The sequence below is a fragment of the Corvus hawaiiensis genome, chromosome 2 (assembly GCF_020740725.1).
Source record: "Corvus hawaiiensis isolate bCorHaw1 chromosome 2, bCorHaw1.pri.cur, whole genome shotgun sequence".
Taxonomy (NCBI): domain Eukaryota; kingdom Metazoa; phylum Chordata; class Aves; order Passeriformes; family Corvidae; genus Corvus; species Corvus hawaiiensis.
In genome coordinates, this window is record NC_063214.1 from 92,788,186 (window position 1) to 93,076,543 (window position 288,358).

General features: G+C 42.6%; 3 protein-coding genes across 20 annotated transcripts in view; all 3 read left to right on the forward strand.

The window, feature by feature from the left end:
• Positions 1 to 9,647: 9,647 nt before the first annotated feature.
• Positions 9,648 to 177,679, forward strand: MAP4K4 (mitogen-activated protein kinase kinase kinase kinase 4). Of its 12 annotated transcripts, none has more exons than XM_048325912.1 (33): positions 9,648 to 10,557; positions 10,922 to 10,987; positions 90,174 to 90,230; positions 118,145 to 118,270; positions 119,038 to 119,148; positions 121,946 to 122,036; positions 123,589 to 123,719; positions 125,976 to 126,030; positions 128,385 to 128,463; positions 130,562 to 130,737; positions 131,415 to 131,487; positions 131,948 to 132,158; positions 139,503 to 139,664; positions 141,773 to 141,859; positions 142,532 to 142,762; positions 146,057 to 146,218; positions 148,225 to 148,455; positions 149,383 to 149,489; positions 150,410 to 150,561; positions 151,254 to 151,351; positions 151,690 to 151,698; positions 152,678 to 152,853; positions 153,234 to 153,354; positions 154,513 to 154,704; positions 157,085 to 157,202; positions 157,475 to 157,642; positions 161,959 to 162,102; positions 167,240 to 167,374; positions 169,753 to 169,853; positions 170,516 to 170,665; positions 171,528 to 171,687; positions 173,595 to 173,734; positions 174,460 to 177,679. In XM_048325912.1, exons 1-33 carry the CDS (start codon positions 10,501 to 10,503, stop codon positions 174,541 to 174,543), a joined length of 4,161 nt encoding a protein of 1,386 aa, XP_048181869.1. In that variant the 5' UTR covers positions 9,648 to 10,500; the 3' UTR covers positions 174,544 to 177,679. The 12 variants fall into 12 exon arrangements, with proteins under 12 accessions (XP_048181869.1, XP_048181883.1, XP_048181860.1 ...); XM_048325903.1 differs by having other exon boundaries at positions 9,649 to 10,557; positions 157,472 to 157,642; XM_048325922.1 differs by having other exon boundaries at positions 9,649 to 10,557; positions 148,231 to 148,455; positions 157,472 to 157,642.
• Positions 177,680 to 206,323: 28,644 nt separating this feature from the next.
• On the forward strand, positions 206,324 to 220,283 carry IL1R2 (interleukin 1 receptor type 2). Its single transcript, XM_048326048.1, has 9 exons — positions 206,324 to 206,428; positions 207,985 to 208,115; positions 208,213 to 208,471; positions 210,620 to 210,794; positions 212,175 to 212,349; positions 213,423 to 213,488; positions 214,748 to 214,883; positions 216,818 to 216,963; positions 218,264 to 220,283. Exons 2-9 carry the CDS (start codon positions 208,037 to 208,039, stop codon positions 218,389 to 218,391), a joined length of 1,164 nt encoding a protein of 387 aa, XP_048182005.1. The 5' UTR covers positions 206,324 to 206,428; positions 207,985 to 208,036; the 3' UTR covers positions 218,392 to 220,283.
• A 48,494-nt stretch (positions 220,284 to 268,777) lies between these two features.
• The window catches only part of LOC125336902 (interleukin-1 receptor type 1-like), a 22,468-nt gene continuing 2,887 nt past the window's right edge, over positions 268,778 to 288,358 (forward strand). For 4 of the 7 annotated variants that reach the window (XR_007207885.1, XR_007207887.1, XR_007207888.1 and 1 more), the window contains exons 1-13: positions 269,011 to 269,146; positions 270,248 to 270,326; positions 271,146 to 271,402; positions 272,432 to 272,574; positions 274,360 to 274,594; positions 276,116 to 276,305; positions 277,251 to 277,425; positions 278,592 to 278,657; positions 282,976 to 283,096; positions 284,401 to 284,546; positions 285,335 to 285,478; positions 286,541 to 286,705; positions 288,208 to 288,358. The exon at positions 288,208 to 288,358 is cut by the window's right edge. Coding sequence is in view for 4 of the 7 variants with exons in the window: in XM_048326001.1 (XP_048181958.1) it covers positions 272,484 to 272,574; positions 274,360 to 274,594; positions 276,116 to 276,305; positions 277,251 to 277,425; positions 278,592 to 278,657; positions 282,976 to 283,096; positions 284,401 to 284,546; positions 285,335 to 285,478; positions 286,541 to 286,705; positions 288,208 to 288,358 (1,484 nt within the window). In the remaining 3 variants the exon portion in view is untranslated. Of the gene's footprint in view, positions 268,857 to 269,010; positions 269,147 to 269,194; positions 269,381 to 270,247; positions 270,327 to 271,145; positions 271,403 to 271,926; positions 272,094 to 272,431; positions 272,575 to 274,359; positions 274,595 to 276,115; positions 276,306 to 277,250; positions 277,426 to 278,591; positions 278,658 to 282,975; positions 283,097 to 284,400; positions 284,547 to 285,334; positions 285,479 to 286,540; positions 286,706 to 288,207 lie in introns of those variants that run through there. The other 3 variants (XM_048326007.1, XM_048326016.1, XM_048326036.1) reach the window with 3 other exon arrangements.

Below are 288,358 nucleotides of genomic sequence, written 5' to 3' on the forward strand. Positions count from 1 at the left end.
TAGGTACCTCAAATCCCAAATTAATTCCTGGTATAAAAGAACTTGTGACCTCAAATTTCTCAGTACTTTGAAAGACAATAATGTGTTGGGTTTTTTTCTGAAGTGCTCAGAGATGTTAGACAGCTATACAAGATTGAGGTGTTATTAAGTGTAGATATTAGCTGTTGTCCTGTAAATTGTAGTATGCAAACATGTTGGAAACTGATGTGGGATGCAGGGAAAAGGTTGATATTTAAATATAAGTTTACACCTTGACAGTGTAAAATTTCATCGTCAAAAATCATAAAGTGTTTCTGTCCTATGTTATTATGGTGGTGAGAGGAAAGTGACTACCTATAACAAAATGCTTGAAATACCTGGTGCTAAGGTTAGTGGCCCTTATTTAAAGCTCAGTAACTTCACTCATTTGGTATTGCCTTTTCAACAGTATGAAAATACAATTTGTCTTCCAGCTGAGCCGAGTGAACAACAAGACAGGGCCTTTTTATCTCTGCTGCACAGGTGTCCATCTTGGTGGAGATGTGTGATCTCCACCTCTTTTTGCAGTGATGTCATTCCATGTAGGTCAAGAACAGTCCAGTTCCAGAGGTTTTAACCCCCAACCTCGTCAAAATTCATGTACAAGGGAAAACTGTTTTGGTGAGCTTACATTCATCCTCAGTGAGCTGAATTTCAGATCCCAGCATCAGTGTAAAGATAGGCTTGCTTTCCTGGATGAAATCAAGGACTTGATCAGGCAGGCAGCTGCAGGCAGGGTTTGAGTACATCTGGCAGCGTCCTGGGGAATTCTACAAAGCCCCTTGCCAAGTACTTAGGATCTGATCTGGGGGAATGCCCTTATTCACATTTGCATGCCATCCCACCACCTTTAGTACTGGAGCTGTCTTCTGACCTGGGACTTCCTTCTGTGGTGTATGTCTTCATCTCATCACTTCTCCCTATGCACTTACACCTAGTTCAAATAACGGCTCCAGGCTGGGCTTGGGAGAGGAGGGAACAACAATGATCAAAGCAGCAGAAAAAGTTTTCAAAGTGCAGTTGGGAAATCATGTGTTGTTTGTCTTTTCTTTGTATAAATTTTCCTGCTTTTTCCATTTCATGGCTAATTGAGCTAAGGCCAAATTGCCTATTCAGCACTGCCTAACAACATCCTTGTTTCTGATGATGACTGCATATAGTAAAAACAGCAGTCTTAAATGGGAGAAGTTGGTCATCAGAGCGTCCAAACAGTTTCAGAAGCAGAGCTACCCTAATTCACAGCAGTTAAATATCTGTCCCCTTGACTTCACTTTGCTAGTTAAATGGGTAAATAGTTTCCAAAGCATGCACAACTGCATTGAAAATCTTAAAAATTGGCACTGCATGAAAAAGCATTGCCTGGCTGCAAGGGATTCATCACACCAGCCTGAGATGTCTTCAGCACAGGCTTCAGCCTCCAAACTAACCATGACTTCTTCATGGTCACTGCTAAGATACCATTCCTCTGTGCCACTTCATTGTTTGTTTCATGATGAGAGGAACCTGAAGGTCCATCCTGGAGGTGCTCACTTCTTTAAATGGACAGGTGAAGCCCACATGTTTTAACTGGAGAAACAGCTCTCTGTGTACCCTGTATATTCAGTGTTTCTGTTATGACCAGAAGACCCCTAAGATATCCACATTTCAGAAGAAAAAGTAATTACATTGATTAGGAGTTCTTCACTAACAGTTACACTAAGGAACTTTACCAAACTGCTGTGTCACAGTAGCCCTGATATTTGGCTTACTTAAAACCAGATCACAGAGGGTAAATGTATCACACAGAAGAGCCCCCTGTTAAATTAGCAAGATCTAGAAATAGACAGAAAATGCCTCTGAAAGCCAAACTGTAGCTAAACTACTTTGCCTTCTATCAAACCGCAGCAATGCCCCATAACATTCAACATTTTACTGTATTTTGATGACAACATTTTGTTTAAGAAACAACACCTGGAGGATTATCCTGTGTCAGTCAGCAGCCCTTTCCATTTCAGCCATCGATTATGACCAGTGGGTGTCTTTGTTTTCAAATTATACATTCTAAGATGATATCAGCCTAGAGGCTTTGTCCCTTCCCTTGGACCTTTCCTTGGTATTTCTATTGATATGTCAGCAGCAGCCCCATGAGATCTTTGCTTTGCTGTTGGAGGTAACTTAGGAAGTTGCCAATACCATTTCACCATTTCACTTGTGCCTCTTTGCTATCATTGCCTTCTTGGTGACGCCGCTGCCAGGTGAGTGAACTGATTCACTCTTTCTGGGGAGTGTTATTTTTCAGCTGATGTGAGGCTTAGCCCTGCAGATCTTTGTTCTGGCAATAGGAGTTGCCCATGGAGAGGTGTGAAGCCAGGTACAGGACACCAGGGAAGGGAGTAGAGGGAACATTTTAAGTTAGTTTCACTGACAATGCCAGAGTTTCCTGAAATTATGGCCTCTGTGGACCTCATTCTGTATAAAATGAAAGGGAAACTTAAACAAATTAAGCCTCCATATTAATTGTGGAAATTCTTATGTGGTTCTAAATTTCCTTCAACAGCACTGGGGTTTTAATTTTTCATTTGAAAGGACAGTTAATTCTCACCTAAGCTTTTTTTCCCCCTTTCTTTTTCATTTTTGTGCTAATTCACTCTTCATTTTAAAGCTACTTTCGAAACACAACTCTACTCATTGTAAAATGTAACACAAAATGAAAACCCCTTCAACATTCAAATAAAAGTGACTTGGAAACTTAAGAAAGCTTTCAAAGGGCAGACTCCAGTAGCTTTAATGTTTGTTTAAAATACATGCTCTACACTTTAATTTCAACTTCTATAATTTACCTCACTTAAGTCACAGCTCTCAAAGATTTATGAATTTACAGGGAGCTTGCACAATGCATGAAGTTCAACACGGGGATAAATTTGCAGAATTAAAGATGGCTGTACTCAGACCAGGGGCACTGCAGGAGTTCATGCTCTCACAGATTTCTTGCAGAGGCCTACTGTTCATTGGCTTCATTCTGGGGACACAATGACTTCTGTACCAGCTCAGGCCATATTAAAAGTTGATTATTACCAGATTTGTGAATTTTTTTGGATCAGCTTGCTCTGCATCAGATACAGACACACAACATCATCTTTCCATTCAGTTAGCCCAAGTATAGAGAAATATTTCTGTGCTAGCTTTATGCCTTTTTTTACCAAGTTTAAGCTGACTTCATTATCTTCTCCATTAGATGTTCTGTGACAAAGTGACTCCCTCAGAATTTTTTGAACACATTTGAATTGACAGAATAAGTTCATAAAGGTTCAGTGATTTGCATCACGTCGTCATGGCATTTCTGACTCATTATATGGCACATCAAGACTATGTTCAGGGTCATGTCAAAACGAGGCCCAAGTTCTTGAAAAGTGATCCCCACTGATCTGCTCATGAGCCTGACAGGCTTGCAGACTCAACTTGAACTCTGTTTATATAAGCTGGAGAGCTCTGAAAGAACAACACAAACACACTTCCACACTCAATGCCTTTCTGCTTTCACCACACTGTGGACACGATGGAGCTGGATAAAACAAAATAAAATCTGAAAACAGGTGTTATTTCCAATAATTATCCATTTGGTCACATGGCTCTTGTAAGGACAGTGCAGTGACAGGAGCCAAAGAGCAGGAGGAAAGGCATAGGATACATGCCCATGTGCTTTGTGGGGAAGGCTTGGGAGATCCTTGCACAAGCACTGCCTGTAAATGCCTGCACAGCCACAGCCATCATCACGTTGGCAAAGCAACTTTTCTTATTCCAGGGCACAAATGCGGCATGAGCAGGTTGTCTCTCTCCTGAAGACACAGATCCCAGAAACTCTGGGTGAGCATCCCCAGGTGCCCTCGGGTGAGATAAAGCACATCAAGACAAATGTGAGGAGAGACAATACTCCCGGAGGAGTTCTGACTCAGATGGGGAGGAAAAGAGTTTGCTCATAGACTCTACAGATATGGCTCAGGGCCCTGTATAAGAGGTGAAATAAGTGTCACACTTGGGTCATGGGAAGATAGCTACAAGCCAGTTAGCTACAAGCAGAGATAGCCTGTGACAGCCAGTCACACTCAGTAATTGCGTGCTTTGTGTGACAGATAGCAGACCCAGAAACAGCTAGCTTGTTAAAACTTTAGAGCATGGGCAGTGTACAAAAATACACATGGGATCTTCTCAATTAGCCCAAGCATGCAACAGTATTTTTTATGCCAGGTTTGTACATCGTTGCCTGGTTTAAGTCTAGCTGCAGGACTGACAGCTCTCTGATATGAAGTGCAAGATTCTGGACTGTACTGCAAATTCAGTCTGGGTAGATCAATTAGGGATGTGGAGTCAGTGAAAGACTGTGGCAACATGAAATCACCCTTTCTTGTGTGCAGAAGCAGTCTCCTCACAGAGGCTGTGGCTCCATGGATGCAAATCCTGTGTGGGCATGTTCAGAGTCAGATTCAAAATGCCCCAGCTAGGTGATGCAAATTTCTGAACTTCACTCTGCTGGTTTAGATTTGTTCACAGATTCCTCTGGAAGCATGTTGCCCTGGCAAGCTTCCTACCATTTCAGCCATCAGCTTCTCATGTCCCATGACTCTAGATGGATCAGATACCATCTTTCTTCATCACATCCAGCATAAAAAAATTGCATAAACATTGTATTATGTTATTTTCATAAGAACATTGTCATATGTTCATTTGTGATCTGGATCAAGTTAGAACTGCTGGGTGCTCCAGTACTGCACAAGTGTGATTAATTATTATAGGACTAAGGTTAACTTTTCCCTTTAGGCTATACTGCATTGCCATTTGAGGTAACTCTTCCCAAAATGACTTCTAGGACATGGTTTTGTGGTACCTAGATCTCTGTGTAATCACAACTTGAGAAATTCCCGCTCTCACATAACTGCCCACCACTCATTTAAAGCAGGGTGTTAATAAGAGGTAAAGCAAAGCTTGCAAAAAAATAAAGATGGTGTATTCTTTTTTGCTAAGATCAGCCTAGCTACCTAACCACAATACAGGGAAGCTGTACTAGCACAGCTGAAAAAACAGCACAGATGTGGAGCCTGGCAGGGGATGGGGAAAGGTGGGCACCTCCAAAGTGCTGACAGTGCTGACAGTACTGTGCCTTCCCGCATGGTACTGAGCAGCTGTGGAAAGGGCTCTGACTCACTTTGCCACTCTTCCTGTGCTAGCAGGATTGCTATATTTAGGCAGCCCCTGTGTTTCAGGAGTTCTTTCAATCCAGTCCCCAAAATGCTAACAGAGGAAGCCAGCCAGGGGGTGGGCAGTGATGGCCTCAAAGAGTACAGCTGGTGGAAAGCTGCTCCTTTTTGGCCCTGTGCAACTTCGTGTCACCTACATCAACATCTGCATGTGCTTCCCCAAGCTTGGGTCCAGCTACATGCCTGAGCCTTGGCTGTGTGCTGGAATGAGGGAAACCCATCAGTCTGGGAGGCAGTGCAGTATCCTGAGGAGCGGGAAGCAACAGGATGTCATCAGCAGCAGTGTGTGTGCAACTGGGCAACCAGAGCTGCAGGAACATGTCCACCCCATATGATATTAAGATGTGGCATGAAAGAACCGGGGTGTGCCAGCAGTGATCATGCAGAGCAGCTCTCACATGGAGGTGTGAGGTAGTGGTGGTGGAAACAGCAGAGGGGGAGAGGAGCCTAAGCTGGAGCGAGACTGATGGTGTGGCATCCTTCTGTAACTGATCTGCTCCCAGTATGTGTTGTAATAAATAGCATGAGGAGAACAGTCTCCCAGCCTCCCTCTGGTCTTGGGATCCCGCTTGCAGCAGGAGATCTGGACTAGGCAAAGTCTCACTCAGCCCCACTCACTACCCTGTCCTCTGTTACTTGTCACCCTAGCTTGAGCCTCCCTCGGAGATTTTTTCACACAAGGAGAGAACCATTTCCCTAGAGTATGATGGGGCACATGTCTAACACTTCACACTATAAAGGAGGTCAAAATCACTCCCATTTTCCACATAGAGAACTGGAGTGGAAGCAGGAAATGAGATGCCCCAAGGCTATGGGATGAATCAGTAGTAGAACAAAATGAAAATTCAGAACTTCCTGTCTCTTTACTCATCCCCTTGAATACTGTTGATGATTAAGCTCATAAAAAGTTAGTGCAGTTGATGACCTCTACATCTCTGGTCAGTGATTAGGGCCCCAGCACATTAAAAGCGGAAAATTATAGAACAAAGACAATTTCAAAGAACTGGAAAAAAAATAGACGGCAAGGAATTTCTTTTGTGGCTGCAACATAAATGTTGGGTTCCCATTACTCCCACAGTGTCTCTTCCAGTAAGGAAGGAAGTTTCTCTAGTTCTACCCCTATGGGTCCACTGAGAGTTGAAATTGGCTTAAACCACAGCCACAACCAAGAGGCAATGCTATGGTTACACTTCCCGTCCTCCACTTAGTTTCTTCCCCCCTCCCCCCATTCTGTTAACACAACTGTTCAAGGAGGCATATGATGAACTAGCCTGGGGAACTGATCAATAGTAGTATTAAAAGTTCTTTTCCTTTTGTGGGCTAGGTTTGCTATGACTCCTGGCTCACTACACAGCTGTAGGAATGCTTATACTTACACAAGGGATGAGGTGCCGCTCAACAGGAATAAATGGCCAGAGAAAGGGAGGCTCAGAACCCTTCTTTCAGGGATGCTGAAACTGCTCAGGGAGCTACAATCCTCTCTTCACTGCTATGAGCACAGTGAGCAGGTATGGGTGCAACTGTGTCTGAGGGTGATGGAGAGCAGCACACATGGCCCACGTTTCTCTTGCTTTGTTCCCAAATGGATGGAGTGGACTCAGATTTTTTGATGCTTCTACTTAAGTTTGTCATTGGAAACACCATGTGTGCTCTGTGGGATGACTATCCGCAGGGGTGAAATTGCCTTTCCCTGCATTTAATCTTCATTATGATTTTTGATGGCTGTCTCACTCCTTCAGGATTGCTGGTTTCGCTATGAGGAAGAGTTAAAACAGACCACTCATCTTCTTTCCAGTGGTTTCAAGTTTGGTCTTTCAACCTTTAGATTTTCCAAACTGGGTAAGTACACTGAGCTGGTGAAGAGCATGATGAACACGTGAACAGAGTGGCTTTGGCCGCAGCCAGAGGCGCTTCTTCCTCAAGAAAGCAAGCTTTTCATCCCTCCACTTGTGTAGGGAGGAAAAGGAAGGTGAGGCGTTGTGGTGCTTCACCCTGGGAACGAGCAGGAAGCTCTCTTGTGGCATTTACGGCTTTATGAAAACTATTTTTTTCCCTAAAGTTAGGGGATGTGTTACTTTTCAAGGATTCACAATCTTGTTGCTAGCACTTTTGCTTCTTTAGCAGGCTTTAGTATAATACTAAACCACACCAAAGAACAGAACTCACTGTAATAAAACACAAGCTCAAAGCAGAGAGGGGACACTGGTGGAGCCACATGAGAGGTTCGGTGAAATGATGTGTGTTAGTGAAAATGTGAATGGTGAAAATATGTATTTGGGCTCAGATCCTCAGCTCTAAAAAATTTGGGCTCTACTTTTCAGAGGCACAAGAAAGTTGTTACATACTGTGTTTGGAAAACTTGCAGTTCAGAGCTTGGGCTTGAAAATCTTTCAGCATCCAGAAACACGCAGTAACAGTGTCTGAGGTAGTATTAACATTACAGAAGGGGATTCTGGAGTTATAACAGACATGTTCCACAGAAATGTCATATTCATACTCAACAACAGTGAAGAAAGGAAGGTTCAGGAGGGGACTAGAAATGAGAACATCACTATGATGCTGTAGGGGGAACCCAGCATGAACATGATATGGAAATCCACATACCTGTCTTAAAAAAGAAGGCATTAGAAGCAAAACTGTTTCAATGAAGGGCAAATATGGAATGGCTTCCATTCATGGTATCACTAAAAAGACCAGAATTTGCTAGCTGGCAAAAACTGAGGGGAAAACACACCAGAAGTCTACAAAAAAAAAGGATATAATGAAGGAAATGAATAGGAAATCACTGGTGTCTCTTCCCAAACAAGAACCAGCAGGTTGTTTTTTTTTTTTTTCAATCTAGCACATGTTGGTTCAAAGCCAATGAACAAAGGTGGTCTCCCCGTAACATGCTAGTTCAGCTTTGGAACTCCCTGCCAGAGGACACTGTTAAGAGCCAGAAGCATGTATGAATCCACAAAGTAAACAGGCAAATCTAATGAAAGGAAAACATCATCAAAAAATGTGAAATGCAGTGACAGCAAATGCTGCTAAAGAACTCCCTGAGCTGTAGAAAGCTGGTAGGATACCCCAGGAAATTACTGGATGGTTAAAATATCCCTGTGATCTTCTCTCAGCATTTACTATTGGCTACATCTGGAGATGGACGCTGGGACAGACGGGCAATGGATCTGACCTACCAAGGCTTCTCTTATGCATAAAAAGGCTCAGTGAAATAAGCAACATAATGCAAACCAGGCCAATGATTATAAATCTTTGTGGAAATCCACTTCTCAAAACCTACTGCATCTCTAGACTTGACCTTACTCCTGTGCATGCACTCAGGCAGACACAGCACCAAATCCATCTGAAATTATTTGCCTTTTTCCTACTATAGGTTCCTATACAGAGAAAAAAATTTCCTGGTCTAGGTTGGAGTTTCCTTTTTATCTACACTTAAAGTGAAAATGAAGTATGCCATTAAACTGTTACAGTAATTTATCCTTACATTTTCTGCTCAACAGGTTTGCTTTGTTTCAAAAGTATGTTTCTGTGATACTTAAAGCTATGTATATTTAATTTTGTGGTTAAATTAGAAGAGAGAGGTAAACCCTGGTTCCCATAGGAAACATAACCCCCTGCAAGCATGTAACATTTTTGCCCTATCAGTGTGATAAAGAACTTCAATGAGAAACAAATCCTGCCAAGGTTTACACCTGTGTGCAACTGCCTGATGTGTCTTGTTCAAGTGAGGTTAATGAGGTTTTTCCACGATTCAAATTCTGCTGGAGGACTCTTCTGGGCGGGAAGGGGGACTGAGACAACCCTGTTTGTCAGTAAATGATATGTTAAAATATAATGAGAGATGGGTCTAGTTCTGTGGGCCAGGATTTGGCTCTCTTTCTGTAGATCTCTTAATAGGACACCAGTTGTTTTTCCTGTGGGCCTGGGGTCTCGGGGCAGGGGGGAACTGTGACATTCTGCTGGTCATCTCGCTGGGGATGGGAAGAGAAAATATCCCCACCCCACGGTGAACACCAGCCGTGACAGACCAACACTGGCCGCGCTGTCCCTCAGAGGCGCGGCGGGGGCTGTAGGGCCCGGTCCTTGCCCTGGGCGCGGGGCAGCGGCAGCGTGCGCCGGTCACTGCAGCCGGCGTGGGGCGGCCCCACGGCCCTGCCGCGGACTCGCGTGGGGCTCCCGCCGGCGGGGCCCGGCGCTGGTGGCGGCGGGGCAGGGCCGCCCTGGGTGCCCCCGCCCCGTGGGGCTATTGCTGGGCGGCGGGGTGGGCAGGCTGCGCGGCTGGTTCTCTCCCCGCCCGCGCTCTCTCGCTCCCTCCCTCTCTCTTTCTCTCTCTCCCCGCGAGTTTACCCAGCAGTGCTCTGGTGCGGGCGCGTTTCCGCCGGTTTTTCCTGTCGGAGAAGGGAAGGGGGAGCTGTTTTCTCTCTCTCTCTCTTCGCTCGCAGTATATTTTCTCCTCCTCCTTCTCCTCCTCCTCCTCCTCCTCCTCCCCGGCTATCTTTGTCTGGCTCGCAGCACCCCGTTCCAGCCCCGCGTCCCTGCCCCGCCGCCGCCGGGACGCGCAGCCCCTGCCCGCCGGTGCCCGGCGCCGTTTGATGCGAGGGCAGCGCCGCGGGAAGGGCTCGGAGGTGGCGGGGGCACCGCCGCGGCACTGGGCGTAAGCCGCCCTCCCCATGCGAGAGCGGGGCCGCGGCTGCCACTGCCGGCTCCCGGCGTGAGCGCCGCCGGCCGGGCCGAGCCGTGCCGTGCCATGCCCGGGTGCGGAGCGCATCGTGAGGCTGCCAGAGGCTGCCGGCACCGGCGCCGCTCCTGCCGCCGCCGCCGCGACATGGTGTGAGCCCGCTGCCGCCGGGGACGCGCGGGCACCCACCGACTCTCCCGCTCACCCACCGACCGGCCGGCCGGGATCCTCGGGGGGATCCAGCCCCGCACTGCAGCGCGGGGAGACGGACGGACGGACAAACCGCAGCACCCCTTCTCCTTCCTCCTTCCCTTCCTTCACCTCCCTTTTCCCCCCCTCCTCCTCCCACCATCCATCTATCTATCCATCATCCCCCCCGCCAACCCCTCCCAGTGCTGAAGAGTTTCAACCCGGCGGGGCTGGAGTGAAGAAGGGAAGGGCGGAAGGGAGGAGAGGAGCGGAGCTCCGCGCAATTCACAGCTGCTCCAGGGAGGGGGGAGCGGCCTCGCTATTATTTAACAGAGAAGAAAGAAAAATTTAAAGGAAAAAAAAAAAAGAAGAGACGGGAAAATGGCGAACGATTCTCCTGCAAAAAGTCTGGTGGATATCGACCTTTCCTCCCTGCGGGTGAGTGCCGGTGCCGGGGGCCGGGGCGGGGGCCCCCCGGGACCGGCGCGCCCCTTGCCGGGGCTGCGGGGTCAGCGGGGTGGGAGCGGCCGGGCCCGGGGCCGGTGCCGGGGCGCGGCGGGCCGCGGCCGCGTGAGGGGAGCCTTCCCGCGGGGGCGGGCGGGGGGACCGCGGCCCTGGGCTGCTTTTCCTTTGTTTGCATGTATTGGCATGTGCGTGGAAAAACAGGGCGCAACAGCTGCACGCCGCCAGCAGCCGGGTTCGCTGGCTGGGCTCTGCCAGCAGGCATCGCCTGACAAAAATGTAACCCCGCTTCTCTTCTCCCCTTTCCTCCCCCGCCCCCTCTGCCCCTTCCTCCCCCTAGGACCCCGCTGGGATTTTTGAACTGGTGGAAGTGGTTGGCAATGGCACGTACGGGCAAGTCTACAAGGTTTGTGTCAGAATTTCTTCTCCTTTTATTGTTGCCGATTTTCCAGAGGGTACCCGGTGCCTGCGGCGGGCTGAGCACACGGCTGAAGGCGAGCCACCCGCACTGGCAACCGGAACAGTGAGGGGTGGTAGAAGTGTTGCCCTTGTCATTGTTACTGGCCTTGTCAAGTTTGTCAGCCTCTTGGCTTCTGCTTTTTCAGATGGGTGCAAATTACTTTCCCAAGTACCCATCCTGAAATGATCAAATGTGCCTTTATTGTTCTTCTTACTCCTCTCTGTGCTCTCTCCAGAGAAATGACCAAACCAAGTGGACGCTGTCAGAGTCTGGCTGGGTTATACAAATACGTCCACAGGCTTATTCAGCTTTGCTGCTAGAAATCCTTATGGAAGTTGCTGCTGCAGTGACTTCAGACAAAGGCATTGGCCTTAATTAAAATTGTCACCCGGTTTCCTTGTTGGAAAACCTTCAGAGTGTTGAAGCTACGGGGTTGGGGGCGAGTGCATCTGATGGGCTGTGCAGAGAAGAGGGGTGCAGAGTGACAACAATAAGTGACCGAAGCAGAGAAGCTTATTTTTTGAAAATCAGAATTCCCAGAATAACCTGTTTGACAAGTGTATGACTTTAAAAAATAGAAATCAGAGAGTGCCCATGTGGGTGTGAAACTAGCCTACTTTTTTTTTTTTGTTTGTTTTTTTCCCCTTTAGTATGCAGTCCGTGGAACAAACAAATCTTGAGATTGCATGACTTTGCAGTGAGTGCTAGCTACCAGGATGACTAATTATTCGCACAGACTTAATACTTGGCTAAAGACTGAAGGCTCTAGCCTTAAACTGTAGAAATGCAAGATGTGTTTGGAGGGAGAAGGAGAGAGATGAAGATGCTTAGCTGCTTGTTTGGTTTTTTGGTTGCTTTTTGTTGTTGTTTTGTTTTGTTTTTCTTTTTGCTTATAAACAAGGGAGTGTAATTGGTGAGTTTCCCTGATGGCAAGATACTGCTGCTTGCAGCTCCAGTAACTAAATAAAGTGCTTTGGTGCCTCTTCTGCAAATGAAACACATGTCAGTTTGTTTTGAGGGCGTGAACCTCAGCCTTCCTGATGGAGATTTAGTCTGCCTGTGCAGTGTATGAGTTGCTTTTTAAGACTTGAGCTGGAATAGCCAGGCTGCTGCTGTTGGTATAAAACTGGAAAAAAGGATGTGGCTCAAAAAGCCACAGGAGAGGGGGAGGATGAGTAAAAAGCTGCACTTTGACACAACCTCGACCATTTAATTTTTTGCTGCCCTTTGAAAGGACACAATTTTTTTCTGTAATCCATTTGCTCCCAGAGCTTGCATCATCTGCATCATCATTAAAAAAAAAATTAATCGGGTGTGAATGTGTGACTTGAAACTCTCCTGTTAATTATTGCAATTTAGTGCATTGTTTCCCAGTGTACTTGTTAATGCTTTTGAGTTAATGAGAAAGTTCTCCGTAGTTTAACAGTCTTGACAACAGAAATTTAAAATTTTGTTTTCCTTAACTAAGGTAGAGCTCTCCTAGAATATTTAGTATTAGAAATGAAATTGAGCACATGCATTTATTGTCTTGGAAGAGCTGAACAAACACTGGATGTCTAAAGACACCGGTGTCTGTGATAACGGGGAGCAACAGGCAGTGTCCTTGCTTGCTATAGAGTCTGCTAGACAGTAATGGATTGACAGGTGTTTAAGTTTGGGTTGGCACTGCTTCTTCTTAGGCATTTACCCACATTTGTGTACATACACTGATAATGCGGACACCTAATAGGGCTGTATGTAAACAAATAATACCAAACCAAAAAACTTCCTTGCTGTGATAAGCATCTTTCTTTTTAAAATAATGAAGTTATGTAAAAAAAAAAAAAAAAAGTTGTTGAAATAGTATTTAACTTTTCTTGGCCACTTTTTTTTTTGCTAGGAAAAATGTTCCAGGGACACCCAAAGATGAGACTGTATGTGTATGTTTCGAGGGCTTTCATAGGAACGGCATAACCGAGGGAAAAACGTGTTTACGGTGTGCTTGCTTGTTGCCTTCCGCTTTCCTTCTACCCAGCAACCGCTTCTTGAAATCCCTCTTCCTGGATGGTTTTATTTCCCTTCCAAGCGGTCTGTCATCCCAAGGGGCTGGGGGTGGGGTGGAGGTTGCTTTTGAGGAGCCGAGCTCCGCGATGTAGTTTGATGTACTTCCACATTCGTGTACAGGCATCAGCGATGATGTCACCCGGGAGCGGGATTGGCTGGCTACCTGCCACTGCGGGGAGGACACGGAGGGAGCGGGAGAGGGCATGACGTTATCTCTTTGTCTAGCTCATAGATGATGCCGAAGGTCGTTTGCCTGCCTGGGGAGTCTGCTTTCCAGCAGCGGTGGGAAGGGGACTGCGCCAACCTGTTGAAAAGCAGAAAATAGTCCTGTTTCTCTCCTCTTTGCCTTAGCTGAGCTAGCTGGAAATAGCTCATCTATCTGGCTAGTGATATTTCTGTAGCTAGTTCTACCTTAGCTATTTATTTAGCTATATGTAGGTGTATAGATGTTTATATATGTATGAAATGTGAGGGCAGCCCTTGGATGTTTGGCACCTAAATGCAAGTGGAGTTACTCCTGCATTTTATGCATTAAATGGGTTGGCTTAGGTGGAGTGTTACTGTGGGCCTGGGACTTCAGTGGTGAGGTGTTAAAAATACTAAAGTTTTATGCACAGTAAACTGAGAATAGGTTTAGATTAGACATTGGGGAAAAAATCCTTTACTGTGAGGGTGGTGAGGCACAGGGACAAGTTGCCCAGAGAACTTGTGGATGGCCCATCCCTGAAAGTGTTCAAGGCTGGGTTGGATGGGGCTTTGTGCAACCTGGTCTAGTGGAAGGTGTCCCTGCCCACGACAGGGAGGTTGGAACTAGATGATCTTTAAGATCACTTCCAACCCAAACAGTTCTGTGATTCTATGATTCTTAAGTTTATAGAGTTTATATGAGTTTCATTTTCATAACCTTGCTTACACCTCTCCTGTGTGAAGGAACCTTGTGTGTCATGAGCAGCTTGTTACACAGTGGTGAATTGATTTAAAAAAAAAAAAAGAAAAAGAAAAAAAAAAGAGGTTCCCCAGCCCTGGGTAGCTAAAAGAAAGGGATGTTTTGGGGAAGCCTTTGCCCAGCACAGGGGAAGGGGTAACGGGGTTTGGCTCATTCGCCCTGGGGCCAAGCAGCGCTTCTCTGCTGCTCCTCGGAAATCCTGGGGAATGAGAGTGGTTTTCCCTTTCGTAGTTCGTTCCAAACCCGAGAACGATGGCGTGGAAGTTGCACCGCTTAGATTAGTGAGAAAGCAAAGGGTTAAACGCTACCAAGTACAGCCGGCAGCGTTCCCTCCGAGCAGAGCCGGGGAAGACCGGGCGCAGAACCCTCTGGGTCGGTCGTTCTAACACTTTTAAGGAGTCCCACGGCAGTGCTGGAGTTGGGAGGGAGAAATTTCCCTTGAGTAGGTCGGTGTCAGCTGCCGGGAGCCGAGCGGCGTGTGCGGGCCGGCCCGGGCCGCGCCTGGGCCCGCGGCGGGCGGGGAGCCTCGGGCCGCCCCCGGCCCGCTGCCAGCGCCGCTGTGCCCCCGTCAGGCGGGGCAGCCGCGCGGGAACCGGCACGGATCCTGCTGTTAGCCTGCACTTTTGCTTTCTGTGCTTGCTGCTGGCTTGTGGTGCGGCTGGGATGCAGCGTGGATATGCTGCCCATGTCCTTCCTTCCTTCCTTCCTTAGCCGAGTCCCGCTTCCGTGTAACTGGAACTTGTAGCCAGCTCACCAAGTTGCCTTAAGGGCTTTTTTTGATCTTTAACAAGTAGTGGGAGAAGCATTTTTTGCATTGCTGCGGTTAGATTTTAGTTTTTCACATCCAGCAGTAAGCTTAATATGAAGTTTGGCTTGCACCAAAATGAGAACACTCCTGAAATTTGTCTCAAGATAAAATTTTTTATCTTTTTTGCAAGTCATTGCTATTGAGCTTAAATATCTACACCATCCAAAGCCTGGTGGATGTTTGCTTCCCTTCTGGGTTTTGGTATTTTGGGGTTTTTTTAATGCAAAAATTACCTGTGACCTGGCAATTGGTTAATACTTTCGAGATTTTAAAATCTCTATCATCTGATCATTCATAGAGGCATAAAACTTTGTAATTTTTGAGCTATGTTAATTTGCTCAGTCACTTTCTCTTTTCTTGTGTGTGTGTCTGTTTTTAAAGACATCTAACACTTTAAAATAACCATCGTGAGTGTGCTGTTGTATCTCACAGATAGACATCTTAATTCTCTTGTGGCAGCAATGACTTGGGTGGAAGGATATATTTGTGGGAGTTCTGAGGCATAACAGGAGTGCACCAGAAAGATGAGAATTAGGGATGATACTCCTAATTGCCCTCAACGCCGGCTGGAGTGACTTTCTAAGAGCGTTGTAATAGTTAATTCATAGTGAAGGCTTCTTTTGTTGATCTATGTTGCAGCCTTCCAAAACTGCATGTAAATGATGTGTATTGTCTAACTGCTGGCTCGTAAAAGGAAGTGATGTAAGACGTGATCGTTTAAATGCTGATTTGAAAGTAAATTAAAACTTGGCTAAATGTTTTCTCACACTAAGGATACCCTATTTTTGTGTTAATGGACTTTCTGTCTTACAAGGTGACTCTGTTGGGGGGTAGGAAGATAGGACAGTTCTTGGTATTCTCTAGTAACTCAGTTAAGGGTTTTTTTCCCCTCCCTCTCCCCTTTGTTTCTCTCACTGCTAAAGGGACATCATTGTGGATTCAAATGATTTTGTTAAACATGAATACAATTCCAGTCTTATCACTATAAAGACAAACTGTACTGGGGATCAGTGAGGTCACTGGCTTTCAGGAACTGGTCCAGACCAGCTCTCTTAAGTATGAATTGCACTTCTTCCCTTCCTCCTGTGTTTTTTTGTGGATTGTGTTGCAAAGTGAGACCTTGCTGTTTTAGAAATCGTGGAGGACCAGGCAGCAGCTGGAATATTGGCACTTTTTTGGGGTCCTGCAGCTGGATGTTTACTCTCCTGTCCTCCCTTAAATTGGCTGAACTTTTTACCAGTTCTCCATCACCCAAATCCTTCTTAATTAAATATACAAAAGCTAGGCAGGTGGCCAGTGGGGATTACTGATATTTATTTTTATTAAAGAAAAAGAGAAAAGAAAGCAATGTGCCAGTTGTGGGTAACCACATGTCCCTCTTGTTCTTCCTCCCCCAGTCCATCTGCCTGTTTGCAAAATGTGGGGCTTTTGCAAACTCCTGGGGCAGGGACTCCTTATTCTGAACTAATTAGAAGAGGACTTGGGTGTGTGCAGGGCTTTGAGGTGATGGATGTAACAAGATCCAGCCCAGAGTTTTGTGCTGACTCCTACAAATTTTTTTTAAGCTTTCTACGGGAAGATACTTCAACTGGTGTGGATAAAATTTCAGTTGAAATCATCTGGTACTCTCTCCTTGCTTTTCTCGTGTGTGGGCTCTCTCCCCCTTAGCAGTGGTAGGGGTTGTTTCCCTGGGCTTTTTTAGGTGGAAGGTTTTCCCTATCAAGGTCTCTTCTTGCACCAGGCATGAGGAAGGTGAGCTTTATCTGTAAGGCCTGGAGTAGGGGTTTTTAGTAGTTTTGGGATAGTGAAGAAAGGAGAAAACCAGGAATGTACACCTTCCTTTCCTTATTTTGTTTTTGTTCTTCTGGTAATGTCATGTAGTTTGGTGACATGTTGTCAACTTCCCAGCACCAGAGCCTTGGCCTGATAGTGTGCAAAAATCCTTCTTTTGGTCTCTGTTATTGATGCCTTAGGATATTAGCTTTTATATTTTTCATGTATTTGTAATTCTGCAATGCTTTAGTGTGTAAGTCTAAAACTCCATATAGCCTGTTAGCTACTGTTCTCTCGTTTTGGTCAGACAAAACAAATCCTCTCTAGGCCTGAAACTCAAGGATACCTTACTGTCTTAAGCCCCGAGAAATGTGAAGAACAGTGGTTTATGGGGGGAGCACACTTGGGGTAAATGACTTCATTATCTGAAGCTGTAATTGGAGAATTGACCGCTGATGTGCAAATGGACCAAACTTACAAAAGTATGGAAACCTGTGACCCGGTCGTTTGGTTTGGTTGTAGCCCCTGGGGCTCTGAGTGCTCAAAGTGTACCTGAAGGCCCTTCAATAAATATACCCACTCTTATTTTCTTAATTTTGTCTAGCCTCTGTTTTTAGGTAGCCTCATCAAGGCATCATGATGATGGCAGATCTGCATCTCCCACCCAAGGGAATGATGCAGAGGAATGTCCCCAAAGGCAATGCAGCATTACAAGAGGTGCTCACCCTTTGCATTTCCTTTCCTTCAGCATATACATTTTTTAGTATATGTTTTTGGACTAGAATGCTAGCTAACTTTTCTCATGTGGTCTAGCATGTGTTTGTATATACACATTATGTTCTAGTCATCTTCTTTTTAAGTGGTACTTGCTGTTGCAAGAGTGATTTTAGCCTGGTACATTGTATACCTACCTTCCTGAGACATGTTTTCCTTGGAGGAAAGTGGTATTTTTGTTTTTTCCATTTTACATTTCTGCCTGTACACTCTGGCTCCACCAGGCTTTGACGTTGATATTTAAGCTCAATAGCATTGACTTGCACAATGTGAGCTTGACTGTAGTCAAAGTTACAGTAAGATCCTTATCTGCATCCTTATTTTAGGTCTCAGCCCACAGAAAGCGGTGGAAAGAATTCAGCTTGCTTGAACGAGAGGTGGATTTGGGAGGGGATCTCATAGCTTTGCACAAGAGTTCTCTTATCAAATACTTTATGTTTGTAACGTTATGGGTCCCTGATTATTTCTCAGGTTAGCACAGGCTCAAGAAAAGATACTGTTGGCTCTAAAATCAGACAACTATGGGAAGAAGGAGGAAAAAACCCACAGCGGTACAGAACCTTGAGGCAGCTTTGTTTGTAGAGGGCTTGGGGATTTTGACATTGCATCTCAGTATTATTTATTTCCAAAGGGTATTTTCTGCCTTGGATGTGTTGTGAAACACTTTCATAGAGGCACAAAGAATATGCCATTGATTACAAGCTGTGGAGTGCTGCTCAATGGCCAATATGCTGTTGTGAAGCTCATAGTACCTCTACCTAAGCCTTATTCCTGGTCCCCTGTCATGTCCTGAGCAGGGCTCGATGTATCTCCTCCGAGGTGGCCACGGAGCCCTGTAGTCCTAACTCGTGTGGTATCTATTTTGGTGTTAGAAAAAATGACAGAGCAGCTTTTTGAAAGAGAAGCAAATACAGACTGAAGGCTTGATAGTATTGCCGGCAAAGCACTCCCTTGCTCTCCAAGGCTTTGCTGTCCTGCAGCAGAGTGAAATCTGCTGTTCTGAATGTAATGAATAATTACAATTTGACCTCAGTGGTGTTGGTTTTAATTTGCTGCTGATTGGGAAATCTGTGAAAAGCACCACTAAAGAAGGATGAAATCACAGAGACTGGGGAGTGGAGGTGCTCACCCTTTCAGAGGATTTGCACTTTTGAGGCACATAAGGATTGGATAAAGGTAGGAATGGAGTAGGCTTTTCTCCATTTTACTTAGAAATTGGTGCAACTAAGTCCTGTCTCTAATGCCCTGTGCAGCTCAACTGTGTGGGCATGAAGGGTGTTGACATCTCCCAAAGGTTCTCCTGTGGCCTCCTGCTACACCTTGCATCATAGTTGCAAGTGGAGGGTGAAATCTATGGCAGGATTTGTAGTTAGGAAGAGATAGTGAGACAGTTCAGAGAGAAGCAGTCTACTGAAGGTGAATTTACAGAGGAAATCAGAAGATGAAGAAGGAGAACATGGCTTAAATGTAGAGAATGAATTAGAGGACTGTTCATAGTTATGGGAAATAAAAAGTAGTGTGGAGTCAGGGAAATGCGTAATATAAGAAAAAGTAAGGGACACCTTAGTTGTTAGTAGAAACATATTAGCACATGTAATTTATATTAAAAATATATCTATTATGAAAGAGATTAGCTTTTACCCATTGCTGTTCACTAGCCAGCCAGGCTTTGGACTTATGCACACCAGGGGAATATTCATTGACACAGGTTTTTGTGCTGATTTTATCATGGCTCAGGCTGAGGAGACCTCCCTTAGCTCGCCTAGCCGTTGTGATTATGTGCCAGAGTAAGGGATGTCTTTTGGGGGAGATTGTTTTGCACTCGTGGCAAAATGCTTATTTCCCACCAGAGCTGCGCTTCCCTGGGTTGCTCTGGCACTGTGGCTGTCATTATCACTGTACAAACAGGACGCTGCAAGTGCCAACAGGTCCTGATTGGCCTGTCTAGCAATAAAACAGCTAGCACGGTAAAACTCCTACCATGGATGCAGTTATACTGGTATTGTAGGGATTATCTGGTATGTCTCTGTCACCTCCCTTTGGAGCTGTCCTGTGGCGCTTTGATAACAGTTGCTCTCTGTGCAGGGATTGCAGTGACTCATGGCTCTGTACCTGTGGCTGAAGGAGCCACATGAACTGTAGCCACTCGCTTCCCAGAGCAAGGTAGCACTACCCCTGGAGAAGGTCTGCTGTGGGCTGTGGTCAGGATGTGGCTTCTGGGGCTGTAGGTGGTGTGCCATGGACGTTTGTCTGCTTCCTCCCCTGCTCCTGTGTGCCCTGGGCACCCCAATAGCTCCCTGGCTCTGGGGCTGCTGGTGAGGTCCACTTGCTTAGTGCTCTTCTCACCACCCTGGCTGAGAAAGTCCTAAAAGATCCCTCTGGGCACCGAAAATTTGCAGCTTTGGAGGCATGGTGCTGCTCCACTCTGTACCTGCTTCCAAAGGTTTTCCTTCTAGTGCCACTCTGTACATGGAAATGCAGGTCCACATGTCCATCCATAACACCCCTCTGCTTTGTCTTTGGCTACTCACTCTGTGATGTATTATCCCCAAAAATGGCTTTTCTTTTCAGTATGTCTGTCCTTGGAGTTCCCCTTAGCGTCACTGGATATTTTAGGGCTCTGAAAGTTGTGCTGGTTTTATGTGTAAGTATTTGGGTTACTGTCTTCTTATGTTGTATCAGTCTATGGTATGGGCTTGTTGGCTGTAGTTCCTGCACCTGGCAACTTCACCAGAGGACAAAGGTGAAATGGGAGAGTGTTATTTAGGTAAAAGAATGACAGCAGCTCAAAATAATTGATTTGCATCAAATCTGTTTTATTAACTTCCTGAGGACTACCAAGGCGATAGTTTACTCTTGCTGGTTTACCTCAAAGATGATGCACTCTGAGATTTTTGTATTTGGCACTGTTAAAAATTACTTGAAGTCTTAAAAATACGACAATTTCAGTTAAACTGGTGATTTCAAGAGCTTCTTCCCAGGATTTTGAGAGAGTAGCTGTAGGGGATGACAGTGGGCAAGAGTTCATGATTCTAATTTAAACTCTAAGATCAAAACAAAATAAACCTGTCTCAAAACTTGCTCCCTAAACTTTGAGCTGTCTAATGGTATTGGGTTGTTTTGTTTTCAAATGCAGAAAAGAAAAGCTTGAGGCCTATGGGTCTTAATGTGTTATTGTAAAGTATTCTGTGCCCTGCTTGGGTTTATGTATCTTAGAGTCAGGTGATGCCATGAAGATTTTTTGCTTTTTCTTTCATACCCCTGTTATACCTTTTTTACAACTTCTGTATTCCTAATGCTTTTTCCCTACATTCTTCGACTTGTTTGTCAAGGTAAGAGACTAAACATTTTAGAAGCTTCGTAGTTAGGGATCATTGTGCCCCAGACCCCAAGGTCCTCTCCAGAACACATTCTGTAAACCAAGATAGAACCATCCAGGGGAAGGTTCCTTGGGGAGGGGGGCTCACTTGAGCCTCTCATTGGGGAATCTTTGATAGATATGCCAATTAGTAAAGCCTATAATGTTATACCTGATCTTTTGGGGAATATTTGTTGGGGGCGCATTTCGATGCATATGACCTGGACGTGTGCTCCTAAGCATCCTTAAAATAAATACCAAGGTAAAATCCCTTTTCCCCTTCTAACAGTGTATGACTCTTGATTTTAAGACCAGGAAAAGGCATCACAGGGACCCCCCCCAATATTATTTTGGTTCATTATTTTTCTTTGTTTTTGTGATTTGCAAGGGAAAATCAGTAGAAAACCTAAAAGGAAGCACAGCTGTACCTGTCTTACAGGGCTGTTGTCAGGAGGGAACGCTTGTAACTGAGTTATAAACCCCTACAGACAGGGGTACATAAAGAAGATCAATATGCTGGTGAATCCTTAGCTGTAGTCCACTACCATATGCTACTGCAATAATCAAAATAATTTTTGGGAGAACTGGTGCAGCAGAGTTTGCAAATAATGATGAGGTATTTGCTGACTGGAAGCCCTAATTAAATTTCTTTTGTGCTTCCCAAAAATCTGATAGTGCTGTGTATCTCCAGTTATGTTATGGTGGCCTGATGGGTGAAAAATGCATTTTGTAGTGACAGCTGCTTTTACATACAGATGCTTAGTAATTTACAGCTTGTTTCTGTGCAGTGGGCTTGGATGGTACCTTTGAAGGTGCTTAAGTAGGTGGGCTGCTTACTGTCCTTTTGCTGTCTAATCTGAGCTGTGTGTGCTCTTGGACTCAGTGGAGAGAAATAGGACAGGGGAATGGCCTCTGGAGATAACTACCATAGGATGAGATAAATTGCTCTTTACCTGAGTCTTTGTCTGTTACTTAAAATGGGAACTTCAGATGAATGTCTCAGTTTTATTTCTTCTGAATGTCTAAGATCGGACAGGGTGACCCCACTCTGTACCATGCATGTGACAGCTCCTGCTGTCTGTATTCTTTGTGGTATATATAGTAGGAGTGAAGATGCCTTTGTAAGTGAATGTATGAAGTGAGTGATGTGTAAAACCCCACTAACTCATCATGGAAGGGAAACATCAATTTTCTCTAAAAAATGTCATAAGTAAGTGACTTGTTTTTGCATATACCAAGAGGTGAATGTGCTTGCTCTCAGTTAGGATTCTCTGCACTCTTATATGAAGTATTGGAACTTATATGGTACAGTTTTTCTCAAGCAGATCCCTCAGAAGTTTTGCAGAAATAAACCTATCAGTGTGAAAAAGTGGTCAGTGCCTTGTGTCTCCTCTCTGTGGCTCTGCAGTAAGTGCTGGGGTCTTTCCTGTTCAGGTAGATTATACATCTATAGAGAACGCATTTAATCTAGGTTACTGTTTGTCAGGTGAGAATTATAGAGGCACTTTAGGTTTTTCATGATGTTGATAAGGGTTGTAATTAAGTGCCTGACATTCAGACTTTATTTCAAATGTGTGCTTCTCTGCAAGGTATCCTTTCCCATCAAACGTGCTTGGATTTTTTAAAATTTATTTTTCCCACCTGTATTGTTGTTTTCCCACCTGTATTGCTTCTTCAGCTAGTAGGATTCAATCTGGTTGTGAATCTTGTGTTTAAATCTCAGCCTGTTGTAAATCCAAGCATCTTTACTCTAATTAACGCTTGGGTTTTCTTAAGACAATATCCTGGATATTCCTTCAGCAGCTACAGCAGACATTCCTGAAGTACTTGAAGTTTCAGATTCCGCACCAATTGTTAAACTGAACTTTCAGTTGCCTGGTAATCTCCTGTATAAACGCAGAAGGAAGTGGAACTCTCATGTGCTGATACTCAGGTTATCCACTGTGCTTTACTTCAGGGTGAGGAGGTGGGAGGGAAATACAGTGGGGAACTGATGTAATTTATTCTCTGCCACTGAGGAAATACGAGACAGGTACAGTCTAAACCTCTGAACATAGAGTAGGTATGTGCTTTAATGAAAAGAGATCCTTTCTTTTGCCTTAGAACTAGCTGGGATCAGTTTTCATGCTTAGCCATGCCAAAGAGAAGGAAGACTTTGCATGCTGACCCTGTGGTCTCTTAAAGTCTGTCCTTAGGTGACTAGGTGGGTGGATCTCATGGAGCGAGTCTCATGGTACCCCTGCTTGTTTTACTTGTATTTGTGGTGGAATTATGTGCCGTCCTGCAGTTGGTGAGGTTTTTGCTTAACTGTCTTGCAGAAAGGCATGAACTGAATTGCTCACATTTAAGTGTGAGGTGAGGAAGGTATTAGGTTATTTTACCATGACTAAACAGCAGCTTTAATACCTTTTAAATTGGTATATTGACGTTTATGAGCAGATATCACATTACAGTGATAGCTTCAGGGGCCTTCTGCTGCGTATGTGAGCTCTTGGTTGATTTAGAAAGCAAATAAATAAAACTTTAAAGGTACCTTAACACAGCTAAGCATCTTAAATCGAATATGGAAGGTGATGCTATATCCTTAGATTATCCTGTCAACTGCTGCTATTTCAGCAGATGAAGTTAATGATGTACTGTTGCAGAAGGAACAAAAGGTGCATCATTGAGAACTATGGGGGAGTCTGGGATGTGAGAGCTTGTCCTGGGGTCTGTTTGGAGGAGTCCCTGTGCCGCAGAGTTGGGGTTTGGCAGAGCTGGCATGACTCCAGGCTCCCTTAACTTGTTGCCTTCGCCTGTGTTTCTGGTGTGGTCTTGTGGGGGAAGAAAGAATGTCAGCCTATTAATAGTGACAGTGCAGGCTTTTTCTTCATCTTCATCTCTTACAAATCACTGGAATGCTTTGAATAACAAATAAATGAAAAATCTTTCTTTCTTTTTTTTTTTTCTTTTTTGTTTTTAATCCGAGTGTTGTGAAAAGTGCTCTTTGCTCTTCTTTTCCCCCATGTGGAACACACTGAAATTCTCTGAGCTGACTGTTCTTGGGGACTATGGAGAACACTCTATGCAGCTCCCCCTGTGTGTTTTCACCAAGAGTTAAGTTCTGGGGTGATGACAAGTAAATGTGGGGAAAATGTTTCAAGTCATGTGAAAGAAATGTTACTTGCTAAATAACTTGAGTGTTAAAAGAAGGAATGGGAAAAGCTTTTCTTAGCCTTATAATCTTATACGGCAGGGAATGAAAATCTTTAATATTGACCTAAATTTATTTGTATTTAAGATCAAAGAGCCCTTGTGAATGAGTTGCTTGTCTTGTATGTCAGTGGCTTTATGGTCTTCTGAATGGCTTGAGGCACTAAATCCGTTCTGAGTAATGCTACCTTTCCTTAGGTTTCCTCTGACGTAATGGAAATGGCTCTAATTTCTTCTTCAGAAATAAAGATATATTCATTATTGAGAAGACTTCTTTTGGGCTAATTGCTGAGTTTGGAGGTGCCTCCTCATGGACCAAGTGTTGTGGCAATGCTTGTGCTGGGCTTTGGAAAAGGATGAGAGAAATGGGCAACCAAACCACTGTTATTGACACTGCCACTTTGGTCACAGATCAAGTCCTTGCTGTGATCAGGGCTGGCTTTGGAGTGTCCTCATCTGCTGCTGCTCTGCATCTCTAAGCTCTTTGCTAAACAGTCTGTCATCAAGTGCATGCTGGTGTTGTAAGAAGGTGTGTTTTGTATACATATGCTGTGGTTGCATTGGGCTGTATGGGAAAGGGGAAGGTTTTATTTTGTGCTCCCTACCAGAAGGATTTCCTATTGCAGAAAGGAGAAGGGAAGGTTAGGTAGACAGATGGAACATCTTGGGTGGTATCTGGTTACTTTATTCCCAGAGGGAGAGGGATCCTGCTGGCTTACATGATCCAGAGCTGTGCTGAAAGCACTGGGTCTTGGAGATACCTGGGCTTGCTGGAGAATCTGTTGACCCAGAAGCACCCATAATGTGGGTTTTAATCTTTCTCTGTAACTCAGATAGGAGAAGATGGGAAAAGGAAATGTGAACAGCATTTCAAATCTGTAAAGATGGCATCAAAGTGGTTTGTAGATCCTTGTGAGTTTGGAAACAAAGCCAGTGGACTTGGGTATTAAAGTGTTTTGTTACTGCTTAAATCTGTTTGCCCTGTAGGATTGCTATGCTTAGGAGGAGATTCTTCTTAAGGGAAGAATCCCAAATCCATTTCTTTCTTTAAGAATTATTTTTGTGGGTGCTGTTGTCTCAGCTGTTGGCTGTTGTGAAATGGCACATGTAGATGAAAACCCACGGAGGAGGGTGTGGGTTATATGGTACCTCTGGGGTGGTAGTTGTGTCTGCTGAGCCCTGACTGCTTGTGGGTCTTTGTCAGTGATGGTGGATGCTGCTGACTTGGCAGTGCCTTTTCTCACCTCCTCTGCTTGGAGATGGTGCTTATTTGTGAGAGTGACAGGTGCCCAATAAACTGGGAATATCACAAAGCCTTGCTGAACTTTACCAAAACCTGTCTTTTTGTCAAGGTTAGCTGAAAAGTTTGGGTTGTGTTTTCTTCGCAAGAGTTCTTGGTTTAAAGCTCCATTAATTGTGTGTCAGTTACCATATGTGTTATGATAATAACCAAGAGTGGAAAAGACTAGATTTATTTCAGTAAACATTTCACCTAGTAAAATTTTAATAGCTTGTCTGTATTCAAAGGCCATTCCTTTTTCTCTTATGCAGATAGTGCACCCAGCAGCAGTACAGAGTGTTTCCCAGGGAGATGTGTTTGTAACCTGACCTTGAGATGCTGCTCTTCCCAAGACAAGGACAGGGTTGTTCCAAATATGCTCAGTCCTGAGTTTCTTTGCAAGGCAGAAATTGAGTTTGCCTCTGCTGTGCTGGATTCTGTGGGTTTCTTTTAATAGCGCCTATGGACAGCTTTGAAAGATGATAAAAACAACATGCTGAAATGACTAGGGACTTGCGTCTGAATCACAGCTGTCAGCAAAACCACCTCGTTTCGGGAACAGTTCTGCATGACGGCAGAAAGTCTTGTGAGCACCCAAGCCAAACTTCTCTTCAACAAATATGGGATTTCATGGTTTTGGTGTTTTGAGGGAAATGTTTTGAATGTCTTTTCTGTCTCAGGCCAGCAGAAATGCAAACCTTAACAGCTTATGAAACCGCCTGTATGCTCATAATTTAAGAGATGTAAATGTCATTTGAGAGATAAAGAGAGATGAAGAAGTATAGTGGAATAAGAGCATGACAGAAGCAATCATTCTGCAGAGTTGAGGTGTATATTGGTTTAGCTTAGATTTTTTTTTGTAAAGATAGAAGTACTTTGACTCTCCAGGAACAGACCCTGTCTGCTGAAGTCAGAGGAACTAAACTGAGTGTCAGCCTGGCTCTGGAGCTTGTGGTTAGAGCCATGTGGGCAAAGGCTGGCACATTTTTGGTTTGAGACAATGTTCACTTGTCAGACTTGAGAGAAAGAAGTATTCTTTCTAGAAATAATACTTTTCGGAAGTGCCTCAGGTCCTTAAATTCTTTGACTTATTCTTTAATTTTTTCTTGTATAATGAATTTTGTAATTTTGCCCTCCTTCTTAGCGGTGCCAGGTTTCTCTCCCTTTCTGTGGTTTGTTTTGTCCTTGCTGTCTTCCCTCAGACTCATCTGATGTGGGTGAATTCCTCCTGCTGTTCTCCCTTCCTCTAAACTCTATACTCATCATCTTTTGCATTTCTTCCTCTAGGCTTTTCTGAGACTTTTTTTTTTGTCTAAAAGTAACTAACAAATAGAAAGGATATGGTTAAATCCACATGACCTCTGGTCTATTGGCTGTAGTTCTGCTGAGATGAATGAGGTATATTTGTTTTTATGTTGATGTGTTACTCCACATGCATTCTGTACCTTCTCTGGATCTTTTTTTTTTTTTTGTGGTCTCTTTTTACCCTGGATTTCTGAAGAAATGAAGCTTTTTCCATTTCATTCTGTCCTCAACACTTTTTCAGCCTCGGGGCTGACTTGAGCTGTGTTTTGATCTGGGTTGTGGGTCTGAAATCCTTACAAGTTTCATGAAAAAATACATGACTAGGTAGATGGGAATGAGAGAGCCTGTTTGCTCTTCTCCTCCCCCCTGCTTTTCAGTTAAACCCTCTCATTATTGGTCATTGGGAAGATGTGTGCCCAAGATTCAGGTTACCCCTGCTTGTAGGTCTGTCTTCTGCTCCAGTGGGGTATTTTTTTTTACCCTGGTCTTTCAGAGAAAAGGGTGGTGCCATTTTCTGAAGTTCGGGTGTTCCCCAGCAGTCAGAGGAGCTCTGAGGGGATGTTTTGCTCTCTCTCAGGGCTTCTCTCTCCACTGGGATTGAAGATGTGAGATTTGGATATGCTGACTAAAGAGCATTGAAAGTCTTTGTCTAGACAAGGCATGCTGCCCTTGACACATGCTAAGTTGGTACAGTTTAAAGCCTTGGGTACTTAATGTGTGCTAACCTCAGGAGGTAAATCCAGGGCTAGACAGGCCCCTTAAGGAGGTGGTGGACAAGGTGGGGATTTCTTTGCATTAGTCTTTGCTGTAACTTCAGCTGGTGCCTGAATGCAAAACTAGTAATAATCAGTCATAAACCCTGGATGCTTTTTCTCTTGTCAGCTCCTGTCTGAACAGGGGCTTTTTCATGACACATGCTTGTTTGCTCATATTTCTCTTTTAAGGAAAGCAGTTAAACTAGGCAATAACCACCAGTAATTCAGTGCTCTGTTAAGCATGTAATAAACCAAGCCCCAGATCCCTTGGTCTCAAGCCATTAGAGACTGCCACCCTTTGTTTCTCTCTTGGTGGGGAGGAGGGAAGAAATGGGGCACGGCCGGCTTCTGGTGTGGGAAGGATGAAAGGGTGCCAAACAGGGGAGAGGTGTGATGGTGCAGTGCTCTGAGGACAGGCATCACCGTCCTGCCCAAAAAGTGCAGGATCAAACCCTAGCCTGCGCTCTGTGCCTGTGATGGTAAAATATGTGAAGTCTGCTTCAAATTCATTTTAAAAAGGAATTGCAGCTTGTGATTGGTGCCAATTCAAGTACGGGTTTCAGCTCATCCTGAGGCAGGCACCTCTCCTTGACTACAAGGCTTGCTATCATATTCTGACCTGTGTTTAATCCAGGTGCAGCCCACCTGTGGGCTGGCCAGTAGCTGATTCTATTCTTCTCTACTTGCAGTCATTGCTAAAATACAGCCTTCTACTAAATTGTCAAGTGGACTTTGTTAGAATTTTTGTTTTGTTTTGATTTTGTTTTTTTATTTTTTAAATGAAGCTACTCCATGCAAGTGTTGGTGCAGCGTGGAAACAAAGCAAAGGCTTTAACCAATGTGTGGATACATGTTTAGGACATGTGTCTTATAGACTCTTACTGTAAAAAACAAAATTAAAGTGCTATCTTATCTCTGAACTGCTCCTTTAAGCCTAAAACACTGCCTCTGAAAATCAGTTTGCTCTTTACCAAGGAGAATGGCTTCATACTCTCTCTCTATGATTTTGCAAAAAGCATTTCCAGAGGGGACCTTTCTTATACTTATGCAGAACAAATTTTAGCAAAACATTTCACTTTCTTCTCTCTTCAGCTTTATGAAAATGAACTCCATCATGACTTTTCAAAGTGTGGGCTTAGGCAGAAACTCTCAAGGCATTTCAGTGCTGGTTCTGATGCAGCTGTTAGTTTAAGAAATCTCTTTTTAAACTGGAGGTGGCTGTTAATTTTATTCAGGAGAGGAAAATGCAGTGTTGAGCTGGGTAAACTGTGGTTTAGCTGATACTTATTTTGAGATTGGGTGTGGCAGGTAAAAGACACACTATCAGAAACATGAAAGAAGAAAGACTGATTTAAATTTTGTTGCAACAAAATTTTAACAACCTTTTCTAAAATTTTCTCCTTCTGCAACGTAAGTTACCAGCACTGCCATCTGGGAGAGCACCATCACTCCCAGACATCCTGCTTTGACTTCTTTATTGCAACACTTCTGCCTTTTCAAAAAGTAATGTGACTTTTAGACGCTCAGCACAGTTCACTGTAGGACAGGTAGTATACATGAACTTTTGTGTCTTGGTCCTCTAGGTTTAAGGAGGTACCTAGTGGCTCTGTAAATGCTGAATGGCAGTGTATAAGACAATAGGTGCTAGGCAACTGTTAAAGAGGAAGTGGGGGAATTGAGGGAGGAGAGCAAGTTGTCTCTCTGGGTCTGCCTTCATTATCTTGTCTTGAAGCTTCCACGTGGACCATCACCACATTCTGTCTCTGGCTCTGTGGGTTAGCCTGTGCGATTGTCCCCCTGAGACTGTGTGGGCATCATGGCCTTAAGAAATGGTTCATTTAATTTGTCTAGATGATAATAGCATTTGATGGGGGAAGCTTTAAATGTGGAGTTACTGCCTTTGGAGCCTGGAGCTTAGTCACAGTTTTCCTTGCTGGTTGTGCTTCTCCTCCCCAGATGTGTTTGGGGCGATCTGCTCCATGCACAGGAGCGATGCTCTCCCCTTGGGATCCGTCCACCCCTTTGCTTTGATTCCGACTCTGCTGCCCAGGAACTACTTTTCCTGTCCTTCCTGGGTGTGGAGTGGATCGGAGAGCAGGGACACACAGCAGGCTTATTATACTCAGTTTCCCAGCCTGCCAGGTTTACCAGATGAAGTAAATTATCTATTCGGATTTTTTTCACCTCATGGCTGAATTGAGGAGTGTGTAAGGGTGTCTAGGGCCTTGTGCCATACAGTAAGCAGTGAGGGATGAAGACACTGCTGTATGTCTTGTCTCCGGCCTTGCACATGCTGATTGCCGCTGTATCCCAGATTCGGTCTTTCAGGTGCTGGGTAGTAATGCAGTGGTCCCTCTGGTAGCAGCAGGCAACAAATTATAAAGATCAAAACTCTCTCACTTGGATATCTGCGGTTTTGAATGTACTCACATAGCCTTTTTTCCCCAGGAAAACCATAATTGCATCTATTTTTTAAGATTCCCTCCTCTCTGCCACTCCCCCCTGCCCCCCCCCCCCCCGCCTTGATCTCCATGGAGGTGACAGTTGTGGCAGGATTGAGCCAAGTCTGTTTTTTTAGGTATTAGGAGGTACTTAGAGGAGTTTCTGCTGAGATCACCATCTGGACAAAGATTCATTTACTGAGGAGCTGCACTGGCTCCAGGGGAAGACTGTTCAGATGGGGTGTGTGTGGTACGAGCAGGCTGAAAAGGCAGTAAGGGAAAATACAGGCTTCTATATGGTTACTTTAGGGCACTGTGTTTCTTGAAGTTTTTACTGGTTGAAAATAGCAAGTAGTCATTGCAGATGGGCTTGGTGCTGACCTCTGTAAGGTACTGGGTAGGCAGAGGACTCTTATTGTTAATTGCTCCTATATGGCAAATTCTCTAATAATGTAGGTGCTGTAGTACTTGGGAATCAATTTTTCCTTGCCGTGATCTGGTCCTGTTCCCATCCTATACATGAATTGCTGAAAGCAGCTTAGGTTCTTGGGAAGAGTTTAAATTGCAGCATATTTCCAACTTCACCCCTTGAAGTGTTTGGCTCTTGCCTTCAGACACGGATCTTGTTAGTCCTGCTCTGCTGAACTGCTCTGCTGAACTGGCTGTGTTTCATGCTCTCTGTGCTGGAATTGATTGAATATTAGAGCCGCGTGGACATGCCACACATGTCCCACTCTGGGGGCATTGCACTGGTGGGGCTTCACATTTAGGCACCAGAAGGATTAAAGGGCACGCTTTGGAAGGATACTACTTCATCTTGCTGATAAGCGGCACTGAGCACACAGGAGGGAGAGGGGGTTAATGCCCCTTTTACCCAGAGTCTGTTTAAAGAAAGGCAGTAATTCAGCTAAAATATACATGCACAGTTCATTTCTGTTTAAACTGAAATTACTGAGTAAAGAAATGCATCCTGGGAATGGATTAAGCTGTATGTTGGGAAAGGAACACATTTCTCTCAAGCTCAGTTGACAGCAATACGCTTCGGGGTTTTCTGTATTAAATATTTGATAAATCTCTAGTAGACGTGAATTCTGTGTGGTTTTAATTACTTTTGATTTTTTAAGCCTGCAGGATTCTGACGTCTTTTTTTTCATCGTGATCCTTTTTCATCATGAAATGAGAATTTGGGTATAAACGTTCGTAGCCACATCCTGGTGATGGGCATAGTGATCTCTGTGAAGCTGGCCATAAGACTATGTTTTCAACTCTGGGAGGTCCAGAAAGCTCTGGTCCTGAAATTTATTGCTTCAGAAATATTTGATTAACTTTGTTGTATTATTATAAGGTTGGTTTTATTGCTATTTCCTATACTGTATTAAAAAACCGATTATTAAAAGTGCAAACATATGTATTTCCTTGTAATGGACCCTTTCTTTTTCTGCTGTTGGCAGCAGTTTGCTGTAGGATTGTTAGCAGCCAGTGCTTCCAGGCATGGTGGGATGGGGAGAGAGCAGTGGTGGGGAAGTATTTGCTCCTCCTATTTTTTTAAAAAATATTTTATTTTGTCAGAAAATATTTAGGGGGTTTGGTTTGGTTTGATTGGGTTTTTTTGAGCTGGAGAGAGGTTAATTCTCCCTTTGCGTTCTAGAGCAGGAGTCTGGATCTTCCTCTCCTGTTGAGTTATATTTGAAGCATACTTGCCCATCTGTGTGCTCTAAGTATGTAGGTGCCACTGGCCTCTGTGCCTGTTTGCTTTCTTCCCCTCACTCCCAGCTGGGCAAAGCCCAGACTCTTCACCTGCCCCCTGCATTGCATTCCCAGCTTTTGGATAAACTTGTCGTGTCAGGCAGCCATGGGCACAGGTGATTTCTGCTGAGCAGATGCACCTGCATTATGTCCCTGTGTAATTTATATCAGCCAGTGCAGTGGTGTTCTCAAAAGCACTGAATGGAGAGGAGGGAGGTCAAGGGGAAAAAATCCAACCCAGCCTTGAGCAGTTGCTTGTAGCTGTTTCAGGCAGCCTATTCTTGCGGCTGCTTTATCACTCATGTGCTTGGGGCCTGCAGACTCTGAACTGCAGAGGATAAGAAAAAGAAATAAATCCACTCCAGCAAGAACTTGATTTGCTTGTTTATGGTACAGATGTATTTTCTAGCAAGAGCAAAGGTTTTTTTAAGGGAAAAGCACCGATTCTGTGTGAGCAATTGTGAAATTTTGTTGTGAGTAATGAGTACATTCCTGTGGAAAGCAGGACTGTTAAATTCTTTCACCCAGCTAGGGGTGCAGGCTGGTGTTTGGCAGTTTTTCCCCATTTCTCCTTATTTTGACCAGATCTGCAGCTGTTGGTCTTTTGAGAGACCCTTTCCGGAGAGGTCTTCTGTGACTTAATTTTTTCCCCCCTCCCCTACTGGTATTTTCTTGGTCTCTCAGTTCGCATTTTCCATTCTTCAGAATATTTAATACTTGAGACATTAATCTTTCTTCAGTCTGTTTTCCATAAGGTTATAGGTATGTAAGAAATGCTGGAGACAGCTAAATAAAAAGACCTTCCTAGACAAGAAATATAATACAAGCCACCTGAGTAGCTTGGTCTTCTCCAGCTGCCTGCTAGCAACCCTCCTTTTCCCTCAGCCTCAGGGCCTCCATGAAGTCTCTCCCCTCCAGATTTGCCAAGTGCTTGGTTGCCTGTTAATCACCAGTAATAAAAAGTGTGTTAAAGATCAGGTGAGTGTCTAGGGATGCTTGTCAAGGCTGTATCTCCCCAGTCTCTGCAGCTTTTTCCAGCAATGAGTGTGGATGGAGTGACTCGGACCCCCAGACTGCAGCTGAGCGAGCAGCTCACCTCTGGGTACAGGCTTGGCCATTTCCCTCTTACCCCTTGCCTTATGCAGAGACAGGTATCGGGCATATCCTCATTTTTCAGGAGACATCAGGGATGTTGTGTTGTGTATGGCTGGGGAGAGGATGTGTTTGCTGTGTGCACAGCACTAGTGCAACTTCTGCTGAAGGGCTGCAGCTCACCCCGCTCCTTACTCTGAGAACAGATGTGTTTTAAGGGAGTTCTGCTACTATGGACAGCCATGGAAAGCTGCTCTCAGCATGGATATGGGTCACAGGGTCACGGTCATGTAGCTGATGAGCGTTGATGTGTGTCAGGCCTTGTGTTAGCCATGGATGACCCTCTGGCTGACTGCAGGTTTGAAAGCTGAAGCTCAGGTGGGAGAGCCTGTTGGTGCTGTCTTTGTCCATCACCTGCCTGGGCCAATGCTCGTCAGCACCTTGGTGTTGCCCAATGCTGGTTCCTTGTCAATTCATCTCTGTTACACAAGTCATTTGCTGACAAAACAAAGATCTGGGTCACTGCTCTTAAAATAGATTCAGCATTTGGCAAATTGCTCAAGCAAGCTCTCCTTGCCTCTGAGAAGGCAATGTCAACCCAACCTCATAGGGATACCCCTAAAAAGCACAGCATCCTACCGCAGAGGCCCTGTCAATTTAGCACACTTGCCTAATACACTTTCAAAATGCAATGCCCAGCTGTTTGTTCAATGTTTGACTTGTGCGTTAGGGAGTAAGGGCTTTTTCTTTATGTTAATGTAGATATATGCATCAATATGAATTGTTTTGGTCTTTTTTGTTTGGGTTGGGTTTTTTGTTTTAGGAGAGTTTTTTTTGTGGTGGTCTTTGCAAATCTTTTCTTCCTTTCTGCTTTGGTGCCTGGAAGTGTGATCGGCATGTTTAACTTTCATCTGTAACAGCCATAATAAATGATAACTGTATAAGGTGATTGTTGCCTTTGCTTATAGGGAGAGTCTGGTGGTGCCACTTTCACCTTGGTAACAGTCATCCGGTAACTGCTTTGAACACGCTGTGCCAAGTTCACGTGTGGGTGCACAACCGGTCGAGGTTGAATTACTCATGAAATTAATTTTTAAGGTCACAGCCAGGCTTCTGTAGACTCTGATCCTGAGTTTATAGGATGATTTGCTGTACTACATGCCTTTCTCCCAGAGTTCTGTGGACTTCCTGGGCCTGGGCTGCAAAACGTGCTGCCTGGTGGTTTCTTCTGCTTGTCCAGGGGATTTCCTCCACTTTGAAGAGGACTACTGTTGCTGGGAGTGGGACTGGAAAACACTGATCAGAAAAGGGGAACTGGAAAGCAGGATATTGGTTCTTCTTGCTCATCAGAGTTCACCTCTCTGTGTCTATTGACATTAAATGGAAAGCATAGTAGCCATTGGTTTGGTGAAGTCTAGGTGGAATTTCCATGTATGAGGCAAATATGGTTTGGTGTTCCATGAATGTGTTTTCTGCTTGACCCCATGCCAGTCTGGGTTGGCAGTAGCAGAAAAGTCTCTCTAATGACAGGGGAGGTCACAGTTTTCTTCTAATTGTAGACTCATAGAATCATTTAGATGGGAAAAAACTAATGTCACTGAGCCCAACTGAAGAACAGTGGTGTGAGTGCTCACCAAATACAGGGAATGCTAGCAATTCTGTAGTGTGTTAGCAAGAGCACTTGGCTAGTAGGGAGTTGGGATGCAAGCTCTTCCCTTGGGATGTGATCCCTTACCTTCTTCCACCTACTCCACAGCTACTGTGATGTAGGAAAGTCTTGCTAGATTTGATCCTGCTCTCCTTCTGAAATTTTAATACTTGCATGAATAAAGTCGGATTGGTTTGGGAAGGAGGTGGTACAATGCATATGGCTTTGTGTGATACATCATCACATGGAGTGTTTCCTAGAGGGTTTACTGTCGACACATGTAAGAATACTGAAATACTGTTCAGGTGAAGAGAGGATGATGGGTTGGTTATTAATGATAGTTCTTCCACTTGGAAGAGTAGAGATGGGGATGCTAGTACCTACTTCAGCCCCCTCCTGACAGTGTGCTTTCAGGAAAAGCAGAGTGCATCAGTACTGCTGAGGGGTGAGAGGGGAGGGCAGGCTGAGATGAGAGTGGCTCTTGGTAGATACCAGTCTTACCACCACTGATGGACTGAGAAACAGGGGGAGTTGAATACTTCTGTAAGTACTGTCCTTGATGAGAACATCTGTCCCTTATAGGTGCCCAGTGACCTATAGGTGCCTATATAGGACCTATATATCTGACCTATAGGTGCCCAGTGGTTTTTAAGTCCAAACTGTCTCTGTAAGCTAAGAAAAAAATGTTTCTTCTCACAGTCTGGGGGAAAAATCAAGGATCACTGTGGTATCTAATAATTAGGTTTCTCTACTTTCCCTGTGTTGAAATGTTACTTTGTTTCTTTTTTCCTTGATAAGCATTCTGAAATACCAGTCAGTGATTTTAAATAGCCTGTTCCAAAGGACGTGGCTGCTTTAGAAACTAACTCCTTTATTTTGCAGTGCTGCCATTGAGGGTAATCCTGACCTGGAGCCTAGCATTTGCCTTTTCATTTTGGATTCTTCCCACTCCCAAATCACAGATCTAATCAATTTAAACAGAAATGAAAGATGGCAAACTTGGAGAAGGCTTTGTAACTGTTTTCCTAAAGAGGCTGGTGCATGTCCTGGTGGAGCCTTTTTCAGTGACGGTTTGGGAGCGGAAAACACTCCTACTTGTTTGTCCCAAATTATTAAGTCAGGAAGATGGACTGAAGGAGGGTCAAAAATTGTTTCAGGTGGTTGTGACTCTTTTTATTTCATCTGTTCTGAAGGTTTGCTGTACTGAGCCCAGCCCTAGAGCTGAGTGACCTTCAGCTACTGTTACACCTTCATTTGGGAGCTGAGCTCTGGGCTTGATTTTATGCTTAAACATTTTATTCAGAAAGGTGAGGACTGGGACAGAGACCCTGTTTGCTGGCACATGGGTGTGCTTATGAGATCAGGCCCTGAGGCATTCATGTGACAGTACTGAAGCACTGTGATGCGGAGTGGGATTTTTCAGCAGGGTGATGCTGAGGTGCTGTATGCTTCAGATGCTTGCTGTATCTTTAAAAAATAGTTACCTATCTCTCTATCTCTGTTCAGCAATTTTTTTTTACAAAATTACAGAAATGACCCCAGAAATGGTTATGTAGTTTTTTATTTTCTTTTTTTCCTGAGGGTGGCATATTCACATGAGCTAGAAATATAGCAAACAGCAAATAGAAGCTTGCTGGAGTGGTCTTGGAGCTTGTGCTCTTCTTTTAGGTGTTATTCTCTTTGCTGAAAATGTTGAGCTAAATCTTAGCCAGGGTTTGAATGGTGAAATCACATGAGGTGCTAATTTTGACTCAAGAGGTAAGACAACAAAGGGAAGATAAAGAGAAGGGTGGACGTAATGCAGAGATGTTGAATTAGTGTGTTAAAGCCACATGTGGAATATTCCTATTCAGGCATTTCATGCAGCTTCTAAGAGCTCTCACTATGGTGTTGTTGCTTGGTCTCCTCTGTGTCGTTACCATGAATTTTTCAGTGTCTGAGAGATCTGTGTGTGTACTGCACATCAGAATAATATAAATCATGCATGTTAACATACAAAAGGGATAACTCTAACTGCTCTGTCAGGCTGATAGTGTCTTTAAAATGAGGACTTCTAAATCAATGTCCTCCCCTCAAACTGTGGAGTTACAGCAGCTGTCCCTTGGACATTCATGTGTGTGTATTCATTTTTAGTTCCTGTATCAATCACTAGCTTTATGCAAGGCTTGATCAGGTTGATAAAAGGCAAAAAAGGATCCATCTAATACAGCTTACAGTGAAAGTGGCACAGTAAGTTCCTCCTGCATGAACAGCAGTCCCCTGATGTATCAAGGAGACCTGATTATACAACAGGACTAATCAGCTCTGGATGCTGCCATGAATTATGGGTTGGCTTAAGTGCTGTGATACACATTTCTGCCTTAAATTATGTCAGAATCAAAACAGAAAATCAGAGCAGAAAGCCCAAATGTCAGCAAGGCTTGTCTTCTTTAGGTCTCTGTCAGGGTTAAAGAAGAGGTTTCTTAATGTAATCATAACCTGTCTCTTCTATCCAGGCTAGCAAAAATAAACCAGGTTATATTGGAACTTTACTGCATAATGTTACACAACCATGCTTATTTAAATGTAGCTATTTTTGTAATTTACATTGTGCCTTAATGGGAGTCACGGATAAGGTGCATTGACCCACTGAAACAGCTGAATATAGAGGTACAACATTTATGGAAGTTACAGTGAACCCAGCATATTTGCAGTTAGGGCAGAAAATAAGGTGGAAAATAATGAATGTGTTAAAAATATCTGCCTGGTGTAACTACATGCCTTTTTCCTCCTATGGAGAGCCAATTAGTTGTTCCCCCCCCCCCCCCCCCCCCCCCCGCCTTTCTTTCTTTGTTTTCCATTTTTATTTTACTATTTACATTGGTGTAATTTTGGCACTTTATGCACACAGCCTCCTCAGTTTTTAATTTCAGACACCTACAATTAAGGCTTACCTATTTACTCAGACTTAGTTGCATCTGTGGTTGAGAGATGAATAGGTGCTTCCCGGTGATTCATCTGACCTGTCTTAGACCCTGATGAAAAGGTGACTAGCTGAAACTAGCAGTTAGGTGCCCTGAATTGGGACAGATTCCCTCTCTCCGCCTGGGTGATATCCCCAGCTCAGGTCACTTTGTGAAGAGGATGAGGAGGGTGGTGTTGGTCTACCCCTGGTAATTTCCAAACCAGGTCCAGAGCTGTTAGGTGAGTTTTGGGGGTAAATGTGCTTGGGAGGTCGTGATTCAGACCAAGAGGCTTTCAGAAATATGGCACAATGCTGGCTGTGGAGAACTCAGCTGTTTCTTAGATATGCAAATCCACTCCCTCTGATTTGGCTGGGAGAGCTGGTTGTCTGTGTTTCCTCATGATGAGATTGTTTGTTTGTTTATCTGCATGGGATTTTCAACATTATAAATTCTGACTATAATTATAATAATAGATGGCATGGTTATTTCACAAACAGCGTGCCCTCTGCTGTGATCAGCTACTGCATTCGGGAGCCTCTGTGCCCATCTACAGCTTCGTACCCTCTTGTCATGTCTGTATTCTGGTTGTTCCAGGCTTACCCTCCTCAAGAGCAGCAGCCCTTTCCAGGCATTAAGAAAAAAATAATAAAGGAATGCTGTGAACATTTTTGGGGTTGTCCTGTCCAGAGGCAGGAGCTGGACTCAGTGATGCTTGTGGGTCACTTCCAACTCAGGATATTCTGTTTCAGTGATTCTAACATGATTTAGGAAGGAGGAAATTCTTAGTGAATTGGTAAGAAGCAGCACTCTGTTGCTGTATTTTTGTGCAGACTGCGAGTAGTGAGCGACACAGCCCCTGTGACGTGCAAGGTGTGCCTGTGGAGGAAAGCTGGCACCTACATTGCAAATAATTACAGTCTAAGCAAGCTTGGAAAAGGGGTGGAGTTCAGGGAATAATTCAATCTGTGAGAGAGTTGTTGTACAATGAGGTGGGCTTTTCTTGGTTCTAATTCAATTTTTCTTCTAGGGTTTTACCCTTGAAGGGTTCAAGTGGCAGAGTGAGGGGATACTGCTACTCATGTGCTTCTTTTTGGAGGGGAGGCTCGAAATTTGATTCCCCAGATTTAAACCTGGGTGTTTCTCAGGCATTTCTTTCAGCAGACATGTCAGCTGGGAGAGCTCAGCCCTTTCCCACCACCATCTCCTTGGCCGGGCTGGTGCAGCCCTGGCAGCAGCTGAATTTCAGTCCCTGTCCAGCTGCACAGAGTGACTCCAGCTGCCAGAGCGGTGGGGAGGAAGAGGAGGAGGAGGGATGCTGGGCTTGGCTGTGCTGTTGAAACAGGAGCTTGTGGTTGGAGGCTGTCAATTTGCGTAAGCTGGTTTTAGGGCTTTTTAATACTGGATCAGAAGCATTCTCATCAGATCTGAATCCTTGCTGTGCAAACTCAGCTGGTTCAAATCTGTTAGCATTTATTTATTTATTTTGTTTAAACAGGTTAACTTCCCGCTGGTGGGGTTTCATGCTGGTTTGGGTGTCCTCGTCCTGCAGCCAATGGAAAGCTGGCAGGGCGTCCAAGCTTTGGCTAGTGCAAGAGTAATTGTGGCTTGCTGGCTGCTGGCTTCTTGCTGGCATTTTGGGGTGGGGCTGCAGCGGGCTTTGCTTGCCCCACAGGTGCCTGCTGGCTGGCTGGCGCTGGCGGCTTGTGGGGAAAGGTCCAGACGGTCCCCAGCTGGCACCGGTGTGCTGGCAAAGCCATGGCACCCTGGTGCTTCTTGCTCGGCTTGCCTCTCCCATGGACAGCCACCATGGCATGTACCCAGCCAAAAGAGGGTTTCACCTGCCTCCCTGAGCATGTTGGGGGCACAGTGTGCTGGGCGGGATGCCCTGGCAAGATGCCTCCTCTGAGATGCGGTCCCCACCGCCCTCGCTGGGGTGCCATGTCAGCTGGAAACTGTTAGCCTGGGAGTCAGAGCACATACAAAAACATAAAATGTATTGAAAATGTCAGGCTGGAGCACTGGAGGGAGATCCCTCAAGTCTCACCTGTGCTGTGAAGATAACCATCTAGGCTTCTTTCCCTGGAGTACAGCACAGCCTGAGTAAATGGTTCGCCAGTGCTGAGAAGGAACACCCTACAGCTTGTCTCCTTTGAAGGAGGCCACAGGGCTGTGCTTGCAGATCCTTTCAGCTTTGTCTTCAACAATTTCACCTGTATGCTGCTGATTCTGAGTGAACATCACATGGGGCCTGTTGAAGTGAGTCAAAATCCTATTTAGTCGAAAACTTCTTCTGCCCCAAAGAGAGGTAAGAAAACCTGTGCCCCTTCTCTTCCCTCCTCTTCCTGGTCCCTGTGTCTGTGGGACAGAGGATGTACTGGCCAGTGCAATACCTAATCCATTCTTTTTGGTTTATTGTTGTCTCTTGATGGGAGATTAAATCGAGATGCAAATACCACATCAGAAAATAGATTGATGGAGCATTTAGTTTTACCTGGGAGCTGTAGTAAGGATGTGCTTTCTTAGCAACTTTCTTGCTAAGTTTTTCTCTGAAATTGTATTTTGGCTGTGCAGCTCTTTTATTTGAACCAGGGGTGCTCCCTCCTTATGTTTACTGTTTTTTCATTTTGCAAGTCAAACATCCCTCAGGTGTGCAGCTGAGCCAGCTTGGGTGGGTGGGACTGAAGGCAAGAGGAGGACAAGCATATGCAGGAAGAGACATATTCTGGATTCCTGCTGTGGAGATGAGTAATCGCTGGTGGTTAAGGCAGAACAGAAGAGTTCCAAATAGAGTTTTGTCTACTCCTTGCATCCCCTTTTCCCACTGGAGAGCTATGTACCTTTTTGTGATTAAGGTCGAAACATCTGAGCCCCAGCGTTGCAGAAAAAGATATAGGCTATGTTTTTTGTTGGTATTGGACAAAACTTGTGAATTACCTTACTATTTTTCTCTTTTTACTGTGAACTTTGAAAAGATAATCAATAGCCACATGCCAAATACTGGTTAATCTGTGAAAGGGATTGTTACAGAGGAGGTGCATGTGTACTGTCTGGGTATGAGGATATAAACAAATCCTAATTTGTTTTTGTAGGACTGAGTTTGACTATATAATATGTTGGGGAAGACAAGACAGAGCTGGAGCCTTCTGATACAGTTGCCCAGCCTGGCAGTTGTAAAGGTTTTGTTTATGAGGCCATGAACAATGGCTTGGAATGTAATGCTATTGATTTTTTTCCCTGCAATGTTTCATAAATGCTGTGCCGTTTAACTCAGCTTTTAACCTTGTATGCAGTTTGGAGAGTGAGGCTTCTCACCTGGTGTCAGATGGCTCACACAGTGGAAAAAAAGCCAGCCACCCTACAGCTCAAATCCCATCGGTGCGTGGAAACGTGCCCGTTCTGCTGTCCGATTCCCAGCAAAAGCGCCTGGGTGGTGGCAGCCCTCCGGGGTGGTCCCTGGGAGGTCTTGCACAGCTCACTGAGAGAAGCATGAGAGCTGTAGGCTCCATGCTGCCTGGAGCCTGGAGCCTCAGGCTTCAGTCTTAGGTGCCTTTGTTTCCTGCCTGGATCGCTATAGCATCTGTTTGAACCTAAGAGGGCTGTGTAGTACAGTGTAATTCTGCTTGCTGAGTTTTATACTGCATGTGGTACTCAGCAGTTGCTGTAGAGCACTCTGAAAAGAAATCTTACAGATGACTGGGATTTGTTTTTAACCAGTTACCATTTCACTGAATATTGCATTGCACATTCATTAAAAAAACCCCAAAAGATAAAACACTCCAGTGGGGGAGCTTTATACTTTCTCCATGTTTTTATAACGTTCCCATTTTTCTGAATATGCAGGTGTCTCATTTACATTCCTAGAAACACAGCCTTCGTGTTTCCTTTAAAGTCAAGGTTTCTGATCTGTTGTTCTTAGCTTAAGGCATCCTTGGCATCGCTCAGGAACACCTTTGAGAGGGGGTTGTTTCACAACGCAGTACCTGCAGGTGGTGATGTCATGCCAATATGAGCAAAAGAAAAACGATTAGAAGCGTTGCAATGTGAGTTGGGTTCCTCCTGTGCTGTGTCACCCAAGAGTGTGTCTTCTTGTGTGTTGAGCTTCTGTCCCACCATTTGTGCCTGTTGTGATGTGCCTCTTGTACAGCCGACCTTTTGTACAGGTTATTGTGCAGTTTCTGCTCCCAGTTGCACAGATCTGGATTTAGGTAGTGTTACACTTGCCTATCTAAATTATTTATTGCTGTTTCACATGGTGGATCAGCAAATACTGTTAAAAGACATGCTTGATATAGCAGTATTAGGAGAAAAGCCAAAGTCGATCTTGTCTGTAGGTGGAGTGACTGACTACCCCTCGTAAATAAGATGATTAACACACATGCACACACCAGAAAAAACCCCAACCAACCAACCCACCAAAAAAAAAAAAAAAAAAAAGCCTTGAAATGTTCACTTTTTCCTTTAGACATCACTCTTGACTTGCTCAGGGCGATGACCCTGTGTTGTGAGTCTCAGACGGGTGACTCAGAAGGAGTGCTGATGACAAAACATCTGCTTGGAGTTTCTGGTTATGAGAGGAGATCACATTTCTGCTTGTCTGTGCCTTGCCTGCTTAGCTGTGTGGCAGCTGGAGACGTGTATCTGCACTAGTAAATGCTCTGAGGTCACTCCAAAAATGAATTATATGCTGAACAAACACTGGAAATGTAAACATAGTTTTTATTTCCTGGAGTAGCCCTCTTCAAACTTTGGTGAAACAGAAAAGGGACTGGAAGCTCTCACAGAGTTTGTACAGGGAAGGTTTGGCTGTAGGATCAGCTAAAGGTGAAAAGGTCTGACCTGTAGCTGGTTGAAATAAATGTGTTGATGAAAGTTAATGGCTGGAGGTTTCCTTGCTGTTTTTGTTAATAACGTCCCCCAGTGCAGCATTGGAAGTGTTCACTTTTTTTTAAAGAAAAGTTTTGGGTTGCTGAATCCTCAACAAATCTTAAACTAGAGGTATCTCAGAACAGCACGACTCAAAGCACTGTGTGTGTGGGCAGCTGAGACATGGGACCTGTCTGCTCTGCCACTGAACCCCACGTAAAACAAAACTACAAAAAAACCCACAGTGCACAATTTTGTGTCTTTGTGTTTTACACCTTTTCCTGTTTATGCCTTTGCTTAAACTCAAGTTATCAGTGAAAGTGTGTAATTGCAAGTTTTGCTAAAGGATTTTGATACTGAATGCAGCTTTTAATACTGAACTCCTTTGGAAACCAAATTCTGTTATTATATGATGGAATAATTTTAAACAAGCCCTGTTTTAGGTATCTCTTTGTCTTTTTTTTCCTTTGGCAGAGGGGGGTACTGTTTAAAAAAAAAAATTAGCACTCTGTTGATTGCAGCTGTTAGGATCCTGGTATGTCTCTCCTGTGCTTCCAGACAGTGTAGCCCTGATGTAGCCATTGCACTTGAATTCTTTGCATTCTGGCAGCACTTGCAATTTAGCTGTTGGGATCTGTTGTAGTGGAGAAATCCCCACGGTGGGAAGGCATGCACATGGGCTCTCTGCTGAGAAATGTTTTGATTGACACCACCCCTCCCCTCCCCCCCGAAAGTAAAAGCATGTGCATGTACTTTTGAAGGCTATTTATTTGCCTTGCAGAGGGTCAACTGTAAAACCCTTTCTGAAAATATGCTCCTTGAAAGCCTCCTGAAGAATGGCGGGCTCAAGCCAGAAAGGTCTTGTTTTACAGCCCCACTGCCATGAAAGAAATCTAAGTGTAGAAAAAAACACAGCTTAAATACCTCAGATATTTATTTTGTCCTTTCCTTGCACAAGCCTTCTCTCCCTCCCTCCCTGGGCTGGGAGGTCAGGGTGTGTATGTGTGTGGCTGTGCTTTCAGCGGGAACCCTGCTGCACAGGCACTTGTGGGCCTGCTCTAGCCCCCTTATTGTTTTAACAATTAATCTTTTACCCATTTATAATTCAAAACACTAATAAAGACACCCTTCTCTCCCCAAATTCTCAGGAATTTCTGCAGTCTCCTGCTTGATTACATATGTCCAAGCTTGCACAAATAAGTCCTTCAGTGTTATCCCACCAAATGAAACCTTGAAGGGGTGTGTTTGACCTTGGTTTGTGCAGCGACTGTACCTTACTCACTTGTCCTGAAGACAGAAAAGAATGTTGATGTTTACAATGTGAAAATAAGTACTTGAAGATATGTTTTGGTCTGTCAACATAAACAAAAATCCTTCTCTTGTTTGTGTGTTACAGGTCTGTATTGTAGCCTTCACAATACTATTCTGTATAATCCAAAAGCCCTTCATAGGAGGCATTTTAAATTGGAAGTTAAAACCAGAAAACAAACCAGAAGTGAAACTCCTGCATTCCTATGATTGCTTGTATTCCTTTCTTCTTCTTGAATTCAGTATGGATTTTTTTTCTTTTATGTTTTCGCATATCCTCACAACCAGTGGTATGTTTGGTACCCTGCTAGGAAGCTCAAACCGCTGCCCCAGCCCTTGCTTTCATGGGAGGCCTTAATTTGAAAGACAATTTGAGCATTTCTATAGGCTGCCAAGAAAAATTGGAAGAACTTGTTTCATGTTAGAGCTCCCACCTTCGTTCTTAGCTGTGGAAATAAATGAAAAACTTGTTTTGACAACCTGGCATATTCGCCTGAATGCTTTCCCTGTCACTGATGGATGGAGGGACAGGCTTGTAGTTCTGTGTAACAATGGGCCAGGGGGAGCACTGCTTCCCAGAACAGGACATCTAATGACAGGAAAGGAATAAAGGCCTAAATATCTACTTTCAATTCCATGTGTGTGCATCTGCTCCAGGTAACTTCAAGATGGAAAAAATGTAAGATTCAAGGATGCCTGGTTGGTAGCTTTGTTCATACATGATCCTATGTGTGGATCCTCTCCTTTCTTTCTCTCTATTGTTGAAAAAGTGAAAGCCCTTATTTTAGGCTATTCCCCTTTCATTAGGGCCTCTAGAGAAAGTAAGGAATGACATGTTGAATTTGGACTGGACCAGGTTTGTTTGCCTGAGGCAAACAGGAAATTGTGTAGTGGGCTCTAGGGGAGTAATCTCTTGCAAAGGTTCTTCAAAGGGTGGTGGTGCTCATTTCCCAAAGTGGAGCTTGCATGAGACAAGGATGTCCGTACCACTGAGGTGCGGTGTCTCTTGGGTGTCCTGAGAGACGTGCCTCTGTGGGAATGGGCTCCTATTGATGGAGATGTGACAGTGTGTCACAAAATTCTCCACCTACTACTGCAAAATTTCTCCTGGAGTTTTGCTATAAAGACTGAAGGAAACCAGAAGCATTTGGTGTTGGGTCAAAATGCTGAGATTATCATTCTCCTACTTGCTGTGGTTTTATACTTTTAAAGCCAAGGTGAGATTGGTAGTGGTCTCTAGTATGTGTTCGCTTGATTTCGAGGTACTTCCAATGGTGCTGTGCCTGCTAGCGCTGTTTCAGACCATTAGGATTTTGTTAGTTCCAGAGAAGTCTATAGAACAACAATTGTTGGTATCAATTTCTGCACTGAGGGTTCACTGACAGTCTGTGATGGATGCAAGGACTAGATCTGGTTTTGATCTGATTAGCTTGTTTATAGCTTGAGGTAGGAGAGCTGAAAGCTGGAAGTCCCTTTGCCATCCTTTGTTTTTCCTGACTGTTGCTTTTTCTTGGAGTTTTTCCTCCTCTTTGAGTAGCCTTTCCAATTTAAAAGGGACTGCTGTGTTTAGTGGTGTATTTGTAGAAAATCTAATGTTGACAGGCAGTAATACATTTAAACAACTTTCCTTGAAACCTTTTTGTCATGGTTGGACTGTCTCGAAGGCCGATTGTATTGTGCAGAGCAAGGGTATGGAGTCAGGTTTCATGTTTTGGTTAATTTACAGGTCATTTAGAGCTCAGGGTATTGCACGGAGAAGGCAGCTGAGCTGTGTGAAAAACATGGGGTTTATCACTTGCCTCTGTCTGGGGTTTTTTTTTTTTTTAAAATCTTATTCAGTGGAATTAGTTTTCCTGCCTTTCCTGCCTTTCCAGTTCACGCCCTAAAAATCACTGAACTTTGAATGAAGTGGTAAACTTGAAGTCAACCAGTTGGCTTCCTTGTTTGTGTGGGTTTGAAGGAAAGTTTTTTAAGGCTTAAGAGGTGGAAGTCTAACCAACCCTCACCAATGGTACTTCCAGCTCCTCACTGGTGGCCTTTGCCTGGTGGTGTCCTGATGGGACTGAGACCTTGACAGTGATCCTTAAGATGAAGAAAACTCTGTGTAGGGCTACAACTGTCCTATAGTTTTTATAGTCTCTGCTCTAGCTCTGTTCTGCCAATAGGAAATGAGAAATGTGATTCTTGATGGTGTGGGAGGTCAAAGATGGCACCAGCTACTTTCTGTTCAGAATACAGATCACCCATCTCCTAAGGCATATACACCTTCAATCACACCTTGTCTTTTTACTTAATCTTCTCCTCACTATGTAGGTGGAAGTAAGGCACAAAAGATAAAAATAATGTAAAATTAGAGTTTTCAGTCTGGAGAGGTTCTCTGTCCCTTCCAGTGCAATATTAACCTTCTAATTGTCTTAGGGGTAAACAAGTGCTAGGAATGGTTCAGGAGTCTGAAGTCTGATCACTTTAGACAAATCTGTGTGGTTGGAAACCGTGTCAGACAAGAGGACAGAGCTGGGGCTTGCTAAGCTGCTTTGCTTTCCTAGAGAATAACAATGCCTGGTTAATCTGTCACTGCTGTGGGGTGCCTGGCTATCCCCCCAGTGGGACTGCAAACAAGGTGCAATGAGTGTGGACCCAAAAGCAGGAAGGGACTGAGGCAGGTAAAGTTCCTGCTTGGTAGGGGCAGCTTCTGAGACAGTGACATCAGGGTGTCCGTGCCTGGTCAGAGCCATGTCGGTACCTTACTGCACTAGAGGTGGCTGTTAAGGAAAGGCTGACAAGTTTGATACGAATCACCCAATATGGGGGAAAAGCCCTCTTTAATTAGCTACCAGAGAGAGAAGCAACTGGTTCTGAACTGTGTCTATGGTGTAGACCTTTTCTCAGGCACCATCAGCTTAGCCTGCTGGCACTGGGAGATTGCATCTTGCTTCAACACTGATGGGGTGCAACCTGTTTTCCTACTGCTCTTAGGGGTTTTCTGTATTGGTGTGGTAGACAGAGCATGGGAGAAGTTGAAGACCAGTTGTTGGCTGTGGTGGTGTGACCTTGGCTGGATGCCAGGTGCCTACCAAAGTCACTTTATCATTCCCCTCCTCAAATGGATGGGGGAGAGAAAATATAACAAAAGGCACAGGGAGAGATCACTCACCAGTTACCATCACAGGCAAAACAGACTCAGTTTGGGGAAATTAACTTATTACCAATCAAATCAGAGTAGGATAATGAGAAGTAAAACAAATTTTAAAAACACCTTCCCTCCACCGCTCCCTCCTTCTCTTAATTTTATTAATGATTTTCTACCTCCTCAGTGCAGCAATGTAGGGAGATGGACAATAGGGGCTGCAGTCAGTTCATCATGTGTTTGTTCTGCCACTGCTCAGGGTGAGGAGACAGTCCTCTACAAATTCTTCCAACGTGAGCTCTTCCCATGGGCTGCAGTTCTTCATGAAGTGCTCCAGCATGGGACCCTTCCATGGGCTGCAGTCCTTCAGGAACAGACTGGGTCCCCCACAGGGTCACAGGTCCTGCCAGCAAACCTACTCCACTGTGGGCTCCTCTCTCCACAGGTCATGCCAGGAGCCTGCTCCAGTGTGGGCTTCCCCACAGGGTCACAGCCTCTTCTGGGCATCCATCTGCTCCAGTGTGGGGTCTCCAGGGGCTGCAGGTGGTTTGCTGCTCCACCATTGACCTCCAAGGACTTCTAGGGTACAGCTGCATCACCATGGTCTTCACCATGGGCTGCAGGGGAATCGTTCCCAGCACCTGGAGCACCTCCTTCTCTCTTTCACTGACCTCTTGGTGTCCGCAGAGTTGTTTCTCTCACATATTCTCCCTTCTTAATTCTCTGGCCACAATTACTTCTACCCAATAATTTTTTCCCCTTTTTAAATATGTTATCCTGGAGTCATTACTACCATTTCTGCTGCGCTCAGCCTTGGCCAGCAGCAGGTCTGTTTTGGAGCTGACTGGTGTTGGTCCTGTTGGACAGAGGAAGCTTCTGGCAGCTTCTCAGAGAAGCTAGCCCTGTAGCCCCCCCAGCTATCAGTACCTTGCTACCCAAACCCAATACTTTGGCCTGTGAGTTCTTACTGGTGCCATTTGTGCTGGTGGCTTTCACCTGCATGGGTTCTGGGTCTTGGATTAGGCCCAGGGAAAACAAATGAGCCTGTGGATCATTTCAAGCACTTATGTATGTGCTTGTAATTTGCTTTACTGCAAGAATGAGCGTTTGACTTTTTTTTTTTTTTCCTGTAGAATAGTGATGGCCTGAGTTTTCCAGAACTAGTCCACTGAGAGGAGGGGAAAAAAAAAAAGTGTTTAGGCAAATGAAGGCTTCAGCAGCTTAGTGCTTGTCTACATGGGGAAGTTAGTGCGCAGTAAGCTAGGGTGTGAATTTACAGCACGCTAGCTGCTCTGCACTAACTCCCCCTGTGGATGCTGAGTGTGCACTAAGAGCGCCTGTTGGGCAGGTTAATTTAGTCTGCTGAAAGAAAGTGTGCTGAAAATTCACACTGCTGCTTCCTTTGTCCTGACTTTCCCATGTAGACAAGCCCTTAGTAAGTCTAGAGTAAAAGGTCCTTGTTCAGAGGTCTGGCTTAAATTCTTTCTGCTTTGTTCGTTCTTCCTTGTTTTTTCCTCTCTCTCTTCTCTCCCAGTTCTCCCTCTTTTTTCTCCCTTGTCTCTCCTCTTCATTTTCTCTCATCCTTTTTTCTCTTCAATACAGATTAAATGTAATTGGAGCTTTGTCATCCTGGTGAAGACTCTCTGTACACATAAATTTGGGGGGAATGACTTCATAGGGAGGCCTGAAGGTGTATCACGTGCAAGTGTAAAATGCTGTTTTACCAGATACAGAAAGGGGCATGTCCTCTAAAGCATAAGGTGTGCTTGACTCAGCTTAAATAGTATAACCAAAAGCTACAAGAGCATAGTCATTTGGAGGAAAGTACTTCCCCTTGCTTAGAAGATGAGAAGCTATTTATGCATGAAACCATATGTTTTGTAGACACAGCATTAGGTTTGTTTAATTTTCAACAATTAGGAGCCCCATAAAAAGCCCCTCTTCTAACAAGTATAGGCAGTAATTCTCTTACTGATTCCTGAGGTATCAGGGCAGATTAGTGTTGTGGAAATTATAGAAACAAATTAATTTTTTAATAGGTTATACTCACTGATGGTTATTGCTCTCAGCACATTTCCCTGCCTATTATCTCCGTTTATTTCCTCTTGGGAGGTAGGAAATGTGAGAAGGAAAATTGTATGTACTGGTACAAAATGCAGAGGTGTCACTCCTTTTCGTTTTAGATATGGTTTAGCATATGAGATTTTGGCTATCTCATACTGATATTTTCTATCTAGATTTTTGAGAAATAGGTTGTTTTGGTGACTTAAATCACGGAAGGGAAATTTGTGTTTCTTCTTCTTAATTGGGAGGGTGAGAAGGAGTGGTTACATACATGTGTGAAAACAAACAACTTTTCTGCAGCTCCTCTCACTGTGCTAAAATAAGCCCAGTGGAATGGGTGAAATAGGTCAGGTACAATGTTACGCCATACTGGCTTTTCACGTATCCTGGTTCGTGGTGGAGTTTCACAGAGAGCTTTTCCAACATGCCTGCCCCAGCCCTGATGAGGAGGGAGATACAGGCTCTTCCCTCCTTCCTCTGTCCAGTATGTGTGGTTATGCTCAATGCAGTCTGTTTCATCCAGTGTTTCCAAATACAAAGGAGAGTGAGTGATTTGGGGGTAAAAGAGGAGTTCTTGGGCTGTCTTTGATATAGAGATCTTGTTTTAAGGATTTGCACTTGCTGAAGTATGGAAAAGAAGCTATGTTCAGAGCTTCCTTTTGGTTTTATAGATCCTTGCCATCTATGCTGTCTCAATGGTCCACTGTTGTAATGACTTAGAGGTACTGCCACAGGGGTTGGAAGCAATTTTATCATCCTCCTGTTTTCAACAGAATGTGTATTTTTGTTATGTAGTTTGTCTTTAAACTACAGAGATTATGGTGGTGGCTTCTGCTCAGTGTCCTGGCTCATGTGACAGTGAGTTTGTGAACAGGACTTGGGGCTCCTGTGGAAGAGGTCATGAGCAGTAAACACAGATATGCCACTGTGTTGGGATGTTTTGACTTAATTCTTCCTCACCACTGCTTCTTGTCTGCTGCAGTTTATCAGCTGGTAGTTTGTCAGCCTGTAAACATATATTTATTTTATAGACAGTTTATAAAACACAGTTTTAATATAATAATGAGTTCCTGTAGTGTTTGAGAAGAATAAATAAACCCCAATGTATATCTGCAAAGGAGCAGGAGTTGTTCCGTTCCTTGTATTATAATTGTAACATATTGTTGATGGATGTCTTTTGTATAAACAAGCCTGAAAAAAAAAAAAAAAAAGTGATGTGGTAGGTGCTCTTGCTGCAATTTCCCTTCCAAATTAAACTGATCTATGCCCTTTTTTTCTTGCCTGGTGTAACCTCACATAAATTGCTTTGAGCAAGATTTTTTTTGTCTTTAAATCTGTCTGGTCATTTCCTTTCTTTTCTGGCATATGTGGTGGGAATATGTCTCTGTTTAGCCGCTCCTCCCCTCCTTTCCATTTTTGGGAGACCCTTCTCCTATAAATGCTCCCAGTGCCAGCTTCCCTGGGCTGCTGCTCTGGACCATGCCAAGCAGTGAACAAAGCTGAACTTTAGCAGTCTCTTGGCTTTCCAGGCGCCTGCCTGCTTCTGAATAGCAGCTGGGGAAACTGATGAGGCACTGTTCGCCTCCTGCTTTGCTGTGCTTAGGCCAGGCAAGGCTGGCTGCTGGGACTGTGCCCTTGCAGGCTTATGAAGACATTACTCACCTTCTTTTTGCCCGAGTTTGGGTTTGAGTGGCTCCCTTCATAGCTAGCAGGGCACAGAGGTGGCACATTCTTTTTGCCCGAGTTTGGGTTTGAGTGGCTCCCTTCATAGCTAGCAGGGCACAGAGGTGGCATATTCTTTTTGCCCGAGTTTGGGTTTGAGTGGCTCCCTTCATAGCTAGCAGGGCACAGAGGTGGGACTGTGCCATGGCTGAAAGCTTGGGCTCTGTCGAGGTTGGGGAGCTTGCACTGGAGTCCTTCCTGTTTTCTATGGGTGAGAAGAGTCATTCAGAGCATCACTTTTGCCCTTTGAGCATCAAACTCCTGAATACAATTAAGCAGGGTGAGAAAGAGAAGAGAAAAGGGACTCTCTACTTCCGCAGTTTTCCTCCCTGGAGCTGGGAGGTGCAGGGGACACCGTGCTGCAGCAGGAACCATGGCAAAGCATCGCTGTGTGTGGGGCAGCTAGCTCTGCACACCGGCTGGCAGCCTGGGAGGACTTGAAGGTGACAGAGATAAGGCTTGGATCCTAGTAACCCGACTAATAAAAGACTTATTCTAGCCTTAATAAGCTCCTTGGACAGATGGATTCTGTTGGACAGATGGATTTAATCTGGGAATGATTATGCGGCTTTTGTACTCATTAGTATTTTTGGTCTTGGTATTTATGCGTTAATATTCTTGTGGTAGGTTGGTGAAAATATATCTGTGTAAACCTGCAGTGCTTCTGCTCACAGCAGTGGGGAAAGATGCCTTTGTGCTTCCCTTCCCGGCCAGGTATGTGGCTTACACGTGTGCTTCTCTATACTTTATAGACATACGTCTATACATGTACATACGGGTATGTAGATATGTATAAAGACATATGTCCATATGTCTGTAACACACATGTAGACTGTACGTTCCCATGAGTCTTGCATGACTGAACTGCAAACTTCCATTTTGATAGGGCTGTGCAGCCCTGTGTTCCCTGAAGGTGCAGCTCAAAGTGATTTTCTAAGCAGGAATATTCTCTCCCCAGCTTGTGCACAGCCACCTTTTTGAAGGAGACTTGGCAGCTCTTCAAGATAATGAGGGAGATCAAAGTTGAGACTGTTGGGTTGTCCTCATGTCCCTAGTAACATATTAGACAGCAGCATGGACCAGAGAGTATCTAAACAGATTCACAGTCTTCATATAACACAGGAAAGTGCTTGCAGTGGAGTGGATGCATACTTAGGTGATGATTTGGCAATAATTAATGTTCGAGCAGAGGATGCTAATAAGCACCATCTCTCCCCGAGGTTCATTCAAAGTGAGAAGCTATAGAAACACAGAGTGAGAAAGAACATGCCAAACATTTTGTGCTTGGACTTCATATTTTCATTGCCTTAAGTGAGAGGTATTTAATTTTAAGCACTTAATTTTCCCATTATGGATGGGTGTCATTTGCAGCTCTGGACTGGCTGGGGATTTTTGAAATAGCTGGAGCATGATGAAGTTTTAAATGAAGTCAGAAACCGAAACTTACAGTGGAAACTTTCTTAATATTTAATTTACTACCTCCAGAGCTAGTGGAAAAGGGCTGGGGGCAGAGGGAAAGGGAAGAATGATATTCATGAATTGTTCCATGAATGTGTGTGTGTTTTAATGGAACAAAAAACCCCAAAAAGTTAATTTCATAAGGTTTATCAGCTTACTTTGCTATAAACTGAAGCAGTGTTTGCCAAGTATTTTTGTTCCTTGGCACTTCATTTTCCTGTAAGTGCTTTACCAGTGCTACCTGTCACGGAGGATTAGCTTGGCAGTTTCACGGGCTTTGGAGGAATGGCCATTTGCAGTGGGGGTGGCAAGTTTTGTGACCTGCTCTGCAAGTCTGGGCTATGTTGCTGGCAGTGTGAGGGTGCAGGGTCAGGCGATTCCCACCCTGTCACCTCCCTGATGCTGCGTTACCCTGCAGGATGGGCAGCCTCCCATTCCTGGGACTCCCCAGAAAGAGTCCTCTTTGAAATACCTTTCACTCTGTAGGCACCTGCACTTTTTGGTTTTCATAGCGAGTGTGCTAAGGTGAAAGTATTAGTATTTAAAATGTGTCAGTGCTTTCTCAGATACAGTGTGTCCCTTATCTTCTCCCACAGGTAGGCAGAAACAGGTGAAGCTGTTTTCTGTTTCTGTAGAGGCCTGGAAACCCCAGGTAGGGGTGTCAGAGGTCACTCATCAAGCCCTTTCCTTGTGCTCCCTGTAAGCCATCGGGTGCACAAACAGGGCCCTGGTAGTACCAGCAGTGTGACCCAGCAGAACCAGCTGTAGCTGAAGCACACAGTGCAGGTTGTGCTGTTGTTGTGAGGCTTCTCTGCCGCTCTAACTGTGATACTAATGTGGATTAGTATTGAAAGATTTGGGTGGAAAGTGTTTATATTTATGTTCTGATTTTTTTTTTTTTAGTATGTGTGTGTCTCTGATGACTTACTCAGTTCTCGTATGTATAGACTTTCTTGATTCCGGAAAGAAAGAACCTGAGTAAAAGACTCAAAAATGATGTGCTTGTGTTTCAGGGAGCTCAGGGCTGTTATGGTGAGGTGCTCAAGACCTGGCTGCTGTGAAAGGGGGATGAGGTTGTCAAGCAAAGAGCAATTAAAGAATTCTTCAGGGAACAGATGATCCCAGCTGTGTAATTAAAAATAGTGGCCTGCTGCTGTCATTGCTGTTGGGGTTTGCAGTTAGCAGCAGAGCCAAGAAGGGCAGCAGGCAGCTGCCCCTCCCACAGCCTGGCTGCAGGATGCAAAGGCCTGTCTGCTCAATCATTTTTCCTCCTGGTTTTTGCTTCCCCCCTGCTTTTCAAGCACACCCACAGGAAGCCCCACCCCAGTCAAGGGAGTGAAGCCTGTGCATGCTCTGGGATGCTTATTACTGTGCAGCCTGCTTCAAAGCAGCAGGCATCCCTGCACACAAAAAAAACTTCTCTCTGTTTTCCACTAGATGCTTTGTGGGTTTCTCTGAAAAAAGTGCTAACACAAGTCTTTAGTTACAAACAGAAAACAACAGAAGAACAACTGCTCTGAAGCAGCATCATTTATACTGGCTGGCAGTGACTCTTAGAAATTGATTTCCCCCCAAGTTACAGAGTTTACCATTTTTTGTCCTTTTCCGTTTTCCAGGTAGGTGTTGTGCATTATATATTGTATTAATAAAGCACCTCCTAGATGAATCCCTTTATTTAAGGGAATATCCCCATAGCTTCTCTCCTTTGTCTTTCTTACTGATGGCTTCGCTCTGCTTTCTGACTGGTGCCATGAATCATGTGTGTGTTAATAGATCTCTGTCAAGGTCTGCCTGCTCACAGAATTCAGAAGGGGAGCAAATCATGAGATGTCTTGTAGATGAAGAACTGCTGTAGCCACATTACAGGTTGAAAAACAAAGAAAGCCCAAGCCTGCTAGCATGAGGTAATTTTTCTGTGAGGAAAGGTGATAGAAAAGACAGTAGAAAAGCAAGTCTGGCATGACTGTGACCCTCCAATTCTTTAAAGTCTTGTCCAGCTGTGTTAAGGAGTGCAGATGGCATTGGATTTTTGACCAACCTTTTCTTTGCTTGCTTGTTATGGTTCTTCAAGGATATTTGCATGCTTTGCCTGCAGCAAACTAGAATTTGCTTTTATGGTGAGATTTGAATGACTCAAGGGAATTTCTGCTGTAGTTTTATTTAAATTCAAAACACGCTTTGATTAATCACATGAAGAGGGGTCATGTGGCCAGTATCCTCTGTTTTGATAGGAAAATTAATATGCTTCCCATATTCAGCTTGCAAAGAGTACTTTCTGGTGTGTTCAGTTGCTGGTACTCAGCTCTGATGGATGATTCAGCGTTCTAGGATAAAGACCTTTGGACTCCTGGCTAAATTCCTGTGCTCAACTTTTTGGCAAAGCAACTAACTGAGCTAGCATTTGTGATTGTCTTTTCAATTCACTTACAATGCACTTATGAAGCAAACTGAACTATGGGGGGACAGCCAGGCACCTCCTTGAGTGCTTGCAGGTGAGCCATGAGGGTGGGTGGTGTGCTGCTGGAAGTGCTTCCTTGGTGGCAGCCAGAAAGAGGGGAAGGAGTGCGTGCCCCAGTTTTAGTATCACACAGCTGTGGACAGAGGTACCTGGAGCTCTGATGCCACTCTGATTTAGAGCAGGCAAAAAGCATGCAGGTGGATTTCAGTGGGTGAATTTGACTGCAGAGGCAGGGGTGGGTGGTGGACACCTGGGATGAGGAGGAACTTCAGCTAGCACTGTCTCACCAGCCAGAGCTTGTCTGCCTTGGGTCTGTGAATAAGTGCGTTTTGGTAACATTCATAGAAATGAGAAATTATCTTCCACCCCACAAAAACACACAAACCCCAAGTTAGTACATTGGATTTCCTTGCTCAGAAGTTGAGAATCAGTAGGTGCACAGTTAATTCTTGCAGCAGCTCTCTTTTTGCATCCTTTGTCTGTGTAGCCTAAAACATAGGCAAGCGGAGTGTGGTGGCACTTTATCGTAATGTCAGTTTGTAGGAAAACTGAATGGAAGCTTGTGTGGATAAAAGAATAGTCCCAGCTGGTCCAAAATTTGGGTCTGAGAACTGGATAACTTCAGCACAAAGAAAAAGTAGGCTGTAGGCTTAGGTAGAGAATGGTGGGGGCTTTTCATTTTTCAGTGATTGAAAAGTATTTTCACAGCATAGCTGTCATACACTTTTTTTTTTGTCTTTTAGAAATAATGATTCCTTAGGCTAATCTTGCTCTGAAGTGTAGGTATGCATTTGCTATTCAGCTCTGCTCTGGACCATACTGGCCAAATCCCAAATAATCCCCACATTTAGTGAGATCAGAATTCCAGCTCTGGGGTTGAGCAGAGTGTTACAGGTCATGTGTCCATGTATATTGGATGGAGTGGGAAGCTGCTCTTTTGGAGATGCCCGTTCTTAACATTGGTAGTCTTTGTCCCCTGAGCCCTGTTCACAGTTCTTGGGATGGGTGTATGTTACTGCTCTCCTTGGAGATTATTTACAGTGCTTTAAGCTATGCTGATTGCTGTGAGGTTGAGGCTGTCAGTATTATTTGGGTTGCCTTTGTAGCCTAAAACCAAATATTTTTATCCTAGCCCGTATTCTTGGGAATTGCATGCACATGTTAACCACTCCTTGGAAACACCTTACTGTGGAAAGCACTACTGAGAAAATACTGTAATCTTTGTTGAAAAGTGGCAATTTTAGTCTCTTATTCCTTCTCACTTAGATTTCTCCTCCCGATGTTTGTTCACCTTGATTGCTTGGGAACATGCCTTTTTCTGGTGTATGTAGGAGGCTGCTGTATGAGGAGTTATCTTTAGTTTTGGATGGATGTTCTAGGGCATTGATACTGAGGAAAATACAGATGTGCTCTCAGATTTACAGTAACAGATAATTCCATTGATTAGGGGCCTAAAGGGGAAAATTATTTCAATTTATTTATTACTTTCTGTAATCCTAGATTGGAAGACTTTCCTGTTTTAATTAGATGCATGGGAGAAGTCTGTATCTAGTTTATTCTATGTACCAAAGAACTAGAAACAGTTGGGTTTGGATTAATTAGAGCTAACAGTAATAAATTGTTTTACCCATAGCTCTCAGACTTTGTCTTGAAGAGCAGATTCGTCACTGTGATTGAAGGTGACACGAGGACTGAGTCATATACTCAGCCCCATCCAACACTTGCATATAATAAATTTTAATTAATTTTAAATTTGGAATAAAACCCCATCTCATGATGATCTTTATTTTTGTGCTAAGAGCATGCTTTGTGTTTTTATAGTAAGACTACATTTTGAGTGATTGCTGCATGGCATTTTAAGATAGTTTTTAATGGGGAATTTTTTTCTATAGAAACTTTGCTTTGTGTTTTTATAAAAAAATATAGTATCTTTTACTTGGAGACATTAAAGAATATTAAACTGAGAGATAATTTGCTTTGTCTTTTTTTTGCAATGTTCTTGTGCCCTGTCGTGGTTTTGAACAATGCTACCTTTGGGTACACGATGAAGGTGATGACAAGTCGATGAAGTATGACGACAAAGTGAGGCTTAATTTTAGTATATTTTGTACTTGGAAAGTTCACTAAGTTCTTTTACAGTCTCATTTAAATGCATCTGTTAGTTACTTAAACCATGATTGAAGTGGAAGGACAAACTTCTGAGCGGGCAGAACATGTAATCGTGAAAAGTGAATAACAGCTTGTGATTATGGAATTGAAACTACTGGTGAGAATTTTTATAGTGGCATGTAGTTTATATAACTAACCAAATTAAAATTTAACCATATGTGAATATCTTTCCTCTTATGGAATACGTTTACTTAAAAAAAAAAAAAGAAAACAACCCCCAAAGGAATTCAGCAATTACAGGGAGTGCATTGCATTTGATCTCTTACCAGTCTTTCACTAATGGTATTTTAAAGTATGAATTTAATCTTAATGCATACATAATTCTCTCCTATTTCCACTTGTTTGATTTGGACTGCGAGAACAGAGCAACAGCTAATATCTGTGTTTATCAATATGTGCTTCCACATCACCACCTCCTCAGGGAAGAGCTTTTGCTTTCAGAGCAGTGTTTCAAAAGCACTTCTCTAAGCTCAGAGTTGAGCTCTGCTCCCAGAAGCTGGCAGGCTGGCTGGTCCTGAGGGGCGTGGAGGACTGTTTTAATTTACCTGCTGCTTCTTCCATAAGAAAGAAAATGTCTGAAAAGAGGAGGGGAGTAGAGGTAAAAAACCTTTGCTGTTTCAGTAGAGCTGTGTGACTCCACTTAGCCAACTTGATACTAAACCCTGATAAAGAGAAAACAGGAACTTTCTCCTTTGCTTCATTGCTTTATGTCAGCATTACACCTTCTCAACTGCACTTAGGGCTGAATCCTGCTTTTTAAGATGCTGGTGAGCTGCCACTCTTGATATAAAAGCCTGTTTCCAAGAACTTAAGCTTTTTCTACACAAAAATCTAAGTGTATTTGGGAAAGCCTGAGAGCTTCCATGTGGGATCAGGCTGCAGATCTGTACTGCCTAGGCTGCTGTCTTTAGTACTTGTCAGTGGTTGAGAAAAGGATTAAAAATGTATATACAGGCAAAAAGAGAGACTTCCCATATTACCAACCCTTGACAGTTGATGCTGGGAGTTTGTGGTGGGTGCTTGCTTTTTTTTGTTTGACTGAGATTGCATCCAGTTCATCCATGCTTAATAGCCCTTATGGAATAAACCATGTTTCAACCTTTGGCTTCAGTGGCATCCAGTGGGAAGGATGGCTGTGTGAAAAAGTACTGGTTGAACTTGCTGCTCAGTAAACAGTGGTAGAAGCACCATGGTGTGACCCTTCAGGGCGAATGTCTTTGCCTGGGGAGGAGTACTCAAGAGCTGTCTGCAGCTGGCACAGCCTCATCTTTCCTGCCATTCTTCTCCCCTCTTTTCAAGATAGCAAAGTTACACCTACACCTCAGCAGCTTGATGACCTGTGGGTTGTGTTGCATGGATTTGCAGCCCACTTCCATCTGCCGGACATAATTAATGATCCGTGTGCATCCATCTATTAAAATATCAGGCTAGTGTAAACAGTCGTTTTTCCTTTGGAAGCATGGCTGCTCAAAAGCATGCTATCACCAAATTGGTATTTGTTTTAATCTAAAAGTTGGAAAAATATGTTTTTCTGATTTATTAGGCTGTCATGAGGACTCCCTAAGTCAGGCCTGAATCTTGCTGTCTCCTGCAATCCCAGCTGGGACTTCCTTCCAAAACTGCTATGAAACCCCTTCTTGGCTGAAACACTTTCATATATTCTGGTGTTAGAAGAAGAACACTTGAGATGAAAATTAGTTTGTTAACTGTAAATTTAGGTCTTAAGTAAATAAGTTATTTCAGCTTTAAAAATGTTCCTTTTGGCCATGAAAGAACTCTTCTTCCTGAATTTCTGCAATTCCTTTCACGCTTCTCAACAAAGTACAGGATGAGTTTTATGAAGAATCTTAGCAAGTTTTAGGTGTTGCTTGCCACTTAGTGTTTGTTGAGTATAGTTTCTCAGCTGTGGGGTTTATCTGATGTGATTTTCTAATTTGGCTCTCCAGCCTGTATTCTAAGTGTATTGATTTCCTAGTTGGTCTCCTGTCAAATTTTCATGTATGGAATTTGTTGCTTCAAACTGTTCTTAGTCTTTGTGAAAGGAGGGAAGAAGAAAGCAAAAAAAGTATATATAAATGTTTCATGGTATACTCTTACGTATGCATGGTATATTATGAACTCAAATGTTCATCAGATCAGTAGGGAGCAGGGTTTTTTCTAGAATTGGTGTCCACTAAGAAGTAGCGTAGCAAATTTCAATAGCCCAGGCAGACAGGAACAAAAGGATGTGACTCATGCTGCATATGTCTTTCAGGGAGAGCAATGAAGCTGTGAAGAAAGACTGTGAAATTTTGTGTATGTTGTTTTTGGCACCTGTTTGGGTGTGCAAAAGGCTTCAATTTTTGTGAGGAAGAATGCTTTTGGCTATTTGCCTCTATTGCCTGAGTATTTTCAGCAGCTTCAGAAACCAACATTTTGCAGAAAAAAAGGTTTAGGTTATTACTTCTTTGTTAGTAAAGAGTGAGAATTATGATTTACTCTAATAAATATTTTCAGGATATAGTAACCCGCGATGAAATATGGCATGCACTGAAGGTTTCCCAAGATATGGAATACATTTTTCGTATTTTTCAGGGAGTGCGTAATCTTATTTTTTTTCCAGGATGGAATTGATTAAAAAAAAAGGGTTTTTTTTTCCACACCAGCAGTTAGTGACATAGTTTGCCGAGCATGCAGTATATAAACAGATGAAAGCTATTTTTGATGTGTCATTGTCTCAGCAAGATGGGAATTGGCAGCACCGATGAAATGACAAGTACTTGGCGCTGTCGACTTTACCACATGGCTGTCAGTCTAGCGATTAAAAAGAACTGGCAGGCGAGGATTGCTGTGGTTTAAGCGGAGGAGCTGATTTTCTGCTGTAGAGCCTGATTCTGCACATTTTGACTCATTTTGAGGTGCTGAAATCAGGTGACTTGGCTCAAGTGATGTAGGGGTTGCTTGAACATCCTGCAGGGTTGAGTGCTCAGGAGCAGGTCTGCTCCTCTGCAGGCCCCTCTGTTGTGCCACAGGGGTTGCCAGCACACGGACACGCATGGATGCACGGACAGACACGCACACATGTGCACCCAGGCCGCTGCGTTCTGGGCCAGAAGAATTCGAGCCTTGTACCCATCCTTGGGCACAAATCCTCTGAGTCTCTGTCAGGTCTGAGCTCTGGGCTGAAGCTGCGTTTGCTTTTTACAGCATTGCTTCCAGTTCACTTTGGAAATAAGGAGGATAAGTTGTTTTATACTGCTTTCTCTGAAATGGGGGTCTAAAATAACTGACTGTCCTCTTTAAGGTACTATTACAGGAGTGATTTCATCCTTTAAATTAGCAGGTTAGACGAATACCATTTATGAAGAGCTTGATCTGTTGATGGATGCAAGGGGGGCAGGAAACATGTGTAAATTTAGCAATTTTCTCTCCCTGTGGGTGGGGGATGTATGTGCCCCAGCAGCGCCACTTTCTGTGGTGAAGGGGTAACATTGTTGCACAAAAGGGTTTTCTTAATTTATTTCGTGGCACAGTTTAAAGGCTAATTGGAAGGATACTCTCGGGCTGTGCTGAAGTGCTTAAAGGGCTCCTTGTGGATGGTTGAGCAAAGGGCCTTTGTTCCGTGTGCAGGCTCACGTGACGGCAGCGGGGGGATAAATAGCGACAAGACATGTGCAGAGCAAAGCGCTGACTTATCTCTGCAGCCCCCCCGCCCTGCCATCTCCACCCTCCCACCTCGCTGCAGGCCCTCGGATTTTTTTTTTTTTTTTTTTTTTGTTAAACATCATCCAGTTTTCTCTCCTGCAGTTAAATTAGGGGTGAGCGGAGGAAGGGGAGGAGTGGAGAGGGAAATCTCCATCCCAGTTAAGACGAACTTGCCAATGACTTAATGCTGCAGAAAGGGCAGTTCTCCAGGCGTCTTTAGGGTTTTAATGAGTGTAACTGATGGCTCGGTTAGGGCTTTTCTTTACTTTTATGACAGATTGCTGATACCCGTCCAGGAAACCTAAATGCAAAAGTCATTTGTGGCTGCACCGTTGTTCTCCTTCTCGTCCGTCTCTCCCGGTCCAGATGTGCTCGCTGTGGCAGCAGCCGTGGCTGAGGACAGTGGGAGCTGGGGGTTCTGTTCTGGCAAGGCGCTGCGCATCGGTCCTGGTCTCAGCCCCTCTTTTTTGCCTGTGGGGATCTACCTCTGCCAGCAGATGTGCAGGTGATCGGTGCTGGTGCTTGGGTTTGAGGAGCACGCTCCTACCAACCCTTCAAATGAACCATCTGTCTTTAATGACCTTTCTAGCGGGGGTTGGGCAGTTTCTTGGGTTTTTTTTCTTCCTCTCAGTAGACAGGAAATTTTTCAGTATTGTGCCTGGTGGTTTCATGTTACAAATCCTCTCAGCTGGCTTCTCATTTTATTGGCCATTTTTCTGACCACCTTGTACTGGCTATAGGGAAGGGGGGAAAAGCCGCTCTCGGGATCTGTGGCTTGACTGTTGCCCCTGTGTTTTTACCTTTTTCTATTACTTCTGTTATTCAGGCTCAGTTTTAAGTCTCAGTTGCCGAATGTTTGAAACGAGATTGCTAGGCCTATTAAACCCTGAACTCACTTTAACATTTTAAACTTACAGAGGTGTGTTAAGGGATTTAAAGTTGCATGGCCATTTCAGAAGTGCAGTGGATATTAATTCCCTGAGCTCCATCATTTATCTTTATGGGGAGAACTGGACCATTGCACATTTTTGACCTACATTTATCTGATGAAAGGAAGAGGGCATGAAATACAACTCCTCCGTTGTTTAGTGCTGGTCTTCTTTTTTTTTTTTTCCTTTTTTTCTTTTTTTTGGGAGGGCATCAAGAAAGAAATGTGGGAGTGGGTGGCTTAGAGTTACCTGAAGCTTTTGAACTCTTGGAGGCCAGGAGCGATACAAATGTGAAGGTAGGGCGAATTCTCGCCATCACTGGTCTCAGGCTCGTGATCCACAGAGCTTACAGCAGCTTCAGAAAGCTGTGAAAATATTTTCTTTAGCTTATGCATGGGCTTTTGGGTTTTGGTTTATGGTTTTAAATTCTTTATTTAGGAGTTTAGGACATGACTTTGTTTTAAGGGAGAAATGAGTAGACATCAGTGATTAGCCTTTCCTGTGTTGTGTACTTAACCAGATATTTATTATGTAAAGTTCCTAGCTACTTTTTTTTTATTCAGACACAAGATCCAGCCACTCCCAGCTCTGGCCTACAGGTTTTCCAGGCCTTTGAAATGTAGCACTATTTCAGGTACAAGTGTGACTTATGGCTCTGCTCCCTCAGAGCATTGTTGTTGTTTTGCTCAGCACATCCATTTTTTCTGGGTGACTGGGCTTCAGGGAGGTCCTGAGCTTGTATCACTGCAGATCCTCACAACAGGTCAGGCCTGCCATGAGTTATAAAGATAACAAGCTCTTTTTACAGGTTTTAATACTAAAGTATAGTCAGAACTTCTTGCAATGTAGGCTTTCAGCACTCTTGGTTCTTACAGGAAGGTTTATGGTTGGGGGAAAAGAAAAGGCTATCGACCCTGGATATTTTATAAGGGTGGCATCAGAAGAGAAAATTCTCTGTTCGTTAGCATTGACATTACCAGTTGTTACAAGTGCAATATTACATGTTATTGTCCCTTGGTGACCTGTAGTTGTTACTGAAAGTGTCACTGTTTGGTTCCTGACTCTCTGTAGGAGACTTGAAGTAGCTCCTGGTGATCCTTTCTTGCCCCCACCCTCCATCTGTTGCCCTCGTGATGCAGCACTGTGGGGCTGGTGGCATTTTACCTGAGTTCAGGGGAGCCCTGGAGAGGGGACTCTGGGGCTGAACCCTGAGGCATAGGAATAACCTCTAGCTTCTCCTTTGGCTGCCCCAAGCCAGCATTAGGGAAACCTTAGTTTTCATTATGGGTAAATTACATTAAATGTGCTCTTTTCCTTGCTGCCCTTGCATTGTTAGAGCACATTTGTGCCAGATAAAATACCTGGGTTTGGAGGGGTGTTGAGGACACAGGCTGAAGGAATGGTTTTTATTTTTTTTGTGTGTGTGGCTTGGACAAGAAGTCTTTGAATCCCTTGTGTAGTTTCTAAATTAATTTCCAGGGAGTGTGGGGCCTGCAGCTCAAACTCTTAGACGTGACAAGTGTGACTATTAACATGCCTTCAGTTTTTGGGAGGGCTCAAAGAAACTTGTCTTTTTGGAATGTCTTCTGAAAAATCACTGACTGCTTCTTTTTCTATTACCTTTGAAGTAACATTGAGTGTTACCATTTAATCTTTTGCACTGCTGATGCTGAGCAAATGCCATTGCTAGTGTGATAGCATTTCAGAGGCAGCGAGATTTTGGGGACTGCCTGAGTGAGCGCAGCAGGTTGTTCTTTTGGTTTCCCACCCTTCTTGCTGTGCTCTTGCTGGGGAACATGACTTGTCCCCTCCTCCCATGGAGAAGCCTCTTTGATCCAGGTCCTTAGGGATGAAGCTGGTGGAGATTCTGGGGTGCCCTGAAGGGTGGCAGAAGCCTAGGAAGGTGGTTAGCTCAAAGCAGGCAAACACAGTTTGTGTCTGGGTACCAACCTTGTAGTCGCTAGGCCCTTGTGTCCTGTGATGCTCTGGCATTGCTGCTGGCAAGGTTGCTGATGGTCCTGTGGTATCAACACATCTCCCATTGGTCTCCCAGTCACTGTGCTGGAAAATACCAGACTTCCTCTCCTGACTTGAGCAAATGTCAGGTCTTGTTACTTATCAGTTTTTTCCTTCTTTTCCCCACTAATCTTCCTGTGAGAAGTCCCTGTGCTAGCCTTAAGAAGTGGATCAGTGCTTGAATTTTCATCCCTGTGAACATGGTACTCCTGTGTGCTGACTTACAAATCCCATTGAAACGTCTTACGCTGCTGTTTGGTTTTGAAATATTTCAGATAGGCTCTCATTGTCTCTGGCTGCATGCTTGTTTATTTACTTACTTATCTGGGTGCCCTTTGGTCGGCTGGAGGGCTTCAGTCCTTTTTGGCTGCACTTTGGTAGATCTTTTAAGTGTGGTTAGCAAGCATGCTTAAGCATGGTTTAAAATTCTCATGGCTGAGCAAAATTACAACGCGCTTATGCCAGCATTCTGGTGGGAGCCAACTGGTGTCAGAGCAGTCTGAAAAAACTTGCTTTGAAATGATGGAGAGCTGCAGCAGTCAGGGACACTTGGCCAGGCTGACCTGTCTCACAACCTGGGTTGGCCACAGCCACATCTGAGCCTTGCTTCGCTCCAGCCTGCAGGCCTTCTGTGCCATCGATAGCTGCCCTGCTCCCTTCAGGGACAAGGAGGCTTTGGAGATCAGATGAGACTTGGTAGAGGTTGATGGAGAAGAGACAGGAGGAAGGAGTGGAAGAGCTTTGGCGTTGAAGAGTCGAGCTTGATTCACAGCATTGGATGTTAGTCGGGACAATAATCTGTATTCATCTTTGTCATCTTGGGCTTTCAGTAGGCACTTTCCATAACTGTTTTTGTAATAGCAGGTTAAACTTTCTGAGGGAAAAAAATTGCCAACCGGTTTAAGAATAAAAGTCTGGCTATTGTAAAGGAAAATATGTTCTTAACGCAAATGGGTAATTCTCTCCCAGAGCTTGGTCTTATCTGTTCTCTATTCTCAAAGGATCTGATGATATGATGATACCATCTCGGTGGCATTTCCTCAGGAAAGTTTGTAGCTCAGATCCCCTACGCCACCCTGGCCCTGCCGGAGCCACTGGGAGGTAGGTGGCGGGGGGGGGGGGGGGGGGTGTGCAGGGGAAAAAGGTCCTTATGGACATGTTTTCCGAGGGAGACAGGAAGCAAAAAACAGGATTCATTGCCCCCTTCACCTCTACTTTGCTCCATTGAGTGACCCACTGAGAGCACTTGGGGCATGACAGGGTGTAAGCACAGGTATGCACACACGTCCCCCTGGGCGCCTTTGCCTGGGCCATTGTATTCATGTCTGCAGTGTGCTAATCTCCTCCATGTGATCGGCCTTCTTTCGGAGTCTGGCCTAAGTTACTTAACAACCAGCAGATTAACTTTAGGAAGATTTCCGCCGGTTTGAGGGGGAAGCCTGTTCTTTTCTTACTGAACCCAGGACACGAACCTTATGTAAGAGACCAAAGGTGTTGACTGCAGTCCTTGGATAAGGGACGCATGGCACTGTCTTGTGTTGCTGGGACTTCTTTATGGTGTAGGTCATTCGAAGGGGGTTTGGACGACTTCTGTTTTCTTCCCAGCCAAGATAGGTGAGCTGGAAACTGTATTAAGGAAATTACATATGCCATCTTTTCTTGCCCCGACATCAATAATTTATGTGTATGTGTTTGTGTGTATATGTGTGTGTGTACATATATGCATGTATAAATAGACAATCAATTCATGTAAAAGAATCTCAGGAGATCATCCAATCCTGTGCCCCAAGACTGGAGACCTTTGGTCTGTTAGGCTGTTCCTGATGGCTAATTTGTGTAGCCTATGGTCTCATGGTACTGTATCCTCAGGCGATCTATTTCTGCAGGTAACCATCTTTGATAAGGAGGACCTTTTAGTTTGTAGCAGCATGCCTCCTGATTTCCATCTGGTACATGGAAATCGTCAGAAGTTTGTGTCTTATCCTCAAGAGAAACATTGGATTTGGTAGGAATGCTGCAACCTTCACCACCTCTGCTCCTCCTTGTCAAGAGTCCTTGACCCTGTCTACTTGTTTGCTGGATGCAGGTGCTCAGCCTCCTAGTGCGGCAGCACTGGTTTTGTCTCTGAGCTGTGGATGTTCACTTTCCTTTTCTTCGCCCGTTCCTTGACAAAGAAGCGATTGGTGTTATCTGCCAGTCTGGCTCTCTGGCAGTGCCTGCTGCTGCTGTGCCTGGGGCCAGGGGTTGGAGGTGAGAGGAGGGGAGCTGTCAGGGGCCTGCTCCTGATGGCAGTAGCTCACCCTTAGATAGGTTTTTAGCTGAATCCCCAAGTCACACCTACAGATGTCTGCTCAGGTCTGGTCTGAGTGAGGCGTGAACTGCTGGTGCCCTGGCCATGGGGTGAAATGTGGGTCGAAGCTGTGACTCGCAGCAGTATGGTCTGCTCAGGATAGATGGGCTTAGTTTGACAGTGAGAGACTCAGGAGGAATTGTTGCACGTACATGGACTTGCCGTCTCTCCTGCTTCCACACCCTGCTTTCTGCTTACATTCTCAGATGCTTTCTTACCCTTGGCTTTTGCCCATTTTTTGCCTGTTCCCTCTTGCACATAGCAGCTTCCCTGCTTTGCCTCCTTTACCTCCAAACAAGGACAGGAGCTACTTTTCGCAGTTTGACTGAAGCTGAAAACAAAATAACCTTCTCTTAAACACCCACTTTGTTTTGGTGGGCAAGGTGGTAAATCTCTTTGAAAGAACATTTTCACCACTCTTGCTTTCCTCTTTGGGGATCAATACTTCTTTTTCCAAATATGATAATTACTGAAAGTGATCAAATCACCCATGGGTGCAAGTGATCCTGTACTTTAAGAGAAGTAACTTCTGGCAAACTAGATCTTTTCATTTCCTCCAGCATCAAAAAAAGGTGACTTACTCTAGCCATAAACACCACCAACCTTTCTGTTTCCCTGGCTTTAGCTGAAAGAACGTCCTGAAGAGTCCTGCATTCATCTGGCTGGTGTGAGAGAGCCTGCTTTCGTGGAGGCATGTTTGAAAAGGCTTAAGTTACAGTTATGTTGTCCTCAAAAAAACAGAATTTGTTTTCATAGCTGAGGACAGAATAAATGGATTTCTTCAAATAAAGGATTTCTTTAAATGACAGTATTTTTAGTAAAATTATGGGGAGTAGTAATAAAATTGTCTACAGCTGAGACAACATTTTATTTTATTTTATTTACTTATCTGTTTTCTTTCCCTGGTTGAGAGCTAGTACAAGGGATTGTTGTCATTGCCTGAGCACAGCAGAAGGGTCAGATGCTGATTTCTGTTCTCCAAGAAAGGGACAAGAGCTGGAGAAACTCCACTCTGCTGTTGAGCTCTTGAACTTTATTAACAGCCTGTGATCTAATCTGCTTGTTCTTCTTGTTAACGTGATTTTCTTCCTCCTCACTATGTTCCAAGTCACCTGGATAGATGGACATCCATCCATCCATCCATCCATCCATCCATCCATCCATCCATCCATCCATCATCTTGAAGTCCATAGCTTTGGTAACAGCAGCTAAAGTCATGGGACCAGCAGTTTGTCTTAGCCTTTCCAAATTACTTCTCAGTTCTTTGGCACCTCACTGAATACCCCCCTGAAAAGGGGAAAGGTAGGTATTTTTGCCCTCCTGACAGGGTTCATCACAGTTCCAGTCACCCAGCACAGTGGTAGTTAATTGTGAAGCATGCTGAAAGTGATGTCCTTGGCAGCAGAAAGTTTTTCTTGTTGAACTTTTTGGCATGGAAGTGGCTTTTAGCAACCCAGTACTCATGAACCTACTTCCTTAATTTATAAATATTAAATTAGAAGAATTAAATGTCTTCTGATTTTAGTCTTTAAGCTAATGAAAGTGAAGTGAATCATGGTTATGGATGAACTGCTATGTAAACTTGCTGCTGTAAAATAGTCTGCCAAGTAGAATACTATAACAAAGTAAATCCTGTAAGCCTAAAGCTTAATTATTGATTTGATTTAGGCATATATACAAATGCTAAGAAAATACTATAACTTTGGGTTCTAGTGTAAGTTGTAATTCAAGTTGTAAAACAGTTTCCGTTGTGAGCCTCAGATTGGAGACCCTCTTTTTTTATTTTTTTTTTTTTCCTTCCCTGTTTTGGCTGACAGTTTGCATCTGGCTTGTTCTCTGTAGAGATTGCTTTGAGTGTTTGTGCTCTGTGGTTTTGTTCTGGCCTTGGAAATCAGGAGGGTGATAGGAATTAGTTCTCTCCATCTGATTGAATTCTATCCTTTCTTTTATAGCGGATTATAGAAAAGATTCTAAACTAGAGGAGAAATTTGTGTTAGGGAAAACTTGATAGTTCTTGAGATATGGAAATATTTTGGTATTGATAAAGAAGTCCTTCGGTGGAAGAGGGCCCTGAGAAACTGCCTCCGTCAGAACTTTACAATATTTTCTTAGAACAAGGACTGTAAATAGTATCACAAACCCTACAGGTCAGAACTGTGGCAATTCTAACAAATTCACTAACAAAATTTATAGGGAGACATAGTGTGTTTGATAAACACTGTCAAAATTTGGTCATGGAATACCTCCTTTGAGCCCTGCAACCGGAGGAGCAAGCTTCAAGAAGTGATGTTTTTTGGGTTTGGTGTATTTTTGGGGGTGTATGTGTTTTTTTTAATGGATTTTAATACTTTTTCTTGTCTACATGGTTTATTTTTGAATACCACAACTGCATTTTGTTCACTTTAGAGATCGTTTTACTAATCCTAAGCATCCTAAGGTTTTTCCTTCCAGGTTACCAAGTGGCTGGGAACTTCCAGGGACCTGAGTGTTGGACATAAGGCAGCCAGAGGAAAGCGCTGAATTGGCAACAATGTTTGTTCAGGCCAAGAATTTTCTAGACAGTCATTTCTGCCCTAACTGGGACAGGATTAAACTCTTGGAGTATTTGCTGTCTGGGATAGCTTGAGTGCCCATGCTTTCCTGAGCGAGGGCACCAGGCCGTAAGTGCTTTGGGTTTGCCTGTGTGGGTGGCTGTGTCTAACACAATGCTGATTTGGTCATGATTTGAGGCCACTGAGTGCTACTGCACTATTTACACTGAGTGCTACTGCAGTGTAAATAAGAAATAAATTGTTGCTGAGCCACACTCTCACACTGAGCCTGTGTAAATCCACTCAGTCCCAACAGGCTGTTGTTCCAAATTTAATTAGTGTTCAGTGCGAGCTTCCCCCAGTACCCAGACCACATCGGTAGCTGGTGGAGAGGCTGCAGCCTTATCTTTTTCACTTTCTTTGCAGAGTTAGCTCTTTGGTTCCCTTGTGCTCCTAATTGAAGAATTAATGTTGAGTTCCCATTGGCCACACATCAATTTGTGCCTCTCTGAGCTCTGTGGATGCCCCGAACTCTGCTAATCCTCCTGGAGTGTAACTCCATAGGGAAGGGGTTCTTTGGCTTCCTGTGCTTCGTGCTGCGTTGGATCCTCAGGACGTGGTTGGAGGGGAAGTTGTGTAAGCTGCAGGCTTCCTGCTCACCCCATGTCTGCCTCACACTGTCCCTGTGTGTGTGGTTTCTTCAACTGTTTCCCACTGGGAGCTGGTGACATCATGTGTATTTTCAGTGGTGCAGAAAAACTGCCTGGCAAATCCAGCCCTGTTCATTTGTTCCTATGGACATTATGTATCTTGAAAAATAACCTGCAGAACATCTGCGTGCAGGGGTGTATTTACTCATGCTATAGATACCTGCTATGAAGTTTCTCCCATCTGTGCTTCTGCCTAGATGGATTAATTTAATTTATAGCTTGCTGCAGCTGTAGCTGCAGATGTGGGAGTCTGTCTGTTCTACCCGCAGACCCAGGGCAGGCTCTTGCTCAACCTCTGCTCCTTTTTCTAGCATTTTTCTGAGGTTTAGGATCCTCTTTGATCCTTGGCTCGCCTAGGAAGGAGTGAACTGTGTAAACCTGAAGGTAATTGGTTGTTCTACTCAATGAAAAAGGCTCTCTGTCTTTTTTTTTTCCTGCAATAGCTTAATTTTTGCCATGATTTTCCCCCTTGCTTTGCTTTAACTGTTGGTGTTTGGGCATAGTAATATAAAACAGGTAACATTGGGGGTATAAAATAGTTATTTATAAATACTGCACTTGTAACTTGCACATCCTCCACAGCTTCTTGCTGTAAGCTTGGTCTTCTTTTAAAATGCAGGAAACCTGATAGCTTAAGAGAAACAAGAGAAACGGGATCAAGTAGATTGTTGGTGTCAAGCCCAGCCCTGGAAAGAGACAGAGAACGGGCTCAGGGAGGAATTGCACTTGGACTTCACATTTGCATGTGATGTGAGGTCAGATATGCATTTGTGCTGAGTGGTGTATTGGTGACCTCTGTCATTCTGTTGAATGACTAATCAAATAGATAGTTACATGCCTTCCAGTCCAAATTGTTAGTCCTCCTTTCTCAACAAAGAGAAGAATAACACAATTTTAGCCCACTGTGCTGTTCCCTACTGTGCTACAGTGTGGGCCTCACAGAGGGCTTTATGTGAAACTTGGCGTAGGGAGAAGATAATTGGACTGTTGCTCTTTTTTCTTACTGTTCCGTTAAATTCATGATGCACTTTCCTCTAACCAGTGCTCATTATATGTAATCTTATAAAATGCCATGCTAACGTACCTTAGTAATATTCTAATGAATCAGATACACACAAAAGCACCAGGCAGAGGGTGATCTTAGGACCTGATTTATGATGTCTGCCCTTCCTAGGGGAGGAGGGTGACAAGTCCTTCCAGCTGGATGCGTGGTGTAGTTTCTTTAAATATCTGTAACTCTTGCAGCTGAGTGAGGAAGGAGGATGAGGCTGTGTGCCTACTGAAGTGTCACGGGAGTGGTGGGCTACACCTAAATACTTGGTGGTCCTCCATCACAGCGTTGAATGAATCATGACCTGAAGAGCTGAGGCTCTTTTGCTTTGGTGCATTTCCTTAGGGGTCCCAGCTTGCTCTGCAAAAGTTGTCATTTAAGAGTAGGATGTAAACCTGCAGCAAATGCTAGGTGGGTTTTAGGGTACAGAAGAAGGGTCCCTGCGGGTGGAGGGTGCTGCACAACCCCAGGCTGCTCCTTGTTTCTGGAAACTTCTTTCTTGGATTTGCAGAATTTTAAAATAATTCGGCATAGAGTGAGCCATCAGTTGCGAAGTGTGGGAGGAGTTGGCCTGCATTAAAGGCAGTCTTTTCTCACCACCCCTGAAATACAGAGCCTTCAGAGGATCTAGTGACTTTTAATTTTAGAAACAAGAACACCTTAGATCTGAAAGTACACCAGCAGCTCCAGCTCTGAGCCAGGCAAGGTGTAGAATTGACAGTGCTGAAGCAGTGGAGTTTTGTCCTGAAGGACAAAATGTCTCTGCAGAGAGGGAATCCAGAAATTTATTTCATTTTGCTTTGCTTTCAGGCTTATAGATAAAGATCTGAATTTCCTCTATATCAGCAAATCTTGGATTTACAGCCTCTTGAAGATATCCACATGATGCTGTTAATATTTGTTCAACAGATCTTTCTTTACTAAAAAAGCTACTTTTTTGGAAGACTGTCTTCACCTGCTCATTCCCTTTTGCTTTGCTGAAGAGAAGTGAAAGAATTAAGAATAATCCTTCCCGTAACGCCTTTCTTCCTTTACATATTTAACATGAAAAACATTAAACTCAGATGCTCAAAGTCAGAATGCATATACTCTTTGAAAAACCATACGACCTTTTCAGGAATAGGAGTTGTGGGTTTTTTGGTGGTTTTTTTTTTTTTTTTTTTTTCTTGTTTGTTTTGTTTTTTTAATATATGGGATCAAGAGTGAAAAATTAAAAGGTGGTGGGATCTCATCACATGTGAAGTAGTAGTAATCAGTAGCCTTTTTGAATAGGCAATTCTCTTCCTTTTTATCCTGTCTGCCAAAACGCAGTGTTGTTTACAGCATGCCTTTTTATGAAGGCTGGGAAGCCATGCCTGCGGTTAAGCTGCTTGTGGGTCCTTTGTTCCAGCCATGTTGAGGCACTTCCTCAAAGGGATTGATCCCACCTTCAGGGGCCACTGCAGCCCAGTTGCCTTCAAAACCGAGGTGCACCCAGCTGGGACACTGCATTCGAGCTGCTGTACCAGGGGTGTTGCTGGTGATGCCATCATACCTCAGGGGCAGTGGGGTAAGACCCACGTCATACTCTCTTCCCCTCTACCCTCTCCTCTCTGCTTCTGTCCAGCAAGGAGAGGTGTGCTGGAGCATCCTGTCCTGCCTAGCACCCAGCATCTACTCCAAAAGGACATAGACCTCTAACAGGACTTATGTCCTTTAATGCTTGCCCTGGGATGTCCCACAAAGCATCAATCACCCATATTTAAGCTACACAAATTGAGCTGCAGGATGCTGACAGTCTGGTCTCTGCCTCTTGCTGGAGGAAGAGGAAGTCTGATTCAGCTTCCTTGGTTTTCCCTCAGCACCCATGATTTTGTCTCTTTGCTTCTGTGGTGTTGTCTGCTCTCATTCAGATCTGGCATGGCACTGAATGTGCCTGATGCTTCTGTTGGATGTGTCCGCTGCTGTTTCCTGGTCCTAAATGGCCTCTCAGTACAGAGAAACTGCAAGTACTTGTGTAAGGCATTACTCCTGGTAATATTTAGCTGTTCTTTAATATGTGATCTATCTGTAGCAGCTTTCACTCAGGAACATCAAAGCACTTTTTTTGCTAAACATTAATGAATTACATCTGACAATGCAACTATGAAGTTAGTATTTCTATGGATTAAAAGAAAGCAACCAAAACAAAACAGAAAATTGAGTTCAAAATTGCACAGGAAATCTACAGCTGAAGTGGAAATGTGTCATCTCCTTCCAGACCTCTCTTCTTGACATACATTCTCCCATCTCCCACTGTCTTGTGGTGACAAACACTCCAGATTTGTATTTGTGTTCATGTGTCTCTTTCAGTGTGCCTCAAATTGCTCAAGACCGTAATCCCTTTCTGAACTTGAGTTTTGAAGTTTCTGCTAGTTTTCGTGGCGAAGCTGGAAAACTAGAGATGGAGGGTAGGGTGGGAGGATGAAGGTCTGGAGTTTATCCTGGGAACTGACTCTCTGTATTGGATCCTGGCGATGTGCACATCTCCATGTTGTCTTCCAACCCTCAGCCCATTGTTCATGGGAGGACCTTTCTGATGCTTCTGTGTTCTCTTATAAGCAGTGTTAGAGCTACCTGCTGGGTTTAACAGGAAAAAGAGATGGTTGGCATGTTTTGCTCTTTCAGTGCAAAGGCAAGATGCAAATGTGTGCTCTTTATGTGCTGGATGCTTCTTTATCTACTGGATGCTTCATATCTGAGGAAGTGAAATGTGGTGCAAGAAAATTACTTTTTAAAGTAGCAGACTTTGCAGGATAAGGCTTGAAAAGAGTAGAAGGAAACATCTGCAAACTGAGAAGATTTAGAGGAGTGGTCATAAGGGTAGAAATGCAGATACTGTTTGGGTCAGACTGTCACTGCATACATGATCTGGATGAAAAATGATAGCAATGCTAAAATCTAAATATGTATAGAAGTTTCTCCACAAGTAATTTTATATGTGCAGAGGTCCTCTGGTACAGCTGTTAGGTTCAGAAGTAGTTTGGCAGAGAGCTTATGGTCTGCTAGAGAGTTTTGCAAAAACATTTAATGGATATTTGTTACTTAAGTTCTAAAATTTTTGATACTAGTACTTTTTCATAGGCCTTAACTATCTCAGTTTTGTAGACTTGAGAAGCAAGTTTTGGGTATTGCAGCAGACAAAACAAAAATTTGTTTTTTCCCGTCTTTGAACATCAGGCCCTATTTTTTGCCCCACTGAATTTGAGATACTTGTATTTTTATGAAGACCTTCCATCACAGCCAAAGTGGTGGGAAGGACAAGTAGAGTCCAGTCCTGGAAGTGTCTGCGTCTAGCTGTGGTGGAGAGAATCATCGTTAACTCTCATTAATGGCATCATTAAATGGATAAGCCTTCTTTAAATCTAGCTTTGAGGAACCAAATTATCTTAATCTTATATTGGCAATAAGTCACCAGCACTCTGGAGGCAATGTTTTTTCTCCCCATTAGGAATGAAATTTGGCACTCTAAAGGGAGACTCCCCTGTGCAAAAGGCACATAGGCAGGTTGTGATGGTAGATGGGATTACTAAATGCTGGCATTTGCTCATCCTTATAATCTCCTGTGTGCACGCTTGTTTCCTGGACTTGTCTGCTATAATGTGCTGTCATGTGTTGACTTCCTAGTAGTGACTAGGCAGGGACCTTTTGTGAAGGTTAATGGTGCTGGAAGCAGTCCCGTTTTTCTTCCTCCCTCCTTGCTTTTTCTTTGACTGTTCCTTCTAGCTTTATTGAGGGGATGCCACCTCCTTTGTCATGGTATAGCCATGAGAAAGATTTCTTTGTCTGAGTTTGGATGTTCAAAGTGAGCAGAGATATTAGGAAAGAAGGTCTGTTGGGTGTTGCCACCCTCCCCTCCCTCCAATGATTTTTAGATTGCTTGGCTATGTGTGAGTGTCACATGGGATCCAGTATCAGGTAATCTTGATTGAAGAAAGGAAGGCTTTGCTCATCATTCCCAAGGTGATTCTAGCTGGGGGAAATGAAATCCTAACAATAATTTATTAGGTATTCTCTCTTGAGATTCTGTTTTCTGAGATGAAGGGAGTCGTTGTGGCTGGGAGTGCTGAAGATCTGATGTGGAGGAAGAGATGAAAGATAAGGCTGTACTTGCACCTGCATGCCAGATATTCAGCTCCCTTGCCATTGACCTATCCAGCAGTAAAAATACAGTCTTTTGTTTGTTTACAGTTGTTACCTCCTATCTCCCAGAGCTCTGCCAAAGCTGTAGCGTGGCATGGCTCCCCAGGGTAGCTGTGCTGAGTTGGACTTGCAGACCTCCATCTTGGTTCCTCCCTGGGGCTCTTCTGTTCTTTCTGCTATTTTTGACCCACTCTTTCTCTCAGGTCTCTTCCATAGGGCAGCGTGGAGAAACGTAGCCTGAAGGCCTTCTTTTTAAGTGAATTTCCTTGAAGGAATCAGACTTCATTTAAGCATACCACGTATCTTCTAGTTTGTTTGCTTGGAAGGTATTGGCACAGGCTTGCCTATGCATTGAATGATTTCTATCCTAAGACAGAGCTAAAATTTGTCATTAGTAAGTGTGTACTTTTTGCTGAGTGTGTGACACATTCACAGGAATCACAAAAATAAAACAAATTAATTTCTGCCTGCAATGAATATGAAAATGAAGACTGGAAAGCTGGAATGATCTACTTCAAATTCCCACTAGTTGGTTTTTCTGTTAATTTTCAGTTGCTCGTACTGAAGCTGAGGATGGTTCTTGAAGACTTTAATGCAGCAGTCAACTAGACTTCACTTTTCTTGCTTGCCACCTCTTGTTGAATTTCACCCACCCATTCGTTTTTAATGCTAGCTATAAATGCAAGTGGCACACAGTATAATTAGGCAGATTAAACTTCTCTTAGCTACAGACTTATTCACGTAGTGGAGAAATGTTGGGTTTCTTGTATTTTTTTCCTTTTGCTCTGGAATAGTGTCTCTTGAAATTCTCAAACTAATGAGCAGGCTAAATGGAAACTGCATTATCAGTTTTTAAGTGTGTATAGAAGATAGTTTGTAAGCTACTGAAGTGATAGTAAAAATGAAAATAAAAAGCAGAGTCATCAAAATCCATTAAAGTAAAACCAAGCACTTAACTATTTTTTTCTTAAATGGAGTGCTGATGTTTGCCAGTAACTTGTATCTGTTTACTTTCTTTGCCCCAACCATTTGGTTTCACATTGAAGAACCCTTGCTCTGTGCTTCTTGCAGATACTTGGCTGTTATAGCTCCTCAAATTATTTGGATCTTGGATGGTTCTATCTCTGATCTCTTAGCTTTGCCTCTTTCTTGGTTGCACTTCGGGTTTGTGGCAAAAATCAGAAAAGGAAGCCCTTTCTACCTTTCTGCTGGTAGAAGGTACAAGCTCCTTCCCTTCTTTCTGCCATATGGGCATCTTAAATGCTTCCAGCCTTGAATTCTCATGTTTATTTGAACTCAAGTCCAGTGTAATATCAAATTAAGCTTTGGGAGTTTTCTTAATGTTTCAGATGGAAATTCATTGGCATCTTTGAGCTTTGTTTTGTTTATTTTCTTTCCAGGCATCTCAGTTTAGGATGTGTGGTAACTAGATGAGGAGAAAGAGCACAAGATCCCTGAGTTTTTTACTTGTTTTTTTTCACTAAAACATCCTCTCAGGCCCTGATCTAGATAGAATAAGACCTTTGGGACAGACCTGTGTACCTGTGGGGACCTGACTGCCCTCCTTCAGATTGCGTGTAGCTGCAGTGGGTGCCCTTGGGAGGGTCAGAAAGCCAGTTGTAGGAGCCTGCCTCACTGCCACAGACAAAGTCAGGCAGAGGTGAGTGATGATGGAAAATGTGTTTTGGCATGTACATGTGTGACTCTTTGTGTGTTTTTCACCTTCAGTGATAGTGGAGCAGCATTCCAACCAGAGTGTAACAACTTTGCCAGAGACTGGTCTGCCAGGGCTGCGCTTTGCTGGCCGCCTCCAACACTCCTTTCTTTTGTGCCCTGTAGTTTCTGAATGTTGGTAGTTTCCCTGTGCGGTGAAGCAATCTCACCGACTGGGCTGATGGATGGGGTGGGATTCTGACTTTTGTCAGGGTTTTCTTACTCAGAGTAGGTTGTATGAGTGGTGAAATGGTCATTGATGCCGAGGTTTAGAGCATGGTGCCATAGTCAGCCCTTGGCTTGTCTGTGTGTTTGATGGGGCTGCCCCACACTTGGCATAAATATGCATCTGTCCGTGTGTGTCCATAACTGACAGCACTTTCGGCTAAATTTTGTCTTGCATGTGCTTTGCCTGGTGATCCATGGTTCAGTGAAATTGCTTTAAGTGTTACCTATTGCTCGTGCTTGTGTTTTGCAAAACAAGCGCTTGGACTTGTTCTGAATTCTACTTTGACAGCAGTTGCAATAGCTGTGCACTGTATAATTGAGCAATCTATTTCAGCATTCCATCTTCATGTTTTTGGTGCAGACACATGATTATAATAAACTGTAATGCTCTTTCAGTAATTAGACAAGTGGCTGTAAATTCATAAGGTGAACTTTAAAAGCATTGGAACTTTTGTAAATCCAGTTTTATTACAATTTAAAAATAGTTACTTTGTTTTAGCTGTCCTCATAGTGCTGCAGTCTGGGACCGGCACATCTAGGGTGCGTAGACCCCTCCCCAGCATCTTGGAAATCCAGTCCTGCTGGTGATACAACATTCAGACTGGTGGAAAGGACTTTGTTTTCTTTCCCTGATAGAAGGGAGCAGAAGTAGTAGGGCAGCATCTCAACTGATTTAATTTTGTTTTCAGTGCATGGCACTTAATTGGAAGATTGCTTAATTCTAGGAACTGCTGTTCTGCACCACCATACCACATAATGTAATTAGGTCACGGCTGTAGTGTTTGGTCGGAGTACCTGGTTGTGATTAACAGAACTCTTTTCCAGATTCAAGTGGTGATTTGTTTAAATGGCGGGTAGCTTTTCAGGCAGTGTTGCTTAAACTTTGTAGGTAGGCTTCCATGTGTCCTAGGAAAGTGACTGAGCAGATACCTTATAACAAGTGGAAGGCTTCTACTCTTAAAAAAAATTATTTATTTCCGGTCCCCCTCTTCAATCTTTTTAGTAAGGTTCAAGTGGTGGAACGAATGGTAAAAGATTAAGTTTGGCTACAGCTTTGACGTTATGTATATCTGTGTTTTAAGGATTAAAATTTTTTAAAGTTTAAATTCTGAGTGGGATTAAGCAGTATTTTCACTTGTGGCTTCCTAACCAAAAACTTACTGGAGGTTTCTGGGCTGTTCCCCATCTGGGCATTGGGTCTGTCTCTGAGCTGCAGTAGCTGAGGTGACTGGTTATTTTGCAAAGAGCCATGTGGCAGGAGGCAGTGTGCTGGCTCCTGGTGTGCTGCACTCCAGATGTGTCTGGGTGCATCCTTCACAGTCAGCTCCATCTGCTCTTGGAGACACCAGTGTATTGGCAGATATGTGGGATCTTTCATGACTGCCTCTTTGGAAACCACCCAGCTGGGGATGGAAACTTTGGGTGTGTGGGGCGCTCCTGAGTCAGGGCTGAATGATTGCTGGAGAAATATTTTTTTTTGTTTGCAGGGGGCTGGGACTGTCTATAGGTTCCCATTTCTGTATTTAGGGGAGATGGGCCCAGAGATGATCAGCCTGCTGTAGTCATCAGCTGGGCAGGTCCACTGTCTGCTTCCTTCATGTTGTGTCCTGGCCCTCAGCGAGAGGTGTCCCTGCTGTCTCTTCCGTTTATGTGAGTCTGGCTGCCAAGACGTTTGCAGGGCCAGAGGGACAACTTTGTTGCCCATGTGGGGGGAGTGTTCTTCCTTTCCCTTTGCCACCTGAGAAGTGCTGCAGTATTACAGAGGTTTCATGGATAGTGATGCTGGGCTAAGCTGCCAGGCTATAACTGGCTACAAAATGTATGAGTCATGCTCCTCAGCTGAATTTGATTGTTCCTCCTCTTTTGCAGTCTGGGGCAATAGTAAGTTTTCCTATTTGTTCCAGTTTACCGAATGATTTACAACCAAAAGCTTGGCCTTTCTGACTAGCAATTTTTATATTACATCTAATGGCAGTTGTGGTCCAGAGTAGTGACTTGTGGTTTGCAGGAATGGCTGATGTTGGATCATGAGCTGAATAATAGTTTTGTGTGTGTCATGGTGTCATGAGAAAAGAGATTTTTATTTTTCCCAAAGTGCAATTGTTACTAGAAATTTAGAAATACTAAAAAAGTCTTCACTGTATATCCTACCTTCAGCTACAGAAGGTGTGTGTGTTGGGCACTAAAATCATAGAATCACAGAACTGTTTAGGTTGAAAAAGACCTTTAGGATCAAGTCCAACTATTAACCCAGCACTGCCAAGTCCACCAATAAATCAGGGCCCCAACTGCCACATCTATATGTCTTTTGAATACCTCCACAGGTGGCGACTCCACTGCTTCCCTGGGCATCCTGTTCCAATGCCTAACCACTCTTTCTGTGAAGAAATTAATCCTAATATCCAATCTAAACCTCCCTCAGCACAACTCAAGTCCATTTCCTTTGGTTCTGTCGCTTGTTTGCTTAGGAGAAGGGACTGACCCCCACTGTGTTACAGCCTCCTTTCAGGTGATTGTAGAGAGCAGTAAGGTCTCCCCTGAGCCTTTTTCCCCAGGCCAAACACCCCCAGCTCCCTCAGCCACTCCTGATGGGGCTTGTGTTCTAGCCCCTTCACCAGTTCCACTGCCCTTCTCTGGACATGCTCCAGCATCTCAATGTCCTTCTTGTAGTGATGGGCCCAGAACTGAACACAGGACTCAAGGTGATGCCTCACCAGTGCTGAGTACAGGGGGACAATCCCTGCCCTGGTCCTGCTTGCCACAGTATTGCTGATACAGGCCAGGATGCTGTTGGGTCTCTTGGCCACCTGGGTGCATTCCTGTGTTTCCTGCCCCTTCTTCCAAAGGTCATAAACTCTCCTTTTTTCCCCAAGTTCCACCCAAAGCTCTTTGTTCAGTCAGGCCAGCCTTTCTCCCTGCCAGCTTGTCTTTCATCACATGGGGATGGGCTGCTCCTGTGCCTTTGTGATTTCCTTCTTGTAGAATGTCCATCCTTTCTGGACCCCTTTGTCCCTCAGGGCTACCTTCCAATGGACTTTGCCAACCAATTTCCAAGACAGGCCAAGGTGGCAGTTCTGCTGCCCTCCCTCTTACTTGTTTAAGAACTGAAAACTCTTACCATTTCGTGATTGCTTTGCTCAAGAGGCCTCCAACCATCACATCACCCACCAGTCCTTCTCTGTTCGCAAACAGCAGTTCTCATGGGGAAGCTTCCCTAGTTGTCCACATTTGACCAGCTGCATCAGGAGGTTACAATCTTCCACACTCTCCAAGACCCACCTGGACTGTTTCCTCTCTGCTGTGTTGTACTTCCAGCAGGCATCTGGTAAGTTAAAGTTCCCCATGAGAATAAGGGCCAGTGATCATGAGATGACTCCCAGCTGCTTGTAGAATATTCCATCTGCCTCTTCATCCTGATTGGGTGGTCTGTAACAGACTCCCACTGGGATATCTGCCTAGGCCTTCCCTCTGATTCTTATCCATAAACACTCCACCCTGTCATCACCATCATTAAACTCTGGGCAGTCAAAACACTCCCTAACACACAGGGCTACCCCACTGCCTCTCCTTCCTTGCCTGTCCTTTCTGAACAGTTTATAGCCGTCTATTGCAGCTCTGTAATTGTATGAGTTATCGCACCATGTTGCTGTGATGGCAGCTGTATAATAGTTTTCCTTCTGTGTGATGACTTCTAGCTCCTCCTGTTTGTTGCCTGTGCTGTGTGCATTGGTGTAGACACGCTTCAGTTCGTCGGTTGATTCCACCACCTTTTTATGGGAAGAAGCCCTAATTTTTCCGTGATTGTTCTCAGGTACTTCTGTGGTTTCCAACACACTGATAACCCATTCCATCTTTGCTGTCGTATGAATCTCCATCTCCAGCCTTCACTAAGACAGCAGACTGAAGGACCTTGGTAGCACACTGTCCCACAAACATTGGCATGCTTCTCCCAGGCTTATCTCTAGTGACCCTGGTTTTATCCTTTTCCCCTTTCAAACCTAGTTCAAGGCTCTTTCAATGTTAACTGCTGTCCAAAGATCCTTTTCTCCTTCTGAGAGAGGTGTACCCTGTCTGCCAGCAGGCCTGCTGTCATGTAGACTGACCGATGACCAAACCCCCCAAAATTCTGCTGGGGGCACCAGACTCCGAGCCAGGTATTGATCTGCTGACTCTTCCTGTAGAAAGAAACCTAACAAAGCCTTTTACACCAAAATAACTTGTGCTCAATCTGCATTTTATTTGTTCCCTGAGTACACAGCAAGGCAGGTAAATACCAGCTGCAATGGCAGCAGTACTGTGGCCTTGCATTGCAAGTTCTCCCAAGGAATTTCTTTCCCTTTTTGTTTGCCACAACCTGGTCTGTGAAAGCCTGTAGCGTGTTATTTAGGAGTGGTGAACGTGTTTTGACTAGTTTTTGCGAGGCACTTGCTGTGTTCTTGAGTACTCGGTAAAAAGTCATTATTGGAGAACACACAGCCTCCATTTCCTTAATGCCGTTCTTTTCCGTGGATTAACCTGTGAGCTGAATGTGTTGCATAATGGCTTTTCTGTCATCTGGCCCTTTCACATAATAAATATGTTGGCCACAGGCTTTGGGAATGCAACTTACATACTACCCAGGTAGCAACAGAGAGGAAATGGCATTTATTTTGGTCCTCCTTTTGCTAAATAAATAAATGGCTCTGTAACCTCTGAGACTGGGGAGCTGTTGTTACTGACTCTGGTATAGAAAGGGTTGTTAGTACAGGCTTGAATTTCTGAGCCAAACTCCTGCTGACAAAGCAGAAATAGTTTGAGGTCTGAAAATACTGTCTGAGTGTTTGAAAATAGTTTGTGTGGACACAAAGCTGTTTACAGATCACTTGCTGGCCACCAGCCAGTTTCTCAAGGACAAGGTGGTTTGGATTTTTTTTTTTCCCCTTTAAAATCACAGATGTACTTGGCAGGTTATCAGAAGATAAAAATGCTGTAAATAGTCTCCTGGTGCGAGTCCTCATTTAATTAAAATACATGCAACTTTAGGCTAAATGTTGCTTGCAAGCAAGTTGGTAAAATATATCTGAATTTGTTTTTACATGTGGGGTTACAGTATAAGACATGGTCCCTATTCTTTTCAAGAATGCTTCTTACTGTAGTACTCCTGCAGCATACCTTGTGTTCTACAAGATGTATTTTAGTTTTCAGCAGTATCTGCCTGGAAGATTCTGGCTTCCTAGTCGAGAGTGGCAAGGAGACATCACTAACTGGAACTGGTGCTGATGATGTTTGTAATGGCTAAAGGAAAGAGAATCGAAGAATAGAATATCCTGAGTTGGAAGGGACCCACAAGGACCATTGAAGCCCAACTCCTGATGGCAGCCAGTGTCTCCCCTCAGTAGGAGAAGCAAAAAGCTCAAAACCAATTCCAGCCCTTCTTCTTGTGTGGGGTAGCACTGGAGGAGTATTAACAGTTGGACTGGAACTTATTTTTTATATATATACATATATATGTATATTTATATAAATAAATGTGTATTTAAGAGTTCATTGACTTTTCGTCTTTAATGCTAATGTTCTGGAATTTTTTAAAGGCTGCCAATGTGAAATCTCTCATTTTAACCACGTTGAAATAAAATTCATTACACAGCCTGATTTCCTGCTCTGTTCAGCTGTATTGTTCTGCTGGGAAGGTATACATGGAAATAGTTCTCCTTCCCCTTGCCCCTCATTAATATTAAGCTAGCAGCTCCTCCCCATGGAGTGTGTTATCATCTTGTGATGCAGCTAGACAAAAGGTGTGACTCTCTTGATGAGGACAGCTGTACGGGGCAGTGTGTGTTGGGCTCCTCTGTGCAACAGCAAACCCAAAAACATACTAACAATTGAAATTAAAAGCAGCAAAGCCAATTGTTCCCCCTTTTCCCTTCCCACTATGTCTTTTGCATTTACAGTGATGTTTTATGCCTTCCAAAACAATTGCCCTATCCATTTAGCATTCTTGAAATAAAAGAAAAGGTTGATTTCTTTAATTACCCTTCCTTGCTGCTGTCCAGGAGGCTGCTGGACATTTCAGGATGGTGTCGCAGGCAGCCAAAACCTGAAGCAGCATAGCTGGACACCTGCTGTCTGTGACTGCTGGATGCTGTCCAGGGAGGGCCACTGACCTCTCGCTGCCTGGCAATGGCTGTCACCCATTTCTCGAAGCCAGTCTCTTTTGACAGTAGATGGAATGCAGCAAGGCTGGTATGGTGGGTGTGGGCTTATCTTTCCTTCTGTCAGTGGTATACGACCTCTGACCATGCCCCCCACGAGAGTGCAGGCTGCTTTCAACAGAGCTGGTGCATGGAGGGGCAGGGACTAACTAGGGCTTGATTATTATTTTTTCTCCCCCCAAAGAAAAGTATGCATTTTGTGGCACTTCTGTGTACTCAGTGCCTATTTTTACGTCTTACCCTCTCTTTCCAAAGGGGTGTGCCCAGCACTGAGGTGGTTTCTCTGCAAGTTGGTGGTGAGCGTGAGCAAAGTGAAATGGGTGCAGACTTGCCTGGCTATGCAGAGGGCCTTGGTCACAAGGTGTCAATTGCTCCTCTCAGTCGGAAAGTTCTGCTTGTCCAGGGTGATGATTAAATGTCAATATGAATTCATTTAAAAAGCAGTCAAAGAGAAGCAGCCCCAGGCTTTTTTCATCCAGGCTTAGTTTGATGTCACTCTGCGGAAGGAATGGAGAGACTCTGCCCTTTATCTGCCATCTCTCTCAGCTGCAAAAGCACCTGCATTGTTTCAAAGCCCCTGTCCACCCATGTGGTGACCCTGGTAGGTCAGTTCGGGCCATGCTTGGTCTGAGGTAGGAATCTTGTGTGGTGCATGATGTCTCTGAAGTGACGCTGGGTAGTTGTGGTGCCATGTGGCAGGCACAGGGCTTGCTCTAGTGACTTGTGGTGGTTCCCTTCAATGTGATTAACACAGCCCCTGTTGCAGGGACTTGCTATGAGCATGCCACCAAACTGGGTGTGCCGCTCCTTCGGGCAGTGGCCAATACCCAGTGGAAAGTGTGTTGTGGTGACAGTGCCTGTCAAGGCGTAAGATGAGAAATCAGTAGCAGTCTGTATCAACAGACCATGTAATTTTGTATCTACAAGTACATGTTTTATAATTTTGATCTAAATTCTTTTCTTGATGTTCTCCATCTGGCTCATTTTTAATTATAGTTGCCAAAAAGAAATTGTTCTATATAGAGGAGAACATTGCAGGGCATCCAGAGACACCTATCGGTGTTAGGAGGAGTGGATTTAGTGACTGGTAAAACCATTTAGGTAGGGTGAAGAACTGGTTTGAATGAGGGCCAGTTGATTTTACCTGATGTTTCCAAAGGAAGCCAAATGTGGTCTAAGCCAACTGAGTCCATGTGGGAGGTATGCCTCTATTCTGATTTAATAATTTTCTTTCATTTTAGTTTGGTTTGGTTTTTTTTTTTTTTGGTGTCTTTCAGTAGTGTGCTAACTAAATCACCCAGAAAGGTTTAAAACCAGAAAAAAAGTGCAAGAATTAATAAAGTCCGTCTCTTTTTGGACAGGGCTGGGGGTGCAGACTCCATTATGAGAGAAAATGAGTGATGATGTCTTTAGTAAAAGTCACTAAATCTGGACATAGAATGGTGGCAGCTGGAAGAATGGGATGATGACTTCAAGAATGGCTTGTGAAGAGGGTATCTTCCAGGCTGGGATCTCAAGCCAGTTAGCTCAAGTGTCCTTTTAGAAGAAGCCTCTAGTCTGCAGGAAGCTCTGGGTGATCACCTACAGAGCAGCAAAGCTTGATCTAACACACAGCCGATGGCCTTGTGTGAAGATGCATTGCAGCCTTGCTGCCAGTATTGCCAGCAGACCCTCATTTGTCAGCCTTCCTGCTCGGTATCTGAGGAATGAAAAAGAGGGAAATCTGTAGCTTTCACTTGGTAAGGGAATGTTTAGTGCTATTTGAGCCAGGAAATTTGTGGTTTTGAAGGGATCCCGGCTGGCTGAATGGACTGCAGTTGACATGACTGGGTAACAAAGGACCAGCCATGGTCTTAAACTGTACAGCTGCACTGCTCTTACCCTCCCCTTCCCCTGCAACATCCCCTTCTTTTGCTATCTTTTTTAATCTATTGCCAGGTGAAGTGTTTCAGTGGCTGTGAACTGAAACCGGCATGAACGTCAGGCCTCAGGCAAATCTTTTCAAGGCTCCTTGGGGAATTGGTGTTGTTTTCCAGGTGAATTGTCAAGAGAACTGTCTGCTTTTGCAGTTCTCGTTCTGTCTTCACCCATCAGACAAAAACATCTCCTGCCGATAGGTGGGACCAGGTGGACTGCTGGGCAGGGTGCTGGGAATCAGCAGAGATGCCTCCTAGCTGAGCTCTGCAATTGACCTGTTGTTATCCTGGGAAAGTTAGATTGTGGCTTTCTGCCATGCTTTTCCCACCATCCTTTCTCCTCCTTCCCCTTTCTCTTCTTCCTATTTAGGCAATGAGCTGTTTGGGAGAAGGAAATGCCTCTGATAATGTATATCCAGCATCTTTCACAGTGGGAAAGCTACCACAAAACTCGGAATCAAAATGAAAAATAGTGAATAGAACTCTCCTTTTTTTCTTCCTAGTGGGTAACATCTTTTCACTCTGTCCCCAGAAGGACAAAACTGATAATAACTGTGCATCTTTCTGTGCATTATTTCGCAGAATGCACTACTGTGCATGAGTAAATTGTCATTATTATTTCTTCAATAGGCAGCTAGTGAGCCTGTGGATATCAAAAGCAGGATAGAGAGTATGTTGTTTTCTGTTTTCCTTTTCAGGCATTTGATGTCAAGAGTTAGATAGAAGGAAAACACAGAGGTTTGTCCTGTCTTTGACTTAAACAGTGCTAGTCTTTAATAGTTCTGGTTAGTTTGGGTTTAGAAATCATCTAACAGGATGACTTCTTCTTGTGTAATTCTGCAGTGATTTTCCAGGTCTTTGTACGGAGGTTCTTTTGCTGATTTTTATTCTAGTTTTCCTGCCAGATAAACATTATCTCTTTTTTTTTTTACAAATTTCCATCGCTGGAGCCTATGATTACTTGCCTTACGGAATGCTGTATCAGTAGAACAGCATTATTTTGGTTACAAATACAGTTAGGTACACTTTTTGCTTAAGAGCACATTACATATAACTTTTTGGTTTTGACTGGGGAGGTTGTTTTCACTTTGTGCCATTCTGTCTGCATGTCAAAAATATGTTCTGTTTCCTCCACAAGCACTGCTCCCATTGCTTTTCACAGGCTAGACCTGGTCTTTTCGGGGAGTGGAAAGAAACGCTATGTAGAGTCCAAGTTTTCACAATGCAAAGTTGGTTGGTGTACAACTTTCTACTTTGACGACTGACAAAAAGAGCTGATGGCAAACATGGCTTGGAATAATAAGTTATCATTTACTGCACTGGGGCGTGCAACCTAATAACAGAGTATTGCTTCATGGCTTGTTGCCTCGGGCTGGTAGGAGTTTAGAGCCAGCTGAATGAGAAGCAAATTGGAAAGTTAAGTTTGGCACGGGGGCATTATACAGCACTCACTACTAAGAGGTGGCACTGAGGTGAATTTTCACTTGATGGCATGTCTAAATCTGGTCTGCTGCTTCTGCATGCGTTGTGGCAACTGAAATTGGATTAGTAGATTTTTTTTTTTCAAATCAGTTCCTCTTCTTTCTACAACTGTCAGCATAGAATACTGGGAGCTGGGAGAAATTTACCGAGGACTTAATTGTGTACAGTGCACAGGATAATCCGAAGTTGCAAGTCATGAGTCACAAATGGTGCATTCCTTCCTTAATGCATGATGTTGCCCCATATGCTGCTTCCATGCCATTTAGCTGGGGAACAAGCTTCCAGGAGCTGTCTCCCAAAGGCATGCTAGTACACAGGTCTGAAACTGTGTTAGTAGGAGAATTACATTACTGTGACATAAATTTCTTGGATAATTGGGGAGAGGTGGGGGAAGGAGGTAAATTAGCTGATAGAATTTTCTTTTGCACTTCATTTGCATAGTTCTTTGATATCATTAAGGCACAAGAAAAAAAAAAAAGCACCATGAAAAACAGCACATAACACCACTTGCCTTTGAACCTTTCTAAACCAAAAATTTTACAGTAATAATGTGTGTGAAGGAAGAAAGAGGCAAGAAGTAGGTGTATTAACTGACTTGGAGAGTGTGGGAAGGCTTGAAATTTATAATGTTCTGCAGATCTTGGCAGTCTACCAAGGATTCCCCTTGTCCCCTCTGCTTTTCAACATGCATAAAGCCCACTGAGATGAGAAATAAACACCATAGTGCTATCAGACATGACTGGGAATGTACTTAAGTAGAGGATTCAGTTTAAGATACAATTAAATGCTGCAGTGTTGCTGTGTAGATGAGAACTACAGCTCTGTGTAAATGAACTTTCAGTCGTCTGCATGAGAAGAAACAGGACAAGATTTGAGGTTGGCGGTCTCAATTCTGTTGATTTGCTCATCCCAACAGGCCATTTAAAAATGCAGTGGTACAAGTAGCACTCTTAAAAATATTCTTACGCTGCTTCCTTGGGAGGATAAGTGCTTTAATATGAATAGAACCGTGAAAGGAGGGAGAGAAAAGTGGGGAGAATGTGTAAGAAACAAGAAGTAGTTAGGAGATTTTGGTGAATAAAATCTTAATGTGGGCTAAATGAAGGGAATGTGTTGGTGGGCTCATTTCCATGGGGACAAGCTGACAGTGCTGATGTTTTCTTGTGGTTCCCATGCTGAAACCCAGTAAGAGGCAAACTCTCACTCCCAGGATGATGTAGTGTTTTCTACCTGTTGCTGCCACTATTTGCAGAAACCTCTGCAGCTTCCTCACTCCATTGGCTCTGGAGACAGTCAGCTTATGCTTAGCAAGATGCATCTAGGTTGCTGTTGTCTTCATTGCACATTTCCTATCCCCACAACGTTCTGGCCGTGGGACAGACAGTATCTTGTGATCCCCAGCCTCTGATATTTGGCATCTAGCAATATTTTAAGAAGCTGCTGTTTTCAGTTAGCATGGGTTGCATTTTGCAATATTGCAGAGCTTTTCAGATATCCAGATGGTAATTGCCAACACTTTGCCTGGAGAAACAAAGCTGCAAGAATCTCTGCCTTGCCATGGGCATGGGGATCCCTGGATGCCCTGAGGGGCCACATGTCCACACTGCACTGAAGCAAGGGCCTCATTCTGCAAAAAAATGTTATTCCAATGGAGTGTGTTGCTGAGATATGGTGTCTGGATGGAGCCTTGATGGCTATTGCATTTGTGAAGTGCCCTGTGAGCAGAATTTGAATAAATTTTAATCCCAGGAGATTGAGTTCAGAGGTTTTCTCCCATCTATGATTTCTGCAGTTCTTTCTTCACATTCAGCCACTTTGCAATTTTATTATTACTCTTTTTAACACGGACAAATTTTTCCAAAGCGAAAGCTGGCCATGAAAATCTTAACGATTGGTTTCCAAAGTGGGAATGCTTAGCCATTTCATGTTGCGAGCAAAATTATACCAGCATGCTAATAGTTTGACAGGCCTGTTCTTGAGCAGAGCTGTTAAGCAGATAAACAAACAAACAAACAAATACTCTGCTCATGCTTATATGCTATGCTTGTGATATTTGGTCTTTCCCGCCCTCTGAAAAAATTTTTAATGAAAAGAATGTGGCTTCAAAATGTCCTTTTACTTCTCTCATATAAATTAATGTCATGCAGGCCATCCCTCCTCCTCCCCATATGTTGTAGATTTTTAGAATATGAATGCTCCATACATTACAAAAAGGGTATTTGGAGTAATTTTAAACAATATTCTGAAGTGACCAGGGTTTAAATTTGGCCTGGGATACTGAGCAGACCACACTTCCCACACTCTGCAGTTCCCTTGCTTTCAGTCCCTTAGGAGGGTTATGTAGAAGCTTTTCCCCTCCCAGAAGAAGCAAAGTGAAACATGAGCAGTCGCTGTGTTCTGCTGTAGCTGGCCCCAGTTTTCATAGGAACACTTGTGGAGGCACCAGCAGGATCCCATAAAGCTTCAGGGGAAGGATGGTAGGGCTGGTGCACATTAGTCATCCCGAGTGGGCCAGTCTCACAGGGAAGAACATTGACTCAAGAAAAGCTGTGAAGCTGAGCACTGGGAAATTTTAGGTGTCTCTCTGGAAATAGCAAGCCCACCAGTAGTTAGTAGATTTAAAAAGACAAATAGAGCAAAAATTCCAAAAAATGCTACTTTGCTCTTCTGCATGCCACATTTTCTGTTTGAGTATGTTCTGCCACCATTTTAGCATCTCCACTTTGATGCAGAGTGAATGGGGAACTGTATTTCACTGCTTTTTTTAAAAAAAGTTTCTTTCCTCAGACCTTAGTGTTGTGAGGGTTTTTTCCTCAGAGATGTCTTTGTTTTTCTCTTATCTTTAGCATACTGTTTTTGTACCTAAAACTCTGATTCCCATGTCCTTGGGCTTTCAAGTTCCTTCAACAAAGCTGTGGAAAATGGGGGCAGAGCTGAGAGTAGGCATTTTTCCACTTCGGTGTAAGCCATTTTCCCCTCCTTCCTTGTGGGATGGTAAGTCTTGAGGAGAAGACCACAGGCTTTTGTCATTAGGCAGAGGTCCAGTGTGGGAAATTAGAGTTGGAAATCTCCTGGGCTTGCTGAAAGACTTTGGTTCACGAAGTAGTAAGGTCAAGGTGGGGTCAGTGTTGGCTACTGCACACATGTTACGACCCCTAACTTTGTTTCAAAATTGAAACCAGCTTGAGACCAAGCTGTAAAAAGAAATGCCTGCGGTAAAGCGAGTTTACAGAGCAAGCAAAAGCCTGAGCACACTAATGTATTTATAGAAAGCATGTGGATTGGTTAGTAAGGGGGAGAGTGAAGCACAAGAGCTGTGGAAGAAAGGTGAGGCAGTGAATTCTGCAGCATTTCATCCTTTTGAATGCAGCAGCAATGCCTGGCCATTACCTCCATGGAGGGCATCGTAACGTGTGAAGGGGTCAAGACGTCTCTAAAGAGACTAGTGGTTTGGGGTGCTTCAGTTCTGGGGTGCCAGTCTCAAAAGACCCTGTAAAGAGATTAATATGTTAGTCCAGGAAAAAAAGATACTATTCATGTCCGTCACATAGGTTTCTGCCTAGGAAAGTCAGAAGTTGGTGAGGAGAGAGATAAAGGAACTGTGACTTCAGTTAAATGTTCCATTATGTTCTTATCATTATTTCTGATAAAAATGAAGAAATTTAATGGGCATACCTGTTGCTAGAGGGCTTGACTGATGCAGATAAGAACCTTTGGGGATGGTGCCTGGGAAAGTGGTTGGGAGACTGGGCTGTTTGACTGGCTTAGGATAGGCTGCTGGGTGTTACACTGAGTGTTAAGTGGAGAGCTGGAAAATATCGATATTAAGACCATTTCTAACTGCCTGTTTAGGAAAAAAAGTACACAACAGCTAACTGATGTCTCTACCTTGTGTAAACATACACTGGAGAGAAAAAGGCTTTTGTTAGAAGTCAGCTGAGGCGAGTTACAGCCCACCAGGACTGGAGGGGCTTGCCATGCCGCCTGCTTCCTAGCCCTGTGATCTGCATCCTGCTGGTTCCGGCTCTGTTTCAACTGCAGAACAAACCAGTTTAATTTCCTGGACTGCAATCCCCTGCCCCACCCCACAGTTTGCTTTTTCTGTGTTAACTTTCTGCCATTTTAGTGATCTCGATCGGCTTATCATATGATACAATGAGTGCCAGAAGGAGCTCAGTGCTCCTGGGAGAAATATGTGACAGGAGGCTGGAAGGAGGCAGAGGAAGGAAGGGTAGGAGCTCCCTGCTGCAGGAGCTGGGATCTATTAACTCAGCTCCAGCTGTACTGAGAAACTGTACCCTTACTGTGGTGTAGCTGAAGGGAGATGACGTCTTGTTCTTGTCTTGCCATTGTGAGACAAGCAAAGAGAGCTCTTGCAGGTCTGATGCATCCCTTGCAGAAACCCCACTTTTTTACTTGGGAAGACCAAACCAGTGAGAAATGTCCAAGCCCTAAGCATGGGCTAACCATGCTTACTAGGTAAAGCATGTTATATGTCACCTAGGTGCTAGGCATTGGTGCATACAAATAAAATATGCAACACGTGGAATTTAGTTATTCTGACATGGGATTAAACTATCGTTACTGATGATGAGCTTTGCTAAAGTAAACAGAAGGGAAGCTGTGAATATAGCCTGTTTGTACTTGATGATCATCATTTTAATGAGGAGAAAAAAAAAGGGTTCTAAAATTTTAATAGGAACACTTCAAATTTGTTATTGTTGTTGTTGTTTTAACCATCTAGAGTATTTGTAATGTTTCCTAGAAAGTATCATAAGGGTCCGGCATAGCTGGGGAAAACCCAGTGACTGGAACGCTTGTCCAAGTGTTTTGCTCTGTGTAAGCTGAAGGGATGGATGAGATGCTGGTGCTGACTGTTCTCTCTCTGTTACTCAGGGTCGCCATGTCAAAACGGGCCAGCTGGCAGCCATCAAAGTCATGGATGTTACTGAGGTGAGTAGAGGAACCTTCTGCTTTATTAGCAACGTGTAAAATTTAATAATGATATATATATATGGCACTTACCTCATATTTCTGTTGAAAGGCATGGTCCTTGCATGTGAGTGTTAGCTCTCTGCTTGCAGGACCTGACCTCTCCAGTCCATCTGCCCAAGATTTCTGTGTGCCTGTGTGCTCGGGCGTTTGGCCTTCACAAATTGCATTGTCTAGTCCCAAGGCACATGGGTGCATGCAGCACTCCCTTTTCAGAAATTTCTTAGAAGAGGGGGAGAAAGTTCAGATTGCTTGCTTCCCACTTTTTTCTCTGAAATGTATCATCTTGCTTTTACTGAAAAAGAAGGTGAGGTGCCTGCTTGATGTAGAGGATAGTGTTCTCCCTGGTACATCTGCAACCTACAAAGGGTATATGTTTATTCAAAGGAATGGGTCCAATGTAGTTCCAAGAAGCCTAAAAACGGAAGTACCTGCAGGAATGATGAGCAGATTGCTAACAGAATTCAGCAGTGTAAAGCAGTTGTAGTAACTGACCCACGGGGATTTATTGTGGAGCTTTAGATGGGAAAGAGGGGAAAGTAAGAGTCAAAGAAATAAAAAATATATGCCTATATTTGCATCCTTAGGTGTCTTGCAGTTATGCTGTTCAAAAAGCAATCAGTCTAAATTAAGTCTTCAAAAGATGAAGAAAAGCATGGGTTTCTCCCTGTTATTCCATTTGTGTTGTATAGAGTTCCATTCACAAATTAGAAGCTTCACATTTAAAATCAAGTGAGATCCTCCCATGTGATATCTGCAAAGCTTGACTGATACCACTCTTCTGTAGAGAGGTTGTGCCTTTTCAAACTGTCATACTTTTCTGAACTTACGAACTTACATAGAGGGAATAATTATGTTAATGCATGTACATTGTACAGAGCAGGGGGTCTTTGGCCAAGATGGTTATAGCAAGCAAAACTTCTGCAAGGGTATTGCTGCAAAATATTTTATAGTTTAGTGTGTGTATAGGTGCAACAAGTAAAAATGGCCTTGGACACAAGGTCCTAGATGAGCGGTAGGGTGTAACAGGTAAACAGGCAGGAGAAGAGGGAAACAAGATGGCAGGGTTAGGTCAACTGATAGGACTTCAGTCTTATCTCCAAATCTCGAGTGACTGATGGACAGTGTGACTGCTGCTCTCTGACTTCAGCTGTTGTGTCTGCCAACAGCTAGATATTCTTTTTTTGTGAGATGGCTTGATAAAGATCAATTTTCAGCTGAAGTTTTTCAAAGGCTGCCTTCACGAGGAGGCAGTGCTTTTTTTGCTGCAGTTAACAAGCAGAGAAACCAGAGAAGAATGAAGGTGCATTGACACACAGTGAATGTTCTTTGTACAGCAGATGTTTTCATTTTTGCAGCAGTTTTACACAGGGCAGCTTGCTGGACTGTGCATGGCAATGGCTTCTTCCACAGTGTTAAGATGGGCTCTACTGCACACTCCCTCTGTTTTTAATAGCATGTATTAATCAGAAACAGTTGTAATAGAGAGGTTGCACAGAAAAAGGAAAACAGTTGAAAAATGCTGTCTATACTATGGCTAAGCTCATATTGCAGGAGATGGCTTAAGTTTTGAAACTTTCTGTAATTTTTGTCTGGTTTTGAAAAGCGAGTTGTATATTGGCACTGTCTTTTATCTCATAAGTGCAATGCTTTTTTAGGGGATGAAATGTAGTCAGAGGGAGGAGTTTGGAGATGTTAGCCCCATGCAGCTTAAAAGCATTGTCATTCCTACCAGTGGAGCTCATGTGTTTTTGCTTCAAAGTAAAGAGCCCACAGAGACTAAAAATGTGTAAATTCTTCCAAGTTGTACTAAGTCAGCTCCAGGCATGGAGTGATACTGTTGCAATGTACCATTCTCTCAGTGGCAGATGTGGCCGTAGGATGTTCTTGTCCAGCCTTGCTCACTGGTTCCTTGCCTGTTTCCCAACACTTGTGCCGACACAGCTGCCTTGGTGCCAGATGGTCACCTGGATCAGTGAATGGGCCCTGGTCCCAGTTTAAAAACACCGTTACTCCTCTCCTTCCCCATGTTATTTATAACCTGGATTGGTTCATTGATTGAGTTCAGCACATGATGTTGCAAACTCTTGTGCGGTTGCTATGAAGAAGGTGGCATGAGACTGGAAAAGAGCCACTGCTGGCCATCAGGGAAAAGGGGCAGTAGCTCAAACTGACATTTCTGCCAGAGATGGCCATATCCTCAAACCATAGCTTCGGTTTCATGAACACCTCCTTTGCTGGCAAACAGTGCAGGTCCATCCTGGTTCTAGCTCACCACAACTTACAGGGACTGTGGGAGGAGAGAACACGGGGACAGAGAGGGCAGTGACTGCCACCATTAGCACTGTTCCAAAAGAAGTGGTGAAGGAACCACAGCCACAAATTCACCTTCTCCGCTTTAAGAGCTACAGTTAGGTGAACTGCTATTGGTAATACTGTATCCATGCCCATGGAGAAAGAGGCTCCAGTGGAAACTTCCACAAAACTGAAATTGTGGTTTTCTGATGAGTGGCTGCTTGAAGCTGTAGGTGATTTGTGCCTATGTGCATATTTTACTGGCAGTGTTACGCCTTTCTGCTTAAATTCAAGTGGTGCTGTGGGGGATAGCTGATTATTCTGACTAACCTGAACTGAGAACAGATGCAAGACTTCCTTTCTTCTGGGATACTTCTGATCCAGTGCTTGCTTTGCCAAATGCTTAACAAATTAGAAAACCTAATGTATTGGCATGCTCTGTGGGCACACCCCAGATTTTCAGTTTTCAAGGCCATGATTCTGCAATTCACACATTGCTCAAGATCAGTGAAGTTATGTCAGTTCTGGACTGTAAAGCTTTGATCACCTCAAAGGAGGGATGTCAAACTCAGAGTGAAGGCTTTCCTTAAAAAGTTTTGGTTGGCATGAAGAAAATGAGGTAGTATAACCTCTGACTAGAGGCATTGGAAGAAGTATTACAGCTCTGTAGTGCACATGGCACTGTGGAAATGCTCTTCATCCTTCTCATCTTTTCTTGTGGTTTTCTCTTTAGACTTTAATTTTGAAAAGAATGATGGCAAGGATGAGAAAAGAGGAGGTGGGCTGAAGCCTATCAGCTTGATCTTTGAATAAATTATGACTAGTTAGTTCTGCTGCCTGAAACGTTGGGGGATGTTGATGTGCATAAAACTTTCCTGCCTATTCTACTTCCCTCCTTTCTGAACAAATAAAGAAAATACTTAGAAGACTGAATCTTTGCAGATCTTTAGATCTACAGCAGTAAAGCAAGCACTAATGGAACAGTAAGATCTAAAATCTATAAGTTTTACTACAGAATGATGCACAGGTAGGTCTTCTTTTCACTTTCTGAGGGCAAAGCTGCAGCGCATGTAGGCTGAAAAAATTTCACTGGAGCATAGAACAAATAAAACCAAAAAACCCACCAGTCTTCATCAACGGAAAGCTATTCTCACTCCTTATTGGAATGAGCCCAATGACAGTAAAAGGGGAACAATGCAAACTATCAGCGTATGCGCACTTTGAAAATTGTTTTACAAAATCTACATATGTAGGATGAATCTCATGCTGCTTGCTTGTTGTGAGGGAGGCATTATATATAGTCTGTCCTTAATCTTTCTGTTGTAAGGTCTCTGTTCCTTTTGTGACATTATTTTGGAGAAGGTGTTGCTCAGTCTGCATTGATCCCTTCCACTCACTGACCATACTGTTAGGTTTCCATGATTGTAAGACTGCCATGACTGCTAAGATTTGGCAGTCCTTGTTTAGTTGGAAGAATCTGTTTTCTTGTGAAGCAAATAGCATTTAAAACCTTAGCAAAACTTACTTGGCAAATCTGCCTGCATCCAAGCTGTTAACTTGCATTACACCCTAAAGCCTGACTCTGCTTAACTCCTTTGGAGCCTTTCCTTGCAGCTGCACGGTTGTTTCCAGTGTTGCTCCTGTGTTCCGCTTCCAGCGATGCTTTTCTCTTTGTAAAGTTTAATAACTGATTTTGAGGGAAAAATACAATTGCTTCTCTTCTATTTGTTATAACCCCTGACGCTAGTGCTTCTTCCTCCTACCTCTTCCCACACACACTCTTGGCATCCCTTGGGAAAGTTTTCCACATGCCTTTTTTAATAGCAGCATTTCTCAGCTCTTGTGCCCAGTGTTTCATGACTTGTCCAATCTAGTCTGTGTAAAATTATACTAAGTAAACAACTGGATACTGTATCCTGCTGATTTATGAAAGGAGTTGGATTGCTTTTAGTGCTTGCCTGTCTTGCTGTTTCTGTGTGTCCTCTGCAGAAAAATTAACAACCTCAGACCAAAGCCTCCAGGCCTGCAGAGAACCATGGCACATCTCCCATATCTAGACAGGAAGGGTTCCCTGAGTTACTCACTGCCACCTTCCTTACTCTGCTGACTGCTTATTTCTGTTGCAATATGCAAGTCACTTTGATTCTTGTGAGTCTGTATCTTATGGCCTACATGGTGTTATAAACTACAATTGTGTGGGTAATCTGTCCATTGTCCATAGGACATCTCAAAGCAGTCTGCAGAAAAATCGCAGATAAATAAAAAAGTGTATTCCCACACAAACTAGCAGACAAAATGAAGGAAAAATGAAATAATAAGCACCAAAAGTTTGCGCTATTACATATATTCTTGTTTTCCCCATGAAAACTCAAAGACAATCTATGGATTTTGATCTGTTTGAAGGGAAAAAAAAAGTTGGTGGCTCACTTTGGAAGATTGGGAAATACAGATCCTCCTGGCCCTGTGCAACAGAACTGGGTCAAGCCAGCTTGGAGAAGCTGAGTAAGGGCGGTCCTTTTAGTGTAGAGATGTGAATGCAGTGCTTTACCTGGCTGTATCTGGCTTAGGGCGGCTGCCTGATAAAGTGCTTACGTACCAGTCCATGGCTGTACTTACTGTAAAGTTAGCCAAAGCAAAACTAAAGTCACTAGAGTTACTTTGCCATTTCACTGTTTCATAGGAGTCACCACTTCTTAATGTGACTTGGGGAAAATTGATCAGGGGCCTAAAAATCCAGATTGTTCCATGGAGAGTACTGGCACTCTGCTTGCTTGTCCCTGAAATAAGAGGTTGCTTACTACTAGTATGAACATCATTCTGTAGTCTTTGGTTAAACAGTTAGCTGGCAAAATAAGGAATCGTTCTGTGGAAAAGAAGTAAATGGGAAAGGTACTGAGAATGTGGACAGCCCTTCTGTCCAGTTCTCCTGAAGCTGATCAACCTCAGATCTCTTCTAGAGACTAGGTAAAAAAACCCCAAACCACTGCTGGGAACTATATATTACAGTTCAGAGGAAAACAGAGCTGGCCAGAGTGGTCCCTTGAGCTGTAACACCTGGTTTTGGAGGAGGTCAAAAAGAGCTATGATAGTCTTGCAGCCAGTAGGGCAGCCTTTTTTGAACTGCAGAGAATTTGTATAATTTATTGTTTCCTTCCTTAACTGAGATCCCTCACCTACCTCTGCTGCATGCCCTCGCCCAGCAGCTTGGCACAGTTCTTCCCCCTGCTTTGCCATGGAACTGATGCCGGGAGGTTCAGCCGTGGGTGCTGGCAGGGTCTGCAGTGCTGGCTGGTGTCAGTGTGGGACCGGGCTCTGCTGCAGCTCCATGCTGCCTGTTTTTCTGCAAGACCCCCGTTTGGTCAGAGGTGGTTCTGTCCACCTTCAGGGCAAGGGTGGTGCATAGGGCATTGTAGGGGTGCCAGACATGTCACAACACCCCTGCCCTTGGGTGGCTGGGAAGTTTCTTGGATTGCCAGCTCATAGTTCTAACAGGGTAGAATGACATTTAACTCTAAAGAGCCTTTTGTCCTTACAAGGAGCAGTGACTTTATCTCCCAGCAAGGCAGATACATCTAACACCTGGCTTAAGTCAGAGCTGCAGTTTCTGGATGCAGTCCAAGAAATTTCCTGGAGCAGTGCTGGCACCAGTTTTGATAAAGGGCAAACTTCACTCTATTCATCTGATTACTCAGGTGGTTAGCAAGATTGTCAGGCTGGAGAAGGTTATTTGGAAAGGGGAGGATGTCTGGTTTGATGCAGTTGAAGAGGGAGCTTCACAGGCATTTGAGATCAGGGCAAAAAGCTGTGGCTGTTATCGAGCAGCTTGGGAAATTATACTGCTGGAGAGAGCTGATGTTGAGCACTAAGGCTCTGCATTGCTGTGTCCCTGTAAGGAGCAACTTTGCACTGATACTGTGTGTTTGAGGGAAAAATTTCCAAAGGAGAGAAGAAAATGGATATAAGCCATTCATACATACTTGTTTCTCTGTCTGCTTATTTCTTATGCAAGATTTTCACCTGAGAGGAAGACAGTTGTTCTTGTGGGTATACCTCTGTATACATTTTAACAAGCTTGTTTTGGAAACCCGTTTCAAGGCTGAAAGAAGCAGGTGTTTTCCTTTTGCCATGAAGATCATTGAGGGCACCATTGCTGCCTCACCAGCATCTCTCAACAGCAATAGAGCTTTAGCTGTAAAGGCTTCATGGTGCTCATGTAGCAGGATTCCTGTTGCATGGCTTTAAGAGCTGAGGCTGGGTGATGGCTTCATACTCAAAGTTGATTGTGGAACACAGTGTGAAGAAAGTGTAAAGAAAGCTGTGTTGCCTCTGCCTTCTCCTCATCTGTATGTTTATGTCTGATGTGCAAGGTTCTTGTCCTGTCTAGCAGAAAATGTTTTACCAGTGCTCTGTAAATTGAAATGTAGTTTAGATAACACAACTGGAAGTTATGGCCACATAAAGGGAACTTTGTAGTTTGGAGTGTAAAATAATCTCCTTTTTTTCAGGGAGACAGCTTTAAAAATTTGCCTACCTGGCTGTAAGAGAACCAGATAACACTCTGCTGTAGCACAACAGATGATGCTCAGGGTATATTCCCCCGCTGTGGCACCGAGATCTGTTATTGCTCATCAGTATGTGAGGGCACCTATTGGAACATAATGGAAACAGCTACAGCTGACTTCTATAGGCAGAAGGGCAGGATTGCAATTTCTCTGCAAGTCTTGAGCTCTTTGGACAAGTCTGGACTTCTTAAAAAATTTCTTTCCTTCGGTCTGATGGTGCAGCTGCAGTGACACACTGAGAAAGAAAGAATAAGTCATCTAGGTGAATTCGTTGACGTCTATTACCATCCTTGGGCACTAATACCAGTCTAGGTGGGCAATACTCATGCATTTAAGCTTTAATACTGTGCCTAATTTTCTTCGGTCATTAGGCTTGATACCTGCAATCACCTGAAGTTCTGCTGTTAGCATTGACAAAGAGATCACTAGTGACACATGATTTCATATGTGTACAATTGACTGCTAGCATCTATCTGTGTTCTGGACCCTAGTACTAACAGTGGTGAAGGCTCAATGTGGATAGCATGCAGATGCTTTCACAGTTGAGATATTTTACCTACCAGTCGTACCTGCACTGACATGAATTTGAACAATAATAGCCTGTGCAAATTCTAGTGATGGAGCATTTCTTCTGAGCTGAGAGGAGTGTTTGTGCAGGTGACCTCAATGCTGGTGATTTGCTGCTGCCTTCCCCAGTGCTGAGCTCTGATTGTCTCAGCTGTCTGAGGAGGTTCGAGTTCTGATGGGAAACAAATGTTTTGTGTGCAGATAACAGCAAGAAGTATGAGGCTGTGTTTTATATAATTTGTCAGACACAGAGCACAGCTCAATTTACCCCCAGTGAGTCAGACATATTGTCTACTCAAGGAAAACAAGGCAACCTTCTCAATGCAGTGTTAGAGCATGTGTGCTCTTGCCTGCTTGGGCAGAGTGAAACCAATAAGGATTGTGACAGAGCGTTGTGCTTTCATTTTAGCAAGTTTTTATGCTGAACTTGAGTCTGCATAGGCAAGCAAAAGATCTCAGGTCTAGTATAAGCTGCTGTCTTTCTGAGGTACACTTTAAAATCTGGCTTGGGCATTAGGATCAAAGTCAGGGGAATTAATTCTCTGTTTATATTAAAGGGGATATATCTGCTTGAAATGTAATCTCTCTTGACTGTGTTTAATTGTAGTTTCATAAACTGCACCTGCCTGTGGGCTCCTCCTGTTTTTGCTGCAGCGTTCCATATTTTTATCTTGACTTCCTAAGGAAATGAGGCTTCTTGGTGATACTGAATGTGTCCTGCCTTCTTTTCCACCAAATACCTTTAGGATCTGCTGGTTGACTTCAGCCACGTTTAATAAGGAGAAATTCCAGAGATACAAAGTCCTGACAAGTTATGTGAAAACTGACAGGCTTCATGGAGAAGGGAGGAGCTGAAATTTATAGCCTCTGCTTTGAAAATGGTAGGCAGACCTTAGCCACCTTCCATTATCAGTCAGCTGGCCACTGTTCTGCAGTAAATCATGAGGAAAAAGTAGATCACTTCATTTTTATTTAAGGAAAAAGTTCTGTGCAGTGTAGCACATGCAAACTACTTTCAAGCATTTTAAAATCTCCTCTGGTTCTTTCTTTAGTTTATGGGTCCACAAATCTAGTACTGTACATTTGGGATTATCCTGTGTGATTTCTCTCCCCTTCTTTCTTAATGTGCATATGTATATATAAATATAAAATAGCAATGTTATTCTCCAACATTTAATGAGACAAAAATGTTTTTTCTAAGTCCCTCAATGGTGCTTCTTTTGCAAGGCACAGTTTGAGTGATTGTGCATGGAATTGTTGGCTAAAATAAAGTCTTAAAGCCGAGCTCCTAAATCTAGAGATTATGGTAGCAAGTGCTAATGCTAGAGGACCTGGGAATTCATTGTACCCTAAGCTGGTTTGTAACCACAATAAACACTGCCCTTGTGCCTAAAGCGTTCTTCTTCCCCTGTGCCCAATCTCTTAAATATGCAATGGAAAGCACACAGCTGAGCTAGTGTTAAAAGAGCCTTGAAGATGCTGTGCAAACTAGTTCAGTTGACCAGTGTAGGAGAAGATGCTGTTTGTCTCTGGAGCCCAGAAGTGTCTCAAATCCTTTCCAACAATGCTCCTGTGTACCTACCTCCAGATAGAAAGTAGCCTCTCTGTCAGAAAACACTAGATAAAGTGCAGAGAACACTTTAGATAGAAGTGCAAAGGTGTTGTCATTAAATTGCAAAGATTGGTGCTTCATAATAAGCAGATGGTTTAGTCTTGCTCTCTCTTATTAAGACCCTGCTTCAAGCAGGACAGAGGCACACTTTGTTGTTGTTGTGATGTTTACTTGTTGATTTTTTTAATGTCAGGCTTTATTTCTTGAACATTTCATCAGTGTTTTGTTCTGAAAGCTGAATCTGTGGGAAGTGAGCGAGCTAACAGCAGAAATGGTACTGTTCCAGTGTGGACAGCAAGCACATGGGTGTTGTGTTTTGCCTCACATCCACCAGGTAAAATGGTAGTTTCTTTACCCAGCACATCACTGGTGCAAAAGATAGCCTGCTCTCTTTTGCACCTCATTCTGTAAGATGGATGGGTGCCTCCACAAGTGTCCCTCTCTCTGCCTAGTGGAGGGGTCAGTTCCAGAAGCAAGCTCAACTTTTGTGTGTTGGTTTGTGTAAGAGGTGTTTCTGCAGCATTTCACTTCAGCAGGAATATTTTCCACTGTAGCACCTTCTTCCTGAACAGAGTTTTAGTGTTTGATTCTAGACGTGGTAAGAACTAAGTGGAAATCCTAGTGTAAATGCAGCAGCCCACAGATCTTCAGATAACTACTACCGGCCTGGCAAAGCACCTCAGCTCTGCCTGCAAGAGTAAGAGAGGAGAGTGTCCATGATCCCTGAAAATAATTTTCTCATGTGGAATATTTTACCAAATGGAAATGTAATTGGGCAGAGAGACCAGAGGCAGCAGGGAGAGAGTATGCTGGTGGCTGCTTGGCTCCCCCTGTGCTAACCCATCCTCCTGGCCAGGGCTGCAGGCAGACAGGCAGCCCTGAGTCACTGGTGTGGAAACACTGATGCAAAGACAGCATTATTAAGGAGTGTTTTATTTGTCTCTTGCATATTTTACCTCAGCTCCCTTTCCGCTAGCATTTATTGTAGTTGCCTCTCTTTGAGCCTGTAGGACAAAATAATTTTTATAAATGAGTTTGTTGGTTTTCACTCTGAATTTGTCTTTCTACTTCTCTTACTACACTCCTGTGCAACAATTTTTTACATATGAAGCCTTGCATTAATTATAAAATGATGGAGTCTCACTGATTCATAGATCAGAGGGGGCTGCATGATCAAACAAGTCTGCAATCAAATTTGAGTCCCTGAGGGAGATGTCTGTTCCTATGTCAGAACTGCTGCTGCTCCCCAATTCTGATTAAAAAGTTTGGGAAATTTACCAAGCTTAGTCTTGATTTGGCAACACAAATTGTAAGAGTTTGCACTGTTCATGTAAAAGTAGATGGGTCAGCATGTAAATGCAAACTCATTCTCTGTGCCTACAAATGTAAACAAACTGTGTGTAAATTCAGGAAAGGATTTCTCCCACTGGCATGAAAAAAAGGAGGAATAGTTGCATTTTCTATTTGTAAATGTTCAGATGGCATCTTGTTATGCTTCCTCCTGACATAGGTGTCTGTGTTCTTCCCATTTCTAGTTACTTTTCCCTAGAGATAAGGTTTTACAATACAGCAAAGACAGTTGGGTGTCTGGATGCTATTGCAGGGACAGCCCTGCCTCTCTTCCCTTCCTTTCTAAGTTCCCGTTGCACCAGCATCTATCGGGTCCCATCCTGTGCTCCACTTGCAAGGAAATATATATATATTCTTTTCTTAAGTACAGAGTAGCTTTCTACTGTTTTTGCCCTCGCTAAAGCTGGCCAGGTGCTGGGTGAGAGGGGCCAGGCAGGATGGGGAGTGGAAGTGGCAGCTTCTGGGAGCTGCATCTCCACAGGGAGCAGCAGCATCTCCACAGGGTCACAGTTGTGAGGCTGCCTGAGGAACCCAGAGCCATCCCTTTGCAGTGCGAATGCAGGAGGAAAGCCGGCTGCAGCGCCTTTCCAACATCTTGGCTGCATCTTTCTCAGCCACCTGCAGTGACCGCTGAGGGGCTGTTTGTAGTGCTCCAACCTGCAGATTTAGGAGTAAAGAATGGAATGTAAAGGTCTTCTGCAGGGATTCCCCTACCCTCCAATTCTTTGCACTGTGCAACAGGCTATCTTAAGTCTGCTTGCTTGCCTCAGAAATTACTTCCCTTTCTGCTTTGGATGATTTCCATAATACTCATTGTGATTCTGAATTCCAGTGTTCAGGATAATGTCAGAGTGAAGAATCGCTGGGTGGCAAGCTCAATTTCAGTGTGGAGCGAGAAAACCTGTGCTGAGTTTGTGTGATGCCAGCTGCCTCCGACCTGGTGACCCGTGGGAGACTGGCTTAGCTGAACCTCATTGTGGACCATGCCCCATGTTTGCAGGCAGAGAGCCTTGTTAACCCTGAGTTTAATGGTGCTTTGGTTAGTGAATGGCAAAAGAAAACAACCCTTTAGTGGACTAATCCAGGTAGCCAAAGTAGATCTACCTCTGAAAGACATCTGTTTGCTTTAAGTGAAGGTCAGAGTCAAAAGCTCAGCCTGCCCTTGCTGTGTATGCTTGGATGTTACCATTGCTAATTCACTGAATGTCACTCATTCTTCCTTCACACAGTAGTTAGATATGATTTAAATCAGCAGGTTTTTTGGTGATAAAGTGCTCTTAAGCTATATAAGGTGTTAAAGCAGACCTTGCTGTGGGAAACAGTGCTCATCTTAACATTGTTGTATATGATGCATCTAACCATTTGCCACTCTGACATGTAAAAAATATCATAGAGTCAAAGAATCACCAAGGTTGGAAGAGACCTACAAGGTGATCCAGTCTAACTGCCCACCTGGCACTATCACTGCAACCCCTAAACCACTGAATCACATCACCCAGCGCCAGATCCACACACCTCTTGCACACCTCCAGGGATGGTGACTCCACCACCTCCCTGGGCAACCAATTCCAATGCCTGACCATCTGAACAGTGAATTTTTTTTAATGTCTAATCTGAATCTCCCCTGCCTCAGTTTAAGGCCATTTCCTCTGGTCCTCTCACTGAAGGCACAGCAGAAGAGATCAGCCCCCGCCTTATCACAGCCTCCTCTCAGGCAGTTGTAGAGAGCAATGAGGTTCCCCCTGAGCCTCCTCTTCTCACTCCCTCAGCTGTGTCTCATAGGACATGTTTTCTAGACCCTTCACAAGCCTTGCTGTCTTTCTCTGGACACACTTCAGCACCTCAATGTCCTTTTTATACATTTTATATCGCTAGTTCTGTAATAAATGAATTTCATACAGCTGATTGATAAAGCAGAAGAATGCAATTAAGTGAGTTTGGGCAGCGTGTTGCAGTTTCATAGGAAAGGCCTCCAGACTTGGCATCCCTGAGGCAGTGCTGGATCCAGAGGGTGATGAAGACTGACTGGCAGTTAATAGGAAATTTTCTTAGATAAAAATGAAGATGTTTCTTCTACTAGTCTTCTCTGAAGCCTGATAATGCATGGGATGAATATACTTTGGGGAATTCGTACGTTCAGGAGCTGTATATTCGGTGGAGAGCAGAGATTGAGCCTATTGCTAAGGGTCAATATAGATCAAAAAATTTGAATTCAGTGTTTGAGATTGGGGGAAAAAAAAGACATTTATTATCAAGCCTACATTCTTATGAATTTTCCACATTTTTTTTCTCCCGAGTCTTGATTAAGAACCACTCTGGATAGATTGGTTCCTGTTTGGATTAGAGGTCTAATCCATGATTGTTTACAAAAATACCCATATTCACCAGCCTTTGGAGGACAAATGGCTACTTAGGGTGTGGATAAACAGTCACAAACACTGTGCTTAGCATGGTTCCACGAGCTGTTCTGTGCTTCTTGAAACGTGGCCATCCTGACCTGGCATGGCAGATGAGTGGTGATCTCTTGTGTAGGTGTGTTTCTCTGCGTTTTTCCCCCTGATTGCACTCAAAGCGAGTAAATGTGTGACTGCTCTGCTTTTGGTTATCACTAGAGGGCTGCAGAGGGAGAAACCTGCTTGCCTCCCACATGATGTCAGGAGCCAAAAGTTTCTTCTGAAACCTGATACACAGCGGTGTAACAGAGAGCTTCGAGTTATGCTAGTAGGAGCTTACTGGTGTTCAGCAGTTTTTTTGCAACTTCCATTCAGGAAACTTCTTTCATAATTTTCTTTTTCTTTTCCTTTTTAAGCTTCTCTTTTAATTATCTTTACAAGATGAATAGTAAAACATGCATTACCTGACCCTACACGTGTGAGGCGAGTAGGGCTGCTAGGCAGCCGACACCACTTAAATGGTTTTGCAGCACGCTGCACTTCCCTGGAGGGAAGTGACTGGAACATGCAGGTTGTCGGTGTGCACGGGCATGTGCTCGCTCTCCAGGCCAGCACTGTGGAGAGGTGGCCAAAACAGGGTCGTGACTGTTGCATGGATGTACCCGCTGTGGTTCCTCAGGAAGAGTATCTGCTCACGAACCAGAGGCGTGAGGGAATAAGGGACGTATTGTATGAAAGACAACCTTTAGCAGAGTGTCTCACTTTGAAGAGACTTGCCATCAAGTTGGAGAGCTGCCCTCAGCCAAGCCTGCTTTCAGTCAGGAAGTTTTATAGGTCATGAAAAGCAGCAATGTCTTTTTTTTTTCCATCGTGCCCTGCCTTTATATGCAGTAGCACACATGCACTGCCCTCACCCTTCGTGCTTAGGTTCAGTGGCTCGGCGTTAGCCCAGGAATGCCTGTGAGTACCTCCGATTTCTCTGTGGTGTGGGAACACTGAAACACATAATGGCTGCGATTCAAAGACAAATGCTAGCTCTTTGCTACTGATCACTTTGGCAGAAACCCCCAGATGCTCAGAGACTACAGATGGAGCTGTTTTGGGGAGAGATTTTGTTAAAGAAAAAAAGGCACCCACAACCTTAGAATTTTCTATTATTATTATCAGTGGTGATAATACTAATATTATGTTTTTCTATCTTTATGATAGCCTCCCTATTCTTCCTTTTCTTACTCTGCACCCCCTGACCCTCACTTTCAATTCATGCCAGCTGGAGCACAGCTAAAAGCTTTTTGTAGTAGTGCATCATTTGTTAGTAAACCAGCAAAGACAAGCTTAACCAATTTAACCAGCAATTTCTGTGCTACTTTTCTTTTCGAGTGGACTTCGGGATTTCTACATGTGCCTTTTGGAGAGACTAGGCTGCAGGAAACTGCAGGAGAGGAGCCTTCAGCCATGACAGGCTTTGTTCAGATACCTTAGTCTGGCAGAAGCTGACCTCTGCAACACATGGTCTTTCACTTAGCGGCTTCTCTCTGGCTGTTGGAGAGGTCTGATTTGCTGTGTGTGGGATTTCTGCTGCTTCCATGCTGCTTTATAGTGTTTCCAAACCAACCAGTGGATCCTTGCCTTGGTGGTGGAGCTGGAGCTGGCAGGGTTGCTGCAGCTGTCCCTTTGTGCATGACTTCATTGTGACACAGCTCTGCTCTGAGCAAACCGGTGTCTTGAACCTTATCCTTCTGAGTTTTGAAGCTCTCCAAACAATCTAGGTTTCGCCTTTTGGATGTAAATGCCTTCCCTGTCTCCCCCACTTTGGCTGGGCTAATTGCTCTTAGTTTGGTTTCAAATCAAGTGTGATTAAGAGAAGATTTCTTCAGACTGTCACTTAATCATGTTACCAGACTTGCATAGTAAAAATTTGTAATATCTGTTGGGGTGAATACCCTGAGCACAGAATTACAGGCCCTTTCCTGCTCATGAGTCATCTTCCCCTGAGACTCTGTAGTGATAGCATTACTTTTATTTTAACAGAAAAATCTCTGAGAAGGAGACCAGTTATTATCTGAACAAGAGAGGTCATATTTCTTGTTTTTTGTTGGCTTTTTTAGTTTTTTTTTTTTTTTTTAAACGCCGCACTTTTGTATATATCCTTAAAAAAGGCACTGCTTTGCATGTAGTTCCCAGGAAGATGCTGGCTGGTCAGGCTGGGGCCATGCTTGGCAGGAGATGTAGTGGCTGCTGCAGGCTGGGGAAACCAAACCAATACTTTCTCTGAGGGAGATCAGATTATATTATGTATTGGAGGATTTCAGTAAAACATGTTACGCCTGCATTTATTTTACAGTCAGGTTGCTAAGTTTCACTTTTTAACAAGGGCTTGTGCTACAGGAGTGGGTTGTGCCTGTCTGAACTGCCTGCTTGAGAAAAGAGCCTCCAGAGCAGCTCACAGCAGGCTCATAACACACATGCACACACACACACATGCACACACATCCTTTCTGTGTCACTTTCCTCTTTGAACATGTGTGGTGCCCAATGAGTGGAATAACCAAAGCAAGCCCTGGCCACAAGCCTGAGGGAGTGATGTTACCCATTGCTGCCTGGGGAGGGTTGCAGCCTGCATTGGGTGGCGGGTGTGTGTTACAGTGGGGATACTGCAACACGTGTTTCAGACAACGAGGCCCGTGGAAAAGAAATATATATGGACTGATTCTTGATAGATGTTTCAGAGATGTTTATTTCTCCAGCCGCATGGCCGGGGCTCTGCCAAGGAACTGCTCAATCACGGGACCCGAGGGTCCCTGCCTGCGCAGGGGAACACAAACCAACCAATGGGGAACGAGGCTGACCAGGGCCAGGGAAACCCCGTGTCTCCCCCCCAGGGCCCCTCTCCCAGCACCACATGGCAGGGGGAAAGGGACCCCGACAGGTGTGCTTCCACCTCTTCCTGGACTGCTGCATGGCTTTTTCTTTCTGGGTGAGGTGGCCTGGCTTCTCCAGTTTCTCTTACAGACTTTGTGGTTGATGTAGGGCCTGTCACAGGAGAGTTTTGGACTGAGTAAACCTCATTTTCTTCTTATCAGCATCCAGGTGTTGGTGCCTGACTCCCTTGTTCCCGTTTGGACTGCTCGCTGCCTGCTGTGCATACACACCTGCAGTTTCGAGCGGCTGTCTGACCATTCAGTATGTTGGTCCCTGCAGGTCCCCTCTGCTAGTTGTGGTGCAGTTGTGACAGACAAGACAAGGCTTGCAGGTTAGGGTCTGGCAGAAGCCCCTGCTTTTCAGCATGGGAGCAGCAGGGCAAAGAGCAGCTGAGCCTCACTGGGAGCTGGTGTTGGCGTTGGGAAGTGGACTTCTGTCCCCAAACTCCTGCTCCAGCTCTCAGCATTTCAGCTCAAGAGTGCGAGACTTGTGCTGGGATCTGAGCTGTTTGTTTTTGAACTGGAGAGTGAGATGCCATAGCAGGTCTGATTTTTGAAGTGAAATACCTTTTAATAAATGCTTGCCTGTTCACAGCCCAGCAGCAAAAACAAACATGTACTGTAGCATGAGGACTGTTTTATATTTTCTCCAGTCCTATTTTCTTGGCTGTTAATCAAGGTCTCTTTGTCACCTTCCCAGCTAAGGGTAAATGCAGCTGGGATGTAATATTTGCAAGCATTTGTTGCTTTTATTTATCCTGATGGAGGCAGAAAGGGTTTTCTTCTCAGGTGAGTAATTAGCTGGCCATGCACAGCTTCCTTGCTCAGACAGCAGGAGTAGGGGAGAGAGGGGACTGTGACACCCTATTTAATAGATGGACATGAGCATCTTGTGGCTCTGTTCATTGTTAATTCACTCCTGCAGCACTGCTCAGCTGTGAGGTTTCCAGGCGTGCTTGGCAGCACCGACAACAAAAACATCTGGTCCAAGAATATAGCTCCCTTCTGCTGGCAGCTGCATGAAAATGATTTTGTACATCGTGGCATATTGCCAAGTGCACTTAACTTGTACACTAAAGTGCACAGCCTTTATAGAGCTTTGGCAGTGCAGGGTGATTCTAAATGCTGTGCATAAGTCAGCGTTAATCTACCAAAGAAAATCAAAACCTCAGCAACCAGTTTTGTAAAGAACTCGCTTATCGCACGTGCCCAGACGTGGCTATACCTTTGTACCTGTCTAACAGCTGTTCCTGTCTGAACACAAAGGAAAAGCTTTTTGGTTGCAGCCCTGGTTGTCATCTGTCCTCCAGGAGGGTTTGGCACAGACATGAAGGGAAATTTGCCCCTCTCAGACATCACCAAATTCCACTCATCAGCAGCCACATTTGTTACTGATAGAGGTTGTCTGTCTCCCTGCTTGTTTTAGAAAGGACCTGGCAAGTGCTGAAGAAAAAATGTTAACTGTGAATCAAATAGTTTGTGTGTCTGCTGGTAAATTGCAATTTGAGTGATTGGACCTGATAATTACAGACATAATCATCTTGTCAGTCAGTTGTAAATCATTTGGTAATGGATTTCCCATTTTTACAAGAGCTGGTTTTTTGAGCAGAAGTATATTTTAGAGGTAAAATATAATACCCATATTCCTTCTTGCTTTGCAAACCCCTAGGGTTATAAACATGGATCTCATTCATACATGAACAAGCAATTTGGAGAGGTCTGCTCCAGGAAAGCTGCTCTCAGCATACATATTTCTAGTTATTTATTTTCAGTTTATTCCTACAGAGTAGCTGAGCATGGTGTTTTTTTCACCCTCAAAGCTTCTGTTACATTATAGGTTTCATGAATGCTGCAGAAGTGCAGGGAAGAGCAGAAATCCTGGGTCCAGTCTGGTATCCATCATGGGTCTGGGTTTGCGCTTTGCAGAAGGAGCCCATTCCTTCCCAAGAAGTAGCAGGTGGTTTGAGGGCTTGGACAAGTTTCAGCAGGTGTGTGCAGGTCTGATGGTGTCACAGCTGATACTAGTTTTCTGCTCTGTCACTGCTTTGAGGAGCAGTTCTCTCCAGAACAGAGAGGGAAGAGAAGGTGGAGATAGTGACAAAGGGAGTAGGAGCGAGCCTCCTTCTTCTGGCTTTTGAAGCAGTCTTTGCTTGCAGTGTTGGTGTTAGAAACCAAAGGCACTTTCTGGAGTATTTTGTAAATGGAATTTGACAAACCTGTAGGGCTTGGTCCAGTCTCCTCCCTTCTCCTCATCCCAGCCACCCACGGTCTGCGCGGACAGTGGTTTATTCATCCTGTTTCTCAAACACATGACAGTGGGCTGGTGTTGCAGCTGTTTTTGTGATCCCTTCTGTCCCTTAGCAGGTGAGAGGAATGGGCCTTTGAACCTCTTGGGTCCTCCCTATTGGCACCTGGCATTTTGCATTTGCAGTCCTTTCCCTGCATAAGGCAAGGGGAGAAGGCGGCGGATTACTGACAGAGGCTGGGTGGTGACTAATATTGGACCAGAGGAGCTAAAGTGTTTAACCTTGAGGCAAAGATTACCTGAAATTAAAACTTGTAAGGACTTGTGCACTCACACTGTGTCATTCAATCGTGTTTGTAAGACACATGTACAGATTGGATGATTTCTTTTATTCCTGGGCAATTTACATATTTTGGCTGCTTCACAAAAGAAACCTTGTGTTGAATAAGTCAGATCATGATCTCACACCAGTCCTTGCTTACAAGAAGTTTTTTTGGAAGCTGTAGCATAATCCAGAATTGTGAATTTTCCTTTTGTAGGTGTGAAACAGAGCATAGGTTACTGGCTGCACTAAAAATGGGCATTAAGCATGGGTATTCCTAAGCCAATGTCTTACCTTCTGTGTTTGCAGATGTAATGGCTGTCTGTTAGAAGTAGTTTCACCTGGCAGGTATATCTCAGACAAAGGTACACCACTTTAGAAAAGAAGCATTAAATCTGTTTCTTCATAGTAGCGGGCTCGGTGAAGTATATGTCACTTTATAGAAGTGGATTGGTGGGCTGCAAAGAAAATGCAGTAATTTTGGGTTTGGGGCTTTTCTTAGTACTCCTTTTCTGACAAAATGCAGGGCTTTGTTAGTGTTTCAGACTGAGTTTTAAATATTTGGAAGGAAAAAATGCTGCACTCGCAACATTTTAATGACAGTTCCCTTAATTAAAGCATTAGAAGACTTAGGGAATGTGGACAGCTGAGGGATTAGCAATATGTTACAAAGTTCTTCTTCCACCTACTAGCTGATTTGGGGTCAGAAGACAAAGACCATAATAAAACTTGTAGTCTTCCAGCAGTTGTTTTCTTGTCTTCACCATTGATGCTACCAGTGACCAAAGCCCGGATTCATTCTGTCTAATTTTAGGGCACACAGTGGTTGTGCCAAAGCCTAGAGTGTAAGTGACCTGGGGATCTGCAATTTAACATGGGGAGAAAGGTGCCTGTGAGGGACAGATCTGTCCACCTGGGATGGTATTTGTCCTATAGAGGGGTAAAGGTCACTGGTGGGACTGTGTCTCCTGGAAGTATGAGGTACTTGCTTCATGGCTGCCAGCTGCTCACTGCCGACAGTTATGGTGGTACTTGTTTGTGCTTTGGGTTTGTTTTTGTTTTGTTTTGTAGTTTTTGTTTGTTTTGGTTTGGAATTTTTTAAAATTTGTTTTTATTTTTTATTTTATTTCTTAATGTATGATTGATTTTGGAGTACTGTTGCCAGTCTGCCTCCTCTGCTTTGCAAATCTGTTTGCTTTTGGCCTAAGTAATATCATGTACTGAGCAGTGCCAAGCCCTTCAGGAAAGAAATGGTGGCATGTGATGCAGTTGCTGAATTCCTCTTGTAAACTACTTCTCCAGCCCCATCTCTTTTTGATAAAAGATCCTACGTGAAACAGCCCTGAGGAAGGCCCAAGTGGGATTACTTTTCCTTCTTCTCATTTGTTCTGTTCCTGATAGGGTGTGCATAGTTATAGCTTTTGTGTTTGTTATCCCAGACTGTTGGGGTATTTTGTTTGTCTTCTAGGATTTGGGTTTCCTTCAATGTATGAAATGAAAGAGGGATTGTAAATAAATCCCTCTTCCCTGTTCATCTACAAGACTTGTTGGTCAGTGTCGGTGTGAGGCTGATACTGAACAAATCTGTCCTGGAAGAGAATTAGTGTCTTTGTGTAATTATAGGTTTTCACGACATACGTACTAGAAGAACATTAGTGTTATGCCAGAACTGCTATTTTTAATGTATTTTACTTTCTCGGCTTACCTTTTTGCTAATATAATGTCTGTGTGGCATTTGGTGCATAGGAAAGCTGCTTTCACTCATTTCAACCTTTTGTTTCCTCTCTTCTCTCAGATGTTTTCCTTTTGCCTCCCTCTAAGTTTAAAGCTTAGTCTCAAACCAGAACTTCTGTTCCTTGTTGAGTCACTCCAGCTGCATGAAACCTGCAGAACTCAGGAGCATTTTACATCTCCCAGGTCCAAACTGCAGCCCAGCAGTGTCTGGACTGCACATGCGGGCAGGGACTCATGTGTTGATCCCCTCTGGGAAGGGGATCTGCCCTCCAGGTGGGAGCAGTGGAGCTTCATACTGCCCAGGGCAGAGCAGGGACCAGGCAGTGGGCAAATGCCTCCCTTGGCTTTGTCACCCCCTGAGATGCTGCTTTCCTTGGCATCAAATGCATGCTGAGATTGGAAGTAGAAAAGCCATGCAATTTTTTGGCATTGTGCATTTGTCTGTTTTCTTTCCAGCATCTGCATCTCTTCTTATTGTCTGAGCCCGGAGCTTTGCATAAAGGAGATTGCTATAATTTCTTTCCTTCACACACAGGCTTACTTTTAATATCTGCTAGGAAGGGTTTGTTCCAATCACAAGAAACCTAAGACTGGATGTAGAAATTGTATGGCAACAGGCATTTTCAGTGTAAATAGTAATGATGAAAGTAGGGGACTAGTCCTTCCCTCTTTTATGAGAGCTCTGAAGATGTCAGTATAAGGCTACCTTGTTGTGTAACTTGTAAGTAATTTAGGCTTGATGAGGATGGACAGTTGAATTGTATAGCTGGGACAAACATGCAATCTGAGCAGGAAACTCTTTTAAGTAATCATGACTAGGATCACGGAATTAGCCTTGGAAATGGTAGAAGGGATTTGCCCTTAGGAGGTTTCTCTCTTGGTTGTCTTTGGAAAAGCCTGTGACGTCCTGGCGTTTTACTGAGGCAGGTCAGCAGTGGTGCAGTTTCTGTGCCTTCAGAGCAGCTCATTCAGTGACCAGTGAAGGCACCGGAGGCACATCAGGCAAGAAAGAAAATATTGTTGTCGAAGTGACTGGCAGAGGAGGTGGTTTAGGGGGAAGACAACAGGCAAGTATTGTCTTCACGTGGTTTTTGGCTCCTTCATGCCTGCACGTGATTCCATCTCCTGTGCCTGCACAATGCTGCTACACAGGCTCCTTGGGGAGTGCTGGGACCCTGCTTAGGAGCTAGTCCTTCCTCATGCCTTTGTCCAGCTCATTTAACTGCCACTTTATGGCTGCAGCCTCAGTGATGGCACTGTCGTGAACAACTCGGCTCATTTGCTTTCTTGTTTCAAACAGTGCTTTTAACATGCAGTAGGGAGGGTGTTGTGCCAAGGGGAGACAAAGCAGCTTCTGTTTTGTGTGTGTTTGGAAGTGTTTCTCACCTGCTTGATGAAATGTTGCCACTGAAGGTAACTGAATGTGGTCATAAGGACAGCACTGTTCTGTCAGCCAGTCCTCACAAAACTAAGGTTTTTTTGACCCTTGGAAAAGCTTCACAGCCATCTTCTGCAATTACCATGCCTGAGTAGCGTTGCCGCTTTGCTGTTCCTGGCAGCATGGCTCTGTGCCAGCAGCGGCAGCAGCTCGCAGGCTGGTGGGCAGCTCACAGTGACAGGATGCCTGGTTTCCAGAAAGCTCACAAATGGTAAAGCCCGTGAAGGCCTTTCTCTGCATGGGCTGTGGATGTGGACAAGGGGCAGAGGCTGAGAGGCACCCTCCCAGCGATGGTGGGAGGATGCTTGCTGGATGGCTAGTGCTCCGTCAGTGTCACTGAGTGTGTGGCATGATGGATGCCTTTCTTAAGAGGGAGCAGTCTGAAGGCCTTGGAAAAAGTCTGTGTTTGGGAAGGACTTGAAGGACAGTGCAGAGAAATTAACCTGCTGATGCCAAGGTGGGAAGAATATGCGGGCAAGGGGTCTCTGAAAAAGAGACCTTGCATGTGGAGTGAAACAGGCACGGGGAATGCTGGGAGTGAGAAGGTAGCACGGGAGAGAGACAGATGGGAAATAAACTTACATGAGGTCTTTAGCTTGAGGGTGACAAAGCTCAAAAGCTTGTAAAAGACTCTCAAGAAAAATGGGATGTAATAAGAAAGTTGGAGGCTCTTGTATGTTAAGATTTAGGAGGGATTGTATATGGACTTGTTAAATGTTTATTGCACCTCTTAATTAAAGTCTTTTATTTAAAACAGTTTAGACTTTCCCTCCCAAGAAGCCTGTGTTTGATATTTTTTCTTAAGAGCTATTTTATGTCGTATTCCCAATTCCTACACTTCGTTGTGGTGTTGGAGAGGATTAAGTTTTTCCACATTGCACTCTCTGCACTGCAAGCTGCTCTGCTTTATACAAACTTCCTACCTTGGCAGTCACTGGCAGGGACTTACCCTCTCAGAGTATCGTTTCTCTTGTGGTTTGGTTCCTCCTGAAATTACAACCTCCTTCCCGGCTTGGAGGCAGTGCCACAGCTCCCAGTTCAAGTACTGTGCTGTGTGCAATACTGCCCCAAATTCCTCGCCAAAGCATCTCCCTTGTGTGTGAGAACTTTATTAACGACTGTATATATTATGGATTCCAGCAGCAGAAAAGGTCACCTATTGTGCTAGGCTCTATTCAGACTTTCTCTGTCCTGGACAGATTCTGCTCCAAATGGATGCTGGCCAGGTCTGGGGTGCAAAGAGGAGGGAGGTCATGACACTCAAGCAGAATGGTGGTTTGCAAAAGTTACTGTTGTGAATTTGATTTATCCAGGAAGATTTTTGTTTGTGGTTTTTGGTGTCTTCTAGGACTTTTTTTTTTTTTAATGTGAGTGGAAGGCAGAAATGAAAAGTGAGAGGAAGCAGAAAGGAAAATCAACTGGGTTTCTTTTGGGCTTTTTCCGTTTTTCTTCAACTAGCATGTCAGGGGCAGATGGTGAAAGAAAGGGCAAGTCATCATCATTTTGGTGCCTCTGAAGGCAAACTGGTTTCCTCTTCACCAGTCTGGGGGTCCATGGTTTAGCAGTCCCTTTTCACTCCCAACACTGAGCTGAGGCTGCTGACTGCCCCTCTACACAGATCCCAACTCTGTCATGATCTAAAGATTCCCAAATTCCAGAAGCTACCACTGGAGCTTGTGATGCTCAGGAACTCAGCTTACTCTGAAACCCGAGGCAGAGTATTGCCAGCTGCCATTCTCCAGGCAGGGCAGCTCCGTGGGTATAGGCAGGCAAAGCTTTGTGAGCAGCATTGGGAAAGCAAAGGAAAGGAGATTTGAAGGCTTCCCTCACTCCATCCCGTTTAGATGGTGTGTTTGACTTTCCACTGTTCGGTAATGATATTAATTCTTAAAACCCTTGGCTGTAGCTTAAAATGACTGGATGCCATTTGTGCGGGGAGAGCCGAGATTTGTCACTGTCTCATTTCTTAAATAAAAAAATAAAGTTGCTGAAGGGACCAATTTGTGTTCTGCTTCATACTGATTTAGGGCAGTGTATAAATCATCTGGTAGGATAAGTAAACTTGCTCTCTCCTTTATCACAGAATGTTGTCTTGCTGGACTGTGTTTTCTCATTTGTATTTCCCCGCATCATATTACTAAGGTAAATAAAACCTTTGGAAATAGTCCTGAGTTTCTCTTCCTTGAGCTGGCAGAATAAATACCTGGCCAAGAGCAGTGTTCAGGCAGATCTTCCAGGTGGGGGAGTTTGGATGGAAAGTCACCACTTACATGCCCTGAGACATGTCTTTGCTCTGCCTTTGGGATGGTTGGCTTTTTTTAATTTTAAAATTGAGCTCCAGAAATAATTTCATTGTGCTATAGAGCTTGGGATGAGTGTTATTTCCCCCTTACTCCTCCAGGTGTGTTTCTCAGAGACAGTTTCTCATAGGGATCTCGTACCAGTTTTAGTGCTGAAACAGGTCAGAACTGTTGTGCTTGGTCTCCTGAGGCATCTAGACAATGATGTTTAGTGAGTGACAGACTTGAAGTGATTTTTCTTTTCCTTTGGTTATGTCCTCCCTGATTCTGACACTTCTAGAGCTTAATTCTCTTCTTTTTCATCCCTGAAAAATGTCCAGCTAAGTCTTTCTGAATTCCTTATCTTCAAAAAATTTGTGTAAATAAGTGGCATTTTCTTCCAATAGTCATGCAGAGGGTGGGGTGCTACCTTTGGAAAACAGCTGGTAATCTTCCTTACATGGATCTGCACTAGTAGCGTTTTTTGACTGTGAGTTACTCCAGTGGCAACCATGGTCAGATACTTAAATCTTCAGCTACTTAAATCATCACAATTTTGTAAATGCTGAAGTAATAAAAATAACAAGTCATTGATTTGCCATCTGCATGCAGAAAAACCCACACTGATACTTAGTGTGCAGTGATGAATGGAAGAACAAGGGGTGTTGAGTTTTGTGGTGGAGCAGTAAGCAAGCTGATCAGATGTTGCTGGGTGGTTTGCTGAGAGGTAACACACCTGGGTTTATTTTTAGTGTGCTAATTCAAATGGTTAGAAATTATCTGAATGTACATAGGTGGGTTTCTGTGTGGGAGTCATATACAGGTTTTAATCTTACAGGCAAGATTATTTTGGTTAAAGAAATCCCTAGGGATGCTCTCACGTCCATTTAGTCTCTGAAAGAAAACACATGAAAAGGGAGAGGGAAGCTGCTCCAAGCTTGATTTAACCATGTGAGTCTTGCAAAAGTATAGCTTACTGCAAAAATTACTGGTAATCAGACATGCTGTCACAAACAGACAGCGAATGTATAAGTATAAAACACTTCTACCAGCTCCATCAGAGGGAAGACAAAGAAGGTTTCAATGGGAGTTTGTATTCACAGATAATGGCTTAAAGTGATAATTGATGCCAGCTGCATAAAATCACTAGGAAGGGCTCACCAGCTGCCTCTCTACTCCAAGAAAAAAGGATGTACTTTTGTATTACTTCATGAGAATGTCAGTCTCTTGCCTCAATCAGTTTTAATTTTCTGCTTTTATGACACCCTTGCCTCTGCAAACGGAGGGACTGTTAGTGGTGGTGGTGCAGGGCATGTGTTGTCTGGAGGAAGTGACAGACCTTCCATCTCTGAGGCTGACTCACATGTCCAAATCCCAGGACAGCTACCGAAACACCTCGCTCTCCACAGGAGGATCCCTGCTGCAGGCCGCAGCATAGCCTCCCTGAGGCACGTGTGTGCATAAGGAGACTTGTGCGGAAATGGCCTTATCCGGCGAGATTTTTGGGTGGGATTCATCTCGCCTTGATGCAAGACATCTGCAAGATTGGTGTCTGGATCTTGGCTAATGACCTCACCCTCCTTTTGTAGTTAGTGGGGAGAAGTAAACACCGGTAGGGCGCACATTGTTTGGCCTCTTTCAGATGTCCACATTGGGATGAAATGACCTGTGCCCTGGAAAAAAAATGCTCCTGAATATGGAACAGAACAATTTTGGTCTGACCAACTTTTTTTTTTTTTTATTATTCCCTTTTTTTTTAAGTCTTCCACCAATTGCTGTGCCACACTGGTGCTTCAGCTTTTACTGTGCTGATTAATCCTCATAATAGTTCTGTCTCCACAAAGTCTTCAGGACTCATTGCCAGGGAGTTATCGATCCACACTAAGTAAGTGGAGTCCTACAAAGCTGGCAAAAATTACTGAATCCATTTATTATTGTAGACTGTATTTTGGACTGGATTGAACTGTAGGTGAGGTGCTATCTGTGTTCTGGACAAGTGCTCAAATGTGACTGAAATATGAATGTAGGACCATTGTTAGCTATAGTTCAGGGAGATATTTGGGGTTGCGGCAGGCCTTTGAGCAGGTGCTGTGACACAGACTCAGTGGAGAGCTGAAAGAGCAGTAATTGCCTACAGTCTGCTGGCTCTGTGTGTGCCTTTTTTGCTGTTTGTTCTTCAGGATTTTTTATGTTGGAGGGGAGTGGGCTGGGATTTTTATTATTTTATTTTTCAGAAATAGATCCTGTTTAAGTATTGTCATTTTGGCTGCTGTTACAATAAATAAACACAAACAACCTCTAGGACATCCTGCCCATTGTATTGTAAAAGCTATTGTGTTCATGTGCTGAGGGTAGGAAATAATTTTAATCTAAGAAGTTCAAAATAGCAGATTAATCCAATTATACATATTAACCTATCAGCAATTAAGTCCCAAAGCATGAAGTTTAACAATGCTCCCGTTTAATTTTTTTTTTTTGCCTAAATGCATAGTTCAGAGTTTTGGTGTAGTATAAGCATGTATTCCTCCTCTCTTTTTTTTTTTCTTTTTGCATATAGTCTGAATAAATAAAAAATCATGCAACAGCAAGGACAACAGAAGCAGCTGAGGAAGCACCAAGTTAGCTTTTGGCTCAAAAAGCTTTTCTGACAATGCTTTCTCCCAGGGCTGCTGTTCAGTGGGAACTTTGATTTACAAGATTCTTCTACTATTTTGTTCAGTGTTCCAGAAATACACAGTATTTTACTTCAAAGATGCATCGTGAGAAGATCTAAGAATAGTTTATCCCTGGTGCATTTTGGGAATTCTGTCGTAATAATTTACGAGTAAGCATTGCATCCCACTATTAGAGTGTTTGAAATAATTGTTTGCTTTGTAGCATAGAGCGGCTTCTTTCGTTCAAGCCGTGTGTACCAGTGTGTGTAAACAGTTAACATGTAGCTAGTATTAACATCATGAATAGGATATTTGATTGCTAGCGTGGTACAAATTGCAAGGAAGTTTAAGGCTTAAAATTTTATCATATAATCAGCTTTGACATCACAGGATAATCAAAATATGTGCTACCATTCCCATCAGCCAGCAACCCTAGGGAGAAGTTGTTTTGAGTTCTTCCTGGAATCAGTTTAAGGTAGATGTTTTTCTGCTTGGATATCTGCAGATATAAACTAGGGAGCAAAAAGGGATATCTATCTGCCTTTTAATTTGTTGCCTTAATAGGTGCTTGAAGAAGACTGCCACTGTCTAGGTATGGGAACAGAGAGTTGGGGGTGGGATGGTGTCTGCTCCTTCTTCTGTATCAGCTGGCTGCCTGCTCAGACACCACCTCAGTGTGTGTTGATCCTTCCATGCAACATGTCCTACTGTCACGTCAAAACCAGCTTGTGGGTGTTTTAAGGAGTGGTTTCATGATATTACCCATTTCAGCTCTTTGGAGGGATGACCTCCTTTCACCTGAGCTGCTCTTTGCTTGGCACCTCGCTGGAGCGGGGAGAGCTGGGGGAAATCCTTCTCTGCCTTTGTGTCTCAGCATCCTGTTTACTGCCTGGGCTTCTGGTCTGTTCTTCCTGATGCACTTGCTCTTCCTCCACAGAGGCAGATGAAGGAGGAGGAGGAAACTTGTGCACGAGACAAATGCCTTTTTCTTGCAATAAGGGGAATTCCTGATCTCCACCTCTGTTTTCCTGTGCCAGTCCCATGCTGGCACCAAGATGGGAATCTGCTTTGGCAGCTGGTTGCACGAAGCCCCTGTCTGGCATTTAAATAGAACTGGTTGAAATTTCTGAAATTAAAGGAGAAAAAATGAGGAAGATGGAAATAATACTCCTCTGTCATGAATTCCCAGCCTGCTAGCTATGAATTTGCTTAAGGTATTACAAACGTAGGGTTTTTGAAGCAGATTATGCCATGTTCCATCACTGGGTCAAATCCATTACATCCTTTATGTGGTTTTTTGCGGTACTGAAAACTTGGGAAGGACCTGTTTCAGACCATCTCAATAGACAGGATTTTGATGGCATGAACATCAGAGGGCTTTATGGAACATGATGCTGTATGAATTGAACTTTAAAAAAAATCTACTTGTGTGAAAGTGAAGAATAAGTCAATAATGCACATGATATACTAAACATATGGGGGTTTGTTTTATTTTTTCCAAAGGATGAAGAAGAAGAAATCAAACTGGAGATTAATATGCTAAAGAAATATTCTCATCACAGAAATATTGCAACTTATTATGGTGCTTTCATTAAGAAGAGTCCTCCAGGACATGATGACCAACTGTGGGTAAGCAGATGTTTTTCAGACATGTTCTTAATTCTTTCCCTATTGGATATAGATTGACAATGAGAGAAATACCACTTTATGGAAAGACAAACTAAAGGAGTTTGGTGCTTGCCTGAACAGCTAGATAAGTGAATCACAGAGGCTTATCACACATCCTTAAGGGGATGGCTGAACCAAGATTTGCTATAAGCAGTAGATTTGTTCTTTAAGTAACTTTTTTCCCGGATGGATAGTAACATGTTTCATAGGAACAAGACATCTGAGCACGGCAGTAAGAATATGTGGCTGTAAAAATAAAGCTGCACTTGAGAATTGTACCCATTACATTTTTCATCCCACCTCATCTACACCCTCTAGAGGACTGAAGTTCGGGGTTGAAATGGCAGGGTGCATGTTCTTCCATAAATAAATGAAAGTTAAAGGATAAGATGTATTGCAGTGATGTGATCAATTTGGTTCCTTCAGCACTGGATGTGTTCTTACTGCTAGTGCATTTTGCATAGCTGAGCAAATCCAGATTCCCAGCATTAAATTACAGTGATTAAATCAGTCCTTGAAAATGTGGTAACTAATGTGAGACATATTCCATATATGTCTGACACACGTTGAAGACGTTTGGTTGAATCCATTTTCCAGGCAGAGATGTAAAATACATTCTCTGCTTTACAAGAGCTTCCCATATCAATGCTGAAACCTGATTATTTTTCTTTGCTAAACAGCTGAGATCTCTGTTTAATGTTGGTTGTACACTGATATTTGTTTTGCAGCTTGTTATGGAGTTTTGTGGAGCTGGCTCTATCACAGACCTTGTGAAGAACACCAAAGGGAATACTCTGAAAGAAGACTGGATAGCATATATCTCCAGAGAGATTCTCCGGGTAAGGAAAAGAGTCTGCCCCACACAGAAACAGTCTTACAGAGATGTAGCCTAGCTTGAGGTTCTGCAAGAAGCTGTTTCTGATCAATCCCATTAGCCATGTCATCACTTGGAGAGTGCGTAGGAGCAGATAGATGTCTGCTCCATGTCATTTAACTTGGTGAGAGTTGTACTGTATTGTAGCAGAAGCCTTGCAGAAAATCACAATTTCTAGTCATGAGGAGCCAGTGACCTTACCTACTGTAGAAGCTGTGAAACAGTGTCCATAAGACCTGAGGCTGAAACAGTGTTGTAGCACAGCAGCATACAGAATGGGCTTTTCTAACTATGCTTGCAGCTGCCTTTCTCTTCTCCTAATCAAGTCCATGGAGGAGGAGCTGTTGGCTCAGGCCAGCAGTCAGGACTTCTGTGCTGTGATGTGCTCTCGTCTTGTGTTGTCTCTGCAGTCTGTCTAGAGCAAGCAGCTCTGTCACATGTGGCTGTGCCCTGTGCAGTGCTCGCAGGTGGCACTGCGGAAGTTTTTTAGGAAGAGTGTTGCAGCTTACCAGTTGTTCTAAAATTGAAACTTTAACTAATTACTCTTAATATTTAATTTCCAGTTGGTACAGTTTAAGTGCTTTTTGAATTGGCATTTGTTTTGCTTCACTAAGTAAATTTGGTATGGTTTTCCTTGTGCTTCTTTGTAAAACAAATTGCCTCCTACCCATACCACTACACAGTATGTTTGTTCAATTGTTTAATCATAAATGAAGTTCTGAAGAGCTTTATGTTAAAGGAAACGAGCACTGGCTCTTGCATATAAATCAGTGCTGCTGTTGTCTGTGTTACACATTTGCTCTGCCTTGGCAGAGCAAATTTTTAAGATGAGGACGGAGGGAGACACATGGTTCTGGTCTCTTGCTCTAATTTCAAATGCTGGAGAGGAGTCCGGCCGCTGGAGTTTGACTGGCACATTTCAAGTTGTGCCAGAAGTTGTATTTCAAAACAAATGGATAGCATGCTTTAATATGAGGAAAACTAAATTCTGCAGGAGACTATCTTATCCTTGATTTGAGAGCCATGTGGGCTTGGAGGTATTCCATGCTTTGTTGCATTCATCCTAGATCCTCCTTAGATAAAGCAGTCAAACACTTGCTGAGAAGAGGGAAAAATTATTTACCTCAGAAAAGAGATAAGGAAAACTGTTTTCTCATTCCAGTGAGAGATTCGCAAAAGGAACATTAATTACTGGCCATCAGGAACTGGAATATCTGGAAAAAAGGAATGCTAAACTCACATTGCTATGAGACTTTTCAAAACCTAATTCAACACAGAGTTTGTCAGAGGTGGAGGAGAGAGGTTGTGTAACGCAAAGTTAAAAGGAGCCAAAGTGCCAAAGATTGGTGTAGGTGGAGACACAGGTGAAGGTGGACCCAGTGGATCCTTGTGTGGTTGGAAAGGTCTGGGGACTGCAGGAAAGTGGAGACACGCCCCTCTGTCTCCTTCCAGCCCTTCACAACCCCAGATGTGTTTTTTCAGTAAGGTTAGATGGTACTCTGGAGAGAACAGACGATTATCTCTCTGGCTGGGTTGGTGTAGCAGAAGGCTTTAAAAAATATCCTGTGTGAAGCTGTGGAAAAGCCTTCATTCCTGTGACAAATAAGACCACACTTAGCATTAGCAGTCAGTGAAGGGTCTCAGGGACATCAGTGGTTCACTTGATTGGCTTGTGATGTGTGAAAGAGAAGCTGTGGCTGGTGGTTTTTTGTCACACTCATTAACTGTTTTAAAAAAGGAAAACAGCCCAATGGTTATGTAGGCAAACTGGTAAATGATCAGTTAATGAAGAACATGTGTTAGGAAATACTTCTCTACAGCAACCACTACTCTCTTAACCTCTTGCAGCTGTAAAGGTTCTATTTCTTTATTTTTCACATAACATTAAAAGACTATGAGGGCAACACGAATAGGCAAGATGATCCCACTGGAGACTACAATTTTCCAAGCAGAAAACTGAGGAGAACCCAAATACAAGCAGTTGCTAAGAGGGTTGCCTGTTGTTCTCCCAATTACATTAGAGAGTAAAATGCAACATATGTCTTTCTCAGCCCTCCCTGCACATGGCTAATGCTTTGGGGCATGTATCCAGGTGCTGTCTCAACAAAAAGCACCGTATGCCAGGAGGTTTTGTTTCCTTTGGAAAGTATAATGCTTATGCTTTTGTTTTTTTACACTTTTTTTTCTTTTGCATTTTTTTTCCTGAGGTACAGTTATCTGGCTTCATATTTATGAAGGCTAGAGAAGAGAACTGCAGCTTTGCAGTAGAGCATTTCTTTGTCATCTGTCCCCCCTGGCCTTCAAACATGACTGCCAGTCCGATCCCCTGCCCCCTTCTCGGTGGTGCATGTTGATGCTGCCTCCTTTCTCCTTCCACCTCCCTTCCCAATTAAAATCTGTGTGACCCTGTGCACATCAGGAGCCAGTGGCACACACCGACACTGATGTCATTTAGAATGTAATTGCTCAGACACTTTGTGGGAGCTGAACTTTGTTCACGGGACAGCTGGGAGGGGTTTGCACAGTGCAGATGTCGGGCTGTATTCAGGTACTGTGTGTGCATGACCTGAGGCCTGTGTCTCTGCTCCATCACCAAAAGCTGTGTGGGTGGTGTGCTGCTACAAGTCCCATTGCACCCAGCTGCAAGAGGTCGAGACAGTGCTATGACCTTTGGGGCTGCTGGGTATGGATAGTCTGTTGTTAAGCCAAGAGCCTTACTCTGAACATCCTCTCCTTCTTCACTTCTCTTTTCCTTAATGCAGGGGTTGGCACATCTTCATGCCCATCATGTGATTCACAGGGATATCAAAGGGCAAAATGTGTTGTTGACAGAGAATGCAGAAGTGAAACTTGGTAAGTAGGCACACATGTCCGCTTCCTCATTTGTTCAGCCTTTGGTTTTATGATGTTCCCAAATTAATTTCATCCTTTAAGAGCTCTATAACATGTCTTATAGCATGAGTACTCTGTCACTAGTTCCATGTGGATTGACAGCCTGAATGTATTTTCTCCTGCTTGGAGAGGATGTAGCACAGGTTGTTGTTGAATTTTGTTAGAAGATACTGGTTTCCATGCCAGAATCAGTGCACGGATCATTTTTTCCCCCACTGAGCTGTGTGTAACTTAAGTCTGTTCTGATTCACTTTATTCTGGACTCGGGAAGTGACAGGAGTCTCTCTTGTATTTGGCTTTAATTAAAATAGCACCTGCTGTTCAGGTTCTGGACACAAAAATATGATCTGGACAGCACTCTCAAGGGAGCTGTGGCATTGAATTCAAAACACAGTTCCAGCACTGGCGTGCCTGCTGAAAATCGTGCTCATCCCTGGCCTCTTCTCTCCTGCCAAGTGGGCATACTCTTTTTTTATTTCCTCTCTAATTTGTCTCTTTCAGTTAGTGCACATGTTAACCTTCTGTGTTTGTATCACGCTACACTCGCCACCTTTTTTTCATTAAATATAGAGCCATGCTGAAGCCCTCCCACCCAGCCCACATCCCTTCTGGTTTGCATTACACCTTCCTGCAGCACGAGGCATGGGAAGTTGTCCCGGCTGCTGGAGGAGGAAGCTCTCAGGAGAGCTTTCCTTCGTTTGGTCCAAAATGGAGCACAGTAGCTTCCAAACCATTGCTTCCACTGAGGTTGTCTACACAGTTTGTCAGTGTCACTCAGATGGTGGGTGCAGTGAAGCTGACACAGCCCTCTTAGAGCAGATGCAGTTACTGGTATAGAAAGACACATAGCACTGTGGTCATAAGCAGGGCAAAATGAAGAGCAGAAAACACCTTTGTAATGTAATTGCTTTGTAATGAGTGGGCATCTCTTTTGCAGCCTGTGTGCATGTGTGCTCAAAGTTAGCACTTCTTGAATAATCCTCATCCTTTGCTCCCAGTGATGTTTCTGCTCTGCGCTTTTAAACCAGAGAGCAGCTCCCTGAACAAAAGATTATTTTTGCTGTCCAATTTTAGAGCAGCGAAAGTGGTGAGCTGAAGGGGACGTGTTTATGCATGCAATTTTCCCATAGTATGAGCGGTACCTTCAGGAAGTGGCTGTTTCTGTATAGGCAAAGGTGCTTGGCTTCACCACGTGGGAAGGGAATAAATAGCCCTTTCTCAGCCTCCCAGGCAGTACTTTTGCAGCTGTGCTCTCCCTTCTGTCCAGGCAGACCAGTGAGGGCTACACAGGAGAGGTGATTGTATGCTGCTGTGTCCCTTGACACTTGTGCCCAAGCACATTGTGTGTGAACCATGAGGGCTCAGTTGCCTCAGGATTAATCATCTTATTTCTCTTCAGCATGGTCCTCCCACATGGAACATCTACAGGGCTCTATTTTCAAATCACTTTGCAAAAGTAATCATTGCATAATTTTTCCCCTCTTATTTCATTTTACTCTTTTCCCACCCACAGTGGATTTTGGTGTGAGTGCTCAGCTGGACAGGACGGTTGGCAGGAGAAACACTTTTATTGGGACTCCATACTGGATGGCTCCAGAAGTTATTGCCTGTGATGAGAATCCAGATGCTACATATGATTACAGAGTAAGAGTCCTATTCAAAGAAAAAAACCCGAAACATACACTTGCAGTATAAATGTCCATGAATTACGACAGTTTTTGAGACTTCTTATGCTTTGTAGGAGTAATAACTATTTTGTGTAGTTCCATTCTTATTACCAAAGTACAGGGTATGGATACTGTCAAATTGTGACCTTTAACAGTTTCTGCTGCTTGTATTATCATAGCTTTGAGACGTAAATACAGGACTTCAGGGTGCTGTAGGTGCTTAGAGAAGGCAAAAAACAGTTTACCTGGAAATGCTTGTGTTCTCAATTGGTACGATGGTTGTACTTTAAACTGTGTTAGATTATGTCCCAGTTATTGTGGTAACCCAGAACAATACATTTTAGGTGTTGCCTTTAAATAGAACCACTATCTGGAGAGCCAGTGAAGTACAGAAAGAGCTCTTAAAACTATTCCTGATTTCAGGATACATAGACATGATTTTTTTGATAAAAATTTATCCATCGCAACATTTCTTAACAGAGATCCTTTATACATAGCTTGCTGCAAACCAAGGATTTAATTACTGCAAAACCATAATTGGCTTGATGGTATTTGCACTATCCTTAAGAATATTAGGTATATATATTTAAAGTTAAATATATCTAGTGAAAGCGTACTGTAATCTTGAAAGTTCTTCTCAGCTGACTTTAATGAGAGCACAAGGAAAGAAAAAATGTGAAAATACGCTTTTTAAGAAATCTTCACTTAGACTAATGCATTGTTCCAACTTTAACCAAGGGCAACAAGGATAGCAGACAGCCAGGGATTAAGGCCTTACAATGGTTTATAGAGCTGAATACCAGTTATATCACTTTGCTGAGAGTGATGGTGGTGTTTGCTATCAGTATGTTTGTGTGTGTCTAAATCTTTGTAAAACACCCAGATTATTTGAATTGGTGTTTTGTACATTTTGACTAAGATTGATCAGATCGATCCTATTTCTCTTGATTTAATTGCTTTTTACATTCAGCATCTCATTGTACAAAAGGTAACGTTTTATATATTTCCAGATTGTGTTATTAGTAAGGAAGGTTTGCTATTAAATAATACAATAAAGCAGAAAAACTCCCTGCAATATTTGTTAATGCAGTGGTGATGTGAAAAATAACTCCTCTGGCCTCTGAAAACACCTGTTTATTGTTCCTGGTGGAGCCTGTGGGGTGGTGTCTCACAAAAAATTAATGTTGGAAAGATTCTGTAAGACCATGAGGCTGTACAATTTAGCTTAAATGGCTGCATTTGACTAAGAGTGCCTTGCTGGGTCTGAAAACATGATCTTTAGAAATGCTTCTCTGGTTGTAGTGCATGAAGAGCTTATTTGCTCATTGGTTTTCAGTAATTTAAAAAAAATCACAGTTATCACCAGAAATGAAGACTGCTTTGCTGAAGAACAGCTCTCTTTCACAGCAGTCTCCTCCAGTGTTTTGCCCGTTAAGCTGTGTCAGTCTCTGGAGTTGGTTCCTTGCCAGGACTCCTCCATCTCTTCCCTGTGTTTGATCTTCCTGTCTCTTGTTTGGTCTCTCCCGAGTCAGACGTGCTGGCCAGAGGTGGTACCTTGAGAGGCTGCCACTGAAGGACTCTTGTTCTGCAGTGTTTCAAGCAAAGCTGAGATGTTAGGGGAGGAATGTTGGCTTTGCTTTTCCTTTTGTTTCCACTCATCAGTGGAAAAGACAGAGGTGTAAATTTCGGGAATCTCTGCCTTTTTGGTGGTGCTGCTGACTAATTCACCTCTCCTTTCCGTGGTCCTGTGTTTTCCTTTTGTTCTTGCTTGTTTGTTTACATACATAAAGAACCCTTTCTTGTAGTTTTTGACAAGTCTGGCCACTTTAAATTTGAGCTGAGCTTTTGCTTTTCTATCTGCATCTCTACACACCCTGGGAATGGCCTTGTTCAGTTCTTTGTTGACAAGGGAATAATGAAAATTCTGTTGTTTCACAGGCTTAGATTTCTGGCAAATCTATTTCCCATTGTCATAATGTGAATATATTTTTATGTGTAATTAGGAGGGATTGTTTGCTCACTCAGAATATGTTCGTGTGTTCCTGCATATACCTATGTATTATATGAAAAGTAGGATTTTATCATACTGTTACAAGAAAAAAGAGGCTTATATTATTTAAATAGCCGTGGTATTTGGTTTTGGCCTCACCTACAGGGCCTCTCTAAGTAGTACTCTCTTACTGTGTGAATGGGTAAATCTACCTGCTAACATATGGTGTCTCTTTTTGTGCAGAGTGACCTTTGGTCATGCGGCATTACGGCCATAGAGATGGCAGAAGGAGCTCCCCGTAAGTGATACCTGTGCTTCTCCAGTGGGCTCGTTAAGGCTGAAATATATACTTGGGTGATGCTGGTTGCAATCTAAGCATAGTTTTGAGGTTTCTGAAAGTATCCCCATGTTATTTCTGTTCTCTTTGGTTTTGCCTGCTCTGTAAATATAAAATCCCATAAATATCTATGCTTTTGATAAAGATAGGATTGTGTTTAAACACTACAGTGCAGACTGCAGTAATTTAATTTCTATAGCAGGAATATTTGTAAGCTAATCGAGTGTCTGACTTCCTTCCTATGGGTAGTATATTGTGTTTTGGAGTTGTGTCCCACTTTGTCTATGGACTGGCCTGGAATACTGAAACCTCAGCTGGGGAGAGGGTCAGTGGGACTTTGAGGAAACAAACCTTAATGAAAAAAGCATTTGTGGCAACTGTTTCCATGCTGGCTTTCTGTCTGGATAATGCTAACATTGCTTCTCCTTTTGTTTCCGCTCATCAGTGGGTGGTGTTAATCTTCCTTAGCAGTGACATGGCTTAAGCTGTAAATCCTTCTTCAGGACAAAGCGCTGAATTTAGGTATTCTCAAGCAGGGAACATTATCAGTTAGTTTGGATTTGAGAGGAAAACCTGGAAACCAAAAATGCCAAACTTTTTAATAGGTTCTTTTCCTTTCACATAGTTCTTTCAGAATATAAAGGCAAACAGCAGATGTGTGAGGAGGACAGAAACCTTTGAAAAGAAAAAAAGTTAGGCATGGTGTTTTGACTTTTAATGATAATTTTTATGAAAGTCCTTACTGATCTTACAAATACACTTACCCTCAGCTGGAGCTCTGTATTTAAAAATAAGAGCCTTAGGTACCTAAGAGCAAATTAAATTTTTTTGCACATAAAAATCTACCACCACACCACAGCCCAGCTTGAAATGTCTTTGAAATTATCATGTTGAAATAAAGTATTGATATTTCCCAACTAAAAATTGGTCATTTCATTGTAGCTGCTGCCTGATTTTGTTGTTGTTATTGACTTTAATGTAAGATTTAAAAAACAAATCGCAATGGTCATGTGTTGATTCATGTTTTAGGAGGTCTGATGGTTTGGGGTTATTTTCTTTTTTCCTTCTTAATTGCACGTTTGCATGAATGTCCATGTGATAGCTGCTCCCAGGACACCTCAGCCAGCACTCTATTAAATGAACTACCTCCTTTTTGCCATATCTTTCTGTTCAGTGCACTGGGTTGCCTGTATGGCTTTCTATTAAAAGCTGTGTCTGTGGGCTTTCTAAGCCTAGAATTGGACAATAATATTTTGTTCATTTCTAAACCAAAGCAAAGTTTGACCCCTCTTTGTGTAAAAGCACAAGAGTGGCATTTAAGAAGTAAGCAAAGATCCTCTGTAAGTGCTGAACAGCTCTTGTCCTCTGGTGTGTGGGCTCTACCTCCTCCTCCAGTGGCAGCTGAAGAGTCCATCTCTACATTTGGTGGTCTGCAGGGATCCACAGGCATCCAAGGGCTTCTTTGCCGAGATTGTGGCCCCTTATTTTTGAAGCCAGAATTCTCTTCACATCAGTCTGTTTCTCCTGAATTTCTGTTGTGTGGTACATGTCACCTCATCCTGCAGTGATCGCTCAGGCTGACACTGAGGGTGTAAGAGGTCAAACACAGGAAGATGGTTAAAACATTGCTCCTAGAGACTTTTCTTGGGCTGCCCCTGTCCCTGCTCCCTTGTTTCCCTGTGTTGGCTCTGCCGTGTTGCTTTGCTATGGAACAGGAGGAAAAGCTGTCAGACATTGATCCTGGACTCCCGCTAAATGTCCACTGAGACAAACAGGACTTCTTTGGACAAAAGTTATGGGTTTGCATTTCAATTCTGCAGGCAATCCTTTTTTGTTATACAGACCCTCCCACGCTTCAAAACTGTCATGCCTTGAAGTAAAGAAAATATCCAGGTCTAGAGAGCAAAAATGAAGCATCCTCCATAGTGGGAGAGAAGGGCAGGTAGAGGGAAGATTGTAACTCTCATTCTTCCCTTCCACCATCATCATCATCTCCCAATATTTTATTGACCAGAAAGTAAGTTAGATGACTTGGGGCTGGAGGAGGGCCATACTCAGATGTTCCCATCTTGGTTGATTCTGGAGGTTAATCCATGCTTCGATCTCTTTCTCCTTTTGGGCTGCCACTGGCACACTTAGCTATGCAATTGTTGTCATTTTGGGCTAATTCTGTTAAGCTGTGTTGCTGTCTGCACCTGCTGCATGTATTTTTGGGGTAGTGGGAATGGTTGTGGAAGCTGAAGTCATGGCATTGACAGAGAGCAACTAAATCAGTGTCTGTATGTCTCTGTTTGGTTTTGTTTTCTTCCCTTTAGCGCTTTGTGACATGCACCCCATGAGGGCTCTCTTTCTGATACCCAGGAACCCTCCCCCACGGTTAAAATCCAAGAAATGGTATGTATGTCTTGCTTCTAGCCTTTTGTGACATGAAGTCTTCTTGTATCACATACAGTTTTGTTAACCCTTCCATAGAACTGTAAAGCAATTTAAGTTAGAAAAATCTCCGTTATCTTTTATGCCTCTGAATCAAGGCATGACATAAAATGCATGTATTATTTAGTTTTTTGTCCTAGAGAAATTCCATCTCAAATTGTGTGAAGATAAATACCCAGGGTTTTTTTTTGATAGAGTAGCATCTGTATTAGGGTGACAAATGGATCCATATTTTAAAAAATAGACTGCTGCAGCACTCTTAATATGCAGTATGTTTTCTCAGATGTATCATAACACAGAAACAGAACAGTACTGTAGTGTTCTAGTTGCTAAATAGAAAGGAGCTATTAAAACTAATGAAGGCTTTTACTATAATTATTGTAAATGGTTGGAATTGAGTGCTTGCTTCTTGCCAGCTGAGAAGAATCCATTAGTATCAGAGGATTTCCTCCCAGTTATTGGTTACAACTGGCACATATGAAACAAAAATACTCCCTAGAAAGAGGTTTCTTATAGATTGAATGTGATCATGGGATGCTGTGATCCTGTCAAAATAATCAAGTGATTTGACTGTGTATTCAATGTCAACATAACATAAACTTGGCTTGCTTGCTGGGCTTGGTCTCCACCTGGATTGACTTATTTAGGCACTTGTACTGTCAAGGCATCACTCTCTCTTACTTGCCTTCTGCATATATTAAGGGAATAGAGATGCACATATGCCATTTGCATTAGCCTTTCATTAACCTTTTTATGTGAAATAATAACATTCAAGGTGTGAGGAATGAAAAATCTGAACAACCAAGTTATTTATGTTGGATTCAGCCTTTTTTATTACAGTAGGGAAGTAAACTGATGGATAGAAATAATTGTTTTTATGCTTAACCATGTGGTGAGGATATTTGCTCTCCAAGCACTGGAGCAGGTTGAAAGCAGCTACCAAATAAAAAGCAACTCTGGTCAAAGGCAGTGCTGCTGTGACTCAACTGTTTTGATAGTGTGCTCAGTGGCAGGTTACGAGAAGATAGGCCAAATGATGACAGAGTTGTAGAATCATCACAGAATGGCTTGGATTGGAAGGGACCTTAAAGATCATCTAGTTCCAAACCCTGCCATGGACGGGGATGCCACCCACTAATTCAGGTAGCTCAGAAACCCATCCAGCCTGGCCAGGGATGGGGCATCCACAACTTCTCTGGGCAACCTGTTCCAGTGCCTCACTGCAGTTTTGAGTACTTCCACTATTGGCATTTTGCAAGGTGACTTGTTTGATCACTTCTTTCTGGATAGGTCCTCTTTCAAGAGCTCAAATGAAGTGCAGATTTTGGAAGGTGGTGCTGCAGCTTAGCTAACTCCCATACCCTGTCACTTTATTCTGTGTGCAGGAGGGGTTTAGTTTAGTTCATGCCATTAAATTGTGTCAGGGAGAATTTGACCCAAAGTACCTGTGTTGAACAGACAGCACTGACCAACACCTGCCTATTGTTCTATAAGAATTTTTGTGTGTGACTCTTAAGGTAAAAAATAAAATAATCTTAAATTCTGGCAGATCTAACTCTGTGAGCCCAGGTGCATGCAAAAGCAGTGTGGTGCTGCTTGTGTCAGGAGAATGGCAGACACAGTTCTCCTGGCTTTGGGTATGGCTGTCTGTAGCGTGGGTAGGTGGAGGCACACCAGAGCTGCCCTGCCTCTGCTCCAAGCAGGCTGGATTCTATCCAGCTCTGATCCAGAAGCAGCAGAGCTGGGTTTACGTGATTCACCTCACTAATAGGTCCTGACTTTCAGGGCAATTATGCCTCTGAAAGAGGGCACATTACTGTGAATCTGTGCCTGAGTGCTGCAAGTATGTTCATGTCACCCTGTGTCCCTCCAGCCCGGTGCTCAGCTGGAACATACTCAGATCTGATCAGGAGGTACACCTGCAGGTAGCACTTGAACTGTCCTCTGGGACATAATGCTCTTGAGGAAAGGAATTTGAGGAAGAACAGAAAAAATGTTTCAGCTGAGTTTTACCTGTCACCTTCTGCTTTGTTTTGTTTTTTCCTTCCTGCTTTCTCAGGTCGAAAAAGTTTTTCAGCTTTATAGAAGGTTGTCTAGTGAAGAATTACATGCAGCGACCTTCTACAGAGCAACTGTTGAAACATCCCTTTATACGTGACCAGCCAAATGAAAGGCAAGTCCGAATCCAGCTTAAGGACCATATAGACAGGACCCGGAAGAAGAGAGGAGAGAAAGGTATGCAGCTTCTAAAAATCAAGTCTTTGCAACTTGTCAAAAATGCGTATTTTCGTCCTGCTTTGCATTCTTAATACCCACCCCAAGAGAAGCTCCTATAGCCCAAATCCTTAAAAAGTTCTTTTTTAATTCCTAATTTGACTGTCAGAAAGCTTTTTGTTCTGTCCTTTACAGAGAAGGTATCAGTTTCAAGTGCTGTATTTTCTGATACATTATGTTTACTTACTTCTTGGCCTCTGCCTCTTCCATACAAGCATTAAACAGTATTTAGGAGGATATTGGCATATATGCCTTTCCCTTCTTAAGTCTGTGATTGGTTCATTTCCTGGGCTGATGCCATAAATCAGACTCACAGGAAATAACCCATCACAAGAGCTGTGAAGCAAATGTTTTGGACAGCCTTTTCTCCTTATTCAGGTGGTGCTGAAGTTCTCCCGGTGTCTTGTCTTACATATAAAACCTGGTGTTGTTCAGGGAATTTGCTGGAAGTCTTCTGCAAAGCACTGTGCCACTTTACAAGTCAGGGAAGATGAGCTGATTTATACAGAATGAGTTCTAGGGTCTGTGATAGATCTTCTCACCGAAGGGAGCAGGAGCTGGTTTACTGAGGTGCTACTGCAACTCCCCACTGCCCTGAAATTAAAGTACTATCCAAGCCTTTGTTTCTTTCCTGTTAGATGAGACGGAGTATGAATATAGTGGAAGTGAGGAAGAAGAGGAGGAAGTGCCTGAACAAGAAGGAGAGCCAAGGTAATAATTGCTTTTGGGATGGCTTTGGGCAATCCATGCCAAGTAAGTCTAAAGGTCTGTGATTATAAATCAGCATGCTAAATTTCTGTCTCTTATTAAGTGAATGCTCAAGCCACACAAACTACCCAAAGGGTTTGAATACCTATGCTATGACTGCTAAAGGTTTGAAAGCTCTCCTTCCTATGACTTAGAGCCAACAAAATCTGGATGGAGGGAGATTTATGGCAAATATGATTCATCAGGGTCTCCACAATGTTAGCATTCGTCCTTATTTTGCTTGGCCTCATTTCACGCCTTCCACTGAGAGCGTGTATTTGACATACATTCAGTGTCCTTGCTCCAAAAGAAATGAGATTAAACTTTAACATCATGATATAATTTATTAATGTTCCCCTGCTTTGGCAAAGGTATTTAATGGCCCATCAGGCTTTATCATACAGAAGGCTTCCTCTTGTTGCAGTTCTATTGTCAATGTGCCTGGAGAATCAACCCTCCGACGTGATTTCCTGAGACTGCAGCAGGAAAACAAGGAACGGTCCGAGGCCCTTCGTAGACAGCAGCTGCTGCAGGAGCAGCAGCTCCGTGAGCAGGAGGAGTACAAGAGGCAGCTGCTGGCAGAGAGGCAGAAACGCATCGAGCAGCAGAAGGAGCAGAGGAGGCGGCTAGAAGAGGTAGAAACAGGAGACTGGAGTTTGGGGGACAGAAGTCCCTCTCCCCCTTTTGTTTCCCATTCCTGTGCCCATTTAAAAAGAGTTCCCTGTAGCCCCAGGATATCTCAGGAAAGAAAACATCATGTGAAAATCCACCTGCAAACGTAGAGCAAAGCACTTAAATCCCTGCCCGGCTACTCGAATATGTCTTCCAAAGCGTTTGAATATCCAGCAGCTTCTATGAAGACAATATAGAGCTGGGTTTTGGAAGGTGTTTTTTAGGAGAGAGGCTTTGTCTTGGTCTCTGTCTAGGCTTTAGGTAGCTGTAGAGAAGAGGAGACATAAATTATTCCCAGATAGATTTTTCTCTCAAGAGTACTTTTTGGGAAGGCCATAATATTTTTCAGATTTCCCTTTAAATGTTTCTCAAACATCTGTGTTTGGCACTCATTCATGGTAGATAGAAGCCTGTATTTTAATGTATTACTCTCTCATGCATAGGTAGCTTAATGACTAAAAGCCACCTAGATCATAAAATAATAGAATGATTTGGATTGGAAGGGGCTTTTAAAGGTAGATCTATAAATATGTTTTATAAATCAGTGTTAACATTATAATTCTGCAGAAATTGCAAATATGTAGATCATACTTTGTGATAGAGTAAGTATGCCATTTCTATACTTTGCTGGAAGGTAAAAGAAAGTAAATGTACATGGACAATATTATTCTGTCATACTTTTCACCTCCTAAGATCTCGTGTGCATTTATATATATGTAGATGAAATATGCAGTGTGAGCTTCAGAGGTAGGAAGATTTCAAAACAGCTCTTCAGGCCAGAGCTGGGTATGACACAGAGTTGAAATGAAACTAATCCTTGTTCTTCAGGAAATGCAGGGTCAAATTCCAGTTGTCCTTAAATGACCTCTTGCTTGAGTCTGTTTCAACTGTCCACATAGGAATGATGGAAAAACTACACCCAGTCTGGTTTTCCAAATCCTGGTAATGTTTAATGAGGATGCAACCAGGACCAAATGTTGATTTGCATCCTGTGATGTGTTTGCATAACAGGTAATACAAAGTTCCAAATACCCTTCCAGGTCACATTATGCTCCTTATCCCTCTTTTCCAAAGTGCAAATGAGTTTAGTGTTGCTATAAGGAGGGATTGGTAGCTAAGATTCAGCCACACATGAATCCATGAGGAGGAATGAGGGGAAGGCGTATAAACTCCATTTCTCTTCTGTTTCTTCCCCACCCTTCAGAGAATGCCAAGATAAACACTGTAGCACTTCCAACTGTTTTAGACTGTTTGTGGGGGGAGTAAGTAATAAAAAAAGATACTAGGAAAATATGAAAATAAAATACTGATGTTGTCAAAGGTGGGCAAAAGTTGAGATACTACTTAGCCTCTCAAATTTTTCTTAGTACGCAAGTCAATGATTTTTTTTAAATGCCCCTTTAATCTCTAAGGTTCTGCAGGCAGTATTTTTTGTTGAGGAAAAGGATTACAATTAAATTATCTAGGTCATTTAACTTTAGTAATCAGTGCAACTCTTAAAATCTGGATTTTCTTTTTAAAATAAAGGAGCTGCTGCTGCTAGTAGTGGAAACAAAGCAATGCACCATTTTCCCTGCACGGGTTGGACTTTTTCGGGATGTTGCAGTTATAACTAAATGAGCAAGTAAAAAGAAAAGGCAGTTACCTGAAAGTTATGTTTAATCAGTCCTGCTTTTAAAAATATGAAACAAAACTGACAGCTACCACAACCACAAGACAGCATGTAATGTAGATTGTATTACTGAGTAGGGTTGCATGGTAAAACATGTAAAATTTGTAAGATCAAAGCTTTTTACCTGGTATTGGTCTGTAACCTCTGCCGGATTCCCTTGGAAGCATAAATAGGAATGACAAGTTACAAAAGTTTCCTTTTACAGGTGATGGTGTGGGCATATTGTTCATCAAGTGCATTAAAAAAAAGGCTCACATTTAGCTTTCAAAAAACCCCCACTTAGTTCATTGAATCTTGTGTTGGAAAAATGTATGATCCCAAGTGATTTTTAAAAAAACAGCAGCCAAAACAAGCTCCTTCAGATGGGGGAAGGGTGGTAGACACAAATTTAGATAAACATCAGTGTTGTGACACAAATGAAGGCCAAAATATTGAAATGTTGTCACTTTGTCCTTAACTCACCCCCCTGTTTTGATGAAGCCAGTAAACAATGGAGAGCTTGGTAATGGGAGTTAAGATTAGTGTCAGGCATTGAAGCTCAGGGCGTTCATAAATTTGTTGATATTTTTACCACACTTGCTTTCTTGTAATTTTTGCTTGTGTAGAGTATGTTTGCATATACCTAATTAATATTCTTTGGTAGAATTTTATGCATTAGATAATCTTCCTGAACAAGTTGCATATACTTCCCCCCCTCCCCGCTTCCTAAATTAAAATTGAGGGCTTGTTCTTACAATGCTGGCACAGAGCCTAGACAGTTTTGACCGAGACTGTAACAGGAACGGTGTTTAGGACATCTGCCAAAAACTGTAATTCTCAGCAGTATTAGAGAAAAGATTACTTTTTAAAAGGCATATAGGTGACTTCTAAAACTTGCTGTTGTAGGAACCTTGTAGTTCATGTGTTACTGAGGAGGCGAAAATGACATGTGGTCAAACTGCAGAAAATTATTTGAGAATTTTGGGAAGGGGATTTATTTGTCTTACCTCCAGTCCTGCTTCAAAAGACATATAAAGACTATCAACTATGTAGGTGTTTAGATAATTTAAACAAGAAATCTGAGCTGTTCCTGGCTGGTTTAATGTGTGTCTGTGTTTCTGCTCAGCAACATGGAGAAAACTACTGGGTATCAGAAAGCATTTAAATTTGTACTTAGCAAAACTGAGTCTGGCTCGGGAAATTCAGAATTGGCTGTGGTGGAGTCCCATTCTCTGTGGACCTCTGCAGTTCAGGATAGCTTCATTAAATGGTGTCTCTGTCCCTGATCATGAGAACCTAAGATGGATGTGTTTGAAGTGGTAGGTTACAGCTCCACTGACAAGTAGTACAGCCCTGTAGAAGCAGATCGTGGAGCACAGTAATTAAAGTGCTGAGGACCTGAAGACTTCATGTGTTTAAAGACAGGAGGAATTCCTTTGGACTGGCTGAGGTCTAGACTCTGTGCCTACTTGTGGTTGGAGTGCATCAGCCTTTTTAATTTCATCCAAAAGGTGTGGTTGGCACTCCAGGACATCTTCAAAATATGAAACAAAACTGGATAAGTGGAGATGTTTGGGTGATTCACTTCAAAAGACCACTCCTGATCCTGAACCAAGATGCTAATGTAGGTGTACCTGCAGGCAATTTTTGCCAGGGCTTTATTTCTTTTACAGAAGGGGTGCTTACTCTTAGCTACTTAATTTGAATTGCTTGCAGCTTGGATTGGTACTGAATAAGAAGTTCTACTTCTGATTTATCTCTAGTGTGGACAAAGCAAAAATCTCTTTATTAATCTTGCCAATTCTCTTCCTAAGCTGATACCAGGCTACCTAATTCTTTGTGAAAGAAATAATTAATATATGTATCATCAATCTTCTTCTGAATATGAGACACAGTAATAATATTTTAGGAATTTAAAATTAGAGGATCTGTATCTATCTTCAGCATTTCACTGTATGGACGAGGGCCTGAATTCGTTGGTATAGACCAACTGCGTGTGTAGTTGCATTGCCCCCTCCTGGTAAATCATGCTCTACTGCATGGACTTCCAGTTTGGAAATGTCAGGTTCCATTATGAGATCATCATTATTGCACCCTAAAACCAGACAAGGAGCCAGAGTATTAACACTGTATTTTCTTTGTGGTTTTTTTTTTTAGTGTTGTTCGCATAGCAAATGCCCATTTTGTGAAATGCAGTAATTTGAGGCAGTATGGACTCTGTCAAAATTCTGTTTTGGCATGTCTGACACTTCTTTGAAGAGTTCTTGCCTTATCTTCTGGTTATCAGTTAGCTCCTTGGAAAGAAACTTTACATCTGACACGTGCAAGAAAGTTGGTAATACTATACCCAGCTAAAGAACACCTGAATACTCATCCATAAGTTCAGGAATCTAGATCTATACCTGCTGCTTATTGGACAAGAATGTTTTATGTCAGTGTTTTTTGTAGTGCATGACAAATTTACAGTATCTGACAATCACATGCACTAAATTTGGAAGGCAAATTTTTATGCGTAGAAATATGACATTGGTATTAACAAATGGTTTTCCCTGTCCCTCTCCCATCCTTTGGGCAAGCCTTAGGAACACAGTGATCAGGGTTTTGGTGTGTCCTCACAAAAGAGTTGCTAGAGCCAGTCAGGAAGGCAACCTTGTGCCAACAGATGGATACAAGAAAGTCAGCTATAGGGCTGGCTCTGAAGCCAGGTTGGGTCAACACAAATTGCCACCAACCATCTTTGGCATTGCTTTGACAAGATGTGGACTAGGATCCAAGAGATGGTTGTCACTGTGGGTTTCCTCTCCCTGGGCGTGTTAAAAGTAAATTCCACTTCGTTAATGACCACTGGTTTGATGCCAAGGTTTCAAAGACCACGTGCAAAGGAAGTGAAACCTTTCTTTTACAGCTAGGGCTGGGATTAAGGGGCTCATGCAGGGTGTTTGTGTGGGCTCCTGCAGTGCCAGGTACCTCTCTTCCCACTCACCTGGCAGGAGGCTGAGGCAGTGTCTGATGGGAAGATGGAAGTGATGCTGAGAAGCCCAATCTCCCTGCCTACTTTGGTGCACAGACCGTAGTACATTTTGAGATTTGACTTAAATCCTTTTTCCCCCCTCATTCTTTTGCTGGGTAATAAGTATCTGCTGTTGTGCTGAGCTAGATGTCTGGATCAAGGTTTCATTAAAAATCTCATCTTTTGACAATTGATTTTGTTTATTTTGTGATGCCATGGGAAACCAGTGTGCTTAATCAATTTGTAGCTTATTTTTCTCATATTAAGTTCAGTTATTTATACTTATTCCTGAACACTTCTGAATTAATTCAAGAAGCGATGAATTTACCCGTCTTCCTTGTAGTGAGAATGATGCCATCCTGAGATCTGCAATATATCCGCTTAACAATGTCAACACAATATTGTTTGAGTTGATAAATGTGCATATTATATTAATCAGTCAGCAGTGTGCTGTCTCTTGCATCCTCAAGGCAGCAGAATTACTGTACTTCACATCTTACTTTTCTTAAACAAAAGCCTGTCAGACTTGATTAGCCAAGAAGGACCTGAATATATTGACTTAAATGTAGAAATTGCTTGACACTGATGCATATATTCAGAAATAAAAGTGCCTACTTAATCCTTTTACAGTGCTTAAAAAATGACGGAGGGGAAGCAGTGAAACCTATGAAATGCACCGTGTGCCGTAGCTGCCTTGCAGCACTTTTGCTATTTATATATCTACATTCATTGAAGGGAGCTGGCCTAAGCATGATTGAAAAGGCTGGTAAATGGATTTAGTTAGAAGAGATGCAAGAGCAAGGAAGCTGTGTTTCTGAGAAGATACAGAAAGTGTGGGGGATAAAAGAGCTTATGTCTTGTGGCACAGGAAGGTGGTGGTGAACCCAGGATGATGCTATAGGCCAGGAAGGAGGGCATGATAGTTACAGTGTGGGTGTACTTCAACAGTGGTCTTCCGGAAAGTCATGTCTTCCCCTGAACTGTAGTTAATGGAAGAGAATTGGAAAGCAGCCTGTACTATTTAAGTGCTCCTAATTGATGGAATCACAGAATGGTTTGTGTAGGAAGGGACTTTAAAGGCCAGCCAGCTCCAACTTCCCTGCCATGGGCAGAAGACACCTTCCAGCGCTCAAAGCCCCATCCAGCCTAGCCTTGAACACTGCCAGGGATGGGACATCCATGACTTCTCTTGGCAGAAAAGCTCAGAAAACCCCAAGAACCATCTTTTTTTTTCCCCCTGGTATTTCTCCTCCACTGTCATGGCAGTATCAATTCCGGAAGATGGGAAGGCTGTTGATCTTTCAGTTACTTCATAGTAATGCAAGAAAATGTGCCCAGCAGAGAAAGCTCATTTCCCATGAAGTAACACAGCGAGTGTAGATCGGCCCTTGCTTTTCCAGTTGAGCACAACTATGAAACTCACACCAGTAACTGGATTTGTGAACCCAAATAAAAGCTTAGTGTGAGTGCTCTTTCTTGCAAGACTATTTGGAGTGCCTTAAGACAGGCAAATCTGTGGCAGCTTTGTTTCAACAGAAATTTGGGATAGTATTAACCTTAACCTAAATGTGATAAAGAATAACCAATGTAGGTTTTCATTTTTGTTCTTGGGATTAAATTTGTACATGCTATTTTTTGGTTTAAATTTCTTCCATATTTTTTAGCATATTATAGAAACGTATAAAGAAAGTAAATGTAGTGATATTCCCAGTTGATGGTTGAACAGGAGACAGCTGGGTCTTTTGACACTTAGGCAGTTGTGGGAGGCTGCCTGGGATTTCGATGTAGGTGGAGTAACTGGATGCTTATGCTGAAGTGCAGGAAGAGTTGGTCACGACTGTATGGGCATTTAAAATGTCTTCTCTGAAGTCATACATGGTGCTCTATAGACATAAATGAGTCAGTTCATGCTTTCTAGAGCTGTTTTCCAGTTTTTTTTCAGACGTGAGCAGACCTAATCAGCACCAGTTTGTATTTGGGTCATGTGTGGAAGCTTATCTGTGTAAGTGTAAATCTTACTTCAGTTGCTTTTCCTCTTTTACATATAGGTGCTTTTGATGTTCTGGGAGGAGCTGAGGTGCTGTTGGTCAGCCTTCCTTCTCTCCTAGGCAAAGTTTTGGGCAGTGCATTAAATTAAGCTTGGATATTGGGTCACACTACAAAATTCTTAGCAGACCGTGAATTGTTTTAAGAGACAAGCTACTTACAGAAAGTTCAAATAGTGGTCATTTAAGTTAGCTGATTCAGTAGGGCTGATCATTCCCTTTTGGCAACATGTAGATTGTTGATGTCAAAAAAGTTGTCATCTCTGTGTTCAACAGTTGTTCAAAGATTGAGATTTGTGTTAGCCTCTCTTGAAGAGAGGAGTGAGTTTCCACAGCTCAGTTGTCATCAGGAGTATGGTACATGACTTTGTGTGTGTGCATGAAGAAACCAGAGAGTGGAAGTGAGGCTACTTTTAGGGATAGATGCGTGCTGGGTGTGAGTTTAGTTTCCTGGTGGAACGCTTGCATAAAATGTTTTGTCACTTGGTTGCAGAGCTTGCTAGTCCTGGTAAATCCCGCTCTTCACCATAGAAAACAACTCCACCTCTTTCTTTGATAACAACAAAAGTAAAAGTCTGTGGTTTCTTTTCCCTTTTTGTAGCAACAAAGAAGAGAAAGGGAAGCTCGAAGGCAACAAGAGCGCGAGCAAAGGCGGAGAGAACAGGAGGAAAAAAGACGTCTGGAAGAAATGGAGAGGAGGCGTAAGGAGGAGGAAGAGAGAAGAAGAGCAGAGGAGGAAAAGAGGAGGGTAGAAAGGGAGCAGGTGAGTCCATGATACAGATATATGTGCAATAGGTTTGCTTTGTCTAAGTTCTAATTTAATTTTTTAAAAAGTAGTAAGCCTAAAGCAGCTTAGAGGCAATGTAACACTAACTCTTTCATCTTTGTTGTTTTTGACAGCAAATGCACTAACATAGGATTGTAGGGCTTTATGGAAAACTCTGGCAGCCTCAATATTCTCTCAAAAAAAGAAGTCTTGTTGCAATACTCATTCTAAATTCAGCTCGTGCCCCTGGGCTGGACTAAAATTCACCAGAATTGGCAAAATCATCACTGGGGCTGAAAATTGTTTCTAGGCTTGTCTTGCTGGATCAGTGGTTCTTGCAGGACATGCCCCTGTTCAGAAGGCCTCCCAAGAGAATGGCAGCTCTGTTGTGTGTCGGCTTCTGGCACACAGAATTGGTCATTGTCATGAACTTTAAATACTCTGAATTTGGGATGAAATCTTTTGGCTGCAGAGGATTTTCCATCCTAAAACTTTAATATACAGTTTCCCTCTCTTACTCTGTCTGTTTAAAATCAGTAATGTATGCCCATTCAGGCAACAAGTATATTGTAAGTTATGCCAGTGTGCCCTTAATACATTGAAAGTACAACTGAGAAACTTGTTAAACTGTGAAATTCAGCTGCTATATTTATGCATGAAATCTGCATGTTTTAAAATCCTTTAATAACTTTAATCAGGGTGATAATCAGAGCAATACTTACTGTGCATGTACTGCAAAATACTGATCGCAAATAAAGGGCCAAAACTTCCGTCCTAGAGGCTGATTGATTGTAAATTTCCCATTAACTTCAGGAATGCTGGGTTTGGCCTGACATACATTAATTTTTTCTTACATAAATTCTCTGTATTTGAGATCATAGATGATTGTGTTACTGGGAAATTTTATTGTCTTTGTGTATGTGTCAAAGAATCTTGAGTCAAAAGGAGAGAAGACTAACCAACGGGAATAAATATAGGGAAAATCTCTAATTACAGCATAGCAATTTGCTTTTGGGCAGACACCGGGTATTCCCCCAGCTGCTTTTTAAACTGTTGAAATGCTAATTACGCACAGTGCCAATAATGACAAATGGTTAATTAGTGTGGCCAAGCTGAACCACTCTGAATCTTTATTCTTTTTTTTTAGAAGAAAAGACATGTTCCCTCTTAGAATTTTTGTTAACTCAAAGTGTGGCTCAGCCAATGTGCGTAACAACAGTATAGTGTATCTCATCAGTCTGTCACAAGACTTTCTATAACTCCCATCACTGTATCACTGATCCATTAATTTCTTTATGCATACACTGTAAATGTGTGCGTGTGCTTGTGTGTGTGCGCATGCACATGTTACATACTTCCATTAATTGCATGATAGGATGTTACCAGCTTGGGTTTGGTGCTTCAGAGTTTGAGTTCTTCCAGGGGGTAGGTGAAGCAATGGGTAAATGTCTTGACCTGTTGAGGCTGCAGGTGAAGAGATGGCTAGATGGCAAGAGCAAGCGACTTTAGTCTAATATTTGTTTCCTGGTGGATGTTTGTTTGTGTCATAACCATCGCATAATTCAGCAAGGCTGGCAGCATTTGCTCAGGAGAGGCTTCTGGTGAGGGCAGCAGGGGAGACTCAGCAGGCCAGGTCCCAACTGCACTTGGCAGAGCCCATTTTGGGGGAGCTTGCTCCAGCTCTGCCTACACTATGCCTGGCTCTAGCTGTTGCTAACAGTTCATCGCACCAGTGCAACACACTAATGTTTAATACAACTTGCATGTGACTTTGTATTGGCTGTGTTGAGTCAGACTTGCTGTGTTTTAACTTTCCAAAACCTTCAAGTGCATTTTGCTGCTTCTTGAAACCACTTCCAAAATACATAAATGAGCTCTGGCCTGTGCCGGCAACATTTGCAGGAGTGCAAATTTCAGAACAGAAGGGGCCAAAATCTAATGCTCAGGAGGCAGGGCTTCCTAAATTGTTCTGCAGGCACTAATCCATCCTGAAGTGCATTTCTCATTAAAGCTGAACTGGGGAAGTAGCGTGTGGTGTTCCACCCAGGGGGTTCTGATGCATTCCTTTTGAATAAATTTATTGCTGGGTAATTTCTATGTGACAGGAGTATATCAGGCGACAGCTAGAAGAGGAGCAGCGGCACTTGGAAATTCTACAGCAGCAGCTGCTCCAGGAGCAGGCCATGTTACTGGTAAAGCACTGTATCTGTTTTGTTCAGTAGCTATAGGATCCATTTATCCGGCCAGTCCTAGGCTTCCCTCAGTCGGGCACAGCTGCACTGACAGTATGACAACAAAGGAGCTTGATTAAAAGGCCATTTATGCTAGTGTTGTGGGCTGACAGGCACATATGAGAAGTGCTGTATGGTCACACTGCTTTCTGGGCAATAAGAGGAGGCTTTATGTTAAAGTGGAACAGTTCTGGTGTGGTGGTCGAGTTTCTGAACAGACCTTGGCATTCAGTGAAGAACTAGAGTGCTTGTGTTGCAGATCAAAAGCACACATGATATGTAAATCCACCCCAGGATACAATGGCCTAGTGTTGGTCTAAATCATTGTTTTATGAACTTTACACTGGATTTAGTATAAATAACTCTTTTTTTTTTTCCCTTTAATAAAAACCAGTTTTGACATAACTCTCCAATCATGTCAAGCTTAGCACTACACTCATGACTTTCCCAACATAAGACACAAGTCATATGGGTCTAACTTAGCTCTTGGTTATACTTTAACAATGAAATAAACAAACAAACAAACAAAAAAGCAACAGCAACCAGAAAGGTGCATTTTTAATGGGATTGGTAGGGACACATCCACTGTACAGTCAGTGTCATGTCTTGAATTCCTCGCCCGTTCTCTCAAAGGAATACAGATGGCGAGAGATGGAGGAACACCGCCAGGCAGAGCGACTCCAGCGCCAGTTGCAGCAGGAGCAAGCCTACCTCCTGTCACTGCAGCACGACCACAGGCGGCAGCAGCAGCAGCAGCAACAGCAGCAGCAGCAACAGCAGCAGCAGCAGCAAGAAAGAAATAAACAAAGCTATCATACCCCTGAGCCAAAATCCCACTATGAGCCTGCTGAAAGAGCACGTGAGGTAAGTCCTCCTTTGAACAAGAGTCTGCTAACTGCTTCTCTGCCTGCTGGCATCAGCATAACTGCAGTTCTGCTACGATAGAGTTGGAGGCCAAAGCACCACTTGTAAGGGGCAGGATATTTTAAACTGTTGGCTACTGGTTTTCAAGCCCAAGGGCAACTTCTGAGTACTTCTGCTGCAATCAGTGGAGTTCAGAGTTTTGAGGTGTAGAAGTTGGAAAGAAGGTGTGGAAGGCTGCAGAACAAGGGGACCTGATTTTGGAAGGATCATGTCCGGAAGTTACATCTGTGCTTCATCAGATGTGTTTTCTTAGGAAGCATTGGTGCAGCTGGTGATCTGTGTCTCTGGCAAGTACTGGGGATTTGAAATTGAGAGGCAGTTGGAAAGCACAAACCTATGATGGATGTTAAGACTCAGCACATTTACAGATTTGGTGTTTTATCTTACACTCTTCAAAATTTCGTTCTCGTTAATGCAAACCTGAATTTCATTAGTTTCATTTTTGAAGTGTTAAGTATTCTCTTCTGAGATCATGTCCCACTCTTTTGATACTCTGTGATGCTGCCTTCTTGGACTTCAGGCACTCACAAGTCGATCTGAAGTGCTTTTTCTTTCAGTGAGTGGTCCCCTGTCTTCACTGGTCCATGAATAACATTGCTAAGCAAGTAAACGCCTCTTTGATGTATATTTGGCTTTCTTTCAGTGATCTTACATTTCCCTTGAGCACCATACTGCCCACAAACCACCAGACTGGGCAATGTTAGTCAAACCTCTTAATGGCATTCATCAGCTGCATGTGGGAACTAGGTAAATACATTTTGGAACAAGAACAGAAAATATATTTAGGCCTGCTAAATGTGATAAAGTAGCTCTCGGTTCAGCTTCATCCAGCAGTGCTTCTTAGTCTTTGAAATATTGTTGTTTGGGCTTGGTGGACACAAACTCGTTTTATTCTAGATGCTGTTGTCCAAGTTCTTAATAAACCATGTTTGTTCTATCTCATCCATTCTGCTTGATGGTTGAAGTATCTGATACGTCTTTCTTATTTGGAAGAAGTTCAGACTTGTCTGGTATGTGATGGTGCAGACATGGAACCAGCCCTCTTGTCCTTGTTGCATGCTCTTGGCCCACCTCAGTGAAAGCATTGTGCCAGTCTAGCACTTCTGTCCAGCCTGAATGCTGGCTTTGGAGGGATGCAGAACTGTATTCTGTTTCATTTGCCTTTCAGAGTTGAAAAGGAGAGAAACTCCTTGGCAAAGATTCAAGTGTTACATCCTTTAGGAGAACCACTGACTCAGCTGTTTTTCTGTTGTAGTCTTTTTCTTTTGTGATTGCTCTAAGCCGAAAGTAAAGACAGAAAAATTGGTTAGTAGTCAGATCTTCCCGGAGACTGTTGTGCAATAGTCTTTTTTAAAAGTGTGGTAGAAGTATAGCCATAATGTCTTGATACCTGGCAGTAGGAATGCCACCAGTTAATCCTAACAGCAGGCATTAACTCTGACAACATTCTTTACGTAAAATAACAGTTGGAATGAGTTCTATGCCTTATACTTTCAGCCATACTGGTCTCCAGAGAAAGGGTCCACTTACAGAGATGCTGACCATTGGGATGGTAAGCTGAAGTGGACTAACTTTCATGACTGGCAAAGTTTAATGGTGATTAGTTTTTTTCCTCACTGCAGTAGCTATGAGGTTATAAGGAAATGGACTTCCATGATCGGCTTTGGGAAACAGCAGGGGACTTGGAACTTAATACCACTTTCAGATCCAGACAGTCAGATGACTGGAACAGGACCTGTTTCTATCCAGGAATGTACTCTTACCTCCTTCCCACTTCTTGCCTGGTTTTGAGGACATGTTGCTCATGCAGTTTATGTGCTTTGTGGAAGAAACTTCCTATCATCTACAGCTAGAGATGTGAAAACCTGTTTCTTCAGACAGAAGGACTTGAGGCTTTTCCTTATTTTATTCATAACAAGGAGTCTGGCCTGTTTTTTAGACTTTAAAGAATGCCTCTGTGAAGTAGAACACAGTGGTGAAAATGATTGCACGGTGAAGATCCTTGCCTCCATTATTGTTGTACTTCCCAAGACATGGTATGTTTTGTGTGGACCTCACAGAACCTTGTCTGCTTGCCTATAGGCAAACTGGTACTATCCTGAAATTTTGGAAAGCAGCGGCAAGTTGGGTTTGTAAAGGAGCCCACCTGAGGTGAGGAGTCTGGAAACTTGCCTCTGTCTTCTGGTAGCCATCATCTCCAGACCATCACTGCTAGGGAGCAATTAGGAAATCGTCCCAATACTGGTTTCGTGCTCTGGGCACAAGGGTTAAAGCAAATTAAATCATCCCAAGCTTCCAGTCTGATCTTTGGTGCTTTGATAAAATGCTGGGAGTTTAGCATTCCTCAGAGGCAGCTTCCCTGGCACATGCTGCCTTGGTTCTAACAACAGTCTTAGGAAATGGGAGGCTATTTCCTTTCTGCCTGTAGCCTCCCTCCATCTCCTGTGCTTCATACATCTCACTTTGTTCTCAGTATTGTGGCCTTGAAAGAGGTGATGTTTCTGCATGGGGACCTTGCTTGATGGTCTTCTGAGGATTGAGTACATTCTGATTTAGTCTTCCCCTCAGCAAGCTCTTGAGGTTAATATAAGATCAATTCTACACCTTCCTGAGAACAGGAAACAGGATGATGGGACTGTCCTCTACAGCCTTTGAGGTTGTGCTGGGACTGATTGGTAAGAGAGACAATAATAAATCCTACAGTTTTGTGCCTAAAGCTGAACAGACTCCAGTATTACCTGGCAGAGAAACATATCCTCCTCTCTTTTTCTATTGCCAAAGAGAAAACCACAGGAAAGCAGATCATCCAAAACCACTGGTTGCATAAGGTGGTCAACTAAAGTAAGAGATAGCAATGGGAAATGTACTTTTATAATATAAAGTTGTTTCTGTTTTCATATATCCTTTTTATTATCTGTGAGGAAAGTACCGATAACAATTAATCTAGGCAGAAAGAAGGCCCCTAATGGTCTTTCATGACATTATCTCACATCTTACTACCTCCTGTATCTCCTCTCTTCCTGGTATGGATTATCCATATTGGCATACTTGCTGCCTTGGTGTAGTTCACTCAGTGAACTTACAGTGCTGGCAAAAGTGGTAGGGAAAAAATCCTGCCAAACCCCAAATGTATTTGGTTTCTTTGTGGTAAAGAAAAAGTGGTACTCCCCTTTGTATTTCTACTGTAATTGGTTTTACTGACTCGAGGCTTAACCTCCATTTATTTTGGCTTAGGTGGAGGAGAGATTTAGAAAAACTAATCAGGGCTCCCCTGAAGCACAGTCTAAACAGATGGGCAAAGTGTTGGAGCCACCAGTGCCTTCAAGATCAGAGTCCTTTTCCAATGGAAACTCAGAACCTGCTCAGCCTGCCCTGCAGAGGCCAATGGAGCCCCAGGTAAGTGCCCAGGAAAATCTTGGTGATCCTCGAGGGAATGCAGAAGTCCTAACATGTTTCCTTCAAATTTGCAGATCTTTGCACTTAGAAAGCCTATTGTAGAGGGTAGTACTGTTACACAAAACAGCTTATTCTGTAGATTTACACTTTGTCTATTTTTGCTTGTTTTATTGAGAAACTGATGGATTTCTGAGTTTGGTGGTTTGGTTTGGTTTGGGTTTTTTCAATGTTAGAGCTAGATCAGAACTTTTGCATCCCGTTATTATCTGTGCAGCAGTGACACAGTGGGTTAAATGCTGGTGGCAGTTGCAGAGCATTTTGCAATTCAGAATTTGTTCTGTGCAAGGTATTTACTACTAAAAAGGATGCTCAGGAAAAAAGTGCACTTGCTTGGTTTTTTAAATTCTTGCAGAAAAAAGCTAACTAAACAAGTGGGTTTTAATAGTATGAGCAGTGTTTCAAAGAGCGTTGCAGAGCATGTCTAAGAAAAGCAAGTTTATTGTCAGTAGGCCTGCAGTTGCTGAATAGAGCTCTGTACCACCCCTGGAAAATCAAGAAGACCAAGAGCTTCATGGTAGCCATTGTTCTGTTGTTTTCTAAGGAGAGGCCTCCAGATCTTGATATCTAGTCTCATATTGCATGAATAAGTAACCTTTGTCTAAAACTTTGACATGGCCCAGGAATTCTGAGCAATTTAGTATGCTAAATTAAACGGTAGAGTTCTGCATTTAGTTCCTCTGTTTCCATGCAGAATTTTCTTCTTTCAAATAAAGTCTGTTGATGACAGTGCAAGCTAAAACCATCCCTGACTGTGACTAGGTATTGCCACTCTTTTGGACAACAGGAGAATTTGAACAGACGGAAGAGTGGGAGAAATCAGGACAGAACTTCATCTCTTGCTCATTATTTCCTGGCTTTTATTCAAACTTCTATGACTATATCAAAATATTGGACTTGTATCTTCATACTCTGTGCCAGTTACTTTTAAAGTCTGTGTCTTCCACTCATATTAAGGATAATCAGGCTCTTCAACAGCTGTGTGTATTAAAATTGAGGAAATAATAATCATATAAAAACAAATACAGCCAGCCTACTGAAACTGGGATTGAAAGCAAAGTTTTGCTTAATCATTAGGTGTGAAAACAGCATGTTCCTCAGTTATGACCTTTCCTCCTCCTTAGTTTCAGAAATTAACTCTGAAACACAGGCTTATGCACAAAGAGGAAGTAGGCTGAAGGGTCAATATGGATTTCACTGGGAATCGTAATGGAGTTTTAACTCCAGGGTCACTGTTATGCCTTCTTAGTATGTGTAATTGAATATGTGTGCATGTAAGTGTGTGTGTGTGTACTTTGTGTATAAATATGTATATATGTACCGTATATGGTACATATATGGTGTAAGTATAATATGCATTGTACATATGTATACTATATACAATATATATTATGGTTTTTTATATATATTGCAATAACTGTAAAGGAATAAAGGCTTTGTGTTATGGTCTTTCTCCAAAAGTTTTGAGCTGTATCCAGTTCCTAAATTTATTAGGAAATGTAAATGTCTGTTGGTTTGCCCAATTTACAGCATTCTTTAATTTTGTACATTGCTTCAATTGGATGTCCACTTCAAATTTCCCAGCCCACCAGTGCTGCCATGAGACCTGGCCAAAGCCCACTGAAGACCAGGGAACAGAAGGCAACTTCTGTCTTGAGCGGCCTTTGAATTCAGGCTCATGGTGCAGATATTGGGTCCCCTTTTCCTCTGGGCACCAGTGTATGTGTATGTGGAGAGCGTATCACGCAAAAAATGCATATGTGCTGTATTTTCAGTCTGTTACGTTCTTTGGGCGCTTGCCTTGCTTTAAGTGCATCGATTCCACCCCACGCTTACCTAATGCCATAACCAATTTGTCTCTGCCTGCCCCACCTGCCTTTATTCTGTGTTAATTGGAAAGCCGGTTATACTGAGCGCATTGAATGTTTTATGTTTTGTTTTCTTGTAAGGTACAGTGGTCCCATCTGGCATCTCTCAAGAACAATGTTTCCCCTGTCTCGCGATCCCATTCCTTCAGTGACCCTTCTCCCAAATTTGCTCATCACCATCTTCGTTCCCAGGACCCATATCCACCTTCACGCAGTGAAGTGCTTAATCAGAGTTCTGACTCTAAGTCAGAGGTACCTGACCCCACCCAAAAGGCTTGGGCTAGATCAGACAGTGACGAGGTGCCTCCAAGGGTAAGGAGTAGAAAGACAGATGTGTGGTATTTTTTATTATTAATTACAGTTTTCTTAAGGATGTGATACCCTGGGCACTGGGAAGACCGTGCCCTTGTGCCAGCACTGGTAACAGTATTTTGGAAGGCAGATCATAATGTAGGTATTCAGTCAATGGGTTAATGTTAATCAACCTGAAGTACAATATTGAAGCTTCATATAAAATTGCTAATTATTTATAGAATGCAGCTATTTCAGAGAAACAATTTATTATGCAAAGTTAACAAATCATTACCATATTCAGGAAAGAATTCAAATTATCCCTGAGGTTATTGCTCAGAGTTAATATTCCTCTTCATCGGTTAGCAACCCAAACTATGAATCATACACTTATTTAAAATTGAGATGGATCTGAACAAAAAGGAAACATTCAATATATTTCCTCCTCCTCTCCCACTCCCATCCCCCCTCCCATCCACTGGGATTTGCTTCTTCTGAGTATATTCTTGCTCCCCCCCCCCACCAGTCTTTGCCTTCTGCTGATCCATTCCCGGGCATTTGTTTGGTTCCCTTGAGCTTATTCTCCTAATTCTCATGCTGTTTCAGCAAATTGCTTTGTGCCTTCCCTGCTTCAGTCAAAATGCCATATTCTTTTCAAATGTCTCAGTAGTTGGAAGGGTAGCAGGGCGTGTACGTGTTCGTGTGATAACCATTAAACTCTATTTAATATTAGGACTCAACTTTGGGCTCTATTCAAATTCTGAACAGCATCACAACTAAGGCTTTTGGCTTTGTGGGTGTTTGTTCATTGCTTTTGGTCATTGATACTAGCTTGTACTTAGAACACATTGTTAAGATCTTAAGAATATATTTCGTGGCAGGAGAGATTGTATCTTCCTGTCCTCTCTGTCCTCTTCGTGGGTTTAACACAACCTTTTTTCTCCCAAGGTACCTGTGAGAACAACATCCCGATCACCAGTCCTGTCCCGCCGTGATTCCCCACTGCAGGGCAGTGGGCAGCAAAATAACCAAGCAGGTCAAAGAAATTCCACGAGGTTTGTAAGCCTACGTGTCCTGGCTTTTCTTGAATTGGAAGGAAAAGGCTTATGGGAATCCAGGTGTTTCCGGACAGCTTTTGGCAATGCCTGTAGGATGTGAAAGGAAGATAATGTAGGATCCCTTTTCAGTAATGATTAATATTGATTTCCCTTGCTGTAGCATGTGTCAACAAATGCTGACAAAATTTCTTCTTTCCTCTTCTCATTTGAGTTGCCTGCCCTGTAATTTTAGCAATAATTTCAAATATCCTTCAAATTTTGGAAAAAATATGGCTGTTTGTGAACATCTTGCCTTTTGGTGCAGTGGGTCATCTTGGATGTACCATGGGGATTACTGTCAGCAGAAGGGCTTGTAATATCTAAAGTGAAGAGACCTCAGAAACTTTTTGGCCTCTTAGCCAGAAAAAAATATTTTAAGAGGGGGAAAAAGACTCCATGAGCTGTGACACAGCATCCGAGGTCAGGAAGGGGAAGAGAGAGCTGACTCCTGAGCTCAGCAGAGGAACATGGGAGGCCACCCTGGAATTAGCTCACTGGACAGGGGTGAGGGTATTCTGGTATTCTTTTTGGCTAGTGTTTAGTTCCTAGGACACTACTGAGCCAATTTTAAACCTGCTGCATGCAGGCTGAGAGAATTGTCCGCTTCAGATTAGATGCATAAGAATGGCAGGTAGATAATTCCAAATAAAAGGAATAGCTTATACCCACCTAAACTTTTTTTTTAACCATCATAAATAAGGTAATAGTTATTTCAAAGGGAGCCACTGCCTGGGTCGTGAAGCATTACTGATGCCCTGAGCTCAGTGTTAAAGTGTTCTTTCAGTTGAGTTATTAGCAAAACACTGAGGGAGAGTGTTGTTTCAGTGTGTGTGACTGAAGTGTGTGTAACAAAGAATTTCTTTCCTCCCTTGATACAGCAATATAGAGCCTCGTCTGCTGTGGGAAAGGGTGGAGAAGCTTGTACCAAGGCCAGGCAGTGGCAGTTCTTCTGGCTCAAGCAACTCTGGCTCGCAACCTGGCTCCCACCCTGGCTCTCAGAGCGGGTCTGGAGAGCGGTTCAGGATGAGATGTAAGTCCTTCTCCCACCCTTTGGAACAGTGTGTTTCTGAGTTTATTAAGCTGTGAAGCCCTCAGTAATTAAGGCTGATAACCCTCACAAGGAACAAACTTTGAGCATGCAGTGTCACAGATGGATTAGCTTCCTGTACCCTCTTGGCTGTATGTCCTTGCTTGGCAAAGGCAGTAGGCACAGAAATCATTGTCAAACTGTTTCATTGTTCTTTAATTCACATCCAGGCACTGCTGCATGTTCCTGTGTGCAAACAGCCCAGTCTCCATGCCCTCACAGCTCCCTCCCTTCCTCATGTGTGCAGGGGCACATTTTGATACTTGTTGCTTGTCACCGAGGTGGTTGTTGACGCGGTGCAGACTGCAATGGATAGGTCTCAGCTGGCTACAGTGGATGATGATGAAGGTTTTCCAGCTCGTGGCCACACTTGAGTCTTTGATTTACAATTGTTGTGACCGTTTACTTTGGCTTCAGACATAGGTCAGTTGCACCTATACAAATCCCAGCTTATGATGTTTTTTATACAGTCCTTCAGGGACAATGTCATAGTGAAACTTCGGTCTTGTGGTCAGACACCCCTAATAGTCTTCTCACCTCTCTTCCTCACTCTAAAGTGAAGTAAGACAACATGTTTTAGCTCCCTGCCTAATCTGTTTTGTTCTGTATTCCTTTTGGGGTCTTGGCACATGCAGCATCATCCAAATCAGAGGGTTCGCCATCACAGCGCCATGAAAGTGTACCTAAAAAGCCTGAAGAGAAAAAGGAAGTCTTCAGACCTATCAAGCCTGCTGTGAGTTGCATCCACCTCCCCTGTCCTCCTTCTCTTTCAGGTAGATTCACAAAAAGTACAGTGAGAGCTTCATTCAGTGCCATTAGGGGTGAACATCAGCTAGAATTGAGTTTGTAACTGTGGGTCTAGCAGCATGTTCTGGGCTGTGTAATTGCCTGTGCATATCAGTACTGCAAACATTAGATTTTGCTCTGCTTCTGGAATTGATTTCTGCTCTCTGGTCTTCTTCCTTCCTAATCCATGCCTTTCTCTCTTTCAATCTTGTGCTTCCTTCCTGGGGCTGGACCAATGGTCATGCATTTGACCTGAATGTGCCAATGCTGGGCTGAATGGTGCAGGGAGAAGTGGTAAGACCTTAAATTTTTCCTACTCTCTGTGGAAGATTTCTGACATTTCCTGTATCTGGCTGCTATTACAATTGATAACAGCTCTGTGTCCAGTTGTATCTTGGGGAACTCAATGGGTTTTCACAGTATTTGCACCTTTCCTTGAAACTTTCTTCAGTTGCCATATCTCTTATGATGCTTCACCATCACCCAAATCCGTCAGCTTTCTAAAGAAACATAGAGGCTGGTCCTTCACTTCTGATAGTTTAATGTGTGAAATATTTGCCATAAACTGTATTCAGCTAAATAAAACATAGCTACACAGCTGAGAACACATTGAACTGACTGCAAACCATGTTTACCCACTCTGCAAACTGCAGACAGAAGTGCAGCTTATGTCCCATACTGTATATACTGTTTGACAGTCTTGTGTGACTGACTGGTGCTGATGAATCGGACTTCACAAGTGAACTCCTCAGCACAGTTCCTTGCAGCTGGAAATTGATCAAAAGGTTTCAAGGAGATCAGCTCTCTGCAACTGTGCCTTAGGTGGCTCAGAAAGTCCTAGGATCTTTCTACAACCTTGATGTCTAGATTTCTTGTGGCAGATGCTATTAGCTTGAAAAGTTTAGGAAAATGAACTGTGACAGTAGCCACTATGAGAGAGTGGGTCCTTGTGCTTGTATACGTCCTTCAGATGGTATGATAGTGTAAACTGAAGTCATAGGGTAGTTGGGTTTTAGAGTATGCACATTTTTCTGTGATATGGCAAGACCCCCTTAGGTTGACTCTTCTGGTGCTTGAATCTATCAGAAAGTGAGTTTTGGTAACTGTTAGGAATGAGTAAGTCAAAGGAAACAGTACTGCTGGGGCAATGGAATCACAGAAGTGAACAAGTGAACAAACTCAGGCACTAATCCTGTGGGTTTGTCTTGCAAACTCTTCTTCTCTCCTACTTGCAACATCAGTTTTTAATTTTTTTTCTTCCCTCTGCCATCAGGATTTAACTGCATTGGCAAAGGAATTGCGAGCAGTAGAGGATGTGCGACCTCCACATAAAGTAACGGATTACTCATCCTCTAGTGAGGAATCAGGGACAACAGATGAGGAAGATGATGATATGGAACAAGAAGGAGCAGATGAATCTACTTCTGGACCCGATGATGTCCGAGCAGTGTTAGTCCCTCTAACAGTGTTTTGCATCTGTTTTCCCTTACAGGGGATTGAAGGAAAAGGATGTTAGCTACTTTGGCTTGTATGTTAGTTCTTTCAGCTTACTACAATCTATGAGCAAGACATAGCAGCCTTGTATGTTCATATATTCAAACACTGAGGCTAATCTTTTCAATGTCCTTTCCCTCTTCTTCCTTGATTTCTTACAGAACAAGAAACTGTTTAACAATCTCTTGATAGAGAGGCTTTTCTAGGCAGCTTATGTAAATATTCTACTGGTGTCACAATATAAATTAATTCTGAGTATTCCATGATTCAGGGCAGTGACAGCCAGGGCACTAGTGCTGTTATCTCACTCCAGTTATTTCTTGTCTGGCAAATAGGTCAACGTTGAACTTGAGCAATGGTGAAACAGAGTCAGTAAAAACCATGATTGTCCATGATGATGTGGAGAGTGAACCTGCCTTGACTCCTTCTAAGGAGGGCACCTTAATTGTTCGACAGGTATTGCTTTTCCTTCCCTGTGCAGTGCTGCACCCTTTCTGTGCTCATTAACCCACTCGCTCATTCACCCATGCTGTTTCTACGTTATATTTGTTGTTCGTATTATCAAGACGCAGCTGTAGTGAATTTCAGATGAGCAAGATGTTTGATGCATGCAAAGAGAACAGTAGCCCATCACCCCTTGCTTCTGTTTTGCATGCTTTCCAGTGACACTCATGGCAGCACCATGCAGAATATCTCAAAGTCTGTGGGAGAGAAGGGTAGAAAAGCTGCAGGTGTGTGGAGCAAGTACCTGGAGCAAAAACTTAGTTTAGTTTTACCACAGAACCAAATATGTGTCTCAGGAGTGGGGCTGGGAGGGAGACTGGGGTGGGAGCACTCAAGGTTTTTTAAAATTGTTTTGAACCTGTAGTTGAGGGCATACAGACCACCCAGATAACATACACACACATGTACATGTGATTTCACACAAGAGTTGGTGTGGGGGAGAAGCAAAATAGGTGGTGAGGCAGAGAATGTGGACAGAGCTAGAGTGCTGTGTTGTTGCCTTTGATTCTGAAAATATTGCATCCTTGTGCCTCTGAAAGATAATGGTTCCCTGTTAATGAGCTTGTGTGTTAATGAGCGTGTTAGCTTATAGGAGTTTCCTCAGTAATCGCATTTCTGAGTTTCACAACTGAATGCTGATTTCTTAATTGAGCCCTCTTGTTTGAAAATGAAGGTTTCATGGTTATTGTTTTAAATAATTAGCTGAAGGGATTCTCCAGAAAGTCCGAACTGCTATCTGTATAGGATCTAAGTTAGTTTAAAACAAAATAATAGGGAAAAAAATCCCCATCCCCAAAAATGTGCTTGTCCCTGTTGTGGTGTTGGACTTAGCAGCACAGTTATTCTTCTGTTAATTGGTGGAACTGGCTGTGCAAGTCAACCACATGAACCAAGCTTTTGCCTGCCGGTGGGAATTTGATGAATTCTAGTATCTCTGCCCACTTTCCATGCAGGCATCAAAGCATGGATTGTCAGCTTATTTAAAAAAATAATTTAAAAAAAAAAAAAAGTGAAAAGGTAGGAAGTGAGGGAGAGAAGGAGACAGGTTGTTAGGGATATAGACCTTTAAGCAGCACTTGAGCAAGACAAGTGTGCCTGTTTTTTCTACAGAGTACAGTTGACAAAAAGCGTGCCAGCCATCATGAGAGCAATGGCTTTGCCGGTCGCATTCACCTCTTGCCAGATCTCTTACAGCAAAGCCATTCCTCCTCCACTTCCTCCACCTCCTCTTCCCCATCCTCCAGCCAGCCGACACCCACCATGTCCCCACAGACACCCCAGGACAAGCTAACTACTAATGAGGTATGTCTTACACCACAGCTGGCTGCTTTCATAGGGTTATAGCAGCATTGCCTAGTAGCTAGTTTGCAAAGGAACTCCAGCCAATCTCCCCTGCTTTTTTTTCCTGTCACCTTTGTTCCCACCTCCCAAATAACACATTTCAGTTCTGCGTAAGAAGCCCTTAACTCTAGAGCAGTCCCACGCCAAACTTGCCAGTTTACTATTTTTGCTTCCTTTTAGTGAGTCATTAATTGCATGGCGTTCGTTTTAAACTAAACTTGACTACTGCATTTTCAAGCCAATACTCTTTTTTAATTCTGTTTTATTCCGGGAGCAGGCTAATTGCAAGCAATGTGCCTCTTCAGAATTAGCAGTTAATTTTGGCTTTGTCAGTAAAGGCTGGACTAGTGTCTCCACACATATGAGGAGCTGCTTGTGGAGACTCACCCTTTGGGAGAGGAAGTGGCTGTGGAGGGATTTTGCTCACTATAGCTTGCCACGTGGGCTGGGTGAACAAATCAGGTGTTGCCTGGGAAGGTTGTAAAAACCTGAGGTATTGTTATTTTGAAATAATGAATGGGGGGAAATATTTGGGTTTTTTTCCAAGTATGTGTGTACCCTGAGAAGCAGCTGTGTAAAGATCACTGTTCTCCGCCAATGCTGATTGTGTCCAAGGGGAGAAGATTTCACTATGGGGGAAGCTCCCTCTTGCTGTCCTGGGCTGATCTCAGGATGGTGCCTTCCTTTACCAAGTGCTAGTGGGAAAGCCTGGTCCTTTACATGCGTGTAACCCCTTGCAGCAGAGGATATGCATACCTGGGAATGAACGAAGGGTCTTTTGCCCCTTACCAACCCCAGCAGTGAGCAAGGAGCCTTGTATGGTGTCTCCACTCCTGGCTGGGTGGCCAGCCTGGCTTACAAGGAGAGTCTCAAGCAGGGGGTCATACAGGGCAAGCGAAACCCGGTGAAAAGAAGCTGCTGCTTCTCAGGGTACAGTCCTGCCATGTAGGTGTGCAAGTGTTGTGGTGAGGAGAGGTTGCAGTGAGCTGGGTAGGCTTATGGCAATGTGCATGTTTACCACATAATCAAAAATGCTTCTTAACCACGTAGCAGTAGGGTGGGTGTGAGGGAGAGTTTCCTCCTGGAAATTCATTTAGCATAATACTTAATTTTCAGCTATGCTTCATTGGTCTTTGATCTTTCTAAAAGCGCACTCTTGTAGTTTATAGAGATCAGTTGATTGATCCAGAGATATGCTTGCTCTTTACTTTGATCTAAGCAATACGTAAGCAGGGTTCAGTTAACTCAGCTTGGGAAGTGGAGGTTGTGGCAGTGCCTGGTGATGGAAGAGCCTTTTGGTACTGGGTTGTGCAGGGGAGGGATATACTCCAAAGACCCATTGCTATTTTTTTCTGTAGAGGATTAGGAAGATCAGAGGTTGAAGATTAGTTGATGCTAAAGAAGTGTCTTGTAACTATGTTTGCATAAAACTGAGCAAAAACCCAGTACTGCTTGGTATAACTTACCACATGCACACCCTTTATATATATACACACTTTTTTTTCCCCCACTTGTCTCATTCTGCTTCAGTATGATATGTTGTCACTGTAATACTAAACTGGCAAGGGTTTTTAAGTCGTTTCATTTCCACTTTTAACAGTTCATTGTTTCACTTGTCTTCTTTCTTTATGTTTTTTCATGTTTAGACCTCATAACAAGCACCAGTGATTTTATCCACTACATATTCATAGTGTCATATCACTGTTTGCTACACCTTCCACACTAATGAGCACCTTTGTTCGATACAGGTTTAATATGTTGCTTTGTCAAATAAAGGTGGAAGAATCTGCTGCAGCTTTCTGGCAAGAGGCTCAGGTTAAACAAAATAGGGAGAATGAACAGTAGCAAACATTGAAACATAGTCCATTATAGAAGTGAATGCTTGATCCCAGATGGTTCTGATTTTGTTGCACAAGCCAAGAGATCAAACATCATAATATATTAAACTACCTCAAGTCAGGAGATGCTTCATAAATTCAAAAATTGTAGATAGTGGACAGTGTGCAGATAAAATAGTATACATACATTTAAGCAGATTTTCAAAAGGAGAGACATTCCCTTGCTTTGTGCCTAATTGTAGTGGTCTGTCCTAAAAAGCTTTGCTAGCAGCTGAGGTTCAGGGATGACAGTTTAGCTAATTACATTTTGCTGTAACATGTGCAGTGTGCATATGTATCTAGTTCAGGTGTGGTGCCTGCAGTGCATTGTGTATTAATAAAGGAAGGATAAAAGCTTGGGGAGGCTCTGTAGCATAATTCTGTAGTGACTTTAAAATGTTGGTGTTTGTTATCCATGCTTTTTATTGTCATTAATATTAATAAAGTTGAAATTTACATTGCAGACTCAGTCCGCTAGTAACACACTCCAGAAACACAAATCTTCCTCCTCCTTTACACCTTTTATAGACCCCAGATTACTACAGATTTCTCCATCTAGTGGGACAACTGTGACTTCTGTGGGTAAGTAAAGTAGCTGAAGATGACAATTGAAAAAAGGGTTCAGTGATTTCAGTGGCTCTTTAAAGTACTTAAGAATGTTACCATCATGCTTTTTATTTGTTTTGCAATGTATTGCATAGTTTATTTTCTTTTTCCATTTACATTTCTTAAAAAAGAAAGACTTTCTCAGTATTCTGAGTTACTGATTTGAGTTGTATGATGTAGAGAATATATGGCCAGAATCTAGCACTGGAGGGATATTACATGCACTTTACGTTTTTTTCTTCCAGTAGGATTTTCTAGTGAAGCAATGAGATCAGAGGCAATAAGGCAAGACCCTACGCGGAAAGGATCAGTTGTCAATGTGAATCCCACAAATACACGGCCACAGAGTGACACACCAGAGATTCGCAAATACAAGAAGAGATTCAATTCTGAGATACTGTGTGCGGCCTTATGGGGTAATGCAAACATGTTCTTCCTTTGCCTCCTGCACTCCTGAAGTGTAGACATGCCAGTAGGAGCTTGCAGCCTTTGATAATGTATCTCCAAAACTGTAGCTGTTTCTCTGCATTTATTCAGTGCTTGTTTACATCTTTTTTGTTGCAAGACCTGATTATTATTGTGTTTTCTGCTTTGATATAATTTCCCACTGGTACGTGCATGCTTCTGATGGCACAGTTTAGACTGAGCATCATAGAATCATTAGGGTTGGAAAAGACCTCTGAGATCATTTTTGACTCAACACCACCAGATCAGCTAGACCATGGCACTATGTACCACATCCAGTTGTTTCTTGAACTCTTGCAGGGATGATTACTCTATCACCTCCACTGGCAGCCTGTTCCAATGCTTAACCAGTGAAAAAGTTCTTCCTGGTATCCAACCTGAACTTGCCTTGGCACAGCTTGAGGCAGTGTCCTCTTTTCCTGTCACTAGTTGTCTGGGAGAGGCTTCATGCAGTTGATCAGGATATCCTTTTCAGCTCTCTCTGAGCCCTAGTACATCTCTTGCAGCTTTCGGGAGCTTATAGTAGTCCTTGCAGTGTACACCTGGTGCACACAGAGTATTTCTTTTGAAAAATAATCATCTTCTTCAGGCTCTTGTTAATGTACTGTTTCAGGGCTTGATTAAGATGTGTTGCGTAAGATGACTTGTCACCTCAGCCATCAGTATATGTAGGAAGTAAGAGGGAAAAGGATAGAAGGAATATTTTCCATTCTGAGACTTAGCTTTGTTAAGAGTGATTACTGCAGAGAGAAGCTGGGTACGAGATGTCAGCTGACTAAGTGTGTCTGGTCTTCTTGTCACTAGGGATAATTTGTGTTGGTGTCAGACAGTCAGGATTCCACACTTCATCAGGCTTAGAGCAGTGCCTGTTGCCTGCTACAGTGTGGAATCACTGCTGCAACACCCAGTGAAAGCTTTTCTCTGTTGTTGGTTTCTTGGCCAGAATCTATGGGGACACATGAATTTTTTCATTATCTAAATGTTAATAGTTGATGCTTGTGTATGTTACATACATGTTTATCTAGTATCCCTAAACTTGGCAGACTGTAAATGCACATGCAGCTCATTTTAAAAACTAAGGAAGAAGAGAATTGGCCATTGCCCTAAGTCACATGATTATTATATAGGTAACACAGTCCCCTCTCTTTTTTACATTTTTATAGCTCTTTCCAAGGCTTTAGTTCTCTTTTGGCGTTATTTCCAGCATTTCCTATTTCTCAGAACAGTACTGTTGTCCCAATCTTCTTGCCTGCAAAACTGTGTCAATTAAATAGCTCTCCCAACACCTTGTCTTCCTATCTGCTGCTTTCTTTATTTCCAGAACTTACTGGTAAGAAATTTTACCCCAACACTATTTCTGCTTGAACTCCTGTGTAAAGTTCTCTGATAAAGTTAAGACTTGTGCAAATGTAAACTTCCAGGCTGTGAGAGGGCAAATCAGAGAGAAATCACATGGTGTCAGTAAAGATGACTCATAATTTCTCTGATCTGCCTTGTTTTGCCAGTAGCAATTCATGTTAATGGTTTTATATTTCTTTGATCTATGTATCTGACTGTTAGGGTAGTTTAAAGAATAGGTGTAAAATCCTAGAGGTGTTTTACGGCTGTAACACAGCCCTTCCTTGTTGAACATTTAGGGCCAAACTGATGGTGATACAAGTTGGTACACGTTTGCTTCTTGGTAAGGTTTAACTTCCTTTACCCTTAAGAAAATTAAACCATTTCATGGTGATGCTTTTCATTGAAAAACAGGGGGACTTGCTTTGCTTTGATTTGATTAGCCTTACCAGTGGTAATGCCAGTAGTATCTGGCAAGCTACTAATTGCATTAGGTCTCTGATACTGTGTCTTCTAGTTTTGAGTGGTGAAAGTCAATGTTAATGACATGGATGCAGTTACACAGATTTTTACTCCCAGCCTGTGCTTTTTCAGGAAGCATTTGCATTTGTTTGAAAAAGCCAGAACTGCTTAATTGTAGGGTGGCAGTAGAAGAGCTCTGCTGTCTGTGAGTAAGGAGGATGTCCGCATTGTAAAATTCAAGCACTGCTTGCCACCAGCATAGTACCTTGTTAGTTTCATCTCCAAGTACATGTAGCCAAGGGAAGGGGGACAGGTGTGCATGAGAACTCAAAGCAGAAACAATTGCACCACAAAGGCAGCGGCAGGAGAGGTGAGGGTGGAGGCGGCAGCAATGGAGCCCTGATGTGCAAAGAGGAGAAGGGACCCTGAGGGAGCGGTTTGCATATGGCTTGCTTTGAATTGTAGCCCACACTGGAAAAAGTGCAGAAATGCATGTTGAAGCTTATAGCTTTAGTCAATGGGTACTGGAGCTGCAGGAAGGAGACCAGCTGCTGGGCAGTTCCTTGGCTGGTTTGGTGCTGCTTCAGCCTGTGCTAAGCCCTGACTTGTGTGTGTCTAGCTCTCCCTGCTTCCTTCTGCCGCTTCTCAATCTGATGATGTCTCCCAGTATGAGAGAGTGTCTGTGTGAAATGCTCTTGGGTGAAATGCCTACTGCCCATGGGAGCTGTGGGATGGGATCCAGCTAGTGTTTAAAAAAAGATTGGATGTGGCACTCAGTGCCGTGGTTTAGTTGAGATGGTGCTGGGGCATGGGTTGAACTCAGTGATCCTGAAGGTCTCTTCCAACCCAGTGATTCTGTGATTAGTGCAAACCATGTGGGGGATGCGGAGGCAAGAGGTGGGCAGCAGAGGGATGAAGGAGGTGTCAGCAGCTAAAGGAGAGCCTGGAGGGTGACAGGCCTCCCAGGAGAAGTAGCAGAAGAGTAAATCCAAGCAAAAAATGCCTTGAGGCTGCTGGGACCTCTAAAGTTTTCTTACTGAGAAGGCTAGAGAGAGGAAAATGGAGAGATGCGTGATAATTTCTGAACTCACTATGGTATGGGCTGCATCTTTTTTTCTCATCCACCTAAAGGCTTTTAAGAGTGCTTCAGCATCAGCAGCTCAGCCCCCATCATTACTTCCTCCTGGCTGCAGCTCTGCTTCCCCCTAATACTCTCTCCCCTTTCAGAGATACTTGGTGTCCCCTGGGTCAGGCCTTCCTTTTTGCAAGCCACTCCCATGCCTGGTATCCAGGGTGTTGTTTAGGTGAGCAGTAATGCCCTTTTTCAGTACTGTAAGAAGGCATGTCACTGCTGTAGGTGCAGACTGCACTGAGACACACACACACACCTGGACACTGGGCACACCTGCTCTATCAGAAAAGGTTCATTATGGGATCAGCCCAGATGGCCCATTGGCATCAGTATAGTTGTGTGTGGGGTTAATTGTCTGACTAGGGATTAAGACCATTAAGCAGTGTAACTATGATGATCTTGTGTGAGTTTTGCTTTTCTTATTTCATTATTTTATTGTGCTAAAGCATGGCAAGTTTTATATTGGGATTGCAACATGGAAGCCTAATAAAGTGAGTCATACATTTGGTTTGATTTCTATTTCCTGTAGTGTATTTGAACTGTCTCTGCAAAATTTATGAGCTTCTGGACTTAAATGTTATTGCAAATAAATAGTTATAAAATTTAAGAGTGATAACACAATAGGAATTTAAAACTTAGTCTCATATATATCTATGATGTAAAAAAAAAGTAATTGATTTTAAATAGTAAGGTTTTATGGTCTCTTGGAAAGTGTTCCAATGGACCTTTGGAACTTTGTATAAAGAAACTGGACTACTGACTTCTCTCGTCTATATTTGCTTGATCTTTAGGAGAAGCCTGTGGAAACACGAGATTACTGTAGTTCCTCTGGTTTTAACAGTCAGATGGAAAAGATTGGTGTGAAGCTGGGAACAAACCCAGTGCCTATCCTTTTACAGGAGGGCTGCACCACAATCTGTTTCTCCCAGTGGGAACTGTTTTTACTGCCATGTCCATGTCAAAAGCATCCTGCTACCACCCCCCTAACAACAGCTAATACGTATTTGGAATACACAGGCTTGCATACCACTTTGTGCCTCACTCCTCCTCCAACATTAGCATGCCTTTTTGTTTGGGAACTGGTGCTCTAGAAAGCTCTCCGTGGTCTTCCAGTTTCTTACTCTTTTGGACACCGTTTGGTGTCAATAGTCACTGTGGGCAGGTAATGTAGAGAGCCTCTGCATCGTAAGAGCTTTTAGGCTGCAGGCAAATGAGACCCAGTCAGCAGTGGTTAGACCTGCTTGAAACAAGTCAGTTGCTGTATCAATCATCACTTCATCAGAATATGTGGAAAAGGTGCTTACTAACTTGGATCTCTGGCTTTGTTTTTTCTAGGAGTGAACTTGTTGGTGGGCACTGAAAGTGGTCTGATGCTGCTAGACAGAAGTGGACAGGGGAAGGTTTATCCGCTCATCAATCGAAGACGATTCCAGCAAATGGATGTACTTGAAGGGCTGAATGTCTTGGTGACAATTTCTGGTAAAGTTAACTGTTGAACATTATATTTTTCCTCCATCTGGCATGGCATGGCAGAAAGATTTTCTTGGCAGCCTGTGTATTGAGGGGGAAGTCCTGACTGAAGTCAGTGGGTTTTCCATCATTTCACCTCTCTGAGTCTACAGTTTATTTCTGCAAGTGAATCGTTTTCCACACAACACCCATGCCTGGTTGCTCCCTGTCCTTCCTTCTGTGGGGTGACATTTAAAAATGCTGCACAAGTTGGGGGAAATGTCTGGCTTTGTTCCCTTGTTCAGTATTTGAGAGCTGGAAATTAATGTTTTGTGAAGTTTGGGAAAATGGCATTCTTTCCCTCTGTCATGATTGCCTTCAACCTGGCCTCTTTCTAACCAAAGCACAGTGTGCTACTTGCGTTTAAAGACATTTTTCTTGTGCGTTAGAATCTGTAGAATGGGGAAAGCTCTTGCAAAATAGGGAAGTAAGAGTGATGCGCAGTAAAAGTGTGAGAGAGAGGAGTACAGTGTGTACATGGTGTGGAAATGACCAGAGAGCAAGAAGGGAGATTGGTGCCTGGTCTCTCACTGGGTACAACTTGGGAATGACAAATTAATGGGAGATGAAGGGTGGTGGTGATGCTTGTGTTTGTTTTCTGTGTGCTGATGAGAAATATGTTGTATGAAGCTTGAGATTGCAGACTCTTAGACTCTAGAAAGTTATGGCATAAGGTTAACCTGCTGTTAGACAATTTGATGTGGTGCATTGTTAGTCTTTCTTCACTGGTGTTGTTCAGCCATTTACCTTCCTTTTGTTTTGGTTTGTTTGGGAAATAAGTCTTTGCTGTGCTGTGTGTGACTGGGAGAGGTTGTTAAATGAGGTTTCTCACAGGATTTGCTGTTGTTCAGACTCACCTAAACTTTGTTGAGGCTCCAGAATCTCTCTGAGTCTGCTGGAGGAGATCTCTGGCTCTCCCAACACTTATTCAAAAGGACACACAGTAGACAATTTAGTGGAATTTAATGCATTAGCCATGTGTTACCACAGATCCAAAGACCCATGCCCATGCTGCTGTCATCAACATGGGATTTGTTTCTGTCTGGAACAACTGAATTTTGTTGGTTTGTCACTTGCTGCATTCTCAGATACAGCTATGCTATGAAATCTATAAAAAGAAAAAGATGAATCAGGCAGCATTTAAAAATACACAACCTGCTGTGTGTCCTTTTGATGTCTAGTGCTGTATGTTAAAATATAAGCCGTTTGAAAGGCACCATTTGATAGATTTTATACTATAGCAGACCTTGTAAACAAAAATATTGTATAATCCAACTTGTGTAAAATCTGTTGGTTTGAAACATATGCTACACAATTCACAAGTGTCCGTGATTCAGTCTTGTGTATAATTGTTTTAAGTTTATTGATGTTTGCGTCAGTCACAACTGGAGTACCCTGACACATCCGTTTTCTTTGTTTCCTTCAAAACTATTGCTTCCTCTGTGGAGACACGCTACATTAACCCTTAAGAAATCAGCTGATCTTTGTTCTATGCCTTTGTGTCTGTGCCATCTCCTGTGTTTTATGGGAGGTTACTGGAGTATGAGGCAGAAGAGGCATCCTTGCCCAGTGAAAGGCAGGGCTGGGGGAGCATATTCAGTGAAACCATAATGCTGTTATGCCCAAGCTTCCCCTTATGTCCTGCTTTTGCCTTCTGTGCTCCACATCTCAGTTTTTTACTCTCATGCTGGACTTCCCTAAGCATCTTTTTATTTGTGATGAGTTGCTTCACCACTCCAGGCAAAATTGGGATGCTGGAATGAAGTTATGTTTCTGCAAATGGTGTGTTTTGGCAGATTAGTTATTGAACTCCCTCTGAGCTTTGTCCCCGCGCTGCTGCAGCTTCGCTGGGAGTATTGTTCAGCTCACTGTGGTGCACTCAGCTGTATGTTCCCCTGAGTTTTTTGGGAAGTGATGTGCTGATGGTGGTAGGGTTTGAAAGGTGTCACTGCGTTGTGCGAAGAAGCTGCCGTGTGCTAGGATTTTAAGAGGATTGTCACCTAAACTTGGTTTTAATAGACACACTCTTGAGTCTGAAAACATTATATCAATTCTTGACCCAATTTATATTTGAAGTACAGAACTTTTTGACAACAAAGCTTTTGATACTGAGATGCTGAGCCTTCTAGAAATGGTACAAGAAAGCCTTGCAGGTAAAGCAAGAGTAGTTGATTGGTTCTTCAGTTCATGCTGTTGAGAGGCAAAAAACATGGTTTCTTCTGCTGAGATGATACAGTGCAGAGTCATAAAACTGCTGGAGGAGAGAGTGGCAACATGCATACAGAACACGCTCCAGTTGTGGCTCCCTGAGGGTTTTGCCAGCCCAGCTGGCTGATGGTGGCACCAGGAAGGTAGGAGGAGATGACAAAGTGGAAGAACTGGTTGGAATCTGCCTGCTCAATAATTAAAAACCACAGTGACAATAAAAACAAAAACTCAATATAGGGAAAAGGACTTTGCCTTTGAAACTATGTCTGTGGGAGAATCCAGCCTGGGAGTTCTCACAGAATTCATTGTCTGATTAGTTCATTTGATGGCTGGAGCAGAGTTTTCTTTCTTATTCAATGGTCATAATGATTAGACCCCTGCAAAAGATAAAAAAGACCAGATTTCTGAGAGCTGTTTAAACTGACTGGTAGAGCTTTACAAGGAGAAGGATCTGATCTCTGCACTCCAAATGGGAACATTAAGAGCAGCAAAACTTGTTGAAATACATGCATAGCCATGTTTATATAACTAACTGGTCCTACTCTTTTCATGTCAGGCTGCAGAAAGGCAAAGGAATTTCCTGTCTTGTGACTTTTCCTTGTGGTCTAGACACCAAAACACAATGGGAACACACTTGAGATATTTCTCAGTTGTTTTGAAAAATATTTCTGGTTGGAGAGAAATACCCTGGTGCACATCATGTGAACCAAAAGGAAAAAATGTAGCCGCGTGCTGGGAAATTCCCATGTGTACTGTTTGTTCTGAGTCTTCAAGTTTGAGTAAGCTACTGGGGAAGCTACAACCATGGAAAAATCTGAGGCAGAATTTATCTCCTTGTGGACAGGGACTCATGATGGTTTTAAAAGCATTTGGAACATTGTACTGACCCTGAGCCCTCTGAGTTCTTCCTTGCCCAGAACTGCAGTAGCTTCTGATATGAACTATGTTTCCTATTTTTCAGTGTTTTTAAAAGAGCCCTTGTGGCTATAATTTGCAGTGTTTTCATGGAAGGACCTTTCCTTGGTTACATGTGGGACTTCTGGAAATACTGTTTCCTGCTCTAGTCCTCCAAATCTTGAGAAAGCTACAGGAGTGGTAGGGCTTTACCCCTTTATGAAACATGGCTTAATAAATTTTAAGTCAGGAAGTAAATCAGGGTACTCATTTACTGCCAAATCTATAGTCCCATTTGTAATGGAGATAAACAATAGATGGTGCAGTGTTACTTCACATTTCATTGCATGGCATCAGAACAGAAGGGCTTTTAAAATTGAGTGACAGATCCAGTATTTGCAATCACCTCTCCAATTCCACTTTAAATTTAAGCTCAGTGAACAGATTTTTTACTTTGAAACTGCCTCTTCTTTTCCTCCTGTCCTTTCCCATCCAAGTAATCATAAAAAGATCTTTTAGACTGTGTGTATTTTTAATGCAATGGCTTGTGGTGCTGGAGTCAATGGAGAAGCCTGTTTGCAAGCTGTGCTTCCCCATGTTGCTGCCTCAGCCCCTGCAGATGCTTTTCCTGACAAGCCTACCCCTGTTGGGGATCCCCTGCCATCAGGGTAGGGGGTCTGTGCCAGCTCCGGCACAGCCAGCTCAATGTGGAGGATGGTCTCAATGCCTGGGCCTCATGTCCTGCTGCAGCCAGTATCCCCTGAGCAGCCACCTGTGAACTAATCTGTCAGCAGGCATCCTGTGAAAACTTAAATGACAAATTAAAGACATTTAGCGGAACTCTATAGCTGGATCTGGCTAGCAGGCTGCCAGGTGGACCATCTTGATAGGAAGTGGCTTTCGACAGCACAGACCAGTACAGTGTCGCTTGGCCAGCCCAGCAGTGACTGCAGTGACTTCTCTAGCAGCTGAGAAACACTGGACAGGCACATGGCACTTCATTGTGGCTGGTGAAGAACAAGCATGGAGCTACCCCGCTGACAAGTAGGGTCCCTGAGAGCATCTCCTGTTTCCTTTCCTTTCACAAGGACCTCATGGAGCCTTATTAAATAGCTCCTAGTCAAAGCAGGGGTGATCTCCCTTCCTCAGCCACAGCTTCATCTGTGGAACTGTAATGGCTTCAAGCAGCAAAGCAGCAGGAGAAAAGAGGATGCAAGCTTTGTGTATGTGCATTTAGGACTATCTTCTCACTAGTTCAGCAAATGCTTTGTAGGCCATTAGTTGTTAAAGAATCACTGATAAAGTTTGTCATGAACCTTGCATTCATTCAAAGAGGCCTTCTCCTATCAAGAGTTAAAAGTCTGAGGCGTATTTCGATGATGTGGCAGATGCATTGTCAGTTGAAGATAGGGCAGCCTGGGCAGGTAGCTTCTCTCACCTGTGGAGAAGAAACACCTTTCACAGTTTCTGTGTGCAGTCTGATAAGTATTACACCCTTGCAGTTCAAGGGAAGGGCTGCTGACAAAGCAGTCATCAGCTTTTAGCAAGCAGATGAAGTTTCAGGTCTCATATTCCATCCTCCTGCTCTCCTACAGTTTTGTGTCAAAAAGAGCCATTCTGACTCAGCTATATATATATATTTTTTTTTTTTAATCTCAGTGCATGACTCTCTTCTGCTTTTGTTGTGGGAATTCCCTGTTCTAGTGGAAGTTGTCTAGGTCCTAAGAACCAGATAGCTGAAGAGTTATTCCCTTGAGTTTGTCATTTATGTTCGTGTAGTATTGCCATGTGTCTCTGTCATTGATTATTGGGAAAGTGCGTGTCTGGGTGGAGTCTGGAGTGAAGCTGTTATGGATGTAAAAGCTAAGGGAGATGTCTGTGGTTGCAGCATTTTCTCCTTCATTGTTGTTTTGGTTTGCTTTGCAGGGCTTTCTGTTTGCCTGGGTAGGGCTTTTTGCAAGTATCTTCCTATGGAGATAAACCATTGTTTTAATTTTGTGGCCAGGTAAGAAGAACAAGTTGCGAGTTTACTATTTGTCATGGTTAAGAAATAAAATCCTTCACAACGATCCTGAAGTAGAAAAGAAACAGGGCTGGACAACGGTGGGCGACTTGGAAGGCTGTGTGCACTATAAAGTTGGTGAGTAGCAAATGCAGTAATCAAATAGTTGGGACAAAGGATGGCTGAGAAAGGGAACTGCAGTGCATGTAGCTATTGGGTTTAAAGTTCGGTTGGTTTTATTTCTAGCTGTCTTACCTGTTTCTCAGGGTGAACTTGATGGCAAAGCACCAAAATAGATGGCAAGTTACAGGGTTAAATTGAAGATGAGAGGGATTTTGTGGTGAGACGATGGGCTGGGAACTGGAGAGTGTGCGAATCCCATCTGTCTCCTTCCTGTAATGGATGCAGCTTCCAGAAGGGTGCTGATATGGGCAGTGAGGGCTGGTAACATTTCACCAGGTCTATTAGACCCTTTAGGTAATAGAGGGATTCTTGTCCTCAGCAACTGTTTTCTTTGCTGACAGGTTTCCCTGATCTTGTACCATGATGAATTTACATGCTGGAATAGATTGAAAAAAGTCTCTCTTTAATTAGATTTTAGAGACTGGGGGAAAAAAAAAGAGTGGGAGGAGAAAGGAAGCCCAGGTAGCAGATGAGCTTTGGGGAAGTATCTGGGAACAGAGGCATGTCTTTAACTTCAGGATGATTCATTGATTCCCCTTAGCTCATGAAATTCCCTAATGCCATCTCAGATCTGCTGCAGTACAGTTACAGAATCAAGTGTGTTTTCATTAGACAGGTGCCCTTTGAGTGGTTTTAAGTAATTTAAATGGATTTGGCTGTAGAAACTTCCACCAAAGCTGGTGAAAGACATGTAGCATTCACAGCCAGCGGAGTATACAGTGAGCCTGTTGCCCTGCAGGTGGGAATATGAACCAAGAGCTCTTTCTGCTGCTTCGGTTTCATGGTGCATCCTAATGGGCACTGGATGTTGCCTCTGATTTGATTTTCTCCCAAGAGCCAGCTCAGTTCCTTTCCAGCTGTGTCAGTCGGTGTGGAGCAGCAGCAATCAAACTGTTCTCAGTCTCCTCCTGTCATGCTCGTGCTCTTGGAAAAACCTGCTAGTGGGGCGTAATCAATAACAATGGCAGTAAGTGACTGCTGAACCAGGAGCTTGACCCCGAAAACAATTAATAATGCACTTCTCTGGTATCATACCCCAGGGTGTCAGCAGCATAATGAAGTGGCCTGTTAACAATACATCAACAGCTATTGAAAGGAGGCTTTCCAGCAGGGAAGCGTCTGAAACAAAGAGCATTCTCTTCCAGATGAAGAGGGGTTTGTTACCCTGGGCTGCAGCCTGGCACTGAACTTCCCTCTGAACCACAGAAATACAGTAGACTTTTTCAGGTAGTGAGAGGCCTCTTTGACAGCTGCGCTTCAGTTCCCAAGAAGGACAGCTCTGCCAGTAGTTGGGCTTGCAGTCTGGACGCTGTCACCGAGGCAGCTGGCACTGATCACTTCCTTGTCTCTTTGATGCAACAGGGGTCTCCGATGTCAGGGTGAAGTGGTATTTATGGATCTCAGTTGCTTCAGGCAACTTTTGGCTCCTCTAAATGAGAAATTGCTCTTTTGAAACTTAAGATTTGGGTGAATTCCCAGATAGCACCCAGAGCAAATAATAAGAATTATCAAATGTCCCCTTTCACAGATGAGGTGGTTTTGTTCAACACCCCCCTCTTCTCCGTGAAAAAATTCCAGGAAGTCTTGTAAGCTAGACAAGACTGAACAAAAGCTCTGTTTTTAGTCAGTACAGCTGTGGAGGTTGAGAGAATTTTTTTTGTCTGTTGAAGAAGTGTCAAGTCCCTTAACACTTACAGCTCAGTAGTCTTGCTTTCCTGCCCAGCTAAAAGAGCAAGCAGTAGTGTGGATCATTATTGTAATGATGCTTTATTTCTGATTATTTCTGTGAATCTTTTTTCTTTTTCTCAAATGAGTTATGTCAGACTTTAGGGACAAAGGAAAGTGCTCCACTATCAAGCTTGCCTTTTGCTTTTGAAATTGAGTTATGTTGTAATTTTTTTTTTCTTCCTCCTTTCCTCTGGGTAGTTTCTCCATCAGCTCAAAGTACCACTGCCAGTGCTGTGACTGGAACTGCCAGTAATGGACTCTTCCACAGTCACGGCCTTCTTTTATTGGAATGTCCCTGTCTGAAAATTCATTTTCCTGTCTTGATGACTAAGCACTGTCCAATGTGGAAAAAAATAAGTGGAAATAAGTGTGTACTGACTAATTAATTCTAAAGATGGTGACATGGTCAGTTGCTAATAAGAGTAATGACTTTTGTAGCATAAATGTATCAAAGAGCTTAACTTCATAGAAGTAGCAATCCTAAAATATAGTGTTACTAAAACTCTCAGTATTTCTTCATACTTACATAAATTGTCTTCTTTCTTGATGTAACTGGAATGACTTTGTAATTATGCTGAATTATTTTTTGTTTTCTTTAATTTCAGTAAAATATGAAAGAATCAAGTTCTTGGTAATTGCATTGAAGAGTTCTGTGGAAGTCTATGCATGGGCACCAAAGCCATACCATAAATTTATGGCCTTTAAGGTAACAGTATATTTCAGCCATAGGTAGGATTTTTCCATAACCACTTGAAGTTATCCCTTTTACAAAAATGTTCTGACATTGTATCATGGCCATGTTCCAAGTTCTTTGGTAAATCTCCACAAACTTTGTATTATATTTTAATTTAGGAGGGTTTTTTTTTTTAATTCTAGGAGACAATACACTTAAAGGTCTAAATTGTAACCGAGCATAAACTAATAATGACACAATATCACAAGTCTTTGTTTGCTCTGAGTGATACTCAGCATTGTTATGGGACTATTTTTGAATGCTGCTAGAATGAAATTAGCTGGCTTGGTATAATTGCCAGGCTGATTTACAGACAGTTACTGTTGGTTGTGCAGATAGAAGTAAGTACTACAGGAGTGCTGAATTGCCCTGAACTTTGGGGAGAACAATTCTTACTAAAAAAGCAAACAGGCCAAGTAAACCTGACAGAAAATAGCTTAGGTGATTGAAATGCAGCAGTTTGCAGAGTAATCTGTCCTTATTCATGAGAGACATGTTAGCCTAGTGGGTCTGGTGTCTAGGGACCAGCGGGATGTGGAGGAATAAACCCACAATGTGTGCATGCGAGCATATTTTTATAAACCCCACTGTTTTTCGAAGCACTAAAGTAAATCTCACTGATGGTTGTCTCACAGTCATTTGGAGAATTGGTACATAAGCCATTGCTGGTGGATCTAACCGTAGAAGAGGGCCAGAGACTAAAAGTGATCTATGGCTCCTGCGCTGGCTTCCATGCTGTTGATGTGGATTCAGGATCGGTCTATGATATTTATCTACCAACACATGTAAGAGCTGCTGCTGTGGTTGGGTTTTTCTCTTTCTTTCTGGTGGATCACACCACCCCCTCCCCCCCAACCCCTTCCTTTCCCCAAATGACTGATGTGTCTGGCTGTCCCTGTGGATCACTGCCAGATGTTTGCAGTGGTAAATTGGATGGAGGGGTCTAAGCAGATATGGCCACATTTGCCATGGGGTTTGTGCCTCACTGTCAGTCCTCACGTCATAGTCAGTATGTCTCTATGGTCTGGAGTTGCCCACTCAGATCTGACGTGGACCAGTGTGACTGTTCCAGGGGTAGCAGGTAAATGGCCAAGTGCCCTGCAAATGCCCAGCAGCACAAATGACACAACAGCCCACTGATGGGTTTCAAAAGGGTTGGCCTTAGTGGTGGTTTTTGTTCTAAGGCCAGGTGGCCTTAGTTACCAAGATTTCCTGTTGGTCATTGTACACAGAGGTGTCAGATGGGCCACCCCAAGCACTATCCAGTGCAGTGCAGAGATCTGAGGTCTGCATCTGCAGTGCTTGCTCCAGGCTCCCTTTCTGCCCATGAAAAGAAATAGGCACCCCTACAGAGGAATTAATCTTTCCTTGGTTTAGATGTCTGCCTTAGGATGAGAGGATTTATGCTTCAAGGGTTTACAGGTCTTGGTCACCGTGTATGGTGTCTAGCTCGAGGGGAGCAGATCTAGTGCTTCTAAAGTGAGTGAATTTGGGACTAGATGATCTTTAGGGTCCCTTCCAACCCAATCCATTCTATAATTCTGTGAATCCCTGATGTGTCAGCCAAAACCAAAACCCACTCATTTCTTTCTTCTAGCACAGGATCTGCAGCATTAAAACAAAAGTTTCCTCTTTCTGTCTCTGTAGATCCAGAGTAGTATCCAGCCTCACGCAATCATCATTCTCCCAAACACGGATGGGATGGAGCTACTGGTCTGCTACGAGGATGAAGGAGTTTACGTCAACACATACGGAAGGATAACCAAGGATGTGGTTCTGCAGTGGGGAGAAATGCCAACTTCAGTTGGTAAGTGCCTCTGGTGTGCCATGTACAATGTGCTCTTAGGGAGTGTGAGTCTGTGCACATGGGCAGAAGGAGGGAACATCGAGTGTGCTGCTTCTGCATCTGAAGTCAGTGCTGTATTATTTCTGGAAAACAGCTGTTTTGGCTGAAGTTTTTGTGAACAAAACCCAAACAATCAAATTGTGGAGTTCATGATTGAAAAACTCACCATGACCTCTGTAGGCCGCTGCAGAATTTTTGCTAGATAGCCACAAAGCTGTAGAAACCTTTCAGTATAAAGGCATATAAAGTGGCAGAGGAATAAAATATTATGGGTAAGTCCATGTAGATAACAAAAGGTGTATCTCATTTGATGTCTTTAATTCACCTTCAGATTACTCATCTCTCCAGCTCAAAATAAGGTTGAGAGTGAGAACAATAAGTGTAGTACACAAGTACACACCAGAATCCCTCTTGCTTGTGCTGCTGTAATTCAGTGCGGAGCATAGCGTGGGCTGTGGTCACACCTTCCTTTTGTTGGGCAAGCACATTGCATTTTATGGGCTGTGGGATGCCTGCACATATTGGGAGATGACTGCTGATAGCTGTTTGAGCAGCAGGAACAACAATGGAGGAGGAAATTTAAAGACATTTCATGCACAGCATGTTCACTCCTGTGCTGATTAACTCTTGACTAGATCTAAAAGCAAGCAGAATATATCAGCTGGCAAATTCCAGAGCCTTTGGAGACTGGAATGCTTGTGAAGTAGTAAATGGCACTGAGGCAGCCAACACCATTTGAACATCTTGTCTGGCAATTTTTAGAAACTATTTGGCCCAGTTAGCACTAGTGAAATATTTAAAAATAAATAATTTTCCATCAGGATGGTATATGCACTGTTGGTGTACATTATATTGTAGTAGATAATTTGATTTAATTTCACTGAAAACTAATATGAATGTGTTATATAAAAGGAAAGTACTGCAAAATTAAGTATTTTTAAATTTTTCTGGCTAGGAAGTAGTTTTTATTTTTCTGTTAAGAATGCAAATCAGAGGCAACAGCTTAGTCTTCATTAAGTTCCCCATATGTTATTTTTGACAGCATTCCTAAGACTATCCATCAAACTGCTTTGTGAATATACCTTTGCATAATGCTGGTGACTATACTTTTTATTTAATTTTCTTACTCCTGTCAAAAATAGATTATTTTCCTCACACTACTACTAATCTTGTTCCCCTGTGACACTAAGGAAAAATGTTTGATTTGTTGCTTTATTTGTACACAAAGGAATGCAGTATGTCAAATAATAGTATTTCTACTTTGAGAGTTTAATGTGAACCTCTTGAGAGATATACGGAATGATTTTCAGTTGGCTTTTGCAAGGAGATCAGTTTTTCAAGTATTACTCCTATTAAGAGAGCCTAGGTAATTTTTTTCTAGTTTTACCTTTCCCTCTCATTCTTTGTTTTTGCTGACAAACTCCTTCAAGGAGGGAAAATAACATGTAAGACACAGAGCTGGTGCTTGGGACACACTGTAGTGGATGGGCTTAGTCTATTTAAACCTTGGCTTCTGTTTTCTCCTAGTCAACACCTAATTAATCCATCTCTTTGTCCCAGACTTGGAGAAGAGGCCTGTGTAAAAACTCAATGTTCCCTCAGTTTAATTAAAGGTTATAGAGTTTCCTTTGTTACAAATGCTCAAGGAAGAAGTATATAACATAGAAAGCACGCAAAAGAAATTAAAATAAAAAAAGGTATTTTTTAGGTACATGTTCTGAGGACAGAAATAGCACTCTGAACATGTGTGTAGCTACAATAACACACATGCAGGTAATTTTTAACTAGAGTGTATCAGGATATTCTGTGCTTTTTCCATTCTTCCTGTTGCCCTCTGCCCATGCTAATGTGCTGTTTTCTCTCCAAAGCATACATCCGATCTAACCAGATCATGGGCTGGGGAGAAAAAGCTATCGAAATCCGGTCGGTGGAAACTGGACACTTGGATGGTGTGTTCATGCACAAAAGGGCACAAAGACTCAAATTCTTATGTGAACGCAATGACAAGGTACATTCCCTCCCACCAAGTTTGTTGCCAAGATGATAAACGTGTGCTTCATTTGGGTACTTAGGTTGGGTTGACCCTGACCAGCAGCTAAACACCCAGCCAGCCTCAAGCTCTCTCCCCTCTCCCATGGAAGGGAAAGAAAATAGTCAGAAGGCAAAAAGACTCATGGATCGAGATATGGACAGTTTAATAAGACAGCAAAAGCTGTACGTGCAAGCCACACAAAGTAAAGAGTTAATACACGGTCTCCCATGGGCAGGTGGATGTTCAGATGTTTTCCACACATAATGCTTTCTTGGGAAGACAGATGTCATCACCACAATGTCCCTCCTATCCTCTCCCTTTCCCTGAGCCTTTATTGGTGTACATGATGCTCTATATTATGGGACATCCATTTGGTCAGTTTGGGTCAACTGTCCCAGCATTGTCCCCTTCCAGCCTCTTGCCCATCCCAGCCCTCTTGCCTTTTAGGGGTGAGGGAGCTGGAGAGAAAGCCCTGATACTGTGAAGTATTGTTCAGCAGTAGCCAAAACACTGGTGTGTTAACAACACTGTTTAACACAGATGCAGAGCCCTGAACCCACAGGCCACATGAGGAGCATCAACTCCATCCCCATCAGCCCAGACCAGCACTGCAATTGCACTGCAAATACTGGGGACAGTGAAGGCACATTAGAACCAGTGCTGTCCTACCTGTTGAATTTGCTGATCTCTTTTCTTTGCAGGTTTTCTTTGCCTCCGTGCGGTCAGGTGGAAGCAGTCAAGTCTATTTCATGACCCTTGGCAGGACTTCACTTCTGAGCTGGTAGAAGCGGTGGGATTTGGAGAGGAATTGCTGACATCCAGAGTCTGAGATCTTCATAACTTGGAATTATTTTCAACTGGAGTACAGACCTGCACGAATGCAGCACTCTGTGTAAATGTGTGTGCAGGCATCACTGGTGTTAGGTTTCTTTATGTTTTTCAACTGAGGCTGCGACGCAGCTGGTGCTGTAAAGATATTGCCATCAGGTGCTACAATGTCTTTGAGATTTGGGATCACGCTAGAAAGCTACAGGTCTTCTTTTCCCTTCAGCTCCAGGATTCCTAGGATTTGAAGGACTCTGTTTGTTAGTGTTAAAACAGAGAAGGGGGAAAAAAGGAAGAAAACCAAACCAGGCTTACCATGAATATGCTGTTTGTTGAGTGGACAGGAGGCAGGCAAGAGAAGGTGAGAAGTGGTGTAGAGAGTCAGACTGGCTGAAACAGAGGGCAGATCTAGTCTAGTAATGTTAACAATGTATTTAATTGACATTTCTTTTTTGTAATGTGACAATATGTGGACAAAGAGGAAGGTGCAGGTTTTAAGAAGTTAATATTTATAAAATGTGAAAGACACAGTGACTAGGATAACTTCTTCTTGGGGACAGGGAGGGTGGGAAGGGGCTTGGGGTGGAATTCTTAGGGTTTTTTTGTTTCTGCAGTTTTATTTTGGCCTGGCCAATAACTTTAGTCATTTTCTGTGTACCAGGTGTTGCCTGAAACATGTGCAGATGATAAAAAAAGAAAAAAAGGAAAAAAAAATTCATTTTCTATAATGATTCTGTGTTAGGCCAGAACTTGGTTATGTCACAGTATTAGCACTGCCTCAGTTAAAGGTTTAATTTTTGTTTAAACCTAGAAGTGCAACAACAGTTTTACCACAGTCTGCACTCGCAGAACTAAAAAAAAAAAGAAAAAAAAAGAAAAAAAGAGAAATAAAATCCAAACTACATATGTTTATTTTTTGTGCCTACCTCATTGTTTTTAATGCATAAAATAAAAGAGGTGGTTTAGTTTATACGTTTTTAGAAGAAAACCATTAATGTCTAATTTAATCTTAATACCAAAACTACCAGATTGAAAGGTTTCTGACTGTTATTGCATAGCGAGTTTCAGCAGGAGGAGAGAGTAGTCCGTGGGGGCAATAGTTGTAGCGGTATGGCAGTGAGACACTGATTAATGTAATTTGCTTACAAAATTTGGTAAAGCAAGCATTTTTTAAACCAGTTTCATCCTTAATAGAAGTCTGAATTTAGCCTAAACCAGAGGTTTCACTCTTCTAACACGTGGGCTTAGTAACAGGCAGGTAAAAGTAACTAGGCTAGTTCTATAAATTGTTAAATGTTGTAGGAAACATTTTGGGGCGGTGATGTTTTTCTTTTTTAAGAATGCAATGCACTAAAACTCTTTTAAGAATGTAGTTAATACGGCTTATTCATAAAAACAGCGTATACCTGTGTTTAGATGTAAGATCCCAGCTCTGGCTTTTTTTCTTTCTTTTTTTTTTTTTTAAGTCAGTTTTATTTTATGAATAAGTTCTGACATTTTTAATAAATGTCTTGAGAGTAATAATTTGTTTAGTGGCTACATGTTCATTACTTGAGAACTCTTGAGTGTATAATAATCTGTTGATGTTGTAATAATGCACAGTGTCACAATTCAGCCATTTTCCTTTTTGTTTTCTTTTTTTTCTTTTTCCTTAATTCCTTTGGTGGGGTACTTTGCTGACAGCTGCCTTAAGCTGTTCATTCAGTGAACAGGCTCTTAGTGTTTCATGGGCTTTGTCTTCTGCTGTGGTTAACTTTCCTTCATGGCATGACAGGTAGGGCTTTTTAAACACGTATTCTTCAATTCAGTCAAGCTGATGGCTCAAGCGACTGGTCACACAATCAATTAAGAGCCAAGAGCACCAAGTGTGCAAAGCTCAGACTCAACAGACCCTTCTTTTGGTGTCAAATCTGACTGCTGTAAATCCTTCAACCCCAGTCAGCGCTGCTGCTGAAGACTCTCCTTCGAACATCGTAGATGGTTGAAAAGTGAGCGCTAAATGCGTACCTCCAGCGCATGCGTGTGCACACAGCAACCCCCACTCCCCCACACCCCAAAAAGAATCAAAACTCAAGAAAGCCTTACATTTGCTGGCGGAGGAATACCTAGAACTATTTTTTTTTTTTAATTGTATGACTTTTGGATAGTGTCGAAGGTGAAGGATGTGTTCTTTTCAGGCCTGGTGTGGTCAGCCAGAAGAACGATCAACCTTTTGTACTATAATGAACTAAAGGGGACTTGAAAATGCAACGTGATGGTAGACATGGGTGTAATCACAGAGCTGCCCTGTAGTGTAGTTTGCCGAAGCTGATTCGATCGAATGTCAGTCTGCGTGATTTAAATCTTCCAGTGCTATGTGGTCAAAATTAATCTAGTCCTTGAAAGCTAATGCTATTCACCTAGAAGAAGATGCTCCAGTGCTGTAGGGATGCCCAGGTCATGGATATGTGCTGTTGAAGTTTTGAGGCTCCGGGGGAGGGTGGAAATCTCCTTCCTTCAGTGGGTCTGCCCATCTGGCAGCTTCTGCCTCCGCAGAAGTGCCAACATGGCAAGGTAAAAACAGTATTACAAAACCACTTCATATACCAACATCGAACTCTTCAAACAGTGCTTTTGTAAGCAAAGAAGAAAAGAAAAGCTCCTAGGTTTAGTTTTAAGCTTTAATAAGTAATAATTTTCTGTATCTTTAAGTCAAAGTAACCCTAACTTGTATGACTGCAGTGTTTTTATTTTTTATCTTATGCACATGTTATGTTGGAGAAAATGTTTACAAAAATGGTTTTGTTACACTAATGTGCATCACATATTTATGGTTTATTTGAAAGTGATTTTTGTGGGTTTTTTAGTTTTTCATAGTAGTAGTAGTACACTTTTTGTGATTTATAACCCCAAACTCTGCTGATTATAAAGATGCTAAACAATAATACAAAATGACAAACTGCATTAAAATTACTAATCGTAGAGCTGCAAAGCAGACTGGTGACAAGTAAAACACTCAGCCTTTTTTTTGCAGTGCTATCTAACTTGTCTTCTGTGTATTATGGAAATTACTGTTTTTTCCCCGTTTTTCCTTAAATAAAGTCAAATTGACACCTATTGTATGTGGAAAGTACTTTGAATATCTACTGGCTGCAGAAGTCAAGCTGCATGTTGCCTAGTTGCATGTTACCATAAGAACAAAAGTCTTATTGTCAAATCTCATAATTTTAGAGACTTTGACAATAAATACAGGCTTTTGAGGGCTTTTTTTGTTGTTGTTCTTTTTTTTTTTTTTTTCTAAAGCCCAATCTCCTGATGCAGTTGCTCTTTTGAGAATTGCAGTTTTGCTTTTACAGTGAAAATCTTAGAAATGTGAGTGTGGGCCCGGAAAGAAGTTGTGCAAGGAGAGCTTGGGTGCATTGTGAACGTGCCCTCCTGCCACGCCGCCTTCAGGCATGTGGTTTTTGTAAGCTGGTATTGCTTATTGTCAAGAGTGCAATGAACGGCAGTCCTGAGCCAGACTCTTGCACAGCATAAAAGCATGGCTCCAAAAAAGCCAAGCTTTCCTAGTCATAAGCCACAAATACTGAGCAGGTTTGATGCTAAGTTGCTGTTTTCGTCCCCAGGGTTTCCCTTGGGCTTTGCCTGTGTTTTTTCACCACAGGCTGTGTCTGTTTTCTGAAGTGGAGATAAACAGTAGACGTTTCCTTCCGACTAGGCTGGTCTCTGTGTGAGGAGGAGGAGGAGGAAGTCTGTGGTCCCAGACTTCGGCCTTTCCTTTCACTCTCATCTGCAGAAGGCATGGGGTGTGGTGTAAGTTGAAAAATGTTTCAGGGTTTCACTTGCTTCCTACAGACAAAGGTATCTGAAATCCTTGAGCCTCACAGCTTTTCCGCTTCTGCAAGGATAGATATTCTCTGAGCTTAAAGAGCTCAGGACCAGACAACTGCTGGTCAGGGTCCTACTGGCTCTGCTCCAGTTGCTGCTTCAGAGCTGCTGGTTTTCCTCAGTCATCCATGACCCACTGAAGGCTTCCCTCAGTAAAACATGCTTAGGTGCAGTTGGGTGAGCACCGTTAGCTGGTCGTGAAGACAGATGTGAGCTGATGCTCATTCAAGTGTGCAGTAAGTAGCTGAAAGCAGCAACCACAGATGCGAGTTTTGGAGCAGGTGCTGGCAGAGGCAGTGGAGAACAGGGAAAACCTTTGTGCTTCTGTGAAGAAAGGCACAGTTATGGTGACTTACAGTAAGAAGGAAATAAAAAAGATTGCATTGGAAACCATGCAGCAGATCTAATTCCTCTATGGGACTTGTGTAGGTAGCAGTGGTGAGAAAGACACAAATTTTTACTTTGCAAGGGGGGGAGGGATGTTCATGGGGCAGAAGAGAACAAACAGTGCAGCAAAGGAACATGTGCATCTTAAAACTGAACTGCTGCATTAGTCAAACCAGAGAAAGAAATGATCAAATGTCAAAATTGAAACAGTTTTTTTACAAAGCTTTTAAATATGCAAGTTAAATATTAGTAAAGTGCAGAACACTTACCCAGGAGATTGAAGCAACAAAAATCCAAATTAGAAAAGATACAAGAGCCAGCCCTTTTCAGCAGGTTGCTCTGCTGGCAGTCATGTGCTAGAGCAACAGGACTGTATAGAACCTTACATGAAGGTGGGAAAGTCTTGTTTTGTGGGCTGCTACCTTTTGTGCAGAGACCTTGTTAATTCTTCTGCTTGTATTCATGTGGTGGTCTGGGAGGAGGACTGTAATACTGCTGAAAAGAGTCTGAAGTTGCAGAAACTTCAAGTACAAGAAAAGAGCTGATGGCAGAGAGGGGACTCAGCACTGTGCATTCAACACAGGACTCCATGGTGTCAGAATGGTCCGTGGCAACAAATACAGTAGTAGTAATGGGACTGCATTTCCACCTTAGGGCCCAGTGCCTTGTGAGCTCCAGCATCTCAGCCCAAAGCTTTTTCTCTCCTCTAAAATCACTAAAGAAATACTAGCACTGTGTTGTGCCACTTTGCTTAAGCAGTGGTCGTGGCCAGCCTGGGCTACTTGCTGCTGGCTCTTACTTTGCCAGGGAATCCCAACCAGTCCAGCAGGGGAACAATGCTGGGAACTGAACTGTGAGAAGATTTCTTTTGCCCATGAGGAATAAGCTTTATGGCTAGGATTCCATCTGCACATGAGGGGTGTCCCTTGCCTGCTGTACTATACTGGCGTGTGTAAGGAGATGTGGGTTCAAAGAGCTGTGTGTGCCCAGCAGCTGTAATAATGTTCGATTGTAGCTGTCGTCCAGTATGTACAAATTCACTGTTGAGCTCCAGCACACAGCTTTTGGCCAATTTCCAACCCATTAAAGGCAGGAAAGCTGGTAACAACGGTCTTCTTTTGACTTAACTTTTTTTTTAAAAGGTTTTTTTAACATGCTGCTGTGTTGGTGCTGCTTGGGGAGGTGTGAAAACGCAGGGTCAGGCCAAAACTAGCACAGCCACTATAGCCATTGGACTGCTGTGAATGTAACTGGGTGGGGGAATTAAAGATGAAGATCAGGTAATAATTGCAGTTGCTTAATTTTTGCTCCATGATTGTGTGGCTCAGTGCAGCATATAAAGGGTAAAATCTCTGCCCTAGAAATACTGATAATCTTACTCTCTTTATCTCTCTGGTTTATTCCACTCTTGGTCTAAACAATGATAAACTAGGGGGAGAAGGAGGGAGGAAGGTGTTTCATTGTTTAAGAAAGTAAATCCCTGACTCAATCAAAATATGCCCTTTCCAGCTGAGGAAATGACAGGGGTACTTTCTTTGTTAAAATAGGAAATTGACTTCAATGTTTCATTCTCAGGCTCTTTTGATTCTATGGGGTAAATATGTGGCACGGGAAAATCAGATTAATTTGTTCCATTGCTGCATGTGGCTCAGATTTTACTTGCCCTCTGTGTGAAATTTATATTGCAGAATCGCATGTTTGTCATTCAGCTTAATTTGTCCATTAAAAGGCATTACCATACTTCCATTTTATTTTAATATTTGCGTCTCCCAACCGATTTTACCCAGACCATGTTACCCATGGAAAAAAAAAGCATTTCTGTCTCTGAAACAGCTGTTGGAGTGAAGGGATTGTAAATGCTGTTTGTGTCATCTCTTGTCACAGGGAGGTTACAGACAATTTCTGGTAGAATCCTGTCAGTATAGTTAGCAAGACTCTAGTCTTAGAAACAGGGAAAGCTGAAAGACAGAAGAGAGTAAATGATGTGTTTGGCAGCTTTTAGTTGTCAGAGGGATAGCTAGAAAACAGGTTTTTAGTTTTAAGATTCTTCAAGTCAACCATTAAACCATCTTGGCCCCTTTGGGTACGGGTGTTTCCCTGGTGTTTGGTGAAGGCAGTAGAGTGTGACCCACACGCTCACATTTCTGGGCCAGATGCTGACTAACCCTTGGCAATTGAGACAGGAAGGCATTAGCAAGGTGAGATCTGTCAGAGAGCAAAGAACATGTTTTCTGCTTTATTGCAATGATTTTACCAAATTTTCTACCTCTGCTAAAGGATACATGTGCATGTAGTTTGGTATAGAGCATGCTTACTTGCAACAAGGAAAAGTCCTGGCTTTTGGCAATCCTGTGTCTCTTACTGGTGGTGCCACCAGGCAGAAAGTGGACCTGGGTCCTCCTAGAAGAGCCTTGTCAAGGGCTTTCTCAGGCCCACTGCAGACCTAAGCATTTACTTTATCTTCAAACATAACATAGACACAATCTAACCTCTCTTCTCCCAAGCACTGTGTCCTAGCCTCCAGCTAATGCCGAAGTGTAATCCCAAACCTGAAGGCAGACTTACTGCTGTGATGATCCCACCATGGTGCAGCCTGTTGGAACCCTGGGTTCAGAGAATTTCAGTCTTTCAGTGCTGACAGGCAATGATCTTCAAAAGCACACTGCATTTGACCTGAGGGCTTGGGAAAGGCTTCCCTTTTTATGTGATAGCACTGAGGTTGTTGCTGTGTAATTAAAGTTACATCACTGGGTGGAATATGTAGAGATGTAGAAAAATTAGGTTTATGGGATTTAGTAACAAGATGGAGGATTTTGGGCGTGGGTTTGCTCTTCTTCTTTCCTCCTTCTTCTTCACAAATCTCGGTGTTTTGGTATTGGTTCAAAAAGCCCACAGTGCGGATCATGAATAATTAGTTATTGGATTATAAGTAAAAATAGATTAGTTGGCATTCCGTAATTGGATAGTGTGGACTTGAAATGGCCTTGGAAGTTAGAACTCGGGGCCATCTTCACCTTGTTAACTTAGAGGCATATCCCATGCAGCTGTGCTGTAGATAAGAAATAATAAACATCAATTAGAAGAAGAAGCCTGGTGTCTCCTGCGTTTTAATCTGAACTCTGAGTAAAAGGACTCACGAAACAGAGGCAAAGAAGAAAAGAAAACGGAGAAAACTCATAGCAGCCTACACAGAGCAGTTGGCAAAGCCAGACTGGTGGGTGCATACAGAAGCTGTGTCCTAAGAACCATCTCTCTAGGCTTCATTAAGTGCTAGACCAACCCCAATCAAATCCCAAAACCTTCGGGAAAATTCGTATGGAAATTTTCTTGGTGTTTCGGTAATGAAATTAGCTGGAAGATAAGAAGAGAGCACATACTGGCATAGAATGTTAAAATGCAAAATATGTAATTATAGGCTCACAGTTGTAATGACTCTAATGGATATCAGAGACAAGTATAAAAGGAGAATAAATTATTTCAGGGCATAAAGAATCAGTTATGGGTAATTAAGCTGCAATTATCATTACTGTGCTGCTATGATAGGTTTTTTTAAACTAATTTTTCTAAAATGGAAAAATGCAAGTTAAGCATGAATTCATCTATTATTTGCCATTCAGATAAAAACATTTTTCTAGTGCTTTTCAAAATGTGCCAGTGGGACAAATCTCAGTTTTACACTAGAGAGAGTACCAGGGATTTTATGAAGTGATTTATTTCACATCACACAGCTGTTCAGCGGCATCATTAAACTCACGTTCAGTGACGTGCATAAACTCGTGCCCACTGCCAGTCATGGAAGACAGCAATCAGGTTCTTCACATGTTTAAGATAAAGGGATTTGGTAAATCTGAAGTCAGGGGCTCCAATTCAGAGCAAGGACATCACAGCTTAGAGTGGCCAGCTTTGTTCTTGGTTCAGTCTGCAGTGCTGAGATGGCTGGACCTGGAAATCAGCTTTTAAAAAGCTGCAGTTTATGAAATTGAGACCAACGCTCATTGGTGTCACCTTGCTTTAAAAGGGACCTTGTAAAACGTGTTGGGTGAGTATGTGCTTCATGAGCAGCTGTGGTGTGGGAAGGATCAGTAGTTCTGCTCATGAAATCAGAGACCTGAGCTGGCAGTGGTGTTACAGATGATGAACCCAGGAAGGCACTGAAGGCTTTGCAGCTGGAGAGGAGCTCCTTACTGGTACCAGTGTACAAACTCAGGGATTAGAAGTGACAACCCAAAATGTAGATAGAGGACAACTTTGCCTGTAACCTGCACAAAGCAGCAAGGAAATGAATTCCAGGTTTGCTCCTAGCACCATCTCTCTATGGATGACCCAAGGTAGGAGTATTTGCTGAAGAATTACTTTGAGTTCCTAAAGCCTTTGTGTCCTTTGGTATTCTGGTTGGCTTCCAGCTGCTGCAGCAGAAATGTTGGGATTCCCAGGGAAGTGGGGTTGTCTCAGATACCTTGGACTTCTGGAAGAGAGCCACATGCTTGAGTTTAGGTACCCACATGCCACCAGGGGTTTTTTTAGCATGTTTGCCATGACACTAAACTTCTCAGTGCAGAGCTCATCATCTGCTGCATGTGTTTTTAAAAAAGGACATTTTAAAAATGCTGAAAATTTGGAATATAACAGGTCTAATGTTCCTAACTTAATCCAGACACTTCTTTCTACTGCTCAGCATTTGTAGACTTTTCTTGAAGAGCCATATTCCCTCTACAACAGATGGTCATTGTGAGACTATTCGAAAACTCTCTTTATCCTCATTAATTAGTTTGTAGCCTTATGTATACCTGGATATCATCTTAAGTACTTTTTTTCTCACAAGTACTCTACACTCCTGTTGAGGGAGAGTTAGAAGCATTTTTTTTTTCTAATATTAAGGTCCTAATTTGAAATAAGGAACAAAAGGTTAGATTTATTTGTTTCTTTACAAAAGAGAATTTAAAAAGCATTTTGTTTCAGAAAATTCAAAGGAAAACACTGCAGTATTTGGTCAAAAATAATTTCTTCATTTGTAATAACGGTAATATTTTGCTTTTTGCAAGAACCACGAAGATATCATTATGCTGACTATAATTTGAATTCCAAAGGCATTTTGATGCTGCTGAATTCATTAACCCTATACAGTGCATATTGAATGGACAACTTCTCTCATGGCCCAGCTCACAAAGTTTGTCTCCAAGGGAAATGTGTTGCTTCAGGCTACATTTACAATTTTGAGGGGTTGGGTATATGTATAAAACCCCATGTGCTGCATTAAAGTGCTTTACAAATTTGATGCCATTGATCAAGTATTGCAGGATGTATCAAACAAAATATTCTGTCTTGGTCAACCTGACCTCCTCTTGCCTTTCTTGACCAGAGTGTCTCTATTTCACAAGACTAGCATTTTTTCCCATGAGAAGTATCAGTTAAATGGCAAATTAATTTTCTGATTAAAAAGGAAAAGACTAAGATGGAAAATGCTTAGCCCACTGTGATTTTTGTATATGAAGCACTGAAGTGAGGTTCTGTCCAGCTGGCCAAAGTTTTCACTCCTGAGCTGCCCCATCTGCCCCAGGAGAGAAGCCCCTCATTGTTGTCAGGCCATGGCACCCACAGATCTCAGCTGCAGACTTGTGGACAAACAAGTGCCAGTCACCCATATTTTGGGCAGGTGCCTCAGAGTGATGGTTTTGTTACAATAACTGAGACTTGGGGCAGAAGGGGGAAAGCATCAACAACTCAGGCTCTGCCAAGCCCTTCCTTGGGTGCACTAAACACAAGAAATGAGAAATCCTTGGGGTTCAGCCACCTGTGTCTCCAACTCACTGAGGGACAAGGGAGCTTGTGGCAGATAATTTCATTAGAGAGGAGGTATAAGCTAGTTGTTTTCTGAGGAAAAATGTGCCAAGTTGTTGGGGTTTTAGTTTAGTCTTAGGTTTTCCTGTTAAAGGAATTTTCTCCCATATGCATGTTGCTAGGGGACAAATAGCTGTACTTAAGAAAGACAAAAAGGGGAGTGGGGCGGGCCTGGCTACTCTTTTGTCTACACCTGGGTGTGGGGACAGTTCGCTCTGAGCGTCCGGAGAGAGAAGCTGCAGAGAAAGGAGCTGCTGCTGCTTTCTTTTTGGCCATTCTTTCTTCCTGCTGGAAGCAACGCCAGGACCCCAAAAGCCGCTTTTCCCTGCCCTGCTGGAGACCGAGCTGTGGTTGTCCTGCCCCGCTGCTGCTTCGAGCTTTCGCTACGCTGTAGCCCTGCTCGCCCTGCCTGCCTGGGCCTCCGTGGTTTTTCCCATCTGGATACATCTCGTCTGCCACCCGGGATTTGCGTTCGTCCCTGCCGTTCCAGCCTGCTGTTCCTGAGAGTCCGGGATCGGCTGCCCAGGGGTTTGTGAAGCCTTTGTTCCATCCTTCCCGGGATCCCAGGGCACCGGTGCCGCGGGTTTCCCGAGCTCGCTCCGGAGCGCCCCCTGCAGCCGCGGGGGAACCATCGCACCTGCCCTGCTCACCGGGAGCCACCAGCGCCCCTGCCGGCTGCGAGCAGAACTGCACCCGAGGGGAAAGGGCCCGACAGCCGAGAAGGCTGGCACTGGGTTTGTGATTGCTGTTACTGCCATAGTTGTTGTTGTTTTGTTTGACTGGTTATATACATATATATATATAGTAAAGAACTGTTATTCCTATTTCCCACATCTTTGCCTAAAGGCCCTTGATTTCAAAATATAATAACTTGGAGGGAAAAGGGGTTATATCTGCCACTTCAAGGGGGGCCTCTGCCTTCCTTAGCAGACACCTGTCTTTCAAAACCGAGACAGATCTTGGCGCCCAACGTGGGGCCTGAGGGCATTAAGAGATAGAGGTGAAAAAGGAATAACAGTTCCTGGATAACTTTATTTTGTGTGCTGGGTATTGGAACCTTGTTAGGCAGCACTATGTGGTCTAGTTTACCCTGGTTTGGGTGGCACGTAGCCGTGGCTATATTCTTCCCCTTTGCAGCTCCTTACTTGAGTATGGGTCCTCTGACTAAGGCTACCATTGCTGTTATCCAGCTTGCGTTATGGGTCGAGAAGGTGAGGAATTCATGGGTTTTTAACTTCCTCCGGAATGTGGGCACATGGATAAACAGCTATCACACACTGAGCACATGTTTTTGGGGTTATGTTAACAATGGTACCTTCTGTGAGGAAATGACACCAGCGGAAGTTTTCTCCCAACCCCTCAACCAGTTCTTTGGGCCCACCCCATCAATTTTTGAAGGGTTTAAATTCCCTCTGAATACTAACCATCTGCTGCTGATAGGCCTACTCTATTTAGCATTCAAGGATAAGTTGAGATTGGCTTGGATATCTATCCGGACACCAGCCCCAGAGACTAGAGATCCTGCCCCAGAACCTGACATGGCCCCAGAGAGTAGAGTTCCTACCCCAGAGCCTGATCCTGCTCCAGAGCCTGACACGGCCCCAGACACTAGAGATCCTACCCCAGAACCTGACACGGCCCCAGACACTAGAGATCCTACCCCAGAGCCAGAGCCTGCCACAGCCCCAGACACTAGAGATCCCGCCCCACAGACTGATACCGCCCAACAGTCCACCTCAGAAATGGACTACCCAAACTGGGTGGGGGTACTGGAAAAAGGGATGCAGGAGATGTGCCAGGAGATGGGCCAGGTGCGCAAGGAGATGTGCCAGGAGATGGGCCAGGTGCGCCAGGAGATATGCCAGGAGATGGGCCAGGTGCGCAAGGAGATGTGCCAGGAGATGGGCCAGGTGCGCCAGGAGATATGCCAATTGCTAAGGGAATACACCTCCTCAGCTGGTGAAAAACCCTCTCCCTGCCCCAAAGAGGGTGAGTCCGATGGTGCAGCAGTGGAACCCACGGATGTTACAACCGTCCAGGCTTCAGCTGAACCACAAGGGCAACCACAGCCAGCAGCGGTCGCCCCTGTGCAAAGGAGGAAGTATAAGACCAAATCAGTACGACCAGTTAATGATGATGGGCAACCAGGGCCCTCACAACCAGCAGGAGAGCCAGAGCCAGAAATCATTACTGAGTCCCTGTCGCACGACAGTCTCCGTGCTATGCGAAACGACATTGTGCGAAGGGGGCGTGAGCCTTATACCACCTGGCTGCTTCGGGTTTGGGACCTTATGGGCACAAGTGTGCAACTGGATAGTGGTGAGGCAAGGTATCTGGGATCGTTGACCCAGGACCCAGGTGTGGACCAGATATTTGTGAGGGAGCCAGGGCCTCTCTCTCTCTGGGAGCGGCTCTTAATGAGTGTGAGAGAAAGGTTCATTCACAAAGAAAGAATGCAGGAGTATCATCATAGAATGCAGTGGAAGACACTCGAGCAAGGGATCCAACAGCTAAGAGAGGTGGCAATATTAGAGGTACTCTTTGGGAAGGATGGACAGCATGATAATGACTCCGATAAGGTCAGGTGCACAGGACAGATGATGTGGAACCTGGCAAGGCTAGGGCCATCACAATACACCACCTTCATTGCAACGATTGATGCTGACAATACCCGAGAAACAGTGGGCTCTGTTGCCAACAGGCTCAGGCATTATGACAGCATGATCAATGGCCCGCTGAAAGCTCATGTCTCTGCTGTGGTCCAGGACCTCAAAGAGGACATGAAGGAGATGAGGAAGGAAATGAGGGAGGAGATGAGGGAGGAGATGAGGGAGGAGATGAGGAGGGTCAGTGTGGCACCAGTGCGAGTCACAGGCCCCCAAGTCAGAGCCCGTCGTCCCCCTGCTAGAGAGAGAGGGTACACCCCACGAGCTGAGCTGTGGTTTTTCCTGTGTGAGCATGGGGAAGACATGAGAAGGTGGGATGGGAAACCCACCTCTGCCCTGGCAGCGCGGGTGCGTGAACTCAAGGAGGGAGGCACTAACCGAGGGGGTTCCGCTAAGGTGAAGGTAGCCTCAGCCTCCCGTGACCGAGCTGCCAGGTATTACAGAAGGGAGGATGATATGTCGGATCCCCTTGAAGGTACCTCGAGCATGTACGCCCAGGGAAAGAATGATAACCAGGGCTAGAGGGGCCCTGCCTCTAGCCAGGAAGAGGCACGGGAGAACCGAGTTTTCTGGACGGTGTGGATCCGATGGCCTGGCACATCAGAGCCACAAAAATATGATGCATTGGTTGATACTGGGGCACAATGTACTTTAATGCCATCGGGACATGTGGGGGCAGAACCTGTATCCATCGCTGGGGTGACCGGGGGATCACAGCAGTTGACCCTTTTGGAAGCTGAGGTGAGCCTGACTGGGAAGGAGTGGCAAAAGCATCCGATTGTGACCGGCCCAGAGGCCCCGTGTATTCTGGGCATAGACTTCTTCCGGAATGGCTACTACAAAGACCCAAAAGGACTCAGGTGGGCATTTGGGATTGCTGCTGTGGAGGCAGAGGGCATTAGGCAATTGAATACCCTGCCTGGACTATCTGAGAATCCTTCTGCAGTTGGGCTCCTGAAAGTGGAAGAGCAACGAGTGCCAATTGCCACCTCGACAGTGCACCGCCGGCAGTATCGGACAAATCGAGATGCTGTGATCCCCATCCACAAGATGATCCGCGAGCTGGAGAGTCAAGGGGTGGTCAACAAGACCCACTCACCCTTCAACAGCCCCATCTGGCCTGTGCGCAAGTCTGACGGGGAATGGAGATTGACTGTGGACTACCGTGCCCTGAATGAAGTGACTCCACCGTTGAGCGCTGCCGTGCCAGACATGTTGGAGCTCCAGTACGAGCTGGAGTCCAAAGCAGCAAAGTGGTACGCCACTATTGACATTGCCAATGCATTCTTCTCCATTCCTCTGGCAGCAGAGTGCAGGCCTCAGTTTGCCTTCACCTGGAGGGGCGTGCAGTACACCTGGAACCGACTGCCCCAGGGGTGGAAGCACAGTCCCACCATCTGTCATGGACTGATCCAGACTGCACTAGAAAAGAGTGAGGCTCCAGAACATCTGCAGTACATTGATGACATCATTGTGTGGGGGAACACTGCAACCGAAGTGTTTGAGAAAGGAGAGAGAATAATTCAAATTCTCCTGCAAGCTGGTTTTGCCATCAAGAAGAGCAAGGTCAAGGGACCTGCCCGAGAGATCCAGTTCCTGGGAGTAAAGTGGCAAGATGGACGACGTCAGATTCCCACTGAGGTCATCAATAAGATCACAGCAATGTCTCCGCCGACCAACAAGAAGGAAACACAAGCTTTCCTAGGTGCTATAGGTTTCTGGAGGATGCACATTCCCGAGTACAGCCAGATCGTGAGTCCTCTCTACCTGGTTACCCGCAAGAAGAATGATTTCCACTGGGGCCCTGAACAGCAGCAAGCCTTCGCCCAGATCAAACAGGAAATTGCTCACGCCGTAGCCCTTGGCCCAGTCAGGACAGGACCAGAGGTGAAGAACGTGCTCTACTCTGCAGCCGGGAACAATGGTCTGTCCTGGAGCCTCTGGCAGAAGGTGCCTGGTGAGACTCGGGGCCGACCACTGGGATTCTGGAGCCGAAGCTACAGAGGATCTGAAGCCAACTACACTCCCACCGAGAAGGAAATCCTGGCAGCTTATGAAGGAGTCCAGGCTGCCTCAGAAGTAATCGGCACAGAGGCACAACTCCTCCTGGCACCCCGACTACCGGTGCTGGGGTGGATGTTCAAAGGAAAGGTTCCCTCCACACATCACACCACCGATGCTACTTGGAGCAAATGGATTGCCCTCATCACGCAGCGTGCCCGAATTGGAAACCCAAGTCGCCCTGGGATCTTGGAAATAATTACAAACTGGCCGGAAGGTGAGACTTTTGGGTTATCTTCTGAAGAAGAAGAGGAGCAGGTGACACGTGCCGAAGAAGCCCCACCATATAACGAGCTACCAGAGAGTGAAAGACAATACGCCCTCTTCACTGATGGTTCCTGCCGAATTGTAGGCGCTAGCTGGAAATGGAAAGCCGCTGTATGGAGCCCCACACGACAAGTTGCACAGGCTACTGAAGGAGAAGGTGGATCGAGCCAATTTGCTGAGCTCAAAGCTGTCCAATTAGCTCTGGACATAGCTGAAAGAGAGAAGTGGCCAAAGCTCTACCTCTACACTGATTCATGGATGGTAGCCAATGCTCTGTGAGGTTGGCTGGAAAGGTGGAATAAGGCAAACTGGCAGCGCAGAGGAAAACCAATCTGGGCTGCTGAAGAGTGGAAAGACATTGCCACTCGGGTAGAGAAGCTATCCGTGAAGGTCCGTCATGTAGATGCTCACATCCCCAAGAGCCGGGCTAATGAAGAACATCGTAACAACAAACAGGTAGATCAAGCTGCGAAAATAGAGGTGTCCCAGATAGACTTGGATTGGCAACATAAAGGAGAACTGTTCCTAGCTCGATGGGCCCATGATGCCTCAGGTCATCAGGGCAGAGATGCCACCTATAAGTGGGCACGAGACCGAGGGGTGGATCTAACCATGGACAGTATCTCCCAGGTTATCCATGATTGTGAGACATGCGCTGCGATCAAGCAGGCCAAGCGGGTGAAGCCTCTGTGGTATGGTGGGCGATGGTCCAAATACAAGTATGGGGAGGCCTGGCAGATTGATTATATCACACTGCCTCAAACCCGCCAAGGCAAGCGCTATGTGCTCACAATGGTAGAAGCCACCACTGGATGGCTGGAGACCTACCCTGTGCCTCACGCTACTGCCCGGAACACCATCCTGGGCCTGGAAAAGCAAGTCCTTTGGAGGCATGGCACCCCTGAGAGAATCGAGTCTGACAATGGGACTCATTTCAAGAACAGCCTTATAAACACCTGGGCTAGAGAACATGGCATAGAGTGGGTGTACCACATCCCTTACCATGCACCAGCAGCTGGGAAGGTTGAGCGGTGTAATGGACTGCTTAAAACCACTTTGAAGGCACTGGGTGGGGGGACTTTCAAAAACTGGGAGATGCATTTAGCAAGAGCCACCTGGTTAGTTAACACTCGAGGTTCCACCAGCCGAGCAGGCCCTGCCCAATCCGAACCCCTACAAACAACAGATGGAGATAAGGTTCCAGTGGTGCACATGAGAGGTATGCTTGGAAAAACTGTTTGGGTAAAGTCTGCCTTGAGCAAAGACAAACCCATCCGTGGGGTTGTTTTTGCTCAGGGACCAGGTTGCACCTGGTGGGTGATGCAAAAGGATGGAGAGACCCGATGCTTACCTCAAGAGGACCTTGTTTTAGGGTGAACTACCCATGGCTCTGTACTTGTATCAGTATCAGCATGTATATTTGTATATAATTTGGGTAATGCATAGATTTATATGGTTAAAAAAAAGTTAAGTTTCATGTAACATGTTAGTATGGGAAAAAATTCGGGGTGGATAATGTTGGGGTTTTAGTTTAGTCTTAGGTTTTCCTGTTAAAGGAATTTTCTCCCATATGCATGTTGCTAGGGGACAAATAGCTGTACTTAAGAAAGACAAAAAGGGGAGTGGGGCGGGCCTGGCTACTCTTTTGTCTACACCTGGGTGTGGGGACAGTTCGCTCTGAGCGTCCAGAGAGAGAAGCTGCAGAGAAAGGAGCTGCTGCTGCTTTCTTTTTGGCCATTCTTTCTTCCTGCTGGAAGCAACGCCGGGACCCCAAAAGCCGCTTTTCCCTGCCCTGCTGGAGACCGAGCTGTGGTTGTCCTGCCCCGCTGCTGCTTCGAGCTTTCGCTACACTGTAGCCCTGCTCACCCTGCCTGCCTGGGCCTCCGTGGTTTTTCCCATCTGGATACATCTCGCCTGCCACCCGGGATTTGCGTTCGTCCCTGCCATTCCAGCCTGCTGTTCCCGAGAGCCCGGGATCGGCTGCCCAGGGGTTTGTGAAGCCTTTGTTCCATCCCTTCCCGGGATCCCCGGGCACCGGTGCCGCGTGCTCCCCGAGCTCGCTCCGGAGCGCCCCCTGCAGCCGCGGGGGAACCATCGCACCTGCCCTGCTCACCGGGAGCCGCCAGCGCCCCTGCTGGCTGCGAGCGGAACTGCACCCGAGGGGAAAGGGCCTGACAGCCGAGAAGGCTGGCACTGGGTTTGTGATTGCTGTTACTGCCATAGTTGTTGTTGTTTTGTTTGACTGGTTATATACATATATATATATAGTAAAGAACTGTTATTCCTATTTCCCACATCTTTGCCTAAAGGCCCTTGATTTCAAAATATAATAACTTGGAGGGAAAAGGGGTTATATCTGCCACTTCAAGGGGGGCCTCTGCCTTCCTTAGCAGACACCTGTCTTTCAAAACCGAGACACAAGTAAAACAAAAAGAGGTTTACGCAGAAAATGTGGAAAAATGGTGATAGTGCTGTGCTGTAAAACCAGTACCTACAATGGGTGCCTGGTTTCTGATACCTGTTTTTCATGCTTGTCTTTGGAAGAGGATTTATTCACTGCTTTTAAACACGTCTTCTTCCTAAAGGTGCATACCTTGATCTTTATTTTCTGAAGACAGTACAAAAGAGATTTCCCCACAAATTCAATTTGAGGGCTTTAAAATAGTAGCTAATTGCATCACTGATGGTTTGGGATGTGGGCATAACCCCTCATGCCACAGCACGTGGGCAAAAGGAGCACATCCCTTGTGTTCCTTGTGGCACATACACATGTGTCTGCAAATCAAACAGGGCTTTATTCAGCTGTCATTGATCACACTGTCACAGTGAAAGTCTCACAATTTGGGTTCTTAACTGAAATCAGTCCAATATATTTTTCCCCTGGGATCAGTTTGCAGCTGAGATTCACTGCAGCAGTGAACAAAGTGAAGCGGTTATCATATTTTTGCTCCACTTCTGTAAATAGAACCAACCCTTTTAGCTTCAGTTTTGTTTCTAGTCAAGAAGACCATGGTGTACATTCCTGTAACTGAGATAGTTAAAAGGGCTCTTAGGTCTTCTTCCTAGTCTTTTGTAATAACAGCTCTGGGGGGAGGAAAACATGATTTCCTAGTATCTGTGAGATGTTTGCATGATGAGGCCAAATACACCAGAAGTCTCTGGAGACCCCTGGGAGAAGGAGTAGATATGCCAGGGACTGCATGCCAGTGGAGCTGGGGTTGGATGCTGCCCACAGCTGTGCCCCACAGTTGGAGGTCACCGGCTCTGGGCAGGCTGGTGAGGCTTTGTGCCTGGTGCTGCACCTTGGGGTGCAGCCAAGCTGGGTGCCACCAGCTGGGGAAAACTCCCATCAGCAGATCCCACAGCTGGGTGAGACCTGTTTAGGATTTTCTCACACCTGGCTTCATCTGCAGCAGGAGATGCAGCTTTCTTCCCTCTGCCAACAATGCCTTTAGGCCCTGCAGGACTCATTAACTTCTCAGAACTTTGAGAAGCTTGTATTTTTGTGGCAGCTGTAAATTCAGTTTTATTTGAAGAAATGTTATTGTTTCTGTTCCCTTCTGCTTTTATCGGCTTCTTTTTTTTTTCTGCTGTCTGCTCTTCCTTCTTTCCTTCCTTCCTTAACTAGCTATCATACTTCTGTTTCTGCCAAAGAGCAGTGTTTGTTTTGCAAAGTAATGGGTTGAAGCAACACACTGGAGATTCTTTTAGTGGATACAGCCATTGCTACTTCTAGCAAAGACACAACTGTGTGGTACTGGGATTGTATTTCTGCTCTGCAATGTGTAACTGTGCATGTATCCTGGTGCAAACTGTCCTAAGACACTCCAGCTTTTAATCAAAGAGCTTCAGGCTAATATGCAAGCAAAGGAGTAGTTTCACAAAGGGCTGAAGCTGCAAAATGGTTCCCTCTTATCTGTGGAAGTTTTGATACTCTGTAGATTTAATAACAGCCTGCAAGATCAGAGACTGGAGGGACCAGATAATGCAAATATTTTGTTTGATTTTATGTGGATTGCTGAGTTTTACATTGTGGTCACTCTTCCAAATCCAGGTCCAAGACATACCAGTTGGAGGCTGAATGTTTACAAGCAGCATTGTCTTAGAAAGTGCCTTGCAAATCGCAGAAAACCTAAGTGCTGCAGAAACAGGAGGACCTCTCCTAGAAAACTGCAGCTGAGACATTTGCTCATAGATGTGATGATTAGACATGGTTTCATGGTGGACTTCGCAGTGTTAGGTTTATTGTAGGACTCAATGACCTTAAGGGTCTTTGCCTGCCTAAATTATTCTATGATTCTAAGAAGTTTTGGGCAGGCAAAATCTAAATCTTGTTTCTAAATTTGCCATCTGTTTGTAAAACGTGTATCAGCAAATGCTATACTTTCACATTCACAACTTAACTTGGTTCCAAGTTGACTGTGGTAACTCTGAGGCTTGACTAATGAATTTTGTCATAGCCACCTTCACTACTTTGGGAAGTATTGTCTGTGCTGATATTTCTCACACACCAAATGCAGAGGCCTAGAAGTTCCTTTTGGATTTGAAATATGGTGCCATTAAGCAAGCTCATTTTCCAAGTTCTAATCTCACCCTAGGAAACACCATTCTTGTGAAGATGTGGCCATCAGAAAAGTGCATCCGGTTTCTTTCCTGTAAGATCTGGGATGAGTTCATATCTCTCAGCAGAGATGCTGAGTGCTTGCTGGCACACAGGATAGCTTCTTAAGGGAGTTTTGTGCAATGGCAGTAGACTGGGAGATGCTCAAAAATCTGAAGTTTGCAGAGGAAGTGGCAGTAAATATTTTTTGGAAGCTGTCATGGTCAGAGATAAAAAACTAAGGAGTGTCCTTTTGAGGTGAAAACATTGATACTATGCATGTAAATACTTCTAATTGCGGTGCTCAATATCTGCTTCTTGCAATATCTTGACAGCTCTGTATGTGACAAACATTTCACTTTTTTTTTTCACTTGTTTGGATGAGCATGTGAAGATAACCTGCTTCAATCCGTAATCTAGAGAGGTTCACATCTCAGGTGAAGAAGGCTGCATTGCTATTTTATGGTAAGAGGCTGTCAATCTCACCTTGGAAAGTTTTAACGATGACCATATCCATTCTCAGATTCATAAGACTTTAACATACAAGCCTACTATAAAAAGGCATCCAGGAAACCGAAAATTTCATTCATCCACAGTTAAAAAGCAGTTTGATTAATTCTAGCACTTGGTGTTTCTGTTGTGGTTTTCCTAAAGTAGGGAGGCTCTTCCTGGAAGGACCTTCAGGGTCACTGCTATACTCCTGCTTCAATGATTATTTCAGGCAAACTCCTAGTAATGCATAGAAGGTAAGAATCCTTTTGCAGTAGAAATATGGCACATTTTTAATGCACAGTCTTAGCTTATTGGTGGAAGTAGCTGTCTCCTTACTATATGTTTATAAGATGTGTTGTGGCAGGAAGTTTCAAGAGACAAAGCTGGTTACTGTGAAAATTCATTTGTGGCACCTTGATATTTTTCCCTTCATACTTGTCTGAGGTTGGTGGAACAACGCTGCCTGCAGAAGCTGGTAGGGAGCAGCCACTAAAAGAGACGTTGGGTAAGACTGGAGACATCCTCTTAACTTTTCCTTTAGATTCTTCTTTCAAAATTTTCCCTTCAAAAAACCCCCAAAACCCAAACACCAAAACCTCCAAAGGTTTTGTCTAAGTGCTATCATTTAGATGTGTTAGAAACACATTTCAATGTCTTCATCTATAAAGAGATAAAAATTCTCACTTCACTACACTTAAAAGCTTCAGCCTACTGCAGCTGAGTATGATTTGAGTGCCAGGTCCATCCATCTTGGAAAGGCATAGTGTCTAATTTTGCTCAGGAGAGCCGGCGATCTTGTGACGTTTGACTTGTGCTGCTCGCAGCTTACTACAGCACCCAAACACTGGCAAGCCCTTTGTGCATCCAGCAGAATGCATCAGTAGTTGGATTTCTTCAAGGTTTGAAACAGATGGTTTGTAGTCTGTTTTGCTGTCATTTACCAAAGGGGTCCCTCTGAGGTACAACATCTTGTGTTTTGTTCTCCGCTCAGTCTCTGATCTCCAGGTCTAGGAACTGGCAGGTCTGCTATTTCTTGAGTACTGTAGAACTGTGAGTGTATAATTTCACAAGTCTTGAAATAGTGCAAGTGTAAATGTCAGTAGCTTTCCACATAGATATGTTGCACTTTTTATATTGCTTTACTTATTACGGTTTTATATTGCTTTTTTATTTGCAAGAGAAATGACATTAAGCTTACTTATGATCTTTAAAAGGTACTGCAGGGAAATCAAAATGCTGTGTAAATAGACCCTGACTAGAGACCTAGACTCTACCTCATTGAGACAATACATCTGAATTCTTCAAGAGCTGGACTTGGGCAAACAGGTTTGGCCATACTTTACCGAGTTGCCCCCCATCACCTTTGGCTTGTGCAGTGCTGGAATGGGTAGTCCTGAGACAGGGTCAGATTTTTTCAGTGCCCAGGTCTGAGGTTGTTTAGGCCAGATGTGTCAGTTTGGATAATCCCAATTTAACCTTTTTGCATAAGGTTGTGTGAATAAGTAGGTACATTAATGGACTTGTTTTTCCCCTCAAGTCTGTGATGGTGTGTTGGGACTTAAACTGATGGACCAAACCTTACTTTTTTTACCACTGTTGGAAACTAATTTTAACAACAGATGCATTTGAGGCATATATAAAGAATGTATGCATCCTTGAAGTGAACAGCATGTGATATGTGAAAGAAGAGGAGGGAACAAGCAGCTAAAAAAGGTAAAGTTATCAGTGTGTCACTGGGCACAGACAGATGGATACCAGCTGTCTTTTTGGTAGATACTAAGATATGCTGTATGAACTGAGGAAGAAGAATGTACTTTTACTGAATTCTGCTAACCCTGTAGAATAAAAAAGATGAAACCGAGATTTTAATTTTTTTTAATAAGTAGGGCCATATTCTTTGTAAAGTATTCAAACGGGAAGATATTTCAAGTTGTTTCAGACTCCAGCGCTGCTGAAAAACCTCTGGATTCATGATAAAATGCATATTTATTATGTATCACAGATGGAGAAGAGAGCTGTTATTTTTGGAGCCAGAAAAAAAAAGTAGTTTGGAAGCATCCCACTATGTGGAACAAATTCCTTGTCATATTTGTTAGCAGAAAATGATGCAGGTAATGTTAGTTGCAACAGATGTCTTGCAGGATGGCAGAATTAGTAATTTGAGCTAGGATTCCCAAACTCCTATGTCCTAGGGACTGCAGAAAAAATTTGAAAATATACATCAGCAGGCCACATTAAATTTTAAGACATGAGTGATTATAATGCTCATTTGGCTTGGTTTCTTCCAGGAAGAATTTCCAGAAGTGATTTCTAAATGTTCTTGGGTGCTCTCCTCTTATCTCATTCCACAACATTGCTGACTTGCTGTAGCTGCAAACTGCATCAGTTCAGCCAGGGTGAGACTATAGTTGTCAAATGACCAGCAAACCTATCAAAATCAAAATTGTAAAGAGGAAGCAAGTTGAAACCTCTTGATGTGTGGCAATTCTTCCGGAACAGGGCAGGCAACCCGCAATCTTGGACAGCCCCCAGGGACAGCAGATCAATGAATACTTGCAGGGAGATGTTGCCTAAGTAACCACAGTCATGGGGTTGTATTTCACAAGCGTGTTTTCCTATTACTTGAGTAGTAATGGGATGCTTGTGGTACAGTGAACTCTGGATGCCTCATGGTACCTCTCTCACCTGGGAAACAGGAGGCCTACACCTTCATGAGCCAGAGTGCAAAGCATGAGGTTTGGCATGGGCTGAACTGGGAGTGCAAGGTCTGAATTGTTTTCAAACCTGATGTTGCTCTTTCAGCTCTGCACTTGTGTTGGAACAGCGTAAGGTTGCGTGAGCAGTACATGTACAGTACATTTTGTTCTGCAATCAGTGCCCATAGATCCCATCTTGCTGTCGCCCACACGAGCACAGATTGCTGGTAAGTGCTGTGTGTTCTGGTCAGCTGTCAAATGTTGCTCCCACAGGTTTTCAGGAAACTTGTGCATGTTCCACACAGTGCCCTACAAAGCACAGGACATCCTGGGCTCACTGGTATTATTCCTGCAACTCCAATGTTCTTGCAAACACGTCCTGCAAGTCCTGACTGTTGCATGCCCTACAGCAGATTATAGGGTCTTAAGAACACCTGGAAGTGCTTTCCTCTAATTTGTTTATTAGGAAGATTTTTCCCATACATATGTGTTGCTTTTTCTCCTGGTGTCCAAAAGGTCCAGAACACTTTTTGTTCTTGTCTTACAAAGCCTTTTGCTGGTAAAAGAGTTAGCTATTTCCTGGGTTAGCTGCAGCGTGTACATAGGTGTATCTATGCATGCATTTTTAGGGCAGAAAAGTAGAGAGAGTCTTGTGCTCCATACTGAACTTTGCTGAGAAACATCTTCATATCACAGGAGCTGCTGGCTGCGATGTGGGCAGCCTTCATGGGTGAACCAGGTTCATGGCTGAGAGGCTTCTCTACAGTGGTGCAAAGGTGGAAAATGATGCAGTAAAACTCTTCATGGGAACAACAGCCTCTCCTGCATTTGTACCACTCTGTGCCTTGTCTGTCTCCTGAGTCCTGGCCTATTTCCTCATGACCTTTTATTGTGGCTGCATTGGTAAGTAATTTACCTCTGTACAAAGTCCCCCACTGAAATATGTGATCTGGTTATAGCAGCCTGGGCATGACTGATAAGGGCACGGGGAGGACACAGGTCTGCAGCGAGGTGAGGGTTGTGGATTAGAGCAGTTCAAGAGATGGACAAGAACATGTATCAGAGGCACATCAGAACTTGGCTCAGGGTATGGATGAATTTGCATCCACCTTGCTGCAGGTGAACTTGTTCCTGTCTAGAAATGTCTGTTTCTGAAAGGGGCTTGATAATGTGGATAAATACTACAGAGTTTGCAAACCCTGCATTTTATTTGTTGAGCTGAACCCAAAGCCACATGAATTTACCCATGGCAGATCCTAAGTGAGGCATGAGGTGTGTCGAAAGCCTCTTCAGTTCATTATTCCTCCTATGCACCAACTTCTGTTGAAAACTCCTCTTACATAAACATCAAATTTAGCACATTAACAGAATCCTTTCCTCAAGGTGGTGTTTCTTCATCTTCTCAGAAAGTACAGCCTTAAGGCAGAGCTCTGCCTGGCACTTTTGATTACAGCATTACAAGGTTTTGAAAGGGTCAATTAAGCAGAGTGTTAAAACTGCTGACTGCATACATTGTTAAGAAAACACTGAGAGTCTCCCTTTGGCAGATTGCTGTGCCAGAAAGTGTCAGACCTTTCCTCTGTTCCACAAAGTCTTCAGAAATAAGAGTGATTTGATGAGGATATACTAGAAAAATCATACTCTTCTTTTATAGTAGTTATTTGCAAAAATGAGAAGTAAGTTTATCCTAAGACAAAGAGAGAAGTGGTCTGAGCAAGGTCTGGAGGGTGCCATCCTAGTTCTGATGGTTCTGTGAATGCTGAGATGCAGGGGCCCTGCCAGATGCTGTCAGCCCCTAATAGACATGGTATCATCAGCAAACTCATTAATGGATTTTGATTTAAATGACACAGCACTGCTGCTACTGAAGTTTTTAATGATGCCCTATTGTATAAAGTAAATTCTTTTTAGTATAGCCCTTGGGTCCTCCCTACACATGTAAACATCACTAAAATGCTATTAGCTATGTTAATAATAAATAAACTTTTTTTTTGCTGGAGTTTTGATGTAAAATAGCTTTGAGTTATCACAAACATTTATCAGTTTACATGGAGGAGTTTTGGCCAGATTACTGTGGTGTCCCTGTAGAGCACATCCAGCACCCTGTAACTGTCCCACTTTGCATGGGGCAATGGAAAAACAGACTGCAGAGCAGGAACAGAAATCCTCAGGGCTTTCTTTTCTACCCTTCTTTTGGTGACTTTTGCAATTTGAATACAACCCTTTCCTCTCAGCAGGCAGCAGCCTCTAAGTTTTTCCATGTATGGATACATATATGTTTCTAATATTTTTTTTCTTTCTCTTTGTCTCTATGTATGGAGAGAGTTGCCAAGAAGTATGTGCCTTCTTACTGATCTCTTGTCTCCAGTATTTCACTTGGATATTTAAAAGTCCAGCAAAAGGTCCTGTGCATGGGACATGTAATTTCAAGCCTTTCATCTCAGGCCAGTATCATAGGCACGTCATGAAACAGGCAGCAGCTCTGAACCACTGAGTGCCATGTCCTTGTTGTGCAGAGCTGCCATTAGCAACTTCAAGGGAGCCAGCAATGGTTAAGGTTCCAAACACTGCTGCCATATCATTATGATATGAAATGGCCAAATTTAGTTCCCCTTTTTTTTGTCTCTTGTTCCCATAGCTATGGTATCAAGCCAAGAGCTTATCCATTATTCATATACCCTGCTGAAACTCTTCTCCCTGGGAAGTCTATTCACAAAACTTGTACATTAATCAAAATAGTAACTGGTAAAGGTCCTGGGATCTTTCAGCTTTCTGCGGAGACAAGGGGAATGGCTCAGCACTTATGAACTGGCCTTAAAATAAGTGCAGGGCTCTGCTGGTCCCCAGTGAAATAAATGCCTCTGAGATAACAGGTCTTTGAAGCTACAGCCAGAAGGACCAGCAGGGATCTGAGTTTTATTAGGAAGGAAGCTCTCAACCCAGGAATGTTTTGAAGGAAAGCTCACCTACCAGTTTCTTGCAAACTTTCATTAAAGTTACCCAAATTTTCCTGCAAATGGTAAAGCCTTCCAATTAACCAAGTCTGAATGAAAACTCTTCCAGCTTGTAATCAAGGAAAATTTGCATAGCAAAGCAATACTGTTGTTAAAATCTCTTCTTTTTCTTTTCAAAATACGATTGATAGCAATGATTTAAACAAATAACATTCAATAGTGTCTAGTGTAAAATCCTCCCAAAAAACCAGTTGCTGAAATGATGAGTTCCCTTTCAAGCTGGTACAGAACATTACGTGCTGGAGAAGCAGTCTATGTTGCATCTAATTATTTGTTATTCACTTATTTGTAACCCCCTGTTCCATAATATCAGAGATCCAGAGCAAGTCTTTCTTGCTCAATTTTTTCTTAAGCAGCTCTTGATGCCAGTCAGAATTGCTGGTCATCGTGACACTACGTACAGGACAAGCACAAAGAGAGAATGCCAAGTAGGACTGCAAATTTGTTGCCTCTGTTTCTATACCATATGCACTTTCATGTGGTATCTCCTGCCCCAGCCCCCTCCAAATCCTGTGATAATGAATTACACATTAGTGCAGTGGAGTAGGGAACAAATACCTTGGGTAATTGTATCTGCTACGTGTATTTCATATGACTGCTTCTTAAAAGAAGTGTGTGAAATATACTTGTGTGTCAGAAGGACAGTAAATCTAAGATAAACGAGAAGATTTACTGCCTGCATTACATAAATGATTTCATCTTCTTGGTGAGACAACTACTTAATCAGGAACATGTAATAAAAAAGTAACGTTTAATATTACCCTCCCAGTACACCTACATTAATATATGATACGTACCAGCTCAGTTTTTCCTTTATCACAGGCCATATATTTGTCACTGTTTTTCATAGCTATCAAGTTACTTTTTCCCTACTAAATTTAAGTTCAGCCAACAAAAAGGCAATTATGAACAAAAATCTTTGTCATCTGTTTTTCTCTTTGCCTCTGAAATCCCTGTTTGCTGGGTTGGCTGCTCCAGCCAAGCACCATAACTGGTTTAGAAATTTTCTATTGTCCCTGTTGTTCTGGCTCATGTAACTCTATATGACTTCATGGTCTTCAACTGGACACAGTTTCTCCTCTATCTGCTGTTACCGTGGGCTTTTTGTAATCACTGCCGTGTTTTTAAATCCCTCAACACCTCTCACATGAAAGACCACAGAACACATTATGTTGTTTCATATATATTATAAAGACTGATCATGATTGCAAGCAAACACTATGATTTTGGAACTCGTGGAAAGAAAAAAGCCACTCAGCAGTCTTAGGTTTGCTTTTTTCTTAGCATGTCCTAATGCCCCTACTGACTCACTGCCTGTGGTCTGAGAAGGTGCCAAAGTTGTGGGAAATGTCTGCTTGCTGTTCTTCTTGGCATCCCTGGCTCCCAGGCAGCCTCACCTCCCAGCCCTGACATGGTGAGTGACCCTGTGGTCACTCACTGTGCAGCCTTGCCTGGAGCCCTGCACTAAGGCATGGTAGGTGCTGTGTGCTGTGGGCTTGCTCCATCCATGCAGGGGGGATGGCTGGTAGCTTGGGGAAGAAGCAGGAACCTCAGCGTGGTGGTAGCAAGTTGGGGGTTGGTCTCTTCTCCCAGGTAACAAGTGACAGCACAAGAGGAAATGGCCTCAAGTTGTACCAGGGAAGGTTTAGACTAGATATTGGGAAAAATTTCTTTGCTGAAAGGATGCACAGGCTTTGGAATATGCTGCCCAGGGAAATGCTGAAATCACCATCCCTGGAAGTGTTTAAAAGGCATGTGAATATGGTACTTGGGGATGTGGTTTAGTGATTAACATGGTGGTGCTGCGTTAATGGTTGGACTTCATAATCTTAGAGGTTTTTTTCTGAACTGAATGGTTCTGTGAATGGCCCAGATTAGAAAGATATAAGGGCGGCAATGTTGGGGCCCTGCAATGATCCCCTTGGCATGCCTTTTCCATCCCCAGTGTCCCTGGAGCCCTAGGCACTTTTACTCTCTGATCCCTAACCCTAACCATATCCCTGAACACAATTCAGCACATCTATGCACCATTTTATCCATAAGAGAATGAAGAACAGTAAAAGATTTTTTTTTTTACTTTTATTGTCATTTGAAAGATGCACTAGGATGCACTGATGTTTAGACTGTCACTATTTAGCAGTTTAGATTATCCTCTTCAGTTTATAGGGAGAGCAATATCACTTTACTACTTTCAACAAACTCAGCTTTGCAACAGCACTCCATCACTGCTTTTCCACATAGCATCACATATTAAGTAGGCTGTGCCTAGGGATTGTTTTCTACCTTAAATAAAATCCAGAAAACGCCACTTTTTCAGAAATAATTTCTTTATTTCACCAGTCTATGGCTGTGTGTCTGTGCACAGAGACTCTGGGCCTCTCTAGATGTTACTTTGTCCCTTCCACCCTGTTGATTTTTACACTGAGGGTGTCCTCCTCCCTGGCCCTTCCAGCTCTTGAGAGTATAATTATTTTTCACAGTTTGCCTGCTTTCTGTTGCAGTGGAAGGGTCTTTTGAAATTCCAGGAACTTGTAGTGGTGAGGAAATCTGTAACCCAGCCATTGCTGCTCTGGCCAAACTAGCACTCCCTCATGACAAAGTGGATCCCTTGGCACATCACCTCCTGTTTCTCCCACTTAGTCATATACAACTGGGGTATGTCAGCACTTACTCTGCTGTCTAAGCATGCAAATTCCTGTATTCTTGGAGTCTGTTGTGCATTGTGCTAATCCCTCTGTTTAGTCTTTCTCTTTCTGTCACGGTTATTTGGTGATTCTCAGAGTTGGAGAGCTCCTTTTCTTCCCTTTCCTTTTCTGTTCTCCTCAAGACCCCATCTGGAAACTCTGCACAAGGGTATTACAAATTATTAAAACCAGGTTTGCTCATATCAATAAGCCATATAACATGTGCTGGTGCAATAGTTGTGGTTTACTTTGCATCTGCTTGCCAGTCAGCTTTCACCATTCAATATTTCTTAATGCCTCGTTACCTTATTCTTATGTGAACCAGAGAAATTTTCTTCAGTTTTTAATTGCATGAAGTTTGCTTAGCCAAACTGGATAACAGAATAAATAACAAAGTCCAAGGGACTGCAGTTCTTGGATGCCAAACATCATCAGCCACAGAGCCACTGGAACAGGGTGAGTTCCTCCAGGAGAAACAGCAGAATCTGGGAGCTGCTGTAAGAAGCAGGCACATTAGCAGTCCCTTGTAGAAAAGGTGTAATCCCCATTCCATGATGCCTGAATTTCCATTTCCCCTTCCATTGACTAGGGATAATGAACAGACACCTTGTTTGTGGAGGCCTTTTGAAAGTCTGTGTTGCAAGGACCTTCCAGAACACTAGATATTTCTCAATATTTTGATTATTTTATTGGGATGTCCAAGGACAGCAAAATCCACCCAAGTGAGGCAAGGCACTGCATGTAGCCCTGGTGTGGGAAATATCTATCTAGTGAGATGAGCAACGAATGAGACATATGGGGAATAGTCTGGTCTCCAAGTTAGGAATTTCACAGCTATGCTCCAACATCTCGAGCTGTATAAATGAATCATCAGCACAGCGAAACCACAGAATGACACCAGCTTCCCTAAGAGAGTACCTCTATATATATAGCTGCTAGACTTGCACATTTCTGTTTATAAATTACTCAGTGATAGCTAACCGCATAACGACATGGCCTTCTCAGCAGAAATCTACTAAAAAGAAGTCAAATTCTTGTTCTATCTTTCATTTCTTCCTGAGTTATTTGAAACCAGACTTTTGCACCTCCAGAGAAACAATTTAAGCTCAAGGTCCTCATACCGCTGCATGTGATCAAGATATTTTCTGGACAAAAAGACAGCCAGGGCAGAACTCTTCTGAAGAAAGCTGTTTAAAAGTGTTTATCCTTGTTAGATGTATCTGAGGATGTTATTCTATCTGGGAGCTGGAGTCCCTCACTTGATTTCCCTCTTCTAAATAAGTGAAGGCCAAAATTGCCACAATTCATAACCATTTTCTTATTCCTCGTCATGAACCTGTGTCATGGGTTAGCAAGCATAGTCCTGGAAGTGATGTTCTTGCAAAGGGGTGCTTACAGCTTCCTCTGTGACCTGACAGAACCTATCAACTGGCCAGTTTGAATATGGACAATTCTTTAAGCCACTTAAAGTTGTGACCGTCTCTGTGATGCACACTTAAGAATAGAAACCACCCCCCCCAGCTCTGTCTCGTTTCCGGTGCTGGGACAGGTGGCTGCGGGCCCCGTGTCGGGGCCAGCGAGCCCGTCCAGGCCCTGCTTGGGCCAGGCTGGGCTGGGCCATGGCCATCCTGGAGCCGATGGGCCCTGTTCCACCCGCGGAACCCCCCCACAGCCCTGCTGTGGGCAGCCGGAGTGGCTTAGCTCCCCCTCTCCAGCGCGGCCAAGATTCAACTGAAGCTGCACCACTGTCGGCAAAGGATCATGTGACCAACAGTGATAAGCTTCATTCCAACTGCAAGGCCTGGGTGAGATTAACCCTTTTAGTGCTGTGAAGAGCTGAAAACCTGAGGGAGAAGAAAGAGGAAATGCTTCAAGCTGAAATTCTGTTGTAAAGCTATGATGCATCAGAGTACCCATTGTAATTTCATGAAGGCATGGGGGGTGGAGCGTTCAACTTGTACTTGTGAGCAAAAGCACCTGCACTGAGATAGGCAGATGTTGAAGCAGCTGTAATTTAATGAGAAGTTTGAACAGGGAGAGATGGAGGTGACGAGGACTTTTGCTCCAAATAGAAAAGGAGAAAACCTCAGTTCCTAGAGATGCTCCCAGAGATAGTCCTAGAGATGAAGATGAGGAGGACCCTTTGCTCCCAGGGAAGGAGAAGGGCCTCTGCTCTTAGAGATGAAATGCTCCCAGAGATGGGTGAAGAGAACTTTTGTTTCTGAACGGCTCAACCTTAAAATTACACCCCAGTAGCTCAAGATTGGACCCTCGAAAGCAATCGTGGGAAGGGACTCACATGCGAGCAGAGAACCAACCCGGGCGGCTGTCTCGTTGTGATAATGTTTTCATAGCATGGGCAAGAGATACTCCTCTTCCTAAATGGACTGAACAAGGTTATTATGGAAGTGATAAACAGACTGAACATCTCACGGGTTGTCTTTTTACTTTGTCACTGGGAGAAGGGAGAAAGGGGGGGGGCAGAGGAGAAGTGTTCTGAAGGTGTGGTATGATTTTTTTTTTCTTCTTTTAGGTCTGTTAATAAACTTCTTTATATTCTTTCAAGTTTGGTGCCTGCTTTGTGGTTCTCCTAATTCTTATCTCGCAGAAGGTAAACAGTAATGAGTATTTTGGACCAAACCACTACAACCTGGAAACCAAGCTGTTATTTCTTTATATCCCATTGCAAGAGAGCCTTAATGTAGGCTGTCACACTAAAATGGATGTTAGGAGAGGAAAGGGGAATCAGCACATTTGTGTTTCACCAGCGATCTGGGAAATCACAGATTTATGTTGTCCATGAAGAGCTGGCTAAACCACAAAATGTGAAGATTGAGATTATTTGGCTGCTGTGCAATTATTCAGCTGCTGACTATGCTGCAGTACACCTTTTGTTACCCATGAGAATTTTTTTACTTGAGGTACTTGAGGCAGTGTGTGAAATAGTCATGTGAAGACATGAGTGTATGCAAGCTCCATTCGTCAGAAAAGGGGAAAATTAGTCATATATTTAGCAGTCATTTCCCCTTTCTTTGGGAAATCCAAACACATATTTTCTCTCTGTCTCTGCCTCTGTTTCTCTCATCCTCACTCTACGGAAGGGAAGAAAGTTGTGTCTAAAATGTTATTTGGTTTTGACACAAATCTGATTGGGCAATGAGAGACAAATTTCCGCTGTGGGTTGAGCTAAACCCTATATAAGGTCCTCACTAGGAATTTTCAGTCTGATAGCTTCTTTGAGAAGCTCATGGCTGAAAGACTACAGAAACACAGGTAAGTGAAGCTGATCGAAATTTGGGAATGAAAACTTTCTCTAAACCCTCAAATGGTGTAAGGTTCATGGAGTTTGTGAGTTACTAAACCAAAGGGACCAGAAAGCTATGAACAGAATAACCAAGTGTTTTTGTCAGGCAAAGGATCTGAAGAGAGAGAAACTCACCTTTTACAGGGTATTGATATGAACCATGGGACTTGTTAATGCCACTAGCACCTGGTTCAAGTGTAGCTGAGAGAGGCTAGAGCTCCATACTGATTCCCTGGAAACCCATGCTGATCTAAGAGCAGGGGAGATGACCCATGGTTATGAAACAGTATTATTGAGCAAGAAGTCGGTTTTGTGGTGCTGTAGAGATGACAACAAGCTGAAAATAGTTTATTGTAGTCAATGTCAGATATCAGATAAATATAGCTACTGGAACAGGAAGAAATTTGGATTAAAACCATTATGTAAGTATGAACATGATGGGATACACAAGAGATACTCAAAGGTGTATACCTGTGAATATGGCTTTATGTTGTTATATTGGTAGAAATATTTATTTTTGCTTTTGGTTTTGATTTGAAGTAGTTGTCCAGTCATTTAATATTTGTCATAGTTTTAAGCTAATGTTAAATGCATGCAGTTTCAATTTCTGTATGTAAAATGGAAATAGTGCAACGTATCATGTGGATATGTGTACTGTATTGCTCATAATTTCCTTACATAGAACATAAACTAGTGCCTCTATCCAGCATGTTTTATATATTTTTGCCCAAGGCACACTGAGGTAAAGCATAATTCATCAACTGAGTAGCAGGAGCTGAGGCCTCCTGGCAGAGCAGAAGCATTTAGTGGTGTACACAGACACTGCCATGCCCATGCCAGGCCCATACAGATGACACCTGATGAATGACTGGCAGCGGAGAATTTAATTTTCCCTTTGTGCCAACCTATGTGATTTTCAGGACAGGTTGTTCGGGTTTTCCTTATCTTTTTTTTTCAAAACAGATGGTAGTAGTGTCCATGCTGAAAACTTACTTGTGCACCACCAGCAAGATGGGTATACATGCCATGGGAGTCCATGTTTTTTGTCCCAAGAGAAACATTTGTTGTAGACAAGAAAGTTTGGCTCTGCTTGTAGCAGGGAGTTTTCCTGTAGTCTGATTCACACTAGCTGGCCTACTGTGTCTCTGTGTTCACCCAAGCTATTACACTGCAGCTCACTCAAAGAAGCTGACCTGTGCTTCAGTCACATTGCAAAATAAGCAGAGCTAGATTTTTCCACCTGTAGCTGCTGGTCTGAAAAGCTGTGGGGACAGCAGCATCTTGTGGTATGCTCTTTTCATCTCCTCAAGTGAAAGGGAAGGGCCAGAAATGGTATGTGTGTGCCAAGCCAGATGTTCTGGTTCCACAGTTCAGCCCCCATAAACTAAGGATGAAGACAGCTTTCTGCTCACTGAGGATGAACCAAAGCTCCCCAGGTCTGGAGCGAGAAAAATAGCAGTTAACTCTCTAGATAACATTGAGTATTTTCATTATATCTTCTATCTTGTAATAAACTTCCTTGTAGGTTTCAAAACACTTTCCTTTGACCCCCTCCTTCTGATTTTCCGTGGAAAAAAATGCGTGGGCTCTTCTTTGTCCTAGTGACATGCACAGCAGGTGCCTCTGCTTTCAGACTCCAGCAAGTCAAAACCACGGGTAAGTGCATATTTGTCTTTTTTCCTTCTGTTTCCCTCACCCTTCTTTTTAATATTCCTGTCTGACAGTAATGTAAAAATATCTCTAATTTATATAGAAAACTGCCCAGATCGCACCGTGTTTTTCAAACACTACTATGAACTGCATGGAGAACCTGTGGTTCTGAAATGCCCTTCTCCCAGATACAAACATTTGGATTTCTCTGCCTTGACCCCTAATGTCACATGGTATAAAAATGGTTCAAACCCCATGATACCAGGAAGAGATGAAGATTCAAGAATCTGGGCAAAAGGAGATGCACTCTGGTTTTTACCAGTGATGCTAGAAGACTCGGGAGTGTATATCTGCACAAAAAGGTAGGTATTTAAAAGAAAATCTAGTTCACTAACAAAGTGGCTATGTCTAAATGCATTACCTTGATTTTAAACTCCAGTTATATTCAGAGCATTTCTGGATAACATAATTTCCTTGCTGACCTTGTTAGACAGAAAGAATGTGGGAAGTCAGGACCCTTAGAGTGCGCTGTATGTTTCCTGTAGCTACCTCTACTGAAATCTGGATAAATTTTGACACATGGTTGCCATTTTGGCTGCAATCTCATAGGAGAATAGTGTATGGAGAGTTTGCTCTGGTTACCTCTGAGCCAGTCAGTGCTATAGCAAGTGAGGCACGCTGCAGGCAGGGGGTGTTGCTGAGCGCAAATACCCTTGTTGCACCTCAGACTGCCTTATGAAACACATATATGGCATTGCGGCTCTGCAGTGGCTTTCCTCTTCCCTCTTCCTATCCCCGGTCTTCACTTTTCTTCTGCGTCATGTTTTAAACCAGAATTTGATTGACTTGGTATTGTCAATAAGACTTTTCATGAGACCCAGTGTATATTTACTAGACTGGTACCAGATTTGTGGTGTTGCAATGAGTTGAGACTTCAGTCATGGCTCTTTTCAGCCCTATTGGTCATTTTTTTTCTGAGTGTTTACAATCTGACAGCCCACTGTACCACGTCAAAAGAGGTGCCAGGGTCTGGATTTGTAGAGGACTGAGGAAGGCAAAAACTCCCATCACCCTTAGAGCCTGAACTTCAGAAGATATTCCAGGTCCCTGTCCCTTGCCATCTCCTGCAGCCAGGCAGCCTCTCAGTACCTCTGGCACCTTGCTCTGGAGAACGTATCTCCACATCCCTGAAGCTGCTTGTGGAGAGCACGGTCTCCTTGCTTGCAAGGCACACCTTGTTAGTGATGCATGTCAGCAGTAGAAGAGGCGGACAAGTTGAGAAATCATGCTCAGTGTATCAGGTTGGCCTTTCCCCACATGTCTTAGCAGCAATTTCAGTTGTGGAGCAGAAGAGAAGACACTGACAGTGAGGCCCAAACAGCAAAAGGTTCCAAATACTGTTCTAGAGCAGAGTAGTTGCCTGGGATGTTCAAGAGTGTTTTTTAATCCTCTTTTCAGACTATTCTGCCTCACTTTGTCAATATATAACACTATGGCAGTGTTACTGAGAGATCTAGTAAAATGCCGGGAAGCATATTTGGAAAAGACATGCAAGAGCCAAGTAGGTAATTTCATTGCTAGCGTTATTATAGGATTAATAAAGTGCAAGCAAATTGCATTTCCTCTGCAAATTATCCCACAGGGAAGCCAGCAGATTTTTTTATCAGCTGTGTAAAATGAAGGTAGTGGTAAACTATCACAGATCTCTGCTTCTGTGTTCTGTGGAGCAAATATTTTGGATTTGGGCATCTGGCCTGTATGTGACAGATGGCCACAGTGCCCTGGCAGTAGTCTCAGTCTGTCTGCTTGCAGCCCACAGCTGCTGTCCTGGAGGTAGCAGCCCGGCTCCCCTGGCTTTGCTGTCCCCTTCAAGGATCAGGCACTGCCCTGAGTAGAGGCATCTCCAAAACAGGCTTCCAGAGGTTGTAAAGGATATAATTTAAGCACCTATCTCTCCTGGTTCAGTCTTCATTGGGAGTGGAATTGTCACTTGGGGCCAGAAAAAAATGTTGAATATTGCAAACCTTTCAAAGCCAGAATGCCTTCTTTGCTACACAAAATGATACGTACTCACACAAGTGTCTATGGTTGTGCAACAGTAACTGCAGGTGTATTTTAATACATGCTTTAAGCTTTTTATTTCATTATTAGCATTTTCACAGTCAAAACCTCTTCCAAGGAAATGATGGAAGGTTCATGACACACCTGCTATTGTTCAGGTGAACATGTTCCCCCTCCCCACAAAGTTAAAATCATGCTGCAGCCTAAAGGTGCACAGGAAACTTGTACTAAAAAGAAAAGGAAAGCCTAAAGGTCTGAGGCAGATGTGTCAGCAACATGTTTAGATTGTGCCAAAAGAACAGTACCAGCGATTTTCCAGCATCCCTCCTGGTATGATCTCAGTCTTGGTCTATGTTAAGGAGGGAAATGGAGCCAGGAGGAAACGAAGGGTGTCATTTGAGTTCCCCTCATCACTCTTGGGGGCTCACCTCTCCCTGCTCTGTCTGCAGGAACTCCTCCTACTGCGCCGAGGTCTCCATCCACCTCACAGTTGTGGAGAAAACAGCTGCTCAGGAGATTGCCTATCCCCAGGTCCTCTTCACTTTCACCTCTGGAAAAATCGTTTGTCCTGACCTGTGGGATTTTACACCCAATAGGACAAGCCTGGAGCTCAAGTGGTACAAGGTAGAACTTTCACTTCCTCTTTGTGCATAGCCTCATCCCAACTTGGCACATAAATCTCCACTTCACATTTCTCCTGAACATCATGTTCTTAGTCATGAGCACAGTGTAATATACTGGGAATTTTGGGGCAGATGTTTGCATTTTAAGAAAAGTTCTCTGGGGTACACTCAGCATGGGGTGAAGTGTTCCACATGTTTTCTGCTCTCACAGGCTGTGCAACTGTTTTTAAGGTTAAATTACTTACCCAACTCCAGGGTTTGCCGCCTGATAACAGTCTTCTTCTCTTTGGCTCTGTGCTTCTTTTTATGGCACTTCTAGTGAATCCCATAAAGTAGGACCTCCCAGGGATGCTTCCTCCATGTTCAGGTGAGGTAGCTTTCATTAATCAACTGGAATACAGCATTTGGAAATACTGGATGAATTGCACAATGCTTGGAGTGTTCTCTTGCCTAACTGGCCAGTTTGCTGCTTTTCAAGTAGGCAAGCCTGGTTTTGCCTCTAAGATCAAATACAACATCCTCAGCTGTTCAGTGTCACACTGGAGAGCAGGGGATTCTTCTTACGTTTCCAAAACACCTCAGTGTAGCTTTTATTTACAGTCCCCTATGATCACACACTCTGCCTTGTGCAGCTGTAGCCTTCCCACAGGATGCAATATACAGGCTGTGCCTAGGCTGTGATCTGTACCATACCAGCAAAATGTTGCTGCTCAGGACTCCCTTCAGAAGTGGGAACATAACCCACCTTATCTAAGCAAAAGGCTGCTCCCCTCAATGTGGTTCTTGTTACAAATGTAAGAAAGAGCTACCCTGCCTTCATGAGGAAGGAACATAATTTCTCCTAGCAGGGCTCCAAACCTTGTATGAGAAGAGCCTTAGGGATACAGAGCAGGATTTTCTAACAGTTTATGAGATCTATAGGATAAGTAACAGTTACGTGAAATCCTACATGATCACAAGTATTTTTCTTCAAACAACATCTTAGAATATTACTCTTTTGAGGTCATGTATGGAAAGTGATAACATTTTGAAAACCTCCATGGGTGATGAAATCTTGGGTGATTGCTCTTCAGATGACTCAGGGAAGAGCTTGTTATATGTTTTCCATCTTAAAATATGCACTTTATTGAAGAGCTATGCACACACATTATATATAGATTAAAATAGCAATTCTTCACACTTCATATAGTGCCATGACGCATTTTAGAGATGGATACACATTCAGAGAACTTGTGCTTTGGTGGGAAAGCAGAACTGCTCAGATTTCCCAGTGATAAGTGAACTTCTAGTAAGAGAGAGACAGGGATAATCTGTCTGGGAGTTATACGGGGTGTAACCATAGCTATCTGAGTCATAACACCAGTTTCTGTCCTTTCTCCAGGATGCTCTGCCTTTGGAAGATGACAACGAAAGATTTGTCATTCTGAAAGGTTCGGCTTCTCTGATCATGACATCTGTGCTACCAACAGACGCTGGGTATTACACCTGCAAGATGTCATTTCCATTTGAAGGTGTGGCATACGAAATCACCAGGACAATTCAACTGGAGACTGTTGGTAAATATAGTATCAGATGATCAGAGGGATGGAACATCTCTCATACAAGGAAAGGCTGAGACAATTGTGTTTGTTCAGCCTGGAGAAGAGAAGGCTTCAGTGTGACCGAATTGTGGCATACCAGTACCTGAAGGGGGCTTACGAGAAAAATGGAGAGGGACTTCTTACAAGAGCATGAAGTGACAGGACAAGGGAGAATGGCTTCAAGCTGAAAGAAGGCAGGTTGAGATTAGCTATTAGGAGGAAGTTTTCTCCTGTGAGAGTAGTGAGGCACTTGCACAGGTTCCCCAGAGAAGTTGTGGATGCCCCCCCATCCCTGGAAGCATTCAAGGCTAGGCTGGATGGGGATTTGAGCAACCTGGTCTAGTGGAAGGTGTCCCTGCCCATGGCAGGAGGATCAGAACTAGGTGGTCTTAAAGGTTCCTTCCAACCTAAACCATTCTGTGGTTCTGTGATTCAATGACTGACATATTAAAATGTTACAGCACATAAGAAATCCTCTTCTTTGCTGACAAAACTCTTGAGAGGAGCTCGTGCTCAGCCTCTCAGCCGTGCCAAGGGAAGGGTGACACTGTGAGTGCTTGTCCTGGCCCTGATGGGGCTCCCACAGCACCCCTGGCAGGGTGGGGGTCCCTCCTGCAAGTACCTGTGTTTGTTAACCCGAATAATTTATGCCTCGGGGGCAGGAGGGGGTGTGTCACTGCCAAGGGCTTCAGAGGGGTTCGGAGATAAAGCATTTCGCGGTGGCTCCGGGCGGAGACAAGCCGCTGTTTCGCAGAGGGGGCCCGGGGGGGCCGGGGCGCTGCTGCGCAGAGCGGCCGGCAGAGGGCGGCCGTGCCGCGAATTCCTCGTGTGCATCCCTGAGGATCGGGATGGGAGCGGCGCCCTGCCCGTCCCCGCAGCCGCGCGGCTCGGCTCGGAACGGGAATATCTGTTTGCCAGGGGCTTTAGCAATCAAATCCTTTCCTGGGAGACACCCTGGGTGTTGGGTGAAGTGGCATGTTTCTAGTTCTGGGGCCATGCTCACATTTTCTCTTGCCTTAGCACTGACTCTGTTCTCTTTCTCTGCCAAGAACAAGAGAAGAGAACTACCCCGATAATTGTGTATCCAGCGCAAAAGACAATATCAGCTGCTCTTGGTAAGGCCCAACATTATTTTTGGAAACATTTAGTTAGAGAAAAATTAGAGCAGGTCCTGTTACGGTGTAATTTTTTGGCTTAAATTTTTACAGGTTTTTTTATCTCAATTATATTAGTTGAGGGTCAGTGCTAGAGTATTTTTTTGCTTTTTAATGTCTACAACCAGATGCTATCTTCCAGGTAAGAGAAGCTGCAGAACTGCTGTCAATTTTAGCCCGTTACCATGCAATAAAAGCATATTTGCACCATCAGCTCAGCTGTCCAGAGTTCTCACTTCACTAAGAGCTTTTCTTTTTCGTATTTCCTGAAATTGGTTTAGGTTGTCGTGTAGCTTTGAACAAGCCATCTAGCTCTTTTGAAAGGAGACTTTTTTCATTCCTTTTTGCTGTTTGAACTAGACAGTTGTTAGTTAGCAAGTACCTTGATAGGATCTCAATTTTTCTTTGAAGATTATATGATGGCAACAAATTTCTGTTGTATTCCTTCTTCTCAGAAAATGCCAGTTACATTTTACACTAGACATTTTAATCTGGGTACTATACACACAGCTACGTCCTATGATGTTGTTAGTTTTCTCTGCCACTTTTCTCTCCATCAGTGTAGGCCAAAGAGTTGGGTTGTTTTTTTTTTTTTTTTTTTTTTTTTTCTATCTGCCTCTGTGTGGTGTTTTATGTTCCTTTTATCACTACCTGCACAGGTATAATAATAACAACATTATTTCCATTATTGAGCCCTGTGTTTTCCATATCATATAGACACCAGTCTGGAGTCTCCTTATCCCAGTGTTACAGTAATTATAGCAAAGTTTCAGAATTTTTGCAAAATCACTTTATCCGTGGAGGTCCCACCTTGAGCTGAATGTCCTCACCCACAGCATCTCTGTGTGAAGCTGTGCAGCTGGTTAATGCAGTTGCTCCAGAGGGGTAAATCACACAGTGCCCTTTGGACTGCAGTACGTCAGAAAGGGCAAGGCCACAGGGACACAGCTTTGCCTCTAGGGAATGCGTTTAGTGCAAGAGTTGCTAACTGTTGCAATAGGGAAATTATTTGGTTAGCAGCAGGGAAGTACTGCCAAACCGAGGGGTCTTGCTGCCAAGGAGTAGGGGATCAAAAGCAGTTTGGAGATTAACTTCAGTTATGGAAGAAGTGGTTCTTGATGTTTGTGGGGTCTCTCACTGGAGTTGTTGGTTTTCACCAAAAGGAAGAGTAGTTCTTCATATGTATCCAAATTGTTTTTCAATCTTCCTTTTTTTGACAGGCTCCAAGATGACTCTCCCGTGCAAAGTGTTTGTTGGGCTGAGCAGCCATTTCCAAACTGATGTGGAATGGCTGGCAAATGACACCAGAGTTGACGTGGTTTATAAACAAAGCAGAGTTACAGAGGGAGAACGACAGTAAGTCTGGCTGAAAGTGCTTCCTTGTGCTTATTGTTTCAACCTGCAGTGCTGCAGGGGCTCTTGGTGCAGCTGAGTGCCAGGTAATGAAATGGGAAATGGACAGATCTGAAGTGAAGGTGAGAGCTGAGAAAAAGAAAGGGCAGACAAGCAAAAAAAACCCAAGCCCAATCTAGTCAGTCAAATAAATTCTTTATCTCTGTTTTTCGTTACATGGTATTTTGCAAATGAGCCAGATTTGAGATTTAAACTCTAAGCACGTTTTCATGAACAACTGAGCTAATGTAAGAGCTGAATGCAGTGGAAAGCAAGGAGACTTGATTTTTCCCAGTGCTTCTCTTATCTCTCTCCTTACCCCATGACAGCAAAGTGGCTACATTCTGTCCCTGACATTCATGAGGTTCTCTGAATACACGAAGACAACAGAAAATTATCTAGTGGTTTGTTGGTTTTTGTTTTTGTTTTTTTTTTAATAACATTGTTTTTCCTTCTAAGCTTGTTCTTTTCCACATTAGTGAGTTAAACTGACTCTCACAGACACCCGCTGAGTGCTAGAATTGATGCCAGAGTAGCACTGAAGGGGATGCTGGTGGGAGGGAGAAACAGGATGTTCCACATCCTCTTGCCCTGATTCATTGTGTCTCCCTGTTTTGAGGAGCCTTCTTTCAGCTGCTTCATAGCTGCATGCTGCCAGGCTTCCCTAGCTGCCTCATAGCTGCGTGCCTCAAGGCTTTTCCCACTAGTTTCTTACAGTTATGGATGTGAGATGGTTTTGGCAATTTGTGGCCACCAGTGCCAGATAACAGCCTGGCCATGGTGCAGCCAGAGGCAACATAGTAACTCAGCTGTATGTCCCGGCCTTTAGGTGTTTTCCCATTCCCTGCAGCAAGACTGAGAAAACTAATTTATAATCTTGTTCATCTGGATAAGTGAAAATGCATTGGACCTGTGGACAGGAACCACAAAATGTGCTGCAGCTATAATCTCTGCAGGCTTTAGAATAGAGCAGCACTTTCTTACTTGGACTTTAAAATTTATTTTTGTTATGCCTATCACTATCATTATTGCTGTTATATATTATCATGCAATTGCACAAGGACAGTGACAGTGACAGCTGAGGTTCCTGCAGGACCCACAGTGTGCGAGACACCCCAATTCTGCTGGAAGCCCTCATTATGGCAGCATGACAAAACAGCTCAAATGCCACTGGGAAAACAAATTCCCTGCAGAAATCTCTGGCAAAGAGCTCCTGAGAGGAGTGCCAGGGAATTCCATTGCTTCTGTGCAATGCAGGCTCGTGATCTGACCATTTAGGAGCAGCTGGACAACTGCTCTGGTAATGACTAAAAGATATCAACGGACAATATTTGACTCCAGCTAGAAAATCACTTGAAAATAGTGGGACTCCTGAAATAATCATGTTGAAATAAGCTGGAAACCTCTTGGACAGCTTCTTGTATTGAGCAATTGGCTTTGAGCACGTGATAGACAGGAATGGTGGTTCAGTTTTCTCAGAGAGTATTTGCAGGGTTATGTTCTCCATATGTCCTCTTCCAGCTGGTCATAAGAATTAACCTCAGGTGGTCAGAGAGAAGGAATTAGGTCCTTGCACAATGCTGTGAAGTGAGCTCAAAGATACACAGAATTCTACTTACCTTTTTTCCCCTCCCTTTTCTTTGTTTTTGCAAGACAAATCCAGATTTTTTTTTTCCTCTGGACTCCAAAAAGTGCAGGATAGGTACTGCCCACGGAGACACAAATAGCACAACTGGGTTACTGAAGACAACAGGTGTCCATGAATGCTGAGGGGCTGGTTCAGAAATGAGCCAATATCCAATGCATTTTCTTGTGATGTGCTGTTAGAAGGGACATATCAAATAGAGGAAAACCATCTTATTAAAATATTTAACTTTAAATCTTTCTTATTCTTCCAGAGAAATTGTAGAAAATGGTGAAAACTTCATTGAAGTACCACTGATTTTTGATTCTGTTGAAGAAGTGGACTTTTACACAGACTTTACCTGTCTGGCTGAGAACAGATATGGATACCAAGTACTGCCAACAAGGGTCAAGCAGGAAGGTAGTTATTTTGACTGCTTATTTTTGATAATTTTTATTATTATTCTAATGCTAAATTATCATCTGATCTGTTTATACTGTCAGAGCTAGTGTTGGGATGAGTTATTTCCTGGGGAAAATCCAGTTGCCTCTTTCACCTTTAGTCTTTGATATAGCCTATTCACAAAACACACCTACTACAGCAGGTCATTTACTGACATTTTATGAAGGGATAAGGATCCATCTGTGCTGGTATATCTGTTTGTTGGATGAGACTTCAATTTAGATACACTTTGTGCAACAATTGTTCCAGTGAGACTACTGGCACACTCTCTTTGCAGCAGGGCCAAATCTCCTCCAGTTCCTCAACAAGCAGGGAATAAAAGGACAATAACAGAATAAATGATTAGAGTGTTCCTTTTCCTCATGCACAGACTTCTGCCAAAATAACAAGAAGTGTAAATTATGATGGGTGTTGTTATTTTGACTCCTAGTGATGGGAAGAGATATCTAAACTCAGTGCAATTAATGTTGCAGTGTGATAAACCATTGGCCAAGAACCAGCTGCATAAACAATGTGAAGCAATGCTAATTGTTTCTTTGCATGACGTTGGTGAATCGCCAAAGTTTGCTCACGCTCTCTTAGAAAGTCACATGAACACTTTCAGCTTCATTATCAGTTATGACTCACTCTAGCACCCTATGATGAGGGATTTGTATTCAGTTTGCTGGATCATGTGCTGCTCTTCTCTTCCATGAGCTACATAGGTATAATGACAGAGGAGGCAATATATATTGGAATAATCCAAAATGGTCTGGATAGACACTGGTGTTGGAAATCAGCCAGATTTGTGAAGAAGTTCTGAGTCTTGGGTCAATCACTGCTAATTTATAAACTGCTCTGTAGGAGAAAGTTATTCACACAACTTGTGGGTGGGCTAAATGTTAAGTACTCCTGCACCACATGGTGCTTGGATTTCCGGCTAGGAATGTCTCTGCTTTTAAGAAACCAAGATAAAAAGGACACAGCTGCTCTGATCAGGTGTTCAGAAAGCTGGGTGTCTGCAAAAGACTGAACCTTAAATTCTCGCCCTCTGTTGTTTTCCAATCCTTCCTCCCATCTTCATGAACACATTTCCCAGAGTGCTCAATCAACAGACCTATTCCTTTCAAAGGTGATAAGCCCTGCTGGAAGGTTAACTTGCAGACATCCTTTTTATTGTGATTTCTCCTCTTCCCACTTGAGCTTAGAGAACTACGCTCCTGGGAGTTTGTTGGGGTTTTTTCTGTTTTTCTAATACTTATTTTGTTTACTTTTCCAGCTGTTGGTCTGTCCTGGTACATTGCAATGATTCCTGTTGCGCTGGCCTGTGTGATCGTGGGAGGGATATACATGCGCAAGTACTGGAAGCGGAGAGCTGATAAAGGATATATAATACCAAAGGTTTAAAATCCACTTGGTTCTCCAACTGCCAATGGAACAAAAAATCACCCTGCCTGTCTTTCATGTCAGACACAGAGAGCATTTCCAACCTGACACAGCACATTCCCAACAGACTGATAATAACAGCTCTTTTCCACTTCTCCAAGTGTTCTATGATCTGATGAAGTTAAGAATATAAGTTTGCATTTTTATGCTGCTCAGATGCAGGAAATCTGGTTCTATTGTTCTGCATCTAGGGTGAAATCTGTAGAATTTTGGAACGCAAAACCATGCTCTGGATATGGGAAGGGTAGGGTAGGGAAAGGGAGGTGCTCTCACATTTTGTAATTCCAATAGATGTACTTTTTTTTTTAAAAAGGAAAATAAATGCCCTAAAATCTAAAAAAGGAAGATAAGGAAGCTTGCTACAGAAGGACTATTTGACACTAGAGTGAAAAAGCAGTTTTCCTATGCAACCAGCATAAATTTATTTTACTTCAGTCTAAAAAGAGCCATTTGTTTTCCTTTTTCCAGAGCCAAATGCAGTTGTCATGGCAACTGTATATCTATGAACTTCTCCATGGAAAAACTAATTTTGTTCACCATTTGGATTACTCTTTGCTTAAATAGACTGTCTCAGAATATCCCTCCCCCAGAGATAACTCCATCTGTATAACAGATAACTGTACACAGAAGAATTCAGTTCTGTTTTATCTACCAATATGTTACTAGGGATTAGTAGGCAGCTGTAACATGTTGTCATCTTTGCCAAGGAAAGAATTGGAGGGATGTTTAAGTGTTTAGAGAGTAATTTGGCTAATAAAAAGTTTTATTCCTGGAAGTGATTGGACATATTGCCAGTAATAATGTATAGTCTCACACTTCTGTGCCTCCAGCCCTTTTGTGACCAGCCTGGTGTAGCTTCCGATTGTGTCCTTTTAATTGCAGTATGCAAATTGCTTACTCATGATGCAAAACACTGCTGGTTAGGTTAACCTAACTGGATTCTAGTCTTGACATAAATCATAAGGGAGCAATAAATAATCAGTGATCATGTTGTACTTTGAGGGTCAGAATGAGTAAAATAACTTGGTTACTTCCTCTTCAAAGAGATACCACTTACGTCAGCTGAGAAATCGTTACATGATGTATAATGTGTATTATCTTCATCTGTATAGGAGGGAAGAGAACCTGCATTAAGGCCTAGATTACTACAGCTCCATAACTGTCACCTCTCACAGACACCAAACATAAAGCTTTTTGTTCATGTGAATAATCCCAGAGGACTTTCAAACTCCATAGGAAAAAAAATTCAGGAAAAACTTTGGCTCCAAAAAACCAAATTGTAACACACTGGAGAAGTGAATGGCTCACATCCATCTGGGAGAGACCATGACCTTATTCCTTTCCACCACCACTTCTAGTTGGCTCTGAGTTTAGCCCAATAAATATCTGGAAGGATTTTAAAGAGTAGGATGTGGCTTGAGTTAAGAAATCTTCACTCTCTTAGCAAGAACATTCATATGTAATGAGATTTAAACCAAAGCCTCCCTTTAAATATTCTAAATGTTTGTTGTGAAGATACAGGCACAGAGATCAGAGCTCTGACGCAGTTTGAGTCAAGGGCATCCAGAGAAAACCACAGGACTCACTGTTTCCAAGTGCAGAATATTAAAGATGATAAGGACTCCATGTATTTTATGGGTAGATGGGAAAAAGGTGGATGGAAGTGAAGAGGTCAGTCCACTTGGATATCGGTTCTTTGAAGGAAGAGAGCTATAGATGAACTGACCAATGTTGGAGGGAATACTGAAGATGTTTTAGGAGCATCAGGAATGCTCATTATTTTCAAACAACTGCTAGTCTGTACCTAGAGAACAAATTAGGTTTGTCAGTAAATGTAATCTTACAAACTGTGATTTGCTCTTTCTTTCCACCTGAATCTTCCAAGACTAGTGTGATCACATAGGTGGCTGTAGGGGCAGGGTTGGATTTCACTAAGTACTGCAAAAGAAGCAGAACTTTTGGTATACAGAGTACTGGTGCCATAAGAAAGTTAAATACCTCAGATCCTTCTCCAAACCAGAGAAGGAGAAAAAAATATGAATGTAAGATAAAAATTAGATATTTAGAGAATTTCTGTTACATACTCAGTGGCATCTTGAATGCAAATGGAAAGTAAAGAAACAAAGGCTTTTCTTTTATGAAGTGATGTTTGCTTCTCTGACTACTAGTATCATAATATTCTGAACATTTTCCTCATAAATAGATGTCTTCAGGCGAGCTACACAGTGTAAGTATTTTACAGGTAGATTTGAACAAGTGACCTACATAATGTAAATGTTTTACACTGATTTGCATCATTATACACAAGGGCAACATGGTTTATCTTAATTTTGAAAATGTTATGTGAAAAAATGGAAAACAAATAAAACCCAAACCAAAATGCTGGTGTGTGAGTTGAGTGGGAAGAAAGATGTGAGATACAAGATGGCTCTTTGAGGGTGGCAGCTCTCTCCCAGACCTGAAGAGAAGTACAGTATTAGGGAACATCAATTCATGTCAAGGATTCAGGGCTCTGCACCACAATGTTTCTCTTTGGAAAGATTACAGATGCAAGGAGGACAAGGTCACCTCGTACCTGGGACTGTGAGTTTATAGCATTTTCCAGAGAGCTAGTCTGTCTGCAATGACTTCAGAGGCACACCTATAGAGGGGAAAAGACTGGTGTACCATGGTCTTGGCATGAGTTAGCATCCAGGACAGGGGCTTCTCATGCAGAAGTTTTTCTCAGGAAACGTGAGTTCAGTTAACAACTCTTTTCTAGTTTAGTCCAGAATATGTGATCTTGATGCCAGCTATCCATCTAAATAGGCAGCATAACTAATGTTTGACCAGTAGCATCTAAAACAAACCTAAACATAATTTGAAGAGCAGCAAATAATTTCACCTGCTTGTTCCCAAATAAAACCCTTAAATAAATATGGGAACAAGTGAAAACAAGGGCTGACCTGCACACAGAGGTGATCTTGGCTGATCAAGACAAGAAAGTTACATTTTTTATTCTAGTAACTGGGGAGGGAAGGCATGCATGCAGGAGGACAAGGACCATGTTGAAATATCATTGCCAGGAATAGTGTTTTAGGTATGAAGAGCTAAATAAAGTGTTTATGATTAATCTGCCTCAATCTGCAAACAAGAGGCCCAGCAGGGCAAAAAAAGTAAAAAATAGTTCTTATGTTTTGGAGCTGAGAACTCCCTGTCCACTCACAACCTTGCAGCTGCTAAAGATAGCCTAGGGTGGGGTACCTCCCACCCAGCCTTCACACAGCCAAAAGGATTACAGCTGATCCAAGATAGCCACTGATGTTTCCTCTCCACTTAGTGGAGAAAGACTAAAAGAAATGGGTGAATTGTATCTCAGGTGTCTGTCTTTTTCCACCATTTTAAGACAAAGCGAGATGAATCCATTCTGCATGGATTCATGGATACAGGAATGACTGGTTGTGGATCACTGAATTTCTGGTTATCAAACAGGTTACAAAAAGAAACAGTCTAAAGCCCAGAGACACCTTGTCATGTAGTTGAGGCTGCTGGGCTTTCTTGGGAAATGACTTTAATGCTGGCAGCTCTCTGTGCAGAGCAAGCACAGGTTCACACTAAATGAAAATACTGTGAGAGGCTGGGAGGCAGGCACAAAGGTGTATATTGTGGAATCCAACATAAGAGGCAGGCTGAAAATATCTAGCTGGTGCCTTGGAAAAATGTTTGTGGCTCACAGACTGCATGGTCATGAAGTGCCACAGCTCTTACAGGAAGAACAGGAAGAGCTGTCGTGTGTGCATGGCTGAAGTACAGAGAGCCCTGCTGGGATCAGGAGGAATTCTGCTGTGTGACTGCAGGTGAGCTGGGGCCTGCCACCCTTTCCACAGCACTCAGCCAGCTCAGCTCCCATGGTAGGCAGTGCCTGCCTGCTCCTTCCTGGCTCTGCTGGGCTACAGCAGAAAATTGGAAAAAAAGGTTGTATAGAAAATGAAATATCATAAAACTAGTCTGCTTTCAGTGGACAAACTCATGTCATTGATAAGGAAACCACTTATATACATACATGTATATGTATATATGCTCTGCTTTAGTGTGCTCATGTGGAAGCTATAGTCTCTATCAGTCTATACATTACCTGGTATATAACATGTAAAGAGCTTAATAAAGCAGCTGAAATATAACTCCAGTCAGTCTTCCACAAGGACATGTCATTATCTTCCTGAAATTCTTCAACCAGGCACTAATAAAAATAATGAGGAAACTTCTGAAAACTCATGTAGAACCAAGCTTACTTGTTAGAGCTTGGGAAATTCATCCATTTCTGAATCTTTAACTGCAAAGTGCAGTTTGGCTCTAATAGTTGTGTGTCTTTTCTACCCATTTTAAATGTTTGCACTAGTCTAAATTGTCTCAGAACCTGACAATGACTTCAGGCGTAAACAGCAAACTCCTTGCTTTGTAGCATGTTGAAAAAGTCAGTACCTCAGTCCTGATAAGAAGTGAAGGTCCTCTCTTTCTCACTGTTTTTACTGGCTTGTCATCTATTGAGTCATGCCACGGGAACTTCACTTACGTGTACGTAAATTTCATAGAAATGCACATCTTGATTCCTTTCTGGATAATGAGGTGTTTCTGTCTCATGAGGCTTGAACGGTACTATTCATTTAAAGCTGTGGAGGTCCTGTTCTGCCTTGGTTATAAAGCATTCATTCATCCATCTGCTAAGCTGTGGGATAAATGAATCATAATGTTTGCTTGCTTTGGCTCCCAAATGTGCTTCGTCATAAGTGCTAAGGAGGCCAGGCTATGACTGGAAGTAGTTGATGCTGTTTGTTTACTTGCAAAAAAGACTCTCAAGTGACTTGTGGTTTTCAAGTTGGAGACACTGCTGAACAAAGTAATTAAAGGGTGTGATTACATGTACCCTCAGTGTGTTACTACCGTTCTTTTTGCTTTGGCTGGGCCTTACCATGGCTGATCTTCAGACAGTTTGAGAACACTCCAGAGGAGAGTGTGGGCAAGACATGGTGGTTTCTTTGCTCTCATCATCATTACTCTGCTAGCCTGTGAATGCTGGAGACTAGGGCCTCCTTCTTATCATTAAATCATAGAATGATTTCAGTTGGAAGAGACCTCAAAGATCATCTAGTTCCAATCTCCTCTGCCATGGGCAGGGACACTTTCTACTAGAAGATTACTTAAAGCCCCATCCAGCCTGGTCTTGAACACTTTCAGGGATGGGGTATCCACAGGTTCTCTAGGTAACGTGTTCCAGTGTCTCACAACCCTCACAGTGAATAATTTGCTTCTACTTCCTAATCTAACACTACATTCTTTCTGTTTAAAGCCATTCCCCCTTGTCCTACCACTACATGGTCTTGTACAAAGTCCCTCTCCTGCTTTCTTACAGATCCCCTTCTTGTGAGTAGAAAGGAGCTATCAACTCAAGAAAGAAACAAGTGCCCTGCCTTTGATCATAGCAGATGGGTAGTTTTTCAGATTAATCTAAGCTAGTAAAATGCAGGAAGAAGCATGGTAGAGAAAGAACATCTCCACCTAAGAGTGGCTGACTGATTGCTCCTTAATAGGAAAGAACATGTAAGATGATGATGATGATTATTATTATTATTACTACTGTCTCATTGGTGATGATTATTACAACTACCACATTGAGTGGTGCCATTTAGGAAATATGGATTGCATGGGAGATCATAAATATGGGTGGAAGAGCATGGGCAATGGAGAACTTGTGAGAATAAGCAATATGAGCTTATCTTCTGCCCAGAAAGGCAATGACAGGCCATGATAACTGCCCATAAGTTCATCCAAAGGGAGAGTAAAAGTAAGGACATGTAACTATTTCCACTAATGAAGGAGCATGCATAATAAGATTGGAATAAGAAATGCATAACCAAAATTAATCACTGCAGCAGTGAGGTCCTGAAAGAGCATCTCAGCAGGAGTAATGGTAGGAAAAGGAATTACTTCAAACCTGGAGCTGGGTACAGCTATGAATAGGATTTGATGTGTGTGACAGCAGGGGGTCTTCCTGCAAGGCTGAATCATGTCCTCTGGCTTTGTGTTCTTTACCTCCACTGGAAAAGGCTGGACAGCTGAAGATAAAAAATGCCATCCTAGAGTTTAATTACTGTGTTATTATTATTTCCTCAGTTAAATCTGCATTGCTTATATTTACAGACCTTATTAGCTTGTAAGGGCTGGAAGATCAAAAGAATTAAACACTAAACACAATTGCTGGATATGTCTTTGTAGACATGTCCAAAGTTCAAGTCTTTTAAACTCTGCCAGGAGATGCCAGCTGCCCCTGGAAAATAGCCCTTAATGAGACTTGGCTCCCTTGGTGGAGGGAATGGTCCAGTCTCTTAACAAAACCGTGTTGTAAGAGATAATTTAGCTCTTCATATGGCCCAAGTGTTATGCAAAGAGGAGGAGAAGGAAGTCCTTAAATGTTATGTTGTTTCCACTCATTCTCTTAAATGTCACTTTCTGTTTATTTTACTGTTTAATGGCTGCTTCTGTGGTATTCACTTTTGGCCATGCACTGGGAACCAAGATGGAGCAGTGTTGTCCCAGTGAGGGTCCCAGAAGCTTCCTGGCTCAGGCCAACAGATCTGACAGACTGCAAGAAAGCAGCAGGAGTGATGTCTCTGCTGTGAATGTCGGGTCACTGGAGACAAGGAGCAAAGAGTGCAGTAATGATAAGTGGCAGTGGCATCCAGCTTCCATCCTTGGAAGAGCACTTTAGGACATAGAAACCAGCTGCTAAAACATGACTGCTGGAGTATTTTATAGTTTATGGGATTATATTTCAGGATTATTGCCAGTTCCTGCATGATGTTTTTTTAAAACCTTAATTATAAAAGCAGAATATTGATTTACACAAATGTGATCCTCTTACCCCTCTTAAATCAGTAACTCAAATTTTTCATTGTCTAGCCAGTATGGTACTCACTGATTGTGCAGAGGCAGTCTGAGACTGTGTATATGCCATCACCAGCTTTGTCTTTTAGATTTAATGGTTGTCATATTTAGCATTTGCTCTCATTCTCTTTCTTTTTGATTGAGAAAACTAATTAAATCCTCACTTTACAATGATTTTTAAAAGTGGATCATGATTTAAATCTTGTTATTCTTTAAAACAAATTACTATGATGCAATACTTTGAGGAGGTCTGAGCATGCCACAGCTTGTTCACACAAGCAAAAGTTAATTTTCAGAGAATATCCTTGTTCCTAGATTTCTCTAGATTCAGTTTCAGCATTTCCTTTTTTTCCATCTTTCTTTCATTTATTATGTTTGTAGCATATATTTGAACAAAGTGGATTCAAGAGGGCCAGCTGTACAATGAGCCTCCTTAGGGCGGTGGGATGGGAGGGAGAGGAAAGGCATGAGTCTCAGAGCAGCTCACCTGTGAGCAGTAGTCCTTCTGCTTGCTCTCTTCCTCAGGGCACCCTGCCTGCCCTCCAGACCCCGTCTCAGTTATACCAGTGGCACATCTCTACCTTGGTGGCACAATACTCAATTTCAGGCTATTTGCTTTGGTCAGCAAAGTCCCAGGTGATGTCCAGCCACCTAAGTTCTCCAGGCCTTGTTGTTCTTCCTGTGGGGGTGTTTAGGTGCAGTTACTTTGAGTTTAGTTCCTGGGATGTTTTCCTCAGAGCTGGGCCAGTTTGGATTGGCTCAAGAGGTGGGAGCCTTTGACTCCTTGCTGTATATCTAACTTAAAACCAGACATACTTTTTTTTTTTACATCAACAGAAATATGGCACTAACTCATGGATGCTTGTGGTCTTATGCTGTCATTCATCCTTTCCATGTGAGCTGAGTAAAGTTCTAATGCATGAGATCAGAGATCAACAAGTATTTGTGTATTACAGTAAAATAATGTGAGCCAAGGCATTTTTAATGGTTTATTTTTAAATGCAGATGTTGATAATAATGTATTTCCAATCTCCTGCATTTCTTGTGTCATTAAAACACTGTAAGAGTGATGACTATGGCTTTATGTAAGAGAGCTAAATTTAGATCATGGAAATAAATGCCAGACTCCTAATGACACACAGTAGGTTGGTAAGAAGTGACTAACATGGCTGCAATTTTTCACTTGGTCTGAGCTTGTCCTTTAAGGACAACTAGTTAATGTGTGCATGTTTGTTTTGAAGAAAGAGGCAATTGTATGATGCCTTTTCCTGGTCTTAAGAGGCATACACGGTTAGAAGGGGAAAAGGGATTTTACCTTGGTATTTATTTTTAAGGATCCTTAGGTGTACACGTCCAGGTCATATGCATCGAGATGTACCCCACCGAGTCTTTCCCTGTGTCTCTGTGTCTCTCCTCTTCCCGTGTCCCCCCAACATTGAGTATAACATTATAGGCTTTACTAATTAGCATATCTATCAAAGATTCCCCAATGAGAGGCTCAAGCGAGCCCCCCTCCCCAAGGAATCTTCTCCTGGATGGTTCTATCTTGGTTTACAGAATATGTTCTGGAGAGGACCTTGGGGTCTGGGGCACACTGATCCCTAGCTACGAAGCTTCTAAAATGTTTAGTCTCTTAGCTTAACAAGTCCAAGAATGTAGGCAAAAAGCACTAGGAACACAGAAGCTGTAAAGAGGTATAACAGGGGTATAACAGGGGTAAAAAAGAAAAGGCAAAAATCTTCATGGCATCAGTAAAGTTAGCACAATTCATTTTTGCTGCATGTGATTTGTTTGATCACCTGTTGACCTCTTGCATTCAAAAGTCATTGACTTTGCCTACATTTTTGTTCATGGACATAGCAGAATTAGACTAAATCCAACAGAAGACCTTGGATAATTTCGTGTGGCATGCCATAAACCTGAGGGACATATGTGTCAGTCTGAAGTATTAGAGACTTTTGCAACTTACTATTAAATAGCTTAATACATTCTTTACAATAAAATTACAATGAACTTGAGCTATTTGTTGCTCTCCCACAAGCCCCAGAGAGCATTTCAGAACACCACTAAAGCTCGGGTCTCCTGTACCCACTGCGTGGAACTTGTGTCTCTCCATAGTTTAAAGGTAGAGTCTCACATGCTGTTTTTCAAAGCTACGTTTCCTCTGTGGGCTCTGTGCTCCTATACCTCATAATGAATACACACAAGTGCAGGATGGAAGGAAAGAAATAAGGTGTACAGCAGTCCTTCTAATTTTGATGAAACCTAGATGAAATTTATGAAAATTTTTCGTGTGTTTTGAGTTTTTCTTGTCATCAGGATGACTCTGATTAATACTACCACAGAAGAAGAATGAAAAACCCATTAAGAAAGCTTTCTTAAGGTATTCAAAACTATTGCTTATCTTCAATGTCTTTATCAGGGATATTAACAACCATTAATAACTCAGTAATACATTCAGCTAATCTTGTTTGACCAATAAATTTAAAGACTCTTTGCTGCAACATTTGTAATAAATAATTTACTGATCCAGCTGGTTCTCAAAGGATGGACACAGCATTACTAATCACCCATGTGTGGTTTAAGTGACTTCTTATCATTCCACAGAAGCTTTGTGGCAGAGCTAAGGATGAAATCCTATTCTCAAAGGAAACATTCACATCCTTTAAAAAATAGCCTTCTCTTTTACTCCAAACCCTGCTTCATCCATTACTAGCTTCCAGCTTTTACAGTGAATAAGAAAGGAATCTTCCAATGAACAGCCTCCTGTATGGTGCAGGTCAGATTATTTTCCATGGTTTGGGGCATCCTGTGCTCTCCAAGGTGGAAAAAAACATAGAGCATCTTGTATTTAAAGTCAAAGGGATGGAGGATGTCAGTTAGAGAAATAGTACTGTAGTGTATGACATGTTTGTTGTGAGTGGACACAGAAAAATACTTCCATTCAAAACTAGGGATTATGGTGTTATTTCTACTGTTTGCCTCTTGAGTGACTACTTCTTCCACCAAGCCTGACTCTTTGACCACTTGCCTTGGTCCACTTCTGATTCCATCCAGTCTCAGTCTCCACCCTGACATTTTTTGCATCTCTCCCTGTTTCTGGGTACACTGTCTTTTGCAATTTGGCCATGAGAAGATAAAATACGAAATTGTGTCATATGTTCTTACTCAGTATCTCTGAACTTCTTTCCTGGCTTCAGTTGTGAAGGAAAGCTTTTCCACAAACTTCTGCCAGCTGATGACTGCTTAAACTGGGAATTAGCTCCTTGGTTTCCATAGAGCGGTACTTTTCCATCCATGTCTGGGAACAAATCTGTACTTTTCCTGGAAAGGCATAAGTTAATGCTGAAGGACATTGGGTTCTTGAGGTGTTTTTCCTCAGAAAATATTAAGCACTTTGCATCATAATTTGCATCCTTCCACCCACTGTATACAGCATGTCTCTGCGTGTACAAAATGGAGAGGTTGTGTTTGGCTTTGAAATATATTTTCTCATGCACCTCTCAAGACAGAGATCATCTGCCTTGCTCCATTCTGACTTGCACTAGGCCAACCAGACCTGTGGACTGAAACACTATATTTTGCTTTAAACATTGTCTCCCTGATCTTGCAGTGTGTCCAAGTTCTGCACATCCTGCACTTTGGTCTATAGATCCAAGACAACAAAAATAACTCCACCTCCTAAACTCTAGCCTTTTCTAACCCTCCAGGTCTAATTCAATACGGCCTGAAAATTTCCTAAGTATGTAGAGTTGGATGCTGATACGTGCACAGAAGCACCTGTCACAGAATGATCTTCTGTTAGAGATGTGCCAGGTCTGCTGACTTCTGCAGGGACACATCTGGCACCAAGGGCAGCCTGAAAAGCCGAGCTTTGACACAGCCAAACATCCCCTGGGAAAGGGAAAGACCAGATCTAAGCTGTTATGTTAGGGTGAGAAAGCTGAAGTTCCATCCCAGAAAAGTAATGCAGTGTGCCAGGCTGCTCCTGCCTGAAACAGCCAGGGGAAAGAACAGGGTGTGAGTGTCTGCTCCAGTGATTGGCACGGTTTGCTGCTTCTGATGAGTGGCTGTCCAGGGAGACAGGTTCATCCCAGCGAGCAGGGAGTGGAGCTCCCCAGCCTCGCCTGTCTCCATTTCCTCATGCCTGTTTTTGTCTGTTTCCTGGAGTGCATTGTGGCTCTGCCTCCCTGGAAATGGGAGTATTTTGGGAAGGATGAAGAAGGGCGAGCCCTTCTTAGTCTCCTTCTGCAGTCCTTCACATGAAGGAGTAAACTAATTTTGCCTAGTTCTGTCTGCTAGTGTTTTATGAATTCAGAGACCTATTTATTTACAGCCATGGCTGTTAGTCCACTTGTACAATTCCTTTTGTATTTGAAACTCTTTAGAGAGCACCTTATGCAAATTTGTTGGTCCTCGCTTACGTTAAGAATTTCCTTTGCACTGAGACTGATGGTTTTGACAGTTCTGACAGCAGCTGCCAGCTCTTCCATACTCCTTTTTATTCCACAGCAAAACCTCAGATTTCCTTCCAAATGGCTAGTAGACGAATTGCACTCTTTTGGATCAAAGATCTTTCCAGTCTCATGCAACTTGTGGTACTGATTTACTTACATTATTTCTGATACGTAATAACACCATTAGAGAAAATGGAAGAAATGTGAGAATATATATACTTAGTGTTAGCTAATTTCCTGCTCACGGGTTGTGTCAGAGAGATAAATATGTTCCACACGAGAAAAGTCTTTCAAGATAAACACTTAAAAAGTCTGTAGTAGCTAATATCCCCTTTAAAACAAAGATTTGACATTCCATTACTTCAGATAAAATATATTTCCTCTGAATTTATGATATTATATATATATATGCATGCTATAAACTCACAACAAATATTCTGAAGTTTCTTATAATCCTTTTTGTTATTATTTTTCACAGTATAGTGTGAGATATTTTATTGCAATCTGGCCAGTTAATATCATAGCTAGATTATATTAGCATGCTGATTTATAAAGGTATGGGAGAGGATAAAAAAAGGCACATGAGAGGTTTTTGGCTGCACAGTTTGATTGTATATGATTCTTCTGAAGTCCAGAGAAAGATGGAGAACAGACTACTTTGATGCTTTTAGGTAAAAATAAAAAATGGCATATAATCAGTCTTGCAGTCAAGACAGAGCTAAGGATTTGCCAGTACTGGAGACCTGAACTATTCAAATATCTGTTGGGAAAGAAACAGGAGGACACAGGTGATTCAGCAAGTTCTGGGAATGTGTTAGTGGCAACTTCTTATTGCAGAGGCAGAGGAAGTTAATAGATAAGTGACAGTAATTATCTCTCTTTGAAATTAAATTCAGACAGAGGTCACATGGTAATGCGAGTTACAGGAGACTACAAAACAATAGTGTTCCAAATAAAGGAAGGAAACTCTGAATTGAATTAAGGCAGAGAGGTAGGAGGATATCTTTGGAAGGCATTCCAAAGAGTATCTAAGGAACAAGAACACAAATAGGAGACAAAAAGCTGATTAAAAAGGGGCATTTGCCAAGAACAAAACATGCCTTTTCAATTTTGTTTCCTCTTTTGCAGGATAACAGCTTAAAGAGGGGGCAGTAGTTTATTATCTCAGATTTAGTAAGGGTTTTGAGGAATGCTGCAGATAAGCTTGGAAAACGTGATGGAGAAGATGGGAATGTAAAGGTTGATGCTCAGCTAGTAAATTCTACTCATGGAGGAGTCAACAATGGATTTCTGTGAAATGAGGGATATTTCAAGGCAATGTTGCAAATTTAATTCCTAGAAACAGTTTGACTTTACCAAATCCAGTAATTTAGGTTAACAATGTACTTGATGGACTAAGGAATAGATTAATGAATTTATACTTCAAATTGTAGTAGGAAACGGTGGAAGTACTGTAGACAAACTACAAAGGTCAAAGTGGGTTTGGTATGTTGGGATCATGGTATGTGATGATAAATCCAAGAAAGAAAATACTAGGAAAAAGAATTAGTGGCTTTTAAGGAGCTAATTAGGCAATAGCAGCTCTGCCAGGCACATGGAAAACAAAATCAGCCAGAAACTGAGTTGGTAAATAATGCAAAGCAGTTGCAACAAAGACAATTTATATTGCATGTCGTAACAGGGTTCTTGTTCATATAGCATGAGAGGTACTTACTCTACTGCATCCTTATTGGGAAGACCTTATCTGGCATTCAAATTTCATTGAGTTTCAAAATCACATTTTGAGAAAGATGCACATAAATTGGTGGTGATCCAGAATAGAGATCCAGGAAGATTTTTGGAAAACATGATTTATTTGGAACAAATTTAGACCACTGAGTTTGTTTATATAAGAAAAGACTAAGGGGATATTGGTTAAATGATAGCAGACTTCCAAAATGGCAGGAAGATAACAAACAGTCATTTTCCATGTTGACTGAATTAAGACAAGGAATGATCTCTTCAGTTTTGCATGGGAAAATAAATATTTATGTACTGTATTAGGGAAACCCAGTTCTGTTAGGAAAACTACAGCAAGTTTTTCTAGTTTAAGGACAGAAGTAGACTATGATATTGTACAGTGTTCTGACTGGGATGGAGTTAATTTTCTTCATAGTAGCTAGTAGGGAGGGGGCTGTGCTTCGGGTTTGTGAGCACAACAGTGCTGTGAATACAGGGATATTTTAGCTATTGCTTACACAGCATCAAGGCCTTTTCTGCCCCTCATTACACACTGAGAGTGGGGAGACTGGAGATACACAAGGAGCTGGGAGGGGACACAACCAGGACAGCTGATCCATGCTGACCAGAGAGATGTCCCATACCATATGATGTCATACTCAACATATGAAAACTGGGAAAAGAAGAAGGAAGTGGTGGACATGTGGAGTGATGGCATTTGTCTTCCCAAGTCACCATCACCTGTGAAGTAGCCCGGTTTTCCTGGGGATTGCTGGACACCTCTCTGCTGGTGGGAAGTGGGGAATGAATTTCTTGTTCCGCTTTGCTAGCATGTTGTCATGGCTTAGCACAGTTTGGGTTTTTAGTTAAAGAAGGCTCCATCAGCCACCGAAGTGATTCTTTGCAAAGAGGTCCTTACAGCTTCCTCTAGACTCAATAGAACCAATCAACTGGCTAGTTTGAAAATTGGCAACTTTTTAAAGCCACTCAAGAAGCCTGACACGACTCTGTGATCCACATTTAAGAATGAACAAACCCCAGGAAACCTCTCTGGCTTCTGGCTTTTGGACAGGTAGCAGGACGTGGTGTAGCCCCCTCAGTGCGGCCTGGGCCGGGCAGGAGACAGCCACCCCGGAGCCCCGCAGCCCTGTTCCATCTGCGGCTCTGCTCCGTGCGGGCCGGCCCCACAGCCCTGCTCCGTGCAGGCAGCCCTGCGGCACGGCTCTTAACCCTTTATTAGTGCTGTAAGTTTCCTCCAGAACAGATGAAGCCTGCAGACATCAATCTTCTCGCAAGTCAAAAGAAAAGGAAGGGGGAGGGCATGTGAAGAAAACACCATAAAGACACCAAAATCAGTGAAGAAGGAAGAGTTGAAACCCTGAGGGAGGAGAAAGAGGAGATGCTTCAAGCTTAGAAGCTGAAATTCTGTTGTAAAGCTATGGTGGTGATGGACTATGATACATCAGAGTACCTGCTGTAATTTCATGGAAGCATGGGGGGGTGGAGCATTCAAACTGCAAATGTGAGCAAAAGTACCTGTGCTGAAATAAGCAAATGATGAAATAGCTGTGATTTGATGAGAAGTTTGAACAGAGAGAGATGAAGGTGATGAAGACCCTTGCTCCCAGGGAAGAAGACCTCTGTTCCTAGAGATGAAGATGCTCCCAGAGATAGATGAAGAGAACCTTTGCTTCTGAGCAGCTCATCCTTAAAATGGTACCCCAGTAGCTCAAGATTGGACCCTTGAAAGCAGTTGTGGGGAAAGCTGTAAGACAAGGGAAGGGACTCTCACATGCGAGCAGAGAACCAACCCAGGCGGCTGTCATGCTGTGACATTGAAGCCATGAGAGAACTGTTTCTTGTGGAGATGTCTCCATAGCATGAACAAGAGAGACTCCTCTCCCTAAGTGAACTAAGAAAGAGATTATTATAGAGATGGTAAACTGACTGAAAAAAATCTCAAGGGTTGTCTTTTTACGTTGTCAGTGGGAGAAGGGACAAAGGTGGGGGGAAGAGAAATGTTCTGAAGGTTTAGTCAGACTTTTTTTCTTTCCTTTAGGTCTGTTACTAAACTTCTTTATATTCTTTTAAGTTTTGTGTCTGCTTTGCTTTCTCCTAATTCATATCTCACAGAAGGAAAATAAGTAAGGGATATTTTGAACCAAACCACTACACATGCTATACCTGTTTCACTGTCTTTATCTCAGCCCACAAGTTTTCTCACTTTGACTCTTCCAATTTTCCCCATCCCAATGGGGCTGGGGAAGTACATGAGTGGCTATGTGGGGCTGAGTTACCAGGTGATGTTTAAACCCTGACAAGGGGACTAAGAGATCTCTATGAGTATGTTAAATAGCCATCTGATTATTACAGATCTACCAGCCATACTTCATGACAAAAGCACAGATTACATGCCCTTGTGATATCCTTTCAAGCTACATCCCAGCTTTTACTTTCATGGTCCTGTGCAAGTGTTCATGGAATTACTCCCTCTTCCTGCAAGCAGAAATGTACACGTGCATCAGTTTAATGTGTCAGGTCATGCTTCTGTCTGTAGCTCAAACAGCTTTATCAGAGTTTTATGGATTACTTCAGATTCAACCTTTTCTTTGCACTGAAGTAGAGGAAATTTTGTTTGTTTCCCCCCCCAATAATCCATTAGACCTTTTCCTGGAGCAGGCTGTAAACATTCCTTTATAAGAAAAATTTAAGTGAACAAGACCCAGGCTCAACCTTCAAGCAAGAGTCGAGTCCCTTCCAGCAGTCCAAATTTTCCCTTTGCTTCTGTCTAGGGAGAGACATGGTTTAACCTCTTGATAGAAACACCACATCTGCTTTAGGTTCTCTGAGGCTGAGCTTCGTTGCTGAATGTTTGAACTCAGTATGCCATAATATCCGTGAGGTTTTCTCTAGAAGCCTTCAGTAACATTTACAAATAGCAGTGTTATAAACATATATCGTAATATTGGCTTCTCGCAAGTAATAAGGTAGAGATTATATAATGTTAGAAATGCTTTTGCTGTGTGGATGTAGTTTTCTTTCTTTTTAGCAAGAATATTAGCAAGTGTGAGCAAGTGAGATAACCTCCAAGTGAACAGAGGATGAGGCCCAAGGAGCTGCTAATCAACACTTTGTCCAGAGAACAAAGGGGCCCAAAGGCTACTCCGCCCGGAGAACGGGGTCCCAGGGAGGCCCAGAGCCACTATCACTGCTCTGCCCAGGGGGGCAAAGAAGCCCAAAGCTGCAATCGACCCTGACTGTCTGGGGAATTAAGAGGCCCACACTGCTATCAACTCCCACCTGGTGAAGCCAAGGCCAAGAATCAAAAGAAATAAAACCGCAAGGCAGAAGAATACGCATGCTCTAAAAAGGAACCAAGGAGTGGCCATGCAGAACAGCTCTAGGAAAAGTTGGAATATGCATAAAGGACAGACAGTAAAAATGGTATAAAAAAGGACTATCCCTGAGCATCAGGTGTGCTCTTGGCAGAGTGCCAAGGCACCCAGCCATTACCTCTTTGCTTTATTTTATGTGCCTCTTATTGTCTTTATATTAAACTTTTTAAATTCTCACAGGAGAGTGAACCTCGTTTTTCACAGCAGGATGCAAAATTCACCTTAACACCTCTTCCTCATGCTGCCTTTCTAAGTCTCTGGACACAAATACACATTTTGCATAAACATACAGTCCAATTTTTGTTCAGGTTCACAGATCAAATAACAATATAGCTCTATAATTAACTCTGTGATTTTGCATTTCCAAAAGAACCTAAGGACCTTTATTTAACATTTTCTTTCTTTCTGAGCTTCTATCCTATGTTATTTGTTTTAACTGGGGAACACTGTGTTTTCTTTACTTCACTGTTTGATTTCTGAGTGATTTGCACAATGGCTGTTTTGGCTGCAGGAATCTGGACGTCAGCAGCTAGTTAACAAATGGGTTGGGTTATTCGCATGGACACTCGTATTGATCATGCAGCCTGTGGAAGTTGCTCAAGGCTTTTCTATTGAATTAGGGTTCTGATTGTCCTCTGGCAATTTTGTAACCAGTCTCAAATAAGCACATTTGCATTTTCAGTAGCAGGTACCATAAAACACTGATACACCTTGGAAGAAATGAAAAAGGAAATAAAAATGGCTTCCAAAAAGTTGATCTGAAATTTATAGTTCAGAAGTACAAGGTTATAGCCAAGTGCAGCTTTCTAATGGTTACTCACCATAAAAAATATCATTGCTAGTCAGATTGTTACTTAATAAAGTTGATTGTAAAGCAAATTCCTTTAACAAAATTATCTCTCTTACATTTTGTTTTTGCACATTGGGTTGTTTTATGGGATTTTTACAAGCCAAAGTTGAAGATCATCTGGAAGCAACTCAAGTTATATTCTAGGGATAAAAACAATTATAATATGATAAGGAAGAAGATCTTTTCCTTGCCTTGCCTCCACCCTTCCAAGAGGGTCAAGAGATAGAGGTTGGCCTGTGGTTTTAAAGCTGTGGGTGGTACAAACCATGAGCTCCTCCCTGCATGTGGCAACTAGCCCACTGGACTGAGAGGCTGCAGAAAGCCTCTGCAAGGCACACAGCAGATGGACCTTCCAGGAAGAGCAAAATCCCTTCCTGTCCACCCACATTTTACCTGTACAGCCTTTCTGAACATAGCACAAATGTGCCAGCTGAGAGTACGTGCCTTGGCACCCAGCTGAGGTTGGCAAACACCCAGGTTAGGTCACACTGGGCTGAAATTCCTGTAAGGATTAGTCGAAGGCTGGGTGAAATTTGCAGTTATTGGCAACTGAGTGTGTTGTGATGCTCTCCTCACCAGCAGCCATGGAAAAAACAAGGTCTGAGAGCACAGAGCAGCTTTAAATTCAGCAATTCAGATGGCAGTGGAGTGTTCTGGGGAAGATCCCAGAGTTTTCATCAAGTTTTCTCCTCAAAAAATAGAACTGTGACATAAGATATCACTCAGAGAGATTGTTCAGTAATAATTTGGCTGAAAACTAAGTGTTCAGGCCTGACATTAATTGGCTCTTTCTTCATTTTGTACAGCTTGCCTGTATTCCTAATTACACACAGCTGTCCTTTCCTTTCAGTTCATACCCAGTCAGCTGGTTGCTGCTGACCAAAATGTGCCTATCATTCAAGCACATATCCCTTCCCAGCACAGCTCAGAAGGCTCTTGGGATGTTGCCTTGCAGAAGCTGCGCGATTTTTGAAGGTGCTGAGACAGGGACATACCACCCTGACATCTTTGGTAGTAGTACCTAATTAAGTACCTGTGAGGACAAACTGTGCTAGATGTGGTCAGGCAGGCAGAACAAAACCAGCCCTGACCAAAAGCAAAACAGAATTTAGTGTCCATATGCTTAGTTGTATGATTTAGGTTTAGGTAGTCCTGGAAGGAGCAAGGAGTTGTACTCGGTGATCTTTATGGTTCCCTGACGACTTGAGACAGTCTGTGATTCTGAAAGTTTAGAAACTTATGCCCAAAGCTGTGATTCCGGAAAGGGGCAATGCCTGGAGGAAAGGCAGACAGGTTGGGAGCAGCATGATCAGAGTATGGATACCTATATTTATTTGATAAGCCCTTAGCATTTTTTTTCTTAGTACTGTCCTAGCTTCAACGCCACTCCTCTTCAGATTAAGGACTTGGTGGGTATGAGCTCAGCTGATAACTTGAACCCAGAAGTGAAAGGGCCTTACAAGAGTTAGGTCAGGAAAAATATCCAGTGTAAGGACTGGGAGCTGTAGCTTCCTGAAAACCAGTGGAAACATTTTCAGCAGAAATTGTGTACATGTTTCCAGCTGAGACTGAGATTCCCAAAGGCAATTGTGGGTTGTTATTGTAGGCTGCAGTTTGCACAAAATATAATACATTAGTAATTGCAGTCAAGCAGTCTATTCTGTCAGTTACTCATTATTTCTGCTATATGAGTATCCCAAGCATGACACTGTCTGTGCCTTAATTGTGCCTCCCCTGATGGGGGAGACTTTTAGAGTCTTTGCCAGGAGTCCGAGAGACGAACGGGACCTTCAGCCTTCTCTGCTTTCAGAGAGCTGTTTATTAAGTCTTATCAGAGGAATAGAGCCACTAAGGTGACCCAAACATAGCACAAAGCAGAGAATGCAGGAGAATGCCAAATTATCAAGATTACACAGCCTTTAAAAAGGTAAATTAACCAATGGTCACTAAAAGCGTACATTATTTTTACTTTTCTTGCAATGTCTAGTAAATTGTCTGGTCATGTAGACAGGAACTGTGGAACTCTTTATCCAGTCATCCCAAACTACTTCTACTGCAGAATATGGAATAGTAGTAGAAGAAGAAGGTCTGGAGAGCAACAACAATCCTCCATTTTGAAGTTTTTTGCTTTTACCTATCTATATTATCTATATTATTAAACCAAAAAACTCTAAATTTTTCACCCTGTGACAATCTTACATAATGTTCTATCACCTAGTTCACATCAGTGTAGATTCTAATTCTTCCCAGAGGGTAGGCAGTTTTCTCCATGGACGAAGGTCAAAACCAGCATTGTCCAGGAGGGTAGAACCCTTCAAAACAGGCAGAGAAATATTCTCTGCATTCTGGGTTCCCACACAAGCAGGATCAGGGCTGTCTTCTGTACTTCACAGAATATGAAGGAAAAGAGAAACTGATTTGCCTTTATGCAGATATGCACATATCTGTGTCTCTTCAAACTTATTTAAAACTCCAGTTTTTTTCCAGTTTTTCATCAACATCGCCCTATAAGTAATCAATCCTTTCCAATAACTTTAGTCAGAAGCAGATCAGGTCTGTAAGCAGAAGAATCTGCATGAAAGACATGCATGCTTCACTGGGATATGTAGCACTTTCGCGTGCAAAGAGAAGCTGTGCAATGAGACTAGTTTTCAAAACTGAAGTAAAAAAGCAAATAACACTTGGGGGGCAGGGTGGGAGAGTTTCCTTAAGAGCACTTGGTTGTGACATGTGACAGCTCTTCCTTTAAATGACTGTTTCTGACAATGATAATGGAGCCTTGCAGGTGACTTTTCCAGTAAATCCATTTGCCTGAAACTCTTGCACAAAGGGCTCAGAACAAATAGGACTCATGCTGGAAACAGTGTGCTGATGCAGTTCTTGCATAGCAGGGGTTTAAAGGTTTGTTTCAATAATTAGCACACACAGTTGGCTACCAGAGAGCACAGCTTGCTACCAGTCACTGGCGTGACACCGGAGTAGATGCTGCAATGAACCTGAATGGAGTATATGATTTCCAGGGATGAGTGATATTTGAGGCATACAGTGAGGTACAATCCTCTCCTCACTCAGATTAAGGGCAGTGCTTCCACTACTGTCAAAGCTCCTATCCTGCATGCACAATGAGAATTGCCCTGCTGCCACATTCTGAATATGAGAGATACGTGACAATACGACTGCAGATAAGCAAGACTTCACTTGACTTGTGCTCCTATAAATGTGGGCTTGGCAGATTCCCACTTTTCCTTATCAACCCTTGAAATATTTAACAGTTAAGTTCCTACTATGTGAAGACTAAAGCTAAGTAAGAGAATAAAAGCTTTCTTCCTTAAGAACAGGTGATTGCCGCTCCAGGTAGGCTTTACTTGCCATAACATGGGCTTATGAACTGCCAGCCAGAGCTTTGGTTTTGTTGTGGCTCACTTAAGGTCCCAGCAATGCATATTGGAAGAAGTGGATCAGCCCCCACACATTTTTTTTTCCTGTTTGGTATGTCACTGTCAAATGAAATAAATTATAAAAACACAGAGAGGGCTTTTTGGTTTTAACATGCTCTGCAAAAGACAGAAGAAGCTGGTCTCAGTGCTTAAGCTGTTAGAATAACTTCTGGCTATGTGTATGGTGCAATGAGTAAGTTGGTGTATTTGAGCTCAAATTAAAGTTGTTCTGACTGCAAGTGCTTTAAAAATAAAAGAGAAACAGGAACTCACTTAATTAGACAATCTCATAAAACAAGATAGAAAGTTTTCCTTCATTGAGGACAGAGAGTTTTCTTGATTAAGACTTTAGTCACTGGAAAATACTGATTTATTAAACTAAACTAATTTTTAAAATTAATTAATTTTGGCCAAATTCATTTCCATGAAGAATCTTTTTTTCTGGGACATGACAGAGTCAGGCTGAATTCTTTGTCACAAAGGAAGTGAAGCATGAGACTGAATCTTTCTCATCCCTGCAATTTTGGCTTTTCTTCAGGAACTAGGATGTTATTTAGGTTCCTGGTGAAAAACTCGGGAAGATTTGTTCTTCAAACCAGTGTGCTAAAAAAAGAAATATCCATTGCTTTGATCTCGTCACCAAAAGGATTTTTTTGTTTCCTCATAAATCCTTTAGATTTTGGAGTGAGATTCCACAGGCTTTTTGAACTGATTCAGATAACACTCTGGTAGTTGCACTTCTCATTCATATATCCAGGTTCAAGATATTATTAGAATGTGTGACTTACCACAGATCTTTTGGGATTTCCTCTCAGTCTGTACTGATAAGACAAGAAGAAAGAACAAAATTTTCACAAGTCACTTGGCCTCTTCATTCATAGATTGCAATATCTTGATCATCACTGGCACAGACCCAGAACAGCTTCAGAGTGGCACAGTGTGAGAAACTGCAGTTTTTTGCAACATCAAACCTGGCTCATTTATATGAATTAGCTGCAGGATGAATGCAATTCACATGAGAATGCATTGATCCTTCTCCTCCTCCTCCTCCTCCTCCTCCTCCTCCTCCTTCTCCTTCTTCTTCCCAATCTGTGAGGGAGAGAAGAGAGCAGTATCTGCTTTCCCACTCACTGTTGATAGGGATACTTTAGTCTGCCATTTTATTTGAGTGTTGAGTAAAACATGATGGTATTTCAAACTGCCTGGCTTATGCAGATTCAGGTCACTGATGCTGCTGATCTACCAGGAGAGATCTCAGAGGGACCCTACTGACCTCTGGTCTGGGACTTCAAGTTTGTTTTTCTCAAAAAGGAGAGGTAACAGACTTTGCATGTGCTTCAGAATTACTTAGGCTGCTCAAATACATTAAAACATACTGTAAGGGCTGCAAAAGGGTCTTATTAAGTCTTTTCACAGAACTGCCTGATAAAATGAGAGATTTAAATTTAGTGTAGAAAAATAGAAATCCCGTGGAAAACCAGTATTAGCTGTACCTGGAAAGACAGTAATCACTGTACCAACAGCTGGCTCTTCATTAGCTGTCTATGTTTAGGAAAGGCACATGGCTATCACTGTGACTAGTTCTCTGAAAGCAACAGCTCAGTGATAAGCAGCAGTCTGTCAGGTGGGCTTCCTGGTGTTTTTAGGAAAGGAATGGCACTAAAAGGATCCAGATTCAGTGTAGGTTTAGGTACATAGAATAAGTGGCTGCATCAAAGCAAGCACACAGTGCCTTGGAAAGAGCAAACAGTCCTAGTTCTCCAACACTAACAAAATACAGCACAGAGGAGGGTGTCACAGATGATTGGTGTGTGGGGTGGCTTTGCCAGAAGGTTCTTCGGCTTCGAAATGCAAAGAGTATCCTCTGAGTCATGAACAGTGATGGAGAAAGTGAGCGAGAAAAGAGGTGCTTTCTCACATAATCAGAGTGAAGGGTGCCCAGCTATTACTGAGTGGCAGATTAAGAAAAAGCAGTAGTGTTCCTTTTTAATCATAGTGTGTGTCTAGTGTAGAGTGATTAATGTGCAAGTCATTTCCATGGGACGTGAAGGCAAGAAAGATAAGAAGTTTAAATAGAGACTAGAGAGAGCTATGAAGGGAAAGTTAATGAGTTAATGAGTAACTACTGAATATGGGCATGACCTTTTGCTGACGGGATGCCTGAAATATTATTACTGGAAAATAGGAGAGTATAACAAACACAGACAAAACCCTCATTAGCCTTGTTCAACTGCTGTTTTTACAAGTACCTGCAGCTGGCCATTGTGTGAGACAAGAAATTTTCTCAAGGGCTGTATGGCCTTTAAATTTGGCCTTGCATGTCTGTTCTTCTGCCACATTGTCTCTAACAAGTGGCAAATTTTAAATGCTTTTATTTTATGAACCCATAAGTTAATATGCAGAGCAAATGATTTCACTTTAATCACTGGCTTCTGGAAAAAAATAAGAATTAGTTTTTAATAGAAACAGATACAGAATCAGGATGAGATCAGATAATGCCCAATTTGTACATATACACAAAGAAAAGTGGGAAGGCAGTGCAGTGGAGGTCGATATGAAAAGGTTTCAAATGGACATTAATTATTAATGCCATAAGTCTGTGCCTAAACCAGGCTCTAACTCAGTTATTTAGTGGAAATGTAAGAGAATGGGGTTAAGGCAACACAATGTGTTGCTCTCTGGTCATCAAAACATAAAAAATTCTTATGATCTGACATCTTCTGGGGCTCCTTAGAGACACTACTTATTTAGTTTCCTGTTTGGAATTCCTAAGGATACAAGCAGTAGACAATGAAGCATAATAAAGGGGTTATAATCCAGACAGTGCTTTCTCTTCTGTTTTGGCTCCTCCCCAAACACAGCAACAATTTTTAGGAGCCACAAAAGTGGGACATCATTCTGCCTATGTGCTTCAATATCTGTATTGCACAAGTTTGTGGACAGGATGTTTTAATGAAAGGACTTTTGTCATGAATTTGATCATTTGTTTATTTTAAAGGACCTGCCACAGATCAGTATTATTTGCTAGAAGTTATGCCTATCATGAAAGAAAGAAACAATGAAGCAAAGATGTAGATCCTGGTCTTAATCAATCTTTGGATTAAGTAATGTTAGTTAGACATTTGACATTCTTGTGGGTGTCTTTAAGCTGACAGGATGTCCTCTGGGTCTTGGCTAGGAGCTAAACCAGAGCTGGTAGAAGACAATAGAGTTCTCTTCCACATCACAAATTTAGGATGAGATCTGCAAGGTGTAAATATAGACATACAGTTGTATTTACATTCTCCAGTGATTTCGCATCACTGAAGACATTATAACATCACTGAAGACATTATAACTAATTGGATTAAATGAATTTTGTTACCTGCGAATGGGGAAAGGCAGATTAAAGATAATTCACCGTACTGAGGTATGAACAACTGATAAATACAAGAAAGAACAGTGAGAATTATACCAGATACACCCATGATGTCTTCTGGAGTAAAACTGTCACCTCTAAGTAAGGACAGCTGCTGACCAGGTCCTTTGCTACGATCATTGCTCTAAACACATGGAAGCTGTTAATGGGGTTTTTGTATATCCATCAGGTGAAAACCTAATGCCATGATACAATTCATCTTTCTAAAATTAAAGGCAGCACCCTAGTGAGTAATCGATGCAGGAGACCTATAGTCTTTCAGACATGTTGGACAGGCTGACCCATGGGTGTTACACAAACCATGTAATTGGAAAAATCTGACATTAATTGCACCACTTTAAATCCCAAGTTGTGCACCAGAGAGTCCAGACCTGCAGATCTGCATAGCTCACACATAGGTTACCTCCTGTTTGCTGAGATTTACTCTCTGTTTTCCTTTTATTATAAACTCCTTACTATGTTTAAATTGTCAATAACCTTGAAGCTGTGTTATTAAAATGCACAGAAAAATCCCATGATATTGCCAATATGAGTTCAATCTCACAAGCAGTTCAATCTCGCAAGCAATTAAAACTTTTTATCCTGGTGCTCAGTCTCCATCAAGTTATTCAGTCTAAGGGTGAAAGTGTGAACTACTTCATACAGTATAATAATCGCACTTTGGCCAACTACTTGAACTCTTAATTAACTAACATTTTCAGCCTCTAGACTCAAAAGAGGCATGTGCTGTGTCAACCCCTTTAGTTCTGAATTTCTACGTATTTATACTGTGAATCTGAATAAAGGAAGAGTATCACTTTAGCCCTCAAAGTGAGGTTTATTTTGCATAGAAAACAAGGCATGAAGGGTCCTTACCATGTGCTGAGGTGCCTCCCCAAAGAGGGTTGTTAGCACGGCTGAGGCCTGTAGCTGGAGCTAGTTCTAGAGTACTGAGACCTCAGCACTAGAGGCAAGTTAAACTATGGGTGTCTTCATAAAACCAATGCAAAATGATAATGGGAGGCAGGGGAAAGACATGGTTGGAAGGTAGGATTAAAATAATTTTCAGAAATTGTGGTTTTGCCCCAAAGAGACAGCCCACATTGCACAGAAAACTTCAAATGCTTAGGGCTATAATGTGCTCTCAGTTGCCATGTTACACTAAACAATTTCTGTTTCAACAAAACTTTTCTTTTCCTGTGGCTCATGTGGTCTCATTGCTGTAATATGATTACCTTATAGAATTATGCATTACAAAAGCTATTTGCAGGAAGAAAAGCATCCCATCCCCTTGAGAATACGCAGCACAGAATGATGGTAGTGTCTGAGCCACCTCATGGGGTTACCATTTCCCTCTTCAGTTTGAGTGGACTTAAGATCTCTTTATCTCTTGAAACTCAAGAAATGTTCTGTACAATCTCACACTTACGTTGCTTTTTTGACCTACTTGGTTAACCAAAATTCAGCATCCTGTGGGTTGTCTCTGGAGGAGAGGTTGATGAGGGACTCAGATATCTTTGATGTGCTTCTTGTTTTGCAAATAAAGTATTTTTTCCTTACCACAGAGCACTTTGCGTTGGAAAATGTTTTTATTCACAGCTCCAAGTCTTTACGTGAGTTTTATTTGATAGTTTATGAGATTCATTCTTGAACTATAGATTATGTCTGTGCATTCCAGTTTTAGTTTAAGTATATGCTGCATATCTGCCATATAACTTCTTAACAAGCTTCAGTTTGATGGTTATTGTGTTTGAACAGTTTGCAGAAAAGCAGAGCTATAGACTGGTCACTACTGGTCACTATTTTGACCCAGCTGGCTCACAGAAAATTGCATCAAAACAGGAAAGCATCTTTTGCAAAGCTGTGGAGTGAGACTGCTATACAATGCTGTGCTGGGGAACAACAGGAACAAAAGCATAAGTGTTCATCTAGCAGTATTTTTTTTAGCAAAAAGCAGAAAAGTAGAATGCCTGCAGCACTGAAACTGTTGCCGGAGTCATCAGGAATTGTCTGCAAAACAAAGAAAAGGCAGAACAAACACTTTTGCTTTACCCAGTAGGATGTGGCATCTCAAGAGCTAGAGATGTTTCCTGCAAGTTATGGAGAGGGTATGGATTGCAGGAACTGATGGCTTCAGGCAGCAGTGTTGACCTGACTTACTATTTTCTGTTTTTATAGATCTGACACTGGCAGGGAGATAGAGAAGGGATACTTACTGTATCTGATTGTCTAAGTAAATCTGTACCGTGTCCTGTAGACATAACCCCCTCCTAGGGCTGATGACTGACCTTTCCACACAAGCCTTGTCTCTCCCTTGTTACCTGCAGAGCTTTTGTGATTCCTTCTGGATAACTTGAGCTCCACTTATTCTATGTCTCGTTGCTTGTGTGACAGTTTTTACATAGTGTGAAGCACATGACCATAGAATTGAAAGTCATCATTGTCCTGCAAAGCTCTGCTAAGAGTCCCATATCTCTGCTCCAACTCTCTCTTCTGATGAAGAACACAGAACTGCGGGACAGCATAAAGTATTCTTCCTATACATGAGTAAAATACAACAGCTACAAAAAGGTACAAGGTTGAGTTCCAGAGTTCTCTTTTCAGTAGGGCTTCCAGGTGGACAGCTGGCAGGGATCAGAGACATTCTGACCTCAGGAACATTCAGCAGGCATGGATTTGAGAGCATGAGGTGTTGGCAAAACCTGGGATGGTGTTACAAGTGTATCCTGATGGAACTGGAGGCAGAAAGGAGGAGAGCTCTTATGGGCTCTTAAGCACCAAGCGCTCCTCACCGTATGGACTGGCAATGTATTTTCCTCTGTGGTTCATATACTGCAGAACCAGGATTATGAAAGAGGATGGAAGAGCTCCAAGGATGAATAATCAGAGAACTTCAAGCACATGCTGTCCAACAGGAAATATCCCATCTGCATCCTGTGCAAAGTCTGGACGAGAGAGATTAAATCATGAGTTTTTAGCTAGAAGGATAGAAAGATGTTTTCAAAGGTCAAACACAGAAAAGGGAAAAAAGCTGGATATAGCACTTAAGCAATTGTCCTTCACTGTCTTCTTCAGTGGGGGCTTCTGTGAGCAAAACCCACATGTACAGGTTCTAGGGAATCCATGGCAAGCCAGAGCAGCAAGGGCTTCTTTTTGCTGAATGATGTTTTCAGAAGGAAAACCCTGAATGTGTGGATGAAATCAGAAGAGATCAGATGAAGCACTAAATGCACTTAAGATACGACAGAAAATAAATTATATGGAGTGTTGCAAAATGAAGAGTGAAGTGCCCCATGGAATTCTCTGCTAATTTTCAATGGGGTTTCAACAGAGTTTTGTGAGACCTTCAGTTCACGTGGATTCAGGGGAGTGGGGGTGAAGCAAGCCCTGCAAATCCTGAAGTGACTGTATGCTCTGTACTTCCACTTCTTGAGATTACTCTTTGAGATAATCGAGTGTCAGAATGCTGCCTGCCTGCCTGTGCTCTCTCCCTCTCTCCCTTGTGTAATCAAAGGGAGTCGAGTCATCACTTTGAGCTATTTTTAATATTTAGCAAGAAAACCCCTAAATAAGTTGAAACATGGTGTCACAGGAAATGGAATAAATGGGTGCTGTGGTTTAACCCCAGTCAGCAACTGGGTGCCACACAGCCAATCGCTTGCTCCTCCATTCCACCCCCAGTGGGATGTGGAGGAGAATCGGAAAGAAGAAAAGCTTGTGGGTTGAGATAACAACAGTTTAATACTTAAAACAAATAATAATAAGGATGATGATGACAGTAGTACTGCTAAGGAGAGGTATACTACTACTACTACTACTACTACTACTACTACTAGTACTGTAATAACACTAATATAATACTAATACTTTTAATGATGATGATAAAAATAGTAGTACTGAAAAGGAGAGAGGGATAAACCCCAAGATGCACAAATGATGTACAATACAACTGCTCATCACTTGCTGACCAATGTCCAGCCCACCCCTGAGCAGCCATCAGCTCCCCCCAGCCAACTCCCCCTGGTTTATGTACTGGGCATGATGTTCTGTGGAAGGCAATCCCTTTGGCACGTTTGGGGCAGCTGTCCTGGCCATGGGCCCCCACAGCTTTTGGTGCACCTGCTCACTGGCAGAGCAGGAGACACTGAAAAGTCCTTGACTCAAGGTAAACTCAGCAGCAACAGAGACATCAGGGAGTTATCAATGTTGTTCTCACACTGAACCAAACCACAGCACTGTACCAGCTACTAGGAAGAAAATTAACTCCATCCCAGCCAAAATCAGGACAAGGGAGCAGATTTTTTTTTTTTAAATGCTTAAAAAGATCTGATAGAGTTTTTTCCTGTAAATCTGTCTTAGGCTGTATTTAAATAAAGAGTTCAATATGTAGATTATATTTTAAAACCTGTATTATCACTATAGTTTCTGTTTATGCATCATAATGTTTTGTTAAAAAATATATCTGGTTATAGAGAAATAGTTTACTTTGCAATGCTCAAATCAACTGACGGACTGAAACTCAGAGTCCTTGAAAGATGTTGAAGTAGTTTTGTTCTTGGAAAAAATTACTTTTGTGGCTCAGCCTGTAAAGGCTTACAGATAACTACCATGCCAAATGCAGGGGAGTTTGGCTGTGGTAGAAGTTAATTGGGTTTGCTCTGTGCCTGGCTGCTGGGTGTTGGGAATGCACCAGACTCAGAGGAGATGCCAACCCCATTCTTGCATTTATAAGCCCTTTGAAGTCAGCCTGAGCTCAAACTGTCTAGAAGTATAGCACATTTTTATGGAGAGTACCTGAAGATGCCTGAACACTTCCCAAAAGGACTTTTCTAGCCAAGAAAGATCTCAAGCCATCCTTCTGTCTGATTTTAAAACAAAGGCAGGTAGAAACCATACACTCTGCATTCTAGGAGGCTTGGGCACTGATCACACCTGACATTTCCTCTTGGGAATACTAGCAATATAACTTCAAACATTCTTGGCTAACACTCATGTTATCTTCCTTTCTAAGATTAAGATGTTTTTAGATGAATACTCAACAAACCTTTATGGTGATACATTGCAGGCAATGAACTGGAAATGGAGAAAAATTCCAAGTATGGTGCATAACATTAATCCCAATTAAAAGCGTGAGAAGTGAAAACAATATAAAATGTAGAAAAAATGATGAAGTTTACAATGATTAGTCTCTAATTCTGACCAGCAGGATATTGGTTGCTCAAGTTGGAAAAAAAAAAGATCTTATTGTGATGAATGTCTTCAAATTGCTAGACTCAACTAGTAAAATAGCAAAGGAATGGTTCATGAACTTGTCCTGTAAAAGCAAAAATTCATATTATAATTTGTTCATTTATATTGCAATTTTTATTATTTTTATTTTAATAGAAATTTTTTAAAGCTTGAAATTCATAGTTATGTACAGATACAACTGCTTTTAATTGAAAGCAGATGTTACTTCAGATGAGATGATGTTATCACTTACACAACATAATCCAATGGCTCATGTGGTTAATGTACAGGTTTTTGTGATTAACCCTGTAACTGTTTAACCAGTGAGCTGCAAAGAGATGACCATGAACTTTTTATTATTTCTGACTTTTGTTTCCAGACTATTCCTCCATTAAGATGATTCAAAGTTCCCCAACTTCCATTTATCTTGCTGATCTCGAGCAATAACTCCAGTCAGTTCAGTGACTCATTTCAGATAGCTGTTTCAGCATCTAACTGGATAAATCCAGGTCAGTCAAGATACGATATCTTGAGACCCTCCCACAGATTTGGATTTTTTATTTCCACTGTGTGTGCAGGACAAATTGAAGTTTTGATATTGCAGCAGTAGTTTTATACATGGGATCTCATTCAGGTCCATTTAAATATCAAGGTAGTGCACTCTTTGGCTGCAGAAAGAGACCAGAGATGGTAAGATTTCTTCCATCCTTTTGAGAAAGGATTTTGTTTGTCTTGCTTTGGTTTTGTTTGGTTGGATCTTTTACCACAAAAAAGGAAGAAATCATCTTACGTGGCAATTGGGTTATATCATATACAGAGCAAAGTATCTCATGTATTGCTCAGAACTGAATTGATAATGATTTATTTTTATTCCTCCTATTGAATGAGTGCTAACAAGTAACTCTTCTTCATGCTTTGTGTGTGCTTGCTTAACATCTATTATGCTTTTGGCAGGCAATGAGGAAGACATCAAGAGTTTTAACACTTACTGACATTTTTCATATTAAAAAAATTAATCCCTTCCTACTCCATTTTTAAACAGACTGCAGCATGACCTGACTCCTGTTTCATTATGAGCCTACAAAAAACACATGGGTGTTATTATTTTGATTTGTATTTCTTACTGAAATTTTCTGTTTGTTTTGTTCTCTACTGGTGCAACAGAGTGTAATTGCTGCTCACAGAAATAAGGGCTTGGCTGCTATGGCTTATCAGCCTCTAGAAATCCTTTTGACAAGCATCAAGAGATTTCAAAAAGAAAAGCAGAAACACCTTATAAATTCAGTACATGCCTATTGCTCTTTTTTTTCCTCCCTCCCATTTTGTTATAAATGGAGAAATTTTGTATCTTTGTTTGGAAGGTTATCCGGCAGTGTTCAGAAATCCCTTTGGAGATAGGCAGCCTACATACAGGGTCATGAATGAGAGGGGTTCATGGCAGAGGCACAAGCTCTGTCCCACGACCATCTCTTCTAACTGCATGCTTCCTGGCACACTTTTGGCTTGTGTCAGCCAGCACTCCGCTAGGAAATACCTGCTGGGGTACAGGGACTAGCCCAGGCTGGAGACTTTTCCCAGTCAGAAGTGAATTGGAGGAAACCATTTTGAGGCCACCCTTTGGAATTTAGTTTAGCCAATGTGAAACCTCAGACAACTTATTTTCTGCCCCATTCATATATTGGTGCTAAGATAATTGTGGATTGTCATGGTCCATCTGGATTGCTAAAATTTACAGCACAACACAGTCTGTAAATTAAACTTTATTTTATGAGCATTAGGAAAGGAAGGAAAAGAAACAAACCCAACAAACAAACTTCATTCCTCTTTGTGCAGACTAATCAACCATGTGAATTTACTGATTCGTCACTTAATTCATGATGTTTCTAACTCACAAGTTCTCTAATTCATAACTCACAACTCTTAAATCATTTACCTAGCTGATACCTAGGTAGTGACAGTGCTTACCCTTCCTCCTCCTCGATGGTGTGGAAACCCCCTGTTTTTCATGATTCCCTGTTCACACTGGGGAACATTAAAGCTTCAGCAGTCCAGCTACTGTTTTATCTATTTCAAAAGCTTTTTTTGGGGTAAGTTGATGTATTTATACCTTCCAGCTTAGAAGTTTGGTCTATACAGTTTCTGTGAATTAATTTATTCTGAAGAAACTGCTAAAAAAATTTATATGCAAGGATGATGGCTGCTGGACACAGTAAGCTGCAGGACTGTGGCTGCATAATGGCCTTTAACCCTTACTGGCTACTGTGTCCTGCCTGTGTGTTGCCCTTGCTTTGACCTAATGGCACTGTTCCCAGCACACATCAGGCCTTAGCATTAGTGTGTATTAGCCAAAGTCTGAGCAGAAGTTGAGTGAACATCACAGGGATTAAGGTATATGGAATAGTTCTCAGTTCTTTTTGTGAATTTTTTTATGGCAGAAAGAGAAAGGGTGAACAGGCAGAACATGGCAAAAGATAAGAAATGCAGCTTTGAAGCCTGCAACACAATGCTCCTTCTGCTGGAAAAGAACTGTAGCTCCCAAGTATGGATGCAGAAAATTTTTTCATCTAAAAATGATTTGTGCTTTGTGCCACACTGCTAATGTAGACCCACCTTCAATCTCTACACCATTGCTTACACTAGCACCCACGTGGATAAACATGAAATGCAATGTGATTCTCTCATGTACAGTAAGCTCATCCTGACTTCCTAAAAAGGGTATGATGACCTTGTGTTGTGGGTTGTCCCAGGCCAGGTGCAAGACACCCACCAAAGCCACTGACTCAATCCCCTCTGCAGCTGAACAGAGGAGAGAAAATTTAACAAAGAGTTCATGGGTTGACATAAGGACTGGGAGAGATGGCTTATCAAATACCATCAAGGGCAAAACAGGCTCAACTTAGAAATATGAAGTGAATTTATTACTAACAAAATCAGAGCAGGAAAATGAGGAGATGAATAAGCCCTTAAAACCACCTTCCTCCCACCCCTCCCTTCTTTCAGCTCTACCTCCTACCCCAGCAGCAAGAGGAGACAGGGAATGGGGGTTATGGTCAGTTCATCACACAAGGCTTTTCCTGCTGCTCAGGGAGAGGAGTCCTTCCCCTCCTGCACTGTGGGGTTCCTCCCACGGGAGACAATTCTCCATAAACTTCTTGGATGTGGCTCCATCTCACGAGCAACAGCTCCCTGCAAACTACTGCAATGTGAGTCCATCCCATGGGCAACAGTCCTCCCAAAACTGCTGCAGCGTGGGTCACTCTTCCACAGGGTGCAGTCCTCCAAGGACAGGTTGCTCCAGCCTGGGAGCAGGGCCCCTCTCTCCATGGGTGTTCCACAGGTTCACAGCCTCCTTCAGGCATCCACCTGCTCCAGTGTGGGCTCCACCACAGGCAGCGGGTGGATCTCTGCATTCTCCGTGGCCCTCCATGGGCTGCACGGGCACAGCTGCTTCATCGTGGTTGGCACCATGGCCTGCAGAGGAATCTTGGCTCTGGCGCCTGGAGCATCTCTTCCCCCTTCTTCACTGACCTTGATGTCTGCAGGGTTGTTCTCACATTCTCTAGTCCCAATCAAAACTGCACCACAATGTTTGTTTTGATTTCTTCTTAAATATGTTATCCCAGAGGCATTACCACCATTTCTAATTGGCCCAGCCTTGGCCAGCAGCATGTCCATCTTTGCCAGGGACTGGCTCTGCTGGACATGATGGAAACTTCTAGCAGCTTCTCACAGAAAGCCACCTCTGTGGCCCCCCTGTTACCAAAAACCAGGCCATGCAAGCCTGATACATTCCACCCCTCGCCATTCTAGGTGTGGTCAGTTCTGTCAGGATTGGGCTATCATGGCACAGCAGAGATTTTTGCTCAGCTTTGTAAGGTGTGTATACATATAGCTGCTAGGAGGTACAAGTATTCCCCCCAGTTAGATGTGGAATTTCTCAGGAAGCCCCTGTTTCCCTCCCAGGGCTGAAGGAGGTTATATGGAAGAGTGAGCTGATGCACACTGCGGAGAAGCATCAGCCTGGGAGTGCTGCTCAGTTCGCAATTTGGGGACACCTCCAGGGCCCTGCATTAGGGCAGGGAGGCACAGCATGAGAAGACAAGGAGCATGAACCACTTTCCAAATTCTGAAGCTGTAAGAAAACTAAAAAGTTACCTGTAAAGAATGCAAATATTGTGAGAATTAGGGAAATATTTAGGCATGTTGGCAACTTGTTAGGCAGCTAGGGAATTGCTCTCAAGTTGAATGCTATTGTTCTAATCTAAAAATATGCAGAACTTGACAACAGAGGAAGATGCTTTGGCAGCATCTTCTCCTCTTCCCTGCCATACATGGAAGAAGAAGATAAAACAGGAACCTTCAGTACATCCCTTCATTGTTATTTATTTTTCCAATTGCCTGGAAATGAGGGAGAGAAATGTGAAGAGGTACAGCCAACCCTATCTCCAGAAACGTCAAAACAACCCTAGCTGCTAATAATTTTATACACTCATACAGTGGAAATTACAGTTTCCAATTTCTAATGGATTTATAAGTATTTCTATGTTATGCATGGGTTTATAAACTGTAAGGCATGAAGGAGAGAGGAAAAGGATTAGGTGGGGAAGGAAAAGGATGTATAAGGGCTGGGATGATGACAATAATTTCAGGCACAATTTTCAAGGTTTAGCCAAAACTAATTGAATACTGGCAGTATCACTGCATTATTTAAGTAGTGCCTATTGTGGCCTGGAGAAAATCCCTCCCTGCTGAACAGCTGCATTTTATATTATACAAAAATTACCTCATTTCATTGCCAAAAACTATTGTCTAATGTGATTTTATGTAATTCTGGAAAGAAATTCTAGATTAAAATGACTGCTAGCTTATGTTTTAATTATGGAACTTTGACCTTATGCTCACCAGTCTACAAAGGAAGAACTTTTGAAACCTTTTGAGCAGACCTTTGCTGTCCTCCTGAGTTCAGACTAAATGATGCCATACTTCACAGCATTTTCTTGTAAAATTAAGGTAAGAAACCATTTGTATTTGAAGATGGCTCAGCTGTTTATTCAGTACTGACCTACTCAAAATGAACAATGACTCTGATCTGTAAGACTTCACAAAGCATTTCACCTAGTGAACACTATTATTTTTCTTTAGACGTTGTGAAGTGAGCACTTACACAAAAATACTATATGTATGAGAAATATGTATGCGAAAAATGCCCCAACAAGTTGTCTTCAATAGAAAAGACAGCCAAGCACCAAAGAATCACAGCTATGTTGGTAAAATGGGTAAACTACTGATTATATCTAAGACAGTGATTTGTAAAGGCATATCTCCTGCTTACTAAATCAGGACAATTTCCATCACTAATTGGGTCGGCTAACCACAAAGGCACATGCCTCACTTCCTCTTCAAGCATGTCCTTTGGTGTCTTCTCAGAAAGTTGCAGCTTTATGGCAAGACTTTGAAACACTTCAGAAACATCATCAATGTTTCTTTTGCAGTTATCACTTTCCGTCTCTTCTGTTTTTTTCCACTTTATCCCACCTTTTATTTTTATAATCGTAAAATAAAATTAAATTTTTTCATCGTTCATATGTTCAGCTATTTTAAATGAAATTTTAAATGTTTTGGCTTTTTTTTCTTATAATGATACCTTTTTCTGTAACTTCCTTAAACAATTTTTTGTTTCTGTCAATTCTTTCTTATTTCTCTTCTATCTTTTCTATTGCTTCTATGATAAAGCTATGCATACATGGCAATTTCTCCACTCATATCCTCAACTATTTACAAGTTCAAAATACTTCCTTTTCCCCTCTTCTTTTTTACCTCAGGTTTGCCTTTCCATTCCTCTTCTCTGATTTGTTTAATCCAACTCCACTTGATTTCGTCATGATGAGAAATTAGAAACTTTGAAACTAAAATACCATAAAATATTCAGTGTTGTTCACTCAATTATGAAACATATTTGAGAAATACGGTGAGATGATGTCAGATGTTAAATGTCAAATTGCTGCTTTTATAGAAAATGGAAAATTGCCCAATATGGTGTTCAAGACAGTCTTTTGAGGTTTAGCAACCTACAGTTCTGAAGATTTCGGCCGTACCGAACATGCTCCATTGCTTTGTGACTCTTAGTTCTGAGAGACAGAACAAATCTGCAGAGCAATAGGATTCTCCACTCTAGGAAGAAAAGTGGACATCTGTCTTTACTACATGATGATCAGGCTACTACTACAAAGAGAAGAAAACATGGTGTCTCCTCAGCTGCCTGTGCTAATTTCACAGCTGGAAAGTGGGCAGCAGAAATTAATCTCCCTGAGTGCACAGGGGCCTACACCTGGGCCAGAAAAATAGGAGTGGAAGAAAGAAGTACATGGTGAAACTCAGAGAAGGGGTTGAGGGGTGTGGCTGTGGAGTAGGAGAGCTGGGGCAGACTGAGCATGCAGCCTAAGGCTGGGAAGAGAACTAACTCCATTAAAGTTGGATTAGGAACAAGTGGTTCATATTCTGATGAGCAGTTTGAAGGAATAACACAAACCACCCTCCCCCCCCCCCCCCCCCAAATGTGGGTAGGAAAGAGAAATTGATAAAGAGAAGAATTTTTTGAAAGAGGTGAAGATTGTCTAGCCAGGGACACTATTAGCCAAATTCGTAGGAAGAAATAAACAACATGCAGAGAATTTGACAGGAGATGGGTATACTGGGATTGGGAGACAAATAAATGTGCTTAGGAACTAGAGAAGAGGAAACCGAACTGGTGAGAATACAGGGAGGGTGTGATGAATGTATTGTTTGAAGGAGGAGGTGAGTGAATAGATTGGGAATGACAGCCACTGAGGAGGGGCTCATGGACAGTTGTACTGTGGGAGCCTCCAGAAACAGGGAGACTGGAGACACCTGCTTTGGAGCATGGGGGAATGAGACTGCACATTAAAGAAGGCTATGATTGGGGTTAGAAGTCAAAGAAAACAGAGACTATGATAAGAAACTCCATCTCACAAGACTGAGAAAGTAGGCAAAAAAGGGTCAGATAAATGTCATGTAGATAGGTGTAACACAATGCATATAGATAAAAATAATCTAGCCCGTGTCTACACAATTCTGAACGTAGAACTGGCACAATTCATTAAAGAAATTGTGGACTAATGTGCTGAATGTATCTTTTGCTCTTTATAGCTGCTGCCAACACTGACAAAAAAAAAAGGGCAGACCATAAACCTCCCAGTAAAAATTACCTATTTCATGTATCTTAGCATCAAGAAACTTACTATCAAGTTAACAATAACAATTACGAACGACCAAGCAAAAATGAGATACATGAAATTCACGGACTACAAGGGGCTCCAATCTCTTCAAAATGGGGCATGCTCAAGAAATATGACTTTAGGAATGAAAAGCAGCATCTGCCCATGGGCACCAGCTGCTAGTCCTCACATGGGTCACATTCATATTGCATATGAGGACCCAGACTTGAACATAGCCGTGAAGTAACTTGTATCTATTGTAGACAACCAGGAAATGAGCATCCTGTTTGACCCAGACTGACAAATACTATCAAATATCTGATAATGCTGGACTGAAAAACATGAATAAAATTAAAGCACCTCTTTAACAAAAATCAAATTTGCAACACCTGCAAGTGCTGATGATACTTATATTGCTTATGACCATGACAGTTCTTCCTTTATTGAATATTACAAGGAGAGGCAGGAAGCCTGGCAAACCACAGAGGACTAAGCACAGTGTGCTGGCACCTTTTGAGTAATGTCCCAGTTGAAGTCTAAACTGCCTTAGTGCTGCACTGATTGCTACTGTGCCCTATATTTGATGTTACAACATGATTGTGTAACTCCACTTGTGGATGAAAACCTTTTGAATAAGAAATTCAGAGAGTGTTCTAGTGACCTCCATGCAAAATTACTCTTACACTTATAGTGATGAGCTGTTTTCCCTCTAGTCTGCTTTTTTCTAGGTTTCAAGAAAGTATTTATAACCTATAAAATGGCAGGTTTAGTCTAGCTTTCCTAACAATGTTTTTCAAAAGTCCATCAATCTTTCACATGTCACAGATTTGTAAACAGTGTATTTTGGCCAGTTTTTTTCAATATGTTATAACTGGCTAGCATTAGACTTCAGAAGGGAAGTTATTATATCAATAATAATGAATACATAGTAGCATGAATGGGGTTGATAGAAACTCTGCAAGTCTCTGAGCCACCTATTTTTAATATTGTTAAATTTATCCCTTTGGACAGAAAGTTTGTATGCTCCATAATCATCTAAATTTATTTTTAAAAAAGGAGAATTGCCCAGATCCATTCAGAAATTTCTAAAACGATGTTAAAAATGAAAAACACTGTGTCTACATGCTTTAAAGCCAGGAACAGGAACAGTCAGGAATGCGTACCTTGCATTAATCTGAAGTGCTGCATGGGTTTGGCCAACTTGTAAGTCATTGCATATTTCATCTCACACATGCTCATATTTGCTGAGATTTACCAGCTAAGCCCTTTCAGTATTTTTCTTTTAGGATGTTTTATCTGATTTCTGTCTATGCTTAGGGAGCTTGCTTTCTGTGCCATGACACAAGAGACAATGCTATTGCAACATCCTCTCCACAAGTCATTGATGCCATCCCTTTCCAAAAAACCTAGAAAATTCTGGGTTCTAATTACTGTAGCTGCCAGCGCAAGGAAGGTGAGAAGACAGCCTGAGACTGCTCTGCCCAAGGCCAGCTGGGGCCTCTGGCTAATTTCTCCCTCGTGTTAGGGCACCTCTGAAAGCTTCCCTAAACAGCAGCTCCTTCACAGCAGTCTATCAATGCCACCGTACAGCTCTGCCTTGCTTACACTCTCTCTTTTCCCTTCTCTACTCTGGCTTTCCTCATGATTGGATCTCTGAGGTTAACAGCTGGGGTGGATAGCAAAGGTCATGGGGAGGTCCAGGGAGGAACCTGCTAGGCACAGAGTCTCCCAGAAAGGCAGGAGATCTCCCCTGACTGGCTCACAGACTGCTAACTATGCTCCTTCCTCTCCCCACCGGTTGCATTTGAGCATTGATAAACAACCTCACCTGGCTGGCACAAAAGTATGTCAGATTTGTAATGTTTTCAGCAAACTGAAACATGTCCTTGAAACCTCTTAAAAAGAGCAAACAAAATTTGAGAAGCTTCTGCTAAGTAAAAGAACAAGGGAAAACACAAGTTTTGCAACTTGTTGAATCTGTGCACTTAAACTTTCTAAAAATGGAGCTAAAGTCTGTTCTACAATAAGAGCCATATTGGAGACAGCTTATCTAAAGTAAAGATTTGGCTTTTTTCCCTTTAGCTCTGTTCTTTCCCTTGCAGTCCTTTCTATCCTTCGCCTTGTTTGCTCCTCCACCCAAGTATTCCATCATCTTGCAACTGTTCCCTGCAATGCTTCTGAGCAACACAGCAACAACACACACTGATGAAGGGTGGGGAAATAAAGAGAGCACTTACAATTGAATCATGTGAACAAAAATTACTGTTTCCAGTTTGCCTGCATCTAAGGTGAAATTCCACCCTCAGTGTGTCCTTGTTTAAGGAAGAAATCCCAAAAATGTGCTGTGGTCTAACTCCTTTTCCCCCCTTCAGGGTGAAGCTCAAGAAACTGAAATCAGGAGGATGTGAAGTTCACTCATCACCTGGTGGCATAAGGGAGGACATAAGGGGAGCTGGGAGCATTCAGAGCTCAGAACTGTTGCTCCCGTTTGCTCCAGGGATGGAACAGATGCTTCCTTACAGGGTATCACCTTCCCGGTTCTGAAAAGAGTGGCCACTCTGACCTGGAGAGGCCACTCTGGATGTGTGGGGGGAACTGGTCATTACAGTAAGTTGAACTTTTTAATTGAAAAAGCACAGCTGCTTTGTCCATTTTAATTCACTTTCAAACTCCATGCTTAGCACTCATGAGAGGCTTATATTACCAGTTTAATAGCTTACACTACCATCAGCTCAAACTACAAGTGTGACTCCAGTTAAATGCTAGACCGTGGTCCACGTTTTTGCCTCCCCTTACACCAGATACTCTGGTCAAGACAGTGATTTAGTACCAGTTTTAGGGAATGCCCCAGAGAAAGCTTTGACGTGACCAGCATGTTCTCTTAAACTGATTATATTGCTCAATCTCACAGGCATCGACCTTTGTCATCTCAGTGTGCTTACCTTGAGTGGGAGAAACGTCAAGGCTGCAGGGGTGAATGAGGTGGCCCTGAATTCATTACAGAGTATTGCAAAAAGCAAAATCAGCAAAAGTTGATTTAATAAAATCAGCAAAAGTGGATTTCATAAAAACCGTGAAAAAAAAAAAAAATTATTGTGGCATGAAAGAAAGCAGCTAGTTGACTGGGGGTTATGAGCCTACTGTCACAAGCTTTCTTTGCAAAAGGATGGACAAGAAGCCTCCAAACAAATCCACATCAATGACGATCTCCTTTTGATTGCTTTGAATCCTGTAAATAAGGTCAGGACTCCTCAAACAATATTTGCTCCCACTTGGTCCTCCTGATTATTTACCAATTTTTTGATACTTCATGTAGACAAATAATAACACCCTGGCCTCCAAATCCAGAGAGTTCTGTTGAAATGAACAAAAATGGAAAGAGTGACACGTTTCTCTCCCTCCAGCTACACTCACACAACAGTGGTTAACTTGTGAGTCAAAGCTGTGGCTGCTGTTCATGCTGCTCCACCCACCCACCACAGCAGCATGATGACAGCTGAATGACGGATTTGAATAAGGACCCCAGTTCAAATGTTTGTCACAAATATGTTCTTAAAACTCTTGATTGCTCTTTTGCAGTAAATCATGAAGAAACCTTTTGCTACTTGCAAGCAAGCCTTACCACACTTTGTAATAATATTTCACTTCACTTTTCTTAATCTTGCTTTTAGATGTGGCCTCAGAAATCTGACCCACCCTCCTTTCTTCCTACTAATACAAACTCTCTTCTTGCATTCACTCAGCATGATAATACCAAATTTTTGAGAAGGTTGTCTCTGACTGTCCGTGTAGGTCCTGCTCAACTTTTCCTCTTCTTTATGTAAGTCTGGCTGATCTGATAGGCTTTGAAGGTCTAAAACAAAGGTTGAGACAGTAATAATTCCTATAAAAACGTAAGATTTATCTCAGAACAGGGGGTTTGGAACACACTACATTGTTTCCCTTGGGAGACCACAGCAAGAGTCCTCATTTATTGTTATTACCAACATTGTCCTCCCATATAAATTTCTTGGTAATTTCCTTTAATTTTACATGTATTCCATGCTCTTTAGGGCAAAAATGTACATCACAGCTGTTTGTGCCCTTCTTTGCATAATAGGACAAGACATGACGGATGCAATATTATAAAAAGGATGATTATAAGTAACACATATAATGGTTAAGCTCAGTTAAAAAGGCAAGAGATATTAGAATCAGAAAGGTGTATAATTAAGGGACTCCAGCATTGAATCTCTGTTACTTTCTACAGTATTAATTTAAGCTCTACCTTTTGCAGCAGAAAGGCCTGGGTACTTCACAGGAAGCTCTTTCTTTGGTAGGATGCTGGGAGGCAGGAACACTTCAACCTTCCTAATACTATCACCCTCTATTTTGCCTTGTCATCTCAAGAAAAAATGGCTTCAGCTGCAGTGGAGACAAGTCAAATTATTTTAACGATATTCACCTGTTGTCACTATGAAATATTTGAATGCAGGATGCATATGGGAGGTATGTTCACTTTTGTTTCTAAAAATTATACAATACTGAAACCTGGTTCTTTACTTGGGGCATGAAGTAATTTGATATATCATAAGGAGATGAAGAAAATATTTGAACATAAAGTATGTTCTTAAGTTTAATCTTAACCCTCGAAGTTCACCAGCATTAAACATTACTGGTTAATTGTTTTAGTTTTGTCTAGTCCCAGCTCAGGCTGGTCTGCTAAGACATGGCCTAGGCTCCTTAGTTTTTGAGAAGACATAGTCTTGCACAATTCTTCCGGCTTGCAGAACAAGGCTGGTTTCAGCCAGGCCCACTTGTTGGTGATGCCTGAACCAAAGTACTCTTTGCCCAGTCAGAGTGGGGGACCTTTTGCTTTTGTGTGCTCCCCTCTCTCTCCCCCACTTCACTGCAGAGCAGAATGGAAGTTCTGACCATTGAGGCACCTGACTGCAGCCCCCACAAAGACAATCCAGCAAACATACCAACAAAGAAAGGTATCTCTGTAATGAGAGCTCCAAGTCATCCCTGATAAACTCAGACCCTGACGAATCAGTCCAAACTTCCTTGATGGGAAGCAGTCAGCAGAACAAAGAATCCCTGATGGGTGCAGGACAAAGAAACTGACCTTCCATGAAAACAGGAGTCAGTAACAACTGTTCTAGGAACTGATGTCCTACACAAAGATACTTATACCATAAAGGTATAAAAAGTAACTTGCTGCCTAGCCAAAATGAACTTCTCTGCAATACTTATTCTGCAAGTGATTTCCCAGAGAGACAAGTCCCTTCCTGGGGATGCACATGGATCATCTTTGAAGTAAAACTTCTTCTCCATTGTCAATTAGACCCACTCTTGGGAGTGGTTTGGTATAGGTATGCACACAGGTAAAAGTTTGTGAGTATGTACTTGTTTCACTCATTGGAATTCTGCAATAGCTTCTAATATATCTGTATTTGCTTTACTCTTGTAATATAAATACTTGTTTTCATAGTAGTAGTTTTGTAGTGAGTTCTAGCATATATTTATATTTTTTTTTTACTAATGGTAGTTTTGTCGTAATTTGTAACAAAGAAATTCACAGAACCCCTGACCTCTGTGTCCTTGTGTGCTGCCAAATCCTGAGAACACCACGGTCACCATCTTCACCCACCCATGAGTCAGGTAAGCCCCACTGGTTGTGACCAGGAACTGCTGCAGTGTCCATCTCTGCAGGTACTCACATGGAATCTAGAGAAAAGACAGAGGACAAAAAGAGTACATGGAAATCCAGAAAAGGAAAGCATTTGAATTCAAAGGATCTCAAAATGAACTTCATTTATTTTGGGATGTAGCAGCTTACTCTGCCATCTGCAGCTGTATTTACCGTGGGTGGAGACCTAGCTTTGATTACCAAAATCCAGGCAAAATATTATCCATGCCAAATAACAAACAGAGCACCAGTATTTTACTGTACCTTTCATATCACAAGTCAGTTGCTAGCACAATTAAGCAAGGATCATGGGAAAAAGGTGACTAGCTGGACAAAAGCATACACACAAGGTTCTTTCCTCTACTCCCATAGCAAGATAGTCCTTGAGTGACTGCCAACAGGAAAAAATAAGAAATTTTAATGAAATTCAGCAGAAAAGCTCCTGTGGCTCTTGAAAATAACAGTATTGGAGTGTCTTTGCCTGTTCTTTAATTTTTTTCTTTTTCTTGACCCTCCCTCCCTTATCTTCAAAAGCCAATTTATAGCTGTGGTCCAGTTGTGTTTTAGAGCAATAAAAACACACATAATCAATGTCTCTGAGGGAGAAAACATAATGTTAGTAGGGGCTGGGATTGCTTAACACCACTGTCAGCATTCACCAACTCATTTTTAAAGGTTGCACTCACAGAAAACCAGCTCATGGACTGCTTCTGTATTCCACATTACTTTTTGCTTTCCTTGGGCAGAGGAGAATGCCAGCTCTTCAGACAATGGAAAGTTTCATAGGAGAACAAAAAAAGCTCTCACAAGTTTTTCTGGAAGCAACAAGAAATTACTATCTCAAAACATAATGTAACACACAAGGCAAATTGTTTTCCTTCTCTTCTGTAATGTGACACAATAAAAGGAATTATCATAAAACAAATGATTAATTAAAATCCATAGAATTTAGTAGAGATGCTGTAGGCTGTTCAGGAAGGTCTGAGGACTGGGTTCATCCTCCCCAGCATACCGATCCAGAGTACAGATACATTTCTATGGCTGAGATAGTTTTGAAGCAGACAGAGAAGAGCAGGTCTCAGAACTGCTCCCCACAATTCTTGCTGGCCACAGATGGAATGTCTGATGAGATGAACTCTGTCTTAAATGCTTAAGTCAGGCTTTGTGAAAGTTTAAGAGGCCTGGGAGCTAAAAGGTCTGAAGAGCTTGTCCTGAAAGGAAGATTATAAAGAGGAATGTGACATGTGCAGCTGGGGAATTGGAAGAAGGAAGATCTAAGGTGAGGAGTGTGGCAGGGGGACGCTCTTGACAGAAGGAAAGCTGGAGACTTTTAGTTTCTGCTGAGGGCTGTAGAACAAGAATAGGATTTGGAAAGTTTCACAGGAGAACAAAAAAAGCTCTCACAAATTCTTCTGGAAGCAACAAGAAATTACTATCTCAAAACATAATGCAACACACAAGGGAAATTGTTTTCCTTCTCTTCTGTAACATGACCCAATAAAACGAATTATCATAAAAGGTGCTGAAAGGAGTTGGTCTCCTTTGGGTAAGATGAGAGAATTGCAAGTAACTCTTATGAAGTTTGAAGTAATGTTTGTGTTTGAAGGACACGTAAGAAAAAGGAAAGACACAAAACCATCTGGGTAGTGTTATGTGTTGTGAATGCTGCTGATCACTAAAAGCCTGCTGAGAAAACAGTTGTTCCTGATCAGTGTGCTACAGTGAATTACAGGGATGCCACAGGGAGTGTTTGTCACAGGTAAGGTGTTTTGATTTATATGCAGGAATGGCAATGAAAATCTGTGTCATAGGCTTTAAATATTTCCATTTTAAGGTTGATCAATCTTAATTAGACCTAATATACTGGACACCGAGAAAAAGCTATGTCATGACACAGCCACAGCAGTTTTCTGTTCAAAGTGATTTGATTTTGCTCACCTTCTTCCACACGTACTGCTAATTACGTGAATGAAAACCAGTTTCTACTTCTTATTTCTGATCAGACTCTTTCTATTGTCCTTCCTGTGGCTCCTATTTTTGCAGCCTCGGTTTATGGTAGGTTTGCTACACAGTGGTTGCAAAGACAAATCATTGTGCCAAGAAATGTATTTTAGACTTTAAAACATATAGTCAGAGAATCACAGAATCATAGAATGGTTTGAGTTGGAAGGGACCTTAAAGATCTTCTACTAAAGAACAGTGGATAGGTATTATTAATAGAGAAATAAAAAACTAAGAAGCATGTTGTAGCTCCAGCTGTGTCCACCACTCCAAATTACTAGGGCTTTTCTAAAGAATTCGTTGCAATTAGTTTAGCATCAGATCCCTATTTAGCTTGTGCACAAAGCTTCTGATGACTAATCATTAAAAATGACTAACAATGGCCATGCTGTTTATTTGTTACAACACTTCAGCAAAAAGAAGGCTTCTGCAAGAGCACAGTGGCAATGCCAGCACAAGACCCCAAAACATGTATCCAGCAGATAAAAAACTTGACTTCTCAGCAAAATATTAATCAAAGTATTATGCCAAGTCTCTGGAAACATTTGAGGCAGCGCTTAGCGCAGTGATCCATGTTCAGCCTTAGAAAGGCAGCACATTACTCTCTAGAGGCAAAGGGTTCATGCTCCAGTCATGGGAAATCAATTGCTATAGATAATTAATTATTTTATCACAAGCATTATCTTCCAAACAACTGCTACTTCAATTTTTTTTGCCTTTTAGCTGAAAGGAATGTTAAAGCTCAGGCAAAAGTAGCTCTGAGTTTTGTTTCCTTTGGTCTCATAGAGTTCTGAGTTTTTCCAGTGGTAGAAGAAAGCAGCAGTACAGTAATTTCTACATGCTTCTATGGCAACTAATCCTTCCTTCTAATTTAGAGTGAAATCACCAACACACCCTAGTGTCTGCTGAGATAAGAGTTTTATTTTTCAAAGCTCAATCCACCGCAAGTTACTGCTTTTAAAGATTCTTTCTGTTTCGGCTACCATATTTCAGGGTCTGCTGTAATTGTGGATGTCCTTTTTGTGCAATTTAAAGATGAATAGTCTTGTATGGCTTTCCTTGGCCTGTTTTATTATTCCAGTCTACTTGTTGCTTTTGTTCACATAATGACAGGACAAGGGGGAATGCATTCAAACTGAAAGAAAGTAGGTTTAGATTAGATATTAGGAAAAATTCTTTACTGTTGCCCAGGGAAGCTGAGGATGTCCCATGCCTTGAAGTGTTCAAGGCCAGGCTGGATAGAGCTATGGGGAACCTGGTCTAATGGAAAGTATCCCTGCCCACGCCACTGATGTTGGAACTAGATGATCTTTAAGGTCCCTTCCAAGCCAAATGATTCTATGATTCTATGAATTTTAGTGGTATTCTAGCAAGACACTGGGTAATGTGATGAGAGATATGCAGCCATTGTACAGTTTGTCCAGAGTTCATTGTGTGCTGTACTTTTCTGTCTGGGTGAGAAGGATAAATCAAGAAGTCCTTTGCTCACAGTTCCAGGTTTCTTTTCTGCATGTTGGTCTTTACCATACAATATTTAAGAATGATTTCTGAGCACACATTGTACAAACTAATGAGCAAATCGCAAAAGCAGAAATTAGAAAGCTGCTCCATGGTAACAGCAGACAGATTTGGTTGTAACAGATGAGGACATTTTAAACTCACTATGTGTGTGTGTGTGTGTGTGTGTGTGTGTGTGTGTGTATATGCTTACGTATGAGGGATAAACCACTGCACCCATCTTACAGACCTCACTGCAAATTAATTACAGCCTTTTTAGTTGCACTTCTGCTGACTCCAAGAGCTCTAACCCACAAAACAGGATAAGATCTTGAGGTGGATGTGTGTTGGGCAGAGATACGAAGTTGTGAAACTTGATTTTCATTTCAATGACTCAACTACTGGCTAGTGAAGACATTACTTGCTTTGGCTCTGATGCGTTTTGTTAGTGCCAACATACTGTCCCCACCTCAAGGAAGTTGTAAGGAGAATCTTGTAGCCATTCCAGGATCTGCCTTGAGAACTGCTTTGGTTCAAATCAGAACTATTCAGGTAATGTCAGTAATATTAGGATGGCTGGTTTACTGAAGCAGTAATGTCGTAAAGCTTTGGGCCTGCTTAGTCACAGTGGAAATGAACAAAGCTATAGAGCTTTTGTGTGCTGAAGGCAAAAAGGAAAAGTTCCCAACAACTGTTCTCAGGAGGCATGGAAAAGAGTCACAGAAGAGAAGCATTCTGCAAAGAAATCCACAGTGAGCTTGGGTGGCACAGGAGGAGAAAGGTGCTCCTAGTATGCATTCCTGGTTAAGTGTTGCAGTGACAGTCACATAACTGCCAAGACCTCCTCTGCTTAAGCAGCAGTTGCACTTGGAAACGTGAAGAAGTGATTTTGATGTAGAACTGATGGAAGATTTTCTAGCTTTTTTAAAAAAGAAAAACTAAACATTTTATTTTTAACCAGATTCTAATTTCAAAAGCTGTCTCTTGAGACAACTGGTATGTTCATGCTATTCACTTACTTCAAATGTCAATTTGAGATCTGTTGCTCTATCCAGTATAAATTTGCTCTAAGTGCAGATGGATACACCTGATCAAATATGAGCTCTCTCTCTCTTTCATGTGGAAATGCCAAACAGTGTGATTGAACGAACCTCAATACATGAGAATCTGTTTTAGGTTACTGCCATGTGTACAAAATACAGGCATGTACTGACATGCCTTTGCAGGAGTAATACTAAAAGCACTGTTATGAGCGCAGTGTGATGTGTCTGTCTTTATGCTTCTGTTGCTACCTTGTCCTCTCTAAGAAGAGAGAGCTTTGTGCAAGAAGGCATTAATGATCGATCTAGTAGGATATGTAGCCAGTTTTGATTTGGACTTTGAACTTGGATGACAAGAAAATCAACCACCACCAGATTTAAGACTTTCTGGAATGAGGATCTTGGTGGCCACGACCTCTGCTGTTGTGCTAAAGTAGGAATGTTCAGACTGTAGGAGACTCAGAACTGGCTTGTGTTTTCAATGATTTGTAGCTTTTGGTGACGCAGCAAGCTGTAGCAAGATTTAACTAAGTATAAATAGTCTTTCTGACATGAATTTGTGTTTCTTGCTCGCCTTCCACATTAACCTATACTAAGCTACAAGTCAAAAGAGTCCCATGGAGAACTTTGGTGGAATTACCAAACAGTCTTTGAATTAACTCCTGTGACACAGTCACTGCTTACGTCATCAGTGACTGATGTGTTGGGAATTTCACCTTTCAGGGCCAACTGGAACATCTTACTGTGTTCTTCTGAAGTTCACCCTGGTCAGTTACTCACTAATACTGAAGGACACAAACCTCTGTCTGGCTTCTTGGTGCTAACTGATTTCTCATTAATGATAGAAGCACAGGCATTGGTCCAGAGGTTTGAGACCTCAGAGGCCTGCAGTTGGATGCAATGACAGGTTTTTCCCAATCATGTGTGAATGTAGTGCTTAGGTACACTCAGAGAGCTGACATAGTAATTGAGGTAACAGGTTGGGTTGTAAAACCACTTGGGAAAACTGCTCTGCAGTGGAAGAAGAGCAGAAATTTGCAAAACTACTGCTTTCTGACCGGAATCTTACTAATGTTTCATGATCGATTCATTCAAATTGTTCTTAAAAAAGAGTAGGAAAGATCCTCTGCTCTGCGAAAAATGCATACTTTGCTCCTGAATCACAACTTGGCAGTGCTGACTGTTGCGTGTGTTCTTTCTGAAGTGTACTTTCAGTTCATAGTGATTAGTTTCTCTAAAATGAGTGCCAGAGAGTACTTTGGGGGGTTACTTTAAAAGTATGGTCATGACACATATCAGAATACGGATATAGTGATGTGTGCCACATTCTACAAATGACCATTTAACCTAGTATTTATCAAATATTCTATACATCCACTGTGTAAGTTGTTATACTTCCTTGAGACTGGTTGGTTTCTGACATGTTCCCTATTCTCTTGCTACATGGTGGAGAGCTTTCCTGATCATTGATGGCTACTGGGAGACACTTCTTTCTCTGACTCCTCCAGGTCACCAAATTTCAAACTTTGTGCAGCTTCAATTTGAAGCATTGCTGTTATCTTTTAGTTAGATATTGTGGAGAAAAATATTGGGCAGAAAAACACTTAGAAAAATCTTTGTTCTTAAGATTGCTATGGCCTATGAAGTTTCTCCAATATAGCCAGTCACCTTAACATCAAACTTGACTCAAAACCAGTGAAGGCAAAAGTAGATAAAAAGTATTTTGTGCAGCTGAAATAGAGAGTTTGCAAAGGCTTATAAACACACACAGCAACAGCAATAGAAGTTTACTCATTTAGCTCATAAGGGGTTTTGTCCCCATTTACATTATCAGATAAGCTGGTAAACATTTCACAGCTTTCCTCCCTGAGAGGTCCATGGCTCAAGTCACCTCTTCATCCTGATACTGTAAAAATGGAAGCATGGAAGAAGCCAGTATGAGAATCCCTTCTTTCCTCTAATTAGTGTTGAAACCAAGTGGGAAGAAACCTAACCCTTCTACGAAAAAAGTCCAAGCTTCCCACTTGGAAAAGAGTAATGGTTCTGTGAGTCTCAATCAGAGCTGTCATCTACCATTTAAGAAATTAAAACATGCCTTCCCACATTTTTTCAAACCCTGAACCAAGTTGACACTCATTTGGAAATTGTTCAAGCCTCAAGTTGAAGCTTCTTCTTGCATTACTTTTTTATTATTCATATTAAAATGTATGTTTACTTCAACCGGAATGTAAATAAAATTAATGAATGGGGATCTTGAACAAAAGCAGATATGGGCATAAGCAATCGCTGAATACCCTACAGTCATGTCTTTGAAGAATAAAAGTAACCCTATGGGAACCAAAATGAAGGAGGTGAAGGCAAGCACAGGGGAAAAAGGTTCTGAAAACTATAGACAAGGAAACAATTCCGGGGAGACTTTGCCCCAGAAAATTCAACTTCTGTTTGAACAAATTTAGTTTATCAGACTAAACAGAGAGAACTGTGTAGAGTTTCTACACAAACCTGAAGGAAGAAACTATTGTTTGAACAAAAAAAGTGATATCCTGGCACAGTGAAAGGGATAGTTGATCAAACCAGAAAAAGTAAACGCTTAGAATTATAGAATCAAAGAATGGTTTGGCTTGGAAGGGATCTTAAAAATCATCTACTTTCAAGTCCCATTTACATGGTGGAGAGCAAATAGAGCTCTGCTCTAAAAAGAGAGGGTGAACAACTTTAGGTGGTGGAACACAGGAATGGTGGCAGCAGGCACTCACACTGCCTGTTCTGGTAGATACCAGACAGAAGGGAGAATCCCTGCACTCACTTCATGAGTGGGGTGATGGATTTTCCAGGGAGTGGTTTCTCTTGTGTGACAGTGTCCCAGAGCAGGCATGGCTAAGTCTGGCATGCCCTGGATGCACTGCAGTGCACGGGTACAATCTGTTTCTTTGAAGACATTAAATGTCTCCGCTCCCACCAGGCTACCAAATGGGATCAGTTCTGCTCTGCAGCAAAGCCGGGCGCTGAGCTGACCACAGGGCTCTCACGCCTTCTTTCCAAGGTCAGCCCAGCCAAGGCTTGCCATGAGCCCCGAGGGCAGCCCGAGGGAAAACTGCGCTGAAGTCAACTCGCCCGCCCAGGGGATCAGAGCCTGAAGGGGAACTAAACCCAGGCGTGACGGCCAAAGGAAGTGGGCTGATGCCCGAGAAAACGGGCTTAGCCAAAGCTGCGGGGAGATGCCTCGAAGGAGGTCATATAAGAGGCCACCCTGTGCCAGGTGCTGCACGTCGCCGGGGCTCGGCGGGGCGGCCCGGCCCGCCAGCTCCCAGCTGCCATTCACCGCCCCGACCCTTCCCGCAAGCCGGCCCGGTCCGGGGGCGGTCCGGGGGCGGTCCGGGGGCGGTCCGGGGGCGGTCTGGGGGCGGTCCGGGGAGGGTCCGGGGGCGGTCCGGGGGCGGTCCGGGGGCGGTCCGGGGGCGGTCCGGGGGCGGTCCGGGGCGGTGGCCGCGACTCCCGGGCGAGGCGGAGCGCGCTGCCCGTCCGCCCGCCCGGCTATGTGGCGCGGGCAGGGTCGGCTGGCGGGGAGCGGATGGAGGTGAGGAAGGGTGGTGGATGTTGTGGGGACAGTGCCTCCTTCTGTCCCGGAGCTGGGCTGGGCTGGGCTGGCCTCGGCTCGGCGCGGCTTGGCTTGGCGTGGCTTCCAGTGCCGCCTGCGTGACGGGAAGGAGAGGGGAGGGGGGTTGGGCTGAGGCGGACAGGTGTGGGGGCAGCTGCGCTTTTCCTTCCCCGCGTGTCTCCTGTCGCGCTGTTCGCCTTCCTTGGTTCCTTGGGAAGCGGGGCTGGCGGGGTCGCCTGGGACGGCGCCGGTCGGGGTGCCCTGGCCAGGTAAGGCTGCAGTGCTGACAGCTTCCCCAAAACCAGCACCGAACCCCTGGGGTTGTTACTTTCAGCCGTGTTTTGCGGCCGTGTGTGTTTCTGCGGGGTATGTTGGCACAGTCTCCCTATCTCTGTGGCTGTTGGTTTCTCAGCTTTTGTGGCCCCAGATAGCTTCCTTGGAAGTAATTTTTTATTTTGCGTTTGTGTCTGCTTCCTGTTGTGTATCGGATTGTACGAGCCCAGGTAAGAAGTACGATGTACAAATGAAAGTTGTAGGAGTGCTAACGCTGCCCCATTTTTTAAAGTGCTTGTAACAGGAAGCGGGATAAGGCTTGGCGTAAATCTTGACATGGTAAAACACTACAAAAGCTATTTCTGTATTTATTTATTGCATAACGATGATCAGACAAGGGCTCTTTTTTAACTGTTTGTATGAGAAGAGCAAGTTTTGCGTGAAAGAGATGCCTGTATCAAACCCAGGAAGGAGCTGCTGCTCTGACAGTCCCAGACCTGTGCTGGTCACAGCCTTGGTGGTGCTTGGCAGCAGCCTGGGGAGCCACAGCTTGGTAGGAGTGAGCTATCTGCTAAAAGCTACCGAGCTGAATCAAGGCTCTGGTTTGCTTCCAGCAGTAGCTCTTTGGTTTGTGGAGTTTTCTTCAAGGACTCGAGCAAGCTGCTGGATGTGTTTTGTTTCTCTTCTTCAGAAATTCAGCACCGTGCACTTATTTGACTTGGACCATTTGTATGTGCTTAGCTCCTCAAAAGACAGGCTGAAAAGTCTTGCAGAGAAGTTATTTTAGAATGCAGAATCCTTAATTCAGATATTTTAATTCACATATTTTAAATTAATCCTTAAATGAGAAACACCTACTACTTCTTTTTGGTAGACAACATTACTGATTTCCTCTCTCCTCCTGAGATTAAGACATAATTTTTTTAATGCTTTACATCACTATTTTTGATAAGTACAATTTTGTCTGCATGAGCCATTCAGGTTCTCTTAAATGCATCTTAACGGTGTGTTGAAAATGATACTGGAAACTTAATAAATAATTTGGATTTAAATAAAAAATGTGCCACATTAAAATTCTTATTACTTCATATTGACAGGTATCAGGAGTTGAAATGACATAGAAAAGTATTCAAAGCATGGACTGTGAAATGAACTCCTACTTGATACTGAAAGAAGGTACTGTTTTCAATTTATTTGAATAGTGATAAGATCTGCTCTTTTCACTGTGGTTTGGATACACTCATCTCCAGTTTGATGTGGAAGAGAATGAACAGGTTGCACTTCACTCTTGTAGAGTGAACCACTGGTGGCTGATTATGTACTGCTACAGATACTGTTTTTGTTTCCTTCCTCCTGTTCTTCGGTGAAAGTGGGGGCAGTTACCTGAACTTGAAGAAAGTACACTTTCTTCAAATTCAGATTTAGAATGGTTAATACTGTCTCAAAGTTGAACTGGAATTTAGCTTGCAAAGACCTAACTGTTGCAGGCTTCTTTGTTAATACTTTTTGATTGCATTTTGATGTAGCTTCATCAGAATGTCCTGGATAATGGGCTTTTCTTCAAGATTCAACTTTTCTGTAGTTCTGCAGCTTGCAAGATTGTCTGGAAAGGAGACATAAGGGCTAAAGTTTGTGGTCATCATGTCAGTGTCAGAATACCCTCATTATAATGCTTATTATTATCTTTCCCTAAATTTAAGTATTCTTTGTTTCCTTTTAGTCATTGAACCTGTCTTACAAAGTTGCTTGACACATGTGTAACATTATGTCGTTTTTGACAGAAACTTTTTTTCCCAAAGATATTTGCTAGAATTCTTGATCAGTCTCTACTGCAAGTTTTGTTGCTCTTTTAAGTCATCTCTCTAATGTAGGCAGGGGGATGCTCTTGCTTTTACATTTAGGATGTCTGTAGAAAATTTAGGTTTGTATGTGTATGCTGCTGTCCAAATGATGTGTTTTGTAAAATCTTGTTTTCCTGTTCTCTGCTTTTTACAGGTAAACTGAAACTTCAGAAATGGTGACCTGCTCATTGGCAAGTTACAGTAAAAGCACACACAAGGCAACTAAATAAGGACTGTGGTGCGAGGGTTTCCTCAGATAAACTGTCCAAAAGAACTATCTTGGAGGCTGTTATATTAAATTATTGCACTATGTAACCCTCCCTAATGCAGCACTTCTGCATATGAAATGCTTCAAAAGAAGGAACTGGTGTGGCTTATTTGTGACTGAAGCGAATTACATTGGACATAAAAGTAAGTCACAGCTTACTTTTTCAGGGGATACTTCATCTTCTTCCTGCCATTTGTAGCTGGGTGGAATGCAAATATTAACTAGGACCTGTGCAATAAATGCTTTGCAATGGACTGCTACATGTGAAACCAGCTTGCTTTAGAGTGAGAGGCAGCAGCATGCAAAATAATCAAAAGCTGAGGAAAGGTAAGGCCACTAAATGCAGATCTTAGCCTACAATGAGCTGTCAGAGGGGGAAGGATTTAATTGTTGGCCAGCTGGTTGACAGTAGAAGGCTTGGGGAGATCTCTGATGACACCTTACCAAGAAAACGCTGGTGCATCTGAGAGGGGAGCAGGACTTGGTTAAAGTTTAGAGTTTCATAGAAGCCACTTTTGGGCCATGAGGGCAGTGGGTGTGTGTTCAGTCATGTCTTTGTTGGAGAAAACTGAAAATAAGACCTGAGGTGTGAATTGAAACTACAATTCTTGGACACTTTCTTTGTGTCTGACCACAGCAGTTCATATTAGCTGTGATTTCCACAGACATTCAACTTTAGATGCCAATTTTAAGTGGCAGATGACACTGGAGTTACAGTATGCTTGTCCTTCTGCAAAGAACTTCAAGTTATTGCTCTTACAAGCAGTGCTGCCTCAGCTGTATAAGAACAGTTCAAAGAAGGAAACTTTATACTTCTCTGTGATTGTGTCTCTTGTAAGTATTTGGAAAGAAGAGTGTCTTAAGCTTGATTTTTAAATTATGCATTATAGCTTAAATCACTATGCTAGCCTAATTTGTCTGTGCTTGAGGGTTGTGGGGTTTTTTTTTTGTTTAACTATGCTGGTAAAAGAATATTACACTTATGCAAGAGTTATTCCATTGGAATAGTTCTAGTTCCAGGAAAAGTTCTAGTAGAAAGCTGAAAACTGAGCAGCTGTTTGTGAAGGCCAAGAGTCTGTAGCTGAAATCTACCAAAGCTGAAATTACCAAATCTGTTTTCCCCTCCCCACGATGACTAATGCTGCTTCTGATTTTTTTTTTTTTTTTTTAAGGAGTAATGCAGGGTGCAGAGGGCAGTGCAGCTTGAACAATCTTACCACACCAATGGAAAAAACTTCTGGTTTGCAGCAAAATATGACATCTGTATTTTTGCTCATTGGTCATCTCATTGTACTGATACCTCTCTTCAGTGCTGGTAGGTTAAATACTTCGTTGAAATTGCCATTTTAAAAAAGAAAATCTGCAAGAGATGAGTTGTGTGTATTTAATAGGAAAGTGTTACTGAGAATAAGTAGTGGGTTTGGGATTTGCTTTTGCTTTAGCATATTGATGATAGCTGAATGCCTCTGCTGGGATTCAAATGGCACTAGGAATGTCATGGACAAATGGAGATAAGTTTTTTAAAATCTAGGCACATAAATTTAGGGCACTGAGACTTTGATTAGCCTCTCCCTGTTTCTTATGAAGAAAGCCCAAAGTGATTTGCTTCCTCGACATAAGGTTAGCTATAGAGTGCCTTCTTTATGAGACATTCTGTATGTCTGGTCCTGAAAGCAATAGGACTGAGTTTCCTTTACAGTTAAATTAGTAATATTTTTAATGATAGGTCTAGTATTTCAGTAAAGTTTAGAACTACATAAATTAATGATGCTTGTCTTGCTACTCTTGGCATAAGCAGTCTAATATTAATGTCTCTGGATTAGATTGAGCTATATGGAGACCTACTTGAAGTCTTTAAATGGGAAGGTAGTGATATTAGAAAGGTTAGTGAAGACTTTATTTATTTTGAAATTGAATATGTTAACTATGTATTTGTACAGTCATTCAGCAGGATTTGTAAAATCAGTTCAACCAGATGTTTTGCAGTTTCATAAAAATTCAGTGTTGCACATAAAATCACAGAATAGTTTGGATTGGAAGGGTCCTTAAAGATCAATCAATCCACCCCCCCTGCCATAAGCAGGGACACCTTTCACTAGACCAGGTTGCTCAAAGTCCCATTCAACCCGGCCTTGAACACTTCCAGGAATGGGGCATCCTCACCTTCTCTGGGCAAATGTATGCAAAAGATTGAAAGTTTTATAATCTCCTTTATAGCCAAATGGCCAGCTCTGTGCTAAAGTGGTATTCTCCAATAAGTTTTTGTTTACAGTTTGGGCTCTTGATGACTTTTTGCAGTATCTCTCCTTTTTTCTCTGACTTTTTTTGGCTGATGTTGAAAGAAGTGCTAGCTAGGCTGCATGATTATGTCTTGTCAGCTTGTTACACAGGCAAAATTACAAAAGCTGTGTTTATATCGGCCTTTTTTGTGATGTTCCTAATAATGGGCCTTCTGGTTAAAGGTTCAGATGTAGGGAGGAAATAATACATTATAGTCTTCTTAATCTGAATCCTATTTCTCTATGAATTTTTTTTTGTATTGTGACATATTGGTTTACAGACCCTTTGATGTATTGAGGTCTTGATCTCATTCCATACTGTCCATGCTGTCTTGTGCTTCTGTTTTTGGCTCCACAGTCATAGTGGCAGAATACTGTCAGGAGCTCTGCACTGCTACTGTTTGCGCTGTGCTTTACATAGATAGTATTTACTTTAAGAATCTGGCAATTCTGCAAAAGTACTAGCATGGTTAAGTAACAAGGACATGACAGGTAGGTTGGGAAGCTTGGAGTTGCCTGATGAATCCCATGGATCTTCTTACACTCTGCTTTGCAGTGAGGCTGTTTGACTTGCATGTGCTTGTTGCTGGATACCTTAACAGAAAGTTGTGGCTTAAGCTTGTAAAATACGTTTTTATGTTCTCAACCAGAAGATGGTAACAACTGAAAAATAATAGCCTTGTGATGTTTTAAATGATAAATTTTTACAGGAAGTTTTTCTAATTCTGTGTAACTTGGAATGGGTATTAATACTTCAGAAAAGCATACAAATTAAAAGCACTTATCATTTAAAATTTTTTTCTTTTTTTGTTTTTTTTTAGCAAAAGGGTGTGTTATTTGTGATTACTTTGTGCTTGTTGGAGAGCCTACAGCTATTACTTGCCCAATAATTACATTGCCAGTGCTTCACTCTGATTACAATCTGACATGGTATAAAAATGGTAGTGCTACACCAGTGACCACAGAGAGAGATGCCAGGATCCACCAGCGAGAGGGCTTGCTTTGGTTTATTCCTGCAATGCTGGAAGATTCTGGGCTTTATGAATGCAATATAAGGTAAGGAAGGAAACAACTGGATTGCAAGTGTGATAATTAATTTGTGGGACTTGAGTGTACAAAACTTCTTGTTTTAGGTAGAATGCTTAGATCAGTTAAAAGCACTGTTTTGACCATGCTTTTTGTTTCTGCATGATGCCTGTGTTTCTCTTCTATTCCACACATTTAGCACTGCGAAAGTGGTTCATACAGAAGACTATCTTAAAGCATGATGATACTAAAAATGGTCTGTGGGGGTGGTTGTTTGCTGTGTTTGTTTGAGATGAAGTGTAAGGTCACAGGAAAATGTCTTAACTTCTTTGGCTTTTCCTGTGTTCAAGTTGCTGTTTAATACTGACAGATCAGAAGAACACTTTGGTTTCTTTGTAGGACAAGGCTAAATGCAAGAAAGTTCTAAGAGGAGCAAACTCTGCATTTTATCACCACACACAGACTTTCTGGAGAGCTTAGCCACTTTTTGGAAATCTTACTAGAAATCACAAGTTAAAAGGCAGAAAACATTTTTTATATTTTATTTTAAAATATTACCAAATGTTACTGGTCAAAAATGAGAATGCATTTAAAGAGCAAAGCAGTGTGCTAGACAGCTTTAGAGACAGTGAAAATAATGTGTCTCTAGTACTACTCAAATGATCTGAGTGCACAGAGAACTAAAAAGGAATAGATGATTTGAAAAGAATCTATATCTAGCTTTTTTAGTACTTTAAGGCTCTTGCTAGATCAATAGCTAAGATTAGTGCACTGAACTTCAATACTTAGGTCATCAAATCTTTTTTTACAATGGTTGAAATTCACTGTGCGCTGAACAGGAAATTAATTTTGGGAAGATGTACACAAGATGTTCCTTTCCTCCTGGTGTTGCCACAACACACTGAGAACAGCCAATCCAGGCTTTTCAGGTGGCCCTAAATTTGTTTTAGTAGTGTGTAGTTATGTATACTGGTGTGCATAGAGTGCACCAGTGATGCTGGAGGGGTTTGGGTTGTGAATGTAGTAACAATGATCATCAAAAACTTCCAATGTCACCTGCACACTCCTTCACTGGAGTTTACCACGAAACCAAAATTGGAAGTCAGAAGACATCCTTTCAAAGCTACCCAGCTGCATAATTTTAATTTAGTCATTCCTGCTGTGGTTCTAGTTACTTGAGCTATGAGATGTGTTCCTGTGGGCACCTCACATCCCTGGCTTACATAATATCAGCAGAACAAAAAACTTGCTAGGGTTCAGTCATTTAACATCAGTCACTTAAGCCTTAACTGCAGCTCTGAGAAGTCCTGACAGTCTGGTGTGTCCAGAGAAAACTCCATTTCTGCTCACAACACAAACTCAGAGCTTATTTCCATCTCTTCATCTGGAACAGGGGCTGAGAGGCTGAAGATGGTGTTTACAAGCTAAGGGAGTATAGCTGGGGTGTTATAGAGGCAAGGCTGGTGGAGATGCTGAAATACCTCTCCCTGACTTGCTGGAAATAAGGAACCTTACTACTAATGACCTGACTTTCTGCTGTTCTAATTACAGGAGCCTTAACCACTCTAACAAAAGAACCATAAATTTAACAGTTTTTAAGAACGATAATGGTTTGTGTTTTAATGGAAAAATGAAGTTTGAACAAAAAGTGACAAGCATGAATACTGGGAAGATTATATGTCCTGATCTAGAACAATTTAAAGATGGAGACAATAATCAGCCTGAAGTACACTGGTATAAGGTACTGAACATCTGTATTTCATATATACAAGATACAAAATGTGTTATTTAAAATGTCTTACTAAGTAACTGTGAAAAGCAGCTTTTGGAAATGAAGGTTTATTTTCTCTGCAGTTTGAGTAAGGCATGAGTGTGAGTAAGATTTGTGAAATTCTGGTTTATCCTTTGATTATCTACTTATTATGTAGATAATAAGTTTTAAAACTTGTATGTTTCTCTAAATAGAAGGCTTTGCATAATTATTTCAGTTTCTCAGAATGTTAGGCAATGTTGACCATGCTGTGGTATTCCTATGCTGCTTGCTTTGGTTCTACGAAAATACTCTGTGCAAGCTTGGAAACATGTATTTTGTCTGTGTTAAGCTAAAATTCTGGCACTCCTAATTCTGATGCTGGTATTAAAAGAGCTACATGGGCCTATACATGTGAAATAACCTTGGTGCTGCACCTATACATCTTCTGAGGTGAAGAGATTCTCCACTGTTTGTAGGTCAAGGAAGAAAAGGAAGCTTTTTTCCCTGAATTTGCATTGCCACAGAAATGGTGAAACACCCAAACAGCATGAGGCACTGCTACAGCAGCTCTTTCATCACAAAGAAGTAGGGGTGCAGGCATGTATTCCCATAAACTCTGCTACATGTGTAATAACTTCTACTACACCTGACAGCCTGAGAGAAAACTGTCAAGCTATTCATGAAGGCAGTGAACTAAAGCACAGCATTTGAAAACTTAAAGGATTGGCTGCAGTGATTTTTTTAAAAAGTGCAAGTGGACCAAGATGTCACCAGACTTTGTTAGACTGTAGTGATGCTTGGAAAAGAATCCACACCATGACTTTCAAAAAGTCAGTATTTGCGAAGTATTTTAACGATCAGTAGAGTTCAGTAACTGATTTATTTGTCACGTTTTTAGTTCCCTTAAGTCAAAGGTACTTTTGGTGTGTTTAGGAGTGTAAACCTGGATTTCTTGAAGACAAGCGACTTCTTTTGGCAGAGGGTGAAAATGCTGTCTTGATTCGTAATGTAACTGTGCAAGATAGAGGAAACTACACATGCCATATGTTATACACATATATGGGAAAACAATATAATGTTTCAAGAACCATAAGTCTAGAGGTTAAAGGTGAGTGCATGATGTTATTCTGTGTTTGGCTCTGCTGTAAATATTTGTATGCAGACAGAAGATACTTGGCATGTTACTTTTCAGCTCTGTGAAATTAGAGTTGTAAATCTTCTTTAATTTATTCCTGAACATAAAATTGAAAGGCAATGAGTCATGTTGCTACCCTTGAGCATTGCTTTTGAGGACGGATTGTCACGGGGAAATGAGTAATTCAGGGTTAGTAATCAGAATTAGAAGAAAGCAATGGTTACTGGGGCGGAGGAATTGTTTTTGCCAAAACAAATAGTGCACCATAAAAGTAAATAAGCTTAAACATAGAAGCTTTTTTTTCTGAGACTATCACAGCAAACTACCTGCTTGAAGCCCTGTTGGTGAACTTGCTCCTCTGTTGATGGGAAAGGAGATGTGACAAGCTGCATAAGTAGTATAAAGTGAATAAATGTTCCTCTTGAAAGGATTGGCTTACTGTTGGCACTTGTTTGTGCTTTTCTGCTGTCTCACTCTGCCAGTAGTGTCATTTATTGCAGTCACCATTGTGATTATGTCTTTGTGGGCAATGTTGCTGGTGACCTGACTAGTAACATGATAATAGTCCTATCAGAATAGTTGTCTGGAGACAGCAGGTCCATCTTTTTAGGTTAAACCAAAATTCTGACTTTATATAGGTGATACAAGAACAGTGGGTTGTTGGCAGCCCATCTGTACATCATGCAGAATGATAAAATTCCAGCCCAGTTTAAGTATGGGTTTGTTTAAAATTTTACTTAAAAAAATATTCACCTTATCTAGGAGGTTATTGATACAACCCTTTTTCTTTACCTTATTTATCTCTGAAAAAGTTAACTGCATGTTTTGGTTTTGTCTTTGTTTTCTGGTTTGGTGTTACTTTTATATCTACTGCCAATAGACTTGAGATTTTTTTTTAAAGCATTTTTAAGGTATTTTTTTTGTTAACTTGGGAGCTAAAATAGAATAGCTCGGAGAGAGTAGAGCATATATCTTATGAGATATTTCTGTTGTAAATTTGAAACTAGCAGTAAGTATGGCACTACAATAATACCAAACCATAAAACAAACCCATTGTAAAACCAAAACTATTGTCAGTTGAACTAAGTTGTGGCTCTTTTCCTGCCTGAAGGTTTTATTTTTCTCTTTGTTTTGGTTAGAAAAACCACTGCAGATACAACCAGAGTTTATTTATCCAAGGAACAATACAATTGAAGTAGAACTTGGTAAGTAGTGACTATTTAAGAGATCATTAACTGAAACAAATAAGCTCCTGATCTTTGTGAAATAATATGTGAACATTTCCACGGACTTCAGCAAGACTGGGAGATAAGCATGTGGATTGAGGATATCTGGAAGACAGAGGGTAGATACTAGAACATGATTCCCACAAGTGATTTGCAGGGGGAAGTAACTGTGCCTAAGATTGGAGTCTTTTGACCAGCAGTGTTGTGCGGGATGCATTTCTTTTATTGATTTATTTTCTGTTATTGCCATCTGTCCTTTTTACTGCTTCTCAGTGTTTGTGTCTTGACGTATCCTCAGTATCTGTGGAAATATGGTTTGTGTACATGTAGCACGTTAGGATAGTTTGCAGTTGACCGGTCCAGTAGCTCTTTCTCTTCCTGTATGTTTCGGGTCTCCCTTCCCTCTCCACAACCTGGATTTTATTCCTTGTTTTAGGGTAATACAGATTTTGGATACTGATCTTTTGTGAAACAGTGAGCTGCTAGTTTATGCATATCCCAGTGATGCCTTTTCCTGGTCTTAAAATCAAGAATTAAACACGTTTAGAAGGGGAAAAGGGATTTTACCTTGGTATTTATTTTAGGACCCTTAGGTGCACTACGTCCAGGTTGAATGCACCCCAATGCACACTGCAATGCCCACACCCACAACAGATCTGCTACAACATTATAGGTCTTATTAATCAGCATATCGATCAAAGATTCCCCAATGAGAGGCTCGAGTGAGCCCCCCTCTCCAAGGAACCTTCCCCTGGATGGTTCTATCTTAGTTTACAGAATGTGTTCTGGAGAGGACCTTGGGGTCTGGGGCACACTGATCCCTAACTACGAAGCTTCTAAAATGTTTAGTCTCCTAGCTTGACAAGTAAGTCCAAGAATGTAGGCAAAAAGCACTAAGAATACAGAAGTTGTAAAAAAGTATAAAAGGGGTGTAAAAGAAAAGGCAAAAAATCATCATGGAATCACCAGGTACTGTTTATCTTGGAAATTTCTTAAATAAGAGATTCTGGGTATAAAGAATAAGTTCTTCACAGGGAGGATAGCTGGGCAGTGCAGCAGGCTGCCCAGAAAAGTTGTGCTGTCCGTCTTTAGAGGTTTTAGAATCTGACTGAATAAATCTCTGAGCAGCCTGGTCTGACCTCAGAATCAGACCCTGCTTTGAGGGAGAAATTGAATTACAGACCCTTTCTTTCAACCTCAATTATTCTGTAATTCTCTGAGCCAAGTATATGGTATTGTAGTCTTTTCCTAAGCAAAGTTATGTGTGTTTAAAGTGCACCACATGTCAGACAGAGTTGTGTTCTACTGACAAAGTCCAGAAGAATGAGATTGGAGCTGTTTGAACTGTATTTTTTTAATCATTTTTTACCAAAGGGAGCAGTTGCAAACAAAATATTTGATTTAAAAGAGCATTGACTGATTTTGGGGAAGTGTGATTGGCTATTTACTAGAATTTCCTAGTGCAGGAAACTGTTTTGTAATCTTTTGAGGAATTAGATCATTAGAGAATCTCTGAGGAAAGGTTGCATTTGGACTCTGACATGACATGGGAGGTCAGGCCAGAGCATTGTGGATTATTCTTATGTGCATCACAGTGATGGAATCTCACATAATACAGCTACTTCTGCTGCTAATTTTTCTGACATCGAGCTTGTAAATACTGTATATAACAGGTGTTGTTTTCTCATGTTAAAGCTTCATGTTTCTTTTCATATCATGTGAAACATTTTTGTCTGTCCCAAATTCTAACTTTGAATATATGGTATTAAACTGGACAGCACCGAAACACTGGTGGGTTTTGTGTGTATGTGTGTTTGGGAGTGTTTTGGGGTTTTAGTGGGTGTTTTGTTTTGTTCTTTTCTTTTTGGCCTCAATAGCTTATGAAAGGTAGCTTACTCTGAAGTTGGGAGGTTCTGGTGAGGATCAGTAGATTTTGACCAGAATTGTGAATGAGCTTTAATAGAAATTATGTTCTTCCAAAGTCCAGAAGGCTTTGTTTTGAACAGGGAGAATATTCAGGATCTGATACAAACAGTATTATTTTAAAGGCTTGCAGTCCTGTGGTCTTCAGATGGTTATTTAATTCTGTTGAAATAGTCTAGTATGGCTCAGCAGCCCCTTCTTTTCTGGTAATTACATCTTCTCTGTCTTCATTACAAACAATACATGCCTGAAAAACTTTCAGTTCTTTCACTATTAAGGAAATTTTTTCACCAGGTCTTGGATTAAAATAGGGAGACTTTCCATAATAATGTTTTACCCCATATAACCCTAATCTTTGTGTGAAAACTTCCCTTTTTCTTTGTAATTGTAACTGTGGAAGAAATGAAGCAGTGTTACAGTTGGGCTTCCCTGTAGTGTATCTCCCTCCCATTAAAGTATCATGTAAGTCTGATCCCCAGTTTTGACTGGTTGTTAGTTGTGACTTCCCATTCAATTCAGAAGAGTTCTTACTGATGCAGCCTCTACTCAGATGGAATCTGATCTGCAGGCTCTTAAATTTACTGAAGGCAGTGTTTAGGGTTTTTTTAAATCCTTGATAGTATTTGCTGAGCAATTTATTAGTCCAGGGGCTGCCTGTGGCTCTCAGCCTAAATCATTAAGATTAGGATGTGTTATGGGACAACTTGTTTAGTCTCCTTATTGTAGAATTTGGTCCATATTTGTAAGGCTTGGACACAGCATTAATTAAAAGTTGTATTGTTGGATGCCTTGGACCACCTAGGATGAGCAAACCTTGATTACCTTACAGAAATTAGGGTAATAGCCACAGGTGAAACTAAAAGGAGACTCCAGCCACGAAGTGGGTTTATTGTGACTGCTGAGATCTACAAATTATTCCGTATTACGTGGGGGGACACTTTTTAAAGGAATTTGGTGAGATTTGTTTTTGTTTATTTTAAATTGGCATTGCCATTCAAACATTCAATATTCTCTGTCCAGTACCTTCATTGGGGTACTGGGTGAAAAAAAAAAAATCCCCCTCTGGCTGTAGGGCAGAATCTCTAAGCAGCTGCATGAATGCTTGTGTGGAAACACCTGTACGATTTTTGAATGAGAAATGACAGGAGAAGTTGGTGTAGAAACTTAACAGTACATTCATGAATGTGTGGACATGGAGAGCATGGAACACTTGAGGAGTTTTGGTTTTTTTTTTTTTTTAATAATTGTGCAATGCACTAAACCACATCTTTAAAAAAATTAATTGTTGTGGTGGAAGGATGTGAGGGAAGAGATCGGGAAGCATCTCTGATTTCTGTGTGAACTCTTGTTCAAGTAACTGCTTTGCATGTGAGCTAAGAGTTTATTCCATACTTTTGTTAGAGACCATCTCTTGGTGGAAGCATCTAGATGTGATGTGGTTCTAGGAAATGAAACACTGAGATCTTTACATAGGCCAGCTGAGAGAGCCCGCCTTCTATCAAATCATAACTTCCATGGGTAAAATACAGAAGGAAAGGAATCCAAGAAAGCTGCTTACCTTCCTGTACATGGAGCTCTCTGAGGTACATTGGCAATAAATATACTTTGCAAATTGGCTTGCTTAATACTGAGATATTCTGTAAGATCTGGACTATTGGTGGCAAAGGAGCTGAGTGGCAGGTGAGCTTGCTCGGGAAGTAGAGTGTGACAATATTCAAAAACCATCCCAGTGGACGGTGTTGGCCAAAAGACTGATTTGAAGTAAAGATGTATGGTCACTAAGAATGGGATTCAGCTCCCAGATGTAGCTGTCTGCACACAGGAATGTGCATATGATCTGGGGTCCTTAACTCAGGCCATGATCAACAGGGGCTCAATTCAGCTGCCTACACATAGAGTGCAGTTTTGGGTGGTCTGGATACTCTAGCAGTGCAGATTTCTTGAAGACCTGGAGTACTGTCTGACAACTCCATATGGATACCTTGGATGCTGGAGAGCATCTCTAATGTCACCACAGGTGTACATGCAACTGATTTGAGCCCTGGAGATCTTTCAGTGGAGTCTGGAGAGCCATTCAGTTAAGGTATCTGCTTTAATGTGTATGGACTTCAGCAGAGATGAACTCTGTTGCTATCTTAGACATGTAGCTTACACATAGATGTGAACATTTAGACACCTACATTTAGGGTGGAGTTTATATCCAGATCATAGACACCCAAATTTGGATTACAAATGGATGAGTTTTAAGGACTTTGCTTTTTGTAAGGTAAGTAGGTTTCTTTTATATCTCTATGTTTCCCAGCTGTTCCCTCATCACTTGATTCTGCTTGTCTTACAAGACCTTCAGTTGTTGTGTTTACATGTTTCTTTGTAGGCTCTCACGTAGTCATGGAATGTAACATATCAAGTGGCATAAATGGCTTGATTCCATTCTGGCAAGTTAATGATGAGGATGTTGATATCTTTGATAAAACCTACAGGGAACAGTTTTATGAGTAAGTATCCTTTACACTGAATTTGTAGTGCATTTGTAGGTGAAGTAATTTACAGTGAATTCATTATAAAGTAGACTACTAGTCAAATGCCAGTAGTCATTGAAAGGCTAATTAGAAATCTGTATCAAACAGTGTATTCTTACTGCTTGGTTTTAAAAGAACAACATTTTATTGTAAATAATGTGTCTGATACAAATGAAATGAAGCAGTCATATAGACTTTTATAATGCTGTTGTGAAATATGATGTTGTAATACTTGCTTATGCATTTGTTCTTGTATGGGTTTTTTTTTTTTTTACTAATACATCAAGGTGTGCCCTCTATCATTAATATGGGAAGGATAGAGTGTTGCAAAATAAAAAATCGCCCAACTTTTTTTATTTGTGATGGTGGTCCTTTTTTAAATACGGACACAGCTGCTAGTCCTCAAGAACACAAGGCAGAAGCTCTTGTTGCAGGACATTTAGGTTCCAGTGTTTGACGACCCTGAAGTAAAAAAGTGTTCAGGTGGAATTTCTGATGGGAAAGTCATTCAATTTGTTCTCATAGCCTCTTGTCCAGTCAGTGGGCACTACTGAAAGGAGCCTGGGTCCCTCTTCTCCACTCCTTCCTCCCATCAGGTATTTACAAACATTGATGAGATCCATCCCCTGCCCCTGAGCCTCCTCCAGGCTGAGCAGTTCCTGCTGTCTTGTATGACAGATACTTCAATTCCTTATCATTGTCACGTCACTCTACACGACTTGCTCCAGCAAATCAATCCATCTCTTGTACTAGGGAGCCCAAAACTGGCCCCATTACTCCAGGTGTGACCTCACCAGTGCTGAACAGAGGTGAAGGATCATTTCCCTTAACCTGCTGGCAATGTATTTCCTAATGCAGTCCAGGGTGCCTGGGATCTGGTTATTCCTCCTCATATGCAGGATTTGCATTTTGCTTTGTACTTCTTGAGATGTTTTTTTATTTGTCCATCCTATCAAGGTTCCTCTGGATGGTAGCTGTTGTATCAGACATCCCTTTTTAAGTCACCTGCAAAACTGCTAATGGTACCCTCTGTCCAGCTCAGGGAAAAAAAACAACAAACCCAACCCTAGAAAAACCTAAAACAACTAAGCCCAGTATGTTTTTAGTTCATGAAATTATTAGTTACAGGGGTATATTTACTGTGCTTCACTAGCTTCCTTGGTTTATAGAGGTAAAAAAATAAATATTTCTGTATTTGTGGATAGATGAATCTGCCTCATATTAAGCATAGATATTCAGATATGTACAGATGTTTCCCTTTTACCTTTTTTTAATGACAGAGAGGGGTTGCCTCATGGACTTGCTGTATCTGGAACAAAATTTAACATTTCAAAAGTGAAAGTAAAGGACTATGCTCACAAATTTTTCTGTCACTTCATATATGGTTCTCAACAATTTACAGCCTACATCAAATTGGAATACCCAGGTAAGAGATCTCTTCTTGATAAAATGGTGATCATTGACTTAACTCTCAGTTAGTTTGACAATGCCTTACTTAGAGTTAAAGCTGGGTGGTGTACTTTTATGCAAAATAGGCAATGCACCTCAGTACCTTTATCGTGAATTTTTTGTCACATTCTTAGCAAAATGAAAGAAAATAGTGCTTTTGATTTGCTTTGTCTTCTCTCATTCAGTATTTTAGGAGTGAAAGTGGATCTGAGCTCTAACTTCTTACATGACTATAACTTCTCTGTAAAGATTATCAGGGTCAGATTTAACCTCAGAAATTCTTTAATATGCATTGACTAAAAAATGCAGTTTGTGGAGGATGTTTGTTTTAAAGGACACTAAATGAGTATCATTGAAGGGGCGGAGACCGTGGAAAGTTAGTTGATCTGAGGAAAACAGCAGGTCAGGAGATCACCTCCCCACCTTTGGCTTCCTTCCTTTCTCACTGATGGAATTTTGTACAAGAATTCTCACTCTACTGCTGTGCTGGGTTATATATCAATATTTTATTTTGGTGTTTCAGCTGAAGAGTAGCCTCATTTATCAGACTGTTGAGGTATTTTTTCTTTGAAAGATATAAGTAGGCTTGTCAGATAACAGTAATGGCAGAAAACATACAATAAACAGTTTGTCCTCATCTTTTACTCCTTTATAAAAAAATATTTTAATGATTAAATGATTTTGAACAATTCTTGTCTTTCCCTGGTTCTAGTTTATAATTATACTTTGTTTATTTGTTTTCTTTCTTACTCTATGCTGCTGCAGCTCGAAACATTCAGGGATACTTAATTGGAGGAGGAGTTTCCTTGGTATTTTTAGTATTTTTTACTCTCTTTATCTACAAGATCTTCAAAATCGATATTGTGCTTTGGTATCGGGACTCCTGCTATCCTTTCCTGGGTAAAAAAGGTATGCTTGTGTAACAGTGCTGAGCATTGTTTTGAGCTTCCACCTTCACTTGCAAAACAGTGAGTTACTCTCATGGAGCATGATTGGTCTTCCTCGGGATTTTTGGAAGGGTAATGTTTTTAGGATGTTTAGAATTAGTTCAGGTGACAAAAGAATCTACAGGGGAAAAATCAGCAACTTTCCTGGAACGCAGAACTATCATAGCTTTTCCTTAAGACCCACTCCAGTGGTTTGAATACTGTGCTGACAGCAGTTTTTCAGGTGACTTTTCATTACTATTCTTACAGAAAGCAGTAATACATTAGAATTGTTAAGTGTTTTTTTATTTTCCATAGATGAAACAGGAAAATACAACTTTATTTTGTTTCCTATTTAAAAGCACTTCTGATTATTTTACTTTCTGGAAATTTTGCTTTCCTGGCACTCAAAAAAATGGGGTGTTGTCTATGAGAGTATGCTGAAGTGTGGATAATTTCCAAACATTTGAGAGGAGATACATGGTGAAAGAAACAGAAAGTATCTTCTAGAGGTATTGAAATTATCTTAGATTTCTTGGAAGTCTTTTAAATTTGGTCTTTCTGAAAAGTTTGATCCAAAATATCTAATACAATTTGGACCTTGAAGTTTAATACTTTGGTTGTTTTTGTTGTCATGTCCTAAGTGGTTGCTGTGGTTTGAAACTCCAGGTTGCAACACCACCTATGAGTTGTATGGCAGCTGGAATTTAAAGTATCAGTTCTACCACGGGGTCCACTGTTTTGCAAATAATTCAGCAATAACATTTTTTATTTAGCGTTCAAAAAAGAATGTTACAACTTAATTTTGTGGGTCTCTTTTGCTTATTTGGATTCAGCATCCTGAATTCTAGAAGGCTTCGTCCTACAAGTATTTCAGGCTTGGTATAATTATACATGCTTAGCTGATATAGCAGGATTAGGACCTAAAACAATGGCTCAGGTAAGGGAAGACCCCCCCCAGAGTTTAGAGATTTTGTTTGTTTGCTTTCTTGCTCTTGTGTCTTTGGAATTCATTTTTATGGAAGTTCTATTGCTCACTCTGTAGTTTCAGATGAGAAGATCTATGATGCTTATGTTCTGTATCCAAAGAACAGAGAAAGCTGCTTGTATTCATCAGATATTTTTGCTCTGAAGATACTGCCAGAGGTCTTAGAAAGACAGTGTGGATATAACCTCTTCATACTTGGGAGAGATGATTTACCAGGAGAAGGTAAGTTAGCTGAAGACAAATTTGACTTGAGTTTTCTCGTTGACCTGCAAATGCAACTGAGAAACAAGCAGTCAGTCAGATGGGATTCTAAATATCTCTCACCGTCAAATGAACTATGATTCTCTTAATCCCTTTGATGAAGAATGAGAAATAAAGCACTGGATGTTCGCGTGAAGTCTGCTTATCTCAGCCTTTGCCTTGTCATTAGTTAGCACTTTCAGGTTTTTTTCAGTGTCTGGCTAGCCTAGACATCTGGGCATGGAACGATGCTGGGGGGAAGAGGAGTCGAAATGGTGGTTGTGAATGATGACTAATGGCAGGAAATATAGAAAAGTAGGTCTCATGAGTGGTATAAAAAAAACCTGCTGCTTTAAGGGGCCATTCAACAGGATGACATCTCTACTAATTCATTTTTATTTTCTCTGAGAATCTCTGTAAAACTGGCAGGATGCAATACAGGGTTTAATGAATGTTTAGATAGTGCAGGTGGAAAAAAAAAAAATACTAAGTAACACCAAGTTATCAGGAATGATCAGCTGTATCAAAGGCTACTTGTCCCTAATAGAAGTTCTTAGAAAGCCTTGCCTTTCTTGGAAGGCTGTAAAGTCCTTGTGGAGGTTTCCTCTGTGTACATATGTACATCAAATTTAAATTGTAGTATCTGACACTGAAAATTAGAAAGTCTATCCCACCAGCTGCTTATGTGAGGTGAAATGATGATGAATGGCTTTTGAATTCTTCCGGTCTTATGACCTGAAAAAGATAATACTGAGACTGAATAAATTTTCAGACTAGCCTGAAATAAAATTTTGTATTTAAAAAACAATTCATAAATAAATAAACTTACTTGAGGTAGTCATGGCTCACTTTTTTTTTTGTTTTAACATTTGAAGGATTTTGGTAGTGGTTTGAGAAGGAAGGATTCCCCGGGAAGTAGAATCTAAAGTGCTTTAGCTGCTGCTTGCAGCTTGAAAAAAATGCAATAGTCTGTTCTCAGGGTTTAGCCATAGGGTTTTTGTGTATTTACCATACATTTTTTGTATTTACCATATTTCACTGTTTGAGACGTAATTGACTGGAATGCCATTGTTGGGGGGAATCATTTCTTCCACTTACATGTAACAAAACCAGTTGAGCATATCAGAAGACTGTTTAAGCTAAAAGGTCCTGTGGTTCTGGAACTTGTGTTTTTTGCATATGTACCTATGATGGTAATAAAACAGCATTAGCAAGGTAAGTAGTAGAAAGTTGGTAGCTCTTCTCTGTTTATGCAAAACAAGGATATAGACATAGAACCTGATGGGGTCAGATTGTGGTGCATTGGGCAGATCTCTGTGGTTGGCTAACCCAAGGGAACTGCTTGCATGCTCATATCCCGTCCCTATTTTTGATGTAAAGTGTGTTGGCTTAAATATCAAACAGTGAATGAACCAGCTGCAGAATATTGGTAACAGAAAATAAAAATGTATAACCTTAATTTTGCACAACCTTTTTCTCTACAGCTGTGATCAGCGTTGCTGATGAAAAAATCCGTCAAAGTAGGAGAGTGATAATTGTTTTAGTACCAGAGTCCTCCTGTTACAGCATTCTGGAAGATGTGTCTGAAAAGCAGCTAGCCATGCATAGTGCTCTTATCCAAGATGGCATTAAAGT

Excerpts from the sequence above, each read along its gene's own strand:
- MAP4K4 (XM_048325903.1), top strand. The coding sequence starts at position 10,501 with ATGGCGAACGATTCTCCTGCAAAAAGTCTGGTGGATATCGACCTTTCC. Across the intron at positions 157,643-161,958 it reads ACTGTGTGCGGCCTTATGGG|GAGTGAACTTGTTGGTGGGC; the intron begins GTAATGCAAACA and ends TGTTTTTTCTAG. Across the intron at positions 170,666-171,527 it reads ATATTTATCTACCAACACAT|ATCCAGAGTAGTATCCAGCC; the intron begins GTAAGAGCTGCT and ends CTGTCTCTGTAG.
- IL1R2 (XM_048326048.1), top strand. The coding sequence starts at position 208,037 with ATGCGTGGGCTCTTCTTTGTCCTAGTGACATGCACAGCAGGTGCCTCT. Across the intron at positions 210,795-212,174 it reads TGGAGCTCAAGTGGTACAAG|GATGCTCTGCCTTTGGAAGA; the intron begins GTAGAACTTTCA and ends TCCTTTCTCCAG. Across the intron at positions 212,350-213,422 it reads AATTCAACTGGAGACTGTTG|AACAAGAGAAGAGAACTACC; the intron begins GTAAATATAGTA and ends TTCTCTGCCAAG.